General features: G+C 37.6%; 3 protein-coding genes and 1 non-coding gene across 4 annotated transcripts; 3 read left to right on the top strand and 1 right to left on the bottom strand.

Moving 5' to 3' along the window:
- The first annotated feature begins 22,813 nt into the window (after window positions 1–22,813).
- On the top strand, window positions 22,814–28,548 carry SLC10A4 (solute carrier family 10 member 4). The gene is made up of 3 exons (XM_090268173.1): window positions 22,814–23,579; window positions 24,371–24,581; window positions 27,522–28,548. The coding sequence occupies exons 1-3, from the start codon at window positions 22,987–22,989 to the stop codon at window positions 28,032–28,034; spliced, it is 1,317 nt and encodes a 438-aa protein (XP_090124299.1). The 5' UTR covers window positions 22,814–22,986; the 3' UTR covers window positions 28,035–28,548.
- Window positions 28,549–29,409: 861 nt separating this feature from the next.
- On the top strand, window positions 29,410–34,383 carry ZAR1 (zygote arrest 1). The gene is made up of 4 exons (XM_090268172.1): window positions 29,410–30,336; window positions 31,868–31,960; window positions 32,041–32,115; window positions 34,162–34,383. The coding sequence occupies exons 1-4, from the start codon at window positions 29,410–29,412 to the stop codon at window positions 34,303–34,305; spliced, it is 1,239 nt and encodes a 412-aa protein (XP_090124298.1). The 3' UTR covers window positions 34,306–34,383.
- A 3,037-nt stretch (window positions 34,384–37,420) lies between these two features.
- FRYL (FRY like transcription coactivator) lies at window positions 37,421–207,037 on the bottom strand. Its single transcript, XM_090266905.1, has 62 exons — window positions 206,778–207,037; window positions 166,229–166,428; window positions 154,849–154,902; window positions 152,246–152,385; window positions 151,240–151,336; window positions 142,575–142,654; window positions 142,104–142,184; window positions 139,596–139,764; window positions 139,217–139,309; window positions 136,053–136,151; window positions 134,905–135,006; window positions 130,422–130,525; window positions 130,109–130,217; window positions 128,348–128,434; window positions 125,484–125,655; window positions 124,933–125,065; window positions 122,602–122,709; window positions 119,987–120,224; window positions 118,917–119,102; window positions 118,568–118,654; window positions 116,777–117,045; window positions 114,392–114,587; window positions 113,416–113,540; window positions 111,920–111,977; window positions 108,891–108,982; window positions 105,716–105,888; window positions 104,031–104,191; window positions 103,375–103,485; window positions 102,389–102,543; window positions 102,022–102,121; window positions 100,376–100,544; window positions 96,964–97,223; window positions 95,960–96,100; window positions 92,623–92,791; window positions 90,975–91,056; window positions 90,335–90,447; window positions 89,244–89,394; window positions 88,472–88,575; window positions 87,415–87,600; window positions 85,324–85,528; window positions 84,023–84,144; window positions 83,018–83,208; window positions 81,652–81,746; window positions 80,047–80,654; window positions 79,665–79,762; window positions 76,053–76,223; window positions 74,202–74,342; window positions 71,799–71,996; window positions 68,961–69,122; window positions 68,764–68,838; window positions 68,271–68,447; window positions 64,361–64,564; window positions 61,961–62,128; window positions 56,260–56,510; window positions 53,375–53,582; window positions 51,549–51,698; window positions 50,525–50,623; window positions 45,068–45,136; window positions 42,260–42,277; window positions 41,407–41,517; window positions 40,326–40,516; window positions 37,421–39,535 (listed from the first exon to the last, which is right to left on the bottom strand). The coding sequence occupies exons 1-62, from the start codon at window positions 206,977–206,979 to the stop codon at window positions 39,277–39,279; spliced, it is 9,327 nt and encodes a 3,108-aa protein (XP_090123031.1). The 5' UTR covers window positions 206,980–207,037; the 3' UTR covers window positions 37,421–39,276.
- LOC150020152 (U6 spliceosomal RNA) lies at window positions 194,819–194,925 on the top strand. Its single transcript, XR_016509427.1, has one exon. It is a non-coding gene; the product is annotated as a U6 spliceosomal RNA (small nuclear RNA).
- Window positions 207,038–241,050: the final 34,013 nt, after the last annotated feature.

The following is a 241,050-nucleotide window of genomic DNA, read 5'->3' as shown; positions in this document are numbered from 1 at the left end:
TTTGCCCAAATCAAATAATCCAAATAATTAGAATTCCATATAAGAATATCCTGTTAAGTTCTAAATTCTTAACTATGTTTCTACATGGATGCCTAGTGTCAGTTTATCTGTCTTTAGGATAGTTATTTCACAGGCCTCTCTTGGCACGCTTCTTGGCTTCCTGATTTTTCATTATGTTCACGTGTTTGAATAGCCAAAAATCTGATATTCCGTAATTGGGGGAGGGGGAGGAGGGAGTGGGGAAAGTGCTGCTTATTAGGACAGGGAAGTAGACAGCCGTTTAGGATAACAATAGGCCCAGGGATTGAATGCCTTGCCTCTTAGATTCATTAATCCTGATTAATGACTATAAAGAATGCAAACACACAGAAAACTGCTCCTTCGGGCTTTGATTACCTACTGAGCCGGCGGCCCTACTATATCAGGTCCTGTAGGAGAGTTACTCGCATCAACTCCGCAGGCTTTTTATGTGAACACTTGCCAGGTCCAAGGCTCCCTTTCTCTTCAAAAACATGTTGTTGTTGAGGCTGTTTGCCATTTTTGTTAGTAATTGACTATCTTCTCTTTCTATTAATGATATTTAAACTATGATTTGACTATCATTTTCAAAATAAACCTTTGTTAGGAGGGTTCTGCGTTAGCACTACGTTGGAAAGTCAAGATGCTATTTTCTACTTGAACACTAGAGGGTGATCTTGTTTTGTCTTGGAGAGTTTCAAATCCCAACTTCCCCTCAGCTAGCTCTGAATTCAATTTGTTTTATTTTCAGTCCAAGTGAATTACTACGGGATCGATCAAGATAGAATAACGATGCCATGATGACGAAATCTAATGTGGTTTCTCGGGTGGGATTCTAGGACAGAAAAAGGAAACTAGGCAAAAGCTTAAGGAAATCTGGACAAAGTATGCACTTTAATAATGTATCAATATCGGTTCATTTGGACAAATATACTGGTGTATGATGTTAACAGGGGAAACTGGGCATAGGGTATGTGGGAACTCTGAACTTACTATCTTTGCAACTTTTTTGTAAGTGTAACGCGTTCCAAAATACAAAGTTTATTGAAAAATAAACTTTTGATTGTTTCTTTTTCGAACCATGGAAAATACTTTAAGGACACTATATTTGCTGGACAAATTGGATATTGGAAAAAAGGACTTTTCTAAGTGAGCTATAAGTATTTGAAAATATATCAAAATTGGGTTAGATACATTTAAACTACTTAAATATTTTAAAAACTGTGATCTGAGCTTCTCAAATTCCTACCAGAATACCCCCACCAGCACAGCAGGGGCGATGAAAGAGGAAAGGCTCCAGGACAAGTGCACGGAAGGCAGCCCCGGAGATCTAGTCTCAGGTTCCTTGGGTTCTCTAGCTAACGCCCATGTGCGGGCCCCCTTGGAGCCCGCCTTACCCTGTGTTCCAGATCGAAGAAACAGAACAAGGCTGTTGAAGTTTCCGGAGGAGCTATTAGTCCCTCTCTGGTATGCGTTACTACGCTGCACGCCGCCCAACCAGCGTCCCCGCGAAGTCAGGCCTCCCGTGTGCTCTCCGCGTGTCCACTTCTCACAGGGACCCTTGCGTTTCTCCTCTCTCAAAATTCAAACCCGCCTTCCCTGTGCTCAAGGCTTCCTTGCCTTCCTCTGGCCTTCTCCTTATTCCCTCTTCGAGGACCCATTTGTTCCTCCCTTCAGGTGGTTCCACTCCACTTCTTATCTAGAGCCTTGGGTTCCTTCCGGAGGTGGGAGGACTCGGGCTTCTGTGATAGTCATGGGGTTGTCCTTTAACATTCCAGGCCTCCTCCACCTGGGCATAAGGTACAATTGCAGGTCCCTGCCCATTCTCTGGCTTCAGCCAATGGAACAGGAGCAGAAATGACATATTATTTCTAGACAGGAGCCTTTACTTTTTCCTCTCCCTGCCAAAGAAAACACTACCATTCCCTGTGATGGAGAGACTCCTTCAGCTCGCATGTTTAAGTACGGACAATGTGGAGCCCCCAGCCAACCCTAGGACAGACAGCATGAAAAAGCAAAATATCTTTGTGGTCTTAAGCCCCTGAAATTTGGGGGTGTTGAGTGACATGACCTAGTTCATCATGACCATCTGCCATCGCTCCCAGTAAAACATTATCTTCCCCATTTCCATGGAAGAAATTGAAGCACCAGAGATTAAGTAGCTTGCCCAACTTCCGCTAGTGATAAAGTAACCAAGCCAGGTTTAAACCCAGGAAGGCTGTCTCCAGCGTCTGTGCCCTTAATAATAATCCCTTAGAGACTCTCAGAAAAGATAGAAGAAAACATCCGAGACTCGATCTTTGGTTTCGTTCCCCAAGTAGCATCATCCTGCTGCCCCGGTGTTCTCCGCTCCTGGCTCCATAGCTGTTGTCCTGAGTCTGGCCAGGGTTCGAACCTTTTTCTAGGTCCATGGGTTTTCTTAGTTCACTTCTTGTTTTGCTGAAGCTTTCTAAGAGGTTCATAGAAAACGGTGCAGGAGAGGTGAACTTTTGGAGGCTTTGAATGTTTGAAAATATTTTATTCCTCCTTCATTGTGATGGTTTATTTTCCGTGTAAACTTGGCTGGGTCACAGTGCCCAAATATGTGTCAAAGATTATTCTGGATGTTAACATTTATAGCAGTAGATTTTGAGTACAGTAGATTGCCCTCAGCATGTGGTGGGCCTTATCCAATCAATTGAAGGCTTAACAAGAACAAGACCGACTTCCCCCAAGCAAGAGGGGATTCTGCCATCAGAGAGCACTCAGACTAGAACTGCAATATCAGCTCTTCTTTGGGTCTCCAGCCTGTTCACCCACCCTGCAGATTTTGGACTTGCCAGTGTTCATAATTACATGAGCCTAATCCTTAAAATAAATCTCTCTGTAAATACACATGTTTCGGTTCTGTTTCTCTGGCAAAGCTAATATAAGTTGATAGTTTGAAGGATATAGTATTTCTCCCTTACAAATGAGTTTGTTAGAATGTTGAAGGCATTTTTCTATGGTCTTCAAATAATTAGGGTTGGTACTGAAAGTCTTACGCTCATCTTATTCCTGTTCCTTTGACTATGGACTTTCTCCCCTTCTTTCTGAAAAAACTTTTTCTTTATCCCAAGTGTTTTTATATTTTATCATATTTATTTTCTTGGTTAAGAGCTTTAAAAATTGCTTTACGCCCTCAGTAGGTCTTTTCAACCTGGAAACTTATATTCTTTGGGTCTAGGAAATTTTCTTCTTTACTTATGAATATACTTCCTTGCACCAGAAGCGTCATGAAAGCAGGGAGCAGATATATATGTGATTGTTTTATATATATATTTAAATGAAATATATGTGTGTGTGTGTGTGTGTGTGTGTGTGTGTGTATTTCATGATTCATTTCTGGTACCTAGTGGACTGTAGTACCTGAAACCCAACAACTATCTGGATGAGTGAGTGAATGAATGAGTGAGTGAATTAATGAATGCTTGCATGCAGGAGAACACGTATGCTTTGGGAAGGAGATATTGAGCTGAGTTTTAGACATGTAGAGCTTGAGGTGGAAGTTGTATGTAGGAGCCTGGAGCCCAAGAAAGATTTCTAGGCTATAAATGTGGACCCGGGAGTTAACTGCATATACTTGGCAACTGAAGTCCTGGTTGTGCAATGATCTCCTGGAGAAGGCTAAGAAAAGAAAGTGGGGAGTAGAGGACTGTAAGGTAGACAATTCCTTTGAATAAAGAAGATATTAGTGTCCCAGCTCTCCCCCAAAAATTAAAACTTGAGGAAGACATTCCCTTATCTTCTGGCATTTTCAGCCTCCCAGCAGAAACTTGCATATTCTTTGAGAAGCATGATGGTAGAGCACACTCATTACCAGTGTCTGCCATCAAAACTTACCTCTTTCTATGGCCATGGTTTTAATAAGCAGAGAGAAGGAGATATACGTGGGCAGGAAACACAATCGCAGAGAGGAAGAGCCATTGACAGGTGAGAAAAATTGCCAGAAGAGAAATACAGGTGAACACTCCTGGGCAACCAAGCAATGCAGACCTTCATTCCCAGGCCCCCTGCTTCTGAACACTCACCCAAAGTACCCCCGATACTGCACCCCTGGATTAGCAAATATTTCTTGCAGGTCCAGCTTCTGCTCTCTTAGCCACGCCCACATCCTGCTTTCCACCACATCTTTTTCCTTCTCAAAGAAGGCTCCGTCTCCTGCTTGCTAAGCCTAGTTTCAGCTGAAACCAATAACCCCAATTGTAGGGGAAGTTTAGCTAACTTCTCTCACCAGTGCGTCTCTACGACTCCCTCTAACTAACTGCCTCTGCTTCCAGCAAAATCATCTGCTGGAACCGACTCTTCAGGTTTTCTCTCTGTCTCGCCCTTCGTATTTCTCTGCAAGCTCCATGCCGTCTCAGAATGAAGCCTTCAGGGAACGCCTGCCCTGTCTGATATCTTCCTGCCAAAACATCCTTGCAAATGAGTTTGCAACTGAATTTATTTTAATGGTTGGGGTTTGGGCACCTGGGAGCCAGCCTCAGAAAACGTACTGCCTGTTGGATGAAATGATGAAGTCCAGATCTAGCATGCAGTTCCTGAGTTGCTCCGCTACTGGGCCGGCTGACTAGAGCGTTCAAAGGAAGTATTGTAGAAAGATGGCTTGCGTGTTGTAACAGCCTATACAAACAGAAATTCAGTTTCTGTTAACCATGGGCTAGATAATAAGGACTAACATTTTCTCTAAAAGGAAACATGTTACATATAATTTCTTCCAAGTCACATTAAAAACAGTAAAGAATTGAAAAGATAGCAGGACTGGCCATGCTGAATTTGGTGGGAAAGCCTGAACCTAGAATCAAAGGAAAGTACCTGAGCCCCAAAGCTGCTTTGTGCTCAGGGTGTTTGCTGATGTTGAACACTACATTCTGCAGCCTCACAAGCCAAAGGAGACAGAGTCAACCCCCAGGGCCCACCCAAGAAGAGACTTGAGGGTGATGTTCTCTACATCATAGGGACCGCAAAAGGCTACTGTAATATTAGGATTTATAATAAGAGGTATATATTTGGTCTTTGTCTCCATTTCCAGCAAGGAGCTCCTAAAAACCTTGGAATCCCCTAAGTGATAAGAGTAATGTATATGTCTTTTATCTTTTAAAAAGATATATTTTATTTATTTATTTTTAGAGAGGGGGAAGGGAAAAGGAGAGGGAGAAAAAACATTGATCAGTTGCCTCTCGCATGCCCCCAGCTGGGGATCTGGCCCAAAACCCAGGCATGTGCCCCAACTGGGAATCAAATCTTCACCTCGCAGTGCCAGACACCACTCAACCCACTTAGCCACACCAGGGCATCTTTTGTTAGCTTAATAAGGTGACTTTTGGATCCACCTAAGGGTGGATGATGCTTGTTAGAAGAACCAACCAGAAATAGAGGATTGGAACTTTCAGCCCCACTCCCTGATTTCCATGGAGGGCAGAGGGGGCTGGAGGTTGACTCAATCACTAAATGGCTGATGATTTAATCAGTTGTACCTATGTAATTAAGGCCCTATAAAACCCCAAAAGGAAAGAGTTCAGAGAGCTTCCAGGCTGGTGAACACGTGGAGATTTGGGGAGAATGGTGGGCTAGGGAAGGGCGTGGCACTTCCGTGCCCTTTCCTCATGCCCTGCCCTGTGGGTCTCTTCCATCTGGCTGTTCTGAAGTTACATCCTTTTGTAATAAAATAGGTGATCTAGCAAGCAAACTGTTACTGAGTCCTGTGAGCCACCGTAGCAAATTAATCCAAACTGAGGATGGGTGGGGGCAGGGAGATGGTTGGAACCCCTCATCCATAATTGGCAAGTCAGAAGCACAGGTGATAACCTACACTGTTAATTGGCAATTGCTGGAGTGGGATCGGTCTTGTAGGGCTGAGCCCTTAACCGGTAGTAGATAATGTCAGAATTAAGTTCAATTGTAGGACACCCAGCTGGCGTGGAAGAATTGCTTGGTGGTGTGGGAACCTCTGTCCCCTGTTGGAATTGGTGATCAGAATCATTACCTTACAATTTTTGATGCTGCTTTGAAAAAAACAAATCAGTCTTCATTTAAAAACAAACCATTACAATCATCAGACATTTATTACATAGTAAAGCGAATTTTCATGATTTTAATCAAAAGACTTTAAGGAAAACATCAATAAGAGACATTTGGCTTAGTTCCAAATTAAAAAGTCTGAAAAAATAACCCAATTAATTCAGCTCTTTGAAATAGCTTGCTATCAATTAGCAAATCATGATTCAATTCAGTTATGTAACCACTTGGATCCTTAAAAGTATAGACAAATGCACCCAGGACTTTATTTTCTCAGCAAACTTCCAACGTGAAGCATAACAATGGTTGGTAAATTATGTCTGTCGGCGCCGCCGTATTAATTCATTTAAGATGGCAGTAGAATTTCTTGGCTCTAAAATAAGAAGTATCTAGTGAAATTTATGCTAATGAACCCCATCAGACTTTGCGGTGCTGCTGAGTGCAGCCTGCCATAAAGAATCAATTGGCTGAGACATGTGACCGCACAGATTGACGTCACAAACCTTATTTCCTGGAATTGCTTGAATCATCAAATTCTAACTGACTGATAGGACAAGAAGGGGGAAAACATTCTTTCAGCGCATATTTTTCTACCACTGATAGATATCCTGATTTTCTCATTAAGCGTCCCTTCTCCCACATAGAGGCAACCTTTATTTTGGGTGGTAGAGATCTCCAGGAACAAAGTTGACGTGGGTAGCCCTCCTGCTGAGACTCCCTCCGGCTTCCACTCTGGGTAACATCACCCAAGGAAGGGTTCCCAGGGCACGAGGCAGCAGACAGACCATTTCTCTGGTGACATTTTCCTGTTAGAAGACCCCTTGACCTTTAGTTCCCCAACTTCACAGAGTACAGTCTCTCGTTACATTTTTCTGTATTGTAGTTTGTCAAGAAAAAATTTATGTCTCCAAATCTAATAACTTAAGCAAAATGATACATACATACGTGAAGTGTCAAATTACTTCCCCAACCAGTTGGGAGGCATTAGAACGAGGTGCAAATGTTTGGGAAAGGGTGCCGTGCAGGCTTGTCTGTGTGGCCTGATCTCACAAGTCAGCTGCTTGTAACGATCCTATTAATTAGAAGGTACTGAATAAGTGGTGTTTTAATCATTGTACATCCTAATATGGGGGGTCGTTACATGTATGTGTTTTACTATGTGTGATTTTAGGAAATTGATTGAGTTCTGGGAACTTTTAGGAAAAGAATGAGGTCTGGGAACCACAGCTGGAGCATTAACAGGGCTACAGAGTGGGGCATACAGATTGTCATAAAAAGTAGCATCAAAAGGAGTGAGGTTCTCTGTAGTTCCTATGTCTAAGATCATATGACCTGCCTCCAGTTCTCAGGAAGAGGTCAAAACACCTTGGAATGATTGAGCTCCTTAGACGATCAAGCAATAGGGCATAGAGGGGCAAGAAAAAATTTTATAGCAATGGTCAAAGAAAGCCAAGTACATATAAGAATATGGCCAGCATTTGTCTTCAGGTGAGGGGAAGAGAGAGAGATAAAGAGAGAAAGAGAGAGAGAGAGAGGATGGCAGAGATCTTGGTGATGATGGCGCTCACTATGTCTGCCCCCTGAATCACCCTGCTCCAATATAGACAGGCTTCGAGTCTTACATTTAAGTCTTTAATTCATTTTGAGTTTATTCTTGTGTGTGGTGTAAGAAGGTGGTCTCTGGCTCTTGTGTCCTGTCCCCCGTGTACCCCCAACCCAGCCTCATCCTGTGCTCTTGGTTCCCAGTATTGAATGCCTTCAATATAACATTGGCTTTAGCACTAATTCACCATCTATCTACCCTCCTGGTTTTTATTTTTGTTTTCAATTTGTTCTATTACAGTTGTCCCATTTTTCCCCCATTGCTCTCCCCTGTCTCGCCCATCCCCCTACATTCCTAGTTTTCAAAGGATATTTATTGTGTGTAATTCAGTGGTTTTGGTGTCTTGTAACCAGAGGATTTTTCATAATAGCTAGTCCACAGTGTTGCTAGGAGCAATTCATCTTGTTAAATTATACTCATCTTTAAAGGCTCAATTCAGAGGTCACCTCTTATGTAAAAGCTTTGCACATGTCTCCCGGAGGAGTTAGACCTTCTTCCCTAAGCTTCCACAGCCTCCTGTGACACTCTGACTCCAGGGCTATAACTCAAATGGAAAGTAGCTCTAACTGTGTACCTACATATCTGTCTCTGTCACCAGTTATGAGCTGCTTGGGACAGACACTTTCAGATGCATCTCTTACCTTCTGCATCTAACACCGAGCTCACCACCTGGGGGATATGTAATACTGAATTAAAAGAAGTAATGAAGTAGTTGATCATGTGCTAATGCCATTGTCCAAATTCTGATGCAGCTCCCAATCATGTCTGTTAGGAGGTATTCGATATTCACATATTTAATGTAAACTGTATTGGTGCTTTTATCTGTCCCTGAGAGATGCCAGGCTTGTCCCTATCCCAAGGTCTTTGCATTGGTGTCCTTCTGCTTGGAATGCTCTTCTCCTGGGTGTTACATGGCCACCATCTTCCGTTTGTGTACCTCTCAACTCGAATGCTACCTTTGGAGAGTTGACTGCCCCAACCACCTCCACACAATGCCCAGTCACATTATCCTCTTTTTTTTTTTAATCCTTACCTGAAGACATTTTTTCATTGCTTATAGAGAGAGAGAGGAAGGGAAAGAGAGAGAGACAGACAGAGAGACAGAGACAGAAACATCGATGTGAGAAAGAAACATCAATTAGTTGCTTCTTATATGCACCCAGACAGGGATCACACCTGCCACCTGGGTATATGACCTGACTGGGAATCAAACCTGCAACCTTTTGATTTATGGGATGATGCTCCAACCAACTGAGCCACACAAGCCAGGGCACATTATCCTATTTTTTTGTATGTTTGTTTATAGTATATGATTCTGAAATTGTCTAAAATTAACTTATTTTTATATAAAAATAAGCATAAATATTATCTAGTAGCATTCCCCAGAACCTAGAACAATGCCTGCCACATAATAGATATTTAATAAATAATTTGTTGACTACCTAATACATAACAGATGCAAGAGATTTTGGAAAATGAATAATTGGCCCTGACAGTTTCATTGAGAAGTTTATTTGATCAAAATTGATATGTTTTGGGCTACTTTTAAGATTTTTCTATGGCTGGGGTCAACAACTACTTATATCTGCAATACTCTGTAAATCTGGGAAATTGGTCAATTAATCATGTGTTAGAGCAGATTTGAATTTAGATTTTCAAAGTCCTGGCTTTGTCTGTATGTGGCACTGCCTTTGGTCCCTCTGGTTATGGACTTGGGTCACATCCTTGTAGGTGGGACTTGGGTTCATCAAATCAGTTTCATTTAAAGGAGGCCCACCTCCCCACTTCCTTCCTTCTCCCTACCCCTCCCTGGAAGTGGTTAGCTAGAGCGTCAGGCAGGAAGAGACATGAGATGGTGGGTGGCGGAGCACATGCCATGGTGGGGACTTGGAGGAATGAGGTGGCACAAGGCATCAGGAGTTAGAAGGGAGAGGGCCTAAAAAATAAGGGAAGGGACAACAAAAAAGTAAGGGGGAAAGGCCTCAGAAATCACACGGACCACCTCTGACATTCAGTCCAGGGTCAGCTTTGCCCAGAATTGGTCTGGAAAGATGCGCTTCCTTTAACTTATCTTGGCAAGAAATCTGCATGACATTGGAGGAAAAAGGTGGCTCAAAATGGTAATTTTTGTCCCAAAATATGCGTTTCCTCCCTGACAAGGGATACAGTGAAGCAGAGCATAGATTTCTCCTTCAGTTCTAAAACTGTTATCATCTCCGCAGCCCAATGACCACGCTGCCTTTCACCTTTCACCTTTCACCTGCTACAGGAAGCTAGGCCATGGTGTGTGGGGAACCGTTCCTTGTGGTTTAGGGAATTGTAGCCCCAGCCATGAGCCGGACTTGCCCCACCCACTCCTCTTGTCCTTAAGTCTCAACAGAAGGTTGCTCAGGAGACATAACTGAAAACCACTCAGAGGGTTTCCATGGGAATTGGACTTAAAGAATGCTCATTATGCTTTAGAACTTGCTCTGCTTTTCTTATCTCTTAGTTAACAAGAAACAATCTCTACCCAGGAATGTATGAAACTTTGCACCTAATGCCAGTGTGGCACCAAGATGTTTAATAGACCCTGACACAGACTGGTCACTATGCCCTCTGTACTGCTATGTGTAATCTGTTATTGTCAACTGTAATCCAGGTGCCTAAAAGCTATTGATGATTTATGAATTTTGACCTTGTGTCTCCCATGTGTACGCTTCTCAATAAAAAACATGTGGGACGGAAGTCTTGTGCTTTCTCCACTAGAGGGAACAGCCACCTCCTTTTTCCCGCCAGACAAAATACAGTGTCCTGGATAAGTTTGTTCCACAGTGGTCATGAAACCTCTGCTGGACAGAGTAGTTTCCAACCGAGCCGGTGTGTTGGAGGCAGCTCCGCCTCAATAGCGGAAGCCAAGGTTTGGCTCTGTGTGCTAAATACCTGTTCTTTGGAAGTGCTGTGACCAGGTCTAGCTGCTTGTGCACGTAGTTTCCAGCAGTGGCTGGTTAAAAATGCTGACCCTCCCTCAGACACTCTGGTTCAGTAGATTTGATGCGGGATCCAGGTATCTGCGTTTTAATCTAGCACCTCAGTGATTCTGATAATGGGGATTTGTGAAACACTCTTTTACAGAATAATAGCAATAAAAATAATAATGCTTAACATCTACTAAGTGTTTGCTATGAGCTAGGCAGCATGCTACTGATTCTTTGTGTGTATTATGTCAGTCCTCACCCCCGTTCACCAGCTGATTACTGCATGAGGAAACAGCCTGAGAGGTCAGCTGTAAAGTGTAAGTGGTAAATCTTATACTTAAGATCTAAAGGTCTCTGACTTCAAAGCCCAGATCCTTTCATTGGGCTAGGGATATTTTTTAACTCTTTAAGTTATTTGTAGGATTCCCTGATACCTTGCTACTCAAAGCATGGTCCTTGGAGCATACACCTCCTGGGCACTGGTCAGAAATGCAGAATTCAGACCCTGCCCCAGCTCTGTAATCAGAATTTGAATTTGAACAAAATCCCCAGGTGATGTCTACACACGTTAAAGTTTGAGAAGCACTGTTCTAATGTATTTTATTGATTCATTTCTACTCCCTCTCATGCCAAAATAAATTAGAGGTACAGATTTCTATTATATGTATCATGGAAATACCCTATATAGGGAGCAATGTGATTCATGTTGGTTTATGAGCTTCAATTCATCCACTCAACTGGGTTTAGCGCAACTAATTTTATTATTTCTCACCCAGGCTCTTACAATGACCTCCTGTTTGACTTCTCTGCCTCCAATCTCTCCTATCTTCTATCTATTTTTGCAAAGAAGTTGTTTAAGGCAGTAGAATACCTTATTGTAATAAAATGTTGGTGAAAGACCTACAATAATAAAAGTGCAGCCGCTCTAGTTGAAGTGTGTGGGGGTGGGGGTCAGAGCTCTCCTCCGGTCCCCCAAACACAGCCCCTGGACCCCCAGGTGTCTGTGGAGCACAGAAGACCACCCTTGCTCTAGCAGTTCTCAAACATGGTATCACAACTTGTTCAATATCATTGCCAATAACTTAGTAATGATTGGAGTACCAAGGCTTGTGATAAATTTAGTTTGAAATAACTTGGAGTTGACCCCAGTCATTCTCATAGTTGCATTTCAACCTGCTTTCTTGAGGATGAAAGCCCCCATACCAGTTACACATGGGGGAATGGGAAGGTGCCAGTTGGATGTCATGATGGGAGAAGGTTGAGAGTCATGGATTTGAGCTGGCCTCCATGTTACTTCCAGAGAGAATTTTCTTAAAAATATCACCCTCTTTGCTTAGAGACTCAGCCCTTCACAGCCTTCAGAGTTAAGACCTAGCAGCTTACCGCTGTTTATCTCTCTCACCTGGAGGGGGTCCCCAAACTCCTCCAGGACTCTAGTACCCTTGTATCTGAACATAGCAGACCTTCCATGATTCTGTGTCTGCATAGGTGCTGTTCTTCTGCCAGGAAGAAGGAAAAGAAAAAGAAAAGTGGATTTTTTAAGGTATGGGACGGAAAGAGAAAGAGAGGAAGAGAAACAATTGATCAGTTGCCTCTTATATGCCTCATTCAGGAACCCAATGGCAACCCAAGCATGTGCCCTGACTGGGAATCAAACCTGTGATCTTTTGGTTTGCAGGATGATGCCCAACCCACTGAACAATACTGGCCAGAGCAAAAAGTGGATTCTTGACCTTCAGTGTCCTCCTCTAATTCCTGCTGGGGTCCTGCTGTCCTTCCTACCTTTGGGCTCATTGACCCTTTTTGATACCCTCATGGTTTGCTGTAGCTCTCTTTTTATATTTGTGGGTGAGTTTTAGAGATCTCATCTTACTCCCCCTTGGAAATCAGTGCAACAACATCGATTTCTTCCTTTCTTAATGGAGCAAACCAAAGAAAAATACCTTATATTTTAGGATTTTCAGATCCCTTTTTCTTTCCTTTGCTCAAAGAAATGCTAGAAATACTCATTTGAGTAAAAGTAAAATACAGTGTGCTCCCTTGGGGCCCTAACTTACCATAAAGGGTTTTCAAGTTCTAGTTTTTTTTTGTTTTGTTTTGTTTTGTTTTTTATATATGAACACAAATTATTTGTATTTATTCCCTAAAGAAGCAGCAGTACTTTGTCCTTGCAATCATGCTCCATTTGCATGAGATACACATCAAGAATTTCTTTCTTTGGGCGAAACTCAGCAGCGCTCAGAGCCAGGCTTTTTAAAAAGTAATTCATTAGCTTGGAAATAGGAAGTGACAAGAGGTAATTGATCTATTTCAATTTGCTCTCCCCAGGAGATAGCTTTTATTTCCTTGCCCTGTGGTCCCTTTCAATTTAGTGTATGTATTTTCCAGAAAATTCTTATCTTTTTTTTTTCAATTCAGTGGGGAGCAAATATTAGACTATTTTAAGTCCCCAGTGTAGACCTCTCAGTCTTAGTCTCCATTTTGCTATTATAACTAAATATAGAAATTAGGTAACACTGCTATCTCTCTCGCCATTGCTCTCTTCTTAGCATTATGCCCAATCTTTTTTATTCTCTGCTTTCCTCTCCCCCACAGAGATTTTAATTTTGTTAAAATGTTTTTACTGTGGCTGTGACTCAAGAGGCTCAGCTCGCTGCAGAAATACACTGTCATTTAATATTCCAGCCCACAGCCCAGACGATTTCACATCAGGTCATTCAGAGCAGAGTTGTTGAGTCTGCTTTATGACAATGATTGGCAACACCCAGCTGCTGGAAAACAGACAGCATTAAAAATAAAGAATAAAAAGGACAACTAGTGTGCTGTGGGCAATAATTCCACTTTCCATACCAGAATACAAATAGGAGACAGTTTAACAGAAGTGAATGTTGTCACCAGATGATGATATAACACTAAAGCCACACGTTCGATTCCCCTCTGTGTTGGTTGCATAAGACACATCCATTCATACATCCTTCTGCCCATTCATTTAATTGGGTTCAAAATGGACCTGTTTCAGGAAAGGAGCCATGCAAAGGCAATGGTTATTGGAGAAGGCAGACTTCATAGACATCTCTCTAGGATGGGAGAGGACCATAATGGAAACCAAAGATGACAGTGTGCAACTCCAACAGGGAAAGCAGAGAGGAGTTACAGTGGCTCACAGAGGAAGTGAGATTTGAAGTAAAACGTTAGGGGGTAAATTGGATATTTCCAAATGAAGGAAAGAAGTGGATGTGTCTCTGGCCACAGGAACACATATATGAAGGCAAGAGACTGATGATAACAGTGCTGTTAACTAAGATAAAGAAAGGCAGATACCAGCTGGAGACTGAGAGAATGAATTCTGCTGTATGTCACATTTGCCACATCTGCGGTGGATTTAGGGCTCATATTTGGGACAAGAAATAGAGATTTGGGAGTCAGTGTCTACGGGTCATAGGTAAAGGCAAGTGAGTTAATGAAAGCACTTAAGAATATACAAAGTGAGAAGTAAAGAGCAGGCCCTGACTAAATCCTAGGAGCAGCAACATTGAAGGGTATAACTGAAGACAAGGAACACACACAGGAGTCTGAAAAAGAGTATAGAGGTGGTACAGAATGGAGGTGTGTAGTAGCTAGAAGGCACCTCTTTTTACAGAAACTGTCTTCCTCATCTGGTACATCCCTAATACCCCATACTTATTCAGATATCTCCTAAATAAATGATTTGATATATTATCTAGTTTAATTTTTAACTTAGAAATGAGAAAAGTAAAGCCAACAATTATGTAGCTTGTATAATTAAGATATTCTTTTTTTTTTGCATTTTTTGCTATGATGGATGTACATATAGATTTATTTCTGTTTGCCTCCCTCAGGATTCATTATGCATCCTGAATCTGGATGCATGTCTTTCTTCAAGTCTGGAAAATTCTTAACTATTACATTTAATAATATTATTTCTTGTGTTTTGTTTCCTTTTGGAATGCCTATTAGACGTAGTATATGGAGGTTTTCTATTCACGTTATTGTGAAATTATTTATGCCTTTAAAAGGATGTTATTTTTTATGCAGCATATTTTATACCTGAGTACTTTTTTGTAAAAGAAGGATTTTCAGCTAAGTCAGCCATATTACCAGAAAGTGGAGGTACACCAATGCCCTAAATCTGACTGCTGATTTAGGACTATTCCCAATTCTTTGCCATAAACTTTGGGATTGAAGATCATTTGCATATGAGACTCCACTTGGGCATTCTAAACCTCCTACACCCAAAACGTCTAAAACCTGAGTCTCAAACTTGTGCCTTGCCTGTGTTCTGTATGTCATTCCCATGTGCCCTGTCTTCCAAATTAGAGCCTAGTTTTGTTTGAGTCATCTCTCTCTCTCTCACCACAAGTACGTTTTCTCCTCTCCATTTCTGTACTTATTCTCTAGTAGAAGCTGCCATATTTTCTATTGCTGTTATCCTAACAGCCTCCTAGTTTGACTCTGTTGATGTTCTTTGTGCCTGTTCCTATCCATTTACCCAGAGCTTCTGGAACCATCCTTCGGAGTCTTGAATCTGGATATGTCACTTCCCTGCATAGAAAGTGTAGCTAACTTTCTGCTGTCAACAGAATCAAGTTTAAGCTCTTTACATGGCAATGAAGGCCCTAAATAATTTGCCTCCATTATCCTTCCACATCTTGTATCCCATCCTTGCCGTTTTGTATACACTCTCTGCTCTCCCTGTGGAAGTAACATGCTCCCATGACTTCTTTGTTCAAGCTATTCCCCTCCCTTGGAATGTGCTTTGCCTTCCTTAACATGTTGAAGTCTAGTTACTGATTGGTGGATGAGGCTGAGACTCCACAGCCCGAGTTCATCACCCTCATCTCTACTTGAATCTGAATATAAAGTTCAGCACAGTATGCCTTGCACTTGTGTACTTAGCTGTATATGTCAATGGAGCTGCAAGGTCCTGGAGAACAGGAAACATTGCCTTATGTTTACCTCTATCATTCTCCTGTCTAGCAAAACACTGGGAGATTAATACATAGCTGTTGAATCAAGTTGTTATAATACAGTAGTACAAAAGAACTCTGAAATCTTAGGAACCCATGGCTACTAACTATAGACAACTCCGAAGGGTCTAAAGTAATAGAAGAAAGTGTATACATGTGTGTGTGTGTGTGTGTGTGTGTGTGTGTTATACGATGAGGTCTGTCTGGAAAAATTCAAGCCATTGTTAATATAATGAGAACAGTGTGCACGACACTGATGTAACCTGGCAGCCAAGGAGAGCGGACTGGAATGCACATGTGTGAACAATGACGAATTCACTGTACTAGTCAGTGGGGGTGGTAGATGCTGTTGAGTCAGCATGTGTACTGTGTGGTCATTGCATTCAAAATGAAAAAAAATAATAACTGAGTGAGTAGAGCAACAAATCTGCATCATATTTTGTGTTAAACTTGAACATTCCTCCATGGAAACTATTCGGGTGATTCAGAAGGCTTTGGGGCACGGTGCAATGAGTGCAGCACAAATAAAGATGTGGCACAAATGCTTCAAAAGTAATCAAGAATATATTGAAAGTGATCCACGCTCTGGAAGGCCTGCAATAAGTGGAACACCTGAGAGTGTTGAACGTGTACAAAGTTCGGCGACTGACAGTGCGAGAACTAGAAGCTGATCTGGGGATTCCAAAAACTACTGTCTCCATGATTTTGATACAGGATCTTGGCACGAAACGTGTGTGGCAGAATTCATTCTGCAGCTTCTGCTACCAGAGCAGCAGGAACATCATGCTGCAGCTGCTAATGACTTCATTCAAACCAATACCAATGAACTAGAGTTCCTCAAGAACGTCATAACTGGAGATGAATCATGGGAGAACTAGGTGAGATCCCAAGGTACCTACTTTGAAGGGAACTAAAGTGTCATTTTCCTGTGTACAATATTTCTTGTATTCCTTCAATAAATGTCTCTATTTTTCATAGTATATGAAATATTTTTTCATAGTATATATACTTTCTGGACAGACCTTGTATATATTCCAAGATTTCAGATTTTTTTGAAAAGTCATTTATATTTGGCCTGTTAAGAGGGAGAGCCTAAGCAAGTATGATATGATAATACTAGTATCAATTTTTAATTCCCCATCTTCAGCCCCAATTAAGTCCTTTCAGTATGAATTTGGGGGCGTGAGGGGAGCAGTGACCTTATCTGCTACCTCCCAATCAATATTCTAGACAAAGCAGAGCAATGGATATCAATGACAGATACAAGTAAGCAGTAGCCATGGGTAGTAATTCTCAGACCTATTTAATGGCAAGTTTAATTAAATATGGAGAGTAAGAAAAAAGTGTATGAAATATAAAATTATTAACAGACCTCAGTCTTTTCTTAGGATTATATGAAACCAGCATTCATCACTATTCTACCAACACATGTCAGTACTTACCAAGGTTGAGTGAACAAGAGGTTGTTTTTATAATATAACGGGCAAGAAGATTTAAATTATTCCAAGAGAAATTCAGCTTTAAAGAATGTTTCAAAATAATACTTCCTAAATTTAAAAATGTGAATAGTTTTTTCTTACTTAATATGTAGTGATGGAAATTTTTATTTAAAGAGAACCCAAATCCAAACCAATTGTTGGAATCTAATTTTAATAAAAAAATTTTTTTTCATCTCCCTTTGAGTGTTCATTGTGTTGTCTGGTTACTTAACAAGAGGTAATTTTTTCAGCTGGAAGCCTTGAAATATATCACTGGAGTTTTTTTCAGGTTTAGATCAAATAAATTCTCAGTTTAATATCCTGCTAAAGCTTTGTAGATACTGTTGTTTTTTTTCCTTTTCAGTTTATCAGATTACAAATGTCTCCTGATACCAGCCTTCATGCCATACAAAGATCACTCTGTGAGGTTCCCAGGAAAATATTCCATGCATGAAAAGTACATTGAAGTATTAGAACTTCAAGGAAGTTATAGACTTCTTCCTTCGTTTAGCTGACAGTGACTGGAGAGTTAAAGAATAGTTTAAAACAAGGATGGACCTGCTTAAAGAGCAGAAGATTAGCAGAGAAAAGACAAAACAATCTTTCCATGTAAAGCACATACTTATTGTTAAGTTGTTGAGAGGCTGTGTGGGAAGCTGAGGGCTCCTCTGGGGCAGTCTTGCGGGGTAACACAAAAAGGAGGACGACCTGGATTAAATCAATTTCAACTGATGCCTCTGGCGGGGAGGGCACAAGTGAGCCATGTGATTTGAGAGCAGTCGAGATGCTACTTTTACAAAGACAACATATGGATGAAGAGCTGACGTGTTATCAGAGAGAGCAGGATAGGCAGGAGAAAGTCATGTGAGGAGACAGGGTCAGAGCCTCAAATAATATAACAGAAGGTGTGCAAGCAACAGCCACACACGGACCAACCTTCAGATTCCAAGATCGTTTCAGCACAGGAGCTGGGTTAGTTACAAGGCAGTCTCCATACTCAGTAGCAGTAAGGTGGTTTCCAGGCAAGGGAAGTGGGCTGTACTTTGATGATAGATTAACCTGTTAACAGCTGCTTCCTTGTCCTTGTGCAACAACTGAACGCGGCCCCTTCTTTCGCTTGGCCATGCGAGCTTGAGGCTACAATCCGGGAACATGAGTTACACTGACACCGATAATAGCCTTTGACACCCAAGCACTAGCCGTAAAATTACCGAATAATTAATGCTCCATTTTTCCCACTTCGTGAAAATGGTCTTATTATTCAGATACTCCTTTGGTTGCAACTTAAACTAGCTTGGCTGAAAGGGAAGGTGTATTAGCCCACAGAACCAGCAAGGTGGGGAGTGTTTTGGAGAAAGACCTGAACAGGGGCTTGGTGCTGCCTGCATTTCTTTCTTCACCTCTCATCTGCTCTATTTAGGATTTTATTTTTGGCTTTATTTTCCCAGGTTTGGTAATTTCATAAAATGGAACCACGGTTAGGATCAGGTGCTAGGTTCACAACTTTGCAACTTCTTAACAGAAGAGGAAAGGGCTTTTCCCCATGGCTCTCATTTTAAAAAGAAAATCACAGGGAAGGACCCTAATTGGCCTGAGATGGATCACTTTCCACCCCCTGAATCAGTCACTGAGCCTAGAATATTGGTTCCTGGAGTCACAGAATATGCACAGTTTAACTTTCACAAATTCAACTGTAAGAGTTAAGTAGGGAAAAGCAGGAGAAAGATGCTGGATATGTGTGGGTGATGCTGCCAGACGCTGGGTACACGGTGAGTACAATGTGAGCCTGGACATGTGACTCTGCTGTTCCCAAGGCCAGTCTCAGCTCCCAGAGCATTTCATGGCCTGAGAACCAGGGGCAACAGTCCAGGGGGTAATTTCATAAAACACGGCCTCTAAATGCAAGCTAGCCACTTCATGCGGTACTCAGCCCAAGAACCAGCCATCTGTCTCAATATGGAGGATGGGCAGTGTTGTCGTGGCCTTCATGAAGAAAGATAATGATACTCTGATTATCTTTAAACACGTGGGTGTTTAAAGGATTTTCAAGGACACTTTTACCTGTATATGAATTTCTCCTCACAAGCTGACATTAAAATCTACCTCCTGCCTAGGACTACTCGGAATTCTACATTAAGATGGGTTTGGGGCCATCCCTTAATCAGCCACTGACAACTGAGAAGTAGGGTCCTTTAGGAGGGGAGTGGCTTCCATTTAGACTTGATGCTAAGGGCTTTTGAAGGTGGGATTCCATCCAAAGGGAGGGTTGTCTCCCAGGAGAACAGGGGAGGAGTCATCACACTGGAGTGACTGAAGGGACCTGAAGTGTTTCCTGTAAGGTTGGAGTGTTTACCAACATCTTCCTCTGCATGGACACCCTTGGAGTCTACTCTCCTCCTCTGGTCCCGCTTGGGGCTCACTTCCTGGCTCCCTAGTCCCCTTTAGAGCCATGGCCACTTCTGTTAGTATTCAGTTTACGTCCATACTGGTGCTGTCGTGTTTGTGTATATCAACATCTTCCTTCAAGTCACACGAAACTGCAATGTAGCTATAAACATACTGAACCTGGAACCTCAGCCTCCTCTCCACCTAGAACCAGGCCAAGTTCCCCAGAGGACCCGGCAGGGCTTCGCTGTTTCCTCGTCACCTCTCCAGGACTGCATCGCTAGCCCAGGCTGTGCACTTCCTCTTTCCCCAGCTGGCATGTCCCCCGCAGTTTAGGGAGTGTTTCTCAGCTGCGTGGAAAGCTTAGTCCCGGAGGCCACAGCTCATCATCTTTCTCCAGGTGGGGTTGCCAGATGAAATATCGAATATTTGAGACATCTTTCTACCAAATACCTTATTTATTTATTGTTGATCCGACACTGAAATTTCACAGGGCACCCAGTGTTTTTAGTTACTAGGTCTGACAGTTGCACCACCAGTAAGGCTTCCATAAGTATGATTTCTTGCCTGCTTGGTCCATCAGACCACACAGACATTCCCATGCAGACATTCCAGGTTTAACCTGCCTTGAATGCTCTGTGAGCAATAATGGGGGTCCTCAATTGTTCAGACTTTCATGCCAAATATTCCTCTGGATTTTATACTTTAAAACATGACATTTATATTTTTCTGATTATAAAATATAGTTATGGCTGAAATTTAGAAACTGCCATAAAATACAAAGAAAAAATAAAAATCACTTTTAATATTAGCACTAGGATATAATATACATTGGGAAAATTTCCTCTAAATGTATATACATTTAATAAATTTACAAAAAAAAATAAGTAAATGTGCATGCTTACAGTTTTTAAATTATCACTTAGGATCTTATCACAGGAATTTCCCCCTTGTCTCTAAATATTTCTCTAAATAGATTTTAGACCCTCATAGGAACCTGGTATATGGTGTGCAACAAGGCTCTAATTAGTTCTCCTCCAAATAGCATATTTTCCGAGAGCTATGCTGTCATCCCTCCTGCTGTGCATTCTGTCCCTCCTGGGCAGGCCAGAGTGAAGGGAAGACAAGGGAGGAAGCTAAGTGACCCATGCAGTTCATCACCACAGCTAGAGAAAGAGCTGTTTCCTAACTCTGGGGTTTCCTCCTAAATAGGGAAGGAGAGATCGGAAAGACAAGAGGAGGCAAGAACATTTGCTTTCTTTCCATTGACCACAACCAGGAGAGAAAACAGGTCTGCTGGCCCCAGGAAGCCCTCAGGTCTGCTGGGCTAGTGATCCTCCTGATTTACAAACCAAGTGCATCCCTTTCTGCTTCTGACTCTTCACCCATTGAATGAAACACCTCCCAAATCCCTCCCCAAACCCCAAGAGAAGTTAGTTGGATGGATTGGCCTGCCTGTAATTACTGCTTATTTGATTGTGAATTTTAACATCATTAACCGGAGGAAAGGACAAATTGGAGCGGTGCCAGTACCGCCGGGCTTCAGTTCATCCTCTACCATGTGTGTTCTGGGCTTATCTCCCTCTGCGCCCCAGCAGCGCCTCCTCCCTGCTTAGCCTGTCTCCCTGGATAAACTCACGTAGCGAGTGTAGCATGGGCAGAGCATGTTTCACTGTATACCTGAATATGTTTCTTTGGCTTACATAAGCCTACGTGAAAACTTATTTTGGTTGTTCTCTTGTTAGTGTTTTGGAAAAGGATGAGGTTTGTTATTTTCCTAAATGCTTGCAGAAGCACTGCCCTCATAGAAACTATAGTCTAATGGAAAAGAAATAAATTACTGGTGATTAAGAAAGCAATGTGTGGGAACATGGAACAGACTGACAGCTACCAGAGAGGAGGGGGGACTGGTGGAAAGAAGGGGAAGGGAGTAGTCAAAGAACATGTATGAATGACCCATGGACATGGACGACGGTGTGGGGAGTGACTGGGGGAGGGGGCTGGGCGGAGGAGGGCAAAGGGGGAAAAATTGGGCCAACTGTAATAGAATAAATAAGAATAATTTTAAAAAAGAAAAAAGAATGCAATATGTTGCAAATTTAGTCTTATTTTTCATATTCTCTACCATTTTCAGGAGATTTGTGGTGGAGAAACTATGAACACATGGGCTCAGTCCACCACTGAGAAATGGAAGCCAGCCAGTCTCCCCTGGGGTCAGAGAGGAGATAGGAACAAGTTCCCAGGAGGAAGAATTCATTCTAGGATTTTAGCTCCACGCAGACTAACCGCTGGTCTTTGACTTTGGCCTAGACAGTCCCATGTGGGCTTTCATAACTCAACTGGCTCTCACTTTATGGTCATTCCAGACAGCGAGATGCTTTGCAAATGGCTGTCTGGTGGGTATGCAGAGAGGTCCCTTCCATTTGTAGACCGTCGTCGTTGAGTCTCCTTTCCCAAGCACTCAGAACTTGATTTGTTTGGGGAATAACACCTGTCTGGAGCAGAGAATCTCACCACTTTATTTGTGTTCAGTCCTTTAATCCTAATGCCAGAGCAATAGTAGTCATAAATCTAAGATCAATGAAATATCCTCTTCCCATCTGCCAATAACTTCCAAAATACACATTTTTTTCACAGAGCCTTTCCTAAGCCAAGCCCTTCATTGCTCTCTTTAATGACATATCACTATTCACATTCAGCCAGGAACTTGTGGGTTTGGTTGATGAGACAGAGGCTTCCCTGCGCCTCAGAGTCCTTATATGTCAAAGTCGACCTCATAGTATTTCTGCCAGGCTCTGCTTGAGCACCCAATGAAATAATGCACTCGCACTTGCGTAAGACCTGGCTTATGCAAAAACCGCCAGTATGATTACATAAAAATCTAATTTAAAAATTTTGTCTGCAAATTAAAGCCAGATAAGGAGTGTGCGCCTTCCTACCAGAGAACCGCTCATATTAAGTCAGGGCCCCTGCCCCCCCACCTTCTGATGTCAGGATTGCAGACTATTTGTACAGCGTATATGGTTTAGGCGCGTACATAGATAAGCGGTTTTTTTCCCTCTTTCCCTATGTGCCTGGGTCTCTAGATTTCATTATCAAGAGGCAGAGCCCATCAGAGGACTTGATCAGCAGCCAGGCGCGGTTTTTTCTTCTTCTTGTCCTTTGTCAGGTCTTTGTTCCGCCCCTGGCTACACTCTAACAGAATCACTTACTGATGATTAAAAGGAGGGGACTCGGGGGCGGGGCGGGGCCTGCCGGGCGCGGGGGCGCAGCGATTGGGTTCACCCTTGGGGGCCGGGCTCTCTTAAGTGCCAGCCAGCGGGCGTCGGCCGAACCCGAGCCCAGCCGAGGACCGACTTGCAGCCGCCGCACCCGACGCCGCGGAGACGTCAGCGGCGAGCAGCCGAGGCTTGGAAACTGACGGACCGACGGACAGACGGCGGCAGGCGCGTGCGGCTGGAGGGGACAGAGAGCCGCAGCGTGGCTGAGAGCCACACCTGCAGCCTCCCGACGACAGCGCCATGAACGACAGCGACAATGCCACTCTGTTCATCCCGTCCTCTCTGCAGCCGGACAACTACACCCTGTCGCCCAATGCCAGCAGCCTGAGCCCCGGCCCGGGCTTCTCCGTCTCTCCCGCCTCCAGCGCGGGCCCCAGCCCCTGGCTCAGCCTCGCGCCGGGGCCCAGCGTCAGTTTCAGCCCCAGCCCCCCTCCGACCCCGGAGCCGACGACCAGCGGCTTCGCGGGCGGCGCGGTCAGCCTGGGCGCTTCCCCGTTCCCTCGGCCCTGGGCGCCCCACGAGCCCCCGTTCTGGGACACGCCGCTGAACCACGGGCTGAACGTGTTCGTGGGCGCCGCCCTGTGCATCACCATGCTGGGCCTGGGCTGCACCGTGGACGTGAACCACTTCGGGGCGCACGTCCGGCGGCCCGTGGGCGCGCTGCTGGCCGCGCTCTGCCAGTTCGGCCTCCTGCCCCTGCTGGCCTTCCTGCTGGCGCTCGTCTTCTCGCTGGACGAGGTGGCCGCCGTGGCGGTGCTGCTGTGTGGCTGCTGTCCCGGCGGCAATCTCTCCAACCTGATGTCCCTGCTGGTTGACGGCGACATGAACCTCAGGTACGCGGCTGTGTCCCTTAGGCACCTTTCTCATCCCAACCCACGCGTTCACAGCTGGGGGTTCGAGACCAAGAGGAGAGGAAGGAGAGGCGCTTAGAATGAGGCACGAAACAGGGAAGAAGAAAAGTGGAGAAAGACGTTGACGCCCGGGTTTTAGAAGTCAAGGCTGAGGCGAAGAGGTAGGGTTGCGGGGGGAGATCTCGACTTGGACGGAGCTGCTCTAAGGGTCTTGGGGTTTCATCTGCAGCCCTCTCACCGTCCACCCTGGGGGCTGGGCTGTCGGTGCAGGTCTTCGGCCACTGGAGCGCGAAAAGAACTGGGAAGCCTGTAGCCAGGACTCGCCGGAAATGCACAACAGAATAGGGCGAGTTGGTCCCAATAAAGAGTAATCTCAGTAGAGGACAATGTGATTGAGTTCAAGACGTATTCAGCAGCTTTACCATGTCTAACAGGGTATTTTGAAGGCTTAACATGAAAAAAAAAAAAAAAAGTTCCTTGCTCTCCAAATCATCCAGATTTCATAGGTTTTACCCAGCCAGGGGTAGCGGTACTGAGGTTTTGTTCGTATGTTTGTATTTTCTCTGCCTGGGGTTGTTTCAACTGAACTTGGATGTGCAGCTCTCTTGTCACTCCTCTGGGATGAAGGAGGTTCTCCCCAGACCTTAAGCTGGGGACTTAGAGTCTCCCCCTTTCCCCTCTACCCAATGTGCAAGACAGAGGGTTACCTATGTGCAAGACAGGCCCTTTGGCTCAAAGCCCATTCTGACTTCTCTTCCTTCCCTTTTCTGCAGCATCATCATGACCATCTCCTCGACGCTCCTTGCCCTGGTCCTGATGCCCCTGTGTCTATGGATCTACAGCCGAGCTTGGATCAACACCCCTCTGGTGCAGTTACTGCCCCTAGGGGCGGTCACCCTGACTCTCTTCAGCACTCTCATCCCAATTGGGTTGGGCGTCTTCATTCGCTACAAATACAACCGGGTGGCTGATTACATTGTGAAGGTAACATCACTCTTCCCTTTACATATTTGACAGACTTAGAGAGTCCTTGTGCTCTGAACCCCAGCTGAAATGCTAGGAAGTTTGGGAAAGAGGGGCAAGGAAGAAAAGGATAAACTTAAAAAAAAAAAGTTTATGTCACAAAAATAACTCTCACCTTTGAATTTCAAAAAATTCTAGCTTTATTCAAGACAGCTTTATTAAAAACAGCACAGGAGAACTCAGTACTCATAGGAGGAAGCAGATTATGTGGGAAATAAGATGGCAGTGCGTAAAATGGAAACATTTTCCATTAACAAGTGGTGTATTACAAAAAAAGCAGGTGAAGTAATGTGAATAGAATATGTACAGTATTTTAAAAATGCATTACTCTTTTTTAAAGATGCAACTCTAATTCTGAGTAACTCGGTAGACTATTGCTTTTCTAAAAATAAGTTGACACTAATAAGACCAAAAGTAATTAAAAAATTATATTATAGCAATATAATAGAATGCACAAAATATGAACTTCAAAGCACAAAATAAAATTAAGTTGTGGATAAATAATGCAGACTATATTGCCATTACTAAGTCTATGTGTTTCATTTTTCCTTCCCCACTGCAATATTTGGTTTCTTTTTTCTTTCTTTCTTTCTTTCTTTTTTTAGAGAGTGAGAAGAAGGGAGAGAGATAGAGGAAAAAAAAACATAGATTTGTTGTTCCACTTATTTATACATTCATTGATTGCTTCTTGTTTGTGCCCTAACCAGGGATCGAACCTATAACCTTGGAATATTGGGAGGCCACTCTAACCAACTGAGCTACCCAGCCAGGGCTCATATGGTTTCTAAAGATAGCAAAAGGATGGGTATTTCTATTATTTTGTGCAGTGTTTCCAATATTGTTTTAGTTTTAAAAACTGATGCTTTTGTAATAGGCAACTGCAGGAAATATTTAAATATTTGTAAATTAAGCTTTCTTTGAAAATTCAAAAATAGTAGTAAATAAGAGTAAACAATGAACAGGATTCTTATTTTAGGAAGTTAGTCAAATAAAATACAGAACCAGTTACTGTAAAATGTACATGCAAATTCCTTTAGACAAAGAGAAAAATGTCAGTCATTCCAATGTTTGTTTAATAAGACATACTCTTTGTGTTTTACTTATATTAATTTATTTTCTAAAGCAATCTGATTATATAGAGGGTCTAACTTTTATTTATATGAAAATAGAGCATTTTTTTCTGTATATATATCCAGGCTTAGGTAAAAGAAATTGTGTTCTATAATAAACATATATTCTAAATGTAACATATATGTACATGTAAATATACGTATTTTTATATAGTATATTTTAATGTCAATAGATACCTGGAAATGCATTAAGAACATATTAAGCTTAATCACTGAGCTAATGCTATTAATGCAATGGCATTTACTGTAAACCTTAGGATTCTAAGAGAAAGTCAGTTAACTTATTTCCATGCTGAAACAGATAAATATATTTAAATAATACACAATTCTGTAAGACTGGCTAACTTTGAGTTTAAACTTGAACCAGCACACTCACAGGATATGCTTTATAACATTTTTATACTTTTGCAAATGCTTTAAAATGAGCATTCAATGTCAGTGCTCACCCAAATGACTTAAAATAGTGTAAAGGAAACTTTGGAGCCAATATTTTCACAATGAAGAATCAGATTTTCTGTTAAAGCTTTTGATGTGGGAATGCTTTGAAACTTAATAAAAGTTTTGATTTATTATAGTTTGGTTTCTGCCAATTGCAAACTGGTAACATGAGTACCTTATATAATAATTATTTCAACATCCTCTAGGGTAGATTTTTTAACCAGCCCAGATACATTTTAACTATTTTTTGAAAAGAGTATAAAGTACTCTATATGCTAGTCCCACACACCCCTAAGGGGCTTCTTCCCAGACATCCAGGGATCCAGAAACAACAACTGTTCTTCTGGGTCTGTTGTGCTGTCATCTCCCTCACAAACACGCCTTCATCTGCACCCTCCCCCCAATTTAGAAAAACAAGCTAATTACCAGTCTGAAGAACTAGGAGAGGGATTTTTAGGTTTCTCCCTTGCTATTCACAGTTTGTCTTCTGAATGAGTAGAAGGTACCAGTCAAGATGACACGCTATTTTATGCAGTCAGGTGTTTTATATATTTAAAAATCCTTCTACTATAATAATCCCTAAGCATCACTAGAGACTTACAGGTTGGAGGTTCCTCATGAGCAGATGAAAAGGGGGGAATTGCAAAATTGCAGAGAACACCTCACATCTTGTTTACATTTTTTCCCTTAATCTAAGAGTTAATAATTGCTTTTGACATTGCTAACAATTCTCTGAGGTATAAAGTATTTTGAAGGTGAAAAATATCACACATTTGGTTCCATAAATTTTAATAGCCTGTTACATCATGTGTAAAACCAGAGCTAATTTCTTATGGAAAACATGGGGTCCTGTTCAGGGAAAGTGGTGTCTATTTGTCCACTCTATTCACCAGAGCACACCTGGTGTATTGGGCTCAATTCAACGCATGCTCAGAACAGTCAAAACTCCAAAAACAGAGTTATGACTGAAAGCCTGGGGACAGTCTGCCTGGAGAAGAGTAGCCTGCCCCAGATAACTGTTTCGTAAACTTTTGAAGGCTGTTTTGCTGGAGGAGTAGCTGGTCTGGGTTGCTTCAATGGCAATGGCTTGTGGTTAGAGAAGGCAGATTGTCACCAGACACAAGGACAGGCCTCCAAACAATTAGAGCTGTGCAACGTGGTTCTGGAGGCCTCCTGACCTGGTGATTGGTCAAAGACTTGACCATAAAGATCTCCATTTTGTGTGGGAAGTCAGGCTAGATGGGTCTCTTCCAAGAGCCTAGGATTTCCTTTCCTGAGTTCCTTTTCAACTGTCTTCTTTTTGACGATTTGCTTATCCATTTTCTATCACTAGGTTTCCCTGTGGTCTCTGCTAGTGACGCTGGTGGTCCTTTTCATAATGACTGGCACTATGTTAGGACCTGAACTGCTGGCAAGTATTCCTGCAACTGTTTACGTGATAGCGATTTTTATGCCTTTAGCAGGCTACACTTCAGGCTACGGCTTAGCTACGCTCTTCCATCTCCCACCCAACTGCAAGAGGACTGTATGCCTGGAGACAGGTAGCCAGAATGTGCAGCTCTGCACCGCCATTCTCAAACTGGCCTTTCCATCACGCTTCATAGGAAGTATGTACATGTTTCCCTTGCTCTATGCCCTTTTCCAGTCTGCAGAAGCAGGCATTTTTGTTTTATTATATAAAATGTATGGAAGTGAAATATTGCACAAGCGAGATCCTCTAGATGAAGATGAAGACACAGATATTTCTTATAAGAAACTAAAAGAAGAGGAAATGGCAGATACATCCTATGGCACAGTGAAAGCAGATAACTTAATTGTGATGGAAACCACTCAGACTTCTCTCTGAACATGGAGATAACACAGGAGCTTCTCTCTGGCTGAAGTATTACTTCATATTTATAGTCTGTGGTAGTGTATATGGTTTACGTAAAGGATGACAATTGGTTCACATTATCATACTTGTAACATTTTTGTTCTTCCCATTGTAAGGTTGCCTTGGTACATTAACCAAGCATTTTCACAAGTTACAAATCAGTGTCGTATTATAACTTGCACCTGGGACTGCCAAAGTGAAGCCTGAACAAGTTAAATGTGCGATTTGGTTTTCATCGTTACCGATTTCTATGACTGTTTGAAATATGTGAATTCTTAGAAAACAGGGTTTGGGAAATGTGGAATTTTGGTGCAGTATCTTATATGAGTAAAAAACAAGCTATATTTGTAAAGCATAGTTGAATTTAATGTACTGTTGTAAAAAAGAAAAGTGTGCTAGCTCAACTTATGAATACTTGACAATGTTGAAATTTGACCTGTATTTAGAAAAATCTCCAAACAGGTCAATTAAACAATGAAATACAGTATTTTAGTGTCAAACCTGTTTCAAATGAGGAAAAAAAATGTTAATGTATTTGTTTACTTGATCTGGTATCTATTGGTGATGAACAGACAACATTTTTCACGTGAACGAAGCATTTTCTTTCCAACTGGGGACTTGGTCTTCTGCATGTAATGTGAACACACCCGAAATCAATTTATCTTTTGGCAGGATGATTGGATTAGGAAAATTTCTAGAACTACTCTCCATCTCAAAGAAGAATAATCAGTACCTCCTGGTAGTTAACTGTACCTCGAGGTCCGAGTTTGAGGTGGGGCCAGTGTGAGGTCGGGGAAAGCACGTGCTTGCTGCAGGGGAGCAGAGCGCTTTCCCTGTACGCTTCCTGAAAGGGTTCAGTGGGTAGACTTCTCGGAGCATCTCTGAGATAATTAAGTAACCTGTAACCTGAGATCATAGGTAAGCCAACCAAAGCAGCCCCCCAAACCTTCGCATTTTTGCTCACTAGCCAGAGGCACCCAGCCTCGCCTCAGCTTCTTGGGCGGTGCAGACACCGGGGGCAATCAAGGGATGGGGACCACCTGGCTCAGCTAATCCAGGTGATAGCTCGCCCTGGTTGGAATTCTCTTCCCCTTGGGCAAGTTCATTTACCAATCAGTTCGTGCATCGCTAGGAAAGCCTCCTTCCAGAACACCTAAGGGTATTTTTGCGGACCTCCTGCTGTGGAAAAGTTCCACACCGAGGTGGTCAGGGAGCAGCCTTCCAAGCCGGGACGTGGGGACAGAGCCGTGGCGGGAACGGTGCAGCGGTGAGGCGGGCTCCGGGCCGCCCCCGCAAGGCCGCCTATTTAGGGCGCGGCGGCGGGCAGGAGCGGCTGGGGCTGCGCTTAATGGCTTCCCTGCAGGACGAGGTGCAGGACGGTTACATGTACCCAGCGTGCGCCGCCTACTCGTTCCCGTACCCCTACCCGCCCGCCGCCAAGGGCAAGGGCTTTGCGGGCGCGGGCGGCTGGCGGCCACGCGGCGGGGGCTACCCTCCCGCGCCCTCTTCCTCCTCCTCGGCCGGGGCGGCCCCGTCGGCCTTCCCCGGCTACGGGCAGCTGATGGCCGCTGAGTACTTCGACAGCTACCAGCGGGCGCAGCTCATGGCCCTCCTGTCGCAGGTGAGCCCCGGCCTGGCCCCGCGACTCCGCAGGGCCGGCAGCCGGGACGTGGCCGTGCAGGTGAACCCGCGTCGCGACGTGTCGGTGCAGTGTTCGCTGGGGCGGCGCACGCTGCCGCGCAGGCCCCGCGACCCCGGGCCCCAGACCAGCGCCGGCCCCGAGGACGCGGCGCGCGGCTCTGCCTCCCCGCAGCCGGCCCGCGCGCGCCCCGAGCGCGGCAGTCCCCCGAGCGGCGGCCCTCGGCCCGTGCACTTCCCGCGCACCGTCGCGCTGTACTCGCCCGTGGTCTCCCGTCCCCTCACCACCTTCCTGGAAGCAGCCGAGACCGCGGCGGGCGAGCAGGGGCCCGGGGCGCCGGACGGAGAGCGAAGGCCGCCGCCTCCGAGGCCCCGAGATGCTCAGCAGGCGGAGCCGTCGGCGAGGAGTGAGCCCCCAAGGCCGCAGTCCCAGGAGGAGGAGGAGGAGGCGGCTGAGGCCGGGGCCGCGGGGCGGGCGAGCTGGGAGCGGCGGGAGGCCGGGGGAGCCGAGGCTGCCCCGCGGAGCGCGTCCGGGAGCCCGGAGCAGCCGCCTCCGGCGCGGGGCGCCCAGGACGCCGAGGGCGCGAGGCCGTCGCCGCGGAGCCCGGAGCCGGGCAAGGAGCGCCTGCGCTTCCAGGTGAGGCCCGAGTCGGCCCGGGAACTGGCCGGGGGCGCAGGGGGTCCCCGAGGTGTGCATCTCCTCCGGGTTCGGGTCCCTGTCCTTCTCCGGATACGGGAGGCGCCGGGCCCCCTTAGGCACTGGGGGTCCGTGCTCCTTTCTGTAGCCGTTGACGGCAGCACGTGTCATCCCTTCTCCAACAGTAAAATCAATTATAGCCTGATTGTTGACGGCGACTGCAAAATATCACCGAGTTTAGCGAGGTCGAGACGCCCTGTAACGTTCTGAGCATATTCGCTGTCTAAACCGTCTAATTGCAGCCCAGTGTTGGCCGTGACTGTTGGTAATCTCGGATGGGTACCCAGCTGAACATCAGAAGTGGAATTGTTGGCAGGAGAGTTGATTTCCAAGAGTCCCACTCACTTTTCCGAATTTAATGTGGCAAAGGCCCTGACAGTCGGTCGGTCGACTACTGGGGTGCTGATTAGCTCGCCCCTGATTCTTGCTGGGATTTCCAAAGCTTCTACTGGAAGCGAGAGCTACTGTAGTGCCTCTCTTAAGATGATCTCTTGATCCTAGAAAGCACACGTACTCAGAAATGTGATGCTGCTCAAGTATTTGGGCTGTTGTGTGTGGCAGGCTGAAGGGCCTCTTCACACTAGCTGAACCCCAAAGGGCTGGGAAGGCATGGGCAGGTTACTAAGAGGCCGGAAGTAGTCCTTGGGTCTCTTCCACAGCCATCCCAGGGCTTTTGGGGCGTGGGGGTGGGGGGGAGAAGGGGGACCGAATCAAGAAGTTGTACATAAGCGATGTGCTATCGTCATTCTTAACTTTCCTGAACTTTAGTTTGCTTACCTGTGAAATTGCTCTGAGTGGTCTCCCAGGTTCCTTTCAATTATGAAGGTCTAACTTCAGAAACTTGTTTACACCTGGTTTCTCACTGGAAGAGAAGAAAGCTTAAAAATAAGGCAATACTATTCAGTTCATGTTACACATGAATTATGGCTTATCCACCGTTTAGATTTTCCTAGCTCCATTGTTTGGTGGAAACTGAACTAGCAGCATAGAGAACTTAATCTTGGGTGAACACCTTAAAGTACTTCGAGATGCAGTCTTATTCCTTTTCTTCAGCTTAACGACTTTCGTGTGTGTGTGGGTGTTTGTGTGTTCTGAAGTCAGACTTTTTCCGACAGAAAAGGCCTCCCTACAGAATCTCAAGGTTTAGAGAAGTCTGGATGCTTGGCTTTCCCTTGCCTGTTTGAGGGAAAACACTTGCTCAGTAACTTGTCAATTAATTTGCTTTATGAACGAAGTTAACCAGGCACATAAACTTTGGGGGGCCGGTGCTTGCTGATCTGCTTAATTAAGCCGTTAGCTCATCTAATTACTCCCTTGTAGAGACTTAATTTGGACTGACCCTACTTCTACTTCTTCATCATCTGAACGAAGTTGCCAGTTTTAAGTAGCATATAGCTCTTTCTCAGCTTCTGAAATGAAGGATAAAAAATAAGACGTCATGTTGATTAACTCCTGGTATCCTTGTGTTCAGTTCTTGGAGCAGAAATATGGCTACTACCACTGCAAGGACTGCAACATCCGATGGGAAAGTGCCTACGTGTGGTGCGTACAGGGCACTAACAAGGTGAGCAATACCACGTGACTGGCATCTCTGTTGACAAACGTGTCAAGAAGGCTTGTTTTAAATTTTTCCTCTCCCCGCAGGTTTACTTTAAGCAGTTTTGCAGAACTTGTCAGAAGTCTTACAACCCATACAGAGTGGAGGATATTACCTGCCAAGTAAGTTGAATGTTTGCATTGTGTGTCTGAACTGTGTAGTGGTAGAGGGTTTTGGTGCAGTTGGTTGAATGTATTTCCTAAAAGAGGCAAGGTTTCCGGTGATCTCCGGGGTTTGACACCTTTCTGGCAGGAGTTTGGAAATAATACTCAACTGGGAAACAGGTGTGAGTTTCCTGCCCATGCAAGTCTTGTTCATGTTAATGTAACAGAACCCCTGGGCTGCTCCGATTGAAACAGAACCCACGGGCTGTTTAGTTAGGGGCCCGATTGCCCGCGGCCAGAATCATAACTCTGAATGCCAGAGTTTGGTGAAAAGAAAAAGAATTATTTGCACAAAGTCCTGCCTCCCCCTCCCAGACCTGGCCAGTCTTAGGAAAGTCAGAAACACCGTTTCCCTACTTCCTAGGCACAGTTCAGCTTTACCAGTAGCTGCCAATCACTCAGTTCTGATTGGGGAGCTCCTTTCTGTGCTGTGGTGCCCTCCAGCTCTCAATGCAGGACCGCCTGGATTCTCAGCCTCCTTGCAAACTGTCTTCTTCCTGCAAACCGCATGGATCTCCTCTCCTTCTCAAAGCAGCGTGGCAAGAGCCTCTTCTTAAAGCAGCCTGGAGACCCCTTCTCCAAGCCAGATGGAGGGAGCCCACAAGAGCCAGAGAGTGAGGGCGTGAGGGCCAGAGAGAGCCTGAGAGAGAGAGAGCCTCCTAGAGCCAGAGCCAGCCCAAAAATGTCTGCAGCTGCTTCCCTCTTCCTCCCTGCCTCCTCTCTCCCCCTGCGTCCTCTCAGGCAGTGGGTGTTGCAAACAGTCCTGACCATTCACAGAACCCTACGTAGGCTCTGTCTGCTTCTTCTGTACCAGCCCACAGTCCAAGATCCCTCGCATCTTCCTGAGTCTTGGAAGTGAAGAGGATCTTTGCAACAATGTATCCAGCCACTAGCTCCGGGCATGCAAAGGCATCCTGAAAGCTGCTTCCTGCTCCCTATCTCCCAGCCGCAAGGGTTTGTTTTTGGACTCCCCTGTTTCTGTAACATTAACATCTTTAGAGACCAGCACCTCACTGGCAACATGGAAGAATGTTTGCCCCACTTGCTACTCACAAATAGGATCCTGTCCCACTAACAAGAGGTGGTAAAGGTTGCCTGTTTTGCCCAAATTTTTTTATGCAGCATATATCCAAGTTAAAGTATTTAGTGTAAGCATGGGGTTTTAAAGTTTTTGGTCTTGCCTGAGAGCTTGCGAAAGGAGACTGATTTGTTTTCAAGTAAATCTTAAGTTGCCCAGCTTACTCTATAGGGTTACGTGGTAATGTTGCTTATTTGCCAGTAATGAAGTTGTGTGCTATGCTGAGGGGCTAAGATAATCTAAGAGGGAAGAGGTGACTAAACTTGCCAATTATCACACAGCTAGTGGAGCCTGACTGATCAGTTAAGACAGCCTAGTCAATGCACTTGGCTCAAGTTCGACGTCAAAAACATCATCACTGTAGGGTGAATGGAGAGAAACTTAAGTATGGAAAACTATGTAGACCCTGTAGATCGTGGCAGAGTAGGGTGAGGTTCTAAAGTAGGATGCTTAACTACCCTTCCATGGGCTCAGCAGTTGCTGCTTTACTTTGGCCTCAGCTTGAGGTCATTTGCAGTGGGTGGGGGTGGGGCAGGGCAATTCACTGGTGCCAGGTCTGATCCACAGCTTGCTACTGGCCACAAACCTCACACATTAGCTATCCTTGTTTTGCAATACGTTTATTTACCTTCTCTTCCCTGCTTGCTTGTTCTGCATCCTTTGAGAGCAGGAAAAGACTTCCTGTAAGAAAACTGTTTCAAACGAAACTCACAATTCCACACTAAACCCTGTGCAACCTGGGATGACAAGTGTTTAAACCCCCTCCACTTTGAAGCCTGTCGTTGCTACAAGGGACACAGACAACAAGATCAGCACAGGGCCTTGTCAGAGTGCATTCAATAAGTATTTGCATGGACTAGGAAAGTTTTTGAAGTTCTAGGAAATGACCAAGGGTTTACCTTTTGCTTCTCACTTTGATTTTTCAGAGTTGTAAACAGACTAGATGCTCCTGCTCAGTCAAACTCCGCCACATTGACCCTAAACGGCCCCATCGACAAGATTTGTGTGGGAGATGCAAGGGCAAACGCCTGTCCTGTGACAGCACTTTCAGCTTCAAATATATCATTTAAATGGGTGTCAAAAGCCGGTCCCGCTGAGCATGTGCTAGTGGAGCAGACAAGTGAGCTTTTCTCAAGCCCCTTCGCCTTTCTGCCACTTCCTTCTCCTGAAAGGCTGTGTTTTTCACAAAGCCTTCAAATAAAAGTATTGCAAAACAATTGCATAAAATCTTGTTTTTTAAATAAAAGTTTAGGAGACCTTGTCTTGTGCTAACCGTCTGGGCCTGTCACTTTATTAATCTCTGTTCACTGCAGGTGGAGCAGCCAGTCTGAGGTGTATTAGTCACTTGAGGAAAAATTTAGAGGGGCTCCGATGTGAGATTTACTGCTTATTTGGGTCTGCGGGGTTGAAGCTTATAAACAAGATAGGAATTGAACAAAGGGAGGCCAACTAATGATTAAAACAAGCATGCTTCTGAACGAAGTGGGCGCAGAGCCATCCTTGATGTGAGGGACAGCTGGGGGCAGCCCCAAGGGGCTGGCGAGCTGGGGTGGGAACTTCACTGCATCCTGACCACCTCAGTCTAGTGATTACCAACTCCTGGGCAGGGGTAAGGGGTGGGGAGGCATGCCGTCAACAAAACCGAGTTCATCACAATTTTGCAGTTGGGGCTTGGAACAGGGTTGCTAAGGGCAGTTTAAGATACTGAATGGACTTAAGGTGGGAGCTCTTTAAAAATAGGCCTCCTACTTAAAGATTTTTCAAGTGAGTTGACAGTTGTAGCCCTTGTTTTTATTGACTTGCAGTTCTATAACTGGGAAGTGTTTTCCCATCTAACATACAGATTCTCTTCTAATGGCACCTAATAGCTCCTACCTGAGTTTTAAGAAAACAGAGGCCAGGTTCCCAGTGCTCTCCTGGCCAAGGATGGCAGTATACCTAGAGCCTCTGGATTCCAATGAAATCAGGGTTGAGGGCCATGACTCCATCACAGAAACCATATAATAGGAATCAGGTGCTAGTTATGCCTCTTTCCAATGTTCTAATCAGCTCCTCTAACCCTTACTACCTTAGAGGTGCCATACAAATAAGTTAACTTCTTGGGTGCTGTGTGTAGACAAATGCAAAGAATAAAAATGTAAAATGGGTTTGAGGTCTCTAGAGACCTCAGAGCAATGGGAATGGTCCCCTGCATCCTGCTGGACCTAGGCAGGTGCTTGTGAAAATGCACATTCCTAGGCCACTACCCCTGGTGAAAACCTAAAGCATATAACAGGTACCCCAGGTGTTGCTTATGAAATTGAAGTGTGAAAGACAGCAGTTGAGTCAGCTTTGCGCTTACTACAGAAAAATCTGGGGCTTTTGCCCTCATGGAGCTTCTAGAATAGAGGGTAGACGGCCACTCATTCCTGCATTAAAAAATAAAATGGAGATTCTGCCATGGTAACATGAAAGAGCTGGTTAATTCTGTAATAGGGGATCTGACTTAGGTAGGTTAGGGAGGGCTTGCTTTAAAAAGGGCTTCAGCTGTGCTGAAGTTGGAGGAATTGCATTAAGAGAAGCGAGGAAGGAGAAATTTTCCAGATTAAGCTAATATGTGCAAAGGCCAGAAAACCAGGAGGCCACAGTGGTAGAACTGTGTGGAGGGCAGGGATGGGCATGATGGCAGGTGAGACTGGTAGGCCCAGACTGGGAAGACTTTTTGGATCTCGCTCAGGTACCTGTTATAAGTGAGAATCTACTGGAAGGTTTTAAAGCTATAGTGGGGCACAGTGACAAACATTCACTCTGGCTGTACTGTGGGTGCCTGCAAACCAGTAAGGAGACTTGCAAACAGCAGGTAACATGAGGGTAGCTGGGGAGAGGGGGTCAAAGAGTAATGAGTGACAAGAACTCTAGGTGTTGGTGAAGGTGATGTTTCATTCTGACACTTGTTATTGCTTTGGTTGAAGGTAGGGGCAGGAGACTCATCTGACTCATGGCATGCAAGTGTATAAGAGGCACTCAGGCATTTGCTGGATGAATGAGAACAGTACAAAGATACCTGCAGCGGGTCCCAGGAGAGAAATTCACTGGCTATTACACATGGGTAAATTTTTAATACTGTTTACCATTAATTCTCCTAATGGAGCAACTAACCCTATTTTACAGTTGAGGGAAGCAAGGATGAAACTGTTTTACTGAGTGGGGATGCAGACATTGAACAAAGTGGCACAAAACATCTTTTTCATGAGTTCCAGTGATGATATTCTAGCAATGAGAAGGCACTGTCAAGCTGTGTGTATACAATCTGAACTTTATAAAATGTGATTTTTCTTCTTTTGAGCAAGAGATTGAGAGGCTAGGAGGAAACACTCCAGATCAGTTATCCCTGGATGTCAGTAGAAGTGATTTTAATTTTCTTCATATTTCCTACATTTGCTAGTGACAGTGGATTACTTTGAAAATTTTTAAAAAGTCATAAAGCCCAATCCTAATTATGTTGATTCTGCCATCTTATTTCCTCCCATTTAGGTTACGCTGGTGTGTATGAGCAGTTCCCACAGCCCTGCATACTTGGAATTGGTGAGTCTGTTCCAAGGGAACGTGTAACTACTTCCTGAATTTAAGGTAGATTGTAGGTTGTAACCATACCTGTTTTTTTTCCCCTAGAAGTAGAAAATATTTTCTACATCATGTAAAATCCCTTTGGCCTTCTGTTTTAGAGTGTGAGGGAAATTCCAGATTTCTTTTGGTCTTATTTTATGAACTATTTAAAAATGATAAATTTAGTGGGCTAGTGGAAAAGATTATATGAGCAAAAACTGGGTATTGGCAGGAACTCAATAAGGTGTTTAGTAAGTGAAGCATTTGATACATTTTGTCAGTAAGTGCAAACTTTGGCAGAGGATCAGGAGCAAAGGATAGATTTGAGAAAAATCCTTTTGCAAGAGGACAGTGCTAATGACTATTGCATCTTGATTTTTGCAGGTGTATTCATTTTCATTACATTATTCATATTTAGTTACATATAAATAAATACGAAAAGCAAATTTCAACTGTCTGAAAAGTTTGATTTGTGTAGTCAACTAATTTGGTTCTCCCCCTTTTACAGAAAATTATATTTGAGTGATGGAAGTACTTCAAAAAGCTTCTAAATGATGCATACTGTAATCATTCATCCTTTCTTAAAATACAACACAAACCAACAACTACAATGCTTTTTATTTTAACAAAAAGGATAAAAGGAGGGTGAAGAAAAATAGGGGATGGTAAGATAGGATGTAAAATGTTGTGTGTCTCTGGACACCAACCCTCTCTTCTTGCCCCACACCCAAATGTTATTAAATAATTTAAAGGACACCATTTACAGTACCAGAACACCATCAAAATAATTTCTTTTTATCAGGGTCAAAAAATACAGTGATTATGAATGTGCCGTGACCAGTTGTAGAATTTTATAGGAAACGTAGCTACAGTCAGCAGTCCAACGGGGTGTACCATGCCTTCAATTAATGCACTTGAGCATAATTACATTTCTGGCAGGGTCCACACCCCCAAGAAAAGGCAAAGCTAAGCATTTCATTTCTACATTCCAAACTCTGGAATCACAGAGCCCAGTTTAAAAGAAAAGTCACAGTGGATAAGAGATGCATATAAAAAATACAAGGTGTTCCTTTCAGATTAGAGGAATTGTGGGACTACATTCATTTCTTTTACAAAATGCTATTTATAAAAGGACAGAGAATCCAGTTCATGTTATGCTACAGACTTAGACAGTGAATGAGTATATTGCATGTTTTGGTAGTCAGTCTTCAGGCTTGCTTTCATTTTCCCCCACAGCCCCAGGTTCCTTTAGGGTGAAACACTTGAGTCCTGAATAAACATATAAAAAATGCATTTGCATCTCTCTTCTTGAATTCTGCAGACTTCAGAGCCTACAAGTCACATAGTTTACCATCAATGACCACAATTTTTTCTTTAGCTTTGTACACCTATTCTTGTATAACAGTGCATTGCACAAATGTACAAGAAAAAATACTAGTTTTAATCTATACAGTTTCTATAATTATGGAGTAAAATAAGTTAACTTTTCTAATGAGAATAGCTGACGGGCAGCATACATCTTTATTTTACATTTTAAAGTCTCTGCAGGCATCTACTTTGGTTAGTTATCAACAATTGTAACATAAGCACTGATCAGAGAACTGAGCAGCATTCCAATAACGTTAACAGATATATTATTTCTTTTTGAAATACTGGGAAAGCCCAGATTTAAAATATTATTAAAATGTTCTAACATTTACACACTATGAAGAGTTAGATCTAATAAAATAAAATTTCTTCAAAAATAATCTTGCAGTGCTCTTCCAGGCATGCTCTGGGACGTTATCACCAAACATCCATACCTTGAAATATGACTGTCACATATTCACACCCCTCAGCTCACACACACACAATTCCTTATACAGACTGAAAAACAAAACACCCACACCCCTATCCCACATGTTGGAAAACAAAAAAAAATGGTTTTTGCAAATAAGTTTCTGTGTATATCTATCTGACTGTATGTTCTTCATGTAGATGAGAAAGCATCAGTTGTAGATTATGTTTATGACTGCTAGAAATCCAAGCAGCTTTGCAGGTCTTCAGCTAAAATGAACCAGCCTCGATTTCAGCCTCATTTCACCTGCTTTCCAATGTCTCAGTATTAGAGGCCATTATTGCAAACATTCTTACCATCTGGTTCTCCAGAAAGCAATGTATGTACTTGTATGCATCACTTTTAGCCCTTTTCTGTTCACACAGGTTAAGTAATTAAAAAATCCCTTCTTCATAGTCATTGTGGGAGGTATTAGCAGCTGTTAGACATTAAGTTTTTTTCTTCCGATCTTTGATTTTGATGTTCTTTTTATATCTTGACAAAGTTTGACATGAGTTACACTGTGGTTGTAGATGCTGCCAGAAAAACTTATCAGTGAATTGCAAGGGTTCATAAAAGGTGCTTGTTAATATCCTTAATCATCCTCAGTTTAGTTTCTTTCCTAAATGCCTGAAATTTCTCAGAATCCAGTGCTCACCAAATTTCCAATTGGTTTGGCCTGTGCTAGTAGTTGGTATGATTGCACCATGCGTAGAGACTCTCTTATTTCTAGATTAAGTTCCATCAGTTTGTAGTTGGCTTCTGACATGTCCAGGTCAGAGCCAATAACTGCAAAGCTTCCTGTCTGGCCCAGCGTCTGGTGATGGAAATAAATGTGTAACAACGTCTGCACAGGGTCATCTTCACAACTGCCAAAGATATCATTGGGCCAGAGAGATCTGCAAATACACAATATTTTTAGGTCCTGAGACTCAGTCAAGCAATTATTAAGATTACATTTTATGTTAATACCCATGACAACAAAATTTCATTGTGAATCACTGAGCATGTCTATTTTTTTTAATGTTTCATTTATTTTATTTTACTTTTTAGAGAGAGCAGCAGAGAAACATCGATGTGCGAGAGAAACATCAGTTGGTTGCCTCTTGCATGCCCCCAACCTGGGCATGTGCCCGACCAGGAATCAAACCGGTGACCTTTTGGTTTACAGGACGACACCCAAACCACTGAAATACACCAGTCAGGGCTAAGCAACTTTTCATATTTAAGCAAATAGATTACTGAATTTATCACTGAAAGTGAACAAAATCTAAAATTGGAGTCATTTCAGTCATAGAGGTAAAAAAGAACAAAATCATGTTTTCCTTTCACAAAGACCTTCTATTGAATTAACAAATTGAAAACCACACCCAATCACTGTAAATCCCAGCCTCGGCATAAGCAATTTTCAAATGGTGTGCCGCAAGAATTTTAAAATGCGCAATACCTGACTATTTAGTCAGGGGCACCGACTTCTTTTTCTTACATTGTCAAATAAAAAAATGATAACAGCCAACACAATAGCCACCAAGTGTGAATGAATCAAAATTATACCTATCTTATTGTCAGAATGGCAAAAAAGTATATTTGTGTGTGTGCTGCAGAATTTTAGTTTGTGTGCTGTGAGATGAAAAAGGTTGAAAATTGCTGACATAAATGCATCTCCTTAAAAATACCTTCACATTTTACCTGAAAGCTTTGACTTGTGCCACGGCTGATATGAACTCCTTATTTTTCAAAGTTTCAATTAAAGAAAGAATGGCAGTTTCTATAGTAGTATGTGCAGCTTTGCAAATGTCCATTTCTTCGTTTTCTGAGGCAGACTCTGCTTCTTTGAGGATACTTTCCAGCTGAGCAAGTTCCTCGGACATGTTGATGACCTAAAACAAGAAAAAAGTGCTCCGTAGGAGGATCTATTTACACACTCAGTGACAAAGAGTGCATTTCACTGGCTGTGAAGATAGATTTGATGGTAGTATTTTATTTTAAAGATTTTCAAATGTGAAGCTTACTAGTTAAGAGTAATTAATATCTTAAGTTCTCTATTCAGTAGGGAGAAATTGTTTTAGCCACTACATAACAGTCTTTAAATACTCTTGATAAAATAGGTTGTAATAAGTGTAATAATTGTTAAGTTGTAATAAATGTAATAAAGCAGGCTGTTGGTTTTAATGTGGTATATACTTCATCTTGGATAGTAAAAATAAATTTACTGTTATGGGAGGACTGTGAAAAAATTTTTGACAGTAGAAGAAAGTCTTTATATTTTAAAAGGTTATTTACCCAGTGTATTTTATATAACCCAGTATGTGTGTGTGTCTTTTAAAATTTAACCATTTAAAAAGATTAAATCATTTCCCTAGTGATGCTTTTAGTATTAGTGGTTGACAATGGGGAAAAATGACTGAAGTCACTGCCTTTGAACCAATTTATTTCATGCTTTCCAAAATTTAGAGTGTTTTTGACATGCTTATTCCTGTGCCTGTTACTAGAACTACAGAATAACATGGACAAGATGGTAGGGGCTTCACAATATAATGTTTTATCGTTACTGAATTGATGTGCTTTACCAGACTTTTGATTACATGTGGTCTGTTGCTGCTATGGTGACCTTTAAGGACTTGAACTTTTTAAGGCAGCTGGGTGTCTACTGTCTTATTTACTAATAGGTCCGGAAGTAGCACATCACTTCAAAACACAATTCTGATAAGAAATGATGCATGATGTGTGACTTTAGTCTTAAACTCTCCTAATTCAACTGAATATTTACCTCGGCTTCATTTTTTATCGCGTTTACTTGGTTGATAAGTTTACAGTAGGCTTGAAACAGAAGTAGCAATTGAAAATGCAATTTGTATAACCTTCGGCAGAGCTCCAGTTCCTAGAAATAAATAACATTGCATTAAATTTAGGTGTGATTTTCCATATTTGACTAGACCACATATTTCCAATGAATTTGTAAAATAATTGTTAAATTTGTCTTGGCATTTATTTTTCTGCAGTAAGCAAGTTAATATGGTATGAAGCTGATGAAAGATGCTTTGAAGACTGATTAAAAATTTAAAGATATTGTAGGTTATATAATTCATTTTTAGTGTGAAGCATATTTTCACATTAGAATTTGTAAGCAGGTAACACATAGGATGCTTTAAAAAGGATTTGCTATGACTCAAAAACTTTAAATAAATTCATAATTCAAATGCATATACTTTGGCCACATCAGGATGTATATATCACTATATTTACCAATAACTGATTGTTAAAGCTAAGTAAAAGTAGCTAAAAATGAATTCATTTTTCTAAAAAAACACACTTTGTAATCTCATTGAAATGAGACAATGAAATTAACATTTGCACTTCAATTTTTAAAATTAAGAAATTTAAAAGGAGATGTTAGTTATAAATGTATAAAAAGGCAAGTGCTAGTTTATATTAATTATAAAATTTCATTTTTATTGGACCAACATTTCATAGATTAGGGCTATGCAAACCTGAAGCACATGCTACTTTTAAAGTAGTAGTCCATGACAAAACATTGCTAGGTCACAAATGGACAAATGGCAAATGAAAACCAGTTTGTCTGACATGGATAAGTAGTCTGTAAATTAAGACAGGTCACTTACTGCTAGAATTTCCATTTGCTAAGCAAGAAGGTGATCAGGTCACAAAAATACAAAGGAAGAAAAAGACCAAGAATTAGTGTAAGATCATTTTAACTAGGGTCACAGATGTCCCAGGCAAACTGAAGAACATTTAATTACACCCCAAAGAAAAATTTATGATGCTATTTCCAGAATAAAACTTTTTACACATTTACTGCAACAATCCAGGGTGTTTTTAACGCTTTGCCAAATTAATTACATTTAGACTACAGTTTATTTCTGTGTGAAAATTATGAAGAAAATGGAACTAATGTAATCTTGGGAAATCTGGTTTATTATAAGTCTTTATCTAGGTTTCTATAGCCTTAAAAAAAAAAAAAGCCAAGTGTCATAAAATTTTCTTAGAAAAGGATAAGTTTTTTCATTAGAAAATAAATTACTGTTCTCAGAAAGGAGTTAGCTTATAATCTTATAAATACTCACCCATGAGACTGTCTTTGGAGTGGCTCATTCTAGGCTTCCTACCCCTCACTGTCTAATTAGGTCCTATGTTGCCATAACTGATGCCGAGTCAGAGGTAAAATATCAAAAACTGATGTGTGTTTTAAATTGCGTTCCAAATATAATTTAGTAAACTTCAGAAATTCAACCCTACTAGGTTTGAATCGAATGAGATAATGTATGTAAAATACATAGTGAAATATCTAGTTTACGGACTACTTAAAAACTATTACATTAAAATATCTATGGCAACTCAGGCCTACTCATCAATGGAAGAAAAAGTTTTCTATTTAAAACAGCAATTGCCGTAATGCAAATATTGCTTCCAGAAGTCTCTTCTGAATCCTGCTTTTCTAAGTAGTTTCCTCTGTAGGACTATTTATATAAGATTTATTCCCATCAATTTAGAAAGGATTTGCTAAGCAAAGGTGAACTTTGGTTCCCTACTGCTTACCATAAATTACTTAGTCATTCTGTGAACATCAGTTGAGCATAATCCAATGTCAAACTTATTAGCATATCTAAATTTCTAAGGTTTTACCTTATACTGTTTTATATGGGAACTAACAACTATTTGAGTTTTAATACTTTTTCTCAATTCTCTTAGCATAAATAAAATAGAACTGACTGTGCATATATCTATAGTCTCTACTATGGGATGTAATAAAAAAGCAATCGATGATGAAGTTTATGGCCACCACAATTGTAGGAAATAACACAAACACAATTAACTGTAGTTCTGAAGTATCAGAAATTATACAAAATATGCTAAACTGTATATTTTAAGTTAATACCTTTTAAGCATATGTTCTCTTCACTTTTTATTTTTTGCTTTCAGTACTTTATTTTTCTCTATTTTTTATTGTTTATTCTATTACAGTTCCAATTTTCTTCCCTTTTGCCCCCCTACACCCCTTTCCCCTCTTGCCCTCAGCCTGTGACCTCTCCATTGTTCATGTCCATGGGTCACTCATACATGTTCTTTGACTAGTCCTTTCCCTTTCCTTCCCCCGCCCTCCTCCCTTCCTACAGCATACATTTATAGATTCATATTATGCAAAAGACTATACTGGTACACAGGGACAGATAGCAGATGATATGTAAAAAGGGTCCCCACCCTAAGGAGCTGAGTATGAAAGGAGAGAGATGTAAATGAAATCTTAAATGTACAGTTTTCAGTTTTTATTTAGTAGAAAACCTTGAGCTCATGTAGACTCTGGGAAAAGGAATTCATTTAGTCTAACCATCTTTTTATATAGGAAAAGAGTTTATATTACTTACTTAAGCCATGCAGTTAAATAGTGGCAAAGACAGAATTAGAACCAAAGGATCTAATTCTAATCTAGGGTTAATCATTATACTTATTTTGCACATGTAACTTGACAATTTCTTTGTAACAATGCAGGACTGCCTATGTTTGACTCTTAATTCTATTTGCACTGATTTTAGATAATTTAGCTTCTCTGAGCTTCAGTTTCCTCATCTGCAAAATGGGGATAATTATAGCATCTACTAGACAGGGTTGTAAGGACAGAGATAATGAATGTGAAATATTTAGTACATGGCCTAGCAAACAGTTAACATTTATTGAGAGTATACTATTATTTTCTCAGCATTTCAGTTTTTTAAAACTTCAGGTTTTTTTAATAATGCTACAATAACTTTTATAGTGACTAAAAATCTGTAACAATATAATTAATGTTGAAAAGATTGGAATTCTGATGTCAAATGCAGAGGTCATTAATTGGTGAATGCATCTTTCCCATGTGAAGTTACACTCCTGTTAGACTAATCTTTAGGTCTTAATTTATCCTCACTTAATATAATGCATGCGTTGTTTATGTGTACTTTTCTCTAAGAAAATACTATTATTTTCACTGAATTTTATACTAGTAAAAAGCATTGCCGGTTAGCCCATCAGAATTTAATGTTTAGAAAGGCTAATATGAATGTACATAACATTACCCATAAGTTTGCATTCTGGACCAGACAGTTTGTCTGCAGAATACCAATGAAGAACAAAAATTTCTTGAAAGAGGCAGATGCAACTAAAAGCTGACTTGGACTGTCCAGATATCCATCAAGCTTATTTATTGAATGTTATTAAGCCTCAGTCACAAGCTGATCTTTCATTTTTATTAAAGTTAATTTTTCATTACAAAGCCAATACTTCATTGAACTTAACTTTTACAAAGATTGTTCTGATAACAAAAATGGGAAGTGTTACAAATACTCTTTATTTCTAGGAATATCAGATAAGGACATTTGAGCACACACAGTATTTTACCTGATATAGAAATATAGCAAAACTAAGAATAAGAAACTTACTTGTGCATCTGTGTTGATCCTATACAGGTCTTCTTTGGCACCAAATGTCCTCTTACAATTGTCTAACCACTAAAGAAATAAGTAACAGTAAATTTTAATACAGTAACTGAACGACGACATTGGTAATATAAGAGCCTATGTGTATAAAGCAAACTTAGAAGTTAACTTGAGTTTCTAGGAATGGGTGTAGACATAGACTTCCATTTCCATTAGAGCCTCATTGTTTCTAGGCAACAGACCAAAGCAGGATGACACCATCAGTGTATCTAGATTTACACACTCCTGAGCGCTTTCCAAAGGAAATGCAAAAAAGGGTCTTCTACTCCAGGGACTCATGGTACTCCCCTTCAATAAAAAATATTCTGCATTCTGCAGGTTTTATTGAAAACCTTCACGATCTATACCTGACCTTTAATGTACGATGGGGAAATGAAAGATGTGATTCCCCTCAGGTCAATTTAATAAAGGCAACTTTTGCTTATCAGAAGTGTAATTCTCAGAAGACTGGTGTCAGTTTTAATTAGTAAAACAGAAACCAAAATCCATTTTAAATCTTTTCATTTCTTTTTTCTTCCTTTTTGGACAAGAATGAATAACAAACACGTTATCTCCAAATACTGGCTATAGAAGCCAAATGTTGTTTTTCCTTACCCAGGGGCTATTCCTAAAGGTGGCTATTTATTTAAGTTGCCTTTTCTTTGGTCAAATAAAAAGAAAATAATCGTGTTGTGGTTTAATAGGAAAAAACACTGGAGTCATAAAATGTTCAAGTGAAAGCTAAGAGCCTTCAAGTTAAGCTCCTGTGTTTTGACAGTTTGATATTATTAATATGGTATTATCATTTCTTTTGACATTTTAGTTCTTTTTTATTAGGTGTGATAGATTAAACATAATACAAATAGACATAAGAAATCATCAGAACATTTTTCATTAGGAATGAGAAAAACTAGCTACATTAAGTTTACCCTTTGAAAATATTTCAGCACTACACATGTAAAATTCTCAATTGTAGCTTAATGTTCTACATGCAAAGAATTAAAATTAGACCTCTCTGTTATTTCAAAACAGTCTCTTTGACCTTATATGCCTATTATCCCAGTCTCTCAGACTGCACCTGCCCTTCGGCTCTGGTCTTGACAGTGTCTCTACATGGCAGCATGTTAAGCTTTCCTGGTGACATACAGCTGCTGGCAGCTGCTGTCAAAAGCCACCCAGAAGGTCTTCTTATAGCAGCAGCATTTGGTCAACTTCTGTCATGGAATTTGTACACTGGTTTTTATTCACACAAAATGTTAACATGCTTACACACTTCATCATCACTAATCTAGCTCAATTTGTCCAAATAAACTAATACTTTTGGGAACAATAATTTCAATTGATTATTTAATGGCCTGTTCTTACTAAATATTTTTATACTGTATGCCTAGTGATACAGCATTTTGGGGGGCACTACTGAACTTAATTTCTTATTTTCTGTTAAAAGCCAAGTCCCATGGAACTATTGTAACAATATAATCAATAAAATATACTTAAAAAAAAAAAATCAAGTTCCAACCCTATAGTTTTATGGGCTGCACACTGTCCTGAAAAGTACAGGTCTACACCATTCCAACCATTGTAGACAGGACACAATAGATATTCTTTCTGTGTACAGAACACCCTCCAGTTCACATATAGCCAGTCTTCCTGTCATCGTCGGCAGCCGTCCGTCTCGAGAGACGATGGTGTAGCTTCTTAAGAGTCTATCTGCACCGCCAAGAATGGTTGTGGAGTCCGACTCGGGAGTGACACGGTATCTGTCTCCTCCCGTGTTGAATCGACATCTTGCGATGACGCTGGAGTGTCCTCTCCAGTGAAGCTGAAGCTACAGAGCCTGGGCAGGGTGATATGGAGGGTCTGCTGTTGCCCATGCCAGTTCAGATATAGCCAGTCTTCTTGTCATGATGTTTTCTTTACTCAAGGCTCAAACGAAGGTTAAAATTTAACCCGAGAGGTTTGGCTTCTGGGTGTGATGGAGCAGCTCGCAGAAGACCAGTCCTCCAAGGACATCTACAGAAGCGGAATCCATCAGCCAGGATTTACGGAGTAAGAGAAAAGGGCAGAAGGTAGCCCTTCATTGATCCCAGTGTTTACTCCAGGAGTATTTACTTATTCATGCCCTTAGGCATTTCTGTGTGGAGGACTAGAGCATCTTTGACTAGATTTATTTGTAGGTGTCTGATATTTTCTTATTATAAATGGTATGTATTGCTGTAAAACCAACCACCCTAAAATGTGATGATTTAAAACAGCAAGACAAATCTATGTGTTGCCTGGGAGTTTCTTCTGGTCTTGCCTAGGGTCACTCAGAGTCTGTAGTCATGTGATGGTTTGACTGGGGCTGGAAGCTGGATGTTGGCCCCACTTCATGCTGGCATGCTGCCTCTCACAGCTGGGGTGTTTCCCCCTCCTCCACATGACCCCTCATGCTCCAGGAGACTAGAGCTCACATAGTTTATCACAATTTATTCCAATTTACACTGTGACCAACATGATGGCATAAGCAGAAGCTGCAAAAAGCCTTTGAAATGTTAGTCTCAGAACTGAGCAGCAACGTTGCTAAATTTGATTGGTCAGAACAAGTCACAGGGCCATTCCAGACCAAGAGGTGGATAACAGACTCCATCTCCTGATGGAAGGAACAGCGAAGGGGTGTGAATACAGGGAGGCTGGCTTCACCAGGGTTATTACTGTAACAATGTACCACAGCTTCTAGGGTAGGCAAACATTCTGGAAGAAACAAAAGGCACTAACCATAATGGATAAGAATGATAATGTGCAATTAAGTAAAATTGAAAACTTCTATTTATCCAAAGATGCTATGAAGATAGTAAAAATGCTAGCCACAGAGAAGGGAAAAATTTGTAATACATACACCTAATAAAAGGCTTGGGTTCAAATAAACAACTACAAGTCAATAAGAAAACCAAAAATAACCCATTTATAAAAGTGGGCAAGGTACTTGAAGGCACAATTCACAAAATACTAAATGGAGACACCTGTATGAAAAGGTGCTCAAACAGCCATCAGGGGAAATGCAAAATAGTATCATACAATGCTACCACACCCCTACCATAATAAGTCAATTTTTAGAAGTTGGCAATGCCGAGTGGTGACAGAGATATGAAGCAACCGTAACTCTTGTACACACTTCTGAAGAGGCTGTAAATGGATACAACCTCTTTTTAGAAGAGTGCTTGACAGAATCTACTGAAGTTGAACATATGTATATCCCGTGACCCAGTAATTCCACCCCTAGATACTCAACAGCTATGAGAACATATATGCGCAAAAGACATGTACAAGAATGTATTCAACACATAGCACTAATATTTGTAAGAGGACCAGATCTTGCTCGTTTCTTTCTTGTTGTTGAAAACTCTTTCTTCTTCTGTAATCTGTCACTATTCTTTTAGTCCAAATATAAGACCCCTTTCTTTTTATAAGGGGAGAAAGACTTAATATAAGTATTTTCTCATACCATATTCTCTCCCTAAAATATTCCCCCAATCTAAAATTACCATCTGTCAAGGCCTAAGGTAATATCTCTATTTCATGAAGTTTCCTATTATCCCAAGTGACCTTCTCTGGAAATCATAGTATGGCACCAGTTTTTTGTTAGAATTGTACAATTCTGGGAAGTCGCTTTCATTGCTAATAGTTTTATTTATAGCTATAACTTTATTTTTGTCACTAATTATTCACATACAGTATTTGTGCCTTACATTCTTATCTGGACTATTAAAGGAATAAGAACTAGGTTTTATAATTCATTTTTTCATAGGCCTTTACATGTGAGAGGTGCTTAATACTTGTTAATGAAAGACCCATCTATTCTAGAAAAAAATATGTCTACGTATACAGTTGTGTGAAAAGAAAAAGCATTTTTTTTTTCTTTCAAAACTTTTCCGCCCCTGCTAATTGAATCCACTTACTCTTGGGGAACATATGTACTGTGCTTTGCAGTGCCTGATTGGAGCTGAAGAAATATTCCTTAGGTAATATTCATAATCTAGCACATGCTTATTTCTGCTTTTGCCTGCTCATGCACATGCCTCACAGGAAAAACATCACAACTCTGTGACAGGCTGCAGATTTTCTAGACCACAGTATCATAATGTATTCTCAGAAAAAAAATTTTCTTTCCCCACTTGTAATGTGGACAGCAACTATAGTCTCCACGGAGAAGCTTTTTATAAAGCTAGTTTTCCATTGTGCTCTTAGCCAATTCCTAAAAGCCAGGAGATAGGAATTCGCTCTTCTCACTAACAGCCCGAGGCAGGTGCTAAGAGGTCCTGTCTTCTAGTTCAGCTATCAGCTGCCAGGTTAACACTTCTAGTGTCAAGAGCAAACGACTCTTCAGGTCCTCTGCCCATGTTTTAATTGGATTGTCTGTTTACTTGGTGTTGAGTTGTATCAGTTCTTTATATTTTTTGGCTATTAACTGTTTGTTGGAGCTGCTGTTTGCAAATATCTATTCCCATTGTCGGTTGCCCTTTTGTTTTGTTGGTGGGTTCCTTTGCTGCGCAGAAGCTTTTTAGTTTGATACAGTCCTGTTCATTTCTCCCTACAAGACATACAAACAGCTGACAGATATATGAAAAGATGCTCAACTTCACTAGCTATTGGGGACATGCAAATTAAAACAGCAATGAGATGACACCTCACCCCTGTTAGAATGGCTGTTATCAACAAGACCAGTAAGAACAGTGTTGGAGAAGTTGTGGAGAAAAAGGAACCCTCACTCACTGCCAATGGGAATGTAAACTGCTGCAGCCACTATGGAAAACAGTACGGCGATTCCTCAAAAAATTAAGGATAGAGTTACCATATGACCCAGCAATTCATCACCTGGGTATCTACCCCCAAAACTTGGAAACGTTCATTACAGCATTATTCTTGGTGACCAAGACATGGAAACAACTGAATTGTCTTTCGATTGAGGATTGGAAAAGGACTGGTGTATATATACAATGGGATACTATTCAGCCATAAGAAAAGATGAAATAGTGCCATTTGTGACAACATGGATGGACCCTGAGATGATCATGCTAAGCGAAATCAGTCAGTCAGAAAAAGGTAAGAACCATATGATTCCATTCATATATGGGATATAAAACTGAAACTCATAGACAACAGACAACATTATGTTACCAGAGGGGAGGGAGGGGAGGGATTGTAAAGGGTAAAGGGGGTCAAATACATGGTGACAGAAGATGATTTAATTTGGGTGGTGGGCACACAATGCAATGTACAGATCATGTACCATGGAAATGTACTCTTGAAACCCATATGATCTTATTAACCAATGTTATCCTAATAAATTTAACTAATTAAGTAAATAGAAAAACAGGTACAAGAAGCTAGAGGGGGAAAGAAAGGCAAACCACTCTTTTCACACAGTAAAAAGAGACTGACCTGCTCAGCTGCTTCTCTTTTGGCATTGTAGGTATCCAGGTGTTCTTGCAGCTCCAAAACACTGAACTTGAGTGTTTCTAGCAAATCACATGACATCAGCTGTCAAATCAGAAAAACATTGATCCAGGTTACTGTTTCCAGTCACAATCATGAGACTGACAACTTTTGGGTCACGGAATTTCTGTTGTTGGTTTCTGGCCCAACTTGGTGTCGGTGTCCCTTACTGTGTTCTGTCCCATACTAGGGGCTGACCTTTCACCAAAACAGAGTAAGAATAAAGTGGGAGTTCCAGGATGTCAGCAAGGACTAGCAGGCCTTCAGCTGCTTTTAAAAACTGGCTCAGGCAAGAAATGACATGTCAGATGAGTGTATACCATGAAAGTAACACCTCTGAAGCTTCTTAAACCTTAGTTTCTTTAAATAACTTAATATATAATGTAGGAATGTGCTTGGAAACAAGGTGGGAAGAGGAGCTCTAGGTTCTTTTTTTAAAAAAGAAAATTATTCTTTAGAGGGGGGATGGAGAAAGGGAGAGAAACATTGATTGGTTGCCTCTTGCACGCCCCCAACTGGGGACCTGGCCCACAACCAGGCATGTGCCCTGCCTGGGAATCGAACTGGCAACCTTTTGGTTCACAGGCTGGCACTTAATCCACTGCACCACACCCACCAGGGCCTTGTTTTGTTTTGTTTTGTTTTGAGCTCTGGGTTCTTAGTGGGGGAGGTCTAGCCCTCCGCTACCCACTTTTATTCAGGAATCATGAAAAAAGTATGCATCTCTAGAGCATGACTTGTTAACTTCCTCCTCTAGGACTCTGCGAACGGTGAGGGAGGGTCAGAACCAGAAAGAGCCACAAGTCACTTCATATAATATCCTGGAAGTGTATTTTGCTAGGTATTTATAATCAAGTTGAAAATATGAACCTTTACACTTTAAAATGCTGAGTACCTTTAAAATCACCTATTTACTGAATGATGCCATTCAAGTCTAGTCTTTATAATGAGCCCTCATGTAAAAACTTACTGTTTCAGCGTCCACAAAGACAGTTGGGCATTCTGAACACATCATCATCACTTCCAGGGAACTTTTAAATTTGGCGCCAATGCGCTGCAGACTCTCGCCAAGAAAGCTGACCGCCTCATTAGTTATGTCTCCAAACTTTCTTTGAATTGTCTATGGAGAAAAGCATATGAAAAAGTTTAACATTTCTTAAGAAGGCCTCTTTTCATCTTCAAGTAAAGAAGCATAATTTATTAATCAGGGCAGTGTTTTCTTTTAAAATTATTGTAGCAATATATAGAATCCTAATAACTCATTTGTAAAGCCACATTTTTAGGCACCTCTTTAGGAAACATTAATTTCTAAAAATGATCAAATATTTACAATAATTTTACTGAATAAAAACACTAATGACACATGCTACTCACCCCATCCCCACAATTTGTGGAGTTTTTTGAGGAAAAACATTAGGAAAACATGCTGGAAATAAAGGCCTCGGGTCTGAGGAATTAGCAACTTTAAAGTTAACTTCTAACTGAAGTTTTTGGTAAATGTAGTTTACTATTTTTGGTTATGAGGCTGCCACCTGACTTTAATTAAAGTCATAAAAATGCATTAAGAGTAATATCTTCTCAAAATCATGAATATTCATTCACATAAAAAAGTAGTTAATGTCAGAGCCATAGTGAGCACTCAGTGAATTAGATTATTAGTATAATAATAATAATGATACAGACAGTTAATGTGTACCTACATGTATATGTGTAGCACTGTTAGGTGTCATTTTGATTAATTTTTTAAAAAGTCTAAGCCATAATCGCAGGCATCAAGAAACTTAGAAAGCCAAAAGAAAAAAGAGAACATAAACAGAAGATCAAGTAGCAATGCACGAAGTACAGAATTAAGTAAATGCTCCAATTAATGAGCAGTAAAGAACTTCCAGGACGGAGAGATCAGAGGCTGAATGGTTGGGAAAGCTTCAGTGAGAACAGGTCTTCAGCGGGATCTTCCCAGATGAGCAAAATCTGCTTCACTAGGTAGGAATCTGGTGGGTAGTTCAGAGGATAATGACTTAAATGGTGGCATTTCTCTGTGCCTCAGTTTTCCTAGCTACAGAATCCTAAAAGTATATTTACATTCCATAGGTCTGTTGTAAGAATTAAATACTTAATGTAAAGAATTTAGTATAGTGCTTAGCATGTAGTGAGTACTCAATGTTAGCTCATTATTATTTTTTCGATTGGAAGCAACCTTAGCTAAAATTTTTAAGGTCCCACACAGTAATAAAAGTATTAGCCTTTAAACTGTTTTATGATATTGACGGTAAGCTCCTTGAAGGCAGGGACCATGCTTTTTATATTTCTTTGGTATCCCTCATGTTGCCTAGTATACTACAGAAAATTTTAGTTGTCTTAAAATTTTATTCTAATTAAGGGAGATATCTGTAGTAGTCATTGTATAAAGTACTAACTGTGGTATAATGTCACAATGTAAATTTACTAATACCACTCTCTGAGGAAAAAAATTTTTTTTAAAGTATTTATTTATTTTTTGGGGGGGGACGGAGAGATAAAGAGAGGGAGAAACACCGATCAGTTGTCTCACATGCCCCCAACCAGGGATCTGGTCCACAACCCAGGCATGTGCTCTGACCCGGAATCAAACCAGCGACCTTTCCATTTGTAGTATGACACCCAACCCACTGAGCCACATCAGTCAGGGCAGGAAAAAAAAACTTTTATAGAAAATCAGTGGGAATATTAAAATTTAAGATACTGATTTTAGACCAAAAATCTATAACTTTATCAGGTGATAATGACATCAATTAAGAAACATGACACCTCTCTGACCTGAAACAGCCTGGAAAACACATGGAACGTAAACATGGCACAGGACCCATCGGAGTCAGAGAGCATCTGGTTGACGTGGCAGCGCCAGGCTTCCTCCTCATCATCGCAGGCCACCGGCTGAAAAGCGGCTATTATGGCAGAAAGAAATGGTGTTGGTAGAGGAGATGTCTGTACTTCTGGAAAACCATCTTGTTCTTCTTCATCCTGACTGTTAACACAAATATCACAGTAATCATAATATTATCTTAAAAGAATAGACTCAATTACTTAAATAGTTTTAGTCTCCAATATAGATTATTTTTATGAATGTACAACAAATCAAACTCTGTAAGAAAGCACAAATAAGCAGATCTCGTGTTTTTTCTACTTAGCACCTTTGGAATAAAAAATTTCATTTCATGCGACTACCTTAAAACACCCCAAGTCCTATGATATGCCAGCGCTATGGACTAATTTCAGTAACGGCTATTAATAATTCAGATTAGAATGCTTTCATTTTACCTAAACAAACTCATAGATACAGACGACAGAATGGTGGTTACCGGGGAAGTGGGGGAGGAAGGAGGATGAATTGGGTAAAAGGGTCAAATATACAGTAACAGAAAAAGGTAGACTTTTGGTGGTGAAGATACAAGAGTATACAGATAACAAATTATAATGTTGTACACCTGAAATTTACATAACGTTATTAATCAATGTTACCTCAATAAATTACAAAAAGAGAATTTCATTTTAAATGGTCAATTTTGGAGGTCCAAATTGATGGTAATAATATTTGAAAAGTTTTTGCCCTGTGCTTTTGTGTCAAGGGCTGTTAGGTACTTTATAGGGACTATTTCATTCAATCTTCACAGCAGCTGTATGAGGGCTGGGTACTATTATTATCTCAGTTTTCTCAATGAGGAAAAAAAGTGTAGGGAGGTTAAATAATGTGCTTGATTATTGGGTAGGAAATGATAGAACCAGAATTTGAACCCAGGACTATAGATCCAAACCCAGTAATAAAAGCCCCAACACACAGCACAAGCTCAGCTGTTTCATGAGCACATACTATATGCTCAGCAGTATGGCAACAGCAGGCTTAACTAACACACGCACGCGCGCGTGACCTAGTCATTTTCTTTAAGGAGTTTATAATCCCAACAGCCAGATGGCAACAAACAAAAATGGAAGAACAAAAAAAGACAAGGATTTTTTGGGGTTGGACAGTCTACAAAGAAGTGTATAACTCTGGGTCTTGCAGATGAAAAGGAACTTGAGTCAGACAAGACACTCCATAGAGAAATGTCACTCAGGGTCTTAAGAGTTGCCTGTTTCACATTACAAGGCAGCTCTAGAGGACTTTACAGAAATTATGGAGTGATTCATAGAGAAGAGAGGGATCTGAGTAAAGGTTGGGGGAAAAGATGAAAATAAAACAGACGTTTAAACTGGAAAGTTAAATTATACCTCAAAAAGTTTACTTTTTAAAATGTCACTGTGGTGATTGATTTGAACAAAATGTTCCCTGTAAGCCTAATGTGCATCTATACACAGTAGGGATGTTCTATTCTATTTCAGCTTCGGTACTTGGCCAAAGTCAACTATTTGGCTTCAGGCTTCTAGAAAGAGAAGTGGCTGGATATCTACCTGCACATCATTTCTGGCATCCCTGAACTTGTGTACGACCAGTGAGTGAGGGATGGCATAGGCTACTGTCATATCCAAATCAAAGATATGAACAAGGTGTTGTTAGTATCTGCATGTACGCTTTCAAATGTAGGAAAGCAGTCTGGATATACTGAGCGAAAAATGTCCTATGTGTTGTCTATGTTAAAACTCTTATTATCTCTTGAAGTATAACTGAATAATTTTTATTGCAGAAGTAAAATTGGCATACTTGATTACTTAGGATTAATTTTTGTGTAAAAACAATTGTCAAGAAGCTTCAAATTGTTGACTAGAGAAACATTTAAAAGGAACAGTCTAGCCCTAGCCAGTGTAGCTCAGTTGGCCAGAGTGTCATCACATAGACCAAAAGGTTGTGGGTTCGATTCCTGGTCAGGACACATACCCAGGTTGTGGATTCAATCACCCTGGTCAGGGCATGAACCAGAATGCAACCATTTGATGTTTCTCTCTCATATTGTTGTCTGCCTCTCTATCTCCCTCCTTCTGAAGAGTAATGAAAAAATGTCTTCAGGTGAGGATTAAAAATCATCCCTTCTGCCCATTATATGTCCAATCTGAAAAATCTGACCACTAATAATGAAACTGTAAAATTATTTTTTATATATTTCAGATTTATTCTGGTATCACACAAGTTCATTCCATGATTTTGATACTTGGGTCTGGCTGTGGCCCAATACAGTAGTCTCTCTCTATATTTCAGTTCACTTATCACGGCCTCACTGTATCACGGGATTTTTAAAAATATTATACGTAATTATTTATTGTGAATTTTTCACTCTATCGCGGGATTTTGCAGTACTGTATACATATGATGTTAAAGTTATGTAGGTTTAAGAGTGTAGAATAAATGTAAGGTTCCTACTTCGCAGGGGGTTCTAGAATGTAATACCCGCGATAAGTGAGGGAATACTGTATTCATTTTAACATTTGGCTATTAGGCATTTTACCAAAACAGGTATTTGCTATGTTTCTAAATGCATAATGCCACTCACCATGCTTTGAGAAATGCCTATTTTACTTGAAGTGAATATTAGTAACAGAAAATAAACCACAATAAGTCATTTTATCTTTAAAAATGAAGACCATATGATTCTATTATAGACTAAAACATACATAGAATGAAAGTAAGTAAACTGGGACAGAGGGTCATATTCGGGAGGGGAGGGGACAGAAGATATCATCCTGTGAAAGTGTTTGTGATACTATATTCTCACCTAGACAGTCCAGAAAAGTCAGCTTCTTCTTCTTCACATCGTTCATCTAGTTCTTTTAAAGCTAAGGTAACATCTTCTTCACAGACTGACTCCGGGTAGCTTTCAGGAGCTAGAGGCTCTGGCGTGTCAGTTTCCTCTAAATCAAGAATTCCTTGACACACAAGAGAATCCTGCTGTTCTTGAATTATATATGACCTGTCATCTTCAAAGGCTGTAATAACCTGTTCCTCCTTTAATACTGAACTTGTATCCTGTAAAAATAATTTTTATGGACTTTAATAATGTTAAAACAGAGATAATTTTATCAACATAGAATAAATGACTAATTATTGCCACCAATATACAACTATTTTATTAAGTTGTCTTCATTAATACAATTTAATTTTTGGAGTTTTTGGACCCCGATTATGTATATAAAATTGTGTTTTAAAAAACAGTCCCAGGTTTAAAAATTTTAAATTATTATGTATCACCTATTGCTACATAGAAACATTAAGGAGTTCCCTTACTAGGATTTAGGTGTTTATTTGGAAATATATTCTTTGGCAAAATATCTTCTCTCATACACAGTCTTAATTCTACAAAAGAGGTTTATATTACTAAAAATTCCTCTCATACGAAATGTCATTTCTTTCATTATACCAGAACATTATATCCAGTGAATTCTGGATATAAGGAAGGGAGAAAATTGAAAATAGTTAATCCACTGGTCCTGCCGGGCTGCCCATGAGTGAGGAACAGGTTCTGACCAAGCAGGAGGATTGTGAGCTGAATACAATGATGGTTTATGGTCTTACTGGTATAAATGAGCAGAATACTTGTGATGTAAGTTTTTAGTATTAAGACCACAATATCTCATTTCATCAGAGTTACAGGTCAGAAAACACTGGGAAATTTTAGACTGTTTTATTTCTGAAAATTAAATGAATTACAAAATCATTTATCAATTAGGATGACTGCATTCTTCTAACCCTAAGCAAATGATGACAAAAGTTTACATGGATATTAGGTTAGTTTGAAAATAAGCATTATTTGTCCCTTATAGTTTTAGGAATAAAGATCAGCTTCTTTTAGTACTTAGACGTAAGTTAGGTTACTCCATCGTTTATAGTAGTTTCTTATCTTTTTTTTCATGCATAAAAATACAAATTTCCTTACAAAACATTAAAAAGTGAAAGTCAGAACCTTTGATCTTTTGACCACCAGCTTGGGCCTTAATTTATTCATCTACAGAATTCATTTATATAATAAAAAGAAGGATTTTGACCAGGTTCTGGGCTGGGTGCTCTGAGATAAATGGCTACTGACAATTAGTTTACTATCTAATAATGGGGTTAGGCTACTATGCAAACAACAGTAATACAGAATGTGGTGAGAGTAAGGTAATTATCACAAGCAACATACAAAAAACTGCTGGTACTCAAAGAAGGGAAGATCACATCTGGTTGGAGGAATTGTGATGAGCTGTGACAAATATGGGGTAGAGACAGTGCTGTGGAATGAATATTCACATCTGGAAACCCTAAACCCCCATGAGATGGTATTAGGAGGGGGAGTGTTTGGAAGGTGATTAGGTCAAGAGAGTGGGATCAGTGCCCTTACATGAGGTCAGAGAGCTAGCTAGCTCTTTTTCCACCACGTGAGAACACAGCAACGAAATAGCCACCTGCTACCAGGAGGAGGGCCCTCACCAGGCCATTAATAGGCTGGCACCTTGATCTTGGATTTCTTGGCCTCTGGAACTGTGATAAATAATACATTTCCATTGTTGATAAGCTAGCCAGTTTATGGTATTTTGTAAGAGCATCCCAAGCTAAGATTGATAGTATTTCAAGAGAAAGGAATTAGAAGTTGTCAAAGGCACAGAAATATGGCAAGAAAATACAAAGTGTGCATGAAGGGATTGAGTCTTCACAGAATAATACTTTAACTTCTATTCCAACACACTCAAAGGCTTCCATCTGAAATTTTCTTTAATGATTTGGCCATTAAAGAGGTAAGCATTAGTTATTTGGAAACACAGTGTATGTGATAGTGCTAGAGACATTTCTACACCTAAAATTTTTATTGGTGTTCGTTTTTCTGTTTACATCAATTTAAACATCAGGTTAAAATAATCCATCAAACTTCTTAGTTTAATGTTCTCATTCTTCCTTAGTCATTTGTTCTTAAATAATTTTAAGATTGATGTTTTTATTTGTAACTTATTATAATGAATGCTACATATTTCTCTTTTTTAAAAAAGATTTTATGTTTTTATTTTTATAGAGAGGGGAAGGGAGGGAGAAAGAGAAGGAGAGAAACATTGATGTGTGAAACATCTATCAGTTGCCTCTCGTATGCACCTAGATCAGGGACTGAACCTGCAACCCAGGCATGTGTCCTGAACAGGAACCAAATCAGTGACCTTTCACTTTGTGGGACAATGCCACACTGGTCAGGGCTGAATTTTTCTATAACACCTAGATTTCATGAAGAGAATGCTTTTGGGGTCATGGAATGGATTCCAGGTTTATATTTGTAGATTATGAAAATCAAATTTTCTTATTAGACCAATGAACACACACACACACACAAGCTTTATTACATTAAAAAATTCAATACCTATAAGGAATAATTTCTGTCATCCATGAATTGGCCTCTAAACTATTATAAATACTAGAAGAAATCCTCTGTAAAGGTTGCTCTAATAAACACACATTTAGAATTTAATCCCTTCTAGAACCCGGAAGTTTCTGTCATGACATACTCGAGCCTGTCATTTTATCTTCCTGATAGTAACATAATTTAAGAGAAAAAATTCAGATATTTCTAGGGATGGATTTTTCTTTATTCATAAAATATATTAAAGTTAATTATATTCCTCATTTTAAGAAAATTCTTTAAGTAATAGTTATGGTTTTATTTCACTATCTTGGTGCTTTCATACTTTTTTAAAACAGGCAACTTTGGGTCAATTGACATTATTAAGCACAGTAGGGGAAACCAAATTAGGCCAACATACCCAACAGATACAAACTTGTATAAATCTCTTATGGGCAGCATTCTTTTAGGTGATGGTTTTAATGCCAATAGAACTGTTTCTAAATGAAATACTATGGTTTAAAAATATCTCCTCATTCTCATCCACCACCAGTTCACAAAGTCTATAGTAATAATGAAACCCAGTACTGTGAAAGGAAAAAAATCTAGTAAACTGAAGTGTTTTTCCTTTAGTGAAGACAAGTATCCTCAGGAACTTTATAGTGCCTTGAAGGGTAAGCCCATTAACACAATTTCCAATGTACTATATGGAAATATATGAATTTCCAAAAAGAAAAAAATTATTTCTAAGAGGTAGTTTATTGTGACTGCAGCTTTTTAATAACCAAAAAAAAAAAAAATAAGAGTTTTGTATATGTTAAACAGTATTAAAACAAACAACCATTAACCACACTGCTTTTCTTAAGAATATATTTCTAGCATCAGCTCCTGGTTCCATTGTTTCTAAATGAGAATGTCTGTTGACCTTTTGACATGCTATGATCCAAACTAGACACAGGAGAGCATTCACTGGTAGTTCATGCCCACTTAACACGCCTCCCGACAACCGAAAGGAATGTGGTCTGTCTATGTAAGGTGCATCTCTACATCCTGTCAGTTCTCTCCTCTAAACGTTTCTCACGTTCAAACACTTGGTCTTAGTTCAGGTTCCCCTCATCTCTCGCTAATATCTCTTCTCTTCTTCTCAGCCTCTTCCAGTCCACCCTCTACACCTCTACCATGGAGGCTTGACTAAAACACAATCAGACCATAACCCTCCCCTGTGGCAGGTACAGGAACCTACTTTCCTTTTCCCATTTGAAAAGCTGAGATTTAAAAAAATAAACATAATCAGATCATATCCTTCTGCTTAAAACCCTCCAGTGGTGACTGCTGTGTGGCCTCGAAGCGGGGATGAGAGCCCACCCTGACTCTGCCTCCCTCCACGCTCCCACGGTCCCTGGGCCCCACTGGCCAGCCTGCTGCCCTTCAGATAACGCCGGGGCCTCCTTCACTGCTGCTCCCTCAGCCCAGAACTTCTTCTGTCACTTAGGCTTCACCTCAAATGCCACCCTCTCCGACATTCTCCCTCACCAAGTCCACACTGCTCTTAGATTTTCTTAGTATGAATAATAAAATGATCACTTTCTGACACAGTATCCATATGCCATTTGTTTTGCCCATTTATTACATCTCCCCAACTGGAATTAAGCTCCACGGAGGCTTTGTTCCACACAGCGCTGTGGCCGAGTGCCCGGAGCAGTGCCCAGCACGTGGCAGCGGCTCAGTAGCTCCGGTGAGATGACTGAACGCTGGCGTGCCTGGATTCCTCGCTAGGTGTCTGATACAGTGCTAGCTATGAATGAAAATTCATAACTTCCTATCCTCTTAAGATAATGTCTGATCTTTAGTACGGCATGTAGAGCCCTTCCTTAGATCCTCACCATCTCTCCTATCGCTCCTGCTCCTCCATTATGTTCTCCAAATACTGGATTTCCTGGTGTTACCTGAACCTACCATGTTATTTCACGTTACCATGACTTCCATATGGTGTCCCTCTGCCTGGAATGTCCCAATTGCCATGAAGTCTGTCCTTTACCACTACCACCCCTATGCACAGCTGATCAGCCTCTGGTTTTCACAAAGCCTTGAACATGTCTGCTACGGAGTTTCTCATGCTGCAATGCACTGCTCCTTTGTAACCTTCTCTGCCCTCCTTACTAGGCAATGCACCCTGGAGAGCAGGGATCACGCCTTGTTTCTCTCTCTAGCACCTGACTGAATGCCTGGCATCTAGTCAAATCTCAACTAATATTTGTTGGATTGAATTATCTAAACTTCAGCTACACTACTATGAGCATTTAAAAACTGCCAAAATGTCTTCATTCCAAAATAGGTCTGCTTACCATTAAAGATGCAAAAAATATATCATCAGCTTAATAAGAATGTGAGGATTCAATTTACTAAAATAATTAGATCTAATAGCCACATAAATTTGGTTAACATTAAAAAACTATAGTATTTTCCTAATAGTTACACCAAGGCATAAAAGCACATATGACAGAGCTACACAATTACAGTTTTGAAAAAAAGTATTTATAATCTTAAAAAAAAAAAAAACACTAAGAAAACTAATACTTACTTATTTTTAGTCAGTCATTAGCTTGGAATCTGGCTTACTTCTCACAGGCCTTTCCAAAAAACGTAACACTAGTAGTTCCAAAGTCTTTTTAAAAGATTTCATTTAAACAACTGCTAACACAGCTGGCCTGAGGTTTTGATCCCAATCATAGCACCAATTACATAAACCCAAATACAAAGCAAAAAGAAATGAAGAAACAAAAGCGGCCCTTAGAGAAGATACAGCGCCACAGAAGGTGCTCACCATCCCCAGAGAAGCGGCTGTACACGAACCTAATCACATTCTGCAACACAAAATGCTCATTAAAAACACTCAAGATTATTTTTAACCTGTAGGTCATCTCCTTAATCCAGCAACTGTATTTTATCATCAGAATTGACTTTCATTTAAGAACAACCCACCAGGTTAGAAATACTGGACACAAATCAAATAATTAGCGTTACCAGACGAAAACTCTTTGGAAAGAAAAGCAAGGGAGGTAACAGAGTGCTAGAAAGAGCCCAGATTGGCCATGCACCAGCCCCCATTTCTCCCCACCTCAGGCAGCTGGTTGTTAGCATTGTCTAGAGAGGGCTCCAAACTTGGGGTCTCATCTCTGATTTGAAGCACTTCTTCTGTTGTGATGCTGCCCGTGGAATCTTGTGACTGAAGAAGTAAATCATGATGATCTGGCAAGGCTTCATCCACAGCAGAATCGTTGTTTAACTAGAAGGAGAAATGGTAAAACGAGGTGTTTTTATTCATGAGCCAGTGATGTTCAGAGAGGCCATAAGAAACATATTCTACATCATAAGATGATCTGGCAAGGCTTCATCCACAGCAGAATCGTTGTTTAACTAGAAGGAGAAATGGTAAAACGAGGTGTTTTTATTCATGAGCCAGTGATGTTCAGAGAGGCCATAAGAAACATATTCTACATCATAAGATGGGGGGGTGGGGCAGGACTTAGTTGGAAACAGCTTCTTTGACTTCCTGAAGTTGCCTGTTGCCCCCATTCAGTCTAACAGAACTGGAGCTCCTAATATATGCAGCTAACCCATCAGCAGAACTGAAATATTTTTATACAGGTTACGTTTTGCTAAAGAAAAACTACCAAAGGGGAAGAGCTCTGTGTAACTATGTTCATCGTGAACTGAAACTCCTACTGTTATGGTGATGCTCTGTGTTTCCAGTGGTCTGAGTGTGTGTGAAGCGGGGGCTCCTCCCTGTGGCTTCGGTGGACGGCACGCGGTGGCTTCTCAGGAAGCCATGTTAATTTTAATTCTGAACTGGCTGTCCCCGTACGTAAGCAGAAATCAATACCACAAAACCTCAGCAATACAAAAAGACTTAGGACAATAAAGTGGTTGTCATGACAGTCCATCATTAGTTGGTTTATAATCTTTGAAAAGTAGTCATTAGAATAAAAGAAAATATTACACTTTTTCCTCTTTTAAGCAGGGTTGTCCATTTTTCATGGTCAATATTTAACGTAAGAAATATTAAGTTTGTGATTCAAAGTAGGTGAAGGCAAAAACTAATTTTTTCCCATGAGGAGAAAGCAACTTCAAGTTCTTTTTTATCTCACTACCACTATGACTGGGGTTGGCCTTACAAGGAGACAGTCAATTCTGCCCCAAGGCTCTCGTGAGAGGTAACATTTATTACACACTTACTATGGGCTAGGTGGCTTCCCTCCTTGTGGAATTATATGAGGCAGACACAATCAGGAGCCCTGTTTCCAAGGGGCGGTCATGTATCTTGACCACAGTCACACCGCCAGTTGGTGGCAATGCCAGCTTCTGAGCCCACAGCCTCGCTCCAGGGACGACCTGTACCTCATTCACTCAGTCACTGAGTAACTTAACCACTCCTTGAAAGGAAAACAGTCTCATGGAGGAGCAGCGTGGGAGGCATGGACCTTAAAGCACACTGCCTGGTTCACAGCCACCTACCACCTGTGTGGCCCAGCACAAGTCACTTACTCTGCAGAACTGCAACAACCACACTTACCTCTGGTGGCTCAGGAGTTACAGTGACTAATACATGTAAAACACCATGAACAGAGACCAGTTCATCTTAAAGACTCAGCAAATCGTAACTATTATCCTTCTAATACTTAAATGGGGGGTTAGCTGAGAGACAAACTGGGGTGACAAGGAGATGCTGAAATGAGGTGACAGGAAGCCAGTCACAACTGACAATTTTACACCTGGTCTAAAGCCATTCAACAGCACTGCCAACACCTTCCCGGCAGACTGCATGTGGAGCAAATGGGCCCCAGGGAAAGAGGCAGGGTCTAGTCCAGTGTGAAACAGGCCCTCGTGGAGGAGCGGCGGAGCTCAGGCTTACACCTGTCCTGGCTGCTGATGTCCGAGCACGTGGGCCGTGGTGGGTCCCAGTTCCACCCCGGCTCTCCTGAGCCTTTAACCTCCCTTACCCCCACATTCCCAAAGAAACACACTACTCCACAGTCTCCTTCTTCTCATTTTTCACTCATTCTTTAACTCTGCCATCAGCCCTTGAGATACAAGTCAGAACTTCCATCTAGCTGACTTGATTGTGAAAGAGACCAAAGTTGTGCTCAATCTTTCCACACTAACCGGGAAAGAAAAGCGGGCAGCGAATTAAGCAGTGTTGCTGTTCACACTGAACCTAAGAACATGCCCCGTTCACGAGGAGGGCCTCCACAAGTGCCCAGCACGACTCGCCGCCACCAGGAGAGACGCAGGGTGAGATACGCTGTAGCTAATGTGTGTGCGGGACCAACTCCCACGTGTAGTCCGCCGTGGGTAACGGAATACTCCCTCACTGCCGCGATGCTGTACTTTCATCTCAGCATGTGCATTTTACCCACACTGCAGTGAAAAACAGACTGCCGAGAAGCAGTAATGACTAGGCTAGAAGTGAAGAGAACAAGGAGGGCAGCTGTCAATGTGTGAGGAGGGAGCTGTGTACCATCTGCGAGCGTGAGAGGATCTGGCTTGCTGTGAGGGCTGCCTCCTCCTCCGAGGACTCGTCTGTGTCCTCCTGGTTTGTCAGGTTCAGGCTCGGGGTGCTGCTGGAGCACTGGTACTCCTGGAGGGAGGGCGTGTCCCCTTTGTCCATACTGTCCAGTGAGCGCCTGCGGACTCCCCAGTTGAAATTGTCCATACTTTCACCCTGGAAAAGCAAGACGTGGTTTTTAAGACCTCAAATACATGCTTATAACTACAGGAAGTATAATATACCAGGAAAACATATACCAAGATGAAAAATACTTAATGCATTGTCATAAGCAGAGTTTCAATCAGCCATTCAATTTCTCGAAACTTTCAAAACATCATTAAATATTTATACTTCAGGAGATCAAAATATTTGGTCGATAATCTGTTTTAACAAATAATTTTCTTAACCTTCTATATTGTATTACTGGGGACCAACTACATCTACTATCTAGGCCATTTCTAGTCTAATACACAAACACAAATGAGATCACACAGAAAACACACACATCACAGACAATAAGAAATAAACAATCCACAACACCAGGCTACAACTTACCTGCAGCTCCTGGTTAGCAAAAAGGAAAACACACAGAATTAGAAAAAACGAAGACAAACATTTAAATATACACTACACTTTTGGGGAAAACTGCGTGATTTCTCTAACTTAAAGACTGATTCAAGCTCTGGATTAAGCTTTGTGCAGGAAGCCAACGTGTGATTTAAATTATTTTTAAAGTAAACTACGTGAAAAAGTCAGACAAACATTTAAAACAACGTTTCTTTGATACACTTCAGCAACACAAACTTTAAGAAAACCTTCAAAATTTACATAGATGTAATACTTGATACAATGCAAATTCAACTTACAATAAAATACTGACATTCAGTTGACAACATAACAAGGTCATAATTATTTTAGGCTATAGGATGGTTCTGACAAAACCAAATGGTCATTTCTTATTATAAAATAGTTGAAGCTATTATAGCTATCAAAATGTAACTTTTGCCAGCTTCGAAAGGTCAAGAGGAAATATGACAAATTCTGTTTCACCCAGATTCATATAAGTTTCCGTTATTCTAAACTGATCCTCCTTTTGTAAAGATATACTTCTTACAACTCTTTCGTAAGCCGTGATATGACCAATTACAGTGTCGACTAGCAAAATATAATTTGTGGGACTGTCCAGAATAGAGGTTTTCAAATCCTTTTTTAAAAATATAAAGCAGAATACTTATTTCAAATGAAAGTCAACTTATAAAACTGATGAACAAAATCAGAGCTGCTCAGGTTGAACCATGAGTTCCAGCCATTTGGGTCTTGGATCTGTTTCTCAGGGTATATCCTAGAAGCCCTAGAGCTCTGCAGGTCAGAGTTTAAAAAGCCACCTTCCTAGAACATATTTCAAATACTATTATGTAGCATAACACATGATAATGGCAACAGCCCTCAACACACATGGGTGAATGAATAAATACACACTGTGGGCTTTCGAGATTTCATTAGCAATTAAGTTTGTTTTGTAGCAAAGTCTTTCCTGTTACCATATTTTAAGCAAGACTATACTTAGATTTTAGAAAATCTCTGTCACTTGATTTGGCATAATTATGAGGCAGATTTAGCACCACTCTCCCCCAAATGCTGTCACTTGGGTTAAAGACAGACTTACAATAAGCATCTTTAATTTAATCCAACTAAAAGTTGTATTCAAAAGCCATTTTCATTACTGCTGACATTTTAGGGTACTGGATGAACTTGGAAGCATTTATAATGTTCTCAAAGAAGAAAGCAAACAAAAAATAATCTTATCATTACAAAAATGTCAAGGGCCTACTTTTAACAATTTAAAATTTTGAACTCTAAAAAGTAAATAACTAACTACAAAAGAATTTAGAAACTTCACATGCCCTTGAGGTTGAGCAGCAGGTCTCTTCAACCCATCCCAGCTCTCGCCTAATTGTTCATTCAAGTCTGTCCTATTTCCTCCAACAAGTTTTTCAAGTTGGGCATGTAAGATCTATTTTACAGGGTGGTGACCTGCCCTTTTTGAAAACATATAAAATGAAAGGAAAAGAATAGAAAATATCAGTGTGCATAATGCATTGAAGTGAGGACACATACTCTTAAAACTTATTTTAAAGGTGTGTGTATATATTTACTTGGATATGATATAAAATGTATTAACTATGGATCATAGCACAAAAACAAAGTTTAAAAGCTGCTGTCCTACAAGTTGCTAAATATTACTAATGAACCTGTGCAATTGTGTCTTTGGGAAAAGGTAAAATGGTGAACTATTCTATGGATGCCTGTATGGCTCCTAGGCTACTGTAAAGGCCATGTGTTGGACTGAGGTGCCATAGTCACAGCCTCGTATCTGCAGGGGAGGCTGAACACATAAGGGGACCTCCCTAATGTGGTTTCTTATTAACAACTAACAGTGGGACATGGCACAACCATTACATTTCATTCCTCTACCTCACCTATCAGAGCAAAGGAAATGTCCCTTCAAGAGAGTTGATGAATGCATATGTTATATGAGTGACTTAAATTGTTTGTTGAAAGATGTACCAGCGATGTGGTATGGATGCTTAATAAGGCATTTGGGATTCTCAAATACAGAAATTTGTAACAGTTTTAGAACAAACATTTTTTAGACCCATTTGACATAAACTTCTCACGTTTAGGTGATTGTGGTTTAGAGTACTGACCTTAGTTACAGGGGTAGGTTCCTAAGACAAGCAGGGCAATCCTATTTGCTTTGCCTGAGTGATTGTTTCAGAAACTGGCAAATGTCTCAACGTGGGCCAATGCGATATGACAAGAATTTTGCTAGAGGGTTTAGAAGAGCAACTTCTTTACTTTCATGAGAGCATTTCTGGAAGTGACCCTCACTTCTTCCGAACACTGCTGCTGCGAATGTAAGGCCACACACAGTAGTGACAACCATCTTTCTGCTGCCTGAGGTCAAGATGACTTCAAGAGAAAGGCAGGGCAGAGAGAACTGCAGAGAAAGGGTCAGAGACCACATTGAGCCGTGTCTAAAGAAGCCATGACTCTGGACTATCTCAGTTTTGTGAGCTAAATAAATACACTGTTTGAGCTGGATTTTCCATTTTGAAAGCATGTAAACACAAGCATCAATTTGACCTAAACTGAATCAATCTAAAGGAGAAAGCCCTCTGGATATTGAATGAAAGGAGGCATTTCAGAACATTGGCTACATCCTAAAGAAGAAAGTGGTGAGGAATGTCACTGACTAGGCACTGTCATTTGCCATAAAAACAAGTTCTAGAGAGCAAAAGCCTTTTAAATTGCCAATTTAGTGTAAGCACCACGTTCTTTAAAATTGTTTGATAAATTTAATTTTGTTATTATTTTGCTGCACATTAATTTGTGTAGCATATGCCAAACACTTAAGTCTAAGCTCACCCTAAATTTAAAAATTGCTTTTGATACAGCATAGGAAATATAGTCAATAATATTGTAACAACTACATATGGTACCAGGTGGGTACTAGACTTAATGGTGGGAATGACTTTGTAAGTTATATAAATGTCTAACCACTATGTTGTACAGCTGAAACTAATACAATATTAAATGTCAATTGTAATTGAAAAAAAATTAAGAAAAAAACTTTTGATGAAATCCACTTTTTACTTTCTATTTTTAAAGATAAAGACAAAAAACTGTATGTTCCTCTTTTATTTCAGACCTACTCTGCTACAGGACTAAATGTATTAATCCCACTTATTTCCCAATTCAGGTTTTTATCTTTCTGATCTAACACTGACCTTAATAAGGAAAGAGTCTCTGTTCAAATCTTCAATTTTTATAGTTACAACTATTCTATAAACATCACATAGAAAGCCTGCCTCCTTACCTCTGCATCTTCCAATTCAACATCTAAAAAGTCAAAATCCTTGAACACTCCAAACTGCTGTTCACTGCTGTTATCTTCCACAGCTGCTTCCTCCTCTTGAATTACGTCTTCTGTTGCAGAAATAAGGCTAGTCTGTTGGTCGCCAACTTCCAAATCTTCATTAGAAGAAAATACCACCTGACACCCCCACAAAGAAAAAAGCCATCTGTCAGTTTTGTCATTCTGCATATGGGGCATCAGTGCCCTCAGAGCAATCCTCAATTGTCAGTGAATTTGGAGCGTCAATTTGATCATCATGTTAACGCCTGCCTGGTTGATTATGTAAGCAGCATAGCTAACGAGTATCACAAAACAAGTCATATTTTTTTCATGCTTGGTCAATACCATAAGTCAGGTAAGTTAAAAGTCAAGCAAGAAGACAGAATAATTCCCCTTTTTTTCATGTAATAACATGAAATTTAAAACCTTTACATGTGCTTTCATGATTACTCACTGATGGATTCTTCGGAAGGCCAGACTCTGGACCACAGAGAGAAAGCACATTCATTAACTTTTCTCTTGTTCTTCGCTAAGAAAAAAAAAATTCAAATGCTAGGATTACTGTTAAGAAAATTTCTCAAGTTTTCAAACACATGATAAAGTTGATTCTTCTATTCCAAGGATGTTCAGTTTTAATGTTCTTTTATGTACCTGTGATAACTGTGGCCTTTTCCAGCTAACAGGGACCAAGGCATTAGAATTAGAACCAGAAGAAGTAGAAGAGGTACTTCTAGTAACAGCAATAACTTTTGGTTTCCCATTTCTTCCAGCTGCAGCATGCTGATCACCGTATTTGTTTCCAATAATTGGTGTCTACACAGAAACAAAATGCCAGTGTTTGACTCAAGTATTTCAACATAAAAGGGTTGACAATATAGCTATGACATTTTTTAAAAACAACCAACCAAAAAAAAGAGCATAAGGAGAAAAATTACGTAGCATGTGGTAGGTGTTACAAAATTCAAAGGTAAGATGTCTTCTTTTTAATCAGGAGATTTCATTTTATTGAAAATGAGTTTCTGACACTATCAGAGCTGATTCCTATTTTCAATATACATCTGCTTTCTTTAATAACAACCACCTCCAACCTTTTCCCACGATTATAAAATATATCTTCTTTGAAACCTCAGAAAATGTAAAAATGATTTTAAGAAATCTCACCATTCAGATTTAATGTCTATTAACATTTCGATGTTTTTTCAATGCATATTGTTCAGTGCGCTTCAATAACATGCTTTTGCAAAGATTCAAGATAAGTAACAACTTCAAAGAGGCAGATATCTGTGGAACTTACTACACATCTGATGTATAATATTTCCAAAATTTATTTCAGTAAAAATTCTATGAAGAGTCAAAACTCATTAATATGTATTTGGCTTTCTGACCTGTCTTGAATTTGCATTTGAAAATGATATTCAAGGTCATTTGCATGCTATACAAGTCCCTTTTTATGCTCTGGTGCCCACTCACCTCTATAACCTCAACTTCTATCATTTCCCCTTGAACTTCACAGCAGCAAAACCAAACTTGTTATTGTTTCCCAAACACACCATACTTTTATGGACCTATGTTTTGGCATGTGTTGCCCCTTTTGCATGGAATATTCACCAAGCACATCCCTATTTATCTTTTAAGGGTGACTCCAGACAGTACCAGCACCTCTGGGTAATTATTCTTGGACAATCTGCCACATGTGGTGGTTTGTTTATATGCCCATCTCCCTTACTATGCAAAGTCCTCTGGACCACATGGGATTCATCTCTGTTCCTCTACTATAGCTCCAGTGCCTACACATTGCAGGTACTTAGGAACTTTGGAAGGAAAAAAAATTGAAATTAAGTATAGCAAATGTTTTGAGAATTTGTATCACTGCTTCAAACAAACTGTTACACCATCGATCTCTGACCTGGAAGAACAGGAAAGCCCAGTTACTCTACCATATTCCCATGCTATTTGCTCTATGTTAGAAATTCTCAGAGAATATTAACTAAAACATTAGCAATGAACATACTATCTAAAAAAAAGCCCTGGATAAATTCTAATATTAAAACTAAACCTCCTAAAATACTTTAAAAAAATATCTATGTATTCCTAATCAATTAAAATGTTTAGATCTCTAACTTTTACCTTCCTCAACTCTCCTGCAATACTTGATCCATCACTTCTTTCTTAAAAAATTCCTCCGTCAGCTTGTAAAAGACCATTTCAGTAGCACCAAGGCCACCAAGACTGGGCTCAGGTGCAGGAGAAAATAAAATTGAGGTTGCCAGCAAGGGTCAAAAATCTTTACATGAGGTTTGTATTAATACACGGCAGTCGGGGCCCAGGTTTCCTTTTGGACTGGCTGACCCTGCCTATGTGCTGCCCTAAAATATTAGGCTTCTCAGCTCTCAGTTTATTTTAGCCTGTTGTATCTTCCATGATTTTAGATTTCTACTTATACATCACTGAAAACCCTTAAACAAATTAAAAAAAAAAAAATTTCCACCCAAGTTTTCTTCTAAAACTTGACCTGCAAGTCTGACTGACTACTAAGCACCTCTGTTAGTATGTTTCTCAGCCACTTCAGAGCCAATAGAGTCAAGACTGATATCACCGCCCAACCCTCCTTTCCTGTTAAGATCTGTTCTCCTCGAATTCCCATTCTCTTTGAATGGTACCAACGTTCATGCAGGTTTCAAAGCAACTTTCCTTAGTGTCTCTTCCTTACTTAGCACCTCTTCTTCTCCCCCTCACATCCCGTCAATTACTTCCTCAGGCTTTTTGAAAACCATCCTTTTCCTCTTCATCTCCTCTGCAGGAGAAACAGTCCAACATAATCTTTTGCTCAACTTATTCTAACAGATTCCTTACTGATGTTCCTCCCCTTCTCCCCAGTCTATTTTTCATCTTGTTGCCAGATTGATCATCCTCGAATGCTGGTCCTAATACGAGTATTTCCTACTCTAGCTAGAAACCCTTTAAGAGCTCCTACTGCTTCAAGATAAAACCGTATTGTTACTAAGGCAGGCAAATCCCTGTGGCTTTGCCCCCCACCCCAAGGATTTCAGCTTCATATCTCATCACACTCTACCTCCATTCTCTGTCCTCTGTGCTCAGGGTATGCCGCACTGGAAGTTTCCAGAGCACCATGCTTTCTCACAATTACAAGCCTCCATTCACACTTAATCTCCCCATCCCAAGCTTCCACATACACATGCCTGTCCAGCGTTCCTTACCCTCCCACACTCAGCTCAGATCAGGTTAGATGTACATGTATTCCTAGAGTGCTTTTACTTCTGGACAAACACTGATCACAATTTTTATTTGTCTATTTCCCCAGGAGAGCGTGGTCTTCCGGAGAGGCCCCCTCCCCGTTCCCTCCCCCTTTCCACAGCCCCCACCACCGCATCCCCTACTGAGCGTGAGCCCGGTCACTGCACGCTGCACGCTGAATGAACAAATGAATATTTCTACAAGAGCATCTCTATCAATTCCTGAGCATCTTACCTCAGATATATCAAAATGAAAATCTAAGGTCTTCCCAGGCAACTCCTTAGAGACATTATTAAAAATCTTAGTGAAGGATATTTCAGGAGACCCTGCATCTCCCCCGTAGGCCCTGGGGCTATCGTTGGGCACAACAAGACTTGCAGAGCGAGACACCACCAGTTTTAGTATGTTAAGGGCTTCCTTCCAATAAGGACTCTGATTTAAAAATACAATAGACATATAAGGGTTACAAATACATATTTAACTAAGAACAAAAATTTAGTTATACTGTAAACAATAAAAAAAGTTTCTACAGAAACTCTTGTAAATTATTCATTTTTACTTTGAAGTCCTTAACATAGGACCTGAGTTACAAAAGAAAAGAAAACAAGTTATTATTTGTACTGTTAAGTTTTGTGAGACACCATATACTTAATAATGCTTCCAAATCAGGATATCTTTCATTTCTCCCAATAAGTGCTTTATAAATATTAGTAAAGATAATCAAAGAAGTTGTATATATGTGAATGTTCTAGACGAATAAAGTTGATCATTTTATGGCTGTAAATATTTTAAGTGTCGCAAATTAAACATTTTTAATACATATTTTTTAAGACATAAAAATACTACAATACTAAAAAAATCAGACTTTTGTCGATGACCCAAGCCCCAACCAGTAAGTGTAACCACTGTGCTAGAATGACGCTTTCAGAGATCACGGAGTTGTGTGGGGTACTTTTCCCCTGCCTAAATGGTAGCTGTGTTTTTTGGGTAGCTTTTCTGCTTTCCTTAGTTTTCTATGTTTCTACTGAAGTAACTGCAGAATAATTTACATTATAAATTTATATATGTAGAAGAATCAATGTCAAATGAAGAATATAATATTTTTCATATACTATCTACTGGAAAAAAATACACATGAAAACTACTTTTTTCTTATTTATGACACCAGTATCACATTTCATCCCTGTATTACATATACTGTTTTACACAGCATACAATATCATATCTCAACCTTGTATTATACATATTATTTCACGGTTGATAATTCTGGGGTGGGACGCCATTAAAACAAGAAAAAGAAATGAAAAATCTTTCGCAGAACTGAGTTATCCAATTTAGTTAATGACATCTTGTTATAAAGACACTTAAAGCACAAAATATTTTATAATAAAAATATCCACATAATACTGTGACATTTTAAGCTTATCATTGTAAAAAACAGTTTACATTTATTTAAGTAGAAATTGTTTTATTTTTTTTTTCTGACAAAAATAATTAGAGGCTCTAGGCATTATAAAATATGAAAACTTCTTCAGGAATTTCCATGAATTATATGGGCCACTGTGTTCTAAATGTAAAAGAGGCCAGGAGTTCAATTCTGTGAAATATTTAATGTTTGAATAAAGCAGAAATCACTAACTGTAATGACTCATCAGCTACATATGACCTTGGTTCACAAAACACTTAGAAATACATTAAAAAAAAATTGAGCAACACTTTAAAGTTAGGAGATTTAAGAGCAGCTGTGCTGTGCTGTTCCTTTTAGATGGGCAATGTGCAGGCAGCGCACTGAGACGCAAGTCTGTGCCCTCTTAGGGTTACTTACTGGCCTTGGGGGCATATGAGCTTGTGGTTCTGAACAAAAGAAATACATCGGTTTCTTAAATTTGTAATTCAATGTGGTATGTGTTTCTATGGGAGATCCAGTAAATGTTTGATCAGTAAATGTCTTAATGCTTTAAGAAGAAAAATGTACTTTAGAAAAAAAAAACAGAATTATTACTTGGTGAAGCTTTACTTGTTGAGCTGTAAGATAGAGAAGAGAGGGTCACCAAAGACTCAGGTTTTTGGCCTATTTGCAATCAGTTATTTTCAAGGGAATCTAAAAAATAACCCAGATTACCTAATGGAATGGAGAACATTTTAATATAGTTTTATTGCTCTCAGATATGGACTAGGACACAAACTCATTGCTAGCCAAGTACTTCCATTTGTCCATTTTGCTTTAGAGAATGCAAATATTGCTGGCCTGGAAACACAAAATATTAATCTGTTAAGGTCCTTAAACAGTTCTCTCTCTAATAAGTTGTACCCATACTACTGATCGGCCCAGCAAGGCCTTTCTTAAAGATAATTCAGTACAGACCAGGTTGACTTGTCATCATTTACATCAAACCAAGTCTGATTTTTTTTTAACTTTCTAAATATCTGCTGCTTTAAAAAAAAATCAGATACCATTCAGATTCTGCTTTTTGTCCCTTACATTGAGAAAACTGTTCCATGTTGTTCTTGAAAACATGATTTATGGACTTACCACTTCTTTACTCTTGGACATTTAAGGTGCTTCTGTTTTTTTTATTATGATTATAAATCATTTTGAGTGGAATGGTTCTATACATAAGTTTTGTGGTCACTCACCTGTACGTATTTGCCAATAATCTTGATGATCTCCAGATTAAACTGCTTGACAGGTGCAGCAGAGAGGTCAATATGACTCAAAAGACTATAGATGATCTGTAGTAGTGATTGCTGCATACTGGACAATCCTTTCTCTAACAACTAAAAGTAATATTAAAATGCTTGCTTTAATCAAGTGGAAAAAAATTCAATATTGATATTTATGATATTGAAAAATAAATATAATAGATTTAAGTCATGAGTTTATGATTAGATAATCAAAAATCCAGAGACCAATAAAGGTAAAAGGTAATGTCTATTATTGTTATTTGTCCTTGGTTCAGAAAAGAGAATTAGATATTTTTCACCTTCACCTTAGTGTTTTCTTTTACTTCCTTAACTAATTTAATTGAACACCATTTATTTTTAGGTAAAGAGAAAAATCACTATATACCACCACCACCACCACCAAAAATAACTACTCCCCAAGCTATTCACACCAGCCACTAATTGCTATGTGACCTTGGACATATTTCTTAACTTCTATGTGCCTCTTGATTTTTTAAAATAAAATAGCGATACTACCTACCTCCTAGTCTTTGCAGGACAATTAAATAAAGAGTTTTAAATACACGTTAACTTGCTTTAGTACTGTTGTTAGTAATACTTGCATAATTATTAATAACAATGCAGTAAGGATAATATACACTAGAGAGCAACATTTGAGGCAAAGCATTCTCTTTGGAGTGGATAAATGTCTCCCTTGTGTGCTGTACCACAGGCCGTATTGTGCCAAGTCAAGACCTTAGATCCCATGATTGGAGCACCAGGGAAAACTGGCGCTACTTTAGTAGTGAGCTTTATCGGGGCACAAAGTGGACCCGGTCTAAGACACTTAAATTCAAAGCCCGTCAAGACAGTTCGGACTGCTTTTATATTGGCTCTTGTCCTAAAAGTGTAGGTATAAGGTAAACTGAGAACACTGCATTCATTCAGGTGAGGAAGCTCCCAGGCAGATGGCTCACACTGTCAGCTCTCTTAGATATAAAGCTGATGGGAGCAAACCTATCAAGACCAACACTTAAAAATTCACACCAGTCCTGAAGCATTTTATGATAGTCAACATCAGTGATGTAGCTAACTAAGTTAAAGGGTTATGAGCAATATTTACAGTATTTGAGTTATGAATAATGTCTTTTGTTTGAGTTTACACAGTATTTTAGTTTAATTTCTAGAGGTCCATTAGTTTATTATAGCTGATAAACTTTTTAAGTGACTAGGAATTTCTTCCTTTTGAGGTTGTCTTTGTGGCTATCTATTCAATATTTTAGTAGGCAAGAAATTACTTCCTAAAGAAAAAATACTAACTTTTCATGTTGTTCCAGGGCTAGTTTTAAAAGAAACAATAATTCTGTGTTTAGCCACCAAAATAATATTTTAGACTGGGAAGCAGAAGTAGAAAATTCCCCAGCAGATATGCCTTTGCATACTGCATTACTCTAGAAGGGATTTTACAGCAAAGAGCTAATTTTATAAAAACAAATATAACCATTCTCTAGGATCAAGATCTCTAAAATCCCATTTACCATTTTAAATAAAGTTGATGTTTACGTTATCTTGAGTTTATATCACTTAAGAACAGTGAATAAAGAAATAAATACTAAAAAATTTTTTTTAAAGTTTGTAAAAACCTCCTTTATACTTGAAAGGAATGACATATTTTTCTTTAAAAAGAGATGCAATTTATATTCACTCTCAAAGGTAATTTAAAAATTAGTACCAGTGCTGCTTTTAGAAAGAACTCTACTTCAAAGTTTCATCACAGAGCGGTTAAAAAAGCAACCCTCCGCCCGCCTTTTTTGATAAATTTACCTCTGCAAGGTAAGTCACAAGATTAAATGTTGTATCTGAGAAGGAATCATGCAGGTATCTACATACTACGTTGATCCAGTTAGAACAGTCTCTGGAATATGTGTGTGTGCTGTACAAGCTCATCATGTGAGCCAGATTGACAAGGGTGGGGCATTTTTCTTCTGCACAAACCTAAAAAAAAAGAAACAATTTCATTCACCAAAAATAAAGATCTAAGTTTAAATTTGATTTCATACTAAATGTATTTAATAAAATAATTTAAATGTATATGTTGAAGCTTCAACGCATTTTATTTCAATACAGTAGAAAAGTTAAATAGAAGAGAAAAAAAGCATAAGATGTTAAGAGATAACAATAGATAATATGGAAAGATGATTCAAATGTCAAATACTTCAGTGGATGTTAAATAGTATGGATTTTATCAGTCTAATGCTATGTTAACCTCTGGTAAAAATCCATACATGATTTTGTAAACCCCATGTGTCATTCAGTAACTGTTTTATGAAAAGCTTTGTTTTGTAAAATCTATACAAAAGAGGCTCAGACTAGGAGTTCTCTGGGAGGTTCAGAGCTGCTATGCCAGAGAAGAAATGCTTTTGTCTCAAGCCAGACGTCTGGGGTCTCAATAGAGCAGTTAGTTGCCAAGAGTCTCATCGTGTGTGACATATTCAAAGGACTCACTGGACTCTGTGCAGGGTGGACCTCAAGCTGCTCTTCAGGAAATCACCTAAAGCTCTTAAGGTCCTTGGCCCAAAATATACTGACTTACGAGAGTTTGTATGGTACAGTACTGCAGAACCTGAATGTTTGGGGACCTTACTGACTGAATGAACCCTAAGTTATAGGTAAGGATGTTTCTTTATCCTCCTCGGGGGACACCCGAACAATGCAGAACTAGAAAAGGACAACATTCGTATTATACCTCTATCGTAAAAAGGCTAGCCTCAATGAAATTTGTTTTCTTTTTTCCATTTTCCTCACTTATTCTTCCATCTTATTGACGTTCTGTATTTACACGAACTGCCTAGAGTGCTGAGTAAAGCTGGTAGGGTATTGCCTTTTAAACTATATATACTGTAATTTCAACTTTCAGATAACTTTGACTTTTTATTTTGATTCATCACGTGGATGCTATCACTGGATAGGTCCACGATATGAAGGTATTCAAGACTACGCAGAAACTCACACAGTACCTTAGACACTATTTTATAAAATCATTAAAAGCAGCTGATTTTATGCATAAGTCTTTCACCCATAAAACAAACACCAGGAACAAAAAAGAAAAATTTGGTTGCTATGTCTTATTTGCATTTCAGAATATAATAATTTATCATACTATTTAAAAAATCAAATAATTTTACAATTTACAATTGGTTATTCTTCAGGAAAAAATTTTAGAGTTTAAAGAATCTTTCCTGAAGTATAAGACATTCCTATAAAATGCTTATATTTTTAAAGAGTATTTTTTCCCCTAAAGAATGATTTTTAAAAATCTGTTTTTAAAAAAGAAAAAAAGATCTTTGGAATATATGCTGTGCAATTTTATAATAAACCAAATGACTTATATTTATTTTGGAATTTTTGAAATTACAGATTAAAATCTGATCCAAAAAGAGTGTATTTTAACAAATGTTTTTAGCATACTATTTCTGCCAGAATGAGTAGCTAAAAAGGACAATATTTGTCTGAAGTGTTGCCTCATTTTGAAGCTCTATGCTCTCCAAAGGCACAAACAGTAGAACCAGAGATATTTGCATAATGAGGAAGCACATAATGGCAGAAAATTACTCTCAACAGTTTAAGTAAGAGAACAATTAAGAAATCAATTTAATTCACATCCTGCAGGTTGCTAAAAGCATACAGATGGAACCTCTGCGTGGTTCTCAAAAGGAAGAAAACAGCCTTAGAAAGTAATTTATGACTCCTGGGAAGCCATATATTTCATTTCTTAAAAACAAAAAGGTATTTGGAACTTCCTGTTCTTTGCCTCATTGTGACAGAAGAGGCCTGAAACTCAGGCAGCTTCCACGTCCGTCAGTCAAAGCCAGGCCGGGCGTGCGCCTTGCTCACCCCAGCCTTCCGCAGGGCGTCGGTCACCACATTTCAGTGGATTCTCAAGTGCTTCTACTGCCCTTATTGGAACTTATGCTTTTCATTTCTTGAAATCCCGAAGTCTGCCAATATACTTTTCCCCCCCTAATATTTTCTTTCTTATCCCTCATAAAAGAAACTTTACATTTTTCTAACATGTTATTAGATTAAAATTAAAATTATTTTAATAAATTATTTCATATCAATTTTAAATTTCATTAATGCAAATAATTTTATTGGTATTTTTTAGGGGTGGGTGTTTTATTTGGTTTTCTGCATGCTTGCTTTTTCTTTTTTCTGTTGTGCTATTTGTTATCTGAATCTCAGCTTTTATTTTTTTAATTGCTTATGTAAAAAGTTCTTCCAGAGAACTTTACTTGATTGTTTCCTTCTGTTTGCAACTTCTCTGATTGTTCTCCCAGGACTAGATAGTTATCCTACTGACACTGTTCTTTACTCACCACCCCTGGTTCACCTAATTTCCTGTTGTGTGTGTATAACCTGTACATTTATCTAAGTCCTTCTCAAAACTGTTTACATTTTAGTCCGAAAAGCTTTATTTCAAAGACTAAATATGACAAAAACAAAAACAAATAAACAAAAAACCCTTAAGGATTAAGTGTAAGCAGAAGGCAAGAAAATATATTTGGGCGTTCTCTATTCTTCTTGAGAGGAAATTATTAAAAATACAAAACGTCAATCATATTCTTTTAAAATTAAGAGCTATAACACTTTTAAACAAATGTTAACAGGTAATTTAAAAACAGCTGCATTCCTATTTCAGAATGGTCCAAAGGGAGGGGAGGAGCAAATAAGGAAGAAAAGAAAGGGAGCAGAGAGAAAAGATGAAGAGAGTACTAAAAGGAAAAAGGCACACATAAAAAGAGAGCTTTCAGAACCCCAATATATAATCTGTCTCCTTCTTCCTCAGGGCCTTTGCATGTGCAATTTCTGCTACTTAGAAAACTTCTACTCTCAACCATGCTGTTTCTTAGGCAGGGATCTTACTTCGGTTGTTCCTATCCAGCCTTCAATGGCAGCTTAGATACTACTTCCCCAGGGACACTCCTGCCTTATGTGCCCCTACCGTTACTCTGCCCTCTCACTGTACTCAGCAGACTGTGGTGACTGTCTCCTTCCTTGATTTCATCCTCACCCTAAGGCCCACAAGGGTCAGTATTCCATCTACTTTATCACTGCATTTCCAGCACCTAACCCAGTGCTCAGTAAATATTCGCTAGTGAATAAATGAATAAATTAGAAGCTGCCAGAGAGGTAGAGAGCATAAAGTAGGGAAATGGAGCAGAGAAACACTCAAGACTCAGAGGAGTGTTATTCTAACAAAATAATTTTATTCACTGCCCTTCGAATGGTTGTAATTTAACTTCTTTATATGCACAAAAAGAACAAAACTTTAGATGTAAAATTCACAAAGAAAGTGACAGTAAAGAGGGCCCCCCTGAAGATAAAACTCGACAAAATTTCCCTCTAGTGTTATCGTTGAGCATAACAATTGCTTACCTTTGCTATTCGGCTAGCTGTTTCTTTGCAAAACTGAGTTGGGCTGTCAAAATGCTGAATTAAGTGAGGCAATAAGCAAAGGATGTTAAGAGGAAAGCCTATCAAAAAAAAAAAAAGCAAACAATAACCAATTTTATTGCACATCATTTTGGGTTACAGGCATTTTTTAATGGTTCACAGAAACCGATTCCTTTTTATTTCCTGGGACACTTGATCTTCTAAATTCATTTCTTTGCTTCTACAAAAGAATTTAAGCTTTCTCACATATTTAAAAAAACTGAAACTGTAGAAAAGCAGAAATTAGTAGATTTCCAAACAAATGATCAGTTTACATTTCACTCCACTAAAAAGCAAAGAGTAGGAGCAGTTCCGCCCCCATTACCTGACAGCTGGGAAGGGTCCACGAGCGAGTGCTTGGACACAGCGATGAGTTTGCTGAGGAGGTGCACGGTCATTTCTTGTGTGGAGACTGAGGTAAAACCCTTAAGGAAGAGCTGTTGAAGGCCTGGAAAATTATTCCATTTCAATTTGCTTTGGACATTTTCAATCTTCTCTCGACTCTCTGATTTATCCAAAGGCAAATGGATAAGCAATTTGTTCAGAAGCCTGAGAGCCAGGAGGTACTCGTATTCATAATCCGATTCTAATAAAGATGCTGCTATCCAAAAAATGGTGGCCATCAGGCTGGCAGGCTCAGTAGTGGACTGCACATCATACAATCCCTTCTCTCTTAGAGAGGAAAGGCTTCTAGTCCTCGCCAAACTGCTGCTGTGGTTTATCCGTCCATCCGTTATATCCAGTGTGTTACTCCGCCGCCGGTCACCTCTTCGGTCACCAATTAAACTCAACCTCAAAGAGTTACTTCTTGCATTACTGTTATATCCCAAATAACTGCTACTATTAATGGGACTTGTGCTTAGATTGAGTTGTCCAGTGCTTTTCCTGTTAGCTGCATACTTGTTTCCCATGATAGGATCATGATATGAGGTTCTTTAAAAAAGAAAAGATGGATGCATGCACAATTATTTCTTCTGCTACATTAATTTTACTCTTGGAAAACGGAAAAATGGCTAACTGTTAACAGGGGAAATCATTTTTAAGTATATCTGACTTTGCTCAATCAAATTTGAGTCCTCCCCTCCATATTAAACCAAAATGTACAACAGCATCTTTTCTACCGTGACCAACTATTTCCTTTGCATTGGATAAGGTATGACATGAAGTGAAAAGTCTGCTGTAGTAATCATGGATAACTCCGCTCTGGGATTTAGCAAACATTATGTCTAATGTACACTCTTTCCAAAAGAACCAAGCTCAAAAGTTAGTTTTTTATTTCTCGTCCCTGACATCCAACTATCATTGACTGAAAACTAACTGCAGAATGCTTTCTACAATGTGTGTGCCAGTATGATGTGGACAGTAAGGAATACTTGATAAAATCTGCTGGGGGAGAGTGATATATAAATGGATCCATTTATAGCCTGTTAACTGCTGTTATTGAAATATAAAGAAAATATTGTAAGAAGCCAAAGGATGGAATAATTAGCCCTTCCCCGGGACAGTTAGAAAAGCTTAGCCATGAGGGGATATTTGAGATGGGACATGAAGGATACTTCAATTCAGTCAATTCAGGGTTTGCAAGGAAGAGAAAGAGGGAGGGAGGCAGCCCCGGGGAGAAGAAACGTGTGTGGAAGGTGAGTCCCAGGGGGCCTGTCCTGCTGGGGGGACAGTGGGATGCTGAGTGTGGCCCGAATGAGACTGTCAATGAAGCACATCTCAGACCAGGACATAAGGGGCACAGCATTGCCACTTACTAACTCTCACACATCCTCACTGTCTGAGGCTCATTTTCCCACCAGTAACCCATCTGAGCTCCTGGGTATCATTCTCACTACCAGTATTGGAATAATACAGTGTCACAGTTACACACATTAAGCCATTGAAGTTCTATGTACAAATCTACAGGTTGCCTGGTTTAAATTCTTACTGAGAAAGGGCAGAAAGAAGATCATAATGCTTCATGCTTTCAGCCAAAGTATCAATTGCAGACTCCAACGTGAGAAGAAGCTCAATCACAAATCCCTAGAAAAAAGGGCAAATTAATTATGCTCTGGAAAAAAGAAGCTGCAAAGGACTTCCCGGTGAGATTTTAAAATAGAACAAACTCCCCATTAACATTACAAAATGATTAAACTCTTAAGCAACATTATCTCGCTGGTTGATGAAAACTCATCAAATTAACGGCATAAATTGATTATAACAGCACCACAAGTCACCTAAAATTGCATCTAAACTGAATCTATCAACAAGTCTTGAAAATACCACTTTAAATATATCTTAACTCTGACCCTCTTTTCTCTATGTCCATAGCTTCCCTTAATCTAAGCTACCACCACTTCCGCTTAGACTCTTTAACAGCTGTTATGACACCCTCCTTGCTCTCACTCTTGCCCCTCAAAAGCTCTACATAGTCCCCAGAGTCAGTTTCTGAGAAGCAAATCATATCCATCACCCTCCTCTCAAAACCTGTGAGTGGCTTCCCATCAATTCAAAGTAATACCCCACCTTCTCACCAGCATCAACTTGGCCTCACAGGAGCTAGGCCCGCCTACCTTGTCAATCTCCTGCCTCTGGATGTCCCCATCCAATATACCCTGGAGACACTAGTTCGCTTGAAGGTCTTTAAAAAAACACCTATTGCTTCCACCTCGTGGCCTTTTCACTTCTTAGTTCTATTTCTCTCTGCCAGCAATGTCCTGCCCAGGTTATCACAGGATCATTTCTTAGGTATGATTTCAAAAATCACCTTCTCTGATGATCCCATATAAAATTACTCCCTCTTTGCCATCACTCTTTAACCTACTACTCTATGTTGTTATTATTATCATAGCATTTATCACTAAGTAAAATTGTGTTGTATATTATTGGGGGACTGAAGGCTTACTTCCCCAATACAATGTGAGCTCCAGAATGCCAGGAACTTTGCCTTATTGACTACTGTATCCCCAGTGTCCAGAATGGTGCAAGAGAAACATGGGTTCTCTGTTGCCATATTTCACTTAATTTATCTTAAAAAATTAAATTTAATATTCTACTTTACATTTAAATTTAACTTATGATCTCTTTTTGCCTTCTTATCTCTAATGTCCAAGGCTCTGTGTGTATATGGGTATAAAGGTCGTTTTCTCTGAAAGGCACTGAAGTTATTAAATATTAAACACTAAACTTTGTTAACATCTGACATAATTCTACATGACCATGAACTTGCCTCACCTGCAGTGACCTATATTTGGCACTAAGTCCTTGACTGCAAGTAGATGGTCAATAACTGCTGAATGAATTTAATGAAATACCTGTGCATCTTCTCCTGGATCCCCTACGGTTTCTACGAGTCTGGAGAGAACATCAGAAAGCGTAGCTGCAGAAAGAGGCTGCTTTAGGGCCCTGAAAATCTGAAAGGATCTCCCAGCATAGTGTCGAGAAGAACAAGAAAGTGCTGTTTGCAGAGCAACTTCACTAAGATGATGTTCCAAATGAATTCCTTCTGGAAAAAAAAAGGAAGCAAGTAGGTGGTTCTTGTTTTTCGGAATGCAGGGGTTATAATCCAAGGCCAACCATTACAGACCCAGCGCCTAGCACGGTACCTGGGGGCACTCACACTTTATGAGTCTGTGGTTCTTCTTTCATTGAACCGTTTTTGCATTTTGGATGACTTCTCTAATTTCCAAGGGAAGTAATCCTTGGAAACAGGGTTTCTCAACCTGACACTACTGACGTTTTAGTTGGATGACTCTGTTGTGAGGACTGTCCTGGGCAGTATACAATGTTCAGCAGCTTCCCTGGCCTCTACCCAACTACATACCAGTACTAACCACTTGCCCCTGCCCTCCAATTGTGACAAAAACGTCTCTTGACATTGCCAAACGTCCTGAGGGACAATGCTGCCCCTAGTTGAGAACTACTACCTTAGACACCTATGCTTTTGCTATAATTTTCAGATGTGTTAACTTTTAGATCACAGAAACCTGCACCTGTATAAAACATTTTTAAGTTTGTCAACTGTACATATATTCTTTAACATAATTTTTTCATATTACACAATTGTATAACTTTACGATGTCATTATACACAAAACTAAGCACCCAGAATGTCATAAGTAGCTTTCTTATTTAGAGTAGTAACTTAATTTTTCTTCAAACAAAACAAATATGTTATTGGTAATAAGTTAAAACAGAAAGTCTGTCTAAAACCTTTTATTTTAGACATATTGTCAACTTTTGGTTACATTATCAGAAGTTTTGACATCACATTAAAATATCTCATGGCAAGTAAATATTATCTCCAACACTGAAAGATACCTGAGCTCGATTGCTTAAAAACAGTAACCACGTGTTTCAAGAATGTAGTTAACTGCTCAGCACTCTTTATGCTAGGATTCTTGGCAGAAACATCCTCATGGTTCCAAAGGGGCCCTCTTTTTCTGAAAAGTAGAGAACAGATGTCATTCTCTTGATTTTTAACGTATATGAAAAGTTTTACTGGTACTGGCCTAAAAGACACCTTTGCAATCCGAAAGGCTAGTACTTGAATACATCAAATAGCATGTCACGGTCACACAGCCCACTAGTCCTATTATATGGATAAGCAATGAGCTGTAGCAGATACAGGAAGACCCAGGGTCCACACCACTTCAGTCTTCCATCATTATAGTCAGATTCTCTCACAGGCTGTAAGTAGGAAAAGATGACAAATTTCACCAAGCAAGAGGAGTATTGGCTACCGCTTCTGTGTTACAGGTCAAATCTTTATATTTGCAGAGGCTAGACTGCATTTAGATTGTTAATGCTAAGAAAATAATTTGCTAAGGAGAGTGTAGGCAGAATAATATCCTGTCGATTCTTTAAAATGTCCTGGCATTCTCAAAGCCACAACCTTGGTTAGTAAGAGTTAAGCCCTGAGTGCTGGAAAACCTTTCCTGTGGTCACACTGCCTCCAGTCCCTTCCATCCTGTCCACTGCCAAGAAGCTGATTTCCTCAACGTATTTCCTTAAGTGTGTCTCCCACCTTCCCCATTCAGCTCTAAGATTTTCAGCAATGACTCCTCTCTTGAAAGCTGAAAGATCTATAACCTGGAGGACCCAGGCTTCAGGGCCCTCCCGTTTGAATTCCACCAAGCTTCCTTGCCTAGAAACTCTCTTTCCTCAGCATTACAACCAGACTGGATTACTTACCATTTCCAAATACAGTTTGTTTGCTCACGCCCCTGAGATTTTGCTCTTGCTGAGGAATACCAGCCCCTTCCTCCCCATCTACATTTCTTCTTTACTTATAGGGCCTTGCAAAGAGTAAACCACAAATAAATATTTGATGACTTTTTTGGTGAAGTAGCTAATGAAAGTGGGATATATATTTAGATAGTACAGTGTTTTCTTTGGGCACTTGGTGTCCAGACACAATTAAGGCCCTTCTCTGGTACAACAGTGTGAACGCAAAAAAAAGTTTTTGGTGTGACATAATGTTACTGCTATTGCACAGTATAAACCAGTGTATTTCCAATCAGTGGCACTGCAGAAAAAAGAATAGGGCTCCCTGTAGCTGACAAAGGAAAGAACAGGTTAACACATGTATGTTGCCAGGATGACGAGAGGTGCAACTTCACCTTGAGGTGATGAATTCCATGAGGGTTTTGACTTTTCCATCCTGCTCTACTGAGATGTCGACCTCGTTGAGGATAGTGGTGTGCAGATGGGAAATGGCCGCACTGTTGTTTCCTAAACTGATACTAGAAGAGGTAGAACTTGAGCTAAGCCCTGAGTCAGTCATAGGGGAGGGCTGGTAATCAGGTATAAAATCGCTAACACCTGCTGAAAGAGAAAGATGGTCGTAAATACCACACATAAGAGAATCTCACACAATATTTATTGACTTGAACTATTGTTCCTTACAGATTATATGGGACATGGGAGGGACTCAGCACTCCTATTCGAGCCTCATAAGCACCAAATTACTCCAAGTGAATTTTTGGGCAAACATTATTTCATGTAACCATTGGGTTGGCCAAAAAGTTCTTTTTTTTTTTTTTCATAAGATGGCTCTAGTAGCGCTTGGTTGTCTTTAACTTCATTCCTAACAATTTTGTTAGATTGTACTGTGACAGCTGCCATATCAGCGTCATTTTTAAAACACTTATCAAAGTTGATGAATTTTTGTGTAGTCATTTAAATATTGAAGATGGAAGAAAATATGCAAGATTTTTGGCATATTATACATTATTATTTCAATAAAGGTAAAAAAAGCAAAAGATTTCTGCAGTGTATGGAGAAGACGCTTTGACTGAATGTGTCAAAACGGTTTTGCAAAGTTTTGTGCTGGAGATTTCTCACTGGACAATGCTCCACGGTCGGGAAGACCAGTTGAAGTTGATAGCGATCAAATCGAGACTTTAATTGAGAACAATCAATGTTAAACCACACAGGTAATAGTCGACACACTCAAAATATCCAAATCAATAAAGTTATTGGTGAAAATGAAAAATATATCTTTTATTTTATGGAAAAAACGAGACAGACTTTTTGGCCAAATATTTGGATTTACTGTGCAGTTCTCTGCTGCCACCTGCTGATGAAAAGTGAAAGTGGCAGTTTTCCCAATATCTCCATATATCAATATTTCCTCAATGTTTATTAAGTCAGTCACATTTCTATGATGTGAACTGATTTTTAATTTCTTATGGAAAGGAGTCTATACCTTCTGATTCATTTTCTTTAAAGAAAGACAATTTTAAAGTAAATCTGTAATATTTATGTTATATCAATTATTAAATAATTTTAAAGGTTATTAGTGAACTAATGCCCATCTTTATAAAATGGCAAAAGGAGCCTTAAAAACAAACCCCTTTTGGAAAAAGATACTTTAACATGAAAAGGCAGTAAACTTCATTCCATTCATTTTTTAGTCATAAAGGTGAATAAATTTCTTAATAATTGTTGCTTTACTAAGTATATGTTAGGTACATAACATAATTTTAACTTAAAAAGTAGTTTCATTTCAGCTTTTAAAAACAATTATCTTCTAGATCATCTATTATTAACCCAAGGATACTGATGGATGGAATAAATAACTTATGGCTATTAGGAAAGAAATAAATTTAACTTTCAAAGTAAAAAGTAATTCACATCAACAGTGCAATCAATTTTATATTAAAGTTTCATTAATTTGGACCTCAGTACTTCAAAATGTGTGATTTGAAACTTAATATACTTCAAAATATATAAAATTTTATTTATTAAATTTTTCTTAGTTATGGATATAAAGTTTAATGAAGATGTCTGAGCAGGTGGTACAATAAAAATGTATAACATTTTAAATGAAATAAATATAATCAAGTGAATAAAAAGTTTTTAATGTCTTCCTTTGTCAATTTTTCAGATCTTGACAGTAGGAGGGATCTAATAAAAGTTCAACATCTTTTTCATAAACCAGTGCTTAATTAATTGAGCACTCTTTCATTGTATCTTGAACTTACATGTTCAGAACTTAAAATTTCTATGAGAAAGATCCTCCAAGGCAATACAGGCTCAATTACTCCAAACTTAATTTCTTCTTTTACTGGTCAATAGACAATGTCAATGGTACTTAAAATAATAAAACTACATTTAAAAAAATATGTTCCAGTATTTCAGCTTTATTTACTTAATTTTCTCTATTGCACAATTCCACATCAATGAAGTATGATTCCTCTTTCAAATACCTGTGAAAGTATAATCTAAGTGTGCAATTTGTTTGACTGTAAGCACCCTGGGCTCATTAAACTCCTTGTTCCTGAGAAGGACAGAAGCAACAGTTCGGATGTTACTGCTGGATCCCATTACTATTAATAAGTGCAGAAGCAGGCGTTTGCAATGTTCGTACACCTCAGGGTGGCAGTGGTCAAACCCTAAAAAAGAACAGAAAATAATTATCAGTAAAGAGAAATAACAGTATTCTTGCTACCAAACTCGCATTTTAAAGACATACAGAAATTATATAGAACACTTTGTGGAAGATGATAACATACATTTTTTTATTGGTTTATAGTTTGTACACACGTTTACAGCAGCCTACCGTCCTACAGAACCGGGGAAGATCAAGGTTAAGTTTTCAGTGTGTTTTATGTTTAAAATGTAATAATCTTAGAAATTACTCTGCTACCTAACACTAGATGTGAGTTTAAAAGGCAAACATCTTTTGTGCCAGGCACACAACAGGAAGTCAGCAGGTGGTTGATTACTGAAGGAATAAAGTCATACACATATAAATGTGCCTGTCAAGAAAACTTAGGAGAAGATGGCTATCTTGACCTGCTTCAAGACACCAGTCCTACCAGCAAGAAAGGCACTGCTGATTTGATGGATCCCACATGTTCGCTACAGAAGGCTCACTGGAGTCTCCGATGAAATAATCAGACTGTCCACAACCCAATCGCCTTTTAGGAAACATTTACAAGCCATTTCAGGTTTCCATTTACTCTGAAAGTTTCCAACCCCAGAGGTAAATTAAGTTTACTCTTGCTACAGCTACAGAGGCTTTCCTGCCAGAGGGTCTGTGTACTGTGTGTGCAGTGGAAGGGGCCGTAAGTTAGGAATGGGGATGACTTGTCTGTGATGAGAAGAGAGACTAAGCATAACACCCCCTAGACCACAAGAATCACAGTAAAAAGTGTCATGGAAATAGCACGAAAAACAAAAACAAAAACAGAAACACATAGAAACTTTGTTTCAATGATCACAAAAATATAAAACGAAGGAATTAAATCAAATATTTATTACCTAGAAATATTGCATGAAGAAGAAGATGGAGGTAGCTTCCCCATTCCACCTTCACACTGTGATCAATAATCAGATCAGTCAAAAGGATCACTGCTATGTTACACCTACGACAAATAGAGTATTATTAATGTTTTACTAGTGTAAACCTAGAGAAACTCATATGCAAATCACTTGAAGACTTCCATATTATATTTTATGAAAAAAAAAGGCAACTTCTCAAGAAAAACAGAGAAAAAAGAAATGCAGCCAAAGAAACTGTTAAGTGATAGTTTCAGAAAAAACCATCTGCTAAGGGCTCCTTGAAGTCAAGGGCCATGTTTTCTTCACCTTCAAACCTAAGACCTAGCACACTGCTTGCCACATAGTAGGTGTTCAATACATGTTTGGTGCGTTAATAAATTTTGAAAGAATGCAGTAACTGTTCTACTGAGATTCCGTTCAGTAAAATTCAGTTTAACTCAATTCAAAATAATAGTGCCTACTACCATCAAATCATATTTTTCAGATGTAGTAACTGGGTCCCAGAAAGGTCAAGTAACTATGCCAGACACCCAGAAAAGCAGCAGCATAATTAGATTTAATAGTATTAAGTGTATACAGTTAGAATTCTGAGTGTTTAGATTTCTTAAAACCTCAACGCATTGATCTAATTTGTTGTAGTATCTAAAGAAAGAAGGTTGCTTTTATTCTGTGTTCTCAGATAGCATAAAGAAAGCTCAAAGTGTTAAGCAGAATTTGGCTCGTATGAAATAGGAATGATGCTGTAGTCCACCTGTGAAGAGGTAATCCAGGTGACGACGTTTCAGGCAAGTAATCCACCAGTGGCGACCAGCAGCCTCCAGCTGGTGGGAAGGGTAGTGGCTCTCCTTGATTATGCTCCATCACTTTCAGTCGCCAATTAGAATAAAGTGGCATTGAGTCACCTATCAAAATAAAATGATCTCATTTTCTACACCATCTATTTTCTGCCAATATAAGCAAACTTTAGTGAGACACCAACTATTTATAGCATTGGAAAGTGATAAAAATAATTTCCCATTATTCTGACATTTGTTTACTAGGAAGACCTGGGCACAGGTATTATCAAATTAAGCAAATCAGAGAAAGATACCAATTCAGATTCTAGCCTTTACGTTGAAGCGAAGCTACATTAGCATTTCTGTATGATTCCAGAATTGACGTCCAAGCCGTGTAACCACACTACAGCTGACGCTGCCTTGTAACAAGGGCCTTCTGGTCAGTTACTCAATTCTAAATTTCCTGAGACACGGCCAACATAAACCCATCTTAAGAGGAAATCTGCTCTACCCCAGTGGGGCTGCCAGGTGTGGTACAAATGCCATCAGGAAACGTGAATTCTGTGTGACGTGGGTAAGTCACTTAACCTCTCTGGACCTCAGTTCCATCATGTGCAAAACAAGGACATTGAACCAGATCATCTTCAGGGTCCCTTCCCCATCTTAAGGCGTGGGATTCTATTTGACCCTACCTTAGTGATACAGCGAACTTGGGTAAATTATTCACTTTGCAATTGCAAGGGAGAACTCTAATAAAACAGAAATCCGTGGAGAAAGAGCAAATCTGTTTAAATAAGCAGCCTGCTACCAGTGTCAGTTCCGTGATGCTTTTTGAGAATTAATTCTTACATTCCTTTTCATTTATTTATAGGGAACCTGGGCTTTTAAAACATTCCCCTCCCCCCTTGTGTTGTTTCTTAAAATCAAAACATTTCAGATTATGTTGGAACACCATTAGTGGCAGTTAAATACTCTTAAAAATTTACTGGAAAAATATATTAGCATTAATATAATTAATAATACACCTTGTCATTGTAGTTATAAAAAAACATTTGGAATTTATTACTTTTTTCTTCTTCATAAGATCCTCCAGAGCTGCTACTGTATCGAGATTCTAGTCTGTGATGCTGGCGATTTAAATGACTGTTTAGTCCACTGTAGATGTCTAGGTGCACATAGCTATGGGAATGATCATTGTAGTTAGTCACAGTTCACGGTAAAACGGTATTCGTACTTTATGTTACACTTTTTATGTTTAAGTAAGCACACAGTATTCAAAATATTAACAAAAGTTTACCATGCTATTAACTTCCACCTCACAATTCAAAAGCTTAAGCTTTTAAGTCAATTATTTCTATCTGAAGATTGTTCTTAAATTGTTGTGGTAATAGTGTTCTGGTGAAATCTATTTTTACAAGCAGAATAAATATCCAGTTTGAAAAGTTAAAAATGTAAGCAACACAAAAAGTGACTGACCATACCCCACCAATTATATTCATCCCTTAGAGCATATAAAGAAGTTTAGCATGTTAGCATCTTTAATGCTGAAATAGTCAAAGTGGAAAATTCCCAAAACGGGAATATATTTTTTCACCAGAATTCTGACACCATGAAATATACATTCTAATGCAGAAATTATCATTTATTCTGATGACACTCAGTATCTGTCAAACTGAAAGGCTGGTGAAGAACAGAGAGGTGCTTACCTCTCCTCAATAGTCTCTTTCATGGGCTTATCAGGATTGCCATCTGTGGGAGCTACCATGGTATTGCTACTGGAAGTAGTTCCTGTAAATCAGAAATAAAGTATTATCTGTGCATTTAAAACCTAGGATAACTCAAGAACAAAAGACATCAAATTACAGATGTTAAAATGAGAGCAAAATAATTTTTAAAAAAATGAATGTACTCATAATGACCAAGAAGGAAAGGAGGCAATAGCAACAAAATTTTGATGCTGGAGAACAAACGGCCAGGATTGTGTTAAGGCTGAATCCTAAGCTGGCAGTGGGGGAAACCAAGAAGCTTCACATCTATATTGCTGAACCTCCCAAAGGCTTAGAAAAAGAGTGGCATCAAGTATCTCTGAAAGGAAGTAGGGGTTGAAGGCGGTGCTGAAAATGGCAGGTTTGGTTGAAAAGCTATTTCAGAAATAGCTGGTCCCCAAGATCTGTCCCCCTGCCTCTTGAGACTAAATCAGAAGATTTCTGGACTAGGGCACACCATGTGCAATTGAGGGAGGAAGTACTTCACTGAGAATAGGAGCATTATTCAAAATACACATATTAAAATTTGAAACTGTGCCCCCTGCAATCGTCTTACCCCTTGGGGCTACCAGAAGGCTTGAAGACTATGTTGCATGTATGTGTGTATCTACATACACCCCTACAACCTCTACTTTAGGCAATGACTAGTAGATTTTGTCTGGGTAATCTGATGAGTGCAAGAGAAAAGACCTATAGACATTTGCATCAATGAGATTATTGTATAACGAATGACAAAGTCAGTAAGTGCCATATATACCTACAGAACATCCAATCAACTTTTTAATACTCCCCTCTTTATGAAAAGACAGACACAGAATTGGGAGGCTTTTGAGGAAAGTTTTTACCAAGACAAATCAAAACAAAGACCAATATAGATAAAATAGAAACTTTTCCTGGGAGAAGAAAACTTTATCAGATATGGAAAACTCAATAGAAACATTATTAGAAATCCCCTCAGAAAGTAGAAATAAAACAGTCTGAGATAAAATAGATGACAAAAAAAAAAAACAAATTATAAAGATACAGAAAGATTTCTAATTATGCAGATATTATTAGCATGCCAAAAATATTTAATATAAACTGAATGACAAAGAGTTTCATAAAAACTTAATGTACAATAGCCCAGATAATGTATCAATTTTCACTGGAAGTTATTGCCCCAGGGAAATAGTTTCTTCAATTCAAAATATTATAATAACTATAATATATCTGTATACATATATACACTCACAAAATTGGATACTATGTATAGTACTGGCTCAAAAAATTAAATAGAATGACAGTAAATTTCAAAAATAAGCATTTTTATATTTAACATTAATTATATCCATTAAAATGAATATAAGGATATATAAATCTTTATTCTGCTTCAAAGTAAGAATATAAATGTTTTCCTTTATAATATTAAGAATCCTTACAGTCAAATGTTTTTACTCATATGAGGATTTACAAAATATTATCAAGTTAATTATTATACATGACTTGTTTGCTTTTTTTGATCGTGTTTAAAGCAAAAGCCTGCTAAAGTGAACAACTAGATAAAGCTTCTCTTTCGAGACTAAGTAATCAGTTGTAAACAACTTCTCACCTGAGGTGACGGAAGGGATTTTATAGCTGGAAGTGATGCGATAGTACGGGGGGTTATCCATGTGAGTGACCCCTGAGCTGACAGGGTCGGTCAGCTGCAGTTCACTCACCAGTTCTTCTAGCAACTGCATTGTTTTGTCTCTACCTAAATATACAATAACCTTCTTCACCTGTCACAAAGAAACCATTCAGAAAAGAAAAAGCAACATTTTTATTTCATAAATTTGCCTTGAGACAAAATTTATCAAAGTTCCATTTTAAATTTGAATACAACATTGATCAGCAGTAAGACATCAATTAATCAGCTTTATAAATACTATCCTCCCTCTGACCCTCAACATTATAATGATATCATATTAGAATGACCTGACTACATTAATGGTTTCCACAACATTACCTACTTCCTTCACATTTTTGCTTAAAAAAAGAAAAAAGCAAAGCAAAAGGTAATTGCTTTCCTATAAAAATGTTTATCTTTCAATGGAAAAATTTTAATTAGTACCATCCCAAATTTACCTCTTATTTTTAGCCATGCAGTCTTCAGACCCAGCATTTATCTTTTATTCTGCCTTCCCACTCTCTATATTCAACCCAGCAGGACAGAGTAGTGATTAAGAAAGGATCTAGAACTAAACTGAACTCAAATTATACAGCCCAGATTGGGGTGCAGCCCTAACACTTACTAGCTATGTAAGCTGGAAAGTTACTCTCAGTTTTCCCTTCTGCCAACTGGGGACAACAGCACCGATTCCATATAGCTGACAGGGTTAAAGTTAAGATGTATAAAGCACTGTAAAAACGCCTCGTACATAGTATAAGTTAGGAAGTGAAACATTTTTAGTAGTATGCATTATATGTGTTTCCCCAAACTTTTGTCCTTATTACTCAAAATGTGGTCCTAGCAGCATAGCCATCATCTGGGAACTTGCTAGAAATACAGAATCTCAGGCCCTACCCTCTCATCTAGAACTAGAACCAGAACAAGATCCCCATGATTTGTACGCACACACACGTGAGAAGCTCTGCTTCATATAACCTCTGGACAAATCTTAAAACAAGCTTTATTCTGTCATACCGAAGTCTTATAATGCTTGCCCACAGACACCTGGCCTCCTACCCACAGCTCCTTGTCTATCCAACCTGCTGTTTGCTAGTCCCCTGTTCTCATGTTCAGTCACCTCAGCTTGCCAGGTGCGGTGCTACCCCTCTGCGCCTTTGTTCTGTCTGACTGTAAGGACCTCTGAGTGGACACTGCCGACCCCAATCCCATCAAGTCCTGGAGGCCCACCCTCACCCCAACTCCACTGCCTTCTCTGTGAAGGTTTCACCCCTTCTCACAGATCTGGGGTGGCATGCCAGCTCTGTTATGTGATAATGCTAAATGGCGGTGCGACTTTGAGGAAACTACTCTTGTCCCTGTCTTGTCTGATTCCTGTGTAGAAGTGTGGCAATCTTACCAAACTCACAGATTTATTCTGAAAATTAAATGAAATGATGTAGATGGAGAACCTTGCCCATGCCTGGCCTATAATAAGTGATTTTAAAAAATAATTAAGAAATTACTTAGGAGGGAAAAATGGTGATGAATGGGGACTTGATTTGGGGTGAACATACAGTATACAGATGATGTGCTGTGGAATTGTGCACCTGAAACCTGTATAATTTTGTTAACCGATGTCATCCCAATAAATTCAATAAAAAGGAAAGAAATTATTATTGTTATTAAGTATGGCTTCTTTCTTTTTTTGAATTTGTTGGGGTGACACTGGTTAATAAAATTATACAGATTTCAGGTGTACAACCCTGTAATACATTATCTGTATATTGTATTGTGTGTTCACCACCCCAAGTCTCCTTCCACCCCCCTTTATTCCCCCATTACCCTCCCTTACCTTCCCCTACCCCCCTGTAAACCTACTTTTGCCCCACCCCATATATGTTTGATAATGATAAGTGCTGGGAAAATCGACAAAGCAGGGAAAGGAAAAATGAAGGTTCTTGAGTGGAGGAAGGGTGTTTACAATTTTTGATAGAATGAACCAGCAAAGGTCTCTATGAGAATGGACATTTGAGGAAAGACCCGAATGAAGCAGGTAAGGCAGTGAGCAATGCGGTTATTGAGGGAATGAGAGAAAAGTAAGTGCAAATGCCCCACAGTAGGAAGGCATATGGTGTGAGGGGACAGCAAGGGGTCAGCACAGCTTAAGGGCAGATGGTCAAGAGATAATGTGGAATCACACCATTTCGTACCATTCACCTACCCTGCTCTCCGCGCTTCTCAATGACATGCCTTCAGAACAACGCTCTCGGTAATCAAGTTAACTTGGGAAATGCTGGGTAAAGCAAAACTATTAAATGGTTTGTTTAAAGTAGGATCTGACTCTGGCTGAGTAGCTCAGTTGGTTAGAGCACCATCATGAAATGCCTGGGTTGTGGGTTCTATCCCAGGTCAGGGCACATACAGGAATCAACCAATGAATGTATAAATAAGTGAAACAACCAATCGATGTTCCTCTCTCTCTCTCTCAAATCAATTAAAAAAAAAAAAGACTTTAAAAAAAAGTAGAATATATAAGAACTTCTAGGGCAATGTTCTACAGAGATAGTCTTCTATGGAACATAATTTTAGGAGATGCTGCTATGTGATTGATGGCTGTATCTACATATATCCACACATGTGTTTGTAAGCATGTGTGGATATTCACATGCATGTTTGATACTTCATATTCTCTTAATCTGAGCATATTTAAGGACTGCCATCCTCCCTAGAAGGCAAAGACGATTTTATTCTCCCCTGTGTATCTCTTAGCAACCTTTCCCTAGCTTCCAGAAGTTTCAGGCGCAATTCTATAGACACTGAGCTCTGACTTACCATCTTGCTTTAATATCCCAATGCCAGCACCTGCCTACCACAACTATTTTCCTGGTCTCTGCTTCAGTATCACTTTCTCTGGAATATCATCTCTAATCCTCCCAGACATTCGTGGTCCCAAGGTTATTCACTCTCATTCTTAGTCCTCTGTAATTTTCCTTTTATTGTGGCTAGACTTTATTAAATTACTGATTTACTCATTAAATAAATAAAAAGTAAATAAAGTCTGTATCACCCATCAGATTTAATGCCCAGAACCTAGAAGAGAACTGGGCCTATAATAAGAGTACCTGGCCAATATTTGTTAAGTGAATCAGTGAATGAATTCATGTGCTATTTTCTGACTGACTATATCCTGGCCCTGCTTTGCCTCTGCTGGTCTTCTGATGCCTATGCTCTGACATTACAAGACACCATTAAAAATATATGTATATATTTAAAAAGTTAAATGACCTTGAATACATACGTAAGGCAAGAGGCTTGGTTCACTATTCACTCCACAAATGCTGATCAAAAAATGCAAAATTATTTTCAGATTTTTTGGCCAGCCATCTGCAAGTGTGGTCCACACGTTCTCCATCTCCAACCAGGCCAGCTCATCACCATACTGGGTGCAGGAAACACAGCAAATATTTCAGTAAAGACCATCTCTTATGTACCAAACTTGTCACATCATGAAATATTATAAAATGTTTTCAGAGACAGCTTCCATCTTTTCCACACATTAGAGGAATAAGCATTTCTTCCAGCAAATCTAAACATAACTATCATTATAGTCATGCACTGCGTAATGATGTTTCAGTCAATGACAGACCATACATATGATGGCGGTCCCATGAGGTTATACTGGCACCAGGAACTCCTACCACTTAGTCATGTCACTGCCATAGCACAACACTGCAGCACAGTGCATTACTCACATGTTTAGGGAGATACTGGTGCGGATTTTCACCTATTGCGGGGTGTGGGGGGGGGGGGTCTGGGGGGGTGTGCAGAACATAATACCCGTGATAAGTGAGGGATCACTGTACTGCGTCTCTTGATTGCTTTGTTTAATCCCGTGTTGTTCTGTACAGCAGCACGCTGCATGGGTTTGTAGCCTAGGAGCAATAGGCTGTACCACACGGCCAAGGTGTGTAGTGGGCTATATACTATCTAGGTTTGTGTAAGGACATTCCATAATGTTCATAAACAACAAAACTGCCTAACGAGGAATTTCTCAGTACGTATTCCTGTCATTAGGTGGTGCATGACTGTAATTACATATTATTTTAGCCCCCTCCCCCCAAAAAGATATTTTATATCTAATGAGATTTTGTGTTTTGCTTTTTTTTTAAGACAAAGGAATTTATAATGGATATTTGTTTGATTATCACAGAATTATTTCATCTCTTCATCTATTTCTAACCTTGTTTAATCCTCCTAACTCAGTAATTCTGTGCAGCAACTGCAAATACGAACCCATTTTACCTTTGCTGTCATGTACATCAGATTATTCAAAACCATTGCAGTGGCTTGTGGGGATCCCCAGCCTTCTCCTCGTAACCAACGCCTGCTAGTCACCATAAGTTCTCGGTCTTTTAAGGAATCATCTTCATCTTCATCGTGTCGCCTTGCTGTGGGCAAAGGTTTTAAATCTACCAGCTCAATGTTGTTCATCCACGGTAACAGGTAGTGCAGCATGACTTGCCTCCCCGCAGGCTGAGCTGTCTGAATTCTCTGGCTGATTTCTGTAATTAAAAACAGGCCCAAAGATGGGACAACTGATATAATTTTGCTTTCCTTTGATGCGTAATTAATTTCAACATATCAATCTTAAAGAGTAGGAAGCTAGATTTTATTCATTCTATTTAAAAATTATGACCCTGATGACATCATAAAGAAAATTAACAGCTAACATATATCACGTTCTTACTTTTATTATATAAAATACTTTTGGTGGCTAAAATAAATATATGTTTGCACACTGTTGGTGGGATTGTATATAAAATGGTGCAACTGCTTTGGAAGACGGTATAAGGGCTCCTCAGAAAAGTAAAAATACAACTATAACATGATCCAGCAATCCCACTTCTGGATATATATATCCAAAGGAATTGAAGGCAGGGTCTCAAAAAGATACTTGCACATCCATGCTCACAGATCCACTATTCATAATAACCAGGAAATGGACACAACCCAAATGTCCATCGACAGCTGAATGAACACACATAACGCGGTATATATATACATATAATAGAACACTAGGCAGCCTTGAAAAGGCTACAACGTGCTACAACATGGATGAACATTGAGGACATTATGCTAAGTGAAATAAGCCAGTCATAAAATATATATATAGTTCTGATTTCACTTATATGGAAAGTAATGGTGATGACCAGGAGCTAAGGGAATGGAAAAAAGGGTTATTTTTTAGTGAGTATAGAGTTTCAGTTCTGCAGGATGAAAATTTTCTGGAGATTTCATAACAGTGTAAATATGCTTACTGAACACTACTGAACTGTACAGTTAAAGTAATTGTGATAAATTTTACGATATGTGCTTTTTAACACAATAAATAAATGTAATTGTAGGACAAAAGACCATCTTTATACAGGGAGTATTTAAATTGACCCATGAAGAATCTCACATATTTTGGTCCTGTCTAGGGGAGATTCCTATGATATACTTGTCACTTTCACATTCCACTTATTTAATGCTCACGACAAACCTGTGAGGTGGACAGAGTTAACTTACCTGAGGCCAGGCAATGATTAAGTGGCAGAGGAGCCAACACAAGGTTGATTTCAAAGCCTGTAAGTTTTTATACAGTTTAATTTCCATATATCACTTTAAATAAAAATCTTCTTTCTCCTTCTGTTATCCCCTTTGCCTATATTTTTCTGTTACTTACTTACTCATTAGAAGAGGTGAATACGGAAGCTCAGTGACTTGGAACTTGGCTCTGCAATCACGAATACCTGGGTTTGAATTCCAGCTCTACCCTATACAAGCTGCCTGACCTAGAGCCAGCCTGTCAACCACTGACTCTTAATTTATTATTCTGCAAAAAGAGGATAACAAAAGTAGTTGCCTCACCCTGACCAGTATGGCTCAGTTGGTTGAACATTGTCCCGCGGACTGAAAGGTTGAGGGTTCAATTCCCGGTTCGGGCACATGCCAACCCTGACTGATGTTTATCTCCCCCTCTCTCTCCTTCCCTTCCCTCCCTACCCCCCAAAAAGTAGCTGCCTCATGGTGCTATTGTGCCAATGAAGTGTGCAGTCCAGTGCCTTGCATACAGGATAAGCATCCTTTTTGTTAGGACATCAATGTTATTGCCTCCAGCATGAAATATTAGACCTGGAGCTCTGACAGTAGTTGAATGAGGAGATCCTAATGGGAGAAAGTGAGTGTGTGTGTGGGAGCTGGGGCTACGGCACGACCAGCTGCCACCCCAACCAGTCCATGACCTCTGAGCCCCAGCTGTTCTCTGCTTTCTGTGTAGGAGCCCCTAAAAGAAGCCGGAAGCCCAGCAGCAGCAAAACTGGTGTGCAGGGTGGCCACCACACTGCGCTGAAGACCACCACGTCCTTCTGGGAAGGGCTTTCAGGACTGTGGGAGGTAGGAAAAGAAGAGGCAGGATTGCTGCCATCTACCAGAGCAACCCCAACAGTCAACTGCTTTAAGAACTGACTGTTAGGAGAATTTAAGTAAATTTCCCCCACTCGGGTCAATTAAGTATGGGAAACAAACCATTTCCACTGCTGAAACAGGCACTATGGAAAGAAACACAAGGAAGCTAAGGCCACTATGTCTTGAGTGTGAATGGAAAGAAAAGATTGGCAGCAGAACCCTGCCATCCCCTGGACCTGGTTTTGGTGCATGTGAAGTACTCAGAAGAGAAGGAGATATTGCTGCAGGTGGAAAGCAGAAAAACAAGCTGGGCGTCTTCTGTGTTATAATTAAAACTTTTCAGCTAAAGGGCAAGGTATTATGGGGCATTAACATAGTGTGTTCTTTAGGCAGAAGGTTAAACCAGATGGACCCCAAAATTTTCCTAAATCTGAGTCCTGGGAAACCAGATAGACATGACATCTCACGCTGACAAATATACTAGTGTTTCAGAAACCCTGGCAGGAATATTTGTTGGCCACAAGTAGAGGAAACTGAACCAGAAATAAATATGAGGTGCCAGCAATAGTTTTGCTTAAGGCAGTGCAGGGCCTTCCCCTATGATTAGAGATCTTACAGAAAGAAACCTATATCTATTCCTGCATTATTTTAGTATATGTACTGCTGAAGCAAGTACAATGCCCACATTATTTTAAAGACAGGCCAGTACAAGATTCAGGAAGTCTATCTACTAATGAAATATTGTTTTAAGAAGATTTTATTTATTTACTTTTAGAGAAACAGGAAGGGTGAGAGAAAGAGAGGGAGAGAAACATCAATGTGCAAGAGATACATCAACTAGTTGCTTTTCATATGCCCTCACTGGGGACGTGGCCTCAACCCAGGCATGTGCCCTGACTGGGAATCAAACTGGCAACCTTTTGGTTTGCAGATTAGTGTTCAATCCAAGAAATATTTTTAAATTACGTATGAAGACCACTCCAACATTTTTGGTTTTTTTTTTCTTTCTTTTTTGCTGGGTAGAGTGGAGAAGGAAGGACAAAGGGATAAAAAAGGAGAGGTCTTGTAAAGACTTCATTACTAAGACATCTAAATATTATGAGAGATCAGTATTAAGAGTTCTTATAACAGAATAAAATTCTCTTATGTAAATACTTTTTTTTTTTCAATTCAACCTAAACGTCCATATATTTAAAATTTCCTAAAAGTAGTTTTTTAGAAATGATTGCTATGAAAGAAAAACTACCAACCAGTTCGATGATCATACCTGAAAATATGGCAAGAGTTAGCTCAGGATATGTTCTTGCTAATTCCTCAGACAACTGATAATATGAAACAGAATACAGATGTGGCAGAGGAGACAGCTGGCTGAGTACTCCATCTGTTCTCTGAACCTCCAGTTTGTGAGCATAGCGAAACATCTTCGGTTCCAAGATCTACAGGAAAGCAATCCCATCAGTTCAAGGTTCTATGGGTCCTCTAAATTTCAACTATAATTTAAAAAATGAAATCTCCCAAGAAAGATCCCAGTTTAAAAATTATAGTTACATATATTGCAAAATACCACACACATTAATTTTAAGTTCCAATAAATGTTGGTCAAAGAACTGTAACTACTTATAAGGCATTAGATTCCTTGTGTTTAATGGCAATGTTTTCAGCAAGTAGCACAGTCTGAAAATAACTTCAGCAACTTAATATTATAATTACTTGAAAAAGATTTACCACTTTCTAGTTCAAAAATACGACTATATAAAACATGTATAAGGGAAAAAACCTTCAAACAGATCTTGGTTAATCACACATTAAATATGGAATATAAACTAAAAATTCTTTTGACATTATACTATGTAAAGAGCTACACTACTGAACTTTTTTGTAATTTTATTTTTTCAATTACAGTTTACATTTAACATTATTCAGTATTAGTTTCAGATATACAGCATATCAACCAGACAATCATATGCTTTATAAAGTGGTCCCCCCCAAATATCAAGTAGCCACCTGGTACCATACACAGTTTTTACAATATTGTTTACTATGTTCCCTACGGTTTTTTATGTCCCGTGACTATTTTGTAACTACAAATTAGTACTTCTTAATCCCTTCTTCACCCTTTTCACCCAGCCCTTCTGAACTTTCTTCTTAATTAATAAAGATGTTAGGGTGTAATTCCTGCATCATTACTACCTCAAACCCTTTGGAAAAATCAGCATCTACTTAAATCCCATTCTTAACCCTTGATAAAGAGTAAAGAACCTAATCTATTATTCATTAGTTAAGTATTATATAATAATGATATATTCATGCTTGGCAAGTGAACTTTCTAGGTTATATTTCTCAGCCTAAAAAAGGAAAATTATACAAGGTTATTATAAAAGAGGCAATTGCTTTTCAGTTGATTCTCAAAAAAATTAAAAAAATCGACTCACATTCTTATCTGAACAGAAATAGTTAACACACACATGGCCCTAATCACTCCATTTTTATAAGTACTGGCATACACACACAGGCACACATAGGTGTGTGTCGGCAGCCGTCCGTCTCGAGAGACGATGGTGTAGCTTCTTAAGAGTCTATCTGCACCGCCGAGAATGGTTGTGCAATCCGACTCGGGAGTGACACGGTATCTGTCTCCTCCCGTGTTGAATCGACATCTTGCAATGACGCTGGAGTGTCATAGGTGTGTGTACATGGGGTAATATATATATAATCCCTCTACAATACTTTGAACAGTTTGTATTACTTATAGACTCAAATGACCCATATTATCTTTGCCTTCTCTTTCAAATGATCTTCAGAAATTGATACCATACCTCATTATTAAAAATAAAGCTGAGTATTAGTACACTTTCAAGGCAGGAAGAGACTGTTATGCTTCATTAAGTCATTAATTAACATTTGTTTACACACCTGTAAAAGTTGCATGGCAACTTCATAGATACTTCGAGAAGAATCAGCTGCTTTAAACAGTATCAGGTTTAGGAGCATCACTGTGTCACACTGATAATCCCTAGGGACAAATTTTACATGTTAGGGAAATAATGTTTAGAGGCTTTCACACAAATTAATAATTATGACATACAAAAGGGCAAAACTGCAGGCATGCAGCCATTAAGTCCATGGGGCGGGGGGGGTGTTATAAGGCTAAAGATACAACAAATGCATGATGATCATTATCCTTATTTTGGTGAAATTTTGTTAGAGCTTAGTGCTTCTGAATTCAAATGGAAATAGAAAAGAACAACTAAATAAAATATAAAAGCAGCGTCTGGAGTACCTGTTCTGGAACACATTAGCTATGGCTTTGAAGCAGCCCGCTGCCACCCTCTTTGAACCAGTGTAACATCGGTCCACAGCCCAGTACATCAGGTTGCTCTGATCCGGGTTCAGCTCCAGCAGCAACGTAACTGCCTCACAGCCCAGCTGATGGACCTAAGGGAAGGTCACACAACCGCTCAGAACGGAGAGTGTGTATTATCCAATTATCTACTCCTCTACATTTTATTAAAATAATATCATACATATATTTATAGCATTTAATCACAAAACTCAGTCTCTTTTTGTTCAACTCCTTCTCATTTCATTCAGCCAGTAGAAAAGACGACCTGGATAAATTAAACTTGGTCTCTAGCTTTTTACATAAGACTCAGAGCAGGACAATTCTCTCCTCCAGCACAGCCCCAGAGGCAGGGGATGAATAGGAACAGTGATTAGTGCTTTCAGAAAAGTCAGTTATTAACCTCTCCAGCTATTTTTATCAAGCTTTATTCTTGTTTTTGATAACCCAACAGAAAAATTATTCTTAGGAGAAAAAAATCTAAGTCCTATTTTAAATTTGTGACGTCTATGCATGTATACTATGAAAGAACGAAGCACACAGAGTCGAGAGGATAAGAAGGAATGATTAATTGGAGAGTTCAGAAACAAGAAACTAAGCACAGCAAATAACGTGTATCTTCCTTGGAGCTCAATGCATTCTCCATTAATACTTTATTCATGGACCTAGAACACTACTGTGAGATATAGACACACTACTGTATTAATCCTGTAACATAAAAGGAAATAAAAATGATCCGATTAATGTGTAATAAATAAGAATTAGAAATTTCTTAGATTATGGAATCCTATTTCATTTTACATAACACATTTTCTACATATAATTCTATCCTATTTTTTAAAAAGGCTTGTTTTCAGTGGGCCATACAATAATTCCAAATTATGCTATGATAATTATGAAATTTTAAGGGAATTACAAAGAATTACCTTTTTGTCCAGAGAATCCAAAATGTTATCCAACCATTTGTACAAATAGCCATCTGATGACAGTCCCACATTATCTGCAACAGGGCCGCAGCACAGCACAGCAGACATAGCCTTCGGACAATGACATTAGAATTACACTTACGACACTTAAGAGGTTCAATGTTGGCTGTTTAATGAACAGAGGCAGGATGCTTTTACTCATGCTGATGTAGCCACAATAGCTGTAATTTTTTTTGTTTGTAAAGAAAAGCACAATAGTGATTTTTCAAACTAAGGACGTAATTTGAATAGTAAGTATGGTACCAAATTAGACATGGAGTTGAAAAGGACTGAAAGAGAAGAAAAAAAATTAAGCAGGAGAAAGCCTTTAAATAAGAAAAAAAAAAGTAGGTTTTTTTTCTTGAAGTGATCCTTAGTTCTTTAAGACAATGGCATTCAAATTTTGGGTAGATTCTGAGACTCTTTTGCATTGTATTTTATGTGTTCAAATAAACTTACGGTATAAATGTTTGAATACAGCAAGCAAATATATATTCTAATACTCTCAGGTTCTCAAAAGACATCCTTAGCCTTTTTACAGTATTAGACAGCGAGAAACACACAAAAAAATTTATTTACACTCTTAAGAAAAAGCAACCAGATTTCTAAGTAAATACCTTTAGTGCACAGTACTGATGTCTGTTAATTTGCATATTTCTATCACTGTATCGGTCCAAGGGAGTAAACATGATGCTGAAAGGACCTGCCCAGTGACTGAACAGCATAAACAGACTGTGACGAAGGCTCTGTTGAGGAAAAATACTTCTTCTCTGGTTCACTGTAAAGAAAAAATGGAGAAAAATTCATTTCCATTTCTTTTTACTCTAATATGCATTTAAACTTGTTATTGGATATGTAATACTCTATTTTTTAAAAAAGGTTCCATTTTAACTTAAAAACCTCCAGAGAAACAGAAATCATTTACATATATGCAAGTCACAGTGACACAACTTGCAGGCCATGTCACCGTGCAGACACTATGGGAGAGGGGCATGCAGCAAGCAGTTTCCTGCAGGACTATGCTGTCTGGGGGCTGACACAGAGCGCGGAGTCTGCTTCTCTCTGGGCTGTTGCTGGCTACATGGGAAGCTTGGCCAAGACATTATCACTATGAACACTCTTCCAGATCTTGGCTGGTTGGTAAGAGAGGGCTTTGGAACAGTTATGGTACTTTTAAACTTCTTATGTTTTCACCAGTGCAGCTGTCTTTATAAAAGGATCTTCACGTAACATCTCAGTATACAAAATATACAGAAGGGGAGCTGATCTATTTGAAGTAAGGTGTGAAGCTTGGAGTCCAAACCCACTCTGCCGCCTCTTGCTGATGGCACCAGAGGAGAGACAACATAATCTGAAAACCAAGAAGGTCTCCAAGGATCCTTTCCACTTTAAAATCCTATTCTACAAGTTCTCTACATCAATCCTTGCTGAAGAAATGCATCAATATCTTCATGAATCAATGTGGAAGTTGTATACAAGTATTTAGTAATGGACTAAATAATATCTTTATATTAGAGAGCTTTAGATCAGAAAATTTAGAGGAAAAAAATGCTCTTTTCCTTGAAATAGAATTATTTGCCCCCAAAGTTCAAAAATATGAAAATAATGTATCTAAAGTGCTTAGAGGACCCTTTTATAAAATATAGCTGTGTTCTCACTTTAAAAGTTAACTGTTTGCATATACTTTTTAAGGTAACAACTTTAATTTTTTTTCTAGAAGCAAAAAGAAACATTTGTATTTACATTGTATTCCAAAGGCTACAGTCACATTTTTGCCTTTCCTTGTAAAGAATTTATGACTTTTTCAAATGTAATTTGCATGTATCTGTATTTCCAGTCCTTAAACCAGTACCTGACATACAGTATGTGCTCAAAAACAGGACACATCTGTTAAAGAAATCAATCAGTGACACTGTATCCTTGTACTTGACATCTATGGCCTACACCTTCTCCATCATTCAAAAGTACCTCGTTCATTCTCTCCTCAATTATCATTTAGGGCATTATGCTCTTCGCTAGCTGCATCTAGAACAAGTTTGTCCAAAGAGCTTATTTTATTGACTTCTTCAAATTTTTGTGTTATTGTCTTAGCTGTTGAAAATTTATGCTGGCTGCTTTTTTGATTCCTAACCACCGGACACTAATTCAAGAGTAAAACACTCTTGGCGTCCATGTAACTCTGACGCATTTTCCTAGCATGTTCACAAGCTGCTTTACCACGTAGATCACAGAACCTCAGGGGAAGAAAAAGTATGATGGTTCCTTAATATGCAATGAAGGCTTAAGAGACTAAAACTCATACCTGGAACATTCTGAATGATATTCGCCACCAAGGCACTGAAATGGCATCGGATATCCTTCAATGTGTCAGAGTCCTTTTCGTTCTCTGACTCGAGGAGTTGTCTAGTTAAGTCTACATATTCCAATAAAGTGTTGTTGAGGAAATGTGTTTCATTATCAAGGCCACCACTTGCACTGAAAATATTGAAGAAAATAAATGATTAAGAAGACGTGATTGTAAGCTATAAATTTAAATTAAAACAGATTCCTAGTAATTGAAGTCAGAACTCTGATAGGTCATGGTAGTGTGCAACTCAATACACAAAAATTAAATGAACATGCGCTTGGCTTACCTAGATATAAAAATAAATGGTGCTTCTTGCAGTTGGCTCCATAGCTCAGGGGTTAGGCAAACATAAAAGGCGCTTCTTAACCAAGGAACTACTACTGCAATTTATATTATTTAATTCTACACTTAACTTTAATCAACTATTCTGAGTGCTATTATTCCATCTCCATCAAAATATATAGCTTTCAAAATAAGGTAATAAAGCCCTGGCTGCTGTAGTTCAGTGGACTGAGTGTCAGCCTGCGAGCCAAGTGTCGCTGGTTCGATTCCCAGTCAGGGCACATTACTAGGTTGCATGTCAGGTCCCCAGTTGGGGGCGCAAGTGAGAGGCAACCACACAGTGATGTTTCTCTCCCTCTCTTTCTCCTTTCCCCTCTCTCTAAACAGTAAAATAAACAAACAAGCAAATAAATAAATTATTTTTTAAAAAATAAGGTCATATAAGGAGGTATATGGGATAGGGAGGACCAATGTAGTAAGGCAGAAGGAGGAAAAACCAGTTCTGTTCAATCTCATAATTGCCATGCATATTCATATTATGCCTTTAGCCCAATTAATCAAGTATCTATTAGCTATTTATTCTCAGCATAATTTCAGGACAAGTATTATTTGGGATATAAAAATGTAAGAAAATTCAAGTAACAGTGATGGTTTTAAAATCTTCTGTCTGGATCCATGGAGTTGCCTCGAGAATCTCTGCAATGATATTCTCTCTGAGGCAAGGGCCCACTACCTGGTAACCACCAAGTGGAAGGGGGTCATTTAGTTTGAGTCAGAAGTCTCGGTTTCCAGTCCTGATCCATCAGTTATTAAGCCTGTGACAGTATCTACTTCAGAGCATTTTAGTAATAATATAACTGAAATACTACATATGAAAGGCCCAGTAAATGAAGTTTTTATATAAATGATTAGCTATTACACTTATATTTATTTTGGTTAATTTTCTTTGTTATACTTGAAAAATACTTCAAAAATAAGTGATTCTATAAGTAAAATTATTATTTTTTTACTAGCTGTGGATAGCTTCTTATAAATATACAGTTCAGGATGGGGTAAAAATAGGTTTACAGTTGTTCATATGGAAAGTAATACATTAATAAATAATGCAAGAATAAACTGTGTTTCGCATACTCACAACTGTAAATCTACTTTTGCACACCCTGTATGTTGAAGAATTCAGGATGAAAATTTTTCCGCTATTACTTCAATAAGGGTTTTTAAACTCTGGATAATGACTTAGTGAATGGGAAGCTAATGGAGTAGATTGCAACCTGCCCTAGAATTAAACATTCACATTCATTTAAGAAATATTCAATAAGTACCTATAACACACACAGGATCAAATGGGTGAACAAAACAAATATTCCTGCCTTCTTGGCATGCAGAATTCATCTTTTTTACTTAAGCAAGGAAATAAAAAAGTCAATAAAAGCAATAGCTTTATATTCATTTCTCTTAAAATAAACAAAACCAAAACACAAAACTGTGTTCAAAACCATTACTGTTCAACAATGAGGACAGCTTCTGCAGTTAAGTTTTAAATACACAAACATCTTTCAGTTCCCCAAACAGTACCATTCAAAAATTCTTCATTCACTAATAGCATATTAAAAGCAACCAAAGAAGAAGAAAAAAAGATTCAGATGTTTATTAGGTTAACTTTTTGCATCAAGCCCCACAAGTTTCAAATTTAATTTTCCAAGCTTGAACTGTTTTATTTTGGGGGTGGGGGGTGAGGGGGCAGAAAAAATAATGTTTCATTTTTCTTCCTTTCATTTACTATAGAGGAATGGTAAACCAAAGTTTTTAAATTCTCTTTGATTAAAGCTCTGTTTTAAAAGCACTTGTCAAAAGCATACTAAGAAATAATCAGGACAAATGCTCAAGCACCAATACTACACTTGTTTGAATATTAAACCCTTTTTCTCAACAAGAAATCTTTTCAGTTACCTTTTTGGAAAATGGTCAGATTCATTTTTTTTTTTTCTCTTTCAATGATCAGGCAACAATTATCTCCTAAGGCAATATTATATGTGAACACAAAGCTGATGAATTTCTCCTCAAGCAGCTGGTCTTAGTGTCAAGATGCCTTTACTCTAGCAAAACCCCCTGGTTTAATGTTTTCATATGTGAGGGGGGGTAAAAAAGTTATAAATTATGTTTGTGGATTTCATATTTTTCCCCAACAGGACAGATTAACAGTTGAATGGAATAAATTTGCAACCTTGATTATGCTGTGCCTTTAAATATATGATTTTTACAAATTCAGGAGAAACAGATCATAAAAATGAAGTAAGAAATAGTTAAATCAGCCCTGATCAACGTGGGTCAGTGGATTGGGCATCGTCCCGCACACCAAGAGGTCGCCAGTTTGACTCCCTATCAGGGCAACAAGCCTGGGTTGCAGGCCAGGTCCCTGGTCAGGGGCACATGGGGGCAACTGATCAATGTTTCTCTCACACATCAGTGTTTAACTCCCTCTCTCCCTCCCTTCCCAGCTCCCTAAAAATAAATTAATTAAAAAAAAGAAATAGTTAAATCAGTAACAAAAAAGAGGCTACCATCGGCTATTATCCACTTGCCTAGGGTACTAGATTCCAAAAAATATCAAAATTGTAGGAATATTTATACTCCATTTTTGCCTGAAGCAAGCTAGTACTAGTTGTAGATTATCAAATACAATTTTAACCATTAGATAATTTCTTGGACTTTGGTAAATAATGCTTACAAGTGATGGAGACAAGTTTTTTGTTTGCAAAGGGGCTTTTCTGTTCTCATATATTTCATGAGAGAAAAAAATAGTTCCCTAATCATTTCAAAATTTTAAAGATCAAAATACATTACCGACCTGTGACTAATGACACCAGCATCTGCCAGCAGTTCAAATATTCGTACCAGTTGTACTCGTAAAATGTCTCGACGCCTGCGCCGTTTCATATTCTAGTCCAGAGATACAAAGATAGTAATTAAAAATTCTTCAGGAAAGTTGATCAAAAACTTGATAGTATAACTTGAAAAGAATATGTGAATGTCTTAGAGCTTTGGGGCTTACTGAAGTTATTTTGGTTGTGCAATATAGATTTCAAGCACTCTGGTAGCTACTGCATCAAAGAGATATATACCAGGTCTGTCTAGAAAAGTCTGGTCATTGTTAATATGATGAGAACAGTTTGCTGACATCAATGAACTTGGCAGCCAAGGAGAGTGGACTGGAATGCGCATGTGTGAATAATGATGACTTTACTGTACTAGTCACTGGGGGCAGTAGACGCCATCGAGTGAGCATGTGTGCTGTGTAGCTGATGCACTCAAAATGAGTGAGCAGGTAGAGCAACGAATCTGCATCAAATTTTGCGTTAAGCTTGAACCAGTTCCTCTGTGGAAACTATGTGGATGATTCAGAAGCTGACAGCTATAGGCACCTGTGATTGGGAGTTTCATTAAGACAACATGCCCACTCATGCATCATGTCTTGTGCAGTTTTTTGGTGAAACATCAGATCACCCAGGTGACTCAGCCTCGCTACAGCCCAGATTTGGTACCCTGTGACTTCTGGCTCTTCCCAAAACTAAAGTCACCTTTGAAAGGGATTTCAGACCATCAATGAGATTCAGGAGAATACAACAGGGCAGCTGATACTGATTGGGAGAGCTGTGTGAGGTCCCAAGGTACCTTCTCTGAAGGGGACTGAAGCGTCATTGTCCTAAATACAATGTTTCTTTATCTTCTTCAATAAGTGTTTCTATTTTTCATGTTACATGGCTGTGTACTTTCTGGACACAGAACTTGTATATATATGGGGATAGTTTGAAATTAATGAGCCAAATAAAATCACATGACATTTTCTATGGTCATACCCCTCGTATGGGGAGGAAATAAAATTTTGCTGCTACTTTTAGATGATTTGGTAATATGACAGCTTTAGAAGGACTAAAGCGGTTTTAGTAAAACTGTTCTCCTTGACAAAGAATCACTAAGAAATTCCCAAAACTGTGAAAGAAAGGCAGGGAAAACATAAGGAACAGAAGAGAACCCACAGATTTTGCTTATGCCAAAGTTTTCCATTTAACAGTAAACTTTGACACACAAAAAAAACTAAATACAAAGAAAAAAATTTGTTTTGATCATTATGGTATGAATAAATGTTTTGTCTGATGAGCGTTGAAGTGCTAATTCCTAGAATAACAGCTATAACACCTCAACTTGATTCTACTTCTAACAGGAACTTGTACAGTAGTAGAATAGATCTATATCACTTTTTTCTATAATTATTTAGTTATGTTGTCATTTTCATAAGGCAAAGCAATTAAAAACATATTAGTCTCCCACTTAGTCTCCCAAAATAGTTTTTTGCCTCGCAGAATAAATAAATATTCAAGACAAGCTAAAAAAAAAAATCTTTTAACTCTTTATGAAGTTTACAGCAATTCATATCAATCAGGATGGTTTCTTAACAGTCTTGGGGGATTTTGGAAGTTTTAGTTGACTGGTTTTTATTTTGTCTCCATAGAAAGACTGTGAATCTAATGCTTAAAATAAATCTTACATTCAAGGCACATCATTGCACATATCTATTCACTTGCTATGATGTCTTTTTTTCCCTGAAATTAAACGTAAATACTGCTACTTAAATTTTGTTTCCAATTTCACTTCCCTCTAATAAATCATTCTGCACTGTAATCAACATGATCATTCTGAAAGAAAAATCTAATTAATTACACAACAATGATACTATTACTAGTCTACAGGGCTGAATCAAAGGAAGTGAAGAATTACAGATGATGTTTTAAAGTCTCTAAAAGTGTAGCTGTCCTCACCATCTTCCTCGCCCGTAGATTTCCAATGTTAATAGCAGTGATACTCAAGTGTTCTATACCAGACTCAATCACGAGGCTGAAAAAGTTTCTGGGCTCCACCCTAGAAATTCTCATTCAATAGGCCCAAGAACCTGTAATTTGGGTAGGTTCTCCCAGTAATTTTCAGATGCCAGTGTCATTTGGGGACTGCTGGATAAAGCTGAAACCAGGTGTCTTTCATGAGATAGTTCCTATATTGCTTCCCAGCATAATCAACGACTTTCCCACTTAGAAAATCACAGAAAAGAATCTGTAATGTCCAGATTCTTTTATAGAGTTTGCAAATGTTGTTCCTCTGCCTAGAATGTCTTTCCCTTGTTTGTCCACTAGGGAACATACTTGAAAATTCACCTCAAGTATCAGTGCTTCATCCACAATGCCTTCTCTTTCTCTGCAGGCAGAGTCCAAGGCTGTCTGTCTTCTCTGTAGCTCACATAACTCCTTATCTGTGACTTTGTTCCAGTGTCTAATACACATTTGTATAATTATGGTCCACGTATCTGTCTGTCCCACTAAACCTGTGGATTCTAAAACTTGCTCAGAAGCTGACACAGATCCTTAAATTTGGGGAACTAGACCTGGGATTGGCAAAATCCCGTGTGCAGGTCAAATCTGGCCTGTTGCTGGCTGTTACTATAAATAAAGTTTTCTTGGAATGCGGACACACCCACTTGTTTAGCCACTGAATAGTCGCTACAGAGACAGTATGGCCTGCAAGGCTGAAAATATTTACTATCTGTCCCTTTACACAAAAAGAGCTGCTGACCCTGGTCTAGACCCCAAATGTCCTAACTTCAGCTACAGCAATTTAACATCCATTTTACATAACGGGTTTCTGCCTAAGATCTCTTGTGGGGTTAGAAAGGGGTCTGTATTTTTTTTTTTAATGTTGAAAATTGCACTAGACAATCATTTACTTATTTAGTTCTGAATTTCTAACTTTTGGGATAATGAATATGCAGAATATAGAAGACAAATATTTTGCCAAGTAAATATTTAACAGAAACTATACACAGTTTACCTCTGGCCGTCTTTCGAGTGCTTCTTTTATTATGGGATGCAATTCCTCTATTAGTTCCCTAGGGGGGAAATGATATACATGCTTGTAATTAACAGCTGAACAGATATAATCTGACATGTGCAAATATGTAAATATTAATATACTGAGGTAAATAGACAAGTGTTAACCCTAATCCTATTATTTGAAACACAATTTTTATTGTTTTGTTTTGATTATAAAACAAAATCTGCACACTGTAGAAAGCAGAAAAATGGTATAGGCCACTTATTCTAATTTGCAGAGTAAGTACCAAGATTTTTGTTCAGTCACTTAGCAGCCCACATACATATTACATAGTTGAAACCCTATCATATATGAAATGGTATCTGTTTTTCCTTTACTTAATACTAGCCTAATGACTTTTATAGGCAATTAACTAATTCACAGTACTCTATTATAGGGCAGAACACCATAATTTTCCTAAACATTTTCATTTATTATTGATTCATTAAACTATATATAACTTTTGTTATTATAAATACTGCCTCGGTAAACATCTTTGCACATTAACCTTTGCCTTTATTTCTGATTGTTTTCTTAAAATTAATTCTTACAAGAGGAATTAATGGGTAAAATGATATGAACTTCAAGAACATAATTTTATCTTTGCTTATATTCTGATTTTAAAATAGAACATGAGGTTGCTATAGAAGATTGGGAAAATACAAAAAGCAGAAGAAAATAAAATCCATCCACAATTTTATCATCTATAGGAAACTGCCACTAACAATTAAGTTATTTGTCTCAAAACTATTTCTCTTTATGAGAATTTGTTTTTTAAAGTTGAGTTTATTTCTGCATCCATGTTTTGCTATTAACATGAATATCTGCTTGTAATAAAGTAAATCTTCCAAAACTTTATTTTTAATGACTGCTATCCTGCACCTACAAACATATTACAATTTATTCTCTATTGTGCATGTCATCCTGGAGACAAAACATCAAATACCACCTCCTATCAATGGAGGACAATCCCAAATAATAAATTCATGACCCAGCAGGCCATCATAAAGCAGAACTTTGGGCAAAAACGAAGGATTTGCTTCATTAATATAAAAAACATCAAGAATGATACAAAATATGTATGGAAATATTTCTTTTAAAAACAGTCTAATTCTCTTAGGCAAGAGAAGGAAAAACTATAGTTTTAACCCATTGATCATGATTATAAGTTAGTGGAATCACTCTGTAAATAAATTAGGTGGGAATATTAAAAATTTACATAGCATTTTATTTCTGGAACATATTTATTCATAGTATATATTTGCTTCTCATAATCATTCTGTGAAAAAAATAGGGTAAATCTTACTTCCTCAATCAAAATGAGGAAGTAAAGGCTCAAATAAATGAAATGACTTGTTAAATGTTACTAGTTAACTGTCCTGATAAGTACTCTACCACACCTTCTCTCCTAGTAGCCACATTTACATTTTCTGTGTAGAGAAAACGATAATTACCTAAAAGCTCCTGGGTTGGTCCTGCCAAGACCTAGAACAAGGGACTCGGTGATTTCCATGCTCTCAGAGCGCATCATTGGAACTATGTGCTTAAACAAGGAAGAAGGGGATGGGATTCCAATAATCTGGAAAAAAAGTATGTATTTGTAGCATCCACAAATGACAAACATCCAATTAAATAATTTGACATTTCAATACTATTTGGTCAAGGACAACGGAGAGATGAAATTTTAGAATGAACAGTGCTTCAGAATTCACCTGTGATGTACATAACCTAAAATGATTAAGTAATTTATCCAATGGTTCACAGCAAGTTCATGAACAGAACTGGGCTTTGTGGGTCTTTTAATCTTACAGACACTCACTGACTCCCTCCATCAGATCGTCTGTGTGTTTTGATCCATTAAAACGAGTAGAACAAAATTATTTCTAAAAGCATCTTCAGTGTCAAAGCGAGACACCCAGATGTTATGTTTTCTCAGTTTCCTTCAATCACCTCATACACTATTTTGTTTCAAATCATGAATAATATGTAACTGTCCTTATCAAGTATTATTTGTATCACTACATAGTTTAGGAAAATTCTAAAAAGATACTTAATTTTTTAAATAATTTCTTTTGTATACTGAGAAGTGTAGATCTACAGAAAATAGAATAAGGAAAAAGAGGAATGAAAACTACTTTAAAAAAATTCATTCTGAAGAGTTAAATGAGTGACTCTTTTTCTCAGAAGAAAAATTTTATACACACACACACACCACACGTGTGTGTGTGGTGTGTATATGTGCAAACTGGTTCCAACTAGGACTCCATAAAAACAGTACTGGGATTTCTTGAACTCTTTTTTTTTTCCATTATCAGTGCAAGTAACGAATACACCTTCCAACTAACTAACTTTAATGTCCTGGAAAAGAAATGCTGAAACGTTACGCCTGCGGCACCCGCCCGATGCAACGGCAGAAGGGGAAAAACTTACTTTAGAATCAATGCTGTAGCCACTGTCCGGAGTGGACGCCAGCGTCTCGGGAGGAGAGCACCGCACGGAGCCCGCAGACGCGGAGGCCGTGGCGGACGTGGCCGCGCTGCAGCACAGGAGCAGGTAGTTTCTCCACAGGCCGACGTAGGAGTCGCTGCTTGTGGTGGCGTTTACTTTCTTAGCATTGATGGGGCTACTGGGGAAAACAGACGAAAAAAAGGTAGCTATAAATAATACAATATGTTTTGAAAATTTCTTTAAACTAATGCTCAATTTCAGGGAGATGGTGAGCATAAAGTTTTTATTACTATCTTTGTGAAATAATGTAAGATATAAATAAATGAAATATTAGACTGAAAATTAAAATATAACACAAAATCGTTTTAACATTATTCTATTATCCTATAACCAAAGTTAATATTTTATTGGGTCACATTTTAGAACTTACTGTACATGTTCACAATGTAGAAAAAAATTTTAAAAAAAGAGAAAATCACCTTTAATCCCACACTGAATATTTTCTACCCTTCTTTAATTCATACATATGTACATAAATGCATGTACATACCTTTTAACTTATAAAAATTGAACAATTATTTCTTTTGTTCTATACCTGCTTTTTAAACATGTATTTTAAACATCTTCCATGTAAATTAATATACCTCCATGATCATCTGTGATTACTGTATGCTATATCAATGATACATATAGCCAAACTTTTATTATTGGACATTTTAGCTAATAGCAGCTTTTCCCTACTATACACAATAAAATACAACTGAATATATGTTTAATTTGAATATAAATTTAATTATTTTCTAGGGTAAATTCCTGAAAATGGAATAGCAAAGTCAAAATATACACATTTTTAAAGCTTCTGTCAAATTTCTGTCTTTAAAGGTTAGACCAATAAAATATTTCGGAACAATTCCATAAATCTTTCCAAATGCCAAATTCTATTGGGATTAATGACTAAGAGCAAATCAAAAACATGAAAATTACTAATAGTCCTTGCCTTAAATAGATTTATAAGTAGTACACATATACAACTTCATTAATTCATCAACAGTATCTCAGTGTGTTAGAAAACATTCAGAGCACTTGGACAGCAATAAAAAACAAAACCCTGAAAAATAAACATTACCGTCGTATTTGAAGGGGAAGCTATACAATAAAAGAACAAAACAATGTAGGATGGTACTAAGTTTCATGAAGAAAAAGAGAGCAATAGGGGAGACAGGAAGTGGTGGCAGGAGAGGGATTAATAATTTCAAATATGGTAATTAGGGGAGAAGACTCAAATGCAATAATGTCAAAAATGTTACACAAGGTGAGAAGTGTTGAACTTCACTTAAAAAAAAAAACCCAATAAATAATACCTGAGAACCTACGTAGATACATAATTAGCATGTATACACACAGATACCAAAAACCTATCTATTCAAATCCAAAAGAAGGAACAATTACTCTGGGTTGGATATATAAGAGAAGGCTTTAAAAATGTGGTGGAATTTGAGACGTGTCAGATATGGACATGCAGGGGCTAGAGAAGACATTCATAGAATGGACACTGTAGACCACACTGAGTGAGCTTCGAGAGGACTGTTTTGGTTCCAACCAGAAGTACATGGATATCACTGACACAAAGGAACGGGGAAAAGTACAGACTGGAGCCAGGTTTAGAGAGCCTTTAATGTGAGCCTAAGGTGTTAGGTTTTGCTGGGTTTATACAGGCAGGTTATATCACGAGAGGATTCATTCCATGCAATCTGATCAATGGCCTACTGGATAAGGTGAAATCAGGAATTCAAACTTCGGTTAAAAAATTCTCTTCTATATTTAAGAGCAAGAAGAAATTAACTGTGGATTATAATGACTGTGGCCAACACTCCATTACATTATCAGTTACTCTAAATCTTTACTCTTTATCCTCAAAACCACAACCTAATTCCATTCTATCACTAATCCCCATCAACAGATGGCATTCCTTATAATGCCATCAGGAAAAAGAAGGTCACTGAGGTTGGTATCTGCCTACTTCTCACTCTTCATCTACGAAGTTAACTATATCCACATCCATGCTCATCTTCAGATCCTTCCTCACAAATTCGTTCATTCAATACAGCTGCATTGGTTACATATTAGGTAGCAAGCATTGTGTAATTAAGTAAGTTGCCAATTATAATTTGGTGAGACTAAATTACATGAAAAGGATGAAGGGGTTATAAGACTACATTTTTTATAACTTCCATTCTCCTCCTTAATACATCCATAAATCATATAGTTATGTTATTCATGGGATTTCTAATTCATATAACTTTTCAAATACATTATGAAAGTTGATAGTCTATACATTTTTACATTTACACTATAAAAATAACTTACTTTATATCAACTTGTGGGGACAACAACTGAAGTCTTGTGTATGCAAACATCCAAGCATAGCTCACAGCGGTAGAGCAGTGTTTTGGAAGGTTTTCTTGCTTTAAGAAACTGGAGAGACTTATAATCCATGGGTCTTGGCCTTGGGTCACATGTGCAAATATCCATATGTGTGATGGACTGATCACATCAAACTGGTGGCTAATAGGAGAAGAATTCCATTCTGCTAATGTTTGTAGATCTATTGAGCTAGGGCAATACAGCAAAGTAGTCTATGTAGAGAAAAAAAAATGATTACTGCACACTTCATGACTTTTAAAGTTCTGCCATGTGAACTGCTTTAAACTGTACGTGGCCTGCTGGTTAATTTCAAGAACAGAGGTTCTAAAACAGGTTAATGTCAGGTCCAAGATGGGCATTAAAAGAATAGTAAATTCCTGAAATTGCATTTAAGATTTTTTGTTGCATGTGCATACATGTGTTTTTCTGGAACTTCCATAGCTCTCATTAGTCTCAAAAGGATCTATAAACCAAAATAATTAAGAACCACTACTTATATAATTCATATATGCATATGCAATTTTCATGGGTGTACTGAAGCAGCCAGACAACTCATAAATGAACTAGTAACTGTCATGCTGATGTGGCCTGTATATGCACAAGTGGAACAGACTGGAATATGGGCTCCTCTCCAGGGGTACACATTTGTACATACTTGTTCAATAATGTTCTGAGCTCTTATACTGAAAAGAAAGATTTACCTTCAGAGCAAATTATGCATCATTCAAACAACAGAAACAAACAGAATCTTAAACTGGACAGATGCTAAATTTACTCTGTCATTCAACTGGTTTTTATAAAGTTCCCACTAAGAGCCAGGCACTACTTTAGGCACTAGAAAAGAATCATCCATTACTCTTTTTGTTGGCATAATTCAGGTTAATCATCTAAAGAAGAATTCTTTAAATTGTATGGATTTATAATAATCTCTTAAGTTTATAAAGTTTTCTTATTATTTCCTTTGCTTACTAATTCGTGAGTTGTAAGAGCCAAGTGTTAAGCAGAAAGCACATAAAGCTATTTCCATGTATTCTGTAACAGGGAGAAAAAAATTTTCAAGTCGAAAAGTTTAATGGTTACTCTTCCATCAATCTTGAAATCTTGATATATGACTTTAAAAGTCAAACCTGACTAAGCAAATTTGCATAAGTTTTCTTAGTAATGTTAAAAAAGAAAGCGTTTTTCTTCATTTTAATGAGTCAAATTACATTAAGACTTTAGCATAAAATACTACATATTTGCTCCATTACATTGAAACTTATGTGGCAAAGTAAAAAGAAAATACTCTTACTGAAGGTGGAGTGCAATTTTTTTGCTACAAATTTCAACAAAAATTGTCCATAGTATTTTAACCAGTATATATGTCAAAAATATTATATGGCATAATAAATAGCAAAAAGTAGTCACTAGTAACATTCGATTTAAGCAAAACTTCTTAGATCAGAAAGATTAGAATTTTACGAAGATAAAATATTTTTATTCCTAAGGGAAAGTGTACTATTCATAGAAGTAAACCAGTGCCACTTTTGTTTTTTTTTTAATGTGTGCCACTTTTTAAAAAGTATTTTTAATTTCTAAAGTACAGTTTTCAGGAAATACTTTCTAATGCATTACTCTTGTAAAGGAAATTCATTTACATATATGACTTAAGTCCCAAAACAAGACTAAATAGCATTCAGTCATTACAATCATTGCACTGCATTTCATTACAGGTACAGAAATCATGACAGTTACCTGATCGGCCCCAGTGAGGTGTATGAAGCTCTCAAGAATGGCTGGGCTCAGCCTGTCCATCACATCTATGGCTAATTCATCATCGCCCTATCAAAAAATACATCACATGTTTAAGAAAATAAAGAATGTTTAAGAAAAGTAGCCCAACTTAAACATTAAAAATTCACTCTAGCACTCCAGTGGCTACAAATGAAATAGAGGGTAAGTGGGTTAGTTTAGACCCTGTCAAAAAACTTTGTTATAAAGTAAGTTATACTGTAAGGTAGTAACAGAAATGTAAGAAGGATGGAGAAAAGGATAGTTTTTCAGTATTTTCACTGGGTGAGTAAATGAAATATCTGACTCTTACCTTAGGTATCTCCAAAAGTGCAAATAAAGCCCGTACTTCCCTAAGGACACTGACGGCTAATCTCCTAGTGGCAGGTCGACTGCTACAGAGAATGACAAGAGCAAACCCTTCAACCACATGGAATACACTGGAATATGGGCTCCTTTCCAGAGGAGGGGGATGAGAAGTTCCATTAGCTCCACCATGCTTGAAAAATAAACAGAAGTTAAAAATGAAATTTAAAAATGTATACATTCTAGTAAAACAATTAAGAGTCAAGTAAATCATAGAAATTATGGCTATAGGCCTGCCTCAGCTCAAACAATTTAAATAATGTTTAATTTATAGAAATGTAATAGTGTACATGGTGGGGAAAAAAGCACTAATTGGCAATCTGAACAGGAATTCTGTACCTAACTTCTATCATTTACTGGCTACTTTGTAATAACCTTGAAGCTGACACTATTAATCACTCTTGGTACATTTCTATGTGGACTATGAGGGGATTGGATTGTACCCTTTGTACCCAAAGTGAGGACCAGCAGTATGGTATCACCTAGGAACTGAGTGGAAATAGATTCTCAGACCCTTGTGATTTGTATGCTTATTAAAGGCTGAGAAGCTGGGTTGGCTCAGATGCTCCAGCTCTAAAACTCTAAGGTTCTATGACCTACACATTACCATAAATCAATAATTTGAGCACCTTTAATGGTTGAGAAGCACATGCACTATATATGAGAAACAGGGACTGGCGCCAAGGTACAAAACAATCAACTCAAAGGAAAGGCTATCCAAGTTTATGATGATGATGATGATGATTTCAGCTTTAAATACACTGGAAACAACCTAAATGTGAGCTACAATTGCAACTACTATCTGCATTCACTCAAAATTCATTGTTATCAAAGGAAGAAGGTTGAAGAGGTTAGATGCAAAGACAATATATTTCATATGTGAACTACAGAAAAACTCAGGTTAAGGGATTATGAACACTTTGAAGGTGAATAAAACTTTTAGTGTTTGACATATTCACATTGTTGTTCATTTACCACTGACCACATCCAAAGGGATAATACAAAAGAACACGGTACCTGAGAGTCCTGGTTTTTGTTATGCATTTGGGTTGCTTGTTTCCACTGATTTATTAATTGTACCAACATTTTTACAGCATTATCAAGAAGTGTGGGATGGACATCAGTCACTTCACGAACAATAAAATAAACAAATCCTGAAAGAACATCCTCCCGCCAGTCTGGAAAATCAAGCACTAGTGCCTGCAGAGTATTGAAAGCCAGAGCACGCAGTTCTTCATCCATGTGAATTGTGAGCCTGTCAAGAACAAAATTCCATTAGCAAACCTCAAAGTCTTCCAAACAATTTTATCATCTAAAACTTAAAGCTAAGAACTTAATAAATGTGTCCTCTTAATTGGTTTGCAAGAAGTATGAAGATACAAGCCAATGTTCACTTTTTTGTGTTATATCCATTTTCACCCTAGTCTATATTCATTTGTTTAAATTCACATATGAATCTATTAATACTAGTTAATATCATTACTATAATTCAGAATAATTTTGATCATAATGCAAATGTTGTACCTAAAAAAATACAGACTGACATATCAGAATTATATTTAAAAATACTTTAATTCTTAAAATACCATGTTATCCTATAATCAATCAAAAATTATATTCAATCATATAATATCTTAACACTATCTCACATTCAGTCCTTTACTATCACTGGAAAGAATAGGATTTATCTCCATCATTCCATTCATGCTGCTGAGGTTACAGTTAAATATAAGATGACTGATGGTAAGAAAGGAAATAGAACAAATAAAGATAGAATCAACTTAACAGAAATAATTCTTAAGGTGAGAATGAGAATAAATTTAGAAGTAATATCATAAATGGAGTATACCTAGAAAAAAATTAACTTGTCAAACAACACATAAGCCCCTAAAGACAGTTTAAATTTAAACAAATTAGAGGAGAGGCTATTTAAAATTGTTTTTTAAAGACATCAAAAAAATATGGAGACATGATCATAATATAAGTTAAAGGATTTTAACAGAACATAAAGAAAATGATTTTTTAAAAAAACAGAGAAGATGGCTGCATTATACAATATCACATGAATAATTTCAGATTTGAAGGTGAAGATGATTAGTTTAGTGACTGACCATCAAGACAAATGCATCAGAAACAGCCTGAGTGAACAAGATAAGTACGTAACATTTAAAACATGCTGCAATTACATGCTTGGGGAACTGGGATGATGGAGTTACCTTCAATGACAGAGGAGGAAAGCTATGTGGTTTAGGTGCAAGGAGATACCAGTCTTTACCCTGCTGAACTCAATTCTGGTCTTCACTAGCCAACCCTCAATGGCAACGAGACTGAAGAGAAACTATATCACAGCTAGACAGACTTGGGAGTAAGCCACAAAGCAGCAGCCGTGGCATCAGCACATCAGAAATATCATACAGGGTCAGATTGAGGGTCTCTAGCCCAGTATTCTGTCTCTGATAGTGGCACCAAGGGAGGCAATGTGGGAGAGGGGAGTGAGTGACTCATTACATGATGCTGATTTAAAGGTTATTTCAACACCCCTTCAATCCATGAATGTGTAAATACCATCTCACACCCAGCTCTGTGGCCCAGGATATAGAGGTATGAGAACAACAATATAGCCTGGCCAATTTGAGGCAGCGGAACTAATTAACTTTCCTTAGAGACAGCATACTGGTCTACAAATTTACAATGTACTTTGATTTGTTGGTTTGCTTGCTTTTATTTTTAAGCAAACAAGACCTGGACATCACACAATTGCAAATGAGAAGAAGAGAGGACAAAATAGATTAGATCCTAGAAGCTTTCTTTCTGCTAAAGTAAATTAACTAGGAAATAAACATCACAGAGTAAAGAAGCAAAGTGAACTGTCACTCATCGTTCAGATGTTTGCCCCTTCACTACATGCCACCATCCCTGCCCCGCTATAGATACAGTTTCATCTTGGCGGGCGCCTACTGGAACATGTTCTCTCCATTACGTGTTGTCTACAGCTGCTTTTGAACTACAAAGGCAGAGAGAGGTAAGTAGTTGTGACAGACGACAAGATCTGCAAATCCTAAAATAACTACTATCTGACCCCTTATCTAGGGAATTCTTAAACTACATCAACAGAGCAGGTTTCCAATAAGCCATCAAGTCAACATAGAATTAATTTTGGAAGGTAACATTTAATTTTGGTTAATGTTACTTACTCATTTTTTAGATCTATGACATGTCTAACAGAGCAAAGAGAGACCAGGTGGAGACGTGGTCACCACCGTAGGTGCTAAAGAAATAATTGTAGGCGTTCACACAAACATTAACTGCCTAATGGGTATCATCCCTCACTGAAAATGCCCATATGTTAAGGGGTAATGTGTTACATAAATCCCAGGAATTATTACTAGATGGGAAGTGAGGGAGTTGAAAATAGAATTTGTAGGGGAATGTAAGGAACTTTAAAAGTTAAAAATAAGCAGGGAAACCATGTTTAACAAAACAAATGACAAAATGGGAGTTTAGAAAGTAAACCAAATAGTGGATTAAATACCTATTATTAGTCTTTTACTGATAACAGCAACAGAGCTGGTTTGAAATTTAAAGGTATCAAGAGATAAAAATCAACACAGCAAACAGTAATTCTCATTTACCTTGCTAACAATTCAATGAGGTCAGTTCTGCTCATACCGTCAGGAATCAACCTTGGAATAGCAGCAATACAAGTTCTAAACAAATCAATTTTGGGTTTTCTTTCCCCCCTAAAAAAAATTTTATCACAACAGACTTAATAAATGTATTACATACGCTGGAAAATAAAAGTAAACTTAGAAAAATAATATCAGAAAATAGAAGCCTACCCCAAAAAGTTTAATGTATTTAATATAAAAAGAGCACATACAAATTCAGTAAATAATAATCAGTTTATAAATGAACAATAGAATAGAGATAATTCAAAGAAAAACACAGTAAGCAAAAAAGATTTCTCAGTAATTATAAAACAAACATAGGAACTAGAAGGCTTAAATAATAAATATTAAGTAAATTATTTATAATACAATTACTTCAAATTATATTTTATTAAATATAACAACTAATATTATATCTTTAGTATATAATTGTTTTTAAAAGAATTTTATTTCTTTATATTTAGAGAGAGGAGAAGGGAGGGAAGAAGAGAGAGAAACATCGATCAGCTGCCTCTCAGATACTCCTCCAACTGGGGACCGGGTCCCAAACCGGGACAGGGGCCCTGACCGAAAATCCAACCCACGACCTTTTGCTTTGTGGGACAATGCCCAACCAACTGAGCTACACTGTTCAGGTCTTTAGTAAACAATTATTTAATAATAATAATAATAATAATAATAATGATAACAACTGAATATTGGTTTTTTGGGAACCCATAAAATTAACACAAAAAAATTTAATTTAATATAATTTACTAGCAAGGTTCTTGGCAACAGACTTTATCATATACGACTGTTGCTATTGTCTGCTCTTGTCATTTCACTTTACTTTAGGACACACACACTTAAAATTTCTATGTAATAAAATGTGTCAATTTTTTGAAATTTATCTGGTTCCTTTGGGGATTTCATACAATTTAATTCTACTGTATTTTTTCTAGTTAGTCAAATATTTTATTATTTTAAATATCTAATATTTTAGTATACTGGTTTTTATTTTGGTCTATATTTTAAGGTGAGGCTTTTAGATAATTTATTTTATCCAAATTGTTCTTCAGTGGCCTGATAAAATAATTCTTATGTAGAAAAGAATTTGGATGATTGAAATGTTTTGGGCCAGTATTCGTTATAATAGCAATGGACTTGCTACCAACTTTTAGAGTTTTTATATAGTCAGTCTTCTCTTTGCATGGTTCCAATATGCATGACTTTTGATTACCACAATTTAATTAATACCAGTCCCAGCACAGTTCAATTTTGTCACCACACATCACCTATAAGTAATTGCATTAACAAGCTTCCCTATAAGCTCTTCAGTCCACCAACCATGATGTATACAACACATGTGCTTCACAACCAGTGACTAACCTCACCCCTTTTTTCAAATTCTGTCATGATTAGTGGAGCAAAAAAGAAAAGAGTGCTATCATTAGAAGTGAAGTTCAAATTAAACATTAATGGGGCTGGAGAAGAAATGGCTGACTCGGGAATGCTGCCACTGCCATTGCCCAGGTGCTCCTCGTGCCGCCGGCGGAGCCAGGGAGGGCACACTTACTGACGCGCGTGAGGAAAGTGGTTGTCACGAAAAGAATGAAGATTTCCCAGATGACATAACGCAGGAAATACTTCACATCAGAGAAACTCTTAAGGATATTAGTGTATACTAGTATATAATAACTGTATATTAATCAAATTGAGAGGTCCAATTCCCAATTTGATCATCTAAGACCCAGAATGCAGATATTAATATCTGAAAAATGTTGTCCCTTATACAGAATATGTAGATACTTCTTAGCAGATGAAGGAAGTTATTGTCATGAAATATATTCTTTTGATGAGAAAGTGTCATTGGTGGGGTGAGGAGGGATGAGGTACTCTTTCAAAAAAACTACTCAAACATTATTCCTCTCTGTACTCCTAGTTCCCAGGAGATTTCCAGGTTTTCTGTTTGTTTATCAGGGCCCTGGAGATAAGACTATTTGTTTGATTTTTTAAACCAATTAGTCCACACACATCTGGAGAACTAGGATTCATCTATCACTCACAGAATTAGTGCAGGGCTTTGTCACTTACAACAAACTAGGCTGAGAATTCAGGAACCTTTCCTTTCTATACTAGGTTCAACAGCACTTTCAAGAATAAAACTGAGCACATGGAAGGAGTGACTATATTAATAACTACAGCAGAAGGCAATATGGAAGAGAAAGTAACAAAACAAGTAAGCAAAAATCAACCATGTATGTACTCTTTTACAAAAACTGAAATAGCAATGGAAAGAAATAATGTACTACATACGTGATCATATCTTCCGGCTCCTTATTAGACATCTGCACACTAGTCATACACATGGGCCTCCCAACTTCCTTGTCCAAATGTCTGAGAATGCTATCTAATGCTTTTCTGACTTGAGGATAGTATATTGACATTCCTAGGGGGAAAAACTTAGTTATAAAATGTCAGAAATTAAATGAAGAATAGCTACAGTTACTTTCTGTAAAAATAAAAGCCTCTTAATCTTGGAAAGACATTAGTTTATCATTGTTACAAGAGAAGGAGTTTCACCTGTGATATACTCTTCTTGATGATTGGCTTTAGCATATTGGACAATATATAAAAATTATGCACAGAACTAAAATTTGAAGGGAGAACAAAATGCAGTAAATAGTATCATGTAAGAAAATAAATCTTTAACCAAAGACTTTTAATCTGACAACCTATGGATATTATAACTCTGTATACTAGAATAACCATAACAGGCAAATCCATACATTTTAGATTCAATGTAAACTTTTACAAAATATTAAACTGTACCAAGAAGTACTTTATTTACTCCAGTGAATACCAACCTATGACTTTTGCTTCTTCATCTGTCAAGGTCTTATTAAGAAAAATTTTCTTCACACGAAGAGTGTTTCCTGAAGGAAGAATAACCCCTGTTGTTGGCATTGGAGGCTCACCATCTTTCTGCTGCAAACTGTCCGCTATTACAAGGAAGACTCGGAGGCCTATGTTCATTCTCTTCAGAGAGAAAAGTTTCAAAATAATGAAGTCAGAGTTTCAGCAAAATTTTTTTTCATGTTAAAAACATCGTATCAAATAACACTGGGGAATAGGAAGGAGGACTTAAGAAAACCTAACCTTTCTGTTCAACAGTTTTTAACCAGTCCAGGCACTGAAGTTTGCTTTAATTTCAAATTCCCAAATACCTACCCACCCCCTTCAGAGGTGAACTGATTCTCCTATTTCCTATAAAGCTATTTCAAACCTCTTCCACCTTTCCTCAACTCTTCTACTCTCTTCCCTTCCCCTCTCCAAGCAGATGTGTCTCCTACTTTACAGAAAGAGAAAACCAACTTTCTTCAAGCTCTCACTACAATCCACACCAGTGTACTTATCTCTGTACCTCTTCTTCCCCTCCTTTGCTCTTGTTAGTCAAGGGGTGCTTGTCTTTCTAGTTGTTACCGTTCTATCTGATCTTATGTTTTGGGGAAATTATACTATTATCCTTTTCCTTGCATCTTCAACATTTTCCTTTCAACTGAATATACTTCCTTTCTGTTAACTATACTCAATTATCTTAATAGGCCCTCCCCACACTCCTTCCCTGAAGCAACTCTCACTCATTAGGGACCATATTGCTCAAAACGGTGGGCACTTCTCCTGCATCCTGCTATGACTTTCAACAACATGCATCATCGTCAAGTGTTCATTCTTTCCCGAAACACTTCTCTCCTTTGCTCTATCTGGGCCACTGCTGGCTGTGTCACCTCTACCTGCACTTCCGGTTTGGCCTCCTTTATCTAATATTAAATATTAGACTGCTTCAAGATGAGTTCCTAGGGTGCCTTTTCCTATCATTATATACTCTCTCCAAAGCGACTGCACGCATTTGCATGTCTTTGGTTCCCACTCATACTAGGTCACCCACTAATTTTAAGTCTGACTTTCCCTCTGAACCTGAACCCTCAGACCCATTTGACATCCCTACTTGAATGTCAAAAAGATGTCTCAGATGTGATATGTTCCAACTAAATGCACTTTTCCTGAAAATTCGATCCCTTCCCAATGTTTCTTTTCTCAGTAAATGAGATTATCTCTATCTGCACCATCCTATCTCAGCTCAAGCTGCCATCATCTCTGACCTACACCAGTGGCCTCTAAAACAGGTATGTGCATCCCAGTGGGTGTGCAAGATAGTTCACTGGAATATAGGGAGAAAATAAAAGCTCTTATTAATACATCTTTTGTTATCTGAATAGCATTAAGCTTGTCCGCTTTACTCATCTTTATATATGACAGAACTGGTGCTTTCCCTTAGTCTAAACATCAGAAGGCCACGCCCCCTAGTTACAGAAGACATCTTGAAGAAAGTGGGAAAGTCCACAATGTACAGGAGTTCACCAAGTTGCCCTCGTTTACTCCTTCTTTCAGACTATTGCAATTTGCATGCGTTTGATTAAATGAATTGATGGATATTTTTATGTCTTTAACTAAACTAGCTCTCACAAGCTTAACAAGAGTCCAGAGAAAGAAATACAGATTGAAGACAATCCTTAAGTACGCCTAAATGAATAAGAACAACAAAACAGCAAAACTGACACTTTTTCTACTACTAGAGTGAGAGTTTCAGTGAGGAGAAAACTATTTTAGAAGTAAACTTGGTCAACAGAGAAAATACTTTTGAAAATGGATGTTTAAGAGAGTATCTTTCATTGCTGAAAACCACATTAAGTATATAAAACACTCATGGCCCTGGCTGGTGTGGCTCAGTAGATTGAGCGCCAGCCTGCGAACCAATTGCGGGCCAGGTCCCCATTTGGGGGTGCACAAGAGGCAACCACACAATGATGCTTCCTTCCTTCTCTTTCTCCCTCCCTTCCCCTCTCTTTAAAAATAAATTTTAAAAATAGCCAATCTTAAAAAACAAACAAAAAACGACCACTCATGTATGTGCACTTAAAAAATCGGGAAATACATATTACCATGTCTTAAAAATCCTATAAACTGAATAGCTTTAATAACTTTCTATCCTATTTGTTAATTACATAAATATATACCTCAGGATTTGATTATGAGGAAGACCAGCACAGTAATTTAAATACATAAGAAAAAAAATGGCACCTACACTCTTCATACATTCTCAAATGTTATTATATTTCGATAAGCAATTTGTTTGTGAAATATTTTAAGACAATCTGAACACTGAATGTCTACAGAGTGAATTAGAATGTACTAGTGCAAAACAGGACCACAGAAGTAGAAAATAACACTTTTGTCTTCTTAAAAAGCATTATTGTAAGCTCCATCTGGGGAAAAGGATTTTTGTCTGTTTTTTCTCTTATACCTAAAATAGTACTTGACACATTTTATGTGCTCAATAAATGTTGAATAAATAATATTTATTTTAAAAATCTGATGATTATTTATATTTATATCTTTTTATGAGAAACTGGAGCTCGCGTCACAACTTCTAGCAGTCAACTGAGCTGGCTAACCTGAAAAACTTCCCCTCTTGATGATTTCTACCATGCTTAAAACTACTCTTAAAACATTCAGAAAGATTATATAACTTGTCTCTGAGCACACTTAGAGTAAGAGGTAGAACTTCTAACTAGGGGTTTGAACCTAAGAGTTCTGATTCCAGAAATGGTGCTCTAAAAATATAATAAAATATTGAGGATAATGTATTACTACAGATTTTTCATTTTACCTCTGGATTAATGGTGAAAGTTTTAGCAGATTTTCCAACACTGAGAAGATCAAATATTATTTCTTTCATTGCAAAATCCAAACGTTCCTGGGGGGGGGGAAAAAAACAATAAATCCTACTAACTTGCTACTACATGTTAGGTATCATGCTAAGAATTATACATATAATGGCAATGATAGAGGTCTGTGCCCATGAGAAATTCATAAATTTAGTTGTATACAGAAAAATACATATAAATTATAGTTATAAATGTGATTATAATACCCGAAACTAATACAATATTGAATGTCAACTGTAATTGAAAAAAAATTAAATATAAAAAAATGATTATAGGTATTTTATTTAATTACCTAGTAATTTAATACCCAAACCAACGGAAAAGTTTTAAGTATTCATTCACCAAAATCATATTCAAAATCTAAGTGAAGGAGTTCTCAGGATGAAGCTGGAAGACAGTCCCAAGACAACAGGTATGCAGCCAGCCCAGAGAGCAGTGAGACTAGATTGGGACAGGTAGAATGGGCTTCAGGAAGGAAATTTTGAAGAGAAAAAGTTAAATCATAAGATTAACTGATGTTTGAGAATTTTATAGCTGTGGCAGAGTGCTGGTGTGAAGCAATTAATACAAGGGAGTGGATACAACCCTGGGCAGGAGGGGAAGGAAAGAGATACAACCTAATGGCAACAGTTTCCCGAATACTAGATCTAAAGCGCAATTTGCTTTCATTCATTTTATTGGTAGGTTTATGCTTACCTAATTATCACTAGTTCTGTGCTCCAGTATATAGAAATGTATTCATTTTATTTAAATATTCCTTACTTATTCACCATCAAAATAACTACATTACGGACCATTTAAATTGTCATATTTTTAGTTGAAAGAGAACGCAATGAACATTCCAAAATCAAACATCTTCCTAAGTTGAGGAGGTAAGCCTACCTGTGCTTCTGCAGAACTGATGTCCCAAAAGGGGAGGATGCGATTAAAATCTTAACCATTCAATTCCCTTCTAATAAACCTTCCTTAGAGTCTAGAAAGCTAAAACGGTATTTTCCAGGATGCCTCGTAACAACAGGCTTTAGAATGTGATTTAGACCCAGCCAAGTGGTATACTCAAGCGAGTCTTAGGGAATTGGGACCGTGAGAAGAAGAAATCTCTGTCACTTGTGGGGAACATGGCAGCAGCATGGTTCCAAAGCACCGCTGGTCACTTCCTCATTCGTCAACTCTTCGACTGTGGTGGAGGCAGCATCTTCCTTTATAGCCCAGTTCTGTAGTTTCCTCTTAATTGTTCAGCTTATTAGTGTTTCTGTGAGTTATTGGTATTCCTTAAAAAATCCCTTTGTGTTCAACTAGCTACAGTGGATTCTAGCATCCATACCTAAGAGCCTAGGAAATACAGATTATGAAAACAATTTTCAAAGATCTTTTGAGATACTCGGGAGGTAATTAGTAAATGCATTAAGTAGGATTATGAGACACCTTCTCGCCTCTTTCTAAACTAAAAGTGCTTCTTCTACCTGTGGGTCCCCTTTACTTCTCCAAGTGTGTAGATGAATGATTTAAACTTACTTTGTCACACATATACAAAAATTATCGGTGTCTTTCATTTTTCACTTTTTAAAGCACACATTTATTTTCCACTATTGAATAATAATAAATGTTTTGTTATCATGCTTTTAGATGTGTAATAAATTTTCAGATTCCAGATTACTCTTATAACTTACATGGACACATCTATTATGAGGTGAGGCACTCACCTGAGCAATGAACTGAATAATCTTCACAAATATATTGAGAGGCGTATCGCGGGGAACCACACTACGTGAACCTTTTGGAAAAAGTGCTGACACTATGCTCATAAGACGACTATAGGAAAAAGAAATTAGTCATGATGAGTAAATTAAATTAACAGAACAGAACATAAGCAAACTATTCTTCCTAGTCTTCATAATATGTCAGGAGAATTCATATTCCTCCTCAAGGCATTTGTAAGGTTGACTAAAATTCCACGAGTGTGGTCATTTTTACCAATATTTTATTCAAAGTACACTTTGAAACAAAGGCACTCACCTTTGCGTTACAGTGTTGCTTTCACATTTTATTCTAATTACATAAACCCACAACAATCTGTACAAAGATTCCAGTGCAACTCGAGACATTTTAGGATCTTTATTCTGTTTAGAACAAAAGAGAATTAGTTTATTTACTAAAGTACTTGCAATCATTTAAGAACAAATAGTCTTTGTCAGCAACTAAAAGCCCTCATCCTCTCTTTTATCTTCAACCTAAAACAGGTTTAAATATGTAAGTATATATATTTGTATACTGAATATATGTTTGGTATATGGTAAGTACAGATAGTTCAAAAGTAACCATGAATATGGAAATCCTGAGCCATTCCTTATACCCTTAAAACAAAATAGTAAAATATTACAATTATTCTAACACTTCTAAGAACTTCAAAATTATACACACACATCAAATTACTTGACAGTAAATGGTTCACACAACAATACTGACATAATGGTGGAAGAACCCGTAATTTGGCAATAATTCATTGCAACCCTTATACAGTTAAAATCTAGAATACCGAATGCTGTTACAGACATTTGCATTTATCAAATAATACAGAATTTTGAGTGCTTAGCCTTACAGAGGAAATATGGACAAGTGGGCTCTGAAATTAGGAATGACCAGCCAAACCCTGTCCTTGGATACTGTTATATCACTCAGTGCCACCATTTCCTCATCTCTAAAATGGAAGCCATATCGCACCTACCCCACAAATTCAGGACGTTATGTGAAAAGCACTTGCAACACTGCCTGGTACATATTAAATGCTCAATAAGTGTCAGGTGTTATATCTTCAATTTTACTTACAATCAGAACATTACTTAAATTATTATTATTTAGAATCAGGAAAGTATTCCATTTCAATCACAATTTCATTGACAACCCTTTTCTTCGTACTAGCTATTATAAAAAGTAAAGTTCTCAAATGACCAGTCATATAGTGAGATTTAATTGTGAATATTGAAAATGTAGCTAATCAACTTTATTAGGAGAAACTCTTTATGTTGGGTGTAGGATGCACTGATTGCTATAAATTAGCATTAATTTCATTTGGTTTGGGAGATTTCTTATTGTTAAACAACTATTTTTTATATAGCAGCAGACAAAATGGAGTTTTTAAATACTAAGTATTAATAATATAGCTATTCTATTTTATGTTTTCTTAAGAAATAGAATAATGAACATATAACTACTTACGACTAAAAGCAATGCAAAAGAGCTAACAACTTGAAGTTATATTTACAAAAGACAACCACTAGAAAAATACTTTTGCACATTTATATGAAGATTTGATAATTAAGAATAAAATATCAATTACTCTGCTAATGTATATTAAGCTACTTTAAAATTTAGAATTCTGGTTAACAATCAATACTCATTATCAAATATCTTAAATTCATCTTTTGGGACCACATTAATATTAAACCTGGAGAATGTTCCTGCCATGTGCTACTCTTCTGTTACAATATGAGAAACAGGCATGAATAAATACATTAGACATGCAAAGCAATAATGGGTTAAAAAAAAAAGCCACACTTAAAGGAGATAAAGCAGTATTTTACATTGACACAACTCACCTGGAGTGTTTCTATTTGTTTTCTGATACTGTTGTTAGATGGCATCTAAATAAAGCAACGTGAGACAGCAAACAAAAACATGAGATGCAGCACATGCACGTTAGATGAAAATAAGCACAAAACAAGACAGCTCCTCAGCAAGGCCTCTATTTAGAAGAAATTTGAAATTTCCAAGACTGTGGCGAGAAACACTAAGAAAGAAAAATTCTTTCATTTGGGCATCATGAGATACATCTACGATACTCAAACTGAGAGAAAATAACTTAAATTTTTAACTATCTAACTTTTCCTCTCTAGGACACTACAGGAGTTCAAACAAATTTGAATTTTTAAAATAAAACAAGCATTGGCTGTTGGAAAAAAAATCTTCAAAATATTTTTGTATGATATGTACTTTTATTATTCTTCTCTTAATTATTCTCCAAAAACTTTAAAATCACTTTTCACATAATGACCTCAGTTGAAATGGGAAACTATGAAGTTCTGTTTGGGAACAAAAATAACAAATTTAACATTTTCAGTGAAAATAAACTAATGCTCTCTCATGCTATTTCTGAACCTACAGGACTACAGCCTATTTTTTTATGGTCACTAATTTCAAAAACTATTATGATAATTTTTAAAAACGGAAACATTCCAAAGTGTCTTGAAAATGTATATTTATTTTTATGGCTCCAGATGATATCTTTTTAATATTCTAGAATAATAGCCAAAATATTTTCTTAATGTATTCCTTACAGCATCATTTTTTATAGTATTTTAAAAGGTAACATGATAGACAAGAAAGAGCAAAAGTTAAGGAATTGGATGGATCTAGATACAAATCTTATCTCTATCAATTTTTGGCTCCTTAAATATGGGTTACTTATTTATCTTCTTTCAGCCTGTCATAGTAAGCATTAAATGATACTGTATTTAGAAAATTTAGCATACAGTAAATATTAGTAAAAATCAATTTTAGGAAGCAGTAGGTTAAGTACGTAAAAAATTCTTATAGATTTTTTAAAAATTAAGAAATTAGTCGAATCTCAAAATCAATTTAGATTAAGGCCTTTATCTTGAGCCAGTATATCCTATACTTAAAGACAAATCATACCTGTCACAACAGGCAACTAATGTAGTTTTTCCCTGAATGCTCAATTCCTTACATAGACTATACAGCCTAGCTACAGAATCTAAAACCTAATAAACAGGATCAATTCATACAATTTCTGCTGAATAGAGCCTTAATGTAAGTTAAGGGTTAATGGCCAAGACAACTACGCTCCAAATATTCATGCTAAGTGGCTCTTATCTCCTTTAGCCTGGCAGATTGACACAGCCATCTGTGAAAATGGACAATATGCCAGAAATATTTATCAGGAGGTAAGGGTTCAAAGAAAATGGAGCATTTTACATGAAAGCCTTAAGACAAAAAATAAAAAGTTAAGGTACTGCGAAAGAATTGCAAATATGTTAGGTGGAAACGTAGATATATAAAAAAATTCCAACAAGCAACAGAAAAGTATGAATTGTCATGAAACAAAGCAACCTTCCAAGAACGCTTAAATGTATGTCTTAAAACATTTCATTTAAAGTATAAAGAATCACATTACCCAGAATATTATCCGTTCCCTTAAGTACATCTATCTGTATAAATCATCAACACAAGGACAGAAAACAGTGTATAATGTAATTAAGTAAATAAAAACTTATTTTTCTGGTTGCATGTCACAAAGAGCTTCATCAGCTTGATTTGGCCATGGGAATTTCCATAAATAAAGCAAAGAAGGTACATCAATTCTCATCCAAACATGAATAAGAACACCACTATTCTCTAGGAGGAGAATAGCTAAAAATGTGTTTCGAAGGCATATTTTCTGTATACCTTACTAAAAAATCAAGGCATTTGAAAATGATACATAAAATCAGAAAAAAGATACATGGGCTATATATGAGATACCATTGTCCAGGGGATCATCCTTACAGTGGGAAAAGAAGAGCCAGTCCTATTTCTCACTATACCACAATGACAAGTCATTTAATCTGTGTGTGCCTTCTCTTTGCCTTTAAAGTATAAGGTTTCAGTCTTAACCTAAACTTAGAGGAATAACAGGAAATGAAATGTCACGTCTGCCTGTTTACATAACTTGTAAGCAGAGAGTCAAATATATTAATCTATGAATAAAACAGTACTCAGATCAAGCCTTCACATGACATGCAGATGAGGAATACCCTCATGTCCTTGTCAGTTATTAACAGTTCTGTCCACAGAAGAAAAGAAGATCCTGTTAGATCCTGCCAGCATAACATCTTGGGCAGATAATGATCCTTCAGTCTCAGTTTTGTTTTCAATACTAAGAGAGACCAGACATAGATGTGCCAAATAGTGTTGATTCAAGTCAGAATAATTTCAGGAGCTTTTACATCAATGTGGCTCCTGTACCACACTGTAATTTGACTGGGCATACTTACATTAAATGCACTTGTAGTAATATTTTATTACTAAGGCTTTATTCATGTTATTCAGACTTGAGCTAAAATTATTGAATTTTCTCAAAAAAAAACACAAAATAAGTGTCTGAAGAGTTTTATAAGATTAATTAATACTCAATAATTCTAAAGGACTTTATTAACAAGTACTGCTAGATCTAAGATAATACACAATATCAATCATTAAAAATGCACAATTTCCATTCATCAAGACAAACCAAATTTTCAATCAAAAGGTTCTTCATGTCAATACATGATTGATTTTCTATAGATAAAATAAAGTGTGTATAAGAAATGGAGTATGGTATACTATTAATTATTCAAATATACCAATAGTAATGAAAATTTTTATTATGTATAATTCTATGTATATGCATAAGTGAATATACTACAGTTAGTATTTACAGGTCATAAATGAGATTATGTCTTACCTTTAAATGTGACAAACAGTTCTGTAGGAAAATATGCCAGTTATTTAAAAAAAACTGTTTCTGACTGACACACAAAAGGCAGGTAATGAGCGGATATAGAGCCTACAGAAGACAGATAAAAGAGTTAGTTAACACTTTTCATGAAAAAGCATTGGACTTATAAATTATATGTCATTTATTCTCATAAACAAGGAAATTAAAACTTTTATGCATTTACCCAATTATAATAAAAAATATGCTCTCATAGAGTAATCTAATAGGGAATGATAAAAGGCAGATTTTCTGTAAGAACTGTGCTTTGATCTGTCCTGTCCTCCCTGAGTTACAACATGCTATTATTTTTCCTGCAGCCGCCACTTTCCCAATCAGTACGGTGGTTATGAACATGGGCTCTGATATCAGAGGAGAGACGGGCACTGAAGTCTGAGCTTCTATTTGCCAGGTATCTGACATCAGGGAGGATACATTACGAGTTCTAAGCCTCATTTTCCTAAAATGTAAAGTGAAAAATAATAATCATACATATCCTACAAGGTTGAGAGGCTTAAAGTAAGACAAAGGATGCAAGGCACTTAGCTCAATGCCTGGCACTACGAATGCTTGTTATTATTATTATTATTATTATTATTATTATTACAACTCTATCTTAAGTGGTCAAGTATCTGTCCAATTTCTCAAACTTTCCCCAAGTAGCATGAAAATTGACAGGGAAATCCTTCAGTTACATGAAACAGGGGGTTATTTGGGGGTGGGGGAAATCTCTGAATAGAAAAAATGTAATTAGACAGAAATTGGTTCCTAAACAATTTGGTGCTTCAAGAATGCAATTTATTATAATGTAAACTAAATTTTTGGTTTAATGCAAGAATACATTCATCCTTTCCTATACCGTAATAATTTAAATCACCTGCCAAGCCAGGTAAATACCTAGAATGAAGTCCGAATAACCTATCAAATACAGAGCTAGTAAAATGAAGAATAACAAGTTTTAAAAAGAGGAAAAAAATATATAAAATTTTCCCTTACATTATACTTTGGATGTTTGACAATTTGAATTTTTACAATTCTCTTACATCTCCACTGAATTCATAAATCAATTACTAAAGCTCCTAATTAAATATGTAAAGGTTTGAAATGTTTCACAATACCAACGAATGCTTCTTTCTGGAGCTCAGTTCGAAAGTAGTCTGATAAAGCATCTCCACAAAATTTTTCAAACAGGGAACATTCACTTCATTTTTAACAGCCTAGGTATAAAGACAATGCAAAAATTAAAAAAAAAACCAAAAAACATGATTACAAACGTTAGCACAAACTACAACAACTTTCTGTAAGATTGAAAATTGGTTAATAACTCACTGAGGATCTCACTGAAGTACAGTACTATAATGTGCCAACTGACCAAATGCTAAGTAACGAAGCTAAACCTTGGTCCCTGGTCCCTGCCCTGAGAGAACGAGCAGAGAATACAGGCAGACAAACAGATGTAACAGATGCTGTAAGAGGAATGTGAAATCCTCTGTGGTCTTGGAGCAGTCAGAAGGCGCCCCCGTGGAAAAGCTTCACAAGATACATCTAAGCTGAATCCAGCATCTCTTACCTGCAATATTGCAATAGCTTCCCATTTAACCTCTCTGGCCTAATCTCCCACTATTTTGGCCCCCTGCACTGGGATCTGGCCACCCTAGCCAGCTTCCTTGTTGCTCCTAGAACACATCATGCACACTCTTGCTTTAGGATGTCTGTACTTGTTCCTTTGGTCTAAGAAGCTCTTCCCCCAGATAACAGCATGTCTTACTCCCTCATTCCTTTAGTTTTTGCTCAGTTGTCCCCATCTCTTTTAAGGCGGTGATCTTTCCTAATCACTCTACTTAAAATTTCAACTCCCTTACCATTTCAGCAATTTTTATCCCCCTTCCCTGCTTTCCGTTTCTCCTAGTACTTACCACCATCTGCACACTACATATTTTACGTATAGGTTTACTGTATTTCCTCAGAAGTAAACTATAGGAGGACGGAGTCTTTCCTACCTTGATCACTGTATTTCCCATGCACAGAAGATGCCCTGACACACAGACAGCACTCAATACATGTAATAAATGAGTAAGTAGAGTCCAACCAGGTAAAGGGAGGGATTAGACAGGCAAGAATGTTCCAGGCAGCGGCAGCTGTTAATGGGTTTGACTGTGTTGTTTGCCCCACTCTGACCCCAAATTCCTGCGTTGAAGTCCTAACTCCACATACCTCCTAATGTGACCTTGTTTCAAAACAGGTTGTTGTAGATACAACTAGTTTAGTTAGGATGAGGTCATATTGGGGGTAGGGGTTATACTAACATGACTGATGTCTTTAAAGGGGGGAAATCAGGACAGAGATGTACACATAAGGAGAACACCATGTGAATGTGAAAGCAGAGATTGGGTGAGACTTTCAGCAGCCAAGGAATGCCAAAGATGGTCAGGAAACTGTCAGAAGCTAACCAAGAGGCATGGAACAGATTCTTTGTGAGACATACATTTTTGTTATTTAAGCAAACCAGTTTGTGGTCCTTTGACAGGGGTGCCCTGGCAAACTAATAAAGCACAGAAGCAAATATGGCATAAAAGAAGAATTAGGCAACACAGTAACAATGGTGCATTGGCAAGGGCCTTGCTTCCTACAACCGGACAAATCGTGAACTAGGAGAAAATATTTACAAAGCTTACATCTGATAAAAAAATTTCTATCCAGAATATATTTGAAAAATATAAAAATATATTGAATCAAAAAAAACAACCCAATACAAAGAAATATATGGATGGTAAATGAGGACATGAAAAGATGCTCAAAAACACCAGTCATTAGAGAAATGCAAATTAAAAACCAGAACAAGATACCATGGTACACTTATTATAATGGCTAAAATTAAAAAGACTGGCCAAAGTAAGTGTTGATGAGGATGTGGAGGACCTAGAACTCTCACATACAGCTTGTGGGAATGCAAATAGGTACAACCACTTTGGAACATAGTTTGGCAATTTTTTAGAGTTAACCATATATCACTTGGTCCAGCAATTCCATTCCTAGGTTTTTACCCCCACAATCCCCCAAATAAAATCTTATATTCACACATCAACTTATACATGAAAAGTTTATAGCGGCTTCACTTCTAACAGCTAAAAACTGGAAACAACCCAAAGGTCCAAAAATTGGTAAGCATAACCAAACTGTGGTATAGCCATACAAGGAAATACTACTCAATGATGAAAAGAGAATAAGCTACTGATATATTTTACAACATAGCTGGACTGCAAAATAATTATTCAGAGTGAACGAAGTCAGAAAAAGTTTGTACTGTGAGATTCCATTAATGTAAAACTCTAAGAAACCGAGAACTAGTGTAGAGAAATTGAAAGATCAACAGTTGCTTGAGAACAAGGTAGGTAAGTGAGGGTGGGGATTAAAAAGGAACACGAAGAAACTTTTAGAGTGTGATAGGCATGTACGTTATCTTGAGTGTGGTGATGGGTCCACAGGCATATGCACATGTCAAACTACACTTTAAATTTGTGTAGTTTATTGTATGTCATTTTATCTTCACACACCTTAAAATTAAAAATATACTCATATATATGAACCATTTATACTACAATGTGAGATATACTGAAAATGAGTAGCATTATCACATACCATATAGAAAAACTAGTATGGGGGGGCTGGCTGTGGGGAGGCGAAGGGGATCGAGACCAAGAAACAAAAAAATCTATAATAGCAAGCTATAAATTTCATTACTCTAGGTATTTCATTACTAGGAACTGCAAAGTTAGTTTTGAATAATACACTGTATGTACACCATAAAGAGTTACTGCCATCATATTTTCTAAATAATTCAGAGTACATATTTTGATAGGCATGATGTCATGGGGCAACTATAAAACAGAACATATAAAATCAAGCCAGTCCTATAAATTTCAGGATGTATGTCACATTTCTTCTAAATTATCCAGTGGCTGTCATTTTGTTAAGGAGAGGAAGCCATATTAAATGCAGCGTGTTATATTGGGCCATCTCAGGCAACCATTATGCTGACTGCACATACTTTGCAGTCCTGTCTGAATCTTGAGAGCTTGTTCTCCATTTAAAAGACTGATCAACAGATGCTCTTCTGCTATGTGTCTAATAATCATTTTCCCCTATACCCACATTACATTCAAAGTTTCCGCTTAATTATCTATTAGATTAACAGAAATTAAGAATATTTCCTGTAGCAACTTCTTTAGTAAAACAATCCTTTTAAAACATAAAATAAAAATAAAAATAAAAATATACTTACAGCAGCTACAGGGATAAGGATCTCCACAAATAAACCGGCAAGTGCATGTTTTATATCTTTATCTTTTACTTCTAAGAAATACTGAGCACATTCCTTGGGGCAGGGAGGGAGATACATTAAATGAACAAAAATAGGAAGATTAAATATTTTTCATATCACAATAATTTTGTAAACATTCTGCAATTTTACCAAAAATCTATGCTCAAAACATGATTGAATGAAAAAAAAAAAAGTTAATTTACACTTGTGACAACTTAACAATTGGAATAAATACTAACAATGTCATTCATTTATATATTTTTTGTTTCTTTTTAAAAATCATGATGAGCAAGAAAAGTCATTGTTAGCCTAAATCTCTGCAATTGAGTAGATATATCACCTGCATAAACTGAAATGATGCTTCAAAATCTTCTACAGGATACATTTTCACTCGGAAAAATTTCATTCCCATTATTAAGCTGATGACACTTTGTACCACATGTGGACTTTGTTCCTTAAGTCGCAATTCTTTCAATTCTGTCATAAACTTCTTCCTCACAGCCTGAAACCTTTAACACACACAGACACTTCATTTCATATGAGTTTAAAACACTAATTTCCTACATGTTATTTAAGGGTGCTTTACCTAAATATCATCTCCCTTCTTTCTCTACCCTCATCAAAATTACCAGAAAAATATACAGAGGAAGACAAAAATATTTGTTATTCTAAACTTCCTGTTTATTTCTTTTAAAACCAGAAGTTATTTAAAGAGGAATAAAAGGATTTATTTACCCCTATATAATCATGGATACAGTACCATTACTGTTCAATAATCAATAATCTTAATAAAAGTAAGATCAAATAACCCACACATAAAACCTCCCCATGTAAATCAGTGTGTCTCCAATTTCTAAGGCTCTTCTTAAAGTCTGCAATTTGAGTTATATGGAGAGTGCACTGGAGACTACAAATTTATTGTAAGGGGTAAAGCAAGTGATTATATAGACTATTAATTATTACTCAAAATTAATATCTCACTACACTGGAGAAAAACTGAAGAAGGACACAGGTCTCACAATCTGAATAAGGTAAAGAATCAAAACATTTTGAAAATATAAACACCATTCTGGATTCAAATGACCACAATTGTTAAGGCTATTACTTTTTTCTTTGCTTACACTGGAAAAAGATAAGAGAGTTTATTAATCAGTAATACTTCATTTTCCTCCTCTATGTATTATAAAACAAGTAAAGATTACTTGTTAATGTTACTTGGAGAAACCAGTTCCTGAAAGATGAAGTGACAAATGAAGTATACTTTCCAATTGTCACTGACTACAGTGAGGAAAAAGAAAATGACATATTAGTGAAATATGGGCACACGAAGAAAGGCTAACTTATCTATTTCCATTTGACTCTTGGAGAATACAATACCATTTTTCATGAAAGTATTATTTTGTGTTTTATTGAAAATATTTATAAAGTACATAAATACCTTGACATTGCAATAATATGAGAATCCAAAGGTTTTTTCTTTTACTAAATTTCTCATGATAATTATTAGTCACTACAATCAAAGGAAAGGCATAGATAAGACTGTAAGACACCTCCCAGCCTTCCCTTTCCTCCCCTCCCGTGCTATTATGTGAATGGGTGGAAAACGCCTCAACATTGCTCTGAGTGACTAATGAGGGTAAGCATCATTTCACAAATTAACTTGGCCGTTTAGATTTAAAATCTTCTCCATCCTAGAATTAACTGAGTGGTGATGCCATGTTCTCCTGGATCCAACTTGCTAATGTATTATTTAGGATTTCTAATCTACAGTCCTGATAGAAATCCATTTTTGATAAAAATTTTAAAATCATGAACTATTATGCCATAAAAATAAATACATCATTGCGAATGTCTATGTTTTTGTGTCTATAATTCTTGAGACAAGGATCTGTTGCTGATTAAATATAAATGAGATATTAAGATATTATTGTCAAATCACATAAAACACTCAAACTATGTTCTATATTCTATAGCACTGGTTATGTAAGAGTGCTTAGTGAATATATTACAAAGGATAAAAAATATACTAAATAAAATACATTACTTAATATTAGAATCTAAACTACTAAACATTAACAATGCTTGCCTACTTAGAATTTAGAAAGGTTTTTATATCATGATTTCAGGGCCAAAGTTTCTTTAAATGACATCCACAAAAATCCAAATTGATACTTTTTCCTTTACAAATTTCCCAGTAGCAACAAAGGAAATTCAAAATCTTCCATGGTCTTTAGAGAAAACACAAAATACTAAAGACAAACATCTTTTTAGTGTTTACTATAATGATGGTTCAATACAACTCAATGAATTTAACTCCTAATGAATAATACTTTCCATTGAGTAACCTACTATCTTTTATCTTTCCTTATAGCTATTAAGTATCCCTTCGATCTATACAAAACTCAGTTTAGTATTAAAATAAATACAACAATTAGAAGAAAGAAACTGCATTGCTATGCTGGAAATAAAAGCACGCAACTGGAAAGTATTAAAAGTAAGTATTAGCTCCGTAAAGAGTTCTAAAAGGAAGATTTTACTCTTGTTCTCCAAAAAAAGGGCATCTTATAGAATTGGTAAAATAGGAAATAAGGGAATGGCCTGACTATTCTTGGCAGTTTCTGACTTCCTCAATTCATATCTTCATGGAAAACCCCCCAAGAGAAAAATGAGTTGTGAAATTAAAGTACGGGTGCTACTTTAAAATCCTCTAAAAGCAGCTTAACAATAAGTAGTGAAAATGATTTCATAAGAATTCTAAAAATATAGTAGGTTTAAAACCATCAGTGTCTATTATATTATTAATGAAGCATTCTAAAACAAAAAGCAAATCAAAGTCAGTGAAACTTACTTTGATTGGGTAAGAACCCCTATCACCTCTGCATATAAATCTGCAATAATGTGCACATTCCCAGTGTTGGTTCCTGAATATCTGAAACAAGACAACAAATGTATTATTGATTAAATTTTTCTACAGACTCTCTTACTAAATATAAAAAATTCTTATTAGAGTATTATAGAATTTTCTTGGAAGATTTCATTTAGAGGATAATAAAAATCACAAAAATCTTCTCCTATTCCTAGGTTTTAATTTGCCATGAATTTTAACCTTCTGATTCTTTATTAATCCAATCAATGGTTTTTAGAATTCTTCTTACAAAATCATTCTAGCAAGTATTTTGTGTGGATTAAAAAAATAGAAAGATAACTGCTTTGAACACTAAAAACAAATGATGAATGAGAGTTCAAAGTACATATATTTAAACAGTATAAACCTGGACCATAGAGAAAGGCAACAACCCCAAGTTAGTATTCTACTTACCCTTCCTTATGTTTAAAGTGCTTGAAAGCTAAGTTTAGAACTTCATGAACTAAGGGATCAGGCACAGGATGAACAGGAATCTAGAATTTAAAAAATCAAGTAAGAGCTAAATAGAAGTCTTTTATAAGTAGCCTTCTCTTTTCGACAAATTAAATCAAGTCAATTTTAATTTTCATGATATGATATATTACTAATCTGTTAATCTTTCTGTACAATATATGTATATACTAAAATCAGGCTGTCTTAATTATTAGACCTTACTTATTAATAAATTCAAATGTATTGTACTGCAAGTCCCAACCGCCCCCTTATCTTTTTTTTTTTTAATTCTTTTTAGAAAAACATCAATATGTGGTTGCCTCCTGCGCATCCCCAAGTGGGGACCCGGCCCACAACCCAGGCATGTGCCCTGACTGGGAATCGAACCGGTGAACCCTTGGTTCGCAGGTTGGCACTCAATCCACTGAGGCCACAACAGCCAGGGTCCCCTTTTATCTTTTTTTGGAGATATCTTGACTATTCTTGGCCCTTTGTTCTTCCCTATCAGTTTATAGTTATCTTTTCAAGTTCCACAATGATTGTTAAGATTACTGGAGTTGCAATGAATCTTTAAATCAATTTGGAAATAACTGTGTCCTCATACATTTACGTGGATTAACTTTCCATCTCTTTAAAGACTTTCAGCAAAGTTTTACAACTTTCTGTTTTTGTCCTCTGTTATACTTAGTCCAAAGACAACAATCATATGAAAAGATGCTTGATTTTTTTAGTAATAGGGGAATAAAAATGCACAAGATATCCTATTACATCTATTCAATGGGAAAAAAAATTGAGTCTAACAATGCCAAATAGTAGAGATAATGTAAATCAATGAGGTTTCATGTACATTGCTGGTGGAAGTTTAAATCAATTATTTACACAGCATGCAATCTAGTGAAGAGGATCGATGTATGCCACTACCAAAACATGGCATGTTGACATAAAGATTATTCTGAGCTTTCTTTTCTCCCCCTTCCTGGCCAAAAGCAGTCTCGCTTCCCCTTTCCCACACCAAGAAGCGCAGAAGAACCATTATCACTGGAAACAGAAAGCTGGCACTGAGATGGGTCTGCACAAACAAATCTTACTAATAAATAGCCCTTATCTTCCATTGGTTTCCCCCAAATATTTACCTTCCCACAAGCTACCACCCCTAGAAGCCCAAGGGTTTTTCCTTTGTCCTGTCACTTCTCCACAATGTACTTTGCTCTTTGTTAAAGTAAGTGTTTAAGTCTAACCCTTCTCTGGGTCTTCACTTCCTTTCCATGAAGGCCTCCATATGCATATGTAATAAACCCTTCCTCCTGTTAATCTGTCACTTATCAGTTTAATTTGCAGGGTCCCAGGTACTAAACCAAGAGGATGGAGCTTCACCACACTAGCAATTATACATCTAAGAAAACAATGATAATATAACTACACTTCATGGATTAATCTTAGTAATATAATGTTGAGTAAAAAAAAAAAAAAATGTCCCAGAGGACAATAAACAGTATGATACACTATTCAGAAAGTCCCAATCAAGAAAAATTTAATATGTTATCAAAGAAAAAACCCGGAATTATCTTCTGGACGGTGGTCCCCTCATAGCACAGGCTTCCCCCACTAGGAGAGTGTTCTGGGAATCCATCTTTATCAGTGCACCAGCTGGCGTTGTTGTGAGGGGCTGCGTTTGGGTTCAAAAAGTCTTTCAATGTGTCTGCCCATTTCATAATGGGTGATTTACAAGCGCGTCACCCACATCGCGCTGAGTGTTCAGCAGTTTTCAACCAAAAACAGCATGACCCCCATGCCCCACCCTCCCTATTCACCTGATCTCAACCCGAGGGACTTTTTTTTGTTTCCCCCAGTGAAAAAACTCCTCAAAGGGAAAGGTTTTGCTGATGTGGAAGAGGTGAAACAAAAAATGGCAGAGGCACTAAAAGGTATCAAAATCAACAAGTTCAGCCCTGGCCAGGTAGCTCAGTTGGTTAGCGCATCATCCAGATATGCCAAAGTTGTGGGTTCGATCCCTGGTCAGGGCACGTGTAAAAATCAACCAAAAAATGCATAAATAAATGGTACAACAAATCAGTGTCTCTCTCTCTCTCTAAAAAAATTTTTTTAAAAAATCAACAAGTTCAAAGACTATTTTGAGCAGTGGAAAAAAGGTCTCAAAAGGTGACAGAAGTTTAAACATGTAAGAATACAGCATTTTTTATAAATAAATTCTGGGTTTTGGAGGGGTACCCCCTTGTATATCAAAACATTTATTAAAGTTCAGGAAACAACATAAAAATCGGTATACAGATAAGCGAGTAGCCCGGGAGCGAACCAAGAGAGTCACATAGTTAGGCTACACTATAGGTAACCGCCTAGTCCTCAGAGTGCCTGGTGGTGGGTGACCATTATATTGAAAACAAGCAAGTCCATGGGCAGCCATGCAGACACCAGTGACAACAGTGTGTCTTTAAGTAGGATCACAATATATCCAATACTGTGGGCTCGAGGGCCAATTAAAGCAAAACACATAGGAATCCTATATTTGTTCAAAATTTTTAACAATCTAGATTCCAGAACACCTCAGCAATAGGATGAAATTATAATTGAATATTAAATATAGCCAAGAAAGCCAAAAACTAGACTGGGGAAAAAAATCGTAAAGAATTATAATTATTCTGAGATGGTCAGAATGCTTCCTGAGGGTCTGAAGGGGAGTTATTTCAAATTAAGGATAATGTACTTCTTCCAAAGGTAAATCAGGAGTCTATTTGGAGGGGGGACTGAATTTAGTTCTGAATAATGATCAGGCACTAATTCAAAAATAATGAATATGAGAGACATTAGGTCAGAGGAATCATACACATTACAAGGAGGGACAGGAGTTCTAGTAAGAATGATGCACTTCCGTTTTCACCTCCATGAGAAGGTGACTAAAGTCGCACAACACCAAGAACATTGGCACAACGTCGAAAACACTGCCCCAAGCAGAGCGAAGCCTGGCAACTGACACAGCTCTAAAAGGCTCCCGGTGAAACTGGACTCCAGGATCGATGGCTATACTATAGCCTCACTGGGGCTAAGTGGCTCGGTGTTTATTTTTGACCAGAGAAGGCTGAGAAAGAGCATTTGTCTCACATTTCCTAGCAATTGGGACTGTCCTAAAGGCCTGTACCTGGAATCCAATTTGAAGAGAATGCACTATGAGGGAGATTCTTGTACTGCCCTATCACACAATCAAATAGGGATTAAGTGAGGAAGCAGCTGTAATCCAAACTCCACCTTTCTAGGTTTCACAGAACCTTTTAAAAGTAACCTGATGATACAGGAAAAAATAAAAAAGGAACTTTATTCATCACTGTGGAAACTGAGACATTTAAAATCCCATGTTAACAACAGGGCAGAAACTGTATTCTACATAATAAAGTTCAAGAATTCTGAGACTCTGGAAGAATAGTCTTAACTTTTGTCCCATATTGGTAAACTAAAAATTTTAAATCCAGAATTTCTCTAGTATTAGATACGTAACTAGAATTTTATGATTGAATGGATAACTACAAGAAGCTTTTCAACCTTTTATAGGCAAACACATCCAATCATTATAAAAGTGTAACAATCACATCTTATTGATATAGGAATTTCAGAATATTGGCTGATCAATTAAGTAGAGGCATGGCAGTCTTACTTGGTACCCCGAGCACCCCTTTTCAGGACCACACAATTTATCTCAAATTAAGAAACTAAAAACACTGTCCCCAAAGTGCTCCCTTAAATCCATAGCAAGCTGTTCAATTTATTATATGTAAACTATAACCAAACCATTACACAATAAATACAAACATTTTCTTTATTGTAGTGATAAAAGCATAGAAAGACCATGGATTTTGGGTTAGTCTAATCAAACCAAGATTTCTCTTTTCACTAGTTACGTACCCTGGCCAAAGTTTCCTCACCTGTGAACTGCAGATAACAGAGTAGAGCCCTATACTTACTAGCCCTGAGAGGATGCGAAACCCTGCGTATTACAACTGGAAACTGATTTGGGTCCTCTCACCTTTCCCACTCTTCTCTAAAAGGGACCAGGCCAAAATTCTTACCTCCAGGAAATGTAGGTGAGATGAAGGAACTAGATATTGAGGACAAGGCCTAGGAGGGGGAAAAATCAAAGGAAACCAAAGCCCATCAGGGAAGCCGGGAGGCAGATGTATTCTCCCAGCCTGATCATTTTGTCAGCCCACTAAGGTAAGCAAAGAAGTTACTGGAATTACTGCCGTGGTCCGCCCTATACCTCCCAGTCAGTCCTGCGGCTATCCCATTGATAGCTGAAACAGAGCGGACACCTACCACGAGGTGATCGGCTGTGATTGGATCGAACTGCCTGACTCCCAGAACTGATTCTGGAACTTGAGAGCGCTAAGTAAGCAGGCAGGCCCAAGAGGTTTCCGGGACCTGGCAACAATGCAACACCACATTTTATGTGATTTAACCTTTTGTACCCCACTTACTGTTCTGTGTCATGGTTTTTCACATTGATTTCTTCATGGGGATGTTTGGTGTGCTCTAAGCCAGAGGTGCGAAACACAGCCGACTTAAACCTGTAATTTCTCCGGACCAGCCTTCATTTGCTCCAGTTAGGCCCTCAGTCTCACGACAGCTCGGGACACTGCCGAGCCATGTCGTGCTCTTTGTTACTATCCTACTACCACCATCAACCCTTGTGTCTTTGTTCCAGGTTAGGCTTACAATGCTTACAACAGCCTTATAAGGTAGATGTTTGTCCCCTATTTTACAGGTGAGGGAACCAAAGTGTGTACTTCTCTAGAATATACTGTGTACCCATTTTGAAATATAAAAATGCATTTAATAAATAAAAAAGACGAGCAAAGAAAACGTTCAGTTTTTTTTTACATTAGAGCAGAAACAAGTGAAAGAATAAATATGTCATCTTTCATTAGGGGGTGGAAGCACAATCTCTAAAAACTTGACTTAATGAACATTATCAGAATGCGGACATTTTTGAATTCCCTATTTCTCTCCTTACTTTTAATAGTTTAAAAACAAAGACAAACAAACAAACAAACAAAAACCCCAAACTGAATTTTAAAAAGTGGGGGAGAGAATCCTCTTTTAGTTTGTAGAGAAAAGGTTCTACTTTCATAGAATATTCCCATTTTTAATATCAAGAAATTTTCAAAATCTTGTTGTTTGTGTGATTTTAAAAGCAGATCTAATTCTACCTGAACATTCAAGAAGCATGTATCCTAAAGAATATCCAAGTTTTATTCCAAGGCTATTCCTATCACCACCTCCAAAAATGTAATATTTTTATCACATCATGGAAGTGAAAAACAGTTGAAACTAGGTTAAGATATGGACACTAAGGTGTCAATGAGACTTATTCATTACCTAAAAGACCAGCTCTCAACACAAAGGAAAATAAACTCATGCCTCCGCAAAATTACAAATTACCCCATAACCCTCGGAGCTGCTTATCAACATCTAAAATGGTAATGTTAAATCTGAAAATACTAATGGTCTACTCCACCTTCTGATACTTTACAATAGCACTGAGAAAACTAAGCCAAGAGCTTGAAATGACTCACAAACCTGGTTTTCCAATCTTCTTGTTTGTTTCAATAAATAAATACATCTGACTAAAATTCAGTATAAAAAGGAAATTGCTTCAAGCTTTCTGAATGCAATATTTCCATTTAAATGTGCTTTTATGGTAGATTTAAAATCCTTGTACTAATACACTAATATTTGTAGTTAACCATGACCCCAAAATTATTCTGACTTTCTAGAAAAAAATGAAATTAGTCCTCTATATCTTGAGTTAGTTTTGTTCCCCCAGTCAAATACACTAATTTCATCACATTTATACTAACTCAATTCTTGATCTAACTTATGATTAAAACCTTAATTTTAAAAGATGCTGGCCATTTCACCTAATTTTGCATCTCCGGTTTTACCAATAATTTTACTTTTATTATAAAGGGAGAAAACTTGAAGTAAAAAAGTGAGCTAGCTTTATAATCTTCAGCAAGTCACTACAACTAAGAGCATGTCTTCGTCTGTAAAATGAAAAAACAGGTAACATTGGACACTTTCCTTACCCGAGGCACTGTTGTATTTAATTCTTGTGTTTCTAACCATTATCATCCCTCCTTTACAGAGAAGAGTTAGCGGGTAATAACTTGCCCAAGTTACACAGCAAGTAGGTGACACGGCTGCGATGAAAGCACTTGCCATGACTACCTCCCAGAATGTATGATGATGAACAGCTGCTACAAAGGATATAGAGTCCTTATGCATTATGTAGAGTTCTAAATATGTGATTATCACTGAAGACATGACAAATTATTCAAGAAACAAATAATTCTAACATATGAGGTCAAGAACTAACCCACACAAGGAATATTTACTCCTCCTTAAGACTGAACCAACCACTTGTCAATACTTGAATGCTCCTGGGACTGTCTAAATCACATTTTAATATGTGTATATTATGTGGCACAAAGTTAAAGTCTTATTAAACTCAAGTTATATTACATTGATTGCTCTCCAGATCTATTAAACCCTACATCAGTTTGACATTGAAGAAAATTGGGTTAGTTTGTCATGATATTTCAGAAAGTTCTATTGATTTTTACTTCATTTTATGTACTTTCATTAGTTTTAAAGAAGCTAAAAAGACACCTTTTACTGGGAAAGAAAATAAAATCTCTATAGGATTTTAAATAAAGGATATCTATATTCTTAGTGGTATATTTTATTCTTTGGTGGGTGCATTTGAATGAAGCTGTGAGGACAATGATAAAAAGAGAGACATGGGTAAGTGAAAAGGGAACCATGCGTTGGAACAATGTGGTGGCAGAACCAAAAACAAAGATTAGCTGCCAGAGCCTGTGTATTTCTCTTTCTTACATTTTTGAGTCCATGTAAACCATGGGTCTAAAAGGATTTGGTGGAAGGGACTTAAAAATGAGCCCACTGAAACAATGCTCTTTTGTTTCTAGATCCTGATTTTTCTTTTGCCAGAAGAGCTCTCTTGATTATTTTGGAGAAAGAGATGGAGGAGAAAGAGGATGAAGATGACAAAGAAGGAAAAGGACAGAGGAGGAAGGAGAAGAAGAGAAAGAAAGGCCTCCAGGGACTGACTTTGTGTTGAAGTTCTCTGAAGCTAGTGCAATTAGGGAGAGCTTTCAGATGAGAGAGAGACTGAGTGCTAAACAGAAAAATGTCACGGGAAACAAAGGCAAAAAGGCACAATGGAGACAGATCAGTCCTGCATATCAGTGTAAAAGGTTTGCAATTTCTTCTGCTAAAAGAGGAATCCCTATGCTATTTAAGGAAATAAGTGTAAATGCTGGTGACCAAACCACTTGTATGAGCTACATTTAGCATACACAAAACGCTAGGGATCAACAACAATGAGCCCCAGTGAAGTTCACTCACGGTGTATGGCCAGTTCTGGTCCCCAGATCCTCTCATCCCTAGTTACACGTCAGGGGTCTTAGGATCCCAGCTAAACTGAGAGATCACAAAAAGCCTATCTGGCTTGTTAGCACAACTCCCGGAAGAAATTTCTTCCCTACATTTACTAAAAGTCCTTTAGGATGGGTACAAGTAAAAGTGATTTTATGCCCTGACCAGTGTGGCTCAGTTGGTTGGGCATCGTCCACAAAGCGAAAGACTGCTGGTTCGCTTCCCAGTCAGGGCACATGCCTGGGTTCAGTCCCCGGTCAGGGTGCACACAAGAGGCCAACAATCAACTTCTCTTTCACATTGATGTTTCTTTTTCTCTTTCTCCCTCCTTTCCCCTCTCTCTAAAAATAAATAAATAAGTCTTTAAAGTGATTTTAACTTTGATTAACTCTCTTACCTATTTTACAAATTTTAAATTACTTTTATTTGTAAATTTCAGATATTCAGATTTCAAAGTCTTTTCACAGATATTATAAAAAACAAAGGCAAAGTATAAATGATTACGTAATTCAAATATTTTTATGTTGGGTATGTCAAAAAGGACTATCCATTAACTTTCATATCTTACATTTGCTGTTTATTGTTACATTGTATCTTTTATTCCACTTTACATAACAAACAAAACTCTCTCTCCAAACATATAATACACAGAATATAATTTTTCTTTTAGATTTCTTAATTTTTTTTTCAAAACACTACAATGTACATGGCTAGAATATATGGATTATTTTTGACAATTCAGTCTTACCCATGTCAAATCACCCCCATACCTCAACTATTACTGCACAATCATTACATGTTGAAATGCAGGCTTGAGGGCTTCGAAAGAGAAATTCTTTGAAAGCAGGGGTAAAGAGATTGAAGTAGATGAATGACAGGCATACTATATTTGCAGCTGAAGGCCCATGTTTAATACTTATTTCTATTCAGCTCCATTTTGCAAACATGATTTCATGTCTTGGATGGCACACAGAGGTAAAAGGAACAGGGAGTGATAGGTACAGAAAATGAAAGCCTCAGGCAATTGAAACAGTTATAATTAAAATAAAGGACTTCAGTTTATATGGACCAGAATTTTACATGTAACATCCCAAATAAGGTAAATGAAACACAAAGGCAAAATAAAAAAATAAGACTTTGCAGAAAGAAAAGTGCTTACCTGCTTTAAAACTTCAACTAAAACTAAACAAAAAATGAAATCTACTGCTAAGTCTCTCCTTTCAAGAAGATAATCTCTTTCACGTTGTTGTTCATCCCTGTAACAAGAATCTCAAATTAGGACGGCATTAAGAACATAAACTTTAAAATAGGTTAGTAGTTCAAATTATTTACTGAGTTCCCATATGTATGGTGTCTTACAGCTATTATACAAGTTTTCTTAAAAACCCAATGTATATATTATACATTCTCATGTTCTTTCACTTCTGTACACTAAGAATTTACACGCACATTTCACTCTTACCTTGGTCAGAAATTAAACCTAATCTAAAAAAATTTAGTAAGAGGAAGAAAAATATTTTAAATTTCATTTAGAAAATATAGCATTGTTCCATATTTGATTAGCATTATTTTTAAATTAAGAACTGAAACAAAAACTTTTCTGATGAAAATACAGTGCCAGGTTAACTTTCTCACAACTCTAAGTTGAAAAGTCACAAGTGGTATCTACTGAAGTCCCTTTCTAAGCCATGGACCATCATCTGAACGCAAACAGATGCTTTACTAAGATCCAAGATTTCCCTAGAAAATTTGAAAAAAGAGAAGACAAGATCTAGGATTTGAGGACCAGAAAGGGTCTCATGGTAAATAATATGGGGTTTTGGCTGTCTTCCTGCATCACCACCATTGTTTCCCTTCACAAACCATTTGAACAGGATCTTCTTGGAATATTTTCTTAATTTCCTCTATGACTATTAAAGCTCAGTTTTGCATGACTAGTCCCAGTAATGAGTACTGTATGGTTACACCAATTTTACCTGGTACCATACCCTGATTTACAGTTTAAATTTGGATTATCCTCTCCCCTTACTACCACTTCATAACAAAAGTAAGCAATGTTTTTGCTTAGAAACCAAACAATAACGACCTTCAGTTAATAACCCTATCACCCTTTTCTTTGGAAACGTTTCAATTCCAGCTGAAACAGCAGAAAATGAGCCACTTACCCCTTAGATTTTGTGCTAGATCGAGGCCTGTACTCATAAGATTCATCTTCAGTCCCATTCTGGCGTCTGTACCAGTCAAACAAGGTGCGGAGTAAGGAAGGGAGACAGTGCTCTGCTACTGAGCTCATAGAGCTTATCAACTGAAAATACAGATAAAATACCACATCAAAGGACCATGCTACTATCTCTATTAGCAATCACTAAAAAATACTTAGCATTTCTAGAACAAACAGAGTAACTCAAAGCAATAAATGTGTTTTAAAATTTTAAAAAGGGCAAGGGTACAGTCAGGTAGTGAACTGGGCTGTTTCCCCTGCTATCAGTTCAGCTCAGAGGTTTTCTGCCTTCTCACTGCCTCTACATGCTACTCACGTGTATAGAAACACAACCATGAATAACATCCCTGATTAAACACATGGATATCTCTTGGGAAAAAAAAACACACATTTATTTCCCTCCCCTGGCCAGTTCCTCTCTCCTCATGTGAACAAATTTTGGATCTGATTCAAGTCATTGCTCATAAAACTATTATTTTCAAGTCAGCATGCAGTAAAACATGCTTCACTTTTTTTTTAACTAAAAAACAGGAATACTCAAGGTCTCATTCAGTTCTATGACTACAGGAAGTATCAGTTAATGATGATAAATTGATAACTTCAGTAATTAAAATTTTAATTTTCCTACTACTTTATATTATTCATATAACTTCAGAATGTACTTCATCCAGTAAAACAGAAAAGAATGTAACAGTGTATTTGATTGTATAGGCTGTTCTCTTTCATTATCTCTGCCTTCCTCTAATCATCGCTCCATTTATAATTTGCCATAATTTGACAAGTAAATGGTTTCTAATATAGGGAATTAAAGTAAAACAAGATTCTAATTTTAATTAATTAATTTTTTCATTTATAGTGTATTAATAATGAACTGTATCACTCAAAAGGAGGATATGGTTCATTGTTAATAAAGAAGTATCAATAAAACACCATCTGCTACAGTAAATATATATTAAGATAGTTTAAAACACACATAGTTTTTATTGTGAAAAAAATCAAGCTATGCTGCACGATCCTTTATGTTTTATTAATCATTTACATAATAGATGGAAATTTTCTTTAAAATGTTGTTTAGTAGGATTTCGAATTCTGACTGCATATTCATTTACTCATCATTAGTGAAGTGGATGCAAGGTATAAAAAATCTAAATAATTTTAAAACAATCTTAATAATACATTCATGATTATTAATTAATTACTAGTATTAATTAATACCTTTCTGGTGGCATTAAGACATGAAAAGCATTATATAAGGTGATCTGGTTATTCCTATAATAGAGGACTAGCCTTACTATTTATGGTTTCTTCTTAGACTAGTGGCTATTTATTAAGTGTATGTATGCATCAGAATTACCTAGGGGGCTGTTGTAAAATACAGGTGCCAGAGCACAAATCAGACTCAGTAGAACTAGAGCAAGAGCCAGAGACAGTATTTTCGTATGTCTCCACCAAGTAATTCTAACCAGTCACCTTTATCTAATCAAGTAGACTAAGGAACATTAACATCTTTTTCCTAGATACATAATTATGAGAAAAGTAGCTCAGAAATACTAGATGATAATAGAAAGTTAATCTGGGTTATTGGTTTTTGCAAACAACATATAATAAAACAATTCTTGAGCAATATAATTATGATAAAAATAACACTTGATCAAATATTTAATCTCAGCAGGAGGAAAGAATTAACATTAGAGAAATACCGCACTGATTTTTAAATATTGGCATTCTATATAAAGGAGTTGGGGGTTTTTTGGTCATTGTGTATCTCCTTTTCAAGCTTCTTTTGCTTTCTGACACAAAGCACTTGGCCTTTGCACAAGCACAGCTAGAAGTACAAGTGCGAAGATGGGATGTAGTTAATGCCTCTTGGGGCAGCCCTCAACTACTGGGGATGGGAGCTGCAGATAAGTGCTCCAGACCCCATTCCTCAGACAGACAATTATTGGGACATCCTGTTTAATGCCCAGAAGTGGAATGAAGCCCCCAGCACTGTGACCTCTAAACTGCTCCCTTCCATCAGTTCTTCCTCTCCCCTGCTTCACTCTCCCAGGCCTGCTCTCTGGGATCAGTCCCCAGGACCACAGTCCCTATCTCTGTTTCTAGGGGGAGGTAAAGAGGGAGGGGACCAGGCCAGATGCTTCCATGTAAACAGCCCCAAAAGGAAAAAAAATAAGTGTACAAAAGGTAAAATATTATTATGTAAAAATTGTAGAAATTGATATACACGAAAAGATTATAACTGGAAACCTTCTGAGAAAATTTAAAAGGGCATGGTAAATAGATTAACAATGGAAAGTAAAATGTTTTAAAAATGCTGAATGAACAGTAATCAATGAAGTTCACAGCTCGTTCTATGAACTAAAAAGTTCACAGTTCATAGCTTATTCCATTTGTTGTGTTAAAACACAAGCTACGAATTACAGGCTGAATCTAGATATACAGAATCAGTAAACAAAGGAATTTCTTAATAATGGATATACTTGGACCAGATTGTTAGAACAAACACATTCCTTTCAGAAAAAAAACATTCCCCTAAAGTTGGCGTACCTGGTCAAACTGAAGATCTTCACCCCTTTGGAGAGATCTAGACAATGGCTTCTCCTACAATTAAAAAAAAAACGTGTGATAAACAGTTTAGAAGAAAGTTTCTGTTCTGTCAATTAAAACAAAATTTAATATTAGTTTAACATAAAATATATAGAGTGGGATCGATCCCTTTTGTCAGTCTTTCTACCTATTTACTATGCTGGCTACCCGCACATAGTTATCTAACTTCCTGAATATAGGAGATACCTGGATTATGTTCAAATGGATGGTGACTGATTCTTTTGTTGAGATTTTTTAGAATGATTTTTTCTAAATTTTCTACATTAGGCTTTTTTATTGAATTTTTATATTAAATATGTGTCATAAAAAACAAACACCATCCTTCCATGTAAGAAACTAGAATTTAGAAATATACATATTTTGAAGCTTGTCTATCCAATAGTGTCCCAATTTCTTTCTCTTATTTATGATTAACCTTTGTGAAAATAAATTCACAAATGTATTTACCAATCAAATGTAAAAATTCCTAATCTTAAACTATCAGAAAATTATATTTCTAATTTAAATGGGGTCAAGAAAACACCTGAATTCCACTGCACTTTACTCTCTTAATGAAAAGAAGTTTTTGACATGTCCTTGACACCTGAGCACTTCATAGACTAAGCACACTTTGTTAATTATCTTCTAAAACCAAACTACACATCATTCACACATCACACGCACATGATAAGGATCCTGTACAACACTATATATGCCCAATTAACTAGCTCTAAAATTTAAGTAAAACACCAAGTCCCATAGAACACTGTTTCTAAACATTTGAAAAATGTTGAACGTTGTTATCCTAATATGAATTGTGTATGTAAGATGTAGGTGGGGGAGGGGTGCTATAAAAGGTTTCTTCCAAACTTGACTTATTTAATCCCCCTTTTCACTGTTAATATTTACGTTTAAAGGTTTAGTAATATTTTGAGAAATGCTGATCTATGTAGTTTATTACTAACCTAGCATGTTTATAGAATAAATTAATGGTCAAGAAGAATAAAGAGAGAAATAACTTTTTCAGAAACATGTATATTGTTGTCTTATACTAAACATTTTTCATTTCTCAACAAACTCAACCTTCCTTAAAGATTTCTGAAGATTTGACATTTTTTATAGAGCTTTCCCTAAACCAGAAAATGCGGATGGACTATTTTTCCATAATAATAAGTCAGAGATGATTTTTGATTGCAAAAGGAAACCCATGTTATCATTAGTTCAAATAAATCTAAGTATACTGTGCTAAATATACACGGCTAATCAAGAGCTTTGTATTAACCTGTCAGTTTCATCATACTGTGGTTGAGGATGCCTTACTTGTTGCTCAAGTAGATGTGCTTTCAACAGATTTTGAAAAGATAAACCATTTAAAATTATGTTTAGTTTTTCAGTATCACAACTAAAAAGAATACAAATTATTTTCAATATTCACATATACATGAATGCAAAAACTTATGAACAAGTCCCAACTGCCTATCCATAGAGATAGATAATAAAATTATAGGATTTTCTTTTATTGAAATAATATTCAACTGTTAAAAAGAATGAGAGAAATTGATGTGGGCTGACATAGAACAATCTCTAATTTACATTGTTAAAATAAAAATATCTAAGTACAGAAAAAATTACATATAATCCTACTATTGTGCGTGTGTGTTTTTTTTTTTAAAGGTGGCAGATGCTACAGAGATGGATAAATAACAGCCATAAAAATGGTAGAATAAAAAAAAAAAATGGTAGACTAAAAACTGTGAGAATGGAAGGAATGGTCATTGTTTTTATTATATAAGCTTTAGAACTATTTCCACTTTTTATAATGTCATTATTTCATAATAATATAAAAAATTAATAATGATTCTAGGGTTCACAATTCTTTATATTATGATCTTTTAACTAGTATAAATAGTATATATATAATATATATGACCAACAGCAACATGTAGCTTCCAGAGAAAGCAAGAATTTCTTGAAAATATTTTGCTAGCATAATGATGACACTGAAATACTTCAATAATTTGCAACTGAAGGTGGCATTCTTTCCTAACCAATCCCTGTCCTCATGGAGTTAAAAGTCTAATGACAGAGCAAACAAAATGTATAGTATTATGTTATATGGGCTGTAGGGTAGGAAGTTGGATGGGGGTGAGATTTCAGATAGAAGGACCACTGAGAAGATGGTATGTGAGTCACTACTGGAGAGAATGAGTGAGCCGCCATGCAGGGTGAAGAAAAAATAGCCCCATTGATACTTCTGAACTCCCAAAAGGCTCAGAACTGGAGAACTTCAGTGATCAAAAAGTGTGGGCAGAAGATAGTCTATTAGGGTACAAACCCGCTGTCTTATCAGATCGCGGACCATCTGAATAAAGCGCCATAAAGATTAAAAAAAAACAAAAAGTGTGGGCGAAGGTGAAGTTAAAAATAAGAGAGTTGCTTGAACAACTGTCTAAGAAAGATTAAGGCCCTGGCTGGGAGGCTCAATTGGTTGGAGCATTGTCCCATACACCAAAAGCGTGTGGTTCAATCCCCAGTGAAGGCACATGCCTAGGTTGAAGGTTCCATCCTCAGTCAAGGCACCTTTGGGAGGCAAACGATCGATGTTCCTCATTCTCTCTCCCCCTCCCCCTTTCTTCTCTCTTTCCTCTCTCTCTACAATCAATAAATATATCCTCGGGTGAGGATTAAAAAGAGCAAAATGAAAGATTTAGCCCATCCCTCTCCTTCCCTTGCCCCATTCTGCTTATTAGGTTGACTGTCCCTCCATTTAGCCCACAGAGGAACTGCCCTTCTTAGCAAAGGGCTAAACAGAGAAATGCCAACTGGGGACAGCACAGTTGAAGATGAGGTATCATACTGAAGACAGGGAAACTAAGTAAAAATGTATATAGCAAATATAAAAAATCTCAGTTTATCTTCTGCCTCTAGATTTCCAGTAAGCTAGCAGCTAACATAATGGGGTGCAGAGCAGGGATCCCCTAAATAGAGCAGAGCATAGTCCCCACAAACCTTGATTGGGGGGATGGGGAGCAGATGACACAGCCTTTAAGATACTTTGCATAACAGTGGCAAATTGAAAGCCATGCCTTTCGGAAGAGAAAAGGTCTGCCACCCAGGGCAAAAGATATACGGGACTCTGAGAGCACTCAGGGACTTGTGACATAGCCGGGAAGCGTATACAGCTCCTGCACAAGAGGCAGGAGGCAGATGCCCGCCCTGAAAGTTGCTGGGAACTCTTGCCCTGACTAAAGATGGCAGCCAAAAGAAGGTAAAAGACACAAGGGAATGGGTAAAATGGCACATCACAGGAGGGGCTGGATATGAAGTCACACGGAAGTTCCAGGGGGTAGCGTTTTAAATGAGGGCGGGCTGAAAGAGAGGAAGAGTAAGCGATGCAGCCTGGAAGGGTGTAGATGGGAGTCGGCTACAAGGTCTGATGTGTCAGGGGGAAGCCACGCGGTTTGGAGTAAGAGCACGCCACGAGGTTTGGAATAAGAAGGAGAAGACGGTGGCAGAGCTGATGGAGCTGTGCGGGGACCTGCCTAATCAAGCACGGAGACGTGGGAGATGCTTGGAGCTGAACTGAGCTGCAGCCTTCTGCTTCTCTGAAGGATGTATGCAGAAGCCACCCTCTTGGGACGTGTGCCTCCCTGGACCCCACCATGATCCAGTGTAACTAACACAGCATGCTTCCCTGAACCACCACATGGAGGCCAAGGACAATGTACCTCAGCTCCTGAAGGAGAAAGGGGCTGCAAGAAGAGGGCGACTGAAACTCACAAGTGCACATTCCAGAGGGGATGGAGATCTGTTTGCGCAGCTGGCTTAATAACAGATAAGGGTATGGGGAACTTCTGGGCATGGTTTAGATTTATAGCCTTTTGGGGAGCAAGGGAAGTGCTAGGTCTCGTGGGAGAACAGGGCTCTAAGCCGGAGTGCTCTCAGCACCGCCACCCCCAAGGTTGGAACCCTGTTACCAAAAACCTGTTTCCTTCAACACTAATGGTTGGGTCATATGTCAAGGTGCCACATGGCTGAGACCCAGTTTGCTTGTAGACAAAGCCTAAATCCTCCCATTCCAAGTACTGAAGAACTGTCCCTGGATACTCTGACCAGCTCCCAGAAAAAGATCTGACACTGATAGTTCAGATAATTACACACTGAAGACAGAGTCAAAAAGGTTCCATCAACTGTTTAGTACCTCAAAAATAAAATATATTTCAAGGAATATCTGAGGAGAAGGAGAAGCTAACAGAAAAAAGTAGTTTGAAGGAAAGAAGAGATCATACAGAAACACTTTTAAAAATACATGTATATTTAATATTCTCAAAAAAGTGAAAATTGCCAAATTGTAAAAATGCTGGGCCTAAATCAAATATATAGTCAAAATCTGCAGTTGACCATTTAAACCTTTTTTTCTATCTCCTTTTCTAGTCACTGGCAATCTAAAGATTAACAGATAAACTTAGATATGCCTGGATCATTGCCCAGGATTGATCCACCTCCTTTTAGGAAGAAAGAAGCCTACGGTATTGGATTGCAGAGTCTGCAAGCTGCTATTTCAATCGATGATTGCCCTTCCTTCCTGAATCTTCCTTCTAAAATGAAAATCAAACAGCTAATCTTCACATCTTTTGGCCTCCTTAACCTCCTTTTCTTATGGTTTCTAATATGAGAAGAAAAAGGCCATTTCTAGAACTCATCTTATTGGTAGATTCAATTCTTTTAGCAAAAGTCATTTACATTTGGGCTTCTAACCGTTTTTGTAGCTTACTGTCCATCAAACCATGACACAGGTCAGCCTCCTTGTATCTAACAATCCATGGATGCTGCTTTCTCTAAAGCAGCGGTTCTCAACCTGTGGGTCGCGACCCCTTTGGGGTTCAAATGACCCTTTCACAGGGGTCGCCTAAGACCATCAGACAACACATATATAATTACAAATTGTTTTTGTGATTAATCACTATGCTTTAATTATGTTCAATTTGTAACAATGAAAATACATCCTGCATATCAGATATTTACATTACAATTCATAACAGTAGCAAAATTACAGTTATGAAGTAGCAAACAAAAATAATTTTATGGTTGGGGGTCACCACAACATGAGGAACTGTATTAAAGGGTCACGGCATTAGAAAGGTTGAGAACCATTGCCTTAAGCCAAAAGGTGAGTTTGGCTCTTACCATATCATCAACTTTCAGAATATTCTAGATTTTCCTTTTTTTTCTCTTATATTTTATCTGTCTCAACAATTCCCATTGATAAAACCTATTTTCGTACTTTTGTGACCTGCAGCACTTATCGAAGTGGATTATGGGCTTCCTGGTAGGATGGCAGCATATGTAAATGCTGTACTCACCTCCTCTCACGACCACAGACACACTGCATCTCCCTCCACAACTAAGAAGGAATACAACTACTTCAAAACTAGAAACAACCAGAAGTTCCAGAAAATCAAACTACATGGAAGTCCAGCAAACAAAGATATAAAGAAGAAATACTCATCCAGACAGGTAGGAGGGGCAGAGTCAGGGCAGAGAGGATGGCAGTGTGGTGGCGGTAGAAGCAGCAGCAGCAGCTGTGGCAGCAGAAAGCACAATCACACATTTTAAAATGTCAGGAGGGACACCTGGGGAGTGATCCCAGCTCCTCACCAGACCTTGCAGCATAGGGTCCTAGCACCAGGGAAAATCAAGCCTCTTTGCTTCTGACTGTGCAGACCAGTGAGGGTTGGGGTGGAGGCAGAAACTGCCAAGTCTCTCAGCAGAGTCCACTTGTTTAAAAGGCTCCCATAGTCCTAGAACGTCCACAGACCCACCCACTCTGGGAACGATAGCCAGGGCAGCAGCTAGCAGAGCACCAGTCTGGTGTGGAAGTGGGAGAGGTGCCTGGAAAAGGAGCGAGTGCTGGGCTAGCACCATTGTTTCCTCTCTGACCTCTCCCCAATATACAGCACCACAACGTGGTGAAACAGGTCGCCCTGTACTGACGAATCCCTAAGGCTCTGCCCCTTACAATGTAACAGGAGCAACAGCTCTACCTGGGATGCGAAGACAAACACACACAGGAGCCTGTCAGAATGAGGAGACAGAGAAGTATGGCCCAAAAGGGGAAATGGATCAAGGTTCCAGTGGGAGAACTAAGTGACGAGAGGATAGCCAACCTAAAAGGTGAGGAGACAGACAACCTAATAGACGCAGAATTTAAAACACTGGTGATAAAGATGCTCACAGGCTTGACAGATATGCCTGAGTACGGCAAACATATAAGAGAAGAAGTGAAGGCTATGCTAAGTGAAACGAAGGAAAATCCACACAAAACCAGTGGTGAACGGAAGGAAACTGGGGTTTAAATCAGTAATTTGGAACATAAGGAAGAAAAAAACAAGTCAACCAGTGCAGAACAAGGAAGCAAGAATTGAAAAAAATGAGGAAAACTTCCCAAATTTTGCAAAGGAGATGGACATACACGTCCAGGAAGCACAAAGAGTCCCAGGTAAGCTGGACCCAGAGGGGACCACACCAGGATGTATCATGATTGAGATGCCAAAGGCGAAAGGTAAAGACGGAGGAGTCCTGGGGGCAGCAAGAGAGAGGCAGAGAGTTGCCTACAGGAGGGTGCCTATAGGACTATCAGCTGATTTCTCAGAGGACACTTTGCAGACAGGAAGGGACTAGCAAGCAGTATTCAATGTGATGAAAGACAACCTGCAACCAGGATTACTCTATCCAGAAAAGCTATCATTTAGAATGGAAGGGCAGAAGTGCTTCCCAGACAAGGTAAAGCTAAAGAAGTTCATCATCACCAAACCATTAATATATGAAATGTCAAAGGGACTTACTTAAGAAAAAGATCAAAACTATGAACACTAAAATGACAACAAACTCACAACTATCAACAACGGAATCTAAAAAATAAAAACAAAATCCAACTAAGCAAACCAGAATAGGAACAGAATCATAGGTATGGGGATCACTTGGAGGGTTATCAGCTGGGATGGGGGAGGGGGAGAAATGGGGATATGGTGCAGAAACTAAGAAGCATAATTGGTTGGTACAAAATAGACAGGGGGAAGTTAAGAATAATATAGGAAAGGGTGAAGCCAAAGAACTTATATGCATGACCCATGGACATGAACTAAGGAGGGGTGGGATTGCTGGAGGGAACGGGGGGTACTGGGCAGAGGGGAGCAAAGGAAAAAAATCGGGACTACTGTAACAATATAATCAATAAAATATACTTAAAAATTTTTTTAAATAAGATGACTATAGAAGAACGATCATTCAGAACCTGAAATCTACCTGAACAGAGGTTCTATAACTAAGGATGTACAAAAAAGTCATGATGAGAGTGCTGGGAGGAGTGGAGAGGCAGAACTCCTAGTCCCCACAGACAATTGTGGCAATTAAAAATCAGGAGGAACATTTCAACTACAGAGGTCCCCACTGAGAAAAGAGGTTTCAGCCCCGCACCAGGCTACCCAGCCCAAGAAAGGGAAGTTCCTATAAGCTCTGCTGTGAAAACCAGTGAGGACTGTGGCTGAGTGAGACAAAGGGCTTCTGGAATCCCAGGCCTTCCTCTTACAGGGCCACACAGGCTTACTCTGACAAACTCCCTTGCTGTGAACCCCAGCACTGGAGCAGCAGTCCAAAAGGTGACTGGGACATACCATGAGGAGCTGGTTTCCAAAGAAGAGCTAGAGTAAGCTTTCTCCCAGACACAAGTGCAGGCAGAAGCCACTGTTCCTTTGCTGAGCCCTCCCACTATGGACATAGGCAGATTCCCTATCTGAGTCTCCATCAATCTGGCTAACACTGTTTGCCCAGCAGTGGTGATTCCCTATCCAACTTGTGAGCCCACACAGGCCACTTCCTATGGCTTTTCCATACAAGTAGCCAGTCTCGGTTTATACTGTGGGATTTCCTAAAATTTCTAAAAGGTTCACAAACTAAAGAAGCAGCATCTTGTGGCCTCAGGCCTGGCCTTATCAGCAGCCAGCCTTGATTCACAGCTTGGCCTCACCCAGACACCTCCAAGCCCAGCACAAGTAGCACTCATCTGCAGATTGCTGTGGCTCATGACAGCTGGTCCCAGTCTGGCCACAGGGGGCAGCTGACCTTGGCCTGTACCTCACAGGAAGTGGCAGAGCCAGTGCACCCAATGGACAGCTTCAACCACACTGAAGAACCACCTAGCCACCTCTACTAGCAACACATCCTCACAGCTGATAAGTTCTTCCCATTGATGTGCCAACAGCAGTCAAGCCAACAATAGTCAAGGGTGAAACACAACAGCCAAGTACAAACAGCCTGTACAGGGATGAGGTGGAAGCCAGGACACATACTACATAAGGCCACTGTACCAAGATTTGGAAACACAGCAGCTCTACCTAATACATACAAACAAACACAGGGAGGCTACCAAAATGAGGAGACAAAAAAACTTGTCTCCAATAAAAGAACAGAACAAAACTCCAGAAAAAGAACTAAACAAAATGGAGACAAGGAAGCTACTAGATGCAAAGTTCAAAACACTGGTATAAAGATGCTCAAGAAACTTAGTGAGAACTTCAACAGCATAAAAAAGGCCATGGAAACCATAAAAAAGAACCAGTCATAAATGAAGGATACACTAACTGAAATGAAGAATAATTTACAGGGAATCAACTGTAGAGTCGATGAAACTGAGAATGAAATCAGCAATCTGGAATATAAGGAAGCAAAAAATACCCAATCAGAACAGCAAAAAGAAGAAAGAATCCAAAACAATAAAGACAATGTAAGGAGCCTCTGGGACAACTTCAAGTGTATCAACATGTGCATCATGGGGGTGCTGGAAGGATAAGAGAGCAAGAAATTGAAAATCTATTTTAAAAAATGAAAACTTCCCTAACTTGGTGAAGAATATGGACATACAAGTCCATGAAGCACAGAAAGTCCCAAACAAGATGGAGCCAAAGAGCAACACATCAAGACACATCATAATTAAAATGAGAAAGGTTAAAGACAATGAACCTTAAAAGATGCAAGAGAAAAGCTGTTAGCTACCTACAAGGGAGATTCCACAAGACTATCAGCTGATTTCTCAAAAGAAACTTTGATGGCCAGAAGAGATTGGCAAGAAATATTCAGTGATAAAAGCAAAGACCTACAACCAAGATTAAGCTATCATTTAGAATTGAAAGACAGATACAGCTTCACAGACAAGAAAAAACTAAAGGAGTCTATCACCACCAAACCAGTATTATAAAAATGTTAAAGAATCTTCTTTAAGAAGAAGAAAAGAAAGAAGAAATAGATTAAAAAGAAACATGAATAATAAAGTGGCAATAAATACATCTGTATCAAAAATTACTTTAAATTCAAATCAATTAACTCCTCCAATAAAAAGGCATACGGAAGCTGAATGGATAACCAAAAAAGTCCCTTACACATGCTGTCTACAAGAGACTCACTTCAAATTGAAAGACAAACACAGATAAAGTAAAGGTATGGAAAAAATATCTCATGAAAATGAGGGGGGGAAAGCTGGCATAGCAATACTTATACCAGACAAAAGAGTTTAAAACAGGCTATAACAAGAGGCAAAGAAGGACCCAGCAATTCCACTTCTGGATATTTATCCAAAGAAACCCAAAACACTAAAATGAAAAAGCATATATATCCATATGTTCACTGCAGCATTATTTTCAATATCCAAGATATGGAAGCAACCTAAATGTCCAGCAATAAATGAATTGATAAAGAAGTCGTGCATATCCACAATGCGATATGAGTAAGCCATAAAAAAATAATAAAATCTTGCCATCTAAAACAACATGGATGGACCTAGAGAGTGCTGAGTGAAATAAATCGGGCAGAGAAAGACAAATGTCATGCGATTTCACTTATATGTGGAATATAAAAAACAAAATAAACAAATAAGCAGAACAAAAACAGACTCATAGATAGAACATTCTGATGGTTGCCAGATGGAAGGGTGGTTGAGGGGGGGAATAGTTTAAAAAGGTGAAGGGATTAAGTACAAAATGGTATTTACAGAATAGTCGTGGGGATGTAAGTACAGCAAAGGGATGTTGTGATAACTATGTATGGTATCAGATGGCTACTCAATTTACTAGGGTGATCACTGTAAGTTATATGAATATCTAATCACTGGGGTATATACCTGGAACTAATATAATATTGAATGTGAACTGTAGTTGAAAAGTTAAACATTATTTAAAAAAGGGAGGGGGTCAATGAACCCATTACAACCCTCTAGACACCATTTTACTACAGTAGTTCCGCCTTATCTGCAATTTCACTTTCAGCAGTTTCAATTACCTGTGATCATTAAATGGAAAGTTCAAAAATAAACAATTCATATGTTTTAAATTGTGTGCTGTTCTACTAGTGATGAAATGTTGCGCTGTCCTGCTCTGTGCCAGCACGGATGTGAATCACCCCATTGTCTAGCATATCCACACCGTATATGGTTCCTGCCCATTACCCACTCCGTAGCCATCTAGGTTATCAGATCAACTGTCATAGTATCACTGTACTTGTGTCCAAACAACCCTGTTTAATTTAATAATGGCCCCAAAATGCAAGAGTAGTGATGCTGGCGATTCAGATATGCCTGAGAAAAGCCGCAAAGTGCTTCTTTTATGTGAAAAGTTATGTATGTATAGGAAAAGGATAGTATACATAGGGTTCAGTACTTATCCCTGGTTTCAGGCATGTAATAGGGGGGTCTTGGAACTTATCACCTCATGGATAAAGGGGGAGTACCATACTAACCTATCTCAAATTTTTTAAGATCATTTTTAGAACAGTTTTAGGTTCACAGCTAAAGTGAACAGAAAGTAGAAACGTCCCATACCCACTTCACCCATACATGCATAGCCTCCTCCATTACCAATCTTCGGCATTAAAGTGGTGCATTTGTTACCACTGATGAACCTACATCATGATCATCCAAAGTCCACAGATTACATTACAGTTCACTTCAGTCTCAGTGCTGTAGATTCTATGGGTTTGGACAAATGTACAATGACATGTATCCACCATTATAGTATCATACGGAGTATTGTCACTGCCCTGAAAACCTTCTGGGTCCTGCCTATTCTTCCCTCCACCCACACCCAACCCCTGCAACCACTCATCTTTTTGCTATTTTCATAGTTTTGCCATTTCCAGAATGTCATATAGTTGGAATTATACAGTATGGAGCCTTTTCAGATTGGCTTCCTTTAATATTTTTTAAGTATATTATTTTCTTTGCAAAATTTGTATTATATTGGTTAATACAAAAAGTCAAGAAAATATTTCAGATTTATAGGTAAGCTCCACTCACCAAGGGTTCAGCCATTACAACTTCAATTTTCTTTTCAGCTTGAACAGCAAATTCTGCAAAGAGGCTCTTGATGACATATTCACCAGGCTTGACATCTGGGTCAATCGTAATGCTTGACATGATGATATTCTTTTTCCCCAATGTGGGATGAGAGTTGGAAGAAGTGCAGTACTTATTCCCTTTGCTTACTGGTGATGACGCTAAAAATAAAAGAAACAAAAGAGCTCTACTTTAATAATCAACTATTTAGGCCTGCTCTAACCACCCTACTTAATAAGCATGCTGTCTCTAAACTGCATCCAGATCTCCCAATCTGTATTAAACATATTCTATTTTTCTCTATTTATACTTGCTGTCTTCTAACACTTCTCAACACTAATTTACTTACATGTATATTATGTATTATTTTTCTTCAACCCTATTAATGTGAATTCCATAAGAACAGGGATTCTCTTGTCTTTTTTGTTCATTGATGGATCCCAAGAACTATGCCTGGTGTGTACTAGGTATACAATAAATAGGTACTGAATAGATGAATTCTAAACAAAGTCATGTACAGATAAAAGAAATAAAACATCTGTGAGTAAATGAAACACGGATGGGGTTAGGGATTGAAATATACTACTTTGGAGAGCATGCTCAGCAAAGGCCTCATGTAAAAAACCTACCTTTAGACTCACATCTAAATGACAAAAAAGAGGCAACAAGGCAAAGCACCAGGAGCGGAAGTCTCAATGCTGAGTGAGAATTTTGAGAAATAAAAAGACCAGTGTGGCTAGAACTCAAGGGATGAAGTAGGGTTAGAGGCAATGTGAAATGAAGTCAGAATCATTAGTCAGGGATCAAAGTTTTAGAACTTTGTAAGGAAATTAGATTTTATTCTAAATGCAATTACAATTCTGTAAAAGATCTCTCTGGACCCTCTAGAAAATGGATCAGAAGAGGGCAAATATAGAATCAGACAAGCCACTGCAGAAGCCAAGATGAGACGGTCACAGCTCGGGCTAAGAGGACGGTAGAGGCACAGGAGAAAGAAAAGGATTTGGGATCTATCATACATTAGTGGGTTTGATATCAAGGTGAGGGAAAGGAATTAAAGATGACTCTGTTTTTATGGTTGAATCACTCCAAGGAAAGTGGTGCCATTTACTCAATTAGGGATGACACCGTGCCTGGCAAACAGTCCGTTGCACCAGGTGTGGCACAAAAAGAGCACGTGCCATTGCATGCTGCTTATACCAACCTGTTCTATTCTCTTGACTGCCTGCGCAGCCTACCTTGGATTTCTATCGGCACTTTACCTTCCCCTCGCTCTTCCAGCCCACTGCGTAACACACTCTCACACTCTCTAACTATAGCTTATGTCATCCCCTCTGCCCTAGAACATTCAAGGAGAACTTGCAAGATTGTACTTCTCCACCTCAACTTGATCTTCAGTATTGCCTTATCATATGCTGTCCTATATGTAACCCCCTCCTTGAAAAGAAAACAGAACACAATTATTCAAACAGTGAATTTCTGTCTATGTGTACGTGTCTATATAACTATAGGACAGTAAACTTACTCTAAATTCATACATTCCAAACTCATAAGGAATTGTTCTGTCAACTAAAATAACCTACTCTACCAAACACAGTACATATCAAGATATAGAAAGGTGACCTGTCATGATTCCAAAAGAAAATTCTAGAATGCAATACAAAGTCAGGTTATAGCAGTCATTTCTGAAAAAAATAATTTGTGAATTTAAAAAAATCTGTCCTGGCTGGTGTGGTCAGTGGATTGAGGGCTGGCCTGTGAACCAAAGGGTCGCCAGTTCGATTCCCAGTCGAGCACATGCCTGGTTGTGGGTGTGCAAGAGGCAACCACACATTGATGTTTCTCTCTCCCTCTCTCCTTTCCTTCCCTTCTCTCTAAAAATAAAATCTCAAGAAAAAAAATTTTAATCTTTTTTGAAAGATAGAACTTCCACATACTTGACTTCCTTTCATGCATGCCCTATTCATTATCCTTGTTTATTCACTAATATTTGCACAAAATAGAGTATTTTCCTCCAAGGTTAAGATTAAAAATTAGTCATATATAATACTTATGATATTTATATATTTTTAAGAAAATATCTAAAGAATATTACAAATTGTTAGTATTGCACCTCAAATATCTTTGTATCAATAAAATTAAAGTACAATATATTGTATTCTAGGACTAAAATTGTATAAGAACAATTAAAAACAAAAATTCACAGTCCTTTGAACACAGTGCACACTATTTATTTAAAACAAGGACCTATTTGTTAACTTCATTTCATGATCCAACATTGTGTATTATCTATTAACAAATGTCATTGTGGAAAAAAGATCTCAAATTTAAAAATGTTATTTTGAAACATTAAGAATACTTAATTTTATGTCATTATTATGTTGGATAACTCTAGGGAATCATTTTAAAAGGCTATTCAGTTTCCAGAATTTTAACTTATATTTTAGAAATAAAAATGAAAATGAAATATACTCAAGACTGACCGAGTTAATCTTTATTAAAATTAACTTCAACATTGCTAAAGATACTGTTAACAGAATGAAAAGACGAGACAGACTGGAAGAAAGTATTTGCAAAACACATATCCAGTATCCAAAACATATAAGGAATCCTTAATACATAAAGAATCCTTAAAACTCACCCCTAAGAAAATAAGCAACTCAATTTAAGAACAGACAAAACATTGGAACAGACCCTCACCAAAGAAATAACAAATAGCATATGAAAAGATGATACTCCACATCAGGTCATCAGAGAAATGCAAATTTAAACAACAATGAAATGCAACTATACACCTAATAGAACGGCCAAAATTCAGACCACTGATAACACCAAATGCTGGTGAGGATCGTGCAAGAACAAGCACTTCCATTCATTGCTGGTGGGAACACAAAATTATAAAGCCATTCTGAAAAGAAGTTTGGAGGTTTCTTACAAAACTAAACATGTTCATGCCATACAACCCAGCAACTGTACTCCTTGGTATTTGCCCAAAGAAGTTTAAAATACATCCACACAAAAAAACTGCACACACAGATGTTTAGAGGAACTTTATTTATGATTGCCAAAATGTTGAAGCAACCAGGATATGCTTCAGTAGGTAACTGGATATATTGTGGTATATCCAGCACGTAAAAAACAAGAATTTTCAAGTCATAAAAAACCTTCTAGGAAACATAAATGCCTATTACTCAGTGAAAGAAGCCAGTCTAAAAAGGCTACATACTATTTGACTTCGTCTATATGACAGTCTGGAAAAGGTAAAACTATGGAGACAATTAAAAAATCAGTGGTTATTAGGAGTTCAGGTTGGGGGGTTGGGAAAAAGAATGAATATGACAGCACAAGGGACACTTTTTAGGGCCATGAAACTATTCTGTGTGAAACTACAATTGTGGATACTTGTCACTATACATCTGTCAAAACCCCATAGAACATACAACAAACACAAGAGTAAATGTAATGTAAGCTACAGACTTTCGGTGATTTTGATGTGTTATTGTAGGGTCATTGATTGTTTTAAACGTACTATGCTAATGTAATAGAAAAAATGGGGGGCCCCACAAGGGGGTATATGGGAACTCTATTTTCTACTCATATATTCTGTAAACTTAAAACTGCTCTAAAAAATAAAGCCTATTAGTTTTTATAAACATAAAAACAAAAGAAAGAAAAGCCTATTCTATCCCTGACTGCCAGAACCAAAGGTGCCTGGGAAGAGTCAAAATAAACAACAGCTCCAGCTAAAGCTTAAAACAACAATATACTTGGCTCAAGCTCAGGAAAAGGAAACAGTTTATACTAAGTCAATTAAAAATAAAATGTCAAAAACACAAATCAGATTATATGGTGGACAGGGGCTGAGAGTAGAAACAAAGAAAGCAAAATCATTATTAGGGAGTAATAGCAAATTTCAACTTCTGGAGAGACCAGTTGGATCGAGGTACCTTTCAACTAACTATCCAGAGAAACACTGTACATCTGAGAGCAAGTATATCTGAAGATGAAAGAGAGAATCTAATATTGTGTCATGGGTGTTAAGTGGTACAGTATGAAAGCATCATTTGATGACTTTATTGCACAAACACAATTTGCTATAAACCAAGGTATACCTCAAAATTTCTTCATGAATGAAGGAAACTCATACTGGACATCATTCATTTCTGATGGAAATGAAACATTATTTAATATTTTATTAAGGTATTTTGCATATCATCTCATTTTTTCCTAACAAACCTATTCTTATTTTCAAGTGATATGCAGGTAAATGGCTCAAAAAAAAAAAAAAGGCCTGATTTGCCAATTTCCAGTATGTATTTACTTCCATCACACCTGATTTCAAGCTACCAATGGTGTAACAACCCACTGGTAAAATCCCTGGTAAGAATGAGTTTTGAGATCTAGAATACCACTTCAAGTTATCATCCATCTATGATGAGGAAGTTGACTCCTAATTAAAGTCATGTGTCACATTAAATCCTTAGTTTCTAAGAACTTTCAGATTGGTGGCTTTATTTTCTCCTTTAAATGTCTAGCATACTATTTGCTTAGAATAACTATTTTCCAAATCAAATATTTTGGCTGCATCTCAAAATTCGTTTACATAAAATGGACTAGGAAGAAAAGGCTTTCCCACTCTGATTAGATATATTTTTAACTCTTTTTTAGTTTTATTTTTTCCATTTAAATCTGTCATCCATATTTGAGTAATATCTTTACTGTATATACAATAAAAACATTGTTTCATTTTTCCTCCAATATTTAATCAATTCTTCTGGATTCCATTACTGAAATTCTGTCACTAATTTATATTCACTATCATAAGCTAAAGGCAGGCTCAGGTGTGCTTCTTATCTTCCTCATTATTGATCAGTTTTGTATCAGTACTATACTTTTCATTATTGTAGCTTATTATAATAGGTTTTATTATCTGTTGGTACAAATACCCCTGTTTACTCATCATCTTCATTAATTTCGCAGCTACTGTCTTTCTCTTATACTTTCCAATTTATGCATATCTTTGCAAGTTAATTAGAAGAAAAATGACATCTTAAGACGTCTTGTCTAGAACCTGGCATACCCTCATTAATTAATTTATCTTCTTTTGTATACTCAAAAAAAGTGTGCATTTTTCCTTCATAGAGGATCTATCTAATTCTTATTAATTTTCTTAGTAAATTCTTTCTGTTCTATGTGAATGAAATCATTTTCCTCACTACTCAGTCTAACTTTTCTGCTTCTGGTTGCATTTCAATAAAAAATTAAGACTTTTGCTTGTTCTTTGGACATCTGTTCCTAAAATGTTTATTTATCCTAGTCTAAACTATTCCCATTGAAAACAGTTTCTAAACATAGAAGTCCTATGACATCTTGGACACATTTCCAATTTTTTAACTTGATGTCTACTACAGAAATTTCACTTATTATAAAGCTCAAGAAAAATGATCTATCATCTAAATAATCCATTATTCATTCAGCTTGAATCTCCCTGAGGTTATTTTCTTATACTCTTTTGAACCTTCAGAAACTCAGCTAAGAAAGTATTCAGAAAATCTAGAAATAATGGGGTATTTAAAAAATGTGCATGGACCTAAGAGTCAGAAGACCAAGAGTCCTTGATTTGATTATTATAATCATTATTATCATTATTATCTTAGTCAAATTATTTAACCTCTCTAAGATTTTGCTTTCTCTCTAAAAAATAAATGATTTGAATTATATCTCAACCCATGGGTGTATCAGAAGCAAGAAGAAAGTTGTTTTCATTATTTTCCTCCTCTCCCCTTCTCATAAAAATTTTCACTGCCAGGGGAAAAAGCTATTGTCGTCAACTTTTCTCCTCTAGCCGGACAGGAGCCTGGGGATCAGCATAGGGTAAAGCTGAACATCAAAATCCTGTAGGACCTTGTCCAGCAAACATACCTAGCAAGACCTGAGCCTGGGGTACGTAAGCAACTGCATATAGACATGTAGGCATCTTCTTTTACTTCTCAGAGGATGAGCAGAATGTGTAAGTAGGTGGCCTGAATCCTCTATACCCCCGAGGCTGTGATGACGGGAAAAGACAAGAAGCAAAGAGGCTTCCTCGTAATACATTAACCTAATATGTTAACTAACAGGTTCATAGGTGCTGAGACTGCTCTTCCCCCCTTCCCTCACCCTTAGGATTACTCTTTAAAATATGTATGATCCCCACTTAATTAGCAGACAAAGAAATATAACTACATACTACTGGCATCCAGCAGCTAGTGACAAAGAAACAAATTATTTACCAAACACCAGCAGCAAATATCATAGGTTTCAAAACACCAAACCTATTTCTATTAAAAACAGAAACTAAACAAAGATAGTGATTTTTGCCTTATCATTCAACAACACCCTGGAAATTATGGGATTATGGAGGTAAATGCAGTAGTACCAAAAAATTAAATCACTTGTTATAAATACTGAAAAGACATGAAACTTTCTATATTAACTAGCAATAACCACCTAAAAATGAAAATCAACAAAAATCTATTCACAAATATAAAAGAGGTAGGGATAAATTTAATAAGAAAAGCATAGGTCTTATATGGAAGAAACTACAAGATCACACTGAAGGGCATAAAAAGATCTGAACATAGAAAGACATAATTTGTAGATGGGAGCACTAAGTGTCAATTCTCAAAAAATTAATATATTACTACAATTCCAATTAAGATTGCAATACTATTCTGTTTAGGTTGTGTTGAATAAAACTATCTTAAGAGTATACATGCAGGAACAAATACCCAAGAAAAGCTAAAAAAGTTATTTAAAAAATACAAAAAATATTTTCTAAATCCAAATATGATATAACTGTAATCAGAACACATTATAACTATAATCAAAGCACATATCAATATATAAAATGACTACATCATAACAAAGTAATAGTAATCAACTCAGTAAACATAAGTGTAGATATAAAAGATTAATGGAAAAGACTGGAGATCTCCTCAAAATACCCAGAATAAGAATTCAACATGGGGAAAATCAGAAGGATAAAAAACATTTATTTAGTAATAATATTGGAATAACTAACTATTCATCTGGAAAAAATATGCTATATTCAAAAACCAAAGTCCAGATCAATATAAAATTGAAAGTTAATTTTCAAAAGTCTTAGAAAAAAATTAGTAGTCAACATGTACAATCCAGGAGAGAAGAGACCTTTAGCCAAGATAGAAAACCGAAAATTATGAAGACATGAGGTCATTCTACCAAATAAAAATTTTATATATTTATAAAGCAGATGATACCATAAACAAGAAAAGACAAAGTTGGAAAAAAGTACAATATAGATGATAGAAAATATAAAATATTCACAGAGCTCTCACCAATTAACAAAAGACAACACAATAGAGAAAATTTGTCAAAAGATATACTTACGCGAATCATGTAAGAACAAACCTAAAAGGACAATATCTGTAAAAATATCCATTCAAAATTTAGAGCACCCATAAAAGGCAAGTTAAAATGGCAATAAGCTTTCATTTTATGCACATCTGACTGGCAAATATTTTTAAAAATAATTAGATCTATTGTTGGCGAGGTACAGGGAAATTGAACACTTAACACAAGGCTAATAGAAATGTTATACCCACCTACACACAATCCAGAAGGCCGGACAACAAGGATGAGTATTCTGGCCCTTACAGCACAGCATCACAGATACTAATTGCTTTGAACTTCAGGCTCTCCATGCCACTGATATTAATTCAGCAATTTATGACCTACCCCACAAGGAAAGCAACGGATGGTCTGCCAGCTCAAGCATTAACATCCACTCAGTGTATTTCTCACTGTTAAATTAATAAATTGGCAAACATAAAAATTCATCTCTGTCAGACCGTTGATTACAATTCTACCTGCTGAATAAGATTTCATACCCACTCTCAGTCTTTAAGGTAAAGTCAAGTTTCCTGACCCAATCCCGGTCTTTGCTGGCTTCTCTGGCAATTCCTTAAACCACAATCAAAATCTTTGGAGTGAGGCCCAGGCATCGGTATGTTTTGAAAAGCTCCCCAATGTGACTCTAATGTGCAGCCAAGGTTGAGAACCATTGCCTTTCACTCATCCTTCTAAAGTGGAACAGCCGGTTCTATACAATGATTTTATTTAAAACCTATTTTGATAATTAAAAAGCTTCAAAAACATCATAAGTAAGGAAACCTATGTATATAAAACTAAAAAAAGCACAATCCAGCAATTCAGAGAATGTTAAATAAAGACATGTGAGAGGCAAAGCTCTAGGAAGCAACATGAAGGATCAGTAAAACAATTCAAAACCTAATACATATGTGGTTCTCCCAGTTCGTACTGCAAACATTAAGCTGACTTTTCTGTCAGGGTGTCTGCCCCTTCACTACATTCACTGTCCGTGCTCCTGGCCACATATCTCAGTGGCCTGTCAATCCTCTGCCCCTCTCTAAGCATGATTTCAAAAGTTGGGGTTTCTTTTTCTTTTTTTCCTTTTAAATTGAATTATTGGTTCCAATTCTTTTTTTTAATCATTTTTTTAACTTTAATGTTTTTATTTTTTTATTTTTTATTTTATTTTATTTATTTGTTTTTAGAGAGAGGGGAAAGGAGAAAGACAGGGAGAGAAACATCAATGTGTGGTTGCCTCTCATGTACCCCCAACTGGGAACCTGGAGCGCCACCTAGGCATGTGCCCTGACTGGGAATCGAACCAGTGACACTTGGTTCGCAGGCTGACGCTCAACCCACTGAGCCACAGCAGCCAGGAAAGGCTGGGGTTTCAATGTTAACTTTAGATCCACCATTGATTCCTCCCAGTGCCTTACATTCTGTATCCAGTCTAGTCATCAAATCCCACCACTTTTGCATAAGCCTCCCTTTTCTCTGCATAGCTAAATTTTAAGTTCACATTCTATTAATAGTCTAGTACACTCCTGAAAAATCTTCCTCATAGTTATCACTGCCTCTAGGCAGATGAAATAACAACTTCACATAGCAGCCAAAGTGACTGTTTTCTATGTGAACCACACTAGGCCCTATACATCAAACCATGATAATACAATGCCCCTATACTCTGAATAAAAATGCACTATACTTGAACACCTGGCAGAGGGCAGGGGGTGGCTAGTGGTGCTGACCTCCATGCAGCAGAAAATCTGAGTATAACTGAAGTCCACCCTGTGCATATGGGGATTCCCAACAACAGATTGAAAATATGTACTGACCTTATTTTCAAGAATATTACTAAGACCATTTTATTGGCATTACATTTTCTTTTGACCCTGGCTGGTTTGGCTCAGTGGATTGAGCGTCGGCCTGCGAGCTAAGTGTCGCTGGTTCGATCTTCCAGTCAGGGCACATCAGAGAAGGAAAACTCTGACTCCAAAAAACCTCCGCTGCCTTGCGGCATACCTCTTCAGGGGAAAGGCTAAGGGAGTAAACCCCGACAGAAAATCCGGAGCCGGAGTCCCTAAGGCGGTTTGACGTTGTAGTCAACACCGGCAACTCCTGCGGCGCACCTGAAGCCAAGCTGTATCGACTCCGTCTTTCCCTTGGACCCTTCAGCTGCGAAGAGAGGGGGGGTCTGCTGCATGGGCAACAGCAGACCCTCCATATCACCCTGCCCAGGCTCTGTAGCTTCAGCTTCACTGGAGAGGACACTCCAGCGTCATCGCAAGATGTCGATTCAACACGGGAGGAGACAGATACCATGTCACTCCCGAGTCGGACTGCACAGCCATTCTCGGCGGTGCAGATAGACTCTTAAGAAGCTACACCATCATCTCTCGAGACGGACGGCTGCCGACAACGACATTTTCTTTTCTTCTATAGGCTCCCTATAATAAGAATCACTCATTCATATATTGCTCCAAAATTGTATGTGAAGCTTCTTTTTGTTTCATTTCTCCTTGTTTTCTAAGACTTTTATTTTTAGAGCAGTTTTGGTTCACAGCAAAACTGAGAGGATGGTAGATATATCCCATATACCTCCTGCTCCTGCACACGCATAACCTCCCCCTAGTACATCTGTTGCAATTGATACACCTACATGAACACACCATTATCACCCAAAATCCAGAGTTTACATTAGGGTTTACTCTTTGTATTCTACATTCTATGGATTCAAACAAATGTATCCACCATTATATCATCATCCAGAGTAATTTTACTGTCCTAAAAATCCTCTACGCTCCACCTATTCATCCCTCCCCCTCCCTAACCCCTGACCTGACAACCACGCATCTTTTTACCATCTCTCCAAATAGTTTTGCCTTTTAAAGAATGTCATACAGTTGGAATTATACAGCATGTAGTCTTTTCAGACTGGCTTCCTTCACTCAGTAATATGCATTTAAATTTCCCCTAAGTCTTTACAGCTTAATAGTTCACTTCATTTGAGCCACAGGTTATTTTTCCATTTGCCTACTGAAGGACAGACATCTTGATTGCTTCCAAGTTTTGGTGATTATGAATAAAGTAGCTATAAATATCAGTGGACCTTATTTTAAATAAAAAGATCCACTTAGTGTATCTAATATAAATTAGAATTTGCTATTATGTTATACTGTTGATATATTACATGTTAACGAATATTAATTCATATTTTAATTTTTATGAATGCCTTTGTTAACTACTTTCTGTATCACATAGATCAATAAATACTACTGAAAATACAGCTTTCAAGATAATTCATATGATTTTCTACTATGAACTCTCATCACGTTTACAATTCATTATTTTCTAAAAGAAATATGTCTGACAATTTAAACTTTGACTTCTACAGCCTTCCCTATTCAAATATATTTCTCTTTAAATCTGTTTTCATAAAAACCATAAAGCTTTACTTATTAGCAAAGTTTTTCAAATTGGAAAATAACACCCTTAATGAAAATGTACTAGTAGACCAAAAATAGTCAGACATTCCACGGAACAGGCAACGTTCTAGGACATCATGCATTAGCAGATTAGAAGTATAATCAAGAGAGCATCCCATTCCATCCTGCAAAAGGTTAGCAAACTACGTCTAATCAAGATGATGAGTCTATAAACATGGCTACTTTCAGAAAAGAAGTCTAAGAGTTTGGCCAGTACCCAGTGGTTTGGGACCTAAACACTATAATAGGCCAGATATGTTTAAAAATTATAGAAGGACAGCCAGAACAGCTTCTGGCTATAAATACCAATGTGGCCATAAGAATGCATAATGGCTGAATATCAGTAACACTGGAGGTAATGAGAACTCTACTAATGGTGGCAGACTATGGTATCTAACAGTATAACAAGTAAAAAGCACCAGGGAGGTCCAAGAAAGAACAACAGATATGCTAGCAAATAGATGTATAATGCAAAGTCTAACAACAGGAAATATGTAGACATTTTAACTGTCCTAGGTGGGCTTAATTATTAAAAAGATAGGTCAATATAACTTAATTCTCAAGTTTTGTTTTTGGATGAAAATTCAGTCTCTTGAAGAGCAAAGCAGGGTTCCATATTTGGAAAAAATAGAGTACCAAAAGAGTTTGACCAAATAAGTCTAATAAGGAAGAAGGAAATACCAATTATCAGAGCTGGAAGCTTTGACACAAGAATGGGAAGCAGCCCGGACATTAGTACTGAAGAATAAAATCAGACCCAAACTTGTAGTGAGGTTAGGGTGATGCTGAGCCATCCGGACTATAAGCTGGGGCTCCTAAACTCTTCATCTTCCCAATGGCTTGGACCCAGGGTCTACATTACTACACATGATTACATATGACTACAAAAGAAGGTACAACACGGGAAAGGTTATGACATCAAGGTTTATGGAACAGTGAGCCTGATCTTTTTGATTAGTCTCACACCCATGAATATTGTGACCAACTGTGTTAGATTTTCATGATTTCAAATTTTCTACATCATTATTAATTTGTGTCTTTATTCTAATATTCACCAATGAAAAACATTTAAACCCAATTATAAAACCAAATACTTAATGAGTTAGATAATCAGCTGTACTTCTTAATCTTGAAGATGAAATGTCTTCTTTGTCAAATGAGGTAAACCGAGTTAAGGAGTTAGATTCAGATTTTTTTTTTTTTTAATGGATGGAGCAAGTCCACGATTCCTAACTTCAATGATATCTGGGACTAAAAACTCCAATTCAGTGACCATCACAGAGTTCATACTGTTTGCTGAACAGTACAGTAAGTTGGCTTCATGGTCCAGGCACCACATACTAAAGCAGATGGATTTCTCTGAGGGATGACAGGATGGGTATTGTGACAATAAGCAACAGATGATTTTTTTTCCATTAAGACAAACATTAACTCTCAGTGGATACATCTATGAAATTAATGACAATGAGAACATAAATTCCCTACCAAATTCATTTGATAAAAATCTTCAAAACCCACTGAATGGGAGAATGCATTTGCCAATAATACATCTGAAAAGGGGTTCATTTCCAAAATATATAAAGAACTTACACAACTCAACACCAAGAAGACAAACAATTCAATTTAAAAATGGGCAACGGACCTAAATAGAAACTTCTCTAAAGAGGACATACAGATGGCCAATAGATAATTGAAAAAAATGTTCAAAGTTGCTAATCATCACCGAGATGCAAATTAAAACCACAATGAGATACATCAATTCATAGCTGCCAAAATGGCTATCATCAATAAATCAACAAACAACAAGTGCTGGTGAGGATGTGGAGAGAGAGGGACCTTTTTGCACTGTTGGCGGGAATGCAGACTGGTGCAGTTACTGTGAAAAACATTATGGAGCTTCCTCAAAAAATTAAGAAATGGGACTGCCTTTTGACCCAGCAATCCCACTTCTAGGACTATATCCCAAGAAACATAAAACACTAATTCCAAAGAATATATGCACCCCTATGTTCATTGCAGTGTTATTTATAATAGCCAAGAACCGGAAACAGCCTAAGTGCCCATCAGTAGATGAGTGGATAAAACAGCTGTGTACACAATGGAACTACAGCAGCTCTATCTACAGATGTGGGAGCATTATGCAGCTGGCAACAAACTTGAAGTCACTGAGTTGGCCTAAATAAAAGACTGCACAGAAGAATTACCCCGATACCCGAACTTCAACCTTTGGGGGAAAGGGAACTAGATAATACACTTTTTACTTATCTGTACAGTATCATGTCACAGATGGCTGACAAATAATGATAACAGAATAGCACAGCCAGAGTTGCTTCGTGCATGATAGGGAGAGACACAAGAGATGGGAAACTGCTGTTCTACAAGAAATCTCCACAGAATTTTGCAGCAAGCACGTGGTACTTGTTCTGGCAGGGCTGCCTGCCCTTGGTCTTCCATGGATGGTTAGTGTGGAAGGGAGATCTAGCCATTTTGTGACTCCATGGCTTGATTGAGTCCTCTGAATTAATTTTTTCTTTATTTGGGGTATTAGAGCTTTTAAAATTGTTTGGTTTCAGGTGTTTTTATTCATGTGAAGTATACATGATTCTCTTGAGATGAGACTTTTTAAGCTAAAATGTTGCTCCTTGTTTTAGTTTCTGAACTCTTATAGATTAATAGTAACTTTGCTGATGTAGTCTTTTTATAGGTTTTATACACCACTTGAACCTAAATTTTAAAAAAGCTGTGTACATTTACACAATGGAATACTACTCAGCTGCTAAAAAAGAATTTACTTTTTGTGACAACATGGATGGACCTGGAAATTACATGCTAAGTGAAATAAGCCAGAGAAAAACAAGTACCCTATGATCTCACTTATATGTGGAATCTAATGAAATAAACTGACAAAACAGAAAGAGATAGAAAGGCATGGATGCATGGGACAGACACAGACATATATACACACACAGACACAGGCAACAGTGAGTCATAGGCAGAGGGGAAGGAGGATGGGAGGAGGCAGAGGTGGGCAAAGGGGGCGGGGGATGAAATGGGGATGGAAAGAGGCTTTGCTTGGGGCCATGACTGCATGAGACACTGTGCAGATGATGACCTATTGAGTTGTACACTTGAAACCTGTATGGTTTTGTGAACCAATGTCACCTCGATAAATTCAACTTTTAAACATCTTTTTCACCTTCTCTATCTAAAACCTATTAGCTCTACCTCTTAAATATTTTCCACATCCATAATTAAATGAGTTAATATTTGTAAAGCACTTAAAAGAGTACCTGCCCATCTGGTAGGCACCACATACATGTTTGCTAAGTAAAGAAATAACATTTCTTTCTCTGTTCAACTTTCATCTCACATCTGGTCCACTTAAATAGCATCCTAACTCATGTCCTTGCATACATTGTGCCTCTTCCTTCTCCCTCTCTGCCCTTGTCCCATGAAAACTTTAAGTCTGATGAAATCACCCCAACCACTGTCACAAAGTACATCAATGATTTCCCATTTGTTTTAGATTTGAGACCAAAAACCAAAATGAGGTCTTAAAGAATCCATGTGATCTGACACCCGACTGACTATCTTTTAGCCCATTCCCATACCTGCTCCAGACAAACTGGCCATATTTCCTTCAGCCTCCAGCATGTGCTGTCCCTTCTACCCACTCACCTGCCCACCCTTTCCTCAAACTGTTAACTATTTCCTCCTTCACATTTTCCTTAGTATCACTAAATCAGGGAAACCTTTAAACTAAAAAATGAAGGATTAATGGAAGCTAAAGACTTTGGGTTTGTGCTTTTTCTGTGTGTGTGAGAGGATATTCTTAGAGTACTTTAACTTATCTGAGCCCCAATTTACTCTGCTGTAGAAACAGCAATTTCTCAACTGAGGAGTTAATTAACAAAATCTGGTATACCCATGCAATGAAATATTATTCAGCTATAAAAAGTAATGAAGTAAGAAACGGGGCTTCCAGCCAAGATGGAGGCATAGACAGACACGCTGTGTCTCCCTCCACAACTAAGAAGGAATACAACTACCTCAAAACTAGAAACAACCAGAAGTTCCAGAAAATCAAACTGCATGGAAGTCCTGCAAACAAAGATATAAAGAAGAAATACTCATCCAGACAGGTAGGAGGGGTGGGGCCAGGGCAGAAAGGATGTGGTGTGGTGGCAGCAGCGGTGGCGGCGGCGGCAGCGGACGCGGCAGGCCAGCAGAAAGAGTAGTCACACATTTTAAAAAGTCAGGAGGGACACTTGGGGAGCATTCCCAGCTCCTCACCAGACCTCGCAGCTCACGATCCCAGCACCGACCCCAGCACCGGGGAAAATCAAGCCTCTTTGCTTCTGACTGTGCAAACCAGTGGGGGTTGGAGTGGAGGCAGAAACTGCCAGTCTCAGCACAGTCCGCTTGTTTAAAGGGCCCCCACAGTCTTAGAATGTTCACGAACCCACCCACTCCGGGAACGATGGCCAGGGCAGCAACTAGAGGGGCGCCAGTCCAGTGTGAAAGTGGGAGAGGTGCCTGGAAAAGGGGCAAGTGCTGGGCAGGTGGCATTGTTCCCTCTCGGGCCCCTCCCCCACATACAGCACCACGACACAACGTGGTAAAACAGGTCACCCTTTTCTGATGAATCCCTAAGGCCCCGCCCCTTATAATGTAACAGGAGCGACAGCTCTACCTGGGACACAGAGGCAAACAAACACAGGAGCCTGTCAAGATGAGGAGACAGAGAAGTATGGCCCAAAAGGGGAAATGGATCAAGGTTCCAGTGGGAGAACTAAGCAACGAGGAGATAGCCAACCTAACAGATGAGAAGATAGACAACCTAACAGATGCAGAATTCAAAACACTGGTGATAAAGATGCTCACAGGCTTGACAGATATGCCTGAGTACGGCAAACGCATAAGAGAAGAAGGCTATGCTAAGTGAAAAGAAGAAAAATCCACACAAAACCAATGGTGAAGGGAAGGAAACCAGGGTTCAAATCAATGATTTGGAACATAAAGAAGAAAAAAAAACAGTCAATCAGTGCAGAACGAGGAAGCAAGAATTGAAAAAAATGAGAAAAACTTCCCAAATTTTGCAAAGGAGATTGACATACAGGTCCAGAAAGTACAAAGGGTCCCAGGTAAGCCGGACCCCGAGGGGACCACACCAGGATGCATCATGATTGAGATGCCAAAGGCGAAAGATAAAGACAGAGTCCTGGGGGCAGCAAGAGAGAGGCAGACAGTTGCCTACAGGGTGTGCCTATAGGACTATCAGCTGATTTCTCAGACGACACTTTGCAGGCAGGAAGGGACTGGCAAGCAGTATTCAATGTAATGAAAAGCAACCTGCAACCAGAATTATTCTATCCAGAAAAGCTATCATTTGGAATGGAAGGGCAGATGAAGTGCTTCCCAGACAACGTAAAGCTAAAGGAGTTCATCATCACCAAGCCATTATTATATGAAATGTTAAAGGGACTTACTTAAGAAAAAGAAGATCAAAACTATGAACACTAAAATGACAACAAGCTCACAACTATCAACAACGGAATCTAAAAAATAAAAACAAAATCCAACTAAGCAAACCAGAATAGGAACAGAATCATAGGTATGGGGATCATTTGGAGGGTTATCAGCTGGGAGGAGGGAGGGGGAGAAATGGGGAAATGGTTGAGGGACTAAGAAGCATAATCGGTTGGTACAAAATAGACAGAGGGATGTTAAGAATAATATAGGAAAGGGTGAAGCCAAAGAACTTACATGCACGACCCATGGACATGAACTAAGGGGGGTGGGATTGCTGGAGGGAAGGGGGATACTGGGCAGAAGGGAGCAAAGGGGAAAAAAACTGGAACTATTGTAAGAGCGTAATCAATAAAATACACTTAAAAAAAAAACCAAGAAACACTATTTGGAAAAAAAAAAGATAATGAAGTACAACTACATGCTATAAATGGAAATATGGTTATAAAAGACAGACACAAAAGAACACTTCTAGTATGCTTCCATTTACATGACATGTCCAGAATAGGCAAGTCCATAGAGACAGACATAGATTAATGGGTATGAACTTTCTTTTGGGGTGATGAAAATGTCCTACAAAGAGAAAGTGGTGATGGTTGTACAACTCTGCATATACACTAAAAACTGCTAAACTGTATACTTTAAAAGGATACATTTTATGGCATGTGAGTTATGTCACAATAAAGTTATTATTTTAAAAAGAAACAGTAATAGCTTCTTCAGGTTTTCATAATAATTACATGAGATTTAAAAATATGTACTGTACACCCACATGTATACACACATATAATATGTGCCACAACACCAGACCTGTAAGTACTTCAATAAATGGTATAAGTATTATTAATCAAATAATACAGATTTTAACTAAAATTTAAATAAGTACATAATTACAATTTTAGAGGCTAGCTTTTTACTATTTTCACAATCCAGGAAAAAATCTTTGAGCATTAAAAATTCTGCTTATGAACTTTTTCTCATTGTTTAAAGATCAAATAATAAATGCAAATTTAGATTTTCAACATACCATATTTTATTCATATTCTAATTTATAAAATTATGCTTAAAATAAGTCAATTTATTTTTTTGAAACGCTATCTGAGATAAAATTATGGATGCAAATCCTATAAATTAATGTTTACTAGAGGTATTATATTAATAATGAATGCAGTCGTGACCTTAATTAACATTGCAGATACATAAGTGGGTAGTTCTCGGTATTGAATCTTGCCTTGTCTTATCAATTTTAGGGAACTAAGCCAATCTTTCAAATGATAACATCCTCACTGCACAGCTGGTTAAACAGAATGTTCCTGATTCAGTTTTTTAAAAGAAGTAATGCCTAAAACTGTTGGCACAAAGACAGAATCCTGAATTTAGGCCATAGTGAATGTCACTTCATTGTTGTTACTGAAAGAAACAGGCTCAACTAGAATCAAACTTCAGCAGCACTGCAACAACGTTCTGCCAGCTAAGCGGGCCTTGAAACGAGGGGGCCTCTGGCAATTAATATGAAACGTTGCATTTCGCATTAATACAAATTATGGCAAATGCATCTTTATATAAACATGAAAGATTATTATATTTAATGATAAAGAATTATAATACACATTGCAATTAAGTTATGTTCCATGACAAAAATCAGATTTTTATTTTTCCTCTGGGAGGGTAGGGGCAACATTTGAAATATATAATTTATTTAGTGCAAAAATTGTTTCTTGGTTTTCTTTTGTTTGCTTTTTTTTTTTACAAAGGCTATTAATAAATCAGGGTTTTCTCTGTTCTTCTGAAGAAATTCACCAAAGAGAATTTAGTGAAATGTGAATTATTTGAAATCATTAAGGTATCGTTTTATGCTTTCCTGCTTTAGGAACAGTTCCCCTGAGAAACATCACTAGTATAATACTAGTCATACAGTATAAGAGTCATAGATTTATCTTCCTATCTTCTTTCTTATTAATCCATTCCAACAAAAATGACAACACCCCTAAGCTTTATCTTAGTCGCAAACGCATTCACCAGAACTTAACTAAGCATGGAGTACACAAAGAACACAAACGATCAATTCTTGCCCTCCAGGAGCTTATACTCAAACGTCAGAGATAGACATGAAAAGGGTGATAAAAGAAGAACACGACAGATGAAGCAGTAAGTATCTGGCTGACTCAAGAAAGGTGTGTAAGAATTCACTGTGAAGCAGACAAAGGGGTGGAGGTGTGGTCTCAGGAAAAGGTAGCAGCAAATACGAAGGCCCAGCATGATCTAGAAACTGGGTAAGTGTGGCAAGAGAGGAGACTGACAAAATGAACAGAGGCTAGCCAGATGATGAAAGGCTTCATCCCACAGAGGAAAGACTATGAAGTAAAAGGGAGAGAGACGTTGAGAAAGGGCATGTAGAAGGAGCTCTTGGCAGCAATGTGGAAGATGCAAACAACAAAAAGAAGCCATGGCACTAATCCGGTGATAACAAACAGAGGCCTGAACTAAGGCAAGTGGCTGTGGCAACAGAAGGCAGGAGAGATTAAAAACATTTTAGAAGGAAGAATGACAACTCTTGGTAAGCAACTAAAAGAGTAGGTTGTAGGGTTGAGAGAGGGTTGTTTGACCCATCCCTGGGCTTTGGCTCAGAGCGTCTGTGGATGGCACTACAAACAGCCTACCACTGTGGGGAACATCCTATCATTCAAAGCAAAAGTCAGATAAATTCCATTCCCTTTAAGTCTTCTCTGCCCCACTGTGGTTCAAAATGATCCCTCCCATCTTTGTACCCCCTCCCCCATTCCTTTCCTGTGTAACAGTCATTTGGTAAGTCATAACGCATATGCAACATCTCTCATTTAAATTCCTTACTGTTAACTTTTTCTGTATACTTACTGCCTGACTAAACTAAAAGCTTCTTATGAGCAAAGACCACATCTGTTTCTTGATGAGTACAGGCTCAGTAAACACTGGCTGATTCAGGTGTTGGTGTCAGGAAAACATCCCTAGGAAGAGACAGATAACTACTGTCCTTTTTAAGGATCTTTAGCATATTTTAATCCTTTTTCTTTCTAAAATATAACAGGGCTAAGTGAAGACCAAAAAAAAAAAAAAAGCATCCATGGATGCTTGTGAAATAAAAGCATTCTCCCACGTTCCAGGGTTAGGGCAGCAGACATGGGTAGGGCCTTCATGAACAATGAGACTTGTAATTTCTTTTTTATATCAACCTATTGCTTTACAATTGTAAAGAGGCCTTCAAAGAAATTTGTACTATGAATGCCCAAAGGCCAATGGAATGCCCACAAACTGAATCATTGTATTGCTAACAACAAAGGCTTTACAAACATCTGTTTCTCCTTTACTCTTGGATTTAGGGAATAAGATTACATGAGATTCGGCGTGACTGGTTTCAGGGTTCAGACAATGACATATAGAAATGTTTAAATGGTCACAAAGCAAAATAACCACAAAGTTCTCAAGTACCTAAGCAAACTAGTTTTTACAAGACAAACTGCTGTGATATAATCTAGCATACTCTTTCTTTATAAGAACTCATTAATTATAGCTTCATTCTCACTATAAAACTGTATTAGTATCTTTTAAAAAACATATGGTGAGGATGAGGGAGAGAAGGAAGAAGAAAGAGATTAGAAACCATGTTTGATTTTATTTGATTAAAAATGTATTCTGTATTACTCTTTTAAGTAGTAAACGTACTTTGAATTAGTCATTATAATTTTCTCAATATTTTAACTATGTTTTATTCACTTAGAAACTTTCCCAGAACTAATACAATTTTCTGCCATCTGGCACAACAATATCTCCATATGTAAGAAATACTTACAGATCAAAACCTAAAATACGAGACTATAAATGCAATATATTTGGCATAATATACATAAATCTCTTAAAATTATATTCTATAACACTTTTCCTTAAGAGGCTTTCCCCCCCATATTTGCTTACAAAACAAAACTACACTAAATAAATATTTTGGTAAAGAGTTAACTGAAAAAAGTAAATTCAGTCTCTCATTTTTATTCATTAGTTTGCTCAGGCCCCAGCAGCACAGTTGGGAGCAAGAACAACTGAGTTCTAATTCCAGTTCTTTGCCACCATCTGACCTTGTAAAAGTCACATTTTTTTATACTTCAAATTTCTTTGGGCAAAACAGACATTATAACAGTCTTTGCTTGCTTACTTCATAAGTTTGGTATCGTATTATTAAGATAATTTTGGCAAAAGAAAACTATGGTAATAAATAATTTCTAGATGTGCTTTGAGATCTTCAGAGAAAAGTACCATTGGAAAATACTGGAGATACTGAACAAAATCAATACATCTGCCAAGTTCACATATTAGGAAGGGATTTATGGACAAAATAATAGCTCAATGGCATTAGTCTTATTAACTTACTTGAACTTTGAAATATATCATCCTGAATGGTTTTTATCAGAAAATTTACCACATATGAAAATTACTCATTGTAACTTCAATTATAGGAACATGGTTATGATCATTATATTAAATTGTCTGATACCTTAAGATAGCTGCTTCAACAAACATTTTGTGCTGACAGAACTATGGAATAGTACTGGTCTCCAATAACCCTGCAGAGATCAGAGTCTATCTGTCATCATTTTCCCCCATTTTTTTTGAACAATTGAGAGAAAGTTTGCCAGAAGGACACATATCAACAAAAAAAGCCAAGGCTGGTCAAACAATATTTAACTACCAATATTACAGCTCCCCAGGGTGTGCACATCTAGATTTTCTTTTGACCTTACTGATTATCATTCAAGAAAATATTCCTCGATGTGGATTGGTTTCAAGAATTAGCATGCAAAAAAAATGGCACTGATCCTACCTCGGCGTTTCTCCCATATAGACATATATATACTTACAGCTGCTGCTCCAGGACTTTAACAGGGACTTTATGCTAATTTCAAAAAACACAGAATCCTGTAGACTCAACATTGTCTCAACTGGCTGCAACGCAGCAGCAGCAGCAGCAGCAGCGGCGGCGGCGGCGGCAGCAGCACCGGGTTTGTTGATCTATCTCCCTGAGCCGCTGTCCCTTCTCTTCTCCAGGGCAGTGGAGTTCTGACCCACAGTGCTTTGGCTTCATTACCATGCAGTCTCACAGTGACGCACAACCAGCGTGGAACGCTGCTGAATGCAGATGAGCCATCACGTTGAATAAAAGCTTACAAGTTTATTATAAGTGCTCTGAAGGGCATCTTCACCTTTCTTTATGTAGGCATGCACGTGGCCGCAAGGATCTCTGTGTTCCTGTGACCAGTTTTGACGAGCTGTGTCTCCAGCTGCTTTCAGAGGAGTCACTAGTGCAAGTAAACAGACAAGGGTAGAGCTCTGCCCTTGGAAGCCAACTTTTCTCATTAGCTAAGGGCCTTGGAAATAAAAAGTAAATTCGGAGTTAACATGAGATCTTTAAATCTCTTCTGTAGTAGCGGACCAAAAGAAAGAAAGAAAAAAAAAAAAAAAATCAGTGGCATTTATCCCACTCCACTCTCACTCTTCTCTAGGTGGTTTTAGTAGTAAATTCTCTCCATCCCTCTACACACGCAGGCAGTAAGCAGTGACTTTCTCAGCACGCTTATGATGATGCAGAGTTCACCGCCTCACTTACCCCACCACAGAGAACGCCGGCTAACGGAACGAAAAGATGATGTAATGAACACCGGGGCTGAGCCTCCACCAGCTCTCTAAAACTGCTCAGCTCAGGACAAAGTTTCCTCTGCTGCATGCAACTTATTCAAAAGAGAGAACTCTATTATAATAATGGGATTATTTTTCAGATGGGGTCTTCTATTTCTAATATAGCATAAAATTCCCCTGAAAATCTTAGATTAGCAATGAATAGCAAAAAATCCTCTCAACCAAAAAAATGCACATTTTAAAAACTATAGAAACTTTCAAAACTGAAAACTGACACTATGAAAAGCTTAACTGCTCTTCAAAATAGCAGAAAAATTCTCAAAATCAAATACGACAAATTATATTTTATGTTAACAGCAGAAGAAATATGCCTTGGCCTCATAATTGGTTTACTGTGACTTAGAAGGTCAATAAGGCATGTGTTTTTCCATATGTGGCATACTTTAACACTGATCCATCTATATAGTATTATATCCTTTAAGTGCCTCGCACAAAAAAAAGTAAATTCAGTGATGATAACTGAATAAATTTATTTATAGCCAATGGCTAGGCATTGTATTAAAAGCTAAAAGAACATTCTTCCATGCACAAGTAATCATACAATAGGGTAAATAAAAATCATATTCGTTAAGGCATATTCAGCAATAATAGTATTATTCAGAATGTCATTTAAAGCTTGTATTTCTTCAGAACAATCCAAGAAATCTGGAATGAGTCTATGCCATTCCTATTCCTGAACAGGCCCAAAACCTAAATTCAAACCAGGGCTGTAAAGGCTAACCACAGAGAATCTCAATAACACAACACCACTATTTGAACGTACCTTCTTGATCAGAGAAGTCTCAGGATTAGTAAAGAGCAAGGTTTCCCCTGGTCTAGTGGAGCACAAATGCCTCAAAGTATTAACATGAATATAGGTCATTCTACAGATCCAAGCATTACCTACTACATCCCATTCAACAGTGTCTGCTAACAAACGAAAGGCTCTGGTTGTACACAAAATAATATAATTCTTTTTAACTGAAGTATTCTCCGAAGTGATTTGACAATACAATCCTCTTTTCATCAAACAGCTGTTAACAGATTAGGGGAATAAACTGGCCTAGACCCAGACAAACTATTATACATCACTAAATGCCAAGACTCAAACCTGAACCATGTTAGCAAGCAGACAAGTTGGAAGCATACACCCACTTATTTTGCCCTATTTTTTTCTACCTCTATGGACCCTCACACAAATCTTAAAAGCTACTTAATACTATTTGGCTATAATGTCCCACCAAAGTAACCAAGGTTCATTCTTAGTAAACCTTTATATAAACGATAACAAATAAAACTGTTTTACAAAATGTCAGAATATAATAACTTTCAGAGGATTAAAACATAGGTGATGTTCTCACAACCTTTAATAAAAGGGACTTTCTTCTACTTGAGTTTTGTTTAAATAGAGCAAAAAGAATAAATCAGAATTTAAAGCTCTTGTTATATCTAATCAGTCTACTAGGAGTATACAGCCAAAGAAAATCAAGTTTCTTGGGGACACAGAAGCATAAAATTAATTTCAGAGCTTCTTTTGGAAGTTTCGTTTTACACACACTAGGACTCCTTTGTAAGCAAAGTGTTAGTGAAAATGGTACTTTCCATTTACAGTGATACCTCGGCTAATGAGCGACCCTGTTAACGAATTTTTTGGCTAAGCTTTTTTCACTGTTTTCGGATCCGGCTGGCAAATGCTTTAGTGGATGCGCACGCTAACATAAAGCAGCAAACACAAACGGTAGGACCATTCCAGGAGCTTATCTTTAACGTCTTTAAGCACGTGGCAAAGAAATGAGCTGACATCACATAGGGGCGACCCACCAACCCCACTGGGTTGTTTGTGTTCGAGATGGTGAGAAGTGAGACACCTGATAACATAAGCTGCTTCGGATCTGATGACGATGTACTGTGATAGTGTAAAGTTCATCAGTTTTTCATTCTACTTTCCATTCTCCTTCACCCATTTGGGTAGCTGTTCATCTCAACCTTTGGTGAGTTTTTGCCCTTTTATAGTGTGCTTTTTACTATTTTATAAAACTTATCTTTAAATAGTGGGCAGCATCAGAATGAATTAAATGATTTTCTATAGAAACCTACAGGAAATCACGTTTCAGCTAACGAAGATTTCAGCTAACAAATATGAATCCGGAGCAAATTATCTTCGTTAGCCAAGGTATCACTGTATATGGAAAATAATTTACTAGCCCATGTAAGCAGAGTCTGGGCTCTAAACTTTATTCTTTAATAAAATAAGTAATGGTACTATTCTAATTATTAATCACAAGTTTATCAAAGGTTAATGAAAAACATTTACTTTGCAACCCTTATTAAACTTTTTAACCCTTACTAAGCTTTTATCATCCAACTTGTTAAGTGTTAACCAAAGAACTATGATACTAAACACAGCCAGCAATCCTTTCACAGGACCAGCGCAGAGGTCCACTGTATTTTGAATGCTTTCTCAATCTCTCAATTACTAGTCATATTTTTTAATTACACAAATACTAATACTCCTATCATTCTTAAAGTGAGTTCTCTATCCTTTACTTATCAATTAACAACAGAAACAAACACATAGCCTAGAGCTTATTGCAAGCTTGCCCAAAGAACAGTCAAAATATCAAAGTCAGTCTTCTATTTTATTCTTCCTATAAATTCAAAATTCTCCAATTTGTACCATACACGTATATTTTGGTCTCAATACCAAAAACCATAGCCACAGAAAACACTGTTCAATGCCGCATCCTTGGCAAAGCAGAAAAATCGATTTTAGATAACTTCCTTCAACTATACTCCTCGCCACCTTTTATACCATTATATATTAAAGAATACTTTTCAAATAAGGTTTAGAATATTTTAAAGAAGTTCACAATATAAATATGATCAGCCTCTGCAGGGTCCTCTTGGCACGGGCCAGGTACTGTGAGGAACTGGGTACAAAAGACAACAGGGGCAGTTCTCTTGCCCTCAAGGAGTTAGAAAGTGGGTTTCCCTCTTTCTTCTAATCAATTTCCATTTAATTCTTTGCCCTTTCACTGGCATATTAAGAATTCATGGAATTCGTTACCTGATTTACATTTCTAAGTATAAGGCAAATAGAAGTATACAGTCTAACACACACACACACACCAAAAATATGTATACCAAAAAGAATTCTCAGTAAATACTTTAAACATACTGTACTTTAGATAGGGTCGGAACAAAATGTTCCTTAATATATAGTAAAATTTGGATTAAACTGAAAATATCATAAAATACAACTCACTGGGAATAAAACCTTTAATTATTAATATGCCTAGGAAGAATACAAATATACATATTATTGTTACCTCAGAAACTATTTAACTGGCACAAACAATAATATGGAAAGAAATGAAAACTTGGCAAGATTTTTTTCCATACAAAATGTCAAATATCCTATCACGCTGGAGGCTTCAACAGCCCCTACGGATTTCAGCCTCTTCCACAAGTCCACACCTTTTCTGGAGTTCAAAACAGAGACAGAAAGGCTTTAGGAATGGAAAGAAAGATGCGCTCAGGTTTATTAGGTTAGTAACACCACACATGGGATAAAAAAAGAAAATGGTTGCAAAACTCACTTCATATTTTGCTTTGAAACCTCATTAAACAATGCAACAAAAACATTAACAGTAATTGTCCATAATTATTATCAGCAGTTAACATTTACTTCTTAATGTACTTACTTCTTTATACAAGGCTTAGCAAAAGTCTACATAGGGAAAATGATACAAGAATAAACTGTCTTTTGCGTTACAACTGTAGACCTACTTTTGCCCACCCTATATATTTCCCAAATGTTCTACAATGAATTTAACATTTTTAAACTTCTATTTCAGAAAAAAAGCAGGGTTCCTTGGAGAAATGGCTGATTCTAGGACTATCGCTCCAAGATAACATAGTGCATCTTTGTAGGACCAAAAACAAGAAAAGACCGACACGAACAATTTGAGCAAAAAAATAAATAATGTAGTTTTGTAATATAAGCCAAACTATAAAATAAATATCTATGAATCTATACTGATATGAATTAATGATTACATACATATGTAAGTAAGAAGAGATAAACCTCACACTATACAGAAAGAGTTAACCCAGTAGACTTGACTAGTATCCTTTGAACTTCCTGCTTATAAGATTGGCCCTTGGCTAGCATCTAAGAACTTAAGACTTCAAGAGGGAGGGCCCCACCGTTCCCAGAACTGAGAAGAATGGCTCACACTATGTCTAAACTGTTGATGCAAACAGTGTAGTTTATGCTGGACATCTGCTCTCCTCTAGGGAGTCTAAAATTTGGGTACATGCCAGGTAGTGGGTATCCCTGTGACAACTCCACTGTAACTCCAGACTAACCATGAAAATAACATCAGATAAACCCAAATTAAATAGTCTAAAAAATACCCAACCACTGCCCCTCAACACTATCAAGGTTATCAAAAACAAGGAGAATCTGAGAGACATAATTGAATACCCAGAGCATTCTGTAGATACTCCAGAAGGGTCATGCCTTACTAATGGTTACTTTAAACCCTTCTTAACATAGCTTCAAAAGACCCAAAGCAAGCCTTAAAGGATTATGCTATCAGCGGGTAACTGCCTTACAGAACAAAGAACACCACTTTTTTAAAAGAATGTAACAAAATCCAACATTTACCCATGTCTAGCATACAATTAAAAGGTATTAAATGTATCAAGAAGTAGGAAAATGTGTCCCATAGAATTAGCCAATTGGGTAGCTCTAGAAATGACAGAGATGATGGAAAGCATATATGCTCTTAAAAAGCTATTATATCATATATAGGCTCAAGAACTTGAAGGAAAAAATTACCACAATGAGGAGAAAATAGAATATATAAAAACAGATTCAACTAGAACTTTAGGAGGTAAAATGTATAACATCTGAAACAATAAATTCACTGGATAGGACCAATTAGAGTCCACAGAAGAAAAGATTAGTAAACTTGGAGAAATGGAAATAGTAACTCTCCGAAGTCAAGCATAGATGACAAAACAATAAAAAAAAAAATGCACGAAGCCTCACTGACCTTTGGAACATCAAATGGTCTAACATATGTGTAATTGGAACCTCAGAGAAGTGAAGAGAAAATACTATCTGAAGAAATAATGATCAAAATTTATTTTTTGATGAAGACTAGAAACCCACAAACCCAAAAGTCTCATCAAACCTCAAGCAAGAATACACATTAAAAAACACATGCTAAGGCACACCAACAATCAAACGGGTGAAATCAATGAAAACAGAAAATGTTTAAAGCAGTCAAAAAAAATGACACATTTCATACAGAGGCACAAAGATAAAAATGAGCACAAATGTTTCACCTGAAACTATACAAGGCAGAAGTTGGAATGACATCACTTGAAAAGCTTAAAGCATAAAAGTGGTGACCTATATTTCTACATCCAGTGAAAATATCTTGTCAAGATACAAGCAATAAAACTTTTCCAAGACAGACAAAGCTGAAAGAATTTATCACCAACAGATCTGCATACAAAAAACATTAAACAAAGTTCTTCAGGCAGAAAGAACAGTATACAAGATGAAAATGTGAATCCATACAAATGACAGAGCGCCAGAAAAGGCAGATTTGAAGGTTAAAAAACAAACAAACAAAAAAATACCCTTTTATTTTTCATTTTAAATTTTCTTTAAGTTGATTGATTGCCAAATGCAAAGTGGTTAACAATGTATCATCAGGTTTATAACACATGTAGAAAACAAACATTTGACTACAATAGCACAAAGGATAAAGGAGAGAAAGCAGTATAAAATTCCAGGTTCTTATATATAAAATGGTATGCTATTATTTGAAAGTAAACGACGATAAGTTGAAATTTATTTCGTAAACTCTAGAGCAACAAGTTTAAAAAAGAGAACATAATAGGCCAAATAGTAAAATAAATTAGAATACAAAAGAAAAAGACAATTAACTCAGAAGGAAGCAAGGAAAGAAGGGAAAAAAGAAAATGTAACAGATGGGACAAAGGAAACAACAGCAATACAGACTTAAACCCAACCATGTCACTGATTACATTAACTATAAATGGTCTAAACACTGTGCAGAGCACCATGGCAGCTGCTAAAGGATAATTTAGTGACTAAAACAGATCTTTGTGCCCTTGGGGGGTTAGAATACAATGATGGAGATAACAGGTGTGGGTGTGGGTATGGGTATGTATGTCTCCGCATACATACATGCAAAAACAGAATTACAAATTGTGATTAAGTGTTGTGAAAGCCATAAAGGAGGTATAATGACTGGTAGCACCTGACTAGGCGCTACTGAGATCAAGCGACCAGGGGATGGCCACTCTGAGGGAACAATATCACATCTGAGATCTGTTCAGTAGTGAACCTTCTTCTGAAGAATGAACCTGTTATACCTGACCTAAAAAAGGAAAATAGACTGTGCTTGCTTTGGCAGCATCTATACTAAAACTGGAACAATATAGAGGAGATTTACAGGGCCCCTGCATAAGAATGACATGCAAATTCATGAAGCATTAAAAAAAAAGAAAAGAAAAAAAAATTAATTAAAATAAAAGTAACTCTGGCTGACCAGGGTTAAAGCACCAGGCTCCTGTCCACTTGGTTCTTCCACTTGCCCTCAGGTGAGAATTAAAAAAAAAAAAAAAATGAATTAAAAAAAGAAATACTGAAGTTGATGATCAAATGCTACAGAAAAGTTCTCAACAGGAACAAGGCCAGACAGACCACTTGATTAATTAGGTAAAGAATGGACTTGAGGAGAACACAGAAGTCAATGGGCTATTTTAATTGCTAAGGTAAGAGAGAATGACCAAGAAAATGAATAGTATACGTAAGAGTAATTTGGGAAAAGGCAATAAGGGTGGGAAGAAGATAGATCCAATTTTTCCTAATATACACTGATGTATTTGGTGACTGACAGGATAGGGTAAAAAATAAATTAAAAAATAAAGCTGTAATACTCAAAAGTGACCCTTAGGCTTGGGTGACTACATGGACGGTGGTGCTAAACATGCAAGAGCCAGGTGTAGGTCACATCAAGAAGAGCTCTGGCTCTACAATAGAGAAGGAACAGGGACGACAGGACACGAGGTAAGAGGAGGACGTAGGGACAGACAACCAAACCCACAAGCTTTCCAGCTGTGTTCTCCACTGATTAGAGGGAAAAACTGAATTCCTTATTTTCAAGTCCATGCTAGCCAACAATAACCACAAATTAATGGCTTTGGCTGAACTGAAGAAAACAAGACAACAATAAAAAAGAGACAATACTTCAAATACATCTCTATGAAAGAATAAATGGAATAAACACGTGAGTAATGAGGGGAATCTGCTCCTGAAACATTCGAACCAGAATTCCACCTAGATTTCTGGATAGAAAGGTTTCAGGTCATGTCCAAATTAACTGCTTATATATCAGGTTTGTGAATTCATGATTATAACTATAAAAGGGTTTCTAATAAAGGCAAATTTAATACAAATGTCACAGATTGGGCCAGTGCACCAATATATTCACAAATTAGCAACACGGAACAGTAAAGGAGCATCTTAACTAAGCTCTCTTTTTTAGGAGTGGTTACCTATGCAGCAAGGCTATTACTCATGTAGCCATTTGGTACAATTATTGTTACCTTCCTGACACAGGGTATTTATTAATAGCCCAATTGTTCCTAGTTTAGTTTTAGTTCTTTTTATATAGTTCATACATAAAATGAAAAAAATTGTTTCCACTGTTTAAAATGCAGCAGTCCAGACCCTGTAATCATACTTTCTTCTTTGCCCTAACAAACTATACTAATCTGATATCATTTGCCCCAGTGCAAAGACACTCATTTCTTGAATGAAAAAAAAAAAATCTGGTGTTTCTGAATATATTTAAAATTGATTCTTGAGATTCTAGAAATTGGTTTTAATTGTGAAATAATTTTCGAAGATACTGCTAATAAAAGTCCAGATTTAAAACTTACTATTCAGAACACTACTAGTTATTGGATTTGTATTGTTACAACACATACAATGCATATTCACTGCCCGAAAAGAAACTAGATTTTTTTTAAGTATATTTTATTGATTATATTGTTAAAATAGTTTCAATTTTTTCCCCTTTGCTCCCCTCTGCCCAGCACCCCCCTCCCCTAGCAATCCTCCCCCCAACAGAAGCTAGATTGTTAATACTAAGGTACTTTCATTGTCAATGTGTTATGTAAATACATTGGGAAGAAAGGGGTTTCCATTACTGAGAAAGAATAGGTAAAATTCTATGAAACAGGATGAACGTTATTTTTGACCATGAAAACAGGAACATGTAAACAGTCAACTGTCCATGGTCTATGAGAACCTATGGTCACCCTGTCTATGAAGCACCCACCACAAAGTGAAGGCTCACAATTTTCTGCCAGTGCTTACCTTTCTAATTTTTCATAATGTCAGCAACATAATAATTTTTCAATCAACTAGAGGTTTTTATTGTTAGAGACACCTTTGATAACACTCTTAAAACAGTTCTCAAACAAAGGGGTGAGTCAGCAAGGCTGTAATAAAGTGTGAGAAAGGAAAGGGTCAAACTGCAGAGGTGACTAAGTAAAGACAAGTTACACATAGGAAGGAGAGCACCAGCAGTGCTAGGAAAACAAGATGAAGAGATTGTCCAGTAGAATTAAAAGGGCCAGACCGAGACAGAGGAAAATGTCTGTGCATGGTTAAATGTAATCATAATGTACTACATTAAAAGTAGTTTGGGTATGGCTCTGTGGTTTGGAGTGTCGGCCCATACACCAAAAGGCTGAGGGTTCAATTCCCAGTCAGGGCACATACCTAGGTTGTGGGTGTGATCCCTGGTGGCAAACAATCGATGTTTCTCCTTTCCCTCTCTCTTTCTCTTTCTCTCTCTCTCTTTTTTACTTTCTCTCTCTCTCTCCCTCTCCCTTCCCCAACTACTTCCTCTCTCACTAAAATCAATAAACCTATTATTTTTTAATTTTTCAAGGAAAAAAAATAATTTGGAAGAAACTACCTTCATAATCTTAATATTCCTTAAATCCCATGCTAAACTTAGAAAATCAGAACCCATTTTTTAAAATAAGATCCACAAGGTCATTCTTAAGCCCATTAAAGTTTAAAAAGAGCTACTTTAAATTACATTCATAAAAAATATTATCTTTCTTATGTCATTTTTAGCAAACATCTACACTTACTTAAAAAATAAAGTAGGAAATAATGAAGATAAATTTTCTGTATTCCTTAGAAAAACTTTTTAGAGGTTTTTGAATTTTCTCCATTCTGTAGACTAGAAATACACACCAGCTTTTATTTCCAAGAACAGTCTTAAGAGATCACCAGACAGCTTACCTAATCTTAAACAAATCACTCTTTAGAAACAGAAAAATCTATCAAAAGTTTAAGTGAAAGAAGAATTTAGAATATAGGTAGGGTGATAAAAATTTACCTATGAAATATTTACAATTATTTTGGATTATTGTTTACCTTTAATAGTTTCAATTAATAAAGCAATGATGGAACGTTTGCTTTCCTGACAGACTTTAGAAAAATGTAACTAAAAGACACACAGACTGATCTTCAACTTGATTGTCATCTTCCTACAAAGAATCACCTGAGACTGTGTAGGTTATCTTAACAGCTAATTTATTATTTTAGATAAAAACATGAGGCGGCTTAATAAATTGGCAAGATGAGGTTATAGAGATGGGTGGAAGGTACAGGTACAGCTTAGTGGACAATGAATTTCACTGTGGAAAGGTCCACAAACAAGATTCATAAAAGCAGTCGTTTCAGAATTCTACATCAGGATACTAAAGGGCACAGAGAAAACATGATAAGCCAATAATTCTCTTTAAAAAATAAACCATTTGGCCTTCCACAGTCACAGAATCACAGATTTTTCACACTGGAGAGACATTAAAAATCACGTAACATAATCCCTTAAATTTTAGATGAGGTACCTGAAGCCCAGGGAGGATCAGTAGTATTGTTGGATCCCAAATCAAATTAATAAGTTCTTATTGAACACCTACCACAGATAAAACACTATTCCAAGGGTTACAGAAAACATAAATAAGTATAATATTGAACCCCCTCTTCAAAGCTCCCATTCCCTGTTTCCCAGGTAAGTTACCTGCATGTAGTTCTTTGACATTAGCAATCTTCTTTTCCCATACTCTAGCTTAGGGGTTGGAACACTTTGGCCCTTGAGCCAAATCTGATTCATCTCCTGCTTCTGTAAATAGAGTTGTGCTGGAACACGGCCACACATACATTCTCATATCATCTAGGCTTCTTTTGCTCTACAAAGTCAGAGCTAAGTCGTTGTGACAGACTTGTGGCGTGTAAAATATTTACTGTCTGGACCTGTACAGAAAGTGTTTGCCAAACTCTATTCTAGAACATTTGCTCGACCTGAGGTTTGTTTTCTTTTTTTCATTTGGAACTAATGGAAGACTGGTTTTGCCTCAGGAACAAGTGCCCACTGAGCAATGTGCTAGATGGTTTTGAAGAAAAAGTCAGTGGGCTAAATATGGCAACTGACAGCAGCTCTCGGTAACAAGTAAAAACTTGCTCTGGCACATAAAGGACAAGAACCAAATGACACAGAACTCTAACAGCCAACAAACATTAACTAACTGCTTACTAAGTGCCTGCCATTGGTCTAAGCTCTGGGGATACCCACATAAATAAGACCAACTCAGTTCACAAAGAACTCATTATCTGCTGAAAGAAACAACACTTTTCTATTAGATGGAATGGAAGCTAGTAGACAATGAGTTAAGAGTCCTGACACAGAGAATAACGAACTGAGGTTGGAGGTGAGAGAAATTATGCAAACCCAAGAACAGTCACACAGAGACTTCTATTCCCCGTGCAGAGTTCCAGTTCCAGGAAGTCACCAGGTTTAGAAGCTTATAACTATCTACAGTTGCCTCAACCCAAAGGCCACTGTTTATACATGGTGGAGTTAACTTTGGGACTGTATGTTGCTTCCTGAATTTCTTTTATAGCACATTTTTGTTTAACCTTTCTAGTATATATCTTTAGTTATATTTTAAACTTACATTTAGCTTTAGTCATTTAACCTATTTTACCATGCTTTCTGCCAACCTCGCCTCTACTATTTTCTTTAGCATCTTCCGATACAGATATTATTTTTATCATCTCATTCATCTTTTTACGCTTTTATTATTTCAGTTATGACTAATATTTATTTAGTTATGGATTTTTCCTATGCCCCCTTTTCCAACTATTTTATCTTAGATATAACTCCTTCCTTTTGCTTCTCAAGTCAGGATAAGCAGGGGCGATCATTGAAATAGTCAGCCACCACAAAGGTATGGTAATTAGAAGTTAGAACAGGCCCAGCCTCAGAGTGGAGGTAGGTCCCAGGGGTCCTGCTGTGCTTAGGATTCACCCTTTGGTTGATGAACCCAGGGATGACTCAAGAGGGTCCTGGGATAAGGGCAGAAGGACTTACGTAGCAGCAGCACTTCGGGGAGGAGATGGGGCAGTTGCTAAATATCAACTGATATGAGAAACTGTAATATTTTAACAACCTGTATCAGCATGCCAGTACATAGTGGATAAGCATCAGTTCTGCGACTAGGAAACAAGAGAGAAAGTGGGATAGAGAAGAAGCTATTCCATGTCCCTTAAAAAAAGAGACAGATGCACCTTTATATCAATTAAGTTTCTTCCAAGTCCTTTTTAAATGTCAAAAAAGTAAAGGTCCTGACCATAATTCTAGCCATACTTAAGTGCCCCGATGTTAAATATATATATATATCCATATAACTTGAGGAGACAGTCTAAAATCATTCTTCTTAAGACTTGTTAGGCTAACTTTAAAAACAGCCAAGAGAAATTACTAATGTGATATCACTACACTAACTTCTAAAAACCTCTATATCTGAATCACACAGTCATTTGGCAGTCGTTATTTGGAAGAGCACACACTGTGGACAAAGAAGGAAGCACAGGAAAAGGTGGTTAACTACGAGTTAAGCTCCCATGAACGCTCAGGTAGCTCTAAATCACATGCTAAAATTTTTTGTAATTATGCACAATAAAAGACCTTGATCCAAATTTCTAGAATATTTTCTATAATGGAATGCTCCAAGGCTAAATGCTAGTTAAATTAATTCATCTACCTCCAAATCAAAAGTCCAAAAGCTTCTGAAAACAATAATAGACACCAAGTGTTAAACTATGTGCAATTTTGCAGCTTTTTTGTTTGTTTGTTTGTTTTTATCATGTTAAAAACAATGCTACAGCCCTGGCCAATGTGGTCCAGTTGGTTGTAGTGCTTGTCTCGTAAACTGAAAGGTCATGGGTTTGATTTCCGTCCAGTCAGGGTACGTGCCTAGATTGAGGGTTCGTCCCCAGTCAGCCTGCATTTGAGGGGCAACCAATGGACATTTCTCCCTCATATCAATGTTTCTCTCCTTCTATTGCCCTCGCTCTAAAATCAATAAGCATATCCTCAGATGAGGATTTTAAAAAAAGGAAGAAAAGAAAGAAAACACATTCTAAAAAAAAAGCTACGAAGAAAATACCATTCATAAGTAACGTTAATTGGCCTGGAGAGATTAAATAGCCCGTTCAAGGACACACAGCTAATCACTGGTAAAGCTCAGCTCAGTCTGAATCAACGTCCCCCAACACTCCTTTCTCAATACTTCACTGCCTCCCATCACACCAATAGGTCTTCCCAACATCTCTCCTCTATCATGAGAATTCTCACAGATTCTGAGAAGGCATGTATGCAACAACCCAATAAGGCTTCTCCTACATCCTCCGATAATAACAGCCTGAAAAATACTCTAAAGGCCCTCTTACTTAAGAAAACCTACTTGATATGATGACACTACAAAAGCTCAACACTTCCAAATCCCACTGTATAAGCAAGAATTCCTAAGCCCTTTTACACACTGTGAGTACAAGGTATCATTTGGATCAGGCCAGAAATTCAATAGCAGACTGATTATTATTTGGAGTTCAGGTTCTTCCAGGACACTGCCCTGCCCAACAACCTTTTTATCATATTTGAATTCCAAGTGAGTCTTCATCTCCTTTGGTCTGTTATCACTACATGCATTTGAAGTGTCAGAAGAAAACCCACCTCATTTCAATGTTCTCCTAGGACCTTCTCTAAACTCTCCACTATTGAGTCAGCTTTGAAGAAGACTTAAAAGAAATCTTTATCCATCTTCTCCCATTCTAGAAAGAAACTGGCCTGCCATGCTTTTCCACTGCCCAATACATAATGCATCAAACAAAAGGTGAGCTCTTCTGAAGATGCAAAACCTAACCACTGAGGGCGATGGTTCTGCAAAAAACAAAACTGAAAAGATCACTTATTTTAAAAATCTTAGTAACAGCACTCCCCTTTCTCTACTAGTCAAATGTAGACAGCAGCCTTTAAAGCTCAACCAGAAGGCATTTGGAATTTTTAACAAGTCCTACATTTTGGTTTGTCCTGCTAGTGAGCTGTCCTGAATACCTAGCAGAGGTATACCAGTATACTATTTAAATGTTTTTAAGCCATGGAGTCAACATTTTGTAATAAAATGGAAATGGTATCTTAATGTGCATCTCTTAATTGTTTTTGTAAGTCATGTGAAATAGCTATTCCCTTAATCAACTTATTTAACTAACCAGTGTTATAAAAATAATTATCATCTCTTCATTAAAGTGAAACAGAGTCTCAAAGAGTAATGCTTAACATATACTGGAATTAAAGTTGTTTCTTATGAAAATATAACTCTTATTAAAATAAAAGTACCCAAAATGGTATCTGTTCTTTGGTAGAACAATTAACCTTAGTAAATACAACTAGCCTTTTAAAAAAAAGGTTTAGACAGTGAGATGGAGTACAAAGAGCAAGTGCCCAACTTTAAAACAATGGCATGACTATACCACTTAGTAGCCAAAACAACCTCAAATAACTTCATTAAAGCCCCTCTGAACTTCTAAAACTTTGTATAACAACTTATCACTCTCAGTTTTCAAGACAACTTAGATAACATTTGCTCATTCAACCAATACTTACTGAGCAACTATTCTGTTCCAAGCTCTGGAACACATCAATAGGCAGAGAAAAGTCCATGCTCACCTTGCATTCTATTTGCGGGGTAAAAGGGGACTGGTGCTCAAAAATTTCTTTCATTCTTGATGTTGATATATACTTAGTTCTGTTCAATGTACCATGATCTCTGGTCTTGGTGAATTATAAAAATAAATCTTATATTCACACTCACTTATTCTTGACTCCAAACAGAATGAACAACAACAAAATTAAGGTTGATTCCATCACAATAAAAATAACTCAATCCTGGAGATACAAGGACTTTGCAGTTGTCACAACAGAAGCCTGTGGAAACACACTGCCTGATTCTTAGGATCTGACTCATGACAATGCCTAACATTCATTGTTCTTCAATGGTCAGACAACATTGTGGTATACTGTGAATCAGTGAAGGGCATTTTCTCCCCACCTACTTTTATGTCTGAAGCTAGATATTATTTGTGTCAATTCTACTAATATTTATCAGTGAAACTGGTCTTTGATCACATGATTGACTCTACACAAAAAAATATGAATACTGACTGTATTTAAGCAGCTTATGAATAAGATTACATAACACAAATACATGAATGTTTCGATTCCTTTTTCTTAAGGAGTAGAGATAACAAATAAATGATTTCTTTAACAAAATTGCAACATTATACAATTATATACAGTAGAGTCCTTTATAAATTACACTGTTAACTAATCATAGAATCAAAAACCTTCATTAAAATAGAAATCAAGGGGTTGGCGGAAGATTTATAGGTCCACTAAAGGTTTTAACTTAAAATAAAAAATCTAAGGTTATTCCCTAGCCTTTTAATGCAGTGCCAAGAACTTGTCTGTTACAACAAATTTGTTAATTTTGCCTTTTTTTTTTGGCCTAAAAGCCAACCTATATACATCATTTATGCTTGCCAGTTTCAATTTCTTCAAAGTGGAACGGGAAGTTGAAGGTATCTAATCCTTCCAATCATATATATTCCTATGACCTAGATGCAATTCAAAAGCAGTTTTTTTTTAGGAATTCATCTGTATGGAGTCTGATCATTGTATGCAACTTTGTTTACACCACAACAGCTCTTTCTCTTCAGTCTCATACATTCCCAAATTATATAATACCTAATTAAATTATATGATCACAATTACAAGCATAACTGTCATAAGCACACAACTCAACCTGCTGGGAACAGAAATGGTGGCAGAGGATTTGAACAGTTTGTTATGCAATAGGTATTTGTTAATTAATATATTTTACAGAGAAATAGAGAATTTCTGAACAATCCAGTGAGTGCTTGAGAATTTCCATAACATTTTAAAAATATTAAGTTACTTAATATTCCGAGAAAGTTAAAAAATAAAAATTATCAAAAGCAAAAAAAAAGTTCTTCAAAATATCGACCCCTATAAATACCTCAAAATTCTACATATATGTTTTGTTAAAGAAATCATAAGCATCTATAAATACTTCTGAAATTAAAAGTAGCAAGTAAAGCCCTGGCTGGTGTGGCTCAGTGGATTGAGCACCAGCCTGCGAACCAAGGGGTCACTGGTTCAATTCCTAGTCAGGGCACATGCCTGGGTTGTGGGCCAGGTCCCCAGCTGGGGGCACACGAGAGGCAACCACACACTGATGTTTCTCTTCCTCCCTTCTTCTCTCTCTAAAAATAAATAAATAAAATCTTTTTTTTTTAAGTAGCAAGTAAATTTCTATGTACTGCAAACTAACTTATTCTCAGTTGATTCTTTCTCACAAAAATACAATTATCAACCCATATTACAAGCTTGTCTAACATCCTTTAGAAATAACTTTAAATTTCGAAATAACAGTTTAAAAAGCTGAAACAACTGATCTAAGTAAATTACACACCAGTTTGTCTATAAGAGTAGTTTTTCTTTGCATTACTGATATTAAATATCTTTATAGTCTTGACTTCTCCTTTATTAAATAAACAAAATGGTTAAGACTCTTTAGAAGAAATACACCTAGTCATATCTGCACGACTTTTGACTAAACTACTATATTATCTCCAACCCAGGACCACCAGTAATCAAGAAATAAAATTCATTCATTCATGCTGAGTTGAAAGTAACCAGTCTATACTGGTATGAACCATACATACAGCTTCTATCCTTATATACGATATCACTTTAGTATCAAATCTTGAGATTCAAGAAAAGGTCTTTGATCAGTAACTGTAATTTAAGACCCATAACCTTTAAAACCAAATCTCTCTACAGAAATTGCCAAAGAAGTCCTTTAAATTAATTTTAATAGTCATCCACTACAGTTGAATTTTATTTTTGGAGAGAAACTGGGCAAGATTATTTCACAAAGAACCTCTAGCCTCTGAAATTTCAGACACCAGACTCTTCACTACTCTGTGATTTTGCTTTGTTTTGACTGTAAGTGGCAAAAAGATAGCTACTATGGAAAATTCTTAATCATTAAATTGAGTGCTTATGTGAAAATTAATGTAAGTTATAAAATCTAATTATTATATTTTATAACATGTATGCTATACTCAAAATGTGTAAGATAGCTTTTTGTTTTTTGTTTTTAATAAAAGGGGCCATATTAAACTAATAGGCATAACACACTACATTTAAACACGAAGTCCAATCACGTAAGCTGTGGTAAAGAAAATGACTCAAGACTGAAAGCTGCCATGGCTGATGTAGCTCAGTGGGTTGAGTGTTGTCCTGTGAACCAAAAGGTTGCCAATTCAATTCCCAGTCAGGGCACATGCCTGTGTTGTGGCCAGGTCCCTGGTTGGGGGCATGTGAGAGGCAGCCCATGGATGTTTCTCTCCCTCTCTCTTTCTCTCTCCCTTCACCTCTCTGTAAAAATAAATAAATAAAATCTTTTTTTAAAAAGACTGAAAGTTAAAAGTAAAGTAATAAGTTTTACTAAATTAAATAACTGAAAATATTAATATATTCACATTTCTCACTTATGTATACATGCACCATTGAACACAAAACTAAATGAAGGATTTAGAGATTTTAACTAAAATTAAGAGGCACTAACTCCTCAGCAGTCTCACTTCCACTTCATCTGTTCAAATGAGAGAATAGGATAAAAAAAAAGAAAGAAAAAACTTCTAATACCAGTACATGATAAATATCAATATACATTTCTTTTTAAAACTTAAAAGCTCCTTCTCCTTTCTTTTGCATAATTGATATTTTTATAACAGAAAGTATGGTTTCTCACTAACACAACCCTAATTTTCAAATTGACAAGAAATAGCCCCAGGGAGGATACAAAGAAACAAGGAACTTAAGAAATTTTTTTAAAGTAACTTGACATTGTCAATCAAAATTTTAAATACACATAGAAACTTATATTACAACCATACATAGATATAATGTGATAAATGGATATTTGTTTTTAATAATTAAAAATTAGAGTCATTTTAAGTGTTCATTAATAAGGGACTGATTGATTAAATTATTATATCCACCCAATGGAGTGCATTTTAAATGAGGCAGAAAGAGGTTTATGATATATTAAATGAAAAAGCACATATGAGTTGGGTTGGAAACCTCATTTTTTAATTCTATAAATAAAAAGGTATATGTGCTTATTAAAACATGCATAGAAAACAACTATAAGAATACATATCAAACTTGCAGAGCGTCTACAGAAACTCTCTTCTTTCCACTAAATATTACTTTAATTTATATGAGTAGTTATTTATTCTTAAAAGTAAAAAATTCATAATCACATAGAACATTTTAAAATATTTTAGACAGAAATTTAAAAACTTACAGCATTTTTCCATCTTATTCCTAAAGGATTTTCCTTTAACATTTGCCATTTACTATATATAAAACTGACTTTTCTCCTAACACAGAATGAGAAGCATTAGCTCAAACTTTAAAAGGCATCAAACTTAACTGTACAGGATTATAAGAAATAAATGTACTGTGATACAAAAAAACTATGATTATATTGAAAGATGTGACCTTTTAAATTTTTCATTTACATATTCTATGGGTCATAACATTTTTTCAATAACCTAACATATTTTCCAAACATCATCAAACTGTAAACTTTATTAATGGCTTTATCTTGATATAGAGAATCAATATTTCTCCACCTAAACTAAAAGCAAAAACTTGATACTAAAAAAATTTAGACCAGCTATATATTTACTATATTAAACATTTTAATATTTAAACTTGATTTTCAAAATAAAGATTTATGTTCACTATTAATTCATACTTGCAAAAATAATTTCTTTTCTCAAATAAAGGACTGTATACATTTTTAAAGGATTGAATACATTTTTACTTTACCGAGTTGTTCATGGTGGTGTACGTCATAACCACTATGACAGAAATTGATTCCATCTTCCTCATCTACCGTCTTCTCTGATGAAAGCAAACTAAGACGTCTCATCTTCAGTAATCTCAGGGAACATCCCTGAAATCTATCTCCAGTATCCAAAACCACATCTCCCGAAAGAATGGGAGGAACGACTCTTTTTAAAAAATCCATTATAAGGTCCTTCTACATTACCAGACCCACAAGCACACAGAAAGGTACGTTTACCAATTTCCCTGATGAGAAGATAAGGTATACTATTTATGTCAAAGAGCAAAGAAACGTCACTTGAGTTTAGGTGGTGCTAAACACCAGTAGGTCAAGTGCCAGCTGTTTTGAAGCTGATTTTTAGGGCATTTGCTGTTCATACTGATAACAAAGCAAACAGCTATCAACCATGAAATGGCACTTTGTATGTACATATACTTGTACCTCTACAATGGGTGTTAACAGTAATATTCAGGCCATAAAAAGTAATATTCAGACCATAAAATGTTTAGCAACCATCTAGTATGACATTTAAACTTTGAAAACTTTGATCTGAGGTCTATCATCCTTACACCTTAGATAAACTTACAATTGAAGTGTAAAACTAACTTGTACTCAAAAAATTATTCTTATCTTTCTAAAAATTCATTAACAGACTTCAGGAACATCAAGTATTACAGGACATGAAAGGAGTATTGTATTACGAACATTCCAATGTACTCTTAAAAACAAAAAAAAAGTCCTCATCACAATCAATTGCAATTATCAACAGTAGCAATGAAAACCTTGGCATGAAACCACCCCCCAAAGAAGTGGTAATTTAAAATATATGGATCTAAGAATAAAGATTTAAAGTATAATTACTTAATTAAACCAATAATCAACCTTACGTAACTTATTTCCCAATAACTGAGCATTCTACTAAATATTTTCAAATAGATAACCTGGCTGATCCTATTGCTAAATGTAATCCAGAAGCATGACAAAATATTCCAGCAGAAGATAAGATTTTGAGAACTGAAATTAATACCTCCTTCTCTTCCCCTTCCTTTGCCTGCCCTCTGGTGGGGATATTAAGTGAGCAAGAAGGAAAAGAAAAAACAGAGAACAGATAAGGCATAAACTCTCTAAGTAATCAAATTATAACTTTGAGGATATACATTTTAATTTTAAAAATCTGATTCACTTAGAGAAACACAAGCACAACCTCATTCTTCTCAATATGAAGGAAATTATTTACATATTTTAGAAGATGAAGCATAAAACTGACTACGTTAGGAAAAATTATAATGAAAAAAACAATTTCTGGTTCTGAATTACTGAGTTTTTAACACTCACTTTTCTACCACATTAATTATAAAGTCAATTATTCTTTATTTCATTATTTAAAAGATATTAATTGAAGGTTCTCTACATGTAAAGCATTAACATAGTATTAAGGTTCAGTGACAAGCTAGAGGATTTATTAATGCAAATCCTGCCTCAGGAAATTCTACAGTGAAAGTGAAAAGAGGGGAATAACAAGGAAGTCAAGTACAGGACTTATAATTTCTAGGCTTAGAGCAGGAATGTACCTACTAGGAAAAGATATTGACTTTAAAAAATGCTTCTAAGAAATAGATTCTCTCTTAACCTTTGAACATGAAAAGATGACAATTCATATCTGGTCAGCTTATTCCCCACACACAGAAGAAACAACAGGTTAGAACCATAATTTGTATACCTTAATAGCCTAGAAGTTATCACTGTGTCTTCTAAGTTTTTTTCTTTCCTCTTTATGGATATGATCTTATGTTCTTTAAAACTTATGCTCGTGGTTTTCCTCAGGTCCCTTTGCAGGTCTTCCTTATCTATGGAGCCCAGAAACATAATGGTATATAGCACAGGCTGATTACAGAGGGCAAGTTATCTTCATGTCTGCTCATGATACACAAGAACTACCTGTGTCACTATTAACCGTGCCGTTCTAAACTGCACTTTCAACTGGGGGAATGAAGGGCAAGGATTAAGTGTCATTGAAGAAACCACAAGATTGTTCTCAGATTTCATCATTCCACAAATTCTGCTAAGCAGCTTCTACCATGACCTGTGCAAGATGCAGAGGCATTATACATCTCTATCGCCAAGAACCTTACTACTTATGAAGGGAAAAAACTCCCACAACTTCAAGATATCCGTAGGGTTGGCCAAGGCTTTGCTGAGCCTGCCCTGCAGTTCAATTTCCTCTGCCCACTCTGCTTCTACACCACCTCTCTTAATAGAGGCTGATCCCTCATAAACACCCTGGAAGCCAAACTCGTTTTCAGAATCAACTCCCGGAGGACCCAACCGGAGACACACAGCTAGGAGAAGGCGTGGCATTTCCGTGACAAAACTGTACCCATTACTAGCTGACTCTATGAGGAGGAAATGCCCTGAGGCCTTGTTTGCATGTTGATGTTTCTAAGACCCTTCGTTGATTACCACAACTTTGAACTCAGGGTGTAAGAGTTACAGGATTAATGAATTATTATAGAAGGTCGTAGCTCAAATATAGCATTTAAAAAGCATTTTAGACCTCAGAGTCACTATTTAGCCTTTAGAATAGTTGCTATAATCTTACCGCAGAACTCAAGACAGTAATTTCTTGGTGGTAACTTGGATCATCTAATCCTGTCTGTGGGACTCTTGAGCAGTTTTGAGAATAAAACATTTAGGTGTTAATCATCCAAGATGCAAACAAATGGCTCCAGCTCTGAAGAAAAACAAAATACAGATGTATACATTAGATATATTTATAATAAGCACATCTGTGTCACTCATGTCCATCCTTACTTCTGAATATCTTACACAGCAATGCCACCTGGTGCAGCAGTTATACTCTTTGAATAATGTTACATTCCATTGTTTCTGAATTCTTACTTTGGAAAATGTTTCAAAATAATGTAAAATTGAGAATAGTATAATGAACCTACCATTAACTCCTGGCAAATCATGTTCCATTTCTTTCTCCATCTATGCCCAACCCCTATCTCACCACTCTGGATTATTACGAATCTAATTCCAGATGTTTTACCACTTCATCTGTATATAATTCTGTATGTATCTCTCAAAGACAAAGGTATGCTTTTAAAACATAATCCAATATCATTATAATCTCTATAACAAATTAATAATTTCTTTATAACATCAACCACCAATCAGAGCTCAAAATTCTCCAACTGTATCATAAGAATTTTTTAAACAGTTTATTCTTATTCAGATCTAGACAAAATCCATATAGGCAATTATTACTGTACCTTCTAGATGCCTTTTAAACTATAACTGTCCCCACTTCCTTTCTCCTCTTTGCAGTGACAAGTAATGCTTTTAATAGCCAATGATTAAACGAATACACCAATACCTTAATTATTCAATAATACTCTTAATATTTTTATTTTATTCACTAAAACAGATTTGCAAAATAATTCACATAGTCATTGGCCTAATATTTATTCCATCTACAAAATATGTTTGGGGTACATATTTTTCAAAGTCCAATCAATTACAATAAGTCTAAGGGGGTCATGGATTATAAACTATGTACCATATCTGTAATAATCGGATGGTATTACTAAAAATGAAACCAATGACCACAGGGAGTTATCCATACAGCAGAACTCACACATATTATTGCACACATTCCATGTTTTTATTAGTATTAAAGGTCCTGGCATTTCTTCACTTAAATAGGTCACCTTTTAAATTTGGCACTGAAACTCAAAAAGACTTCATTTTAAATCATAACTGGTTTCTTACTATTTTTTTTCTGTTTAATGAATTTAATCCTCAACCCATCAGAAAGACTACTCTCTAAAATATTAATTTTTTACTTAAACTTCATAACTTGAAATTCCTTTAGCCAAACTGGAAAATATAATGATATTCCACTGATGCACAGGCATAATCGACTAAATCATAATTAAAACCAAATCTCTGAAGCCAAAAAAACTGGTAAATATGAACAAAAAACTAATTCATATGCACTTGTTTATAATCAATCTCATTCAGGCTTACTGGAATTTTTGATGGCCTCATCAAATATTTCTGGATCTACTAACAACATATCTATAATTCTGCCATAAATCTTGATACTTTTATTTTATCTTAGGTTCATGGAATCATTTCTCCCTCAAAACATATAATCTTATCTGACAAACAGCCTATCATTGCTGTAGACAGTGGTTACACTACAGTCATGCACTGGTCTATAATGATATTTAAACTATACTTTATCTTCTAAGGCAGCAATCCCCAACCTTTTTGGCACCAGGGATCAGTTTCATGGAAGACAATTTTTCCATGGACTTGGGGGTGGGGGCAGGTGGAGGGGGATAGCTTTATATCCAGATACAGCTTTCTTGTCACTTGCCACTCACTGATAGGGTTTTGATGTGAGTCTGTAAGCAACTGACTTATTATGGCCTCCTACTGATAATCTGTACTTGCAGCCGCTCCCCAGCACTAGCATCACTCCCTCAGCTCCAACTCAGACCATCAGGCATTAGGTTCTCATAAGGAGCGCACAGCCTAGATCCCTCACATGCGCAGTTCACAGTAGGGTCCATGCTCCTATGAAAATCTAATGCTGCTGATCTGACCAGAAGCAGAGCTCAGGTGGTAATGTGAGTGATGGGGAGCAGCTGGAAATACACGTGACGCTTCACTCCCTCACCGCGCTCACCTCCTGCTGTGCAGCCCAATGTTGGGGGTTGGGGACCCCTATTCTAAGGACAGATGACAAAACCAAATACTACTAGAGTACACGGCAGTTTTATGGTACTGCAACAAGTTCCTCTGGAACTGATTTGTACCACCATGTCTATGTCTTTTGTTTTGCTTCACTTTGGAAAAACCTTCTGTTCAGAAACAGCAAGAGCTAATGCCATGTTTTCTATAGGTGTTCACTTTTCTGTAAAAACACTGACAAATCATTCTGTCATTTTAAGGCTTCCCAACTTTTGTCTAAAATTTTCAATACCTCTTTAGTAGACACATGACCTTCTTAAGGTCAACTGTCACTTTTTTAAGGGTTTTATTTATTTATTTTTAGAGAGTGATGAATGGAGGAGAGAGAGAGAGAGGGAAACATGGACTGGTTGCCTCTTGCACGTCCCTAACTAAGGACTTGGCCCACAACACAGGCATGTGCCCTGACCAGGATCCAACCTGTGACCTTTAAGTTCACAGGCCAGTGTTCAATCCACTGAGCCACACCAGCCAGGGTTCAACATTCACTTTTGATCAAATAAACATGTCTTTGGTTACCCTCCCTGGAAAATATTTGGTTCATAGTGTTGATTTTCTTTATAGGTTATAATCCTTTTTAGCAGGAATGGGGCTTTTTGTTGTTTTTGTCTTGGTTTTGGGTTTTATTTTTCTTAACGCCAATTGTTTTTCATCTTGTCTCCATTCATATTATTTAACGCGGAACTCATATTCATTTTCATTTCACTTGATTAATTTGAAGAATATTCTATCCACAGGAAAAGGAGTTTTAGTTTCATTACTACTTTTATACTAATATTTTTGAGAGGTTAGATAAATGTTGTTATGGTATACACATGAGCAATGCAGTAGAGATTCCTTTTTAAAACTATGTTTTATTCAGTATGTTACTACCATTGTCCTGATTTTTCCCTCTTTGCCCCCCCTCCAACCAGCATCCCCGGCTCCCTCAAGCAATCCCCCACCATTGTTCATGTCCATGGGTCATGGGTATAAGTTCTTTTGTTACTCCATTTCCTATACTGTATTTTACATCCCCATGGCTATTCTATAACTACTTATTTGTATTTCTTAATCCCCTCACCCTTTTGCACATTCTCCCCATCCCCTCCCATCAGACAGCCATCAAAACGCTCTCTGTATCCATGATTCTGTCTTTCTTGTTTGCTTAGTTTGTTTTTAGATTCAATTGTTGATAGATTTGTTTTTATTGCCATTTTATTGTTCATAGTTTTGATCTTCTTCTTTTTCTTAAATAAGTCCCTTTAACATTTCATATAAGGGCTTGGTAATGATGAACTCTTTTAGCTTTACCTTGTCTGGGAAGCACTTTATCTGCCCTTTGATTCTAAATGATAGCTTTTCTGGGTACAGTAATCTTGGCTGTAGGTCCCTGCTTTTCATGACTTTGAATATTTCTTGCCAGTACCTTCTAGCCTGCAAAGTTTCTTTTGAGAAATCAGCTGACAGTCTTATGGGAACTCCCCTGTACGTAACTAACTTCTATTCTCTTGCTGCTTTTAAGGTTCTCTCTTTATCTTTAACCTTTTGCATTTTAATTATGATGTATCTTGGAGTGGGCCTCTTTGCATCCATCTTGTTTGGGACTCTTGGTACTCTCTTGACCTGCATGTCTATTTCCTTCACCAAACTGGTACGTTTTCTTTTACTATTTTTTCAAATTTCCAATTTCTTGCTCTTTCTCTTTTCCTTCTGGCATCCCTATGATGCAAACGTTGGATCACTTAAAGTTATCCCAGAGGACGTTTATACTATCCTTATTTTTTCTTTTTGCATTCTTTTTTCTTCTTCTTGTTCTGCATGTTTGTTTTTCTTCCTTATATTCCAAATCATTAACTTGATTCTCAGCTTCATCCACTCTACTGTTTTTTCCCTGTAAATTGTTCTTTATTTCAAATAGTGTATCCTTCATTTCTAACTGGATCTTTTTAATGCTGCTGAGATCCTCACTAAGTTCCTTGACCATCCTTATAACCAGTGTTTTGAACTCTGCACCTCATAGATTGCTTATCTCCATTTCATTTAGCTCTTTTTCTGCAGTGTTGATCTATTATTTCATTTAGGCCATGTTTCTTTGTCTCCTCTCTTTGGCAGCCTCCCTATGTTTATTTCTATGTCCTAGGTAGTGCTGCTATGACTCCCTGTCTTGGTAGTGTGGCCTAATGTAGTAGGTGTCCTGTAGGGTCCAGCAGCACAGCCTCCACTATGACCCAAGCGGGGTACTCGAGGTGTGCACTTTATGTGGGCTGTGTACACCCTCCTCTTGTAGTTGAGCCTTGCTTGCTGAAGGTAAATCAATTTCTTCAGGCCAGTCAGCTGCAAGGACTGGCTGTGACCACTGATCACCAACCTCCACCCTCTATGGAGGATCAGCTGTGCAGGGGCAGGGTGGTGGTGCTCTGATGTGGTCTGTAGCTGTCCACTAGGTGCACTGGTCCTTGGATTTCCCAGGTAGGCCAAGGTCAGCCCCTACATGTTTTGACCGGGGCACCCTGCCTGAGTTATAAAACAATCTGAGATGGCTGTTACTTATGCTGGGATTGGAGATTCCCAGGCAAAGCCAAGCTGTGAATCTAAGTTGGCTGCTGCTAGTGCTGGGCCTGGGGCTCACTGAAGCCAGCTGTGGCTTATTTAGGATTTAGGATTTAGGAAGTTGTGAAGTACGAGCCAAGACCAATAATTCATATGGGGAAAGAGCTTGGGGTGGGCCCATAAGTTGGGCCAGGCGGAGTCTCTGGGGATCTCCTAGTGGGTCAAACAGTGTTACTCAGGTTGATGGGAGTCTCAGATATAGCACCAGCTTGCTGGCTCTGTTGGGGGATGGTTTAGAAAAGGGACAATGGCCTCTGCTGGCCTTGATGCCAGACACTTCAGTTTCTCCCTGCATGCCACTGGTGCCTTTCAAGCTGCCACCCTGGTGCTGAAGCTCAGAGCGAGTGAGTCTGAGTAGGTGAGTCCGTGTGTGGGTTCTTTAAGGGGAACTGCTTGGGGCTCCAGCAGTTTTTTCCACCAACTCAAGTCCTGCTGGTTTTGCAGCCAGAAGTTGTGGGGACTTATCTTCCCAGCACTGGAACCTTGGACTGGGGGTGGGGCTGATTTGGGGCTGGGACTCCTCACTCCTGAGACATCCCTCCTGAATTTATATCCACCACACGTGGGTATGGGATCAGCCTGTTCCGCATCTGTGCCGTTCCTACCAGTCTGCATGGATGTGGTTTTTTTAATTCTATAGTTGTCAGACTTCATTCAACCAATTTCTGTCAGTTCTGAGTAATGGCTGTTCTATATTTTAGTTGTAATTTTGATTTGGTTGTATAAAGAGGTGAGCCATGTCTGCCTATGCCACCATCTTGACCAGAAGTCCTGTTGATTCTTATTTTAATAGAAAACAGTCATATAGATAAGAATGAGATCAGTTGGTATTTGTCAATACTGAAGAGAGGACTGTAAATTGCCGAGCAGCACAGGTTTTGAAGGAATAAGGTTTTAAACTTGCAGTAAGAGTAACGATCTAGGAGCTTCCATGTGAAATAAATAAAGGGAACAGTGGCCCAGCTCTGGACCTGGGAGGATCTCAGGTCAACTGAGTCTTGCTTCACTTCAGTACAGAAAGCAAAAGAGAAAGTTGAATGGGTAGTCACATAACACATTAACCACATTTCCTCTCTGAATACAATTATGAGAATAATAAAGAACAGAATGCCGCAAATTTATTGTACATTCATTGTAATGAAATACAACATACATGTCTCTGATAATACATTATTACAGAAAACAGTAATCTCAAGCAAATAAAGCAAAAATTTGGAGTAAATGAATCTCGGTAATGTTCATTATAATATTTTCAATACTTGTATGTATACTTCATAATTTAAAAAGAAGAATAAGGAAGTTATGGTGCCTAGCACAAAGTAGATTTGAGTTCAACAGAAAGAATAACAACTTAATTATTGCATAATTAATGAAAAGGCTGCTTCATAAAGAAGTCACTGCTTACTGAGTTTTTAGGCAAAGGTTGTCAGAAACACTATATAAAGAATTACCTCACTGGGTAAAAGATTAGGCTAAATTACTTCAAAGATCCCAACTATAAATCAGCTGGTGTTGCCCAGTGGGTTGAGCACTGGCCTGTGAAACAAAAGGTCACTGGTTCAATTCCCAGTCAGGGCAAATGCCTGGGTTGCGAGCCAGGTCCCTGGTTGGGGGGCATGAGAGAAGCAAATGATCTGATGTTTCTCTACCTCGCTCCCTTCCTCCCTTCCCTTATCTCTAAAAATAAATAACTAAAATATTTTTTTAAAAAAAGAAAAAAAATCAAAATTTAAATTTGAGTTCAAAATGTATTTTATATTTATACTTGAATACTAAAATGTGTGGTGACCTTATAAATTCATCATACTTCAACTGAAAAATGAAACCAAATGGCAACATATGGAATCTACAAAGGCAAATTCCTGCCCCTCTATTAAAATTATTCTGGATATTTTAGAAGCCCTCTTAAAATGATATAAAAGACTTAAATGATGCAAATGTTCTGGCAGTCTTTTAGAGTAAGGATACAATTGGTTTTAAATAAATTTAAAGTAATCAGAGCTCATAGTCATAATAGCAAAATAACTATGGAAAATATAAAAATGCAATAATACCAAAAATTATATAAAATGTGAAAAAATATACTCACAAATAATCAAGTGCAGGCAGCAAACAGTTTTTCAAGTATCTTTTATGTGTGATTTGTAAAAATCACTAATATAAAGAATTTACAACCATCCCTTTAATTAAAAAAGAAATTGACTTACAAAATCAATACTGGTTTCACCACACTAAAATCTTTAGAAATTCATTATTCTCTTATTTAGAAATGTTGTATTTTATAATATTTAAAATATATGTGCATTTTAACCTTCTCTCTGTTGTTCTTTAACTTTCTCTCAAACTTCAATTTTAAAGAATACACAAACTTATTACGCTGGCTAATGTAATCACAGATTACACAATATATTACCTGCTGAAAATGTTGTATAATGGTACTGAGCTAAAATAACTGGGCTTCACTGCAAAAATCTAGCTCTCTTGCTGACGAAGCAATGTTCCCTGAAGGTAAATTTGTCAACATTTTGTTTACTGTATATTTTCTGCCACAATAGCAGTTATTGTCATACTACTTTATCTAATGAACACAATTAGCAAAACTTTACATGCACAAATTTAAGGAGTTTTCTATTAAGACTCATTCATTGAATCAAATTAAAACAGTATCAGAGTACATTTTCTAATATACTGATGAATGAATATGTATTCTTTAGAATAATTTTTTATTATATTCCCATGTTAAAAAAAAAAAGAAATTTAATCACAAAATTATCATACAAATAGTCTACATTCTCATCACAACTTAAACACCAAGAGAAAATGTTTGAACAAATGTAGAAGCTGACCTGTAAGACAACAATCTCACCAAATCTGGAATGTACTCCCATCGCTAACTTCTAAAAACTCATTACTATTAACTATGCCACACAAAGATTTACAAAAGTCATACATTCAATAAATATTTATTGAGCAAAACTATGTACCAGGAACCAGAGAGGAGTGAATGAAACAGACAAAAATTCCTAGCCTAGTGCAGCTTATACTCTAGTCAACTATTAGCTTGAGCTTTTTCGAGCCATTCCTTTAGAAATCTGAAAAAAGCGCTGGACACTTCTCCTTTCAAAATGCACATACACTTAACTTTGCAAGGTTATGAACCTTTCTAATCCAATCATTGATTATAAATTAAGAGCCCCTGATTAAAATCTTCCTTGGGCATAAATTTCCATCTCTACCATTTATAATCATTTCATAATTGCTATTCACAGTAAAAAGTAATATTTTTTCCATTATAATACTTATGGCTTTCAAATTTCAATAGGATGTTTTCTACTTATCTCATTTGTACCTCTCAAATTTCTAGACTGTCAAATTACCCTTTACTAATCTTGATTTCCCAGAAAACTTGATCATAACCTCTTCAGTAGCTTCAAAGGAAAAATTTCTGATCTCATTAACTATCCTCTGAACCCTCTTAAGTTGAAACCCTCCTCTCCAGTTAAAGTCTTTGCAGAAGTTGCCTACAGGAGCTTATAAAAGAAAACATGCTCAAGAGAAACCACAATAAAAACTTAATCATTTAACAGAAACCATCAATTATTTAACCAAAAAGTTTCTGTTTTTTCTAGTCACAAAAAGAAAATATGTGATCCCTAAGAAAAAACTGTAGCTTTTACTTAAAAATGCAACACTAAAACCCTTTCTATGGTCATTACCGTCACTAATCAATGTGTTATACTTTCTACGTGTATAATTTTTAAGTTATACAATGGAAATTGCTCTACCTAATTATGAGTCTGAGGTTATAAAATCAAACATCAAAGCAAATTCATGCAAATTTGATACATATACTTTGTATGTTTCCATAAGACAATTCTCAATAAAAATCTGGGCTAATCCAAATTTTAAGATAATCAGAAAAATGAAGAAGTAGCTGCTCAAGGTCACAGAACAAATAAATGCCACAATTTAATCTCCAAAGTATGTCTCTCCTCTTTTTCTTTGTGTTTACTGTCTCCAGCAAGCTCAGGGAAACTGGACTTTTATAGGAGCCCTATGAAAGCGCAAATTCCCACTGATGTTTAGATGACCTATTTCTCCCAAATTTATAGCCTCAAAACAACCTCTCTAAAGTTAAGGAGGAATGATCATTTGTCACCTACAATCTCACAACTTGTATCCAAAGCCTTTAAAATGTTCATGTTCTTTGACCCAATAGTTCCACTTCTAAGAGCTTTCCCTAGGGAGGTAACCAGAAATGCACGTACAGATTTATTTACAAAGAAGTTCACTGTACCATTATTCCTCTAAGCAGAATGCTGTAGGGGAGACCCAGAACAAAAACAAAGCACTAGCTTTAAAAAGCATGGTATGTTTTAGAAGATGAAACGTTATCCATCAATTTAAAAGTATTTTTATTAATGTCACAACATCCACTATATTTTATAGAAAAATGAAATAATATTATAGTATAATATTTATAGATAAAATTACACTTGGAAGCAAAGACTAAACTTGGAGAAACTCATATTATCAAAGTACTTAATCTCTCTATGCCTCCATTTCATCTGTATAAGGATAATAAAACCCCCTAGGGCTACTGTGAGAAGTGTAAATAAATAGTGCTTAAATAGTGCTTAACACATAGTAAGTACTCAATTTGCAACAACACCCCCCTCAAAAAAAAAATGAAAAAATAAATATCACTCATAATTCAAAACCTAGAGATAGCCACTATTAATTCATGTTAATATTTGGGTTAATTTCTTTCAGGTATTTTTAATATGCATTAAACATTTTATAAAATTGGTATCACTATATCATTTCTAGTGGTTAAAAATATTACAATATTTTATAAACGTGTGTTTAATCACTCCACCATTATTGAGCATTAGATTCAATTCTTGAAATATTGCAGTGAATATTTTGATATGCAGTCTTTGTACACATCATTTTTTTCCCCTCATGAAAAAGTCTAGAAACAGAATATCTATCTCAGATGGTATAAAGTACACTTGGCTTTACTCTCCTACTGACCTGCAGACACATAGTAGGGGTCCAAAAATGCTAATTTCTCCCTTTTCTCTCCATGGGCACGTAAAAGCTATTAATTGGCTTTTTCATTGTAACCCTTCTATTGGGGGGCAGGGGGGTGGGGTGTTGCTGTACAACTGCTTATCAGGTATCTCTCTTTTTCCATTTAGTCCTTTTAATGAACCCCATTTATCCTTCATATCATTCTAACAACCCAAACACAATTTGAGTACATACTCAAAACTTTAGTACATTCCTCAAAAAGATTCTTAAGATTCTACTTCATGTCTAAAAATGGAAGTCCTTGCTTTTTCAGAAATACATCCTGAAATATTTACAAATGATGTTTTATGACAGAGGAACTGCATGACAATAATTGGGAATTGAGGAAAGGGAGCGGTTGAGGGTACAGGGTTGATAAATGTTGGAGCAGTGGAATGGGCACATGAACATTCAATCCACTATTCTGTTTAAATATTTTTAAAAATATCTTTAATGAGAGGAATTTTTATCTTTAAAAAGATATAATTATCAAAATTCACAAAACAATTATGGTTTAGCTTCAATCATAGGTCTTAAAGAACAATTCAATGATTATTTAAAAAATAAAAATAAGAAACAACAAAAACAAAAACATTTAAGCCAAATTCAAAAGTGAAGTGAACAACTACAGTATTTAGAATCTCTCAATAATACTTGCCAGTAATTCCCACAGATAAAAACATACTACAATGCCTTTTTCCAAACCATGGCTTCAGCATACCATGCTGATTCTCCAAAACAATATTAGTATTTATATTGTGCACTACAAGAATACAATCATGCCTCTGTATGTGCCCACATGAATATTTGATAAGTAGTTTTATTATGTACTAGTATTAAATAATCCAAATTCTCTTGGTGCTTAAATCACATCTTGGTACCAAGCTGGGCACATCATAAACAACACTTGCAGATCAACAGTTAGATCTACCAAAGCGTTTATTTGTATCCAGAGGCATGCAAACAAGACCAGCAAAATTAAAAAACTACCTTGCTGCACATCTTTTATTAAGCTGCATTGTGGGAAAATCTCACCTTGTATATTTCTACCTGTGTAGAAACCACTTTACCTTAGAGTCAGGTCATGATAACAAGAGAGCAGAGCAAAAAGACTAAGTAACATATCTAGGGATATGGCGATCCATGGATCCTCCCCAGCTTGAAAGCAAGGACAGATTAGATACATGTTTTCCAAATACTTTTCACTGCAGTAAAAAAAAAACAATTTATTTATTTACTTATTTTTAGAGAGAGGGGAAGGGAGAGAGAAAGAGAGGGAGAGAAACATCAATGTGTGGTTGCCTCTCGCGCACCCCCAACCGGGGACCTAGGCCACAACTGAGGCATGTGCCCTGACTGGGAATCGAACCGGAGACCCTTTGGTTTGCGGCTGCCGCTCAATCCACTGAACCACACCAGCTAGGGCAAAAAAAATACATTTCATAGAAATGTACTTACAATACATTTTATATAACAACCTGGTGTATATAGACCCACATGATATATTTGAAATAATCTGCAATACACATTAGCATTCAAGTTTTTTTAAAAGATTATACATTTTTTTTTTTTTTTTAAGAGAGAGAGAAGGGAAGAGAGAGAGAAAGAGAGGGAGAGAAACACTGACGTGAGAGAGAAACGTCAATTGGTTGCCTCTCCGACCAGGGACCAAACCTACAACCGAGGCATGCGCTCCTGAATGGGAATCAAACTGAGGACCTTTCGCTTTACGGGATGACGCCTAACCAACTTAGCCACACTGGTCAGGGCAGTATCCTTTAAGTTTTATATTCCAGTCAGTACCCACTAAAATGATTTCTTGACTTCACAGTGTTAAATCTCTGGACTAAAAATCTGACCTGAAAACAATGGCCTGCATCTCCTCGGCATCTCCTCCTGCCTACCACACCAATGAGACAGAAGAGAGTACCTGAGAGCTACGCATTTCATGACGCCCAATCACCGGCCCGCTTGAATTCCTCTCTCCCCTGCACAGAAAATGGCATTATTACATGTCATTGTAATTTCATGGGAGCAGCAAACAGGAGACACTGAATGGGTGGGAATCAGAGGACTGCTGCTTAAACACACCAAAGGAAAGATAATCTCGTAATTTCGTCCTGCTCTAAAATTCTTTAATTCTAAGAGTTAGCTTTAGGATTATGAGTCCCTGAAGGGTAAAAAATTTATTGTTACATCTCCCACAAAGCCTAGCAAACTGGCTTTCATAAAAATAATAAAGATTAAATCCAACTAATAATATGCTAACTAAGCATAAATGTAAATGTTTCAGTCATTTAAATGTTTTCCACACACTATTAAATGTAAAAATCAATGCTGTTGTGTATTATTTGAAAACTCACAAATATGTTAACATTTATGTATTTTATGTTTGTGTGTATATATAATATGTACATATCACAAAAAAAATACTACTCTTGTTAGTTTGTCCATAAAAGGTATAAAAACAATTAACTGTAAAATTATTCTAAAACTCAGAATCAAATTAAATTACTAACTTTTCTTTACCATGCCTGCTTAATTATACTATTATCAAGGAGCAAGGAAATAAGAAAAACATAGGCCCAGTACAAACAAAAAATAACAGAGAAGGACTGAAAAATATAAAACTTTCATAACTCAATCATGATGTATAGTAAAATCCAGCAGTTCTTAGCTCTAAAAGTCTCTGCTTTTGTCTTAGGAGTTTTGTCCAAAAAAAAAAAAAAAAAAAAAAATTCAATGACATTGAAGTGTTTTCCTATATACATTAACTTTCAATAAACTATTATGGTTTAACTGAAGGGCAGGATTGGGGGGAGGTGGACAAAGGATCTGCAAAAAAGACATCTAATTTTAAGTCACAATAAAACCACTTGTAAATAAGGACAAGAAAGTAAATCCTAATGAATTAGGCAGTTAGACAAGAGCAGAGCAAGGCTGATGGGCCAAATACAGAAGGTCACCAGGGTGCCTAGCAATGGGCAAACTAAGAAAACAAGGACCTCATTCCCAGGGTGACCTTTCCTCCCCTAGCATAACCCTGGGTATGCTGTTTAGAGGCCCTGACCTTTCATATCGCTGGTCATGAAGTTAGGACCCTCCCCTGACCTTTCATCCCCTAGCTTGTTCCTAGTCAGTCATGTGGGAGACTCCCTTAGAGGAACAAGGGGCTGACCAATGGCCTCATTCAACTTTCATGCAGGCCCTTGCATGACCACTCCCTTAATAATTAAACCCTAGGGGTAATCTAGGGCTCAGTTGTGTCTCAGCTCCAGGCCCAGAAAAGCAGCAAAACCAGACAAGTGATGCCATGGCTGACATCAGGACCAGCTGCACTGACTAATGAGACCCTACCCTAGTGCCAGTCAATCAGTGGAAACCAAGACCATGAAAGGACACACCTGGAAAGTTGATGACTTGTCTATTGAGATCCTTCCCTGGGACCTCCCCTAAGATCTCCAGCCTTAAAAGCCCTTAGGACAGAGGACCCAGCCCTCTCTCCCTCTTCTGGGCATGCTCAGGCCTTTCCTGTGTGCCTCCCCCCCCCACCTCCCCCACTACCCACCCCCATGCATTTCCTTTACCCTTCTCTCTCCTTTGCTCGAAGGGCGTGTTCTTTTGCCTTGTTTCTTGTGTCTATTTCTTCTAAAGCTCACTTCTAGTTCTGTGATTTTCACAATAAACTTTCTCTTACAGTTTGAGTCTTGGCCCTGAATTCTCTCTTAGCCAGAACTCAAGTACTGACGTTGCTGAACCAAGTTCTGGTCTGACTTTAACAATTTAACATCTGGTGCCATTCTCGTGACCAAGATTAAGGTGCTGTGACATGGATACTCTTACCATGACGCAAACTGCCTTATAGTGACATATTATGGCAGGATTCCAGAGAAGCCCACCCAAGACCACCATGGGGACCTGACCCGTGCTAGGTACTATCAGCAGTCCATTGTGCCCCACAGACTCCTCACTTTGCATGCTGTGGACTTGGGTGAGTTTTCCTTGGAACTCCAAACCGCCCTTTTACCTGTTTTTTTGAAATCCTCAATGTGGAACTAAAGGTTAAGGGTTGAGAGGACTTAGGCTAAAGACAATGATCGAGATAACTAAGGACAGGAGAAAGAACTGGATGGCTGGTTTTTAACTTTGGCTTTTCAATTGAAATTGCTGAGAGTATGAACAAAACCTTTTCCTGCATAAATAAGAGCCTGAACTCATTCGGCTCTAAAGATAAGGGCCATTTACTTCCTCCAAATCAAATCTTAGGTAGTCTTAGACAACTAAGAATCTCTTCAGAGGTGTCAGGGGTATCCCTTGTGACATGAAGTCCTATAGGGAATTTCAACTCAACTGTAATTAAGTAATTGACTTGTCCAAGGACACACACATAAAGGTTAGTTACCCAGTGCTCCAAGTCCTCACCACTGCAGTAGACAGCCAGGGGAAGAAACCAAGACACATCAGAGGGTTTGAGATCACTCAGGTGGTGACAGCCCCTTCAAGCTCAACCCACAAGCAGCACACTTCAACTCACTACATAATATCCCTAGAAATTTGTCAGATCTCAAAATAAAACCAGAATCAACATGGGAAATCATGTGTCCAAGGCCAGCAACACCCAGACCCCAGCATCTATTAACACTGCAGATATGCAATTAAAGCCTTTACTTGCAAGTACTTACAGAAATAGGAAGATTTAACTAGAAGTGTATCAATTTAAGATGGCCAAAATATAGCTCTTTTGATGCCCAAATAATTTTTGCATGCAAAATTAGAAAAAGACAGCTTTAAAACTAAACTGAATGAATGGAAAGCTTATCTTGATCAGAATTTCTATTAGAAGCTCCTAGAAAAGCACAGGTAAATGACACTCAGAATAGAAAACCAGCAATGTCAGTCTCAGGCAGAGAGGAAACAGCTATCGTATACACTCTTGGATTAGAATAGAATAAGGAATCCACCCAAAGATTTCCCCAGTCCTCTCCAGGACCTGGATGGGTTCACAAAGGAATTTAATTCAACTGTTCAAACATGTGACCCTAGCTATTCTGATCTATTCCAATTAATATAAATACCATATCTGTTGTTTACAAGAGCCAAACAACAGAATTACTAAATAGGGTCTGCTAGGAAACTACTGTAGGAGTCTGTTTTATAGTGAAAAAGCCCTGGCTTAAGAAGAGTTATAGAAAACTGAAGAGAACAGAAACAGAAGCAAGCTCCCAAGACCATGAGAAGGTGTTTCCCCTTCTCCTTATTAATAGTTTAGGAGCAATTGAGATAATCATAAAAGGGGAAGCTACTAAGGCCCTTGTAGGTGATACTGGGAACCTCATCTGTTCTTGTCCGTGCCCAACTGAGCTGCCTCCTCCCCCGGAGTAAAGCTTCTGCACAGGTGGCAGGGATAGCTAATCAACATCTGTTTTTAAATCAGAACCTGTTGTCTTCCAATTAGAGAATGTTATGGGACAATCTCACCTGTTAGGATGAGATTTTCTTGAAATCAATGATGCCCACATATCCTTTTCCTAGAAGGGAGAAATGTATTTAGAATGAAATGAATCAGAGACTTGAACAATTGGGGAACCTCCACAAGAGGAAACTAATCTTGAGACTTACTAAACATTTGGTAACCATGTTTTCTTCATTATAACTTCCATGAGAGCCTCAGGGATGGCTTAACAAGGACTCTCGCTTCCCTTTGAGGGACAGCTACTACTCCCTCTCCCTACTAGGCCTCCTAAGAGACCAGGGCTACTAGGAACATGAAAGGCTGGTCAACAGGTCACTAGCCTGACTACTAAAGACCAGAGTTAGAGGACAGGTTTTCTACCCAAAGTGAAATGGATGCTCATTATACAGAGAGATGGGGAGTGGGGTTGAGGGGACCTCCAGTAAGGCTAGCTAAGGCTGGAAGCCATCAAGTGAGGGATACCTTGCTTGAATGGGTCATATTTGTTGGGGAGAACTTGATTGTTCCTTGAAAGAAATAAAGGAGATGGAGAATTTACATTAGCAAAGGAGAAAGAAAAAAGAATGGGAATGATGGGGATGATACAGGAAGGGATTAGCCTCTCTAGAGGCTTTTCATTGCAGGATTGTTAGCCAAAATGTCAAACAATATGTACAATAACTGGGCTAGTTAATACTGCAGAGCTTCCACAAGCCACAGGGAGACCTGCACTTAATAGTGGCTGAGTATCAAAGCTGAACTCCCAGAGTCTGCACTAAGCTGACCTTACACACACACAACTGCCAGCATCCAGGAGTTTGTAGATCAGCTAGAAGACAGACATGTGCGGTGACACATTTTAGGTGCTTTGGGAGAAGTTACCTAAATACACTCAACCAACAGTCAGGGACAAGGGGGACGGTCACCAATTTTAAGTGGAGGAGGGGACAGAAAGGATTTCGCCAAGGAAGTGGTACTCACAGCTTCTGTTGCCAGAGACTAACCAGGGCAACAGCCTACAACCACATGAATAGCTTTTTGCCTCTCTTTGAGGAGCTGACTAACTGTTGATTAAGAGTTTAAGTAATATATTTTGGTTTAATAAACATGACTGTTTCACAGTAAACCTCTGAGCCATAACTTCACAATGTGACAGGCTCCAGAGTTAAGTTAGGTGCTATCACATACCCTCTCAACCTACATAACAGCACCTGGCTTTATCCCAGAAGTGGTTATCTTGGGATTGCCTCCCCCCACCTCCCACCATGTTTATGAAAGAGGGTATTGTGTCTGGTAAGGTTTACACTGGTTGACAGTTCCTCACATTCTAGACATTTATAAAGGCTAATAAGCAATTCATTCAGATCAACATTCTTTGTATGGAAAATAACATATTTCAAAGTTAGTACCAAAACAACATTCCAAATCAGTTTGGTCACTATTGATGACCATATAGAACATGCCACAAAGCTTATTCCATCCCATTCCAGGACATCTGGTAACTCTAAAAGGACTTGCACACAAAAGTCAAAAAGCCCCACCCCACCCCACCAACAGGCTTTATTCTTTAGGCTAAGTCAGTCTAAATGAATTACAAATAGAGAAGGGTGGAATTCAAAAATGCACCCTAAAAATGATGCGCTAGAAAGCCAAATTAATTAAGTACTACTAATAATAACAATCCCTTATTCCTGAGGGCCTACTATGTGTGAGAAACTAGGTTAGGTGCTTTACACACATTAATTTCATTTTAACCCAAATAAACTTGTAATTTCTATAAATGTTCAACGTTGCAGCTGTGGAAACTGACAAAGATAGTAAATGAGCAGAGAAACATTGTACATCTGGATTCTTTTATATATTAAAAGAACAAGTAGTTATATGGAGTTTTATGAAATAAAGTTCTCAAATTAAAATGCAATTATGTTTTCAATATGTTTTTATATTGATTCTCAACATCAGAACAAAAATCTCTAGACCTCTCAAATAAGGATCATTAAACATAATTAACACACAATTTATCTCAATACCTCATGAAGAAAGAATAAATTTGCCTTATCAAAAGTAAAAACTAGGCAGGGAAAGGAAAAATCATATTACAGCCAACAAATCACAGAGATGCTTATTTTAGACTAAATTCAATCATTCTTCATTAACATCTTGTCATTAAGAAGTCCAAGAACAACTTTATATTAAAAAAGTGACATTCCGCTGATTCAGCCAGAATACTTAAACTAATCTTTAACCTGTTTCTCAAAGATGGATGCTCAGTTTAAACACAGTGATAATACAATCAGCTGCAAAATTCTGTGTCAGCAGTTTCTACATTATAGGGAAAACCCGACAAAGTATACAAGTTATCAATTGCTATAACTGGTTTAAAATGAAACCTCCCTCCACTCCTCCTAAAGCATCCTTTTTCTCCAGCATCCCTGCATGCCTTTTTTCCTTTATTTCTGCTCTATGTTGAAAGACTACTTGGTCCTTGACTTAGTTTAGTAGAGTTCAGTGCCATTGGAATGATACCTTCTGAATGTTATCTCTGGACCAACTTCCCAATATAGGTTTTGCTCCTCTTCTTGGGAAGAAATTTAACATACATTGAAGTTATAATAAGGCTAAATGTGAATACTAACTGGAAGATTTATCAGAATAAAGAAAAAAGAAAAAAATTAACACCTTCCAGAAATCTAACACCAGGTACAGTATAATAAATGAAAACAGACACATAATTCTACTACCTTCACTGAGCCCAGCTGTATACTAAAGTAGGTAATGAAGGACACAAACAATGAATAAGACCTGCGCTGCGACCTTAAGGAATCTGTAGCGTGGTGTGAGCAGCCCTGTTCTAGGACCGTCCCTCCTAAACTGTCCTGAATGGGAAGTGGTGATGGAAGTTCCAGTATGGTACAAAGGCTTATCATTTAATATATCAGGCTTCTGAATTCATTCTGTGATTATACTTGAAGATGTAATATACTCATGGAGGATTTGAAATGAGAGGAAATAAGACATGGAAATACAAAGTGAGGAACTGAGTCATTTTTCCCACTACATCAGGTTTTTACAGTCTCACTGCTAGTTACATAAATCCCATGTGGAATGCAGTATTTCACTTATGACAATTTCATCTTTTAAGACTTTCATAAACCTGTCAAACCATAAGTCACATGTACCTTTTTTTGTTTTGCAGATTCTCAGTTTTAGAAGTAAAACTTTCAACACTCCAAATTAAATGTAGTTTGAAGATTACAGTACCAAATGACATTTGATTCTTATCTATATGCACTTGCCCTAGTTAATGTTCTAAAGGATTTTTCTTCAAAAAAAGGAAAAACAAAATCTTATTTCAGAAACTAAATTTAATGTCCTAATTTAATCTAAGCAAATTCATATAAAATTTCCATTAAGGTATTTTTAAGCTTAAATATTGGGTTGGCCTGTAAGTACATTTAGTTTTCTCCATAAAATAAAAGACACATTTTCCATTTTCACTAATAATTTTATGATTTGGATATTTTGAGTATGTCGGCTATCTCCTGCTATTGGTTTCTAGCGGGTAGAAGCCATGTAGATGCTAAACATCTTCCAATGAGTAAGACAGCCCCACAGTAAAAAATTATTTGGCCAAAGTGCCAAGGAACGTCGCAAACCACTTTTGACACCTTCGATTAGTCACAGCACCTTCTCCATACACTGCACAAATCTTTATTTTTGCATTTCAGTTGGGTTTTTACCTTTCTTGAAATAACAAAGCATAATATGCTGAAAATGTTGCTTAATTTCTTTCATCTTCGATACTAAAATGGCTACACAAAAATTCACCAATTTCAATAAGTTTTCGATAAGTTTTTTTTTTTAATGCATGCTGATATGACAGCTGTCACCATACAATCTAACAAAATTGTTTTGAATGAAGTTAAAGACAACTGAGCACTACTAGAGCCATCGTACAAAAAAAACTAAATAAATTTTTGGCCAACCCAATAATACAACCCAATACTCTGAATTAGTTTAACATTGCTGAAACACCAAAAATTTGAAAAGCGATTTTGAGAATTTTATAAATAGTTTTAAAGGTTTAGTCCCTCCTGCATTTCCAATGACAAAAATAAATCCTATTCCACATGGAACCAAAATTATTATAATTTCCCAACCCTATTATTGCATTAATGTCTCAGAAGACAAAAGCGGTCATTTAATCCAAGAAGTGATCCAAAGAGACTAAAAGTTAGATTAATATCTGAAAAACATCACATGTAAACCAAATCTGTATAAACCACATTTCCATTATAATTTCAAAGAAATGACCTCATATGAGAAGGCAGCATAAGGTACACAGTACAGTTACACAATACTAAGCTACATTAACTTAGACAAACTGATTTAACTTCATTTATAAGAAGAAAGGAGAGAAAGAGGTAGAAGAGGAAGATAGGAAAATCTGTTAAGAATAAAGTAATATGGAGTACATAATATTTTCCAAGTTTGTAGGCAGGAAATTATAGTGCCCTTCTCTACACACACACACACACACACACACACACAAAAGCCGGCCCTAATATACAAACAAAATCAAATATGAGAATCAAGTATAATAATCTTTGTCAACATGCAGACTACAATTAACCTACCAAGATAACTGATAACAAGTTAGCCAAGTGGACAATTAGTAAACAAGATACCTCAGGTAGAAACAGAGGTATATTTACATATGCTACATATTCATGATTAATTTGGCCATTCTCTACTACCATAAAATTTGAATATTTAATGCTCTAAATATATTGTTACTCCCCTGGAAGTCGTAAGAACTCTCTGATATTGCCATGTAAACATACTTTTTGTCAAACTATTCTAGAGAGTATAAGTAGTAATTTGTGTTCACTGAACTATAAAGACTGTTTCAAAAGGCAGATAAGATTTCCTTGTCTCTAAATAACCTCCCCTTCTGAAAGGTTCAATACAAGGATTTTGTAAAGTTGGACTTGAGACTTGTCTCTTTCATAAGAGATTTCAATGAGTGATCTACCACATGGAATGCTCCTTAATTTCATACAATTCAACAAACATCTATTGAGTTATCAGTTACAAAAATGAAAACCAAATACATGAGTATTCTGACACCACACACACTGCGATGTCTCTTCGTAGGGTATGTGGGTTAAAAGTCACCCTGACTGAGGGGAATTAGGGAAATAGCCAGGATTTGAGCAGAGGCTTTAAGGAAACAAAAGAGGGAAGATAAGGTCTGGAGGCAGAGATGTCATGGACAAAGGATGAAAATGGGCTCAAGGAAAGAGGTAGAGAAGTATCAAGTCTGGTTACCTGAAGGAACTCGAAGCTTAAAAATAATGATAAAGACTTCGGTTTTACAGGTGTGTACAGGCAAGGATGAATGCCAGGTATGTGGCCCAGCTTCTGTGCCCTGAAGAACAGACTGAGGGTCACCCCAAATATTCCTTGGGTAAGTTCCAGCAAAGCAGAACTAAAGATCATAAGTGATCATTTGCTGCTCTTGTTATGTTTATGCAAACGAACAGGATAAATTAAAAATGGACTTAATGTAGTCCCTTTAAAGACAAGGAGGGTAACCTTAGGGAGAAAAATTATTATTCAAGGAAAATCACAATGATCAGTAGTAGAGTATAAAACAGGGCAACTAACTGTCTTAAAAGTTTCTTCTCATTTAAAATATGGTTTCACTTGAAAATTAAACCATGTCTGTGATATCATCAAAGATATTCAAGTTGCAGGCAAATAGAATTTCAAGTGCCTTGCAACCGGATGTCTTCCCAATAAGACAGTCTTACAGATTTAGAGACTTGTTTGTGGGTTATGTTACATAAATTAACACGTGTTTTCTGTTTTCAAAGGACATAAGCCTATGATCACATTACCTGAGTGATTGTCTGTACGCATAAGCCTCACTTAATCCTCTCTGCAGCACTGCCTCCTGAGACTCAACGGTTTGGCTGAACTAAATGGCTGGGTTGCGGAAGAATGGGGTGGTCTGTGGGCCTCACTTTAAAACGGGTTTCTCTTTTCTATCCTAATGGCTTGGACAGAAAAGGCCCAGAGGTCTGAGAGGGGGAAAACCTAAACTATTTACCTCAGCCCAAACTAAGTATAATGGGCAAAAGGGTTTTGGACAGGTGAGATGTGCCTAGCACACCTTCTTACAAAGAAGCCCCCTTTTTTTTTTTTTTTCCCTAATATGGAACATTGAAAAATTAATCCCTGCCTTTTGTCATCTAGTATATGGATTGAATGATGTCTTTTAACCCTTTTCGCCAAATCTGTTGCCCCCAGAACACAACAAGGACACCAGCCTGTTAAACCAAGCACGCCGTTGACCAGAGACAGCCAACTGACCTGGAGTCTGCACAATCCTTCCCCATGTGGGAAGGCCACCCTACCCTCCACACCCCCACTCTTATTAGGGTTTTCTGGACCCAAGGGTAGGTAGGACGACGACCATGTCCAGCTTGAAGCAGCTAGAGGAGCACGAGACCTTCGCCCATTGTCCTTTACAAGATTACAAAGGGTCCTAATATTTGAGAGGGGGGGGATAGTTAATTTTTACGAACCAGGGGTATGGACTTGGGGGGGATTGCTGGGGGAGGGGGGTGCTGGGTGGAGGGGAGCAAGGGGGAGAAAATTGGAACTGTTGTAACAATATAATCAATAAAAAACATTAAAAAAAAAAAAAAAAGACTTCGGTTTTAGGCGGGCTTTCATTTTTCCACAACGAGGGAGTGTATTAGTCAGGATTCAGAGACTACAGAGAAACAGAACCAACAGGATATATAAAGATACATAAAGGGAGATTTAGTGTGGGAACTGTGAGAAGTCCCACAATATACCATCTGCAAGCTGGAGAACCAGGAGGGCCAGTGGTTTAACTCCGAGCCAGAGGCCAAGGTGGGGGAAGGAGGAGAGGAGGTACTGCTGGTGTTAAGTCCCGAAGTCCAAAGGCCTCAAACTAGAAACTTAAATATGTGAGGAGAGGAGAAGGTGGAAGTCCCAGCTCAAAAAGGAAAAGCAAACTTGCCCTTCCTCTGCGTTTTTGTTCTATTTGGATTCTCACAGGATTGGATAATGCCCACCCACAGCGGTGAGGGTGGATCTTCTTTACTTAAGTCTACAAATTCAAACGCCAGTCTCTTCTGCAAACACCTGCACAGACGTACCTGGAAGGAATGTTTTACCAGCTCTCTGCGCACCCTGTAGCCCAGTCAAGGTGACACATAAAATTAGCCATCACTGGAGCCTTTGAGAAAGGAAGTGATAAGAACAGACCCGTGATTAGTAAAAGGTTATCTTTTCAAGTAGATTAGACTGGGAACAGAGAAACACAGTGGCACTAATTTGTAAAAACCTATCAGAGTGGTAAGAAGCCAACTTTAAAAAGAGCCAGTTTAGAGAGAGCTTTTCCAACCACATCAAGCAGCTAGAACCAGGGAAAAAAATGTACAGCCCTGGCCAGGTGGCTCGGTTGGTTAGAACATCATCCCGTACACCAAAAGGCTGGAGGTTCAATTCATGATCAGGGCATGTACCTAGGTTGTAGGTTCAATCCCCAGTCGGGGCACACACAGGAGGCAACTGATCAATGGTACTCTCAAATTAATGTCCTTCTCTGTTTCTCTCCCCCCGCCACTTCCTCTCCCACTGCCCCCCTCCCCCCCCTCCCTCCTGCCTCTTTCTCTAAAATCAATGAGCGTATCCTCGGATTTTTTAAAACTGTAGGTGGCAAATGAACTTCAATCTGAGATTTGGTAAAACTGGTTCTTCAGGATGTTAAAAAGGCAAGAGAATGTAAGATGCTGCTTCAAGGGTGACCGTGGGGTTTGGGTGAGGAGTAGGCTAATGAGGCTAGGAAATAATTAACAATGAGAAAAACAATGAAATGCCAGGAAACTATAAGTCATAACAAAGACAAAGAACAGATTCGAAAAATGTGACATGACAGAGGGTTATGACCATGGCAGGAAACTCTCCACGACCTCAGAAATGGAAGTGCGCGGGGGTGACGAGGTCTAGGCGAGAAGGGACGGGGTGAGAGTAGTGCACAGAACTGTGAGGCTCTGGTCCTAGTGAACTAATGCTCGTTTGCCACTTGGTTTCAGCTGCCCACCCAGGAATCACACCCTCCTCCCAAGCCCATTTCAGAAGGTATCTGTAGGTTTTAAAAGGGTCCCATGACTGGAACCACTGGTCTAAGACACAGTGATCCTGGGAAATTACTAAGGTGAAACGATGGGTGCTACCCAGGTCAAGGGAGCATGATGATAGCCATAAATATAACGCAAAAGACAGAAAAAGAATATCTGAGTCAAATAAAGAAAAATCCCAGTGGTCAATAGAAGGACAATAATGTGGGGAGAAAGGAATAAAAGAAACACACCAACTTCAAAAGAAACTGGTCATTGAAAAATGTCCTGATAATGAGGATCTTATTCTAATCCCACAATTCAAAGAAAATAGTCTAAAAACACCCCTGTGAGATATGTTAAAAAAAGAAGAGGAATCCTCAAAAACACAAAAATCTATCAATTTCTTCATTATGGTCATAAAGTGTTAGGTGTATGAACACACCAAAAACCCTTATAAATCATTTAGTTTAATTCATTCATTTTATAGATGAGAAAACCGAGGTCTGCAAAGGTTAATTAACGTGTACTCAAGAACACAATGCAATTAATGATTAGAACTAGAGCTAAAATGCACACCATTCCTCCCTCGACCTCCTCCTTGCATCCTCACCTAAGACCACGGTTTCCATTTGGTGGCTTACTCTCTTAAAATGCAAAATGTCCATATATATTTCCATTCATAATTAGCAGGCATTTGGTAAGTATTTGCTGGCTAACATTCAAAAGGAGGCTACTTCAATAATTTTATTTTAAAGGTCTCCAATTTGGGGAATTTGTTCTGCTCAATTTTACTCCTCTGTACCACCTCCCCCAAATGTGTTCTGAGTAAATCAGAGATGCTCAAAAACATGTTGGCTAACTACCATCTATGTTAGAACATGGAAAGCCACACACAGTGCCATGCTATAAAAAGAAGAGTGGGTGTTACACACCTCTTATCATCTCCATAAATGTGTACATGATTTACAATTGCTGGGAAGAGGGTGTTCTTGACCCAAAGTATTCAAATACCTAAATAGATAGGAAATGATAAGTACTACTTCAGCCTCACACTAAAGGATTATAGAGTACACAAAGAACAAACACATAAAGATGTTCATATATTTTTAGTTATTCTTTATAGATAACACATATTATACTGTACCCAGAACATAATACGGATATAATGTTTTGAAGCCTCCAAAAACTTAAGGTTACTATTTTGAGATATGATTTTCTTTTTAACTAGAAAAAAAAAGTTCAGGTATTACTCAAATGTAAAAAGAGAAGATATAAAATAGGAGAAGACAATTCAAAAATTGTTTTACAAATTTCTATTATTTTTTTAAGTAAATATCCTCACCACTTAGAAAGGGTAGTTGAGGCACAAAGTTTGTAGAAAAGACCAAAGTTGGAAAGGATCCATCTAGAAGCTTTTTCAATCTGGTACTTCGTAGGCACGCAAGTGGGCACACCGGTGCAATGCAGTAGTGGTTCACCATGTACACAGCAGAATATGGAACGGTAAAGGCTGGAAGAGAAAAGAAAGAAATACAGTTGGTTATTAGTAAAAGCCATGTTTCCAACGAAAGTTGTAACATTTTAGCAGTTTCATATAACATCATTATTAAAATTAGTTTTTATAGTGGAGAATTTGGCCAAGAAGAACTTGCTTATTAAAAAAAAAACTCAACTATGTAAGGAAAGAATCTATCTGGAGAGAGAAAACAAGAAAATGAGAATTTAAAGGCCCTAATTTAATTTTTTTTTTGACACTCATAACATCTTTCTCAAGAACATGATGAATTTTCTCACCATCTCAACATAATTACCTGTTTCTTGACAACACAAGGGCCATCATCGTTAAGAGTGCTTACATGGTACTTAAAGATATGCACACTATGGGCCTTGGGGGGATGACCCTAGAACTCCCTATCTTTCAAAAAGTACCCTAAGAAGTAAGCATTAAGAATGCATTTCTCCTTTGACTTAACAATCATTCTGGGACATTCTTCTACAGATATATTTTAACTGCTCACCAAGTTTACAGCAAGATTGTTGTGGGATTATTTGTAAGAGTGCAACACTGAGAACAACCCACAAGCATTAGTAAAGTGACCTATGATACAACCGTAAGAATATCATGCAGCTGTAAAAATGAAAGAGGATGCACTTTGTGTTCTTCTATGAAAAGATCACCAGAATAATAAAGAACACACACACACACACACACATATGGTATGTTACATTCTATGTTTTAAAATAGGAGAGGGAAGTAAGACTATTCTTATTCGTTAATATTTATTTTAAAAGCACTATAAAGTACTAAGAAAATAGTAAAAATGGTTACCTATAAAGAACAGTAAGGAAATAGGGATAGGAGTTAAGACTGACTTCTCAATGTGTCCTTCTGACTTCTGAAACATGTAAATGTTCAAACAAAATTAAATTGAAGACAATTTCCCCAAATATGGTTGATCTTTACTTTCATTCCTTTTCTATAAAAACATAAGCTGTAATATGATCAGTATAACAAGGCTACTTTCCTGGACAAACGGCAAGTATTTTCTTGTCCCTCAGAAAAAAACTTCTCTTTCCTACTGGAAGCAATTCAACACATATTCAGTGCCTACTATGCCTTCCTTGTATCAGCACTACATACATCCGAGAACAAAACTTAAAAATCTCTGCCATAGTGACCTTAAAACTCAACTGTTATCCACTTACTCATTGCTACAATTAAAAGGCATAAATATACATTGCTAAAGGAAATGTAAAATTCAATAACCATGAAAAGCAATTTGTCAAGAGGTAACAAGAATCTTTAAAATATTCATAGCCACTGACCCAGTAAATACACTTCTGTGAACTCAAATGCACAGAATTTTATATACAAATTTTATACATTTATTAAAAAATGGTAAGAAAGCTAAATAAATGTCCAAAATTGGAAAATAGTTAACTAAATTATGATTTACTCATTAGAAGCATTATTAGACAACAGGTAACCTAGAACCTCTAGTTAAACATGGTAACATTAACCACAAATATTTATTCCTACTTCCTCCCCAGGCTCCTATGAATCAACTGTCAATTGAAAAACTAAATTAAAAAAAAACAAAAAAAAAAACATACACACACAAAAGAAAAGAGAACAGAACAGGCATTCCTTGACAGGATACAGTAGTCCCTCGCTATATCGCGGTTCAGTTATCTCGGCCTCACTGTATCGCGGGATTTTTTTAAATATGATATTTAATTATTTATCGCAGATTTTTCGCTATATCGCGGGATTTTTGCGGTACTGTATATGTATGTTGTTAAGGTTACGTAGGTTTAAAAGTGTAGAATAAATGTAAGGTTCCCACTTTGCAAGGGGGTCTGGAACGTAATACCCGCTATAAGTGAGGGAATACTGTATTATTAAAATAAAATTTCAAAATAATATGGGGAAATGCTGTTAACCAAAACAAACGCAGGACTCAAGATCATATATCATTTCAGCCATATTTTAAAAATTACACTGAAACATGGAGGAAAAAAAATCCACTAAATATTGTTTCTAAATACTGATAAAATAAGTGATTTTTTTTTTCTTTTATGCTTTTCTAATTTTCCAAAATATCTAAAGGGCATTTGTTATAGTTATAAAAATAAAATCACTAAAAATATATATATGCCCACTAGCATAACTATAATCAAAAACAGAGATAGTAAGTGTTGACAAGTGTGTGACTGAAACCCTCACACACTGCTGGTGGGAATATAAAATGGTACAGCCACTTTGGAAAACAGTCTGGCAGTTCCTCAAAAGTTAGACATGACCCAGCAATTCCACTCATAGATATATACCAAGAGAAATGAAAGCATACAGCCATGCAAAAATATGTGCACAAATGTTCATAGTGTCACTATCCATAACAGGCAAAAGGCAGAAACAACACAAATGTCATCAACTGATGAAGGGATAAATAAAATGAGATCTATTCCTCCAATGGAATATTATTTTCCATGAAAAGAAATAAAGTACTGATACAAACATGCTACAACATAGATGAACTTAACATTTTGCTAATTGAAAGAAGCTGTCACCAAAGGCCATGTATTACATGATTCCATTTATATGAAATGCCCAGAACAGACACTTCTATAAAGAGAGAAAACAGATTAGATTAGTGGTTGACTAGGATCAGGGAAGAGATGAGGGGGAGTGACTACTAATGAATACAGGGTTTCTTTGTAGAATGATAAAATGTTCTCAATTTGATCATGGGATGGTTGCACAATTCTATAAATATACAAAAACCTCAAATCATACGCTTTAAATTTGTGATTTGCATGGTACGTAAATGTTAGCTCAGTGAAGCTACTATATTAATGTGTGTGTGTGTATACAGTCTATTAACTTCTTCACCACTAATATTTCACATATAATTCCTCATCAACTTGTAAAATACTTTATAATGGAAAATATATAATTGGATTCAAGATAAAACCAGACTCTTGCCAAACCTAAAACCATGAACAAGCCACAACTTCCAAGTTTCAATTTCCTTTTGTGGGGAAGTGGAGTTCTTTCTGATATACCACTGCATTTTTTTCCCAACAATTGAGTTGCATGCTTACCCGGAACAGATTTTATTTCTTCCAAAATCTGTTTATGCCAGTTGTATTTACGATAATTATGTAATTTAGTTACAAATTACACCAAAAACATGAGCGCAAAGAAGAAAATTCTTTGTCACTAAAACTTAAGTTTCCCAATTTGAAAACGGCAAGTCACTTTTAAAATATCCTAAAGAGAAGGCCTCATCTAAACAGCAGAAGTCTGATGATATATAACCATTTATACACTTATGAGTTATAAAATATTTAAGGTATGTCTATTTCCTATCAGTCCTCATATTAATCAAAGTTTCTTTTTATCAGATCAACTACTGGTTGATAATACAAACTATACTGCATAGGAGACAGACTCAACCTTATATGTTATTTGTGTAAAAAACAAACATAAATACACTACTGTTAATTACTATTATTCGATTTCACACTCTATGTAGAGTAATGGTTGACCCCAGTGAGTTCCCGCCTAGAGAGATTGGAACATTTCTACCCTTCAAGTCCCCAGGCACACCACAGTGCCTTCTTCTCTACACATATCCTCACTCTCTGAAATTGAAAGAGAATGTCCAATGTAAACTCTTCAAATTCAACTCAAGGATGCTAAAATAAAATCTCCCTTCCTGTGCTCTTAATCTCTGAATCTTCCCTTTTGAAATCTATGGGACACAGAGAAAGCAGTCTTAAGAGGGAAATTAATAGCATTACAGGCCTATCTCAAGAAACAAGAAAAATCTCAACTAAACAATCTAATTTTACACTTAAAGAAATTTATTGTAAAAAAGAACAAACAAAGCCAAAAGTGAGTAGAAGGAAGGAAAGATGATCAGAGCAGAGATAAACAAAACAGAGTCTAAAAAAACAATACAAAAGATCAATAAAACTAAGAGCTGGTTCTTTGAAAAGATAAACAAGATTGACAAACCTTTAACCAGACTCATCAAGAAAAAATATGACCCAAATAAATAAAATCAGGAGAAGTAAAAACTAACACCAAACAAACACAAAGGATTGTAAGAAAATATTACAAAAAATGATATGCCACCAAACTGGACAATGTGGATGAAATGGCTGAAGCAGTAATTAAAAACCTCCCAACAAACTGACAGGTGGTTGCAGGTGAATTTTACCAAACATTCAAAGAAGAACTAAGACCTATACTTCTCATATTATTTCAAAATTCAAAGGAGGAAAGACTCCCAAGCTCATTTTATGAGGCCAGCACTGAAAACTAAACCTACATCTGACCATTACCCCTTCCCCCAAAAAAACGTTGTACTCATGCACCACAGACTCCTCTTTATTTCCTTTTACCACACATCTGTGCCTCTACCTTCTCATCTATCAACTTATCCTCAATTACCAGTCATTTGTACTGACCCTAATCATTACAATACTAACTCTTATTAATAACTTCAAAAGAATTCTAAGTGGTCATTCCAACTGGTCTCTCACCCTCACTGCTGCAATGCACCTGATATTGCTGCCAAAGACATCTTTCTAATACACAACTCTAATCACAAAGCTGCCTGGCTTGGTAATTCAGTGGTACTCTAAACGCCTACAGAATAAAATCCAGAAAATCATTAACTTCAAAGTCTAGGTCCTAATGAAAAGGAATTAACTGCTAGCCCATTTCCCTAATGTTCTCTAACTACAGTCAGGCTAAACTCTGCTGGGTGCAAACACACCCCATTCGTTCCTACAGTCCTATCTTTCATCGATCTGGAATGTCCTCTTTTCATTTCTATGCATCGAAATTCCTTCAAAATCATTTTTAAATCAGAAAATAATTTTTAAATCAGAAAATAATTTATCTAGAGCCTTGGGTTTCTGAACAGTAACACCTTCAGGGCTGTTTTATAAGGATTATCAAATATCAGAAGAATTAGAAGTATTAAGTGTAAACTCAGAACAATAACCAACAGATCTGCATCATAGAGGCACCAGTAGAAGAAGAGAAAGAGCAAGAAATTATAAATCTATTTGAAAAAATAATGAAAGAAAACTTCCCTCATTTGGTGAAGGAAATAGATATGCAAGTCCAGGAAGCACAGAGAATCCCAAACAAGATGGATGCAAAGAGGCCCACTCCAAGACACATCATAATTAAAATGCCAAAAGTTCAACATAAAGAGAGAAACTTAAAAGCAGCAAGAGAATAGAAGTTAGTTACCTGCGGAGAAGTTCTCATAAGACTGTTAAAAGAAACTCTGCAGGCTAGAAGGGACTGGTAAGAAATATTTAAAATCATGAAAAGCAGGTACCTACAGCCAAGATTGCTCTACCCAGCAAAGCTATCATTTAGAACCAAGGAGCAGATAAAGTGCTTCCCAGACAAGAAAAAACTAAAGGAGTTCATCATCACCAAACCATTATTATATGAAATGTTAAAGGGACTTATTTAAGAAAAAGAAGAAGATCAAAACTATGAACAATAAAATGGCAAAAATACAAATCTATCAACCATTGAATCTAAAAAACAAACTGATCAAACAAGAAGAACAGAGACAGAATCATGGATAGAGAGAGCATTTTGATGGTTGCCAGATAGGAGGGTAGTGTGGGGGAAATGGGTGAAGAGGTGAGGGGATTAAGAAGTACAAACAGGTAGTTACAGAATAGCCATGGGGATGTAAAGTACAGCATAGGAAATGGAGTAGCCAAAGAACTTATACGCATGACCCATGGACATGAACAATGGTGTGGGGACTGTCTGAGGGGGTAGGGGGTGCTGGGTGGAGGGGGCAAAGGGAAAAATCAGGACAACTATAATAGCATAATCAACAAAATATATTTTTTTAAATGTCTTTTCCATCCAAATTATACTCTTTGCTCTAAAAGGAACAGTTAAAAGTCTGACACTTCTGGAAGTTAAGATGGTGAAAGTTTTTGATAATCAACAGTTTTCAATTTACAGGAATCTCACAAAGATTCATGATGTAATAACAGCAATCCACTATTTCATGACTTAGTCAACAACTTGATTTGTAATCATTTCAGATATATGTATGTCAAGTCATTATGCTGTACACCTTAAACTTATACAGTGCTGTATATGAATTATATCTCAATAAAGTGAAAAGAAAAAAAGAACTTGATTTACTAATATCTACCAAAAAACGGGGGAGAAGGCAAGCTTTCCCAAAATGGTCTTATCATTTGCTTCTTTTTTTAATTGTGGTAAAATACACATTAACATAATTTACCATCTTAACCATTTGTAAGAGTACAGTTCAGTGGCATTAAATACAATCACATTGGTGTGCAAACATCACCACCACCCATCTTGCAAAACTAAAACTCTGTACTCAGTTAACAGTAACTCTATACTCCTGCCCCACCCCCAGCCCCTGGCAACAAGCATTCTACTTTGTCCTATGAGTGTGACTACCCCAGGTACCTCCTAAATGACACTTGTCCTTTTGTGACTGACTTATTCCACCGGGCACGAAGACCCTCAAGGTTCATTTGTGTGATTGACTTTTCAACACAACTCCAGAACTGCACAAAGGACATGGTTTAAACATTCTCTATATTATATGACACTACTCTGCAGATTTGGAAGACTAAAATTACAGAAAGAAAAGGAAAAGGAGAATAACATGA

Source organism: Furipterus horrens, unplaced genomic scaffold (genome assembly GCF_987537825.1).
Source record: "Furipterus horrens unplaced genomic scaffold, mFurHor1.1.pri manual_scaffold_2, whole genome shotgun sequence".
NCBI classification, from domain to species: Eukaryota; Metazoa; Chordata; class Mammalia; order Chiroptera; family Furipteridae; genus Furipterus; species Furipterus horrens.
Note: the sequence above shows the minus strand (reverse complement) of the source record. Positions and strands in the feature narration are given on the sequence as shown.

Excerpts from the sequence above, each read along its gene's own strand:
- SLC10A4 (XM_090268173.1), top strand. The coding sequence starts at position 22,987 with ATGAACGACAGCGACAATGCCACTCTGTTCATCCCGTCCTCTCTGCAG. Across the intron at positions 23,580-24,370 it reads GACGGCGACATGAACCTCAG|CATCATCATGACCATCTCCT; the intron begins GTACGCGGCTGT and ends CCTTTTCTGCAG. Across the intron at positions 24,582-27,521 it reads TGGCTGATTACATTGTGAAG|GTTTCCCTGTGGTCTCTGCT; the intron begins GTAACATCACTC and ends TTCTATCACTAG.
- ZAR1 (XM_090268172.1), top strand. The coding sequence starts at position 29,410 with ATGGCTTCCCTGCAGGACGAGGTGCAGGACGGTTACATGTACCCAGCG. Across the intron at positions 30,337-31,867 it reads AGGAGCGCCTGCGCTTCCAG|TTCTTGGAGCAGAAATATGG; the intron begins GTGAGGCCCGAG and ends CCTTGTGTTCAG. Across the intron at positions 31,961-32,040 it reads GCGTACAGGGCACTAACAAG|GTTTACTTTAAGCAGTTTTG; the intron begins GTGAGCAATACC and ends CTCTCCCCGCAG.
- FRYL (XM_090266905.1), bottom strand. The coding sequence starts at position 206,979 with ATGGATTTTTTAAAAAGAGTCGTTCCTCCCATTCTTTCGGGAGATGTG. Across the intron at positions 111,978-113,415 it reads ACCAACCCAGGAGCTTTTAG|GGAACTAATAGAGGAATTGC; the intron begins GTAATTATCGTT and ends TTTCCCCCCTAG. Across the intron at positions 40,517-41,406 it reads CGATAAAAAATGAAGCCGAG|GTCATCAACATGTCCGAGGA; the intron begins GTAAATATTCAG and ends TTCTTGTTTTAG.